At 46.6% G+C, this 288,358-nt stretch overlaps 1 protein-coding gene, 2 long non-coding RNA genes, 9 other non-coding genes and 1 pseudogene across 12 annotated transcripts; 8 read left to right on the top strand and 5 right to left on the bottom strand.

Annotated features, from left to right (window-relative positions):
• The first annotated feature begins 36,141 nt into the window (after nucleotides 1-36,141).
• On the top strand, nucleotides 36,142-127,366 carry LOC126537978 (uncharacterized). Its single transcript, XM_050185094.3, has 4 exons — nucleotides 36,142-36,883; nucleotides 39,263-39,423; nucleotides 125,736-125,904; nucleotides 126,874-127,366. The coding sequence occupies exons 1-4, from the start codon at nucleotides 36,517-36,519 to the stop codon at nucleotides 127,296-127,298; spliced, it is 1,122 nt and encodes a 373-aa protein (XP_050041051.3). The 5' UTR covers nucleotides 36,142-36,516; the 3' UTR covers nucleotides 127,299-127,366.
• TRNAG-GCC (transfer RNA glycine (anticodon GCC)) lies at nucleotides 47,428-47,498 on the top strand. Its single transcript has one exon. It is a non-coding gene; the product is annotated as a tRNA-Gly (tRNA).
• Nucleotides 51,827-51,897, top strand: TRNAG-GCC (transfer RNA glycine (anticodon GCC)). Its single transcript has one exon. It is a non-coding gene; the product is annotated as a tRNA-Gly (tRNA).
• TRNAG-GCC (transfer RNA glycine (anticodon GCC)) lies at nucleotides 61,861-61,931 on the top strand. Its single transcript has one exon. It is a non-coding gene; the product is annotated as a tRNA-Gly (tRNA).
• On the top strand, nucleotides 68,616-68,686 carry TRNAG-GCC (transfer RNA glycine (anticodon GCC)). The gene has a single exon. It is a non-coding gene; the product is annotated as a tRNA-Gly (tRNA).
• LOC140217162 (uncharacterized) lies at nucleotides 69,780-168,834 on the bottom strand. Its single transcript, XR_011893671.1, has 2 exons — nucleotides 168,456-168,834; nucleotides 69,780-69,919 (listed from the first exon to the last, which is right to left on the bottom strand). It is a non-coding gene; the product is annotated as an uncharacterized lncRNA (long non-coding RNA).
• Nucleotides 78,163-78,233, bottom strand: TRNAG-GCC (transfer RNA glycine (anticodon GCC)). Its single transcript has one exon. It is a non-coding gene; the product is annotated as a tRNA-Gly (tRNA).
• On the bottom strand, nucleotides 90,390-90,460 carry TRNAG-GCC (transfer RNA glycine (anticodon GCC)). Its single transcript has one exon. It is a non-coding gene; the product is annotated as a tRNA-Gly (tRNA).
• Nucleotides 102,726-102,796, top strand: TRNAG-GCC (transfer RNA glycine (anticodon GCC)). The gene has a single exon. It is a non-coding gene; the product is annotated as a tRNA-Gly (tRNA).
• TRNAG-GCC (transfer RNA glycine (anticodon GCC)) lies at nucleotides 114,994-115,064 on the top strand. Its single transcript has one exon. It is a non-coding gene; the product is annotated as a tRNA-Gly (tRNA).
• Nucleotides 120,142-120,212, top strand: TRNAG-GCC (transfer RNA glycine (anticodon GCC)). Its single transcript has one exon. It is a non-coding gene; the product is annotated as a tRNA-Gly (tRNA).
• A 48,090-nt stretch (nucleotides 168,835-216,924) lies between the features above and the next one.
• Nucleotides 216,925-218,669, bottom strand: LOC140217163 (uncharacterized). The gene is made up of 2 exons (XR_011893672.1): nucleotides 218,583-218,669; nucleotides 216,925-216,965 (listed from the first exon to the last, which is right to left on the bottom strand). It is a non-coding gene; the product is annotated as an uncharacterized lncRNA (long non-coding RNA).
• A 40,003-nt stretch (nucleotides 218,670-258,672) lies between these two features.
• Nucleotides 258,673-268,428, bottom strand: LOC140217256 (uncharacterized; annotated as a pseudogene).
• Nucleotides 268,429-288,358: the final 19,930 nt, after the last annotated feature.

Genomic DNA, 288,358 nt, shown 5'->3' on the forward strand with positions numbered 1-288,358 from the left:
TATCTCGACTCAATCTGGGTGAGAGATTTTATATCTACGTTAGATCATTCCTCTCGGATAGGAAGGCTACCCACCGGGTAGCCGATCTCGAATCACAACTGCTGGAACTTCGCGAGAGGGGCACCCCACAGGGGTCAGTCATTTCCCCCTGTTTGTTCAATATAGCCATGGTCGACCTAAGCAGAAAGCTTCTCGAGATTGAAGGCATCAAACATACTTTGTATGCTGACGATATAACTATATGGTGCACAGGAGGCAATGACGGTCAGGTTGAGGGCGCCTTACAGGAGGCCATAGACACTATCGAAACCTATCTCGAACCCGCCGGTCTCAGATGCTCCCCCTTGAAGTCGGAACTTTTGCTGTGTAGTCCCAAGAAACGCGGTCCAAGGCCCAGGGGATGGACATCGTTAGAAGACAGAGACATTAACTTATATACAAGAAACGGTTGCCGTATACCCAGAGTCGATTCAATCAAGGTCTTCGGCATGATCGTTGAGTCAGGGGGTACAAATGGCAAGACTATACGCAAGCTAATTGCTAAAACTGAAAGTGCTGTTCGTTTAGTTCGGAGGGTATCAAATCGGCATCACGGACTCAAGGAGGATAACCTCATTCGACTAATGCATGCCTTCGTTCTGTGCCACTTTAGATACGTGGCAGCCATGCATCGATGGAAACGGGCAGAGCGAGATAAATTGAATGCACAGCTTAGGAAGATTACTAGGCGGGTTCTCGGGTTACCCGTATACACTTGTACAGAGCGCTTAATGCAGCTTGGCATGCATAATACTCTTGAAGAGATTGCAGAGGCCCAGGAGCGCGCACAGCTAACTCGCCTCACAACAACGAAGGCAGGGAGATCCATATTGGAGGAACTCGGATATCACCCCGATAGAGTAGCGGAGGAGTTCTCTGACGTTCCTCCGTCGATTCGTGAGAACATTACGGTGGCGCCAATACCTAGGAACATGCACCCCGATCATAATCGCGGTGGAAGGAGGGCAAGGGCGGCCAACCTCCTTAGGCGTGATCAGTGATCAGCGACAGGTCAGTTTTGTGGATGCCGCTTCTTGTAAGGAACGTCGGGCGTTCACCATCGTCGCTGTTGATGGTCGGCAAGGAATCACCAATGCTGCGTCGGTTCGGACGAAGGACTCCGAAATAGCTGAACAAATGGCTATTGCACTAGCCCTGCTGGATAGCTCACGGGATGTCATCTATAGTGATTCAAGACCTGCAGTCAGAGCATTTGAAAAAGGCACCATTTCCAAACAGGCCCTCAGACTTATTGGGGGCAAGGCAATCACGCACTACTTCATTTATTGGTTTCCCGCACACCAGGGTCAGATAAAGGGTGCTCCTCCCAACCTCAACGAGTCGGCTCACGGGGCTGCGAACTTGCCCACCGCGCTACCCCCGACCCATCGGAAGCCGACTTCCCAGAGAACAGGGACACGCCCTCCACCTACAACGAGATTACTAAACACTACTATCTCAGCCGTAGAACCTACTTTGTTCCTCATCCGCGCCTCAATAGAGCTCAAGCATTAACGCTCCATCTACTACAAACGAATACCTATCCAATCCGTCGCTTTTACATAAAATCTATCCGGATATTTACACCAATGCTACCTGCCACGATTGTGGAGAAATAGCCACGTTAGACCACATGCTCTGGTGGTGTACCCGGTCACGCTCTATCATCGCTAACAGCTCGACCAGATGGGAGGCGGTTCTCCGCAGCCCTCTTCTGGCTGACCAACTCTGGGCTGTCCAGCAGGCCCACGATGCGGCCGAGAGGCTTGGCCTTCCGGTTCCCACGTGGGAGCGGCCCGCTTCGTGAAGACTCACGACCTGCAGGACTTCATTAAAGTTTTACCATACCATACCATGTTCCCCAGCATCATGTCCGCGCGTTAACACAAAACTATCATCATGAGGATTGGTTCCAGCGTCGTTGTGTTCTTTCCACAGCTGGCTCGTTGGCGCCCTTCGGCGCTACCGCGCGAACGCGCTCGTGCCGCTGCTGCTGTGTTCGTCGTCGTCAATAATTAATTTAGAAACAGAAAGACCTGACCAATTTTATGGCGAATTACAGCGAAGCTCTTAAGGGATAGTTCCCCAGGATCATGTCCGTGTGTATACACGAAACTCCCCATACGTGGGCCGATCCCGAAGATAGTGCAATGCCGGGCTGACGCGCGGCAGAGTTGAAGCAAGCGTGCAGGACTCCCCACACGTGGGCCGATGCCGAAGACAGTACAATGCTGGGCCGCGTATTTACAATTGCTAGTACGTACAGCGGGGCGTGGCACTTGCGGAGACGGCGGGCATTTGCGCGTATGCGCGAATAAGAGCGGGTGCGAGAGAGGATATGTGGGGACTTTGGCTCCTTGAATATACGACTCTGTCTAGGCACTACGGAGCAGTTTCTTAGCGCGTGTTGTATGCGTTTGTCCCAGGCGTGCCGGCAGAAGTCGCGGGGCGCGGTAGTACTGAACTTGACATCGCAAGTTGGCGGCTGAACGTAATTATATTTATGCAATCCCATTTTTTACTAATTGAAACAATGTGCCATTATTTCGCAATATTGACGGCGCCTCAAGGACACCAGAGCGGGAACGGGGACACCAAAGCTAGAACCATGAGTCTGTGGGTTGGGGCTCACCGAGGCCTGCGCGTGCCAGGGGTGTACAAGATGGGCTGTCCGTGATAGCGGACAGCCAATTTTTTATGCGCACACCCCCTGGCACGCTTCGGCCTCTGCGGCCCCAACCCACGGGCCGCCCTGCTTGCAGCTTTGATCCCCGCGCGACACCTTGGGTGCCCTGGAGATCCTGCGCCGCCTGCTTTAATATAACGTCAGGTGCTCTCCTGAGGCCTCCGTTTGCCGGTTACATGTGCCCTCCTGTAGCAGTGCTTGTAGACACGCGACTAAAAAGAGCGACCCGAGACTTGTAAAACACCAGTCAGAACCTTGCCGCTCCAGACACAGCGATCACGAAATGGAGCGTCCGTGCCCACTGCCTCACCGCGCGGGCCACCAGCGACAGAACGTAAACAAACTGGACCGCACTCTGCAATGCCGGCATGCCTAGGGGACAAACGCATACAACACACGTTAAGAAACCTCCTCCGTTGTACCTAGGCAGACTCACATATTCAAAAAGCAAGGACCCCCAGATTTTCTCTCTCGCACCCGCTATTACTCGCGCTTGCACAGAAACGTCGAGTGCCGTGAGAAACGCCACGCCCCGCTGTACCTGGAGGAGGAGGAGGAGGAGGAGGAGGAGGAAAAAACTTTATTTTTGTCCTGTACAAGGTGTTGCCACCTGCCTGGCTAGTCCCATGTTGGGCCCGGGAGGTCAAGCCTCCTAGCCCTATCACGGGCGTACTGGACAGCCAGGACTTGAGGGATATGATCTGGAGATCTGGGGTGCTATGCAGGATGCGCCGAGTTTGGCGAAACTCGGGATCTTCACGAGCTCTGGCGACACCCCAAGACTAAAGCACAAATGGTACCCAGACACAGTTTATCTTTCGACAAGCCTCCAGTTTCATTGGCTTATCTACATTCACTCTGGGTGGCTATCATTCCTTGGGCGTTGCCTTCTTGGCGGTCGACAAACTGGGGCTCACGTGATCATACCGTCGGTGCATGGTCGTGCCTTCTTTCACTTGTTTGTCGTTCCACCGAGTGCATTACACGCACAAGCGAGTTATAAAACAAATGCATTTAGTACAATATTATTAGTTAGTTTAACGAGATTTAAAAGCGTTTTAAAGCTTACAAGATGTACACTGAATGTGTATTCGACTAATTGTAATATAGTGCTGATTGATTGATTGGATTTATTGATAGGAAAGACAGAGAGGTCGACCTGAGCTAGTGCGCTCTATTCTGCTACTCTGCACTGGGGGAGAGGGAAGGGGAGTGAAAGTACTGGGATGGATGATGATGATAAGAGAAGTGGTGAGTGCTTATGTACATAAGACAGTTGTCTTGCTAGAGCCGCTCGTCGAGCTTGGTGTCCTGCAGAAACTTCAACAATACTTTTGTTGCACGTATTGAAGTTGCAGTGTCAGGCCATGGGCCGATGATAGCTTCCTCCGACAGTGGTTGTCTGCCAACGCTGGCTAAGAAACTTTCTAGCGTCCTTCGCTCCTGCATGTATGCTGGGCAGTCGCACAGTAGGTGTTGCAGTGTTTCAGGCGTCTGGCAGTGATCACAATCAGGGCTGTTCGATTGGCCGATAAGGTGTGCGTAGCGACGGGTGAAAGCAACGCCGAGCCGAATCCTGTCTAACAGTGTAATATAGTGCGCTTCGCATTTTACCACGAGGGAATCCTGTGAAATCCTGTGTAATCGAGGAATCGAGGAATCCTGTGTAACAGTGTAATATAGTGCGCTTCGCATTATACCACGAGGGAACGCTGTGGTGGCGTCATCATATACCATGGAGGAAAGAAACTGAGGAAAGGCCCTACCCCCTCAGCGCGCTAGGAGAAAAGTGTGGAGGAAATGACGTAGTAGGTTCTCCTTTGTTGTACTGTTTTTTTTATTTCTACGCTGTAGTGGCCCCGCCTTTCGGGCCAAAATGGCGGCTTTGTTATTGTTCTGTGCGCTGACACGTGTTGCTGCGTAGGTTTCGTACCGTGGAAAGGCGCCGTGCGGGCAGGTTTGCGTTGGTCTCCGTGTTTTGTTGCGCTGCGTTATCTGGACCGTGCTCTCCCGGATGTTGCTGTGGCCAGGTGGGACAGGAGGAACTAAAGTTCGTGAAATGAACGCGCATGCAACACTGTACGCAATGTACCGCGCCATGGCAACGGCAACGGACGAAGGAATATCCGCGGGAAATTTTGCCCTCTTTGGCGGAATCATGCTAACGTGCTAACGATTGTTTAGTATTGCTGCGGAGCGCGCGCGGCCGAGCAGTACGGTTGCGCGCAGCGCGGCGTGGTTTCGTGAGAGATGTAAACAAGAGAGGAGAGCTGGTCCGATAGGCAGAGCAACGCCATGAACAACGCCAACTTCCGGCTTCACTTTAGCTTCACAAAGAGTGACGTCAGGGCCTCGTCTCAGTTTCCTTCCTCCGTGTCACGTACATTCATCGGGCGAGCATGACGGCTAAACATCGAAGAGGCCCAGTGTAAACAAACTCGTACAACGAGCTTGCAGTGCGCGACGTAGTGATCAGGCTCGACGATGACCAGTATTTCTTGGATAGTTCTGTTCCTCCGTAAGCAACCTTTCCGTGCAGCCCGAAAGACTGCCAATAGCTTCGGCTATATTACAGATCGCAACGCGCACCTACTATTCACGGAAAATCCTGAACAAACAACTTATCCGGTGCTGCTTCTGCGAGTGCGCTGAGTTCCTCCAATCTGCATGACTGCGAGCGTCACGAATATTGCATAGTGTGTGCAAAAGGAAGACAGCCGATATAGCTACGATGAGACAAGGAGGTGGTGCCGACGGTGGATCTCGCAACCAACACAGTGAAGGAGACATCGACAAACTGTAGATAAGTATATTTATACTGTTTCATATTTAGCATAATAATAGTGCACGGATTAAGTCACTTTCGTAGTAACGAACTGAATGTCCAGCAGTCTAAAAAAGGTATTGAGAACCAATGATTGTTCGTGCTTTTACATGCACGTGGGCCCCCGAAAATATGGAAAAGATAAAGGTAACCTTCACTAACTTGGTGAGATAACAGAAATTCATCAGTGACATTCAGCCCGCAGAATCAATGGAAGAGTATCTCTATCCAGGTGAAATATCAATAGCATGGTACTGATATAAAGCAGGAAACTTATACAAAAATTTCATAAGTTGAACAGCACATGGGAGGAATTCCTGAATCGTTATCGCCACGTTACCGATATCCTTGCAAAATGTTTAGAATCATTGCATTTTACCGGTTATGCAATATGGGACATAAACCTGGAGGTTAACAAAGAAACTTGAGAAGTCGAGGACTGTGCAGGAAGCGAAGTAACAAAAATTGTTGGAGATAGCATTAAGGCAGGAAGACAGTGGCGTAGTAAACCGTGGCAACTGATATGCTAGTTGAGATTAAGAAAAAAAAAATGGAATAGGCGGGCAGGCCATACACGTCTTCAGTCACTTGTTGCCAATTTATAACAGGTGATTACATAAGCGTGACAGAATGGATGTCAAGGAGAGAGAACTGCAGCCGAGGATGGTAGAAAATTGCGTAATGGGACAAAAATATGATGTTTGTAGGCATAGTATGCAATCAGCTCGCATAAGACGGGATTGTAGGGAGCGGCATTGGTTTTGCAGTGAACAAAAATAGGTTTGTGGTGCTAACAGTAGAGACTCGTGAAGGTGCGAGGACACCTCAGCTGTTGGCAGACTAATAAACATTACAGTTGGCTCTGAAAAAAAAAAACCCGTTATGAAAAATAAAGCAACGTTTTCCCGACAAATTGTTTTATTATGCATACACTAAAGGCTTCCACAGTTAAGGGCATTTAGTACAAATAGTGCAATGAGCACTTTTCTTTGTAAATAGTGGTTTATATGCGTTGATTCACTCCAACAATCCACTTTTTCTGCAGCGAAACATTCTGCTGCTGGAGGCACTCAACCGCCTGGTGGCAGTAGGCGAGCGCCAGGCACGTGCTCTTGAGAGTGTGGCAGAGGTCCAGAGGGCTGTTCTGCAACAGCAGTATCGGTGCCCTCACTGCTCTCCAGTGGAGCCCCCAGAACACACCTTATAAAGGAGCTTTCAGTTTATTTTGTTTATTATTCAAGAGCATGAATAAAATTATTGCAGTAAACATTGTGCGGTGCATATTGGGACATTTGTAACATGCACTTGATGTCTCTTCAAAATGGGCAAAAACGTAAGACAACCTGTGCCACTCTTGGACCGTGTAAATGAAAAAGACACTAATGCAGCATATACGTCATTGTGCTGTTTGTTCTTTCTATGTGCAAGAATACAGTGGGTGTTGATTAGGCACAAGATGAACGGTGTGTGTATTTCACAATGAAAAGACAGGAAACGGCATGAGCTTAATAATGCTATCACCTATAGACTGTGCATATGATATTTAAACGTGCCATTACATGCATGTTCGATACCACGTATTCTTTAACAATGTCATATATTTCCATGTACTAATTTTCACACAGCTTAAGCCCATGCATAGATCACTTGTGATGTATCCGTTTCATAGGCCAAATAATTGTATACTTTGTCCTTTTGTGCTGTATGAAATGCGGCATCCTCTAGTCGGATACAACTTCAGAAGACTTCAGCCGATTGCCTCCACGTCTAAAGAAATAGTCCCTCTCCAATGAGCGGGTATTAGTGCGTCCAGCGGCACGGCGTCAGTGTAGAGTGTGTGCCCATTGGTGCAGGCTTGTGTTCATTTGCCGTTGAAGTGCAGATTCTGCGGCCTCTTGAAGTTGTATCCGACTATAAAATCACGTAATGCATTGCACTGGTTGCATAGACTTTAGCAACTTGATAGCACACAATGATCAGGAACAGAAATCTATAAAGGCACCCAAGCAAAGCTGGCCTGCCACACTTCCATTATGAGGGGCTGTAAAAAGTTCTCGCCAAATATTCCCATGACATCACTGAAAAAGAGGTGGTGTTTGGCACTTCTTTAGAATCAAAAACAGATTACAGCGAATGTTGTGTACCACGTTAAAACAAACTGAGCTTGGTTATCTGCACAGCATTTAATGGAAGCTTGTGCTTCACATAGGAAACAAACTGCTCTGTCCAGTACAATTGCCGAGTTCGGTGTGGCACCTATTAAGTCATTAGTGTCAACATACAAATTACACTTTTCAAAAGCCATTCATTTCACCATTATTTTTGTATGACGGTTCTTTCAATCCGTGCTTGTAGTACATGAGCAGGTGGATTTGGAAGCAAAGCTTTGTTTGCAAATCTTCAGGCTTCCATAATTGTGTGGCAAGGCACTGGCATGGTGTCGAATAGCTCACACTTCCTCGGTCCTGCACCAAAGAAGCCCAATGCTCTATTTGAAGTTGGATCGCGCAACAATTCGATGGCACACAAAGAAGAGTAACGCACACAGCAGAGCGTTCTGCTGTGTGTATTTCTCTTCTTTTTGTCCCATCAAATTGTGCAATTCAACTTCAAGCTTCTATACCAATACAACCAGTCTTCAACCTCACCAATGCTCTAGTTATTAAGCCACAATGGCGCACATCTTTGAAATGTCCCAACAGGAATTAGCTCTCTAACAAATCACCACAAGCGTAAAATTTTGCTGCACAGGTGTATGCACGTGCCATATTCTGTACCACTAAACTCCTCGCAGGAATCAAAGGGGCAAGCGTTAACCAGCCTTACTGCTGCCGTTACCATCATCATCATGACAATAATAGAAAGACAGTGCTGCGTTTCAGTAAAGGAAGTGCCGGGGGGAAAGGCGTGACAGCGAGGCTTACAATAAAAATAGCAGTTACAAGACATGTTCAATGCCAAAATATGCTGCATATCGCTCATCCTACTTTGGCATTGCGGCAAGCTTTTAAACGTTTGAGCATGTCACAGTTTGTGTAATCATTGCTCTAAAGCTGTACAAAAGGTCTATTCGCTCTGCAATCTTTATTTTTATCATGGCGGGTTAAAGACCCACTTTTCATTGGCATCTGCACCACATCTGCACCACCACCACCACCAATATGTAATTTTGCCTTGGTAGTTCACGACATCTTCACGCACACCGAGTTCTGCAGAGCATTGGATCTGCATTGTTCTACTGCTGAAGAATTAGAGCCCCATTATGAGACGAAAATATACGATTTGTCCATACAGAATGACGCTGCCCCCCCCCCAAAAGAAAATTCACTGAACCACTGGCACATGCACCAACAGTGAACACAGCAAACACTCTGAAGTACTTTCTTCATGCAAGCCAGCACACTAAGATTCTCAATGCATTTTCATTTTGCCATAATGCATAGGCACAACGGGCTTGGCGCGACATCCGCGTCTCCCACTGCAACGAATTGTGCAATGCCTTGCAGTTTCATAGGACGGCCGATAGATGACGCATTACTAAAATTCAGCATTAGGCATACTAAGTAACTTGTACTAAGTAATAAGTAATCTCATAAAAAACCACAAGTTTTTTATGAGATTAGCATTCACAGGTTACTTCATACAATTTGTGATATCCATTTATCTATTTATACTTTATTAACCTCTTTCCCCCCAAAAGTGAGCCATTTGGAAGGCACCCTGACAGACAAGTAGAACAATCGGTAAAAAGTCAGCAACCAGCGAAAAAGTCAGTATCATAGGCTGCCGCATGTGTGATGTCGGTAACACAAAATTTAAGTCGGCTACACAGAAGTGACAAATTTGGCAATATGGTGCGTCTAGACATTGCTTCAATGCTAATCACAGTAACGCTGACATTGAAGGCGCCTTAATTCCTACGTACGTTCCGTCGACACACCCGACTACGCCCGTAATGTTTCCGCGAAGTAAGAAGCGTTCTTTTCTAAATGCCCCCTCAGCCGCAGTCTTCGGGAAAGCCAGCCACCGCTTCCGCACTGCCGCATCAATAAGCGCATCAGACATCTCTGACACAGAGGCTCACAGTACTTTGATGACGTCCAAGGTAACGCTCGGCGCCGACGCTTACCTGAAAACTCCCAGTCCCGTAGAAACGGAGGGCGCAGAGGGCTTGCTCTTCGACGGTGAGGGACAGACGAGAGTCTTCGCCTAGCTCGTCACACAGCCAGCGCACTGATGTCTTCGACAGGCGAAAATGACGCTGAAACTCCACGGCGGTCATGTACGTGAACGGGTCCAGACGGTCATACTGACGCTTGCTGCCGCTGGATGCAATAACACAGGCTGCTACTGCCGCCGCCATGTTTCCCAGTTCAACTCGGAGGGGGTTTCGCGATGTACGAGTTTAGCACGAGTTCGCCTGTCAATCAAAGCCAGAGGTCACGCCCCGCGCGAGGCGTGTAACCTTGTGCGCGCACCCACCACGGTTGGGCCACGCCCAACTTATCTTTCGGCAACAGCGACGCGGTGCCGAGCTGAGAGGCATCAACAATATTCACCACCAACATAAAACACGCACAACGCACTGTCGTCGGGGATGTACTGCGCACTACTATCAAAAACAAAGCGTTGACTGTCGCTGGCTTATGCATATATCTTCTCGTGCTGAGATGGCCCCACAGCACGGTTCCATTGCCTGCATTGTGGCGATGTAGCGCACATTAAATAATTATCGGCACGTCACTGTAGCTGCTTGCAAGGCGTCGATGCGCCGAGGGTGACGACGATGCTGAGGCGTGCGTATCGCAGCAGTCGTTTGAGATTGCTGCTCTGTCATCGGTGATGTATCGGAGCCACAACGTCGTAAACACGGTCAGCGTCCGAGAATCGCTCGCTCTTCTCGACCCAGTGCAATGGCATTTCTTCATCACAAGCACTGCGCACTCAACAGTTCCAACACATTCCTCAGTTCGAAGTCTCATTTCATAACCGCACACAAGAGCCCTCACCTGCCAAAATGCGATTGCTGCGGTGTCGTTACGATATCCTTCTGCGATCGCTGCTGGCTCCAGCATAAGTAATCCGCAAGCACCTTGGTGTGCACAAAATACTCAAATACTGCGTACATGCACTCAGAGGCACTTTCACTGGGCAAGCGATGACAAGCGATGAATTATGTCACTGGGAAGCACGCACTTCGCAATGCATCGCCGAGGCTTCGCGCACAAAGATAAACTAGTACATTTTCACTGAACTGCTTCACTACGGACACTACCATGGAGGAAGGAAACTGAGGAGAGGCCCTACCCCCTCCACGCGCTGGGAGAAAAGTGTGGAGGAAATGACGTAGTAGGTTCTCCTTTGATTTGCTGTTTTTTTATTGCTATGCTGTAGTGGCACCGCCTTTCGGGCCAAAATGGCGGCTTTGTTATTGTTCTGTGCGCTCACACGTGTTGCTCCGTAGGTTTCGTACCGTGGCCAAGGCGCCGTGCCGGCAGATTCGCGTTGGTCTCCGTGTTTTGTTGCGCTGCGTTATCTGGACCGTGCTCTACCGGATGTTGCTGTGGCCAGGTGGGACAGGAGGAACTAAAGTTCGTGAAATGAACGCGCATACAACGCTGTACGCAATGTACAGCGCCACGGCAATGACAACGGACGAAGGAATATCCGCGGGAAATGTTGCCCTCTTTGGCGGAATCATGCTAACGTGCTAACGATTGTTTAATATTAGACAGTTTTAGCAGAGCGTTTGCTTGCGCTCCGCTCCGCACACGTTTCACGCGCACCGGTGGCTGCACAGAATGCATTGATTTCGCTTATCTAACAAAAGCGTCTTCCAGAGATGCCACTGACGTGCTCTCAGCTTGGCGGTAAAACGATTACGAAAGCAACTACACGCTCCCTGACGCACCGCTAAATCAGGTTCTCAGCGGAACGTGGTCAGCGTCCCACGTTCCGCTACCGCTATGTGTACTAGGCGCACGCGCGTCAGTGTTCCCAGTAGCGTTTTGCTGAGCGGCTGCGTGCCAATTGTTGTGATAGGCCGGTCTGAGCGGAGCGGACCGTAAACGCTCTGCTAAAACTCTCTATTGCTGTGGAGCGCGCGGGTCCGAGCAGCACGGTTGCGCGCAGCGCGGCGTGGTTTCGCGAGAAACGTAAACAAGAGAGCTGGCCCGATAAGCGGAGCAACGCCACGAGCAACGCCAACTTCCGGCTTCACTTTCGCTTCACAAAGAGTGACGTCAGGGCCTCTCCTTAGTTTCCTTCCTCCGTGGGCACTACGGACCGCCATTTTGCAGTGACAGCCGTCGCCCCCGTACTTATGACTAGTGTATCGTTTCTAGTTGGTAAAGCGGGGGCCTTAAAGCGCCTGCGATGAACAGCCGTACCGCGGCGCTGCGTTTCTATTCCCCTAATATAGAAAGAGTGGTGATAACTGGCATTATTGAGAATAGCACTGTAACACCCCTAGGCGACTTCTCACCATATGAACTGCCTCGTGCGTGCGACCCGCTTCAATGTATCCGCTTCTAAGGTTTCGCCTCACTGTCGCCACTCGCGGCAAGAAGTGCAAAATTTAATAATTTGCTCGATCTCCGTTTGTCATCAGAAATTTCTAGCATTCAAAACGAAAAACAGACACTTAAGGAAATAAAAATGTTCGTGATTTTATTTGTTGTATTTTAACGTATTCGTTTGAGCGAAAGCGTAGGTGGAAGAATGCGCCGCATGTACCCTGTTCGCATTCGATGGAGAATAGAAAGATAGTGCCCGAAAGAGGAGGCACGCCCTTGACGCGCCCGGGAAAGGCGTGGCAAGCGGCTCACGACAAGTGTGCAGACAGACAGCGCGACAGTCACGGTATTGCCAAGTTGCGATACTCCGTTGATAACAATACGCGGCGCTGGCGCGTTTTGTTGTGCAGCCGTCTGCGCTTGAAAAGTGGAAGCAGCGTGCCGCGCAGGATGCGCTCATGTTGTCATACGCGGCTTTTTTGTCTACATATTTTCTTGCCTGCAGCCTTTGCGCATTTCACACTATCTCCGTTCACTGACTGCCGTCGAGCAAACTCGGGTAAAACTCGGGTGAACGAGAAACTCGGCGTATCCTGCATAGCACCCCTGATCATTCCTAAAAACCGATTCCGGGAAATGCCAGGGCCGAGCGACCCACACTACCAGAGCAGGTGTTCAAGCGTGCATATCTCCATTTTGCATGCTTTGCATATAATATTTATGTCTGCAATGTCATACCATTCCGTTATTTGCGCAGGTCAATAATAAGACTCTGTCTAATTGCCTAAGTGTAACTGCTTGTGCTCTGTTTAGCCTATAGTGAGGGGGTGGAAACTCCCTTCTTCCCATGTAGTAATGTTCTGTAATTTCATTGTATGTAATGAGCGTATCTCTCTGTAAGTTCTCCAATCCAGCAGAATTAAAACCATATGTAAAAGCGGCCCGGTCTGTAAGGCCGCGGGCGACGCGGGCGACAGGAATGCCATCAAGTGAACCAAGGTGCGCCGGGAACCAATAAATGTAACGTGTAACATTTGTTTGCCTTTTGTTAATTATTCTCACAGCCTGTGGGGGCAATCTTTCCCCTATTTAAAGCTCTAATAGCTGTTTTCGAGTCGCTATATATTTCTGTGAATCTATCGTCTGTTAGTGCCAATGCAATGGCAACTTAGCGACTTCAGGTTTGCTAGTGTAGAACGTGGCGCAGTTGGTGCAATTGCCTTGATGATCCACTACCGCCGTCGCGAACTTAGTTCAATCCTTGTAGGCAGCCGAATCAACAAAGCAAGCTCCTCTGCACCCTTTATCCATTTTCTTGATTAACGCCCTGGCTCGTGCAACTCTCCCGTTGATGTTATGTTTTGGGTGAATATTCCTGGGACGCGGTGCGAGGATTATGTTGTCTGCGAATTCTTGATTAACTTTAGTGTACTGTGCTGGATCCGTAATGGAGTTGATCATGATCTTGTCCAGGATTGATCTTCCTGTGCTGGTTGTGGATAGTCTCGCTATTTGTGATGTTTCTTGAGCCTCCGCGATCTCCATGGTCGTGTTGTGTATTCCTAACTTGAGCAATTTTGCAGTGCTGGTTCGAATTAGGAGCCCCAATGTGCTTTTAACAACCTTCTTGATCGCTGCGTCAAGCTTCTTGAGTTGAAACTGCGTCCAGTTGCACATGGCAGCGGCGTATGAAATGTGACAGAGTACGAAAGAGTTGATTAACCTGATGAGGTTATCTTCTTTCATTCCCTTGTGTCTTCCTGCCAGGCGTCTGATCATCCTGCACGCGTTATCCATTTTAAGGGGGATTTTCTTGACCTCGGTATGGTTTCCATCGTTTGCATCAATGAAAAAGCCTAGTACCCTGATCACGTTGACTCTGGGTACATTGCCACCCTTTTCTGTATGTATGTGTATATAGCTTTCCGATAGAGGTTTCCAGCCCTTAGGCCCGCCCCCCTTTTCACGTCTATAAAGTATCAACTCCGATTTATGTGGGCAGCACCTGAGTCCAGTGGGTTTGAGGTATTCTTCCACCGCCTTGATCACTTCAGTCAGTGCGTCCTGTATCTGCCCTTCACTGCCACCAGCACACCATACAGTGAGATCATCAGCATATATGGTATGGTCAATACCCTTGACAGACCAGTCATGCACAGGTAGAAAAGGACGGGAGAGATCACCGATCCTTGGGGGGTTCCTCGATCTCCGAGCTGAACCACTTCCGAGTTTGTGTCTCCGACCTTTATCTTCGCCGTGCGTGCTTCGGGAAAGGATTTGATGTACTTAAACAACCTCAACCCGAGTCCAATGTCTTCTATCGTTCTGAGGATGTACTCATGCTTGATGCTGTCGAACGCATTTTCCAAGTCTAATCCCAGTATGGCCTTAGTATTTCTAGAATATCCGTCGAGTATGTGGTGTAATTTGCTTCATGGCATCCTGCGTGGAAAGTGCGGACCTAAAACCCAGCATGTTGTGAGTGTATATATTATTGTCCTCTAAGTGGTCTTTTAGCCTGTTAAAGATTGCGTGTTCAGCGACCTTCCCCACGCATGATGTAAGTGATACTGGCCTTAAGTTGTCCAAGCTTGGAGGTTTACCCGGTTTCGGTATTAGTATAACTTGTGAAGTTTTCCATTTTTCTGGGACTTCGCCTGAGATCCACGCCTCATTGGTGAAGTCTGTCAGCGATTCAATTGTCGGCTCATCGAGATTTCTAAGTGATCTTTTTGTTACATCATCAGGACCGGGGGCTGAGTTTCGATTTAGTTCACTTAACACCCTCCGGAAGGGTTGGTCAAGTTCAGGTTGAGCGGCTCCCCTGTATTCTGGTGGAAGTGGCTGGTCCTGCTCATTTCTAACTGGTAGGTATTTGTCAATTAGTTGTTTGGTAACTGTTTCCATGGGCTGATTCTCAAGGGCTACGTGTATAGCTCGGGCAAGGCTGTGTCCCTGGTTGGCTTTAGTGCCTTTTTCATCCAGCAGATGCTTGATCAATTGCCACGCCTTGCCGTTCCTTATCTGCCCATCGATTGACTCACAAAACTCGTCCCACTGTTGCTGGCAGAGGGTGTTACAGTATTGTTCGATTTGTTTGTTAAGTTCTGCGATTCTTTTTCTCAGCCTACGATTTATCCTTTGGGCCCGCCACATTCGGATTATGGCTTCTTTGGCTTCTATTAAGTGGGCAAGTTTCGATTCCATTGCCTCTACTTTAGTATCTATAACGATTCTTTTGGACGCTGTTTTGATGTCCCTTCTGATGCCCTCACACCAGTCTCTGAGATTCAGTTTGGTGGTTTCTTCTCCGCTTTGGACTCTTAACTTACGAAAAAGGTCCCAATCTACGACCTCGAATTCTCGAGTTCGGCCTTTCTCAACTGCCAGTTTCCAGTTTGACTTCTATTACGTAATGATCGCTGCCAAAATTCATGTTTATGTTAGTCCATGAAACATGCTCTGTGTTCTTAATGAACGTAAGGTCAGGTGTTGTGTCTCTGCAGACAGAATTGCCAACCCTTGTAGGATGTGTCTTATGCGTGATTAAGACCAGGTCTAGCTCATCCGCGTGGTTCCACAGATTCCTGCCCTTGGCATTCGATGTAACGTAGCCCCATAGCTCGTGGGCTGCATTGAAGTCTCCTAATATAATCAGAGGTCGACTTCCAGCTAGATTAGTAGCCTTTTCGAATAATCTCTTGAAGTGTTGTTTATGGTGTTTCGGATTGCTGTAGATGTTGAGTACGAATAGGCTATTGTTCCTTTGATTTTCGTGTGAAGTTGGTACTACAACCTCAACCATGAGGTACTCTATGTTTTTGTCTATGATGCCTAATTCATGTGGAATATGTGTAAGCTGCTTATTTACAAGCACGTACAGGCCCCTACCGAACGTTTGACACTCTATGGCTCTGTATAAAGTGAGTGTTATATATCCATATCCTGTCTCTTGAAGTGCGATAATATCCGGTTTAGACTGAAGTGACCTAAGGTATTGCTGGATGATGGTACGTTTGTTATTGTACTCCCCACAATTCCACTGCCATATTCGAAATTGCCTCTTCGCGTTAGCCATATTGCATATTCATCTCCCCCGCCTGGGGAGTTAGTGTAGCTCTGAGGAATGACGACCCGCATTGTTCCTTTACGTCCATTGACGTAGTCATCATTTCCAGGGTTTTGATTATTTCCCCAAAAGCCTTCAGCCCCTCCTTAGGGTCATTCAGTGCCGTCTGTATTTGGCCTACATTCATTGTCAACGGTGAGACACTGTCCATAAGCATCTGCATGTTGTCTTTAAAACACGCCAGCGCTTGTTTGACTTCCTCCATTTGTGTTTCAGTGTTCTTGAGCTTACTTCCAACAGCCCTACGCTTAGCTGACATGGATCCTTCACAAGCAGGCGCGGGGACTGGGGCTTCTTGGCGTGTGTTAGTGCTATCTTTGTTTTCTGCTTGTTTAGCCTCGCTTAAGAGTTTCCTTATTGCCGTCATCTCTCTAATCATGTTCTGATTCATTTCCTTTAGTTCTGCATTCTCTTTCTTAAGTCTTTCCATTTCACAATCCTTACTTTGCTCTGGGGAGGGGGGGTCACAAAGCATGGCACTTACCGGGTCGGTACGCGCGTCGTCGGCACAGATAAGTCTTATTTTATTGGTGTCCCGGTTCTACGGTCTTGTCCGCTATGGCCCTTCCCTTTACTTTGTCGGCCCATGTGGATCCGTTGCTTCCTTCTTCGGGTTTCTATGCAGCCTGTTGACTCCGATCTCTTGATCCGGATCGCGCCCTGGATTGGGCTCTGGATCTGGGTCGGGATCTGGAGCAATTTTAAAAGCGCTGCCGGGCCGACCCGCGGCGGAGGTGCAGTTTACCATTGAGGCGTCCACATACACAGCTTCGCTGGTCATCGTCCTTCACAGAGTGCAAAGGAACTAACTTTTTTTTTTGCACAAATGCGGTCACCATGCGCCACAAAGGTTCTCGCTCTCACTGTATACCACGATGCATCAGCTCGGTTTCCCCAGTGCATGCACTGCAACCAGTACAAAAAGTGCCAGCGACCATCCGCTTCTAGTATCGCGTCTCAATTGCTGAGCACTGTACGTACGTACTGTTGCCTACAGAGCGCGCGTATCCAGTCTCCGCCGTTCCATCTAATGAAGCTGCGGTGAAAAAAAAGACGATTGAAGTGAATGGCCTAGCTAGCTTCGGTCATGTTTCAGTAACTGTTCGTGCAGCCAAAAACACGTTTGTTCAGATTTCGCTTCACGTGGTATTTCCGCAACGCAAAACAGAAAAAAAATTGGAGGACGCTTAAGCTTCGCCTTCAAGAGTGGAACGCCACAGCGTTCCCGTCGACCCGTCAAGGGGTGTAAGACAATGCGCCACGGCACAGCGATCACTTACGAGGCGCCCCGCATCGGACTTTGCACCCACCAATCACGCGGTGAGCGTCGAGCAACGCAGCGTTCGGCGTGGCAACGAAACGTGCGCCTGATCAAGCGGAACGAACCAAAGAACTCGGTGTCTCGGAGGGGGAAACGATCTACGCCAGCCAAACTTCGTGATCGGCACGGGCAGAGAGATATATAGATAGTGATCTAAAGAAAGGAAGGACACTTGATTCTGCAACCCGTGAGGGAGCACGGCGAAGCGTCGTCAGGGGAGAGGGAGTCGGGGCCGAGACGCGCCTCGCACCGTTCCCCGCACAGCCCCAATGCGCGCGTGGCGCGCCACCTGTCGGGGCAGCGCCGTACATTGAGAGGAGGGGGTCTTCTGTGTTTGCCGCAAGATGGCTCTGCGTATGCGGAAAGCGCAGAAGAAATGTAGCGGAAACGTACTTCGCTACTCGTGTAATTGCAACTTCTGCAAGTTACATGCTCATAATTACCGATATTCACCGCAATATAACTTTCTACGGCACGTTTCTAAGACAACACCGCATTCACTAGAGGCGCTTTTGTACCGCTTTGGAGCATAGAACTCGTGGCTGAGTGGTAGCGTCTCCGCCTCACACTCCGGAGACCCTGGTTCGATTCCAACGCAGCCCATCTTGCAAGTTGTTTTTATTTATAAATTGCCTGCCGGGATTTTCCGCTCACGGCCAACGCCGCTGACGCCGACACCGACGATACCAGATTTTCTGCGACACGAGCTCCTTAACGCTGTCGCGTTAAGACAAAAGAACCAATTAAATCAACGTAGCTGCCGGCAGCGCCTGCTGAGCCCGTCCCGGCCGTCACATGCGATTGCATTCGCGGCGCCGCCACATGAAGGCGCCACCAGTCCAAATTGATCCCGTACCCGATGCCTATAGGGTTGTAGCGCCACAAAGCTAACTATGCATGCGTATATTAACATTTCGCGCAAACTACCCACAGGCGGAGTAACTTTGGACACAGCACCAGCAGTAATTTGTTTGGTGGAGTTTTGCGTTGGATAAAATATAAAAATTAGCCACTTGTGTAACCGCTTATCAACTGTAACCGCGTCAGAGTGGTGGTGCTGCGTCAATTAACAGCCTGTCAAAAATCATTAACATTTTTTACATTCTTGTCATGTAGTGGCGCACATTTTTCATACTATGACAATTTGAGAATTTTCTCACAATTTTGCCACATTCGCGTAAACCTCATTATATCGTCTCCCTTATTCCATTGATCGCGCAGTGTTGACGAAGTTTATTTAACTTCAAGCGACCTCAGTCCGTTTTTGAAAAGTGCTTAAGATTATCCGTCCACTCTAAGCGGGTAGGATCACGAGGCCTGTGCGCGCTCGGTTCGGTCTGCAGCCATACAAGAGATTTCCGTACCCTACTTCCCTTCCTCAAATTGCTTACATCCCTGTCTCCCATTGCTTGAAAGCGCCTCAGTGGTATCGAATGGCACAGGCGATGGAAATAGCATTTTAATTGAGCATGAGCAGAAAACATTCATGAGTATGAGTAATTCATGAGTAGTTCATATATAGGTTCATGCAGGGCTAGTTCCCAAAACCCCCCTCCCCGCCCCCCACTACGGCGGCTGTCAGACCTGCGACGCAGGAGGGGGTGCTAAGAATCTCTGGGTCCGGACAGACCGCGAATGGAAACTGACCCTTGCAACGTTTAACGCTCGAACCCTCTCGAGTGAAGCTAGCTTAGCTGGACTCTTTGAGGAAATATCAGACATTGTTTGGGATATCATCGGCCTTAGTGAGATTAGAAAAACTGGTGAGGCTTATACATTGCTGACAATTATAAATTGCTGGCCATGTACTCTGCTATAGAGGTCCCCCAGATAAGAAGCAATATGGGGTGGGATTACTAATCCATAATGACCTAGCGGGCAACATTGACGAATTCTACGGCATCAATGAGAGGGTAGCAGTAGTCGTAATTAAACTCAATAAGAGGTATAGATTAAAGGTAGTATAAGCCTACGCTGCAACATCCAGTCACGATGATGAGGAAGTAGATCAGTTTTATGAAGATGGTGAATTAGCGATGATAAAAGTGCAAACTCAGTGTACTGTAGTGACGACTTCAATGCAAAAGCTGGGAAAATGTAGGCTGGTGAACAAGCAATGAGCAACTACGGCGTCGATCCTAGGAACGCTAGGGGAGAGATGCTGGTAGAATTCGCAAAACGGCATAAGCTTCGAATAATTAACACCTTTTTCAGGAAGCATAGCAACGGAAAGTGGACCTGGAGAAGCCCTAATGGTGAAACAAGAGATGAAATTGATTTCTTACTTTCTGCCGATCCCATCATAGTGCAGGATGTAGAAGTGATAGGTAGGATAAAGTGCAGTGATCATAACATAGGCTAGTGAGGGCTAGGATTCACCGCAATTTGAAGAGAGAAAGAGTAAAATTGGTCAAAAAGAAACGGGTCAACTTAGAGGCAGTAAGGGTAAAAGCAGACGAATTCAGGCTGGTACTTGCAAACAAATATGCTGCCTTATAACAGAGAGATGAAGATGACAGAGATGTAATGAACGAAACCGTAACTAGGCTGGCTTCAGAGGCAGCAATTGAAGTGGGAGGCAAGGCACCAAGGCAACCAGTAGGCAAGCTCCCCCAAGTAACAAAAGACTTAATAAAGAAACAACATAGAATGAAAGTGTCCAACTCAAGAGATAAGATAGAATTCGCAGAACTGTCAAAACAGATCAACAAGGCGAAAATAAGTGATATCGGAAACCACAACGTGAGGAAGACGTCAGCGCTCGTCCGTGTCGTTTCTCCCTGCTTGTCGCCTTGAAAACCGCGCTGTTCTGTATCAAATATGTCTTACCAACTCGCTTAAACGTCTGTTTTAACGAGAATGAAGAAGCCATAGAAAATGAACGCAGCCTGAATCAGTGAGAAGGAAACTTGACATAGGACAAACCATGTGCTATGCACTGAAAGGTAAGCAGGGTAATATCATCAGCAATCTCGAAGGTATAGTAAAAGCAGTGGAAGAATTTTATACTCACCTGTACAGTACTCAGAGGAGTCACGATACCTCCCCTAGAAAGAGTAATAAACAAGATACAGAAACTGCTCCTATAACTAGCGATGAGGTCAAAAGGGCCTTGCAAGATATGAAACGGGGAAGAGCGACAGGAGAACATGGAATAACAGTCTATTTAATGAAAGATGGTGGAGACCTAATGCTCGAAAAACTGGCGGCTCTATATTCGAAGTGTCTATCGACTGCAAAAGTCCAAGAAAACAGGAAGAATGCAAACATTATACTAATTCACAAAAAGGGAGACGTTAAAGAATTGAAAAATTATAGGCCCATTAGCTCACTCCGAATATTACATAATATATTCAACAAAATAACATCCAATAGAATAAGGGCAACACTGGACTTCAACCAAGGGAACAGGCTGGCTTCAGGAAGGGATACTCTACATTGGATCACAATGTCAATCAGGTAATCGAGAAATTCGAAGAGTATGATACGCCTCTCTGTATGGCTTTCATAGATTACGAAAAGGCATTTGATTCAGTAGAGATACCAGAAGTCATATAGGCACTACGTAATTAAGGAGTACAGAGTGCTTACGTAAATACATTGGAAATGATTGTTACGCGAACGAAGGATTGAGACTGGAGACTATTTACAAAGTATATTTACAAGGCGTAGCTGCAGCGCTGGCCAGTTCAGCCGACAGCTCGAGAGCCAGAGAGCGTTCGTCGTCTTCCTCGGGGCGCCCGCGTGCATCGACCACAAGACACACGCAATCATTCCGTCCTGGTGCGTCTAAATATCGGTGACAACAGGAGAGTAATATGGTTTGAGGCGTGCGACATGCACAACGTCAGTGGAATTCAGGGCAGATGCTGCACCGGTACTGACTGGGGCCGTTTCGTACGTAACATGAGTCACTGCACGCTGCACTGGATATGGGCCTGTGCACCGAGACAGGAGTTTTTCTGACAGGCCAACGTGACGAGTCAGGGACCATAAGAGTACCAGAGATCCAGGCGAAAAGTGGACGTCTCTGTGTTGGCGATCGTACAAACGCCGTTGCTTCTCTCGCGAGGTCAGGAGGCGAGCGCGGGTAATTTCGCGTGCTTTGGCTGCCCCGGTGATGGCGTCAAATGCATACTCGCTGGTCTCTGCTGTGGCGGATGCGAGGGATGCGTGCAGTGGCAATGTAGGTTCTGGGCCGAACAACAGAAAGAAAGGGGAAGAACCGGCAGTGTCGTGACGCGAAGAATGCAGACCGCGTCACTCCTCGCCCCCGCAATGCTGCATGTGCTTCACCCAGAACTCTATCCGAGTGGGCTGTGCGGTGTTTGTGCAGCGGGTCCGGTGGACCGATGGCACATCATGTGGGACTGTGCCAGGTTCCCGACGGCAGCTACCTCCAGGTCTTACCCGCCCGAACTTCAAGCTGCACTGCAGTCTGCAGACAAGGACTCACAACTATGGGCCGCCCAGCAGGCCCGGGGTGCGCTCGAAAAGCACAAGCCTCATGACCCGCTAAAAACGGGCCCAACTGGGGTAGTGTAGAGTAGGGTATAACCCTGGGTCGACGCTTGGCCAGCGTCCAGACGCGTTAAACCGTCGTTTGCCGGCACTTTATTAAAGTTATCCCTATCCTATCCTATAGGCAAAAGTGACATAGAGTATATAGGGCAAGGCACCAATCAGTATGGTCGTACGAGACATACTTCGCAAGCATGTATGTTAGGGTACGATTCAGACGCTCCGTGAGACCATTAGTCCGTGGATGGTAAGACGTAGTCAGCTTGTGCTTGGTTGAGCAGGACTGCAGGTTGTCGGCGATGACTTTAGAAAGAAATGTCCGACCACGGTATGTGAGCAATTGGTGTGGAGCGCCGTGCTGCATAATCACGTCGCGTAAAAGAAAATCGGCACCATCTGTGGCGCAGCTTGTTGGAAACGCTCTGGTAATGGCATAGTGCGTGGCGTAATCTATCGCCACAGCGACCCAATTGTTTGCAGATGTGGATAGAGGGAAAGGGTTAAGTAGGTCAGAGCTAACGCGACAGAACGGCTCCGAACGAACGTCGAGCGGTTGAAGGCACCCGGCAGGGAGCGTCGATGGCGTTTTTCGGCGCTGGCATTTCTCACACGCCGCAACGTATTTTCAGACGGAACGGGCAAGGCCTGGCCAAAATACGCGTCGGCAAATCCGGTCGTAGGTGCGGGAGATGCCAAGGTGACCTGCCGTTGGTAAATCATGAAGTTCTTGGAGATCAACTGACCAGAAGTGCTTAGGAATGACGAGGAGTAGGGCAGGACCGTCGGGGCGTACATTGCGGCGATATAATACACCATCCCGGAGAAAAACAGGTGAAGGGACGAATCACAAGACGAAGATTCCAAGCCATCAATGATGGCGCTCAAGGCGGCATCACGGCATTGCTCGTCGGCAACGTGTAGCAGCTGAGAAACGGAGAAAACGCAAGCGTCGGCACCGCGGTCAGGGTCGGCGGGTAGTTGTCCGCTGGGTAGCGTGATAAATAGTCTGCGTATTGATGTAATCGGCTCGACTTGTACACTACTGCACAGGAATATTCTTGCTGCTGCAGAGCCCAATGACCAAGCCGGCCGGTAGGGTCCTTGAGTGAGGAAAGCCAGCAAAGCGCGTGGTGGTGCGTGATTATAGAGAAGTGCGTGCCATACAAGTACGGGCAGAATTCGTAAAGCGCCCAGACGAGAGCCAGGCATTCACGATCTGTAATCGAACAGTTGCGCTCCGCTGCTTTGAGGAGGCGGCTAGCGTAGGCGATAACACGATCTTGACCCTGTTGGCACTGGGCTAAGACGGCTCCCATACCGTGAACACTGGCATCGGTACGTACCTCTGTAGGAGAGGACGGTTCAAAGTGGGCCCGTATAGGCGGCGTGGTGAGAATGTTGGTGAATTGGGCAAACGCGGCAGTTCGAGCGGGGCCCCACGTAAACGGCATGTCCTTCTTAAGAAGATCAGTAAGCGGTCGGGCAATCGCTGCGGAGCCTTTAACGAAGCGTCGGAAGTAGGAGCAGAGTCCTACAAAACTTCGGACGTTTTTGACAGACTGAGGTACAGGAAAAGACGTGACAGCACGAATTTTCTCCGGGTCTGGTTGAATACCGGAAACGTTGACGAGGGGGCCCAGCACTGTAATCTGCCGACTTCCGAAGTGACACTTCGATGAATTTAGTTGCAGCCCAGCCTCGCGGAAGACTTGAAGAAGAGCTGAGAAGCGCTCAAGGTGTGCCTCAAATATCGGTGAAAATACGAGAACGTCGTCTAGGTAGCAAAGGCATGTTAACCATTTCAACCATTGAAGTAAAGAGTCCATCCTACGTTCGAACGTTGCTGGGGCATTGCATAGACCGAATGGCATAACTGAACTGATATAGGCCATCAGGGGTGACGAGCGTGGTCTTCATCTGGTCCTTTTCATCCACAGGAATTTGCCAATAACCACAGCGAAGGTCTATTGATGAAAAGCATTTGGCACCGTGGAGACAATCGAGGGCGTCGTCAATGCGAGGCAAGAGGTAGACGTCTTTCTAGGTAATGCGGTTTAGATGACGATAATCTACGTAGAAACGCCATGTGCCATCTTTCTTTTTAGCAAGTACCACGGACGACGCTCAAGGGCTCGCCGAAGGTTCACCAATACATTTGGCATGCATCTTGTTCAGTTCACTTGAATAACCTTACGCTCTCAAGCAGAAACTCGATCTGGCCGGCGATGAATAGAACTGGCATCACCAGTATTTATGGGATGCTTAACAATTGAAGTCTCCTGTGGACATAGTGAAGAACTTAAGCAGACGTCAACTAAAAACGTTGTGACGTGGTCATCTCCTATAGCAAGCAGCGTTGTAACCAATATTCCTTGGGGTATAACTTCCTTTGTCAGGCCGAAATTGACGACGGGGAGGCATGTCGGGTTATCGGCGATGGTGACGACGGAGTGGGGCACAGTGATATTGCGCATTAAACATCATGAACAGGTGTGGCAGCATAATCACCATCGGGCAAAAGAAAAGATAGCAAATCGACGAAAGTCAAGGCTTTAGGTGGCAGGTAGACGAAAGCGGTCGCACTAAAGTTGTTCGGCAGTTCGGCAAGGATATGCGCGAGTAGAGGAAGTTCCAGGCAAAGGGCGCCGGCAGAACAGTCGATCAAAGCTGAATGCACCGTGAGAAAGTCGAGTCCGAGGATTAGGTAATGGGGACAATTGGTCAGCACAAAAGAAAAACAGGAACGTGGCGGTCGGCGATACCAATACGGGAAGTACACATTCCAGTAAGGGCAGCAGTGCTGCCATCGGCCAAGCGTACGGCTCGTGTAGTAGCAGGTGTGAGAACCTTCCTCAGTCGACGACGGAGGTTACAACTCATTATGGATGCCTGGGCTCCAGTATCTATTAGCGTCGTCAAAGCGACACCCGCCAACTTGAACATCAAGTAAGTTCTGGTTCGTTGGGAGTGTCAATAGAGGAGTTCTACACGACGAAGATAATGCAGCACTACTCCCAGGAACTGCATGGTCTAGTTTTCCGTCCGGGAGGGTCCATAATTGGTCGGCGACGAATAGCGGCGTGGCTGGGGCGACGGGGATCAACGGCGCTGAGGTGACAGCGAGCGAGCACGACGACCGTCATCGACGCATACGCCTGAGGTAGGAGGCATACGGCGAGGCGAGTAACGGCACGGGTCGGCATATGGGCGAGGAGACGGGGTAAAGAAGCGCGAATACGGCGACATCCAGGAGGTGCGGCAGTGGCGAGCGACGTGTCCAATACGGAGGCAACGGAAGGAAATGGGCTTGTCGTACGGAGTTCTCCACTCGATATGGTTGCGTTATCTGGGAGGGGAATACCGATCGCTGTGAGGCGTAGATGTTGGCACCGGTGGGGCGTCAGGTCGAGAGACGGAGCAGGCAGCAGGAAAACCGAGGTTGGCAAATTCTTGCCGCACAACTGCCTGAACGAGAGAGATCGCTTGAGCTGGTTGGTCAATGGTGGGGTCAAGTGGGCGTAAATGAAACGGCGCAGGACTTGTAGCCTCGAGCTCGCGGCGAACAATACGGGTGACGCGCTCATTTAAGGGTGGTGAACTGGTAAGGTCGATGCAAGACGACGTCGCAGCCGTGTGAGGGAGCAGGGAGAAGTGTGGAATGACGCGGCGGCTTTTCGCGAGCTCAAAGCGGCGGCATTCCTTGACAATGCCGTTGAAGGTGGACACATTGTTGGAGATCAACAAGTTGAACGCGTCGTCCGCGATCCCCTTAAGTACAGGGCCGACTTTGTCAACCTCGGCCATTTTGTCTTCGACTTTCCGGCAAAAAACGAGCACGTCTTGTATGTACGAGACATACGATTCAGTAGAAGACTGAACTCGGGTAGCAAGCTCTTTTCTAGCAGCCAGCTGCCGACCGGTGGGATTTCCAAAGTGGTTGGTGAGCTTCTCCTTGAAAGCATCCCAGCTAGAGGTCTCGTCCTCGTGTGTCCGGAACCAGACACGAGGAGTTCCGTCCAAGTAGAATAGTACATTCGCTAGCATAATGGTAGGGTCCCAGCGGTTGTTTTGGCTAACACGCTCATACAGGGTGAGCCAGTCCTAAACGTCGACATTATCTGGGCCAGAAAATATGGCAGGATCGCGGGGATTGGTAACGGTAACATACGTTGTTGTCAGGGTCGCAGGAGTAGGAGGAGACGGTGTCGTCACCGGGAGCCATGGCGGAAAGCAGGACGGTGCGGCCGCTGCGGAGCTTTGTGGCGAGGACGGGGAACGGCACCCTCCACCAAAATGTTACGCGAACGAAGGATTGACACTGGATACTATTTATAAAGTATATTTACAAGGCGTAGCTGCAGCGTTGGCCAGTTCAGCCGACAGCTCGAGAGCCAGAGAGCGTTCGACGTCTTCGTAGGGACGCCCGCGCGCATGGGCCACAAGAAACACGCTATATGCATGTATCAATATCTACAGAGGTTCTATAGCTACATTAATTTTACACAAGAAAAGCAGGAAGATGCATACACTCTAAGAAAAAAAGGACTAAAAGGGGTAGGGAGGTTAGTTCTTTTGGGGACTAACTGATTTGCCATAACCATTAGTCCTTTTGAGGACTAACTGACATAGGATGAACTGTTACTCCCCATGCGCTTACTCCTTCGAGGACTAACAGTCGTCCTTTTCCGATGCTCCTCAAGGAAGTAACGGTCATTCTTTCCGATGCTCCGCAAAGGTGGAATTAGTGAAATTAGGCATTTATACCCTGATAAAAAAGTTACTGAGCTAAAAACAAAAGTGCCCAGGAGTAGGATTCGAAGTCACGTCCTCACGCTTACAAGTCAGGCACTCTAACCACTTCACCACGATGGTTTTTTTATTTATTACATGGAAAACAAAACGGAAGATATATTACAAAGTGGACACAACTAGACGCTTAAAACTCAGGCAAACACTCCAACAAGTGCATTCAGTCTGGCGGAGGTTCCTGCGCAACGTACACACTTCTTACATAAGCGTCACTTTCGTGAAAGAAGGATTTTGTAGATTATGGGCTTTCGGCATGGCGATCACACAGTCTACATCTCTATAGGCTGTATGAACCAAGTACTACGAACATGTCATAGGGAGGTCCACCCATAGCCTTAAATGGTAGAAACCTAATTCAATATGGAGTGATGTCAATGTCCTTTTTAAGCGTCCGTTGGAGAATGTCTTTAAAAAATACAGCGTCCCTACGGTTTATGAAACAGTGATCTATGGTTTCGGCACGTGGACAGAGTCGATAGTTTGTGGACCACGGCACAAAGCAACTACTCGAATTCAACCAAGTTTTAACAGAGTGTTTCCGAATGTAATTTAAAGAAAAATATTGGCAGGACAGGATATTGAGACAAGGTTAAGCATCGGAACGCAAGTGGGGCAATATAAAAGCGACTCGGCATTTTGTGTTGCTATGCATGGAGACTCTAACGTTGAGTGTACTTACAACCATAAGCGACTGCGAAAAGTAATTAGCCCGAGTATTCTTAGGGTGATCTAAACTGAGGCGCTACGCGAGGTATACGTGTAGCGCGCTCAAACGGGCACCCAAGACGACAGAGAAGTTGAATTTCTCTGCCGCTTAGCGTTTCCCATTTGACCAACACATCGCTTCAGTTCATGACCTCCTTGGAACGGAAGGAACTTAGGTGCTATTGACCAAGAAAATCTAGCCGTCTATAAATGACTCGCGCATTTAATGTGTATCACTCACTTGCGTGCGCGCGCGAAGGGCATGGCTCTTCACATTCTAGCTTTTAAGTTTCACGCAATTTTCTCACGAAGAGGCAAGGTGCTGCTTTGCATGTAGTTCAATAAGCAGTGCACGAACTTCGAGCTACTCACAATTTATAGACAATACCGGTTTCGCCGCAACACTCTATGACACGGACGAAAACAGCGAATTGCATGGGGAGTAACTGTTGTCGTTCATCCTCCCGCTGCTCTCTTTCCGACCAGGGACTAAACACTTACTCTCCGAAATTTGCACACAGCACGCACATTCATGCAGTTAGTCCTCTAAGGGACGAAAGCGCCATTTTTAGGACTAATGGCCCAGTTACTGCCGTTTTCCTTGGGATTTTTCTTAGAGTGTATAAAGAAAGGGGTCAAACAGGGAGACACAATCTCTCGAATGCTATTCACTGCGTGCTTGGAAAAAGTATTCAAGCTATTAACCTAGGAAGGCTCAGGAGTAAGGACCCATGGCGAATTTCTCGGCAACCTTCGGTTTGCCGATGAGATTGTTCAATTCAGCAACACTGCAGACGAGTTACAACAAATAATTGAGGACGTCAACAGAGAGAGTGTAAGAGTGGGGTTGAAGATAAATATGTCATAAGACAAAGATAATGGTGAATAGATTGGCAAGGGAACAAGAGTTCAGGATCGCCAGTCAGCCACTAGAGTCTGTGAAGGAGTACGTTTACCTAGGTCAACTAATCGCAGGGAACCCTGATCATGAGAAGGAAATTCATGGAAGAATAAAAATGGGTTGGATCGCATACGGCAGAAATTGTCAGCTGCTGACTGGAAGTTACCATTATTATTGAAAAGGAAGGTGTACAGTCAGTGCATTTTACCGGTATTAACATATTGGTCAGAGACTCGACTTGGAAATTCACAAAGAAGCTAGAGACCAAGTTAAGGACCACGCAAAGAGCGATGCAACGAAGAATGCTAGGCATAGCATTAAGATACAGAAAAAGAACGGTTTGGATCAGAGAGCAAACGGGTATAGCTGATATTCTAATTGACATTATGAGAAAAATATGGAGGTGGCCAGGTCGTGTAATGCGCAGGTTAGATAACCGTTGGACCATTATGGTTACAAGAATTGGTACCAAAAGAAAGGAAACGCAGTCTAGGACGGCAGAAGGCTAGGTGGAGCGATGAGATTAAGAAATCCGCGGGCGCTCGTTGTAATCGGTTGGCGCAAGACAGGGGTAATTGGAGATCGTAGGGAGAGGACTTCGTCCTGCAGTGGACATAAAATAGAATGATTATGATGATGATGATGATGACATTGTTTTCTGGCCTCTCGTACTAGCAACGTTTCAATCTGAATAATCATCCCACACTTCCGTCACTTCGTTGCAGACGCAGTCCTACCAACGTCCTCTTTTTTTCAGAAAATCATTCATGGCATTCTTACATGTCCGGCTCAACTAGCTTGTTTCACTGCGGGTTCCGCAGGAAACTATCAGGGAACACTTAGGCCCTTGCACGTTCCTGCCTCTTTGGGCAGACACATGCCTTTCTACAGGATGAAGTCTTTACAACTGTCACTTTTTTTCCGTCTTCATATATTTCAAACTTGTTGTCTTCCTTCTGCTCCGATCTTCGCACTTTCTCTTGAGCCTTTTTTTCTAGCTGCACTCCTGTCCTGCCTTCTGGTAGTTTCTCTCAGCTTCCGCGCATGTTCTCCGTTTCCCAATTATGTGATCGTTGTGTTATTCATTATGTTGCTGTTAATGCGGTTTTTTCACAGAGAAGCTGTATACCTCAGCCCCCTCCCCCACCGATGCAGAACTTTGTCGTCTCTGTGGGCCAAAACTCAATCAATCACAGCGGGATGCACGCACCTCCTGCGCTGCTGCGTTCATTGTACTACCAGCAGATGGCGCTCGCCTCCATGCCTCCGCGGCAGTGGCGGCGACACCCATGGGGGGAAAGAAGGAAGAAGAACCAGGAAGCTCGCCTTCGCGCATAACGTTCGCCAGAGGCGTTTCCGGGCAAAGATTACGGTTGCATGAGCCGCAGTTGCCGGGCAGCAGCAATTGTACCTGATAAAGGAGGTAGAGACGTAACTACACATGTATTTCATATTTAAAGAAAGAACCTGCCCAGCAACTGATTTAATTTTTGTTTTAATAGCGCTATAGGAAGGCCGCGCATTGTTAGGACTCCTGAAGGGCAGCTTCGCTGGCTAACCACCTTCACAGCGAGCATTAGAGGCATTTTTTGTTTGCTTTTTTTATCTATTTTTATCCCACTTTTTCTCATAGTTGGTTTAAACTTCTACTTTTTTTTATGCGCACCACCACCAAGACCTCAGTGTTGTTCCTCAGCTTCTTAAAACAATTATATTTTCGTTATTATTGTTACCATTATTATTAGTAGTAGTAGTAGTAGTAGTAGTAGTAGTAGTAGTAGTAGTAGTAGTAGTAGTCGTATTCCCTCCGTGACTCCAGAAGCTTAGGGCAGTATATTTATCCGAGTATTCCCACCTACATTTAACAGGTCCTTAAATAATTCCCCTTTCCCTCACATGTGGAACACTGCTCGTGCTTTTCTTGCAATGAAGTCTGGCTGAAAAAAAGTCGCAGTTTCGCCCGAAACGCAAAGCATCGCTTGCGATAACAAATTTGTGGACAGGTATACGAAGTAAGCGTAGTAGTTTTATTGGCCGTATGAATATGTAAAAATGGGCACACTAACTAAATTAAGAAGCATGGTGTCACGCTCGCACAAGCAAACATGAACACATCTCACTCGATGAACGCGGCAACTCGCTCATAAAACGCTGAAGTGAGGAAGTGAATTGCACCTTCGTGCTGCCGCTAGCATCAACGCGAACTAAATCGCAAGAACACAGCGCGCTGCGGACACTGTATCCGTCGCAGGTGGATTTTAAGTTGGAGAGGCCCGGGCAGGCGCGCGCAGCCGCCTGGGTGGCCCGGGCCGCCCAGGCCGCCCGGGAGTAGAACGCGCAACACACCCTACCCTCCTCCTGGAGCTATGCGCATGACGGCGCGCTTCCTCCCCGTTTTACGTCGTTGCGCGTGCCAGATTGAGCCGCGATTGTCGGTTCAACCTCGCACGTTTTCACTCGCACATACAGCATAGGGGGCAAGGAGACGAGCTTATCGCCCTTGGACTTTATACGAATCCTCACGGGGACGAGCGACGGCAAAAAATGCTCATGGAGTGTCCGTATAATTGTTATCGTTATAAAAATGCTTGAAGTTATCGTCCGATTGCTCTTCTTCGCGCCATGTCTATGATTTTTGAGCCTGCTCTTCTCAACATGTTGTCTTTTACTGCGAAAAGTTCGTACGCTCCGAATCCGCATGAATTTCTCTCTGGCCGCTCCGCTATCAGACATCTCGCAAGTTTCTTGACGCAGAGCTCCACGCCGGTAGTTCTCAGGGGGCAAGTTGAAATAATTTGCTCTGACGTAAACAAAGCTTTTGATGTAATCAGCCACTCACTGCTTCTTGTCAAGCTTACACAGTGTGGTGTTGATTCGTCAATTGTCAATCTCTTATGCAGTTATCTCTGGATCGATCGTGTTATGTCAACATCTATATCCAAACGCCTTATTTGCACATGTCAACTAGCGCCGTCCCTCAAGGAACCGCATTCGGACCACTCCTTTGCTTAATTTTTATTTTTGACGTTTTTTACATTATTCGGAATTCTCATTTTCTTCTAAAGGCCGATGACATCACAATTTTTAATGAAAACATTGTTGTTGATGACTGCCGAATCCTACACTCTGACCTGTTTTCTTCCTTTAAATAGTCAATCAAGAGAGAAGAGCAGCGCGTGCCCGCATGTTGCACAAACGCTGCTTCAGAGACCCAGATACATACTACACGGACGCTAGCCCGTATCCCTCGTCGCCACGTTTGGGGGCCCAAATATACACTCGCCGTTGTCAATCAGGGGAACCTGGTAGCCTCTGCCTCCATCCGCGCCACATGCAGCGCAGCAGCAGAAGCAGCAGCGATCGCTCTCGCACTTCGCGACGCCGAGAGCAAGGGAAGGTCCGCCCGCGTCCTTACGGACTCACAAGCGGCGTGTCTTTTATACATGAATGGAACGCTCCCTATACAAGCCATTCGAATCCTGGGTCGCTCACTAGAATGGACCCACGGTATCGTCTGGTGCCCCGGGCACGAAGGCCTGCGGGGAAACGAAGAGGCGGACTGCGCAGCTCGAGGTCTCACTAGCCGAGCGGCAGACCACACCGTTCTTCAGCCCCCGACAGACCGACGAGCGACCCACGAGTTATTAATGACAGGTCAACAAATACTACAGGACCAACGTCTCGAAAGAACGCAATACGCTCCCCCACACAAAGATCTCAATAAACTCCAGGCAAGGGACGGGCGCCGCCTGCAAACTAACACATACCCACACTTGTCTCGTCTAGACGCAATCTCCCCAGACAGTTATACGTCCCGGACATGTCCCTGGTGTAGCAACCACACAACGACACTCGCGCACATAACACACGAATGTACCGACCGTCCGGGCGACGCAATTTCGCCACGAGTCACAACACACACACTCACTACGTGGTATTGGGAGGCGAGACTCTCCGAACTGGACCTGGGAAGCCAACTGGCGACCCTCGACCAGGCCCGGCGAGCCGCGATCGCCAGTGGAACCCTGTCAGAGGGAACCACCCAGGAATAAACCGCGCAACAGTTTCTGCAATAATAAAGTACCTCCTCCTCCCCCTCTAAATAGTGCAAAGATAATAGCCTCAGCTTGAATGCTGCTAAAACAACAGTCATGACTTTCATTCGCAAAACAGCAAGCATTTCTTTTCCTTATTCTGTAAATTTTGTACCTTCGTGCAAGGCCTGCGAAATAAATGATCCCGGTGTACTTTTCGATACAACCTTACACTTTCTTGTTCACACAAACGCGTCGCAATAAACGGTATGCGCTCTCTGGGCTCTGGGGTGTTATTCCCTAAAACTATTCCAAACTTTTTATTCCAATTCTGCAATCAGCCCTCGGCGATTGGTCAAAAACTTTTTTCGACCACCCCAATTCACCTGTTTGTCACGCGACGTCACGAAAACCACCATAGCTCCGATTGATTGATTGATTGATTGATTGATTGATTGATTGATTGATTGATTGATTGACTGATTGATTGATTGATTGATTGATTGATTGATTGATTGATTGATTGATTGATTGATTGATTGATTGATTGATTGATTGATTGATTGATTGAAAACTTTATTGTTCCACCGAGCTGGGATGCCTGCCTCTTAACCTACACGTAGGTAGGCGGGGAGGACGAAGCAGTCCCCGCGCGTTGAGGACGGTGAGTCTTCACGGCCTCAACGGCCAGGCGGATTGCTCGGCGCTGGTCGTCTTCAGCCTCGCTCTGGAGCAAGGCCTCCCAGGCTTCTCTACTGTCAATGTTTTCCTTGGCCCCTGGGGAGCCAGCACACTCCCATATTATATGGTCTAGCGTACCTTTTTGCTTACAAATTTTGCAGAGGGCATTGTTATAGTCCCTCGTCTGTGCTAAGTAGATCCAATGTGGTGATGTATAATTGTTTCCCTGGAGGCGTCGCCAAATGCGAGCGTCCTCCAGATAGAGAGACCGATGCGGAGGTGGAAAGATTCTTCTTTCGGCTTTGTAGTGATCGACAATTTCCCTGTACGTGATCATGCTATCTTTTATTCCTGGAACTGGCTGCTGTAGAGTTGCCCGGTGGTAGAGTCCTCGGGCGAGCTCGTGAGCGGCTTCGTTTCCTGGGACTTCTTCATGGGCCGGTACCCAAGGTACCCAAATAAAAGTTATGTCCCTCCTGGGGGGGGGGGGGGGGGGGGTTGAGTAGAATGTGGAGGGCTTCTTCCGAGATTCTTCCGTTGTTAAAATTTCGGATAGGTAACTTGTTATCGCATAATATTACTCCCGCTTTTGTACCCGCACAAGCGAGCGCTACTGCAACCTCCTCGGCTGTACAGGCATCCCTCGTGCACGTGGAGCACGCTATCTTAACGCACCCGTCGCCATTAACCACCGTCAATACCGCAGCCCCGTCTCTGCCGCAAGCGGCGTCCACGTACGCTACGTTATGCGCCGGTGTGTTTTTAAGTTTATTTACTTGAGCCTTAGCCCTGTGAGCTCTGCTCTCTTTGCTGTAGATAGGATGCATATTTTCAGGTAGGGGAGCAATTCGAAAGCGTTTACGCACGTCCAACGGAATGTCTTTCTTGTCAATCGGGGCACCCCTGTCGCATTCAATCCCTACCCATTCCATGATTTTTCTCCCTGTTTTAGACTGGCCTAATATTTCCACCTGAGACACTCGTACTGCCTCAGTGAGTTCAACTAGCGTGTTGTGAACCCCCATTTTGAGGAGGAGGTGTGTTGTGGTCGAGTCTGGGAGCCCTAGGGCTCTCTTAACGCTCTTCCTAATGATCGCATCTATTTTATCCTTTTCTTCTCGTTTAAATCGATTAAATTTAGCATGTACGCGGATGATATCAACATCTGGGTTAACAGTGGGAGTGACGCAGCCATCTAACTTACACTACAGATAGCGGCGAATATGGTGGAAGAGTATGCGGCCAGCAGAGGGTTGGCGTGCTCGCCACAGAAATCGGAGCTGTTAATCATTGAGCAAAAACATCAAAGGGGACACGCTGGGAGCAGCAGACCCATCACTGTTTTCGTAAAGGGAAATGAGGTTCCCAAGGTGGAAGAAATAAGAATTCTGGGCATGTATATCCAGAGAAATGGATGCAACCTCATGACAATCAAAAAGCTAGAAGGATACGCGGCGCAGGTCACGGGAATCTTTAGGAGAATTTCACTCAAAGGCAGGGGCCTCAAAGAGAACAGCCTCCTCAGACTCATGCAAGCTTTCATTACCAGCCGTATAGCGTATGCCACACCATTGCTCCGCATCTCATATGACGCGTACACTTTGATTATGCATGATTGGGCCGAACAAAATAAAGATAGTTATTTCTGATTCGACGCCTTTCGCCATTATGCCTCGGCTATTGGTCAAAAGGTTTAGGGTTGCACCCACTTCACCTGCGTGCCACGCGACATCTCAAAGCCGCAAAAACTCATCGCGTCAAGGTGATGTGTACACGTTAAAGATCCATTAAGATGCCGAACAAAACTGAATGTTCTTTTCAATAGCCGCAGGCTTCCCCGTTCCGAAAGGAATAAAGAATGGCTGCCGCCGATCGCTCCGGTACTGGATACTCGCACCTGCCGGAGCTCATAGATTTATTTGCGTATGAGAAAACCTTTTGCGTGGCCGTGAAATGTTTTCGAGTACTTTCGGCACGTTTACGACCTCGTTCGGCCAACTCTTCTTTACTGAGGCTCCGTTTTAGCTTCATTCTTAAGCTTCCGTTGCATGCCGCCGTGATTTTCGACCAGCCACCGCAAGCTAAGTAAGGGGAAGCGGGCCTATCGCAGACGCCGGCACCACTCTCTTCATCCGGTTATCAACTTTCAGTGCAGGGGCTCGTCCCCGTCGAATCCCTCCCCACAAGAGGCTGCTCCTCGCCTCTTGTCAGCCAATTAGATAAGACAAGCTGCTCAGTGTAGGGAACGTTATTGGTTTCCAAGCAAACAAAAGTGACCTCCTACGAACGAGGAGAGCGTTTGATTGGTCTGTTCAGACAACTCTGCGGGTAAGCGCCCGATGCTTGCCTCAGCGGTTAGGCAAATTTGACATCCGGAGATTGGAATAAAAACATATTGGAATAATATTACGTTATAGGGCCCCTGTTCGCAGGCTGTAGAGGGAATTCAATGCTCCTACACATTTTCGCAAGTTGCACACAACAATCTGCTTTCCTCAACTCGAATACGTGTCGGTTCTCTGGAATGTAATTTGTAGATCCAACAGGGACATTTTAGAACGCTTACCGAAGAAGTTTTTCATCTTATATCATCACCGCTTTGCTCTCACCGACACCAATCCTTGTTCTAGCACTGTTAAATTATTGACATTTCCCTTACTTCGCCACCTACTTAATCACCTGTATCACCTTCCCGGAACGCTTGAGTTGTATCAATTTGCGTATGCCACGAAAGATCAACAAAGAACATAAACTTTCCCATGTTCCTGCCTGTCCTAACCAACACTCAATCGTCCACAGAAAACTGAGTCTTTCTAAGCCTTATTATTATGATATCGATATTTCTCATGTCACTATAAGTAACTTTAGTTGTTCTTTTCCTTTTTTTTCGTTGTTGTGTCATTGTTTCACGCACTGTTCAATGGTGTTTCTCCTTTTTCTTTTGCATTTACCTTGCCTTTTGCTGTTTTTGCTCTTGTTTTATAATGTGTTATTCTTATTCCTTGCGTTTTTTATTTACATTTTCTGGTACCTTTATTTATTGTTGTCGTCTTTGGTTTTCGGGTTTAATGTATGCGTGCGCCAGCACTCACACCTTAGGGGTGTTCCTGTGCGCGGTAAACAAATGAACGGTAAATTGTTGATTCATTCACGCATTCATTCATTGCGAAAGACACAAACAGCCACCAGTTAGACACTTTCATCGCCGCAACGCTGGCTCTGTGCCACTGCTTAAGGTACCATGTTCATCAGGTTGGCACGTGCTTCGAGACCTTGCGCAGAAGAAGAAGAGGAGCTGTTTCTCTCGGATGCGCCTCCGTCCTCCCGCTCTGAGAAAACGCACTTGCCTCCATGAGCGACGACGCGACGCTGGCCAACGGCGGCGCCCTGGAGGCCTCGCCCGCAGAGTCTCGGAACACGGCCGTGGTACCCTGGCGTCCCGAGCCTCCGCCGGTGTCTGTAGACGCGCCGAAACGCGCTGTCCGACGGAACCGTGGCTCGTGCAAGGCGCGAAAGCGCCGTCGCCGCGCTCAGGGTGCTCAGAGCCCGTCGCTGGCGGCGGACGCTCGCCGAGCTGCTCGGACGTCGTCGCGAGAGTCGGGCAGCGACAGCATCTCCGACGCCGCCGGCACCCCGGCGGCCGACACCTCGGAGGAAGTGACCCCCACGTCCGCTCGCGTGCCGTCCACTGCCGCTGTCGACGGCGGCGAGGCCCACGGTATGCTCGCCATTTGCGCCAATGATCCCCCTTGGGTGTCCTCTGAATACTACCATTTCGCAGTTGGTTACAACCTTGGAACGCCGCGGCAAATACACCATAGTCCAAAGAAAGAAAAAGAAGTGTCGTCCTCGTTCGTTATCGTGACGGCTCGGTGGAAATGAACTTCCTCTCAATGTTAGCAGTAAATTACGCTGTTGAAAGTGGGAAGAAAAAAGCCCATTGCCAAGTTAAGCATAAAAAGTTAAGCACATAAAGACGACCCTCATAGGAAGGCTTATTTCCGTACTGCCTTGAGTGGCGCACTAGACTTGTCCGTAGACGGCGTTCTATGTTGCGTACTCAATCTTTCTATTTCGCGCTGCTTCACGATGTTTCATGATAGACCTTTATGAACACATAAAAAAAGCGGAGTCTTCGCCCTATACCGACGGCGGGATAATTTCACTGCAATCTTTCTCCAAGCTCAAAACTATAGCAAACCAGAGCATAAAGTTGGGAACCTAATAAGTAATTACCAAGTCCATATAAGCACACGTTTGCAAAGTAGACGCCGAATGGCCCACCTTTTTCCCTAAAAACGAAAAAAGAAGCTCCACAAAAGTATTTCTGTTGAAGTCCCACTAGCAGCTACGGTCATCAATATGCAAAAAAGGGAGCCGTCTTCAGCAAAAGATCAAATGCTTTACCTGAGGATTCCCAGTCTCGTTGCCTCCACGTAAAAACGTGGACAGCTAAAGGTGAATTTTGAAACTAATAAAAATTGCCTGAAGCTACCGCAATACCACAAGTGTGTCATTGAAGCTTGCCCAAGGCAATGCATGAAGGCAGCATATCGGGAGGAACCTCGAGCTACAGATGCAAAATTAGTTGCCAGTGGAATCGTGAACTGAGGGCGGGAAATATGCAACTGGTTTGCACACAGGAGACATTGAAATTTCCGAGTGCATTGCTATGCAGGCGAATGCAACACATTCGAATTGACGATACGTTGTTGCTGTACATGAGAATTATAAATGACTTGCCCATGTCCTCCCATATCATGCGGCGCGTGCGGGCTTTTAAAACGTTTCGCGCATCTGAAATCTCGGCGGCCATCAATGTCACAAGCTTCTGGGCATGCAGTAATTTGGAATGTATAATGCGCAAAACGTGGCGATAGATGTCGAAAGAAACTGCATCTACATTCAAGTGTTGGGTGTCGTGTAAAGTTCGTGAACTTTTAGGGGACAGAGGTTACCAGACATTATAAGATCAGTCACTGAATTTATTTTCACGCTCAAAGCTGGTTCGCACTTTTGCTGCCGTTCATGGAACAATATTTGTTCTTTCCGCTGTGGCTGCATAGCACAAAGAGCTGTGCTCATGTGCTATGAAAGTGGCGGACAAACCAGACTGCCGAACGAAACGTGAGGTCGAACCGAAAACCGTACCCAAACTGAAATTTGGACGCAACTGAACCTAAACCCGAACCGATATCTTTGGAACATGCCTGAACCCGAACAGCAAAAATCCTGGCTGTCCCGTAATCGAGAGTAGATGTGGGCATCAAATGGCTACCGGCAAAGCAGATTGATTGGAGATTATACTAGCCACAACATTAAAATGGATGTAGCGCATGTTCACAACAGCACACCCCACCACACCACACCGCACCCCGTCATACTGTGCAAATACACCATAGTCCAAATAAAGAGACAAAAATGTCGACCTCACTCGTTATCGTGACGGCTCGGTGGAAATGAACTTCCTCTCAATGTTAGCAGTAAATTGCGCTATTGAAAGTGGGAAGAAAGAAGCCCATTGCGGACAGAACCGGACAGAACCTCATTGCAAGTCTCGTCTCGGTCCAACAGCCATCCGCGCTGCGCCAGACGCTACTGGCTTGGGCGCTGCCCGACGCTACCTGCGCTGCCGGCACGCTGGACGCGCCGCGGACCTCACGGATCACTGGCGTTGAAAAGAGCACAGCGCCAAGAGATGACAATCAAGTATACAGTGCCTTGTATCTGCCTTTTGAACGTCACTATCGGAAATGACTAAAAAATATTCGGTGTACTAGAAGTTACAGCTTGAGTGATGTAGTGAACAAACATTTGGAAGATCGCGAAAGCAATATTTTTCGCAACTTGTTTTGGAAGTAAAACTATCGTATGTAATGCGGTTTTGACTGGTTGCCCGGATTATCTCGTTCTACTCTCGCTACTTGCCCGGATATTCTCGTTTGAGTGCCCGGATAACGGCTCTGGCTTTTGGCTAGAGGTCACTTGAAGGTCGCTGACAACGTGAGCTGAATTCATTTCATGCTTAAAAGATCAGCGCCCCGTGTAAGAGGGGACACTTACATCGTCATCGTCTTTATCATCATTTTACGAGCAGGTGCCAGCGAACTCACTCAGGCGGTGCAAACCCCTCAAAATGCCACTGGGTCGGTCGCGAGCGACGTCAAGCAGGAAGGCCCGACGGAACCGCAGCGCACTACTTCCGTGAACGGCACGCTGCCGCAGCAGCAGGAAGAAGCATGCCCCAGCCCCTCACTGGTACGTAACTATCACTGCACCACCTGTTTTAGCAAGCTTGCCCTCTCGAATCGCAAAAAAAGAAGAAATCAAGGACGACGCTGAATGAATAGCAAGAAAGAAAATCAAAGCCCCGCTGAGGTTAGTAATCAATACAACAGGCTCGGCACGGCTGGCGGACGTCAAGCAAAGAAGCAGTGTTTCCTGCGCGTTTTCTACGTCTCAGCGGCACTCAAAGGCACAGGTCTCGCAGCATGTGTTAACGAAATGTAACGCACCTAGCTACTGCGTCGACCAGCCACCACTCCAGTTTCTATTCGCACTTCCCTGCATTCCCCAACCATTGTCTTAGTCGAAAGCACGTTATACATCGAATAAGAACGACCTTAGCTCTCGCTAGCTTTTGCCGTCAGGCTATAAGATTAATAATAAATTTATTTCCTTCGATGCGATGCGACAGGCCTGGAAAGAAGCTGAATTAACAGCTTGACTAGTTTCGTGCTCCCCCCCAAAAAAACACGACATGTCGCAAAGGCAACATACAACAACAGACAGCATCGCGCGTCCCATCTTTACGTTCAGGAAAGCAAGTTGTACCGCACACACAAAGAAGCTACGATAAAACAAGAGTTGAAAAGCAATAAATCTGAACATTCGAGGCCAACTAAAGTAGTCTCACTTCACTGTGCGCGCTAATTACCAATATATAGCCATCCCGAAAGGAAAAAGGAAACAGCAGGCATAAACACGAACAAACCAAGTGTCGTCGAAAATCAAATTTTTAAAGGCCACAAGCAAGCACAGTTTAACTGTAAAGAAGGCACTGTGCAGATTAATGACAATAAATGTTACATTAAAATGTACGGCACTATCAAGACTTAAAATGCGCGTGTGATACATACATGTAAAGAGTGAGAAAACAGTACCCGTGCCGTTATTTTAAAAATGTACATATATTTCTGTTGAAAAAAAAAGAGACGCGATGCATATGTTGAACTATCTATATGCACACATCAATCATCGCACAACAGTTCAGTAGATGTGACAGCTTTCGCTTCATCACCTGCTCTCCGTGGTTAGTTCTACAAGTGGAGACCCGCCATGCTTCTGGTATTACGTGTAGGGTACTTAACGGTTCTTCTACGTAAACATGGATAGGTGGAATAAAAAAATTTGTGCGTTATAAACCTCGGGTCTGCTCCCCATTTCGTTAGCTAAAACGATGGGTAGCCTCACCTATAATTATCATCGGCCAATATTAAAGCCATTGCCAGACGAATTCATTTACCAGCAATTTTTAATAGATCGATTTCAGCGTGAGTTTGACAACGACACAGCCAGTAGGAGAGAAACAACCATGCCAGTAGGAGAGAAAAAAAAATATGGTTGCGGTTCATAACGGCAAAAATTACTAAGACATGGCAGGAAGCTTACCGCTATTCTTAAAAAGAAATGTACAATCATTGCATTCTACTGGTGCTAGCATACGGGGCAGAAACTTGGAGGTTAACAAAGAAGCTCGAGAACAAGTTGAGGACCGCGTAACGAGCGATGGAACGAAAAAATTTTAGATATAGCTTTAAGAGACAGGAAGACAGCGATGTGGTTCACAGATCAAATGGGGATGGCGGATCTTCTAACATTAAGAGGACAAAATGGAGCTGGACAGGTCATGTAAGGCGTAGGGTTGATAACCGATAGTCTATTAGAGTTACACAATGGGCCCCAAGGAAAGGGAGGCACAGTCGAAGACGGTGGCGAATTAGTTGATGCGAAGCGGCGAGAAAATTTACAGGCATTGCTTTGGGTCGGATGGCGCAAGACGGAGGTAATTGGAGATCGCTGCTAGAGGCCTTCGTTCTGGCAGTGTGCGTAAATATAGGCTGGTGATAACGCCGGTGGTAGTACTTAACCATCTGAGGGCAACTATAGAAAGATGCATGCTCTGTTTGTACCATGAAAAATTCGCTTAGCTTTCGAGATGAAAAAGCATGAAGGTGAAAATTAAAAGTTGCTACAATAGAAGCAGGATTGAGCAGGCGCTGAAAAATAATGCACACTGCTCACTTTGTGTGAACTATGGATCAAGAGATATGATATTAGTAGTGCTATTTGCAAATGATTATGAGATATGCATGACCAGCCCATAATGCATACGTTATAACCAGCATATATAATATATTCGGAGCCTGTCGGCCTTGCGGGAACTAGAGGTCGTTGCCTTCTTCTTTTTTTTTTTTGTAGAAGCGTTTCCATTATTACAGTGGTGCGTCGTATAGCATTTCCCGCGAGTCTTATTCACTAAACTATGATAATTAAACGATGGCTAGGGCGCGAGCGCGCACCGCTGACGTGGCTCTGCATTACTGGACTCTCTGCATTACTGGACTATGTTATGTTAAAAAAGAAGGAGCACTCATTGGCCTTGTTCATATTCCTATTATGATGTTGTCGAAAGAGTGCCTGGTGCGAATCAGCAAAACAGGACGACAAGCACGAAAGGGCAGCTTGTCTACGTAGGACTGAGAAGTGCTAGAAACGCATATGATGATGTACACATCAACGCGGTACCTTTTTTAAGACATACGATACCAACTCACTTCTTGAAAATCGTGCTCGTGTACATGCTGTTTTATTTCCCTATATATTTTTACTTTCATTGTTAAATAAATTACAGGGAACAAAATAAAAAGGGGGCTCCAGGAACGTGTCTTGTTATTTTATCGCGATATCAATTATACACATATTCCAGGCGCATTTCTGCCGTCGGAGTCACAGAGAGGTTCCGCATAAAGCCCAAGGGCGATAAAATCGTCGCCTCGAGCCGTATGCTCTATGTGCGAGTGAAAGCGTGCGAGGATGAGACGGCGATTGCGGCTCAATCTCGCGCACGCAACGGAGGAAAGCGGGGATGAAGCGCGCCGTCTTCCGCCGCGCGCTAGGCCACGGGGGGGGGGGGGGGGGCTGCGTTCTACTCCGGCCGGCCCGGACGCCGCACGCGCCCGCCCGTGCCTCTATATCTTCACAGTCATCTGCGACGGGGACAGAATTCGCCGCACGTTGTGTTTTCGCGGCTTGGACCCGCCGTGGTGGCCTAGTAGCCTTGGTGTTCCGCTGCTAAACCTGAGGTTGCGGGATCGAATCCTTGCCGCGGCAGCCTAATTTCGCCGGGAGGGGGGAACTGTAAGGATATCCCCGTACCGTGCCTTTGGTGCACGTTAAAGAACCCCAGGTGGTCGAAATGAACCCAGAGTCTACTACGGAGTCTCATAATCATATCGTGGATTCGGCACGTGAAATCCCAGAACATGATTAATTTAATTTGTCCCCGCCTTAGTTTGCGTTGGCGCGTGAGGAAGCGCGAAGGCTAATTCGCGCGCTGCTGCTGCCTCGCTTCTTTACTCCAGCGTTTCGACAGCGAGTTTCCGCGGTCATCGATTGAGATGTTTACATGTTTGCTTGTGCGCGGTGACACCATGTTTTTATATTTCACGCGCACAACGTCACCTTGGCCCAGAGGTGGCAATGATTGTGTGTTGCTCCTTGTCTGGCGATGCGGGACAATGTGTAAACCAGGGTGATCCTGAATGTTTGGCAGCGTTGTTGGTAGGTTTCTGGCCTGAAGCATCGATGCCGTTGATGCAGCACCTTCCAAAGAGGATGTCCTGTAAACAAGCATACCGAACCACAAACCTTGATAAATTTCAGCGGTTTTCTTTAATATCCGTTTGACCACCTTCCCCCCTTCTCCGCTATGCCATTTCACTGTGGGTATCTAGGGCGAGAGATGATGCAGCGAAAATCGTATTTCCTTCAAAATGCGGAAAACTGGTTGCTTGAGAAAGGGGGTTCGTTGTCCAAACACACCTTCATTGGTATGCCGTATCGCGCGAAGATAGCGCTAGTTGCTTGAATAACGGTGGTAGTCGATGTATCTAAGTAGTTCCACCTCTGTAACCTTCGAAAGAACGACAGATATAAGTTCTGCCGCCGTAGTAGAAAAGGTCAATGTCAACTCGGTGCCATGGTTGCTCAGGCACTGGGCGCATGCATCTTCAGCGGCTCACGTGGCTGGCTGCACGAGTATTTCCTGCACACTGCACATTTCTGTACGAATCCTTTAATGTCGCTATTAATACCTGGCCTGAAGATCACTTCTCGGGCTCTTGCATTTGGTTATACCCAAGTGGCCTTGGTGAATTTTGTACAGTATTTCGCGCTTCATGCTGACTGGAATCACAACCTTGCATCCTTTTAACAGAACTTCCTGGACTTGCGAGAGCTCGCCAGAAAATGGTTTCAGCTGCCCTTCGACTTGTTCGCCTCTGCCCAGACTTTTGAGCAAACAGTTGACTGAAGCCCGGGACAGCATGTCGGCCATGAAGATAAGTTTTCCTGGAACAAAAACAATTCTGATCTCATAACCAAGCAGTCGCAGAAAGAAGCGTTGCAGCCTAGGTGGCATACCACCAATTGCTTTCTGGGATATTGCAATCACAGGTCGGTGATCAGTCTCCCCCTTGCGCCCATATGTGAAATGATTGGATCTTTCGCAGCCATACACAATAGCCATCGCTTCTTTCTCTATCTGCGAATATCCCTGCTTGGTTTCCGTAATAGCTTTAGACGCGTAAGCCACCGGCTTCCACTCGTTATCGTGACACTACATAATAAAGCAACACTCAAGCCATATTGCAATGCATAGCAGCATATCTTAGTTTTTTCACAATATCAAAAAGCGATAGTAGTGACCGTTTGCTCATGCATTCGCATAGCCCGTTCCGCTTTTTGGCGTGGTTCGCCCCCACTTAGACATTGTGCCTTGCTCCAGTAAACTTCGTATCAGTGCTGTCCTGTGCGCCAACGATGGCAAAAACTTATTGAAGTAGTTTGCCACGCCTAGCATTCTTTGCACTGATTGCTTGTCCTTCGGCTCTGGCGTTTGCATCATGCGTTGTATCAGGGAGGAACTCGGCCGTGCACCCTCATTGCTGATTACGTCGCCTAGGAATTCTATCTTTCTCGGCCCGTATGTGCACTTGGCCTCGTTGAAAGTCAAACCCGCTCGTACCACTGCTTCTAGCGCCAATCTCTGTCGCTCATCGTGCTCTTTCCTCGACATGCCCCAGACTAATATGTCATCGGCGTAGGCCCTCACTCCAGGAAGACCCTCCATGATTTAACTTAGAACCTTTTGAAAAAAACTTCTAGCGCTGATGAAATTACGAAAGGTAGTCGGAGGAAACGGTACCGCCCAAAAGTCGTTGCAAATGTGCAGATGTTTGAGGTTGCCTCGTTCAACGGTATCTGGTGGAAGCCCGCGGTTGCATCGAGGCGAGTGACATTCGTTGCTCCGACCAGTTCCGCCTCTATGTCTTCTCGCGTCGGCATGTGGTAGGCCTCCCTTTTGACACAATCATTAATATTTTTCCAGTCCACGCACCCTATATAAACCGTCTATCGTTTTTGCTCACAATTACAAGAAGGTTTACCCAGTCTGTGGGCTCTGTCACTTTTGCAATGATCCCGCCTTGTTCCATGCGCTGCAGCTCCTCAAGCAGTAACAGAAGTGCTGGTTGGCCTAGCTGGTGCTTGCTAAGGCATGTTTTTTGCCGCAAGTTAAAGCACACACAAGAGACATATGCCCGCCCGTGTTGTCTTATATGCGTCTTCCTTGTGTGTGTGTTTTCACTTGCGGCAAAATACATGTCTTTCCTCAAGCAGTGGCTCCCGCAGCGCTAGGGGCACCCGTCACGCTGGCCGTTCGATCGGCATGGCGTCATCGCAGAGAACCATATGGCAGCGACGATCCACGCAACCTGTGCCTCCAAATAAATGACGGAATTTATCTACTACTCTTTCTGTTGCGTCTTGCGACACGCTGTGTACTACATCAGAAAGAAGCCGAACGCGTTGAACGCACGCTTGAAGTCCTAGTATTGCTTGTCCTTTCCGCACGATGAAAAATTGCAGGACCTCGCTGCGACCATTTAGCTCCACTTCTGATGTAACGGTGCCAATATGCTGAATTTTGCTCCCTCCGAAGGACCGCAGAATTGTTCAACTGGGCTTGAGTCATGGCTGTGGCTGCATCTTTTTGAAGACCCTGAGCGGGAAAATGTTGGCTTGGGAACCAGTGTCAACCTTAAGGTGAACTGAGCAGTGGCCAACTTTTGATTGAACAAGCCAATCGCGTTCCTTGACCATATGCTCCTCACAGCGACGTTCAATATATCGAACCCCTCTTCGGCACCATGCAGCGAGCTCCCCGATTTGTTCGTTTGCTTTACAGCAGATGGCAAAGTGGTTTCATCGCTGGCATTTCTGACATGCGCGCCCAAATGCAGGACATTTCCGCGGTGCGTGTGTCCGGTGCGCGCTTTCGGCACTTGTAGGCCTACCGCTCTCTACTAGGAGCGAAGCGCATCTTTTGAACCGAGTCCACTTGCTTATGGTCTGGTTCCCACATTTCTTAGTGATGTTGCTTCGGCAGCCTTGCAGATGTATTCTGCCATCTGGAGAGTCAGCTTGTCATCTCAGTAACTTCTGTCGTATTTTGTAGTCATTTGTACCAAAAACATTTTGGTACCTGGCTATTGATTTGAGTAACCCTGCAATGTTACAGAGCCTCGCTTGAGTCCTCAAATCCCGCAAAAAAGTGCTCGAATGGCTCGCCTGGTGCCTGCGCTCGCCTCTTAAATAACTAGCACTCGTGTACTTCATTGTTTTGGGCCTTGCAGTAGTCGTCAAAATTTTCGCTTTCTGTCGCGTAGTGGCTGCTGTTTTCGTCTTCGGAGAAGGTGTTACCCCAATTGCTCCTTCACCTGCGGTAGTCAGCAATAGCGTAGTTTTCGTCGACTCAGGTCGAGCCTTTCCTGCTGTTTCTGTCGCCGTCAGGTATAGTTCTAACCTCTGCTTGAATAGCTGCCAATTCTTTGCTTGCGATGTCCCCTTTGAGGTGAAGTGCGTCCGGTGGTTGTAGTAAATTTATTTCGCGAATTGTTTCTTCAGTCCGTGTAGATGTTCCCAGAAGTGGGCGCCAACGTTGACCACTTGTGACGCCATGTATCGTAGTCATGGTGCGCCAAATATCAAGGGGGAGAAAGACCCAGCTTTATTGAGCAGCGGGCATTTATACCGAAAGCAGGAAAAGAGGTCGAGAAGTCCTTCAGTTAACAATCCGTATCAGCTACAGTTTTGAGCCGGCACTGCGCAGGCTGCCCATCATGCATACGATACAGTTATTATGCCTATGTTAAGAAGTTTATATGGTCGGTAAAACTACTATGCTTACTTCGTATAGCTGTCCATTATTGTGCTATCGCAATCGATTCATCGCCTTTTGGCTGAAACTGCAACTTCTCTGTCTGTGAATTCTTTTAGAAGAATAAAAATATCTACCGGTGAGTACTTGTATAAGAGCTCGTCACCTGACTTGCGAGCAACTCTCTTCGCCCTACGCCATTCCTGATTCCGTTATTTCGCTTTCTTAAACACGTATAAGAAAGCCATTGCGATCATCATTGAATTGTGAAAGTCCGTCTACCTCTGCGAAATGTGATATCAACGTTTTTCTTCAATGCGGATCCAAAGGATTTCCTTATAAAATTTGTTTACAAGGTCGGATAGGGCGCATTTTGACAGAATTTGTCGTTATCTTCAAGTGATGAGAAGTATGCAGCTTTCAAGGGATATATAAAAGAATTCGAATCTGTATCTCGTATGCAGAAAGTGCGTTATTTTCTTTAAATAAACAAACAGATAGCTCTATTATTTTTGGAACCATCTATCCAACTGCGCTGCGAGTGGCCGAGAAGCCTTTCTTCCTGCAGTGTCGCCTCGCGGCCAACGCTGAAGCAAGTTTTCTCGAACACGGCCGCCTCGATCACGCGCGCCCGTGCGCGCGTGATCGAGGCAGCCGTGTCTCGAACAAGCGCTCGCCGCCTCAGTGACCTAGATTGAGCCGGGCAATGGGCAGCTATATTCAGGCTATCCCAGGAAACCATCTGCAGCAGTCGCTCGTAGGCGTCGGTGGTTCAGTGGTAGAATACTCGCCTGCCACGCGGGTGGCCCGGGTTCGATTCCCGGCCGACGCAGTTTCTTTTTGAACTTTCTTTCTTCTTTTTAAACTCAGTACATTTTACTGGAATGAGCAGTTCAGTATCTAGCTTTATCATGATTTTTTTGTAAGCACAAAAACATTACTTCGCCTTATATGTATTGAAACTGAAGACACTCCGGAAAGGTAAAAAGAACAAGCTTAATTTCGGCTGCCTGAAACACCACTTTCATTCAAAAGGAATTCTCACAAATCTTTCCACAAATTCTATCACCGAGGTAGACGGTACATATGCGCCTTTATACAAAGCGCGCTAGTATTAAAGGGGCCCTGAACCACTTTTAGTCGTAGTGGAGAAAGGCATTTCATATTAAAACAGGCTTTTTCAAAAAGACGTTGCCGCAAAAGAAAGGACTTCAACGCGTTCAACAGAACCGAAGTTATCGGCCATCAAACACGAATTCCACTAAGCTCTCGTTCCTTCAATGCATTGTACTGCAAAGGCTACGACGCAGTGGGGCGTGCCCACAACGCTCCGCCATCTAAATTTCACCGTGGCGCGCAGTTCAAATTTCATTTTGGATGTTAACGTAGACGCCAGGACTTCCGCGTTTGGCGCTTACGACGCGCTAAGCATAAGCCACGCGCCATTGTCCTCGGCGAGCGGCAGTGCGCTTCGCCAGTGGACTCGTGGCGGCACCTCGCGGCGGTCGCGGTTACCTCATGTAGCCGACCGCTGCTTGTCAGCTATCAGCCAATAGCAGCCGTCTAAGTAAATGACGAAACAAAGCGTCTGATGACGAAATATAGTGGCCAGAAGGGACTGAGGAGAGATCCTTCCGTTGAAAAGAGAGCTTTTGAGGGAAAGGTGACTTCGCGATCCCCTTGCGCGCTCCACGCACCGCGTACGACAGGAAAACTTGGCTGAGATGTGCACAGCAGCGTATCCTATCCGCAGACTATGTAATTTCCCCAAGCCCAAGGGGTGGTTCAGCGCCCCTTTAAGCATAGACAGCAACCAACTGTTTGTCTATATAATTTTAATCGTTTGTGAAAGCGACCAGAATAATTCCATATTTTCGGCAACATGCATACAGCAAATCCCGATGGCTCCCCGGTTTTACTCTTTAAAATAAAAACAGGAACAACGCAACACAGCAGCAGTCAGTAAAGAACACAGGACAAAGCGCGGACTAGCAACCAAATGCTTTATTTGCAGAAGCAGCATATAAATACATCATTGAATCTGTCATAAAGAACACAAAAAGGACAAGCGTCAGCCACTGATATTAATCAAGTTATGTGGTTGATAGCGTGAATGACGCAGAACTGACGCACGCGTCGCCACTTGTGAATATGCAAAATGCTTCAAAGATTTCCCGCGCGCGCTTTTCACTATACATGCCAATTATTCCCTACTAAGTTCGGGGAGCAACCTCACGTGTTACAGTGGGCAGCCAGATGACTGCGCGGATTTACTTTTAGTGAAGCGGCATGCTCGCGCAGGCGATCATTAATGCACCTCCCAGTTTGCCCGATATAGCAACGTTTACAATCGAGCGGGATTTTATAGACGACCTGCGTTGTGCAGTCAATGAAGGCGCCAAAATGATTCTTATAGAAACTTTTGCGTGCGACAGTATCCACCATATTGACTATTTGGCACAATCCGCTCTGTTTATTAGGGGCATTGCACACCACTCTCACTCCTGCCTTGGCCTTAATTTCTTAATGTTATGGGAAACACGGTGTACATAAGGAATGACGGCAAGCATAGATATCGAAGGCGGTGACTGCATAGTTTGTTTTCCGGCGTTTTCTACCTCTTTTACAAGGCCACCAGCAGCACTGCACTATACGCTGGTCGGGTAGCCTACTGATGTTAGTCTGTTGACTTGTGCTGAAAAGCTCTGTTCGACGGAGTGCTCGCACGAACGCTTGAGAGAAGCTAGCAAACATGCCTTAGCGATGCCTCGTTTTACGAGTTTAGAATGTGCAGACGAAAACGGGAGAAGCCCTCTTTTTGAGCGAGGCGAGTAGCTCCAGCAAACGTGATGAGGTTTAAAAACAATTTCAGTGTCTAAAAACCTTAAACGGTCCTTGGTGGGCTCTTCCGTTGTTAATGCAAAATCCTTCATTAGTAAGCCCCTGTCATAGCACGCCAACAAGATGTCGCTAAGTATGGGTGCCAAACATGAACCCATACACACTCCCTGCCTTTGAATTGAAAGCTCATTGTCATGACAAATGAATGTGGATTTTAGGTAGTAGGTGAGCGAAGGTAGTGTATGATGCTTGTCGAGGGAAGGATGGTGACGATGGCACGTGATCATTACCGTTTAACAATTTCATTTATTCCACTCGAACAACACTAGCAGGCTTGAAACGACCCCGCTCACGTCACAACAGCTTCGCAAGCATTTCAGCTAGGTCCGCATTTACGGATAAACTCGTGCATTCCATTACTCTGGAATTCCACGTGCTGTCCAGTTGTGGAATTCTCTCCCGCACAGCATCGCATGCAAGTCGAAGTGTGACACATTCCGCGACGCCCTACACCATTCACGCTTTAGTTTGCCGATAAAGCGTGAAGATGTGCTTTCGTTGTCTCACGTGTCGTTATTGCAAATCCAGTGAGTATTTATATTCCTCATTTATTACATATGCCATGTTCTTTTATTGTTTGTTTTTTGTTCTCTGTATGAAGTACTTTTTCCCTCTTTAAAGATGCAACCTCTATATTGTATTATGTCCTAGTTTTCTTTCTTTAAGTACAGATGTATATAGAAGGTATTAAGTGTAATTACCAACATTTGTCGGTTATAAAGGTTTAATCCTGTCCAGCGTTGCGTATATTTGTGAATTCTCTTATATTTTGCTGTTTATTCTTCTCGATATTGATAGCTACAAAATGCGGAAACACACGTGTACTTTGATTTAGGTGCACGTTAAAAAACGCCAGGTGGTCAAGATCATTCTGCACAGTCCCCCACTACGGCGTGCCTCGTAATCAGATCGTTGTTTTGGCACGAACAACCGCATAAGTTATTGTTTTTTGTCGATATATCTTAGACATTCACTGTATATTAGATGCGCACTTAAATATTGCCCCCCTTACTCAATGCCTCCGCAGAGTGCTGTAAGGTGGTAATGAATAAACTAATTAAACAAAAAATAAATAATGTGTGAATGAATAAACAAATAATGTTCGACACGTATCACGCAACATTTCGGGATTCTGTACCATTCGCGTCACGGTGGCACGTTCTAATAATGGAGGATCGACCAAGAACGGACACACCCCCAGTGAAATATGTAGAATAGCTAAGTAAAAAAAAAAAAGTAAATCAAGGAACCCGCGAAATATATTTAACCATGTCTTGTGCTAACAAATCGGTGTACGTGCTTTCGAGACATCTGTGAATCGACATTGTGTGTTGGGATTTTATATAAAAAGATATCTTTTTTTCTCTTGTTGTTGCTACGCAGAACAGAGGTCCTTGCACTTGGTCAGCGCATAAGAGTTATGTAAACTACTTCGCTGGTACTTTCGTATACGTCTTGCATGTACAAATATATGCGCCGGTATGTCGACCTACCCTATAGCCCTCAGCAGCCACATCAAACACGAAAAAGGCAAAAAATGCTTCGCTTTCACAAGAAAGAAAACTGAAATTGCAGAAGAAGATAAGTTGCCGCACTAGAGGACCGAACACGAATCTCCACATCACGCATGCGCTGCTCTTCCGATTGAGCCAAATATTGTACCGTATTTACCTATTACCAGAAAGTTAAGAACATCGCGCAGTCGATTTATTATAGGGGGGTATTCCATAAAAAAATAAAGGTCAAATTGTGCTCGGGAAATAACGTATGAGTCGATATTATACTTGCAGGTATTGTGTAGTGAATCGCGATGCATAACATGTAACGATGTATAGCAGATGTTCTCTCACTGGCGTTACTTTGCCAAAATCTCGTGGTGTAGTCGGAGCATTCTTTTGACACAAAGCGGCAAGCAAAGAAAACCTGGCTTTATGAAGCGCCGTATTGCTGGTCGTGCGTCAAGCCAAAGGAAATGTTGCAAGCCTTCGTCGTAGACGAAAAAATACATAATATCCGCTCTCTTGAATGTGTGGTCAGGCTGCACGATAACAGAGTACTATGCTTCTACTGAACGATCCATGAAACTGCGTTGCGGGTGACCGAGCAAGCCTTTGTTCCCGCAGTGTCGCCACGCGGCCAACGCTGAAGCAGGTTTTTCTCGAACAGGCGATCGCTGGGCTCAGTGACCTACATTCAGCCGGGCAATGGGCAGCTGTATACGCGCTATCCCAGGAAAGCATCTGAAGTAGTTGTTCATAGGCGTCGGTGGTTCAGTGGTAGAATACTCGCCTGCCACGCGGGTGGCCCGGGTTCGATTCCCGGCCGACGCAGTGTCTTTTTATTTTCCTTTTTAAACACAAGGCACCTTACTGGAACGAGCGGTTTGGGGTCGAGCTTTATTATATTATCCTTTTAAACTACAAGAACACTACTTCGCTTTATATGTATTGAAACTGAAGACACTCCGGAAAGGTAAAAAGAACAAGCTTAATTTTGACTGCGTGAGGCACCACTTTGATACGAAGGGAATTCTCACAGATCTTTCCTAAAATTATATCGCCGAGTTAGACGGTACATAGGCGCTTTTATACAAAACGCACTAGTATTAAAGGGGTCTTGAACCACTTTTTATCGAAGTGGAGAAAGGCATTTGAAGTGAAAATAGTCTATTTCAGAAAGACGTCGCCGCGAAAAAAAAAAGTACTTCGACTCGTTCAACAGAAGCGGTGTTATTGGCCATCAAACACGGCCTCCACAGTGCTCCCGTTCCTTCTTCAATGCCTTGTACTGCGAAGGCTATGACGCAGTGTGGCGTGCCCACAACGCTCCGCCTTCTAAACGTCACCGTAGCGCGCAGTTCAAATTTCATTTTGGATGCTAACGTAGACGCGAGGACTTCCGCCTTTGATGGTTACGACGCGCTAAACGTAAGGCACACGCGGTTGTCCTCGGCGATCGGCAGGAGGAGGACGAAACAACCTTATTCAATAGTAGGGGAAGGGGAAGGGGTAGCCAGGTCATGGGGCGAGGCTAGGCCGGGGCCCAGGGGGCCGCAGCTGTCGCCGGCCATTCCGCCAGCCTGGACTGTGATTCGTGGTCGACACTTCTCAACGCTTTCTCCCATTCCTCAGGTGAGGGGGCTAGCCGCAGGAGCTCTTTTGGGGGTGGGTGGCGGTCGCATCCCCATAGAATGTGATCCTGTCCAGCCTGTGCTAAGCCGCAAAACGTACATGTTGAGATGCTGTCATCCTTCAGGATGGCCGCTAGTCTCCTGGGGCTGAGCACACTGTGCGTTCGAGCTCGGCGCAGGGTCACGGCCTGTTGTCTGTTTAGGCCGCCGCATGGAGGTGGGTAAATCTGTCGTTCCTCACTTTGCCGACAGAGGCGATCTCCGTAACTTAGTGAAAGGGTTTCAGGGTTTTCCTGAGGAGGCTGCCCTTTGGCCCGGTTAGTAGTTGCGCGGGGGCTGAGGTGGGCAGCTTCGTAACCGGTGTTTCCCTCGTGACTAGGGACCCAGAGAAGCCTGATGCTTATCTCCGGCCTCTGTAGTTTTTCTGCCGCGGTTTGGCTTACTTGGCCCGATCTGAAGCTTTTCATCGCTGACATTGAGTCCGACACTATGAAGAGTGTCCCTGCGACTGCTGTTGCACTGGCAATGGCGGCCTCTTCCGCTTCTAGGATAGACTCTGCTGCGATTTCCTCGGTTCGGAGGATCCGCCCCGAGCCGACCACAGCCGCTATCGCATATGAGCCGTTCCCCACAGGCGAGGCGTCCACATATGCGGCCGGTTTGTCTGCTAGAGTCTTCTTAAGGAATTGCGCTGGCGCGTCGGCGTCCCTGGTTGTGTTCTCCCATGCTCTTCGGGAGTGGTGGAATACCCAGTTGGTTCCGAATGTCTCTCGGAATTTTCACACTCTTGGTGGTTCCTGTGTGTTGGGGGGGGGGGGGGGGGGGCAGATCCAGGAGTTGTAGGATCTCATGCCTTTGCTGTGTGCATGACACCCTCCACCACTGTGCCGCTCTCTGCGCTTCCACGATTTCAGTGACGGTGTTATGAAGCCCTAAGTGCATCAGTCTTTCGTTTCTTGCCCATGTAGGAAGTCCGGCGGCTACTCTGTAGACTGAGCGCAGTAAAGCGTCGATCTTTGCGATGTCGATCTTTCGTAGTTGAAGGAAAGGACATGTGTATGCTATCCTGCAGACGAAGTAAGCCTGGATTAGCCTGCATGCCTCTTTCTCTTGGAGTCCAAACTTGCGGCCAGTAATATTTCGCAGTAGCCCGATTATCTGGCGAGAGGTGCTCGCCAGTCTCTTCATATTTTCGTTGCACGAGTTCTTTTCCTCTAGGAAGAGCCCCAACACTCTGATGGTGGCGACCTGGGGTACTACCTCTTTATTGACTACTATTTGCAGCGTAGTTTTGATTGCCTGCGTTGTTTTGCTGGCAATAAACAGCTCTGACTTGGTACAGGAGCATTTGAGGCCGTTGCCGGCCACGTAGGCTTGTACCGTGTCGGCTGCTGTTTGCAATGCCTGTTTGACGGCCCTGGCATTGCCATGCCTCGTCCAAATGGTAACGACATCCGCATAGACGGCATGGCGGATGAGCGGGATCTTGTTAAGTTCCTTGGGTTGGTTCCTCATAGCACAGTTGAAAAGAAAACGAGATAGCACTGCACCCTGGGGTGTACCCCTAGCGCCGAGATTGATCTGAGGGCTGTTGATATCTCCAATCTTGAAGGTGGCTGTCCGGTCGCGAAGAAAGGCAATGATGTATCTTTACGCCCGTGCCCCAACATTCATTTGCGATAGGTTTCTGAGTATGGCCTCGTGTCCGACGTTATCGAACGCCTTGTGGACATCGAGCCCTAGGATCGTGCGCACTGCCCCCGAGATTCCGGCATCCACAACACCCCTTTTGAGCATCCACATGATGTATTGTGTGGACACAGCTGGCCGAAAGCCAAAGAGGGTGGGTGGGAATAATTGGTGTTCTTCTAGATGCTCGGCGAGGCGTGTTAAAAACCACGTGCTCTAGTGCTTTGCACAGACATGACGTGAGACATGGTGGAGATTCTCCAGTTGCAGCGTTTTTCCAGGTTTTGGAATAAAGACTACGGCTGCCTCCTTCCATGGCTCTGGTAGTTTTCCGGTGCGCCAAACCTGATTGAAGAGGCTGGTTAGGCTTATAATTGTCCGGTCATCGAGATTCCGCAGCATTTTATTTCTTATGCCGTCCGGCCCCGCCGCCGAGGTTGTTTTTTAGATCGACGAGCGCATCTTTTACCTCAGCCTTGGTTATGTCGGCATCTATGCTCTCATTCGCTTCGCTAGTGTACTCTGCGTACGCCAGCTCATTTGTGTCTGTATTAAAATAGCGGCCGGTGAGCTCTTGTATGATATCTTGCTCCGAGGCCGGATGCACCCAAAGGAGCCGATTGACCTTCTTGGCCGTTGCCCCTCTGCTGCTATCGGGATCGAGCAAATGTCCAAACACGAACCAGGGGTTCTTCGAGCCGAGCTGGCCATTTAGCCTGTTGCACAGCTGCATCCATTGAGCCGAATTTAGCTCGCGTGGATACTCCAGTACATCCGCCTCAGCCTGGTCCACTGCTAGTTTAAGTGTGCAGTTATGTTTGTGCTTTCCATTCTGCATGGAGAGTCTGTTGCTCTTCCCAGAGGCTAATCAGCTTAGTGTCGGGCCTGGGGCCATCTTCCTCGGTGGGCACCTCCATCGTGGCTTCTTCTGCATCTTGGAGGAGCTGCGCCGTCCACTCGTTTAGGTCTTTAATCTTCGTTGCTGCCTGACGGTTGCGTTTAAATCTAAATCGGTCCCACTTGGTGTGTTTGACGAGCAGTTTCTTCTTTTTATTATACCCCGCAGCAGGTATTCTAATGTCCAGGACATAATGATCACTGCCCCAATTGAGGCCTGTATTGGACCACGTCACGCCCTCCACTTGCCGGACGAAGGTCAGTTCGGGAGTGGTGTTTCGTGACACGCTGTTGCCAATACGTGTCGGCTACGTGACATCTGTGAGCAGGGTCAAATCGTGGTTGTTGGCCCCATTTGCTATCGACACTCCCTCCTTAGTATTTCGCGGTAGCCCCACAAGGTATGGCTTGCACTAAAGTCTCCCAGGACGACGAGTTGGGCTTGTGCCGCCTCTTTCCTCGCTTTTATCATGATTGTGGGGAAGGGAATAGTATTGCACTTTGGCGGGCTATATATGTTTAGTATATCGAGGCATTTATGCTTCCTGTTTTTGGGCATTAGCTGCACAAAGCTGTAGTGCAGATTTTCGATTTCTAAGTCGATTTGCATTGTGGTGATGTTTCGATGCAGAGCAAAGGCTGTTCTTGAACTCGATTTCTCGCTTGTAGAGAGCTCATTAAAACAGGTATAGCCCGTTATTTTGATTGCCGATCTTGTTTCCTGTAGCGCGATGACATCGACATTGGGGTCGAGGTCCACCATTGCGAACTGCAGCGCTGCCCTCTTTTTAGCAAACGACCTGCAGTTCCACTGTAATATCCTAACTTGTTCCGCCATCCCCTATGCGGAATACCATGGACCTGGCGTCGGGCGCATCTGTGGGGATGCCGTGCCCGTCGTGAGGTCGTCCTGCGTGACTCGCAGCCATGTTCAATGGTGGGAGAGAGGATTGTGGAGCCTCTGTGTTGCTGCCTAAGGTGGGTAGCATGCTGATGAATTTTGTTTTAAGCATGCGATGGAAGGCTTTGAGTGTTTCTTGCATTACACGCTGCAGTGTGTTGAACCTTTCTTCTATTCTTTTTGCTAGGCTTGTCATTGTTTGTCCGACTGCTTCGACTCTTTGTTCGAGGCTGTTCGTGGGTTGTGCAGTGGAGTCTATATCTTCCGTTAGTTTCCTCTTAGCATTACGTGCCTTATCCACCTCCATGCTCGCCTCTGCATTCCTGTGTACGGATGCGGCAGTTTCTCTAGCTGTAGCTGCCTTAGCTGTTACCAGGGTGGGCGTGGGATTTTCTAGCGCTCGGATTTTGTTGTTAGCGGCTGCTAGCTGTTTTCTGAGCGCCTTTACATCTGCGGCTAGCCCTCTCACCGTTCCGTTGACTTCTCCGCCAGACTTTCTCCCCCGGTCTGTGCTGGCAGCAGGGGACTGCCGGGCCAATCGCTGTGTTTGTCTGTTCTGGACCCTGGCCAGCGATGTCGATCGGTTTGTCCCGCAGCCGTGGCTGGAGGAGCGACCGCGTGCTGCGGCCGTCCCTCTGCTGGAAGTCTGATCTCGGGAGCTCGAAGGGGCTTGCTGACCCGGGATCGCGTCTTGCTGTCGGTCTTGCGTCACCTTGGGCCATCTTATGCCTCGTACCGCGTCCCTGTAACCCGTGTTCTGCTGGCTGGACAGGGGCGCTGAGGTGATGCGAGCCGTGCGCTCCTGGTCACTGGCTTGTCGTGGACTGTGCTGTTGTTGCTTGTCGTTGCTGCTAAGCTGTTGTACTTGGGAATAGTATTTAAACCTACAGTTCATACCACCGGTGTGGTGGCCACCCTTACACACTATGCACCGAGCTATGCATGCGGGCTTGGTGCCCCACTCCGGTGTGGCATTTGTCTCATCACCACATCTCTTGTATTTTGTCTTTTGTTCTTGGGGACACAAGTCTGTTCGATGGCCTACTTACCGACAGTTAAAACAGGCTTCGACTCCGTCCCGGAAAGGGCAAACAACGTACGTGGCTCCCCAGTACCTTACGTAGTCCGGGCTAACGGCCCCGGCAAATATCGCCACAATGTGTTTGTATTTCCCCAGTCGCCTGGCTCCGGCGATTTGGACGCCCTTATTTCTGGCTCTTTGTTCGTCAAAGATGGCTGCCTCATCTTCGTCAGAACACGCGTGGTACAGTATCCCTTTGGTAGAGTTCTCAGGCGCCGGAGCGTAGGCAAAAACTTGGTATTTCTTGCTGCCCGATTTTGATGACTTGCAATCTGATGTATCCGTCGGCCCTATCACGATAAGGGCTGCTAATCAGCGCCGTATTGTTGGTAGGGTGCACCCGGAGCTGATCCTCGGTGACGACTTCGGTGAGATTCACTTGCGTCGCGGCGCAGACTGCTTTAAATAGTTCTGTCGCACCGTAGCTCAGCAGACTGACTGCTGTATGCGGTCGGAGTATGATTCTGTAATCTTCGGGCGGAAGTTTCGGCAGCGGCTAACGTTTAGGGAGTGGTGGCGGCCTGGCGCGGAACCGAGGTCTCCCCCTCTCAGAGTGCACAGAGCCCGTAGCGGTAGCGGTCTGTGTCGTTTCCGTCTCGATTCCGGGAGATTGGCGTGCGCACCAGCACTACGCCTCCAACTTTGTCCAGCTCCCACTGTGATACTCGTCTTCGGTAATCTTCTCGCCCTCTACGACCACTTCCATTATTGAAGGCTGCGTGGTTCAACGGACCGCGCGATGGACTTCTGCCACGCCGGCGCTAGGGTAAGGGCCGGAGCCCACTCTATATATGCCGGAGTGCCGGAGCCCACTCAAATGCCCAGACAATATATGTGTCGTATACATACATGTATACATGTGTCGTATACCAGCTCAGAACAACAAACATGGAATGAAAACATCTATGACTGCATCAAAAAATATATAGAACGAACCTAAAAGAATAAGCCAGTCCTCCTCATAGGAGACTTCAACTGCCATATAACAGAGCTAGATGGCTACAAAAAAAATCCAGCTGGCCTACGCAAACAGGTTAAACAGTGCAACCTACACATAGCCAACCTGGAGCCCACTTGCAACGGAACATACACATGGTCGCGAAGTTCAAGCAAGTCTGCTATTGACTATGTTCTGTACATTGACGGGACTACGCGGCAACACACGCAGATGTAATCTATATACATAGCTGAAGATAAGTATAACAACTGTGGAAGCGACCATAATAGAATTGCAATAAGCTTAAAATACATTCAACCTCGAAAGAACATTGCGAGAAAGCCCACCAAAGCACGCTGGAAAGTCACAGAAGACCAGCGCCTTAAAGCATATCCAAGAGATTTGGAGCTATCAATAGAAGGGCCACTGAATTATAAAGGATTCACAGAAAATTGTCCATTAGTAGCTCATAAAACCATTCGCTTGAGAGCTCCACGCGTGCGTGGGAGCTCCACGCATCGAGGACGACAGCAAAACTTGGCTGAGATGTTTGCAGCAGCGTATGCTACCCGCGGACTATGTAATTTCACCAGCACAAGGGCAGGTTCAGGGTCCCTTTAAGCATAGACAGCAACAACTGCTCATCTATGTAATTGTGAATGTTACCAGCTAATTCCAAACTTTCGGCAACTATACAGCAAATCCCGATGTCTCTCCGGTTTTACTCTTTAAGTACGACACCCGACTTTCCCCTTCCAAATTTTGCGTGATATGTGTGTGTGTGTGTGTGCGCGTGCGTGCGTGCGTGTGCGTGAGTGTGTGCGTGTGCGTGTGTGTGTGCGTGTGTGTGTGTGTGTGTGTGTGTGTGTGTGTGTGTGTGTGTGTGTGTGTGTGTGTGTGTGTGTGTGTGTGTGTGTGTGTGTGTGTGTGTGTGTGTGTGTGTGTGTGTGTGTGTGTGTGTGTGTGTGTGTGTGTGTGTGTGTGTGTGTGTGTGTGTGTGTGTGGTATTCAGCTAATTTGGCCCAAGTATTAAAGAAAGGAACGTAGGAGCTACGCGTGTCGACTTGCTGCAGTATTGTTCTGAGCCGTATGGAGCACGCGATAATATTTCTTAACAAACATTCCTTAATTAACTTTTTAAATATTACCTCTCGCGAAAGATCTTCAATACAAAAGTTGTAGCGATTGGTCAGAAACATCGGATTATTTCATCTATCCTAAGATAACCGCCCTATTTAATTTTTTCCTAGCCGATTTTAAATTCCGAGAAATTAAGAAAAAAGATACCACGTGACTGCCCGCTAACGCGCCGCGCTTTTAGTGCCCTCAAATGTAACTTGAACGATATTAGCAAAGGCTGCTTCCCGCTCAGAGATCGACTGAACAGGCTGTCGCTGACTGCGAGGAACCGGAGGCAGCATGGTTTCTATCTCCGGCTTTTTATCCCTGTCCCCGCCTTGCTCCCTCTTTCGTCATTCTTCATTGGTCCGAAAAGTAAAGAAAAAAATGCCTGCGCTGCGTCGAATGCTGCCTCCGGTCCCGTATGGCATTCGCAAGTGGCGGCTGCTTTTTGTTGAATTTTTCTTAAAACGGTACGCCCCTTTTGTCACTTAGCATCCATTGTATCTTGTCACAAGGACGAAGGCGGTGCATGATTCTTGTTGAGGGAAGGATGGTGGCGATGGCAGGTGATTATCACTGTTTAACGATTTCATTTATTTCGCTCGAACAACAGTAGCGGGCCTGAAACGACCCCACTCCACGTCCAAAGGATTCGCAATGATTTCAGTTTCAATCATTTCAATCATTTACGCATGAACTCGTGCATTCGATTACTCTGCAATTCCGCGTGCTGTCCAGTTGTGCAATTCTCTCCTGGACACCATCGCATGCAAGTCGAAGTGTGACACATTCCGCGACGCCCTACACCATTCACGCTTTAGTTTGCCGATAAAGCGTGAAGATGTGCCTGTTCGTTGTCGCACGTGTCGTTATTGCAAATCCATTGAGTTTTCTATTTTCCCATTGATTACATCTGCCGTGTTCCTTTAATGTCTATTTTTCGTTCTCCGTTTCAGCTACTTTTCCCCTATTCAGTGATGCAACCTCTATATTGTATTATGTCCTAGCTTTCTTTCTTTAAGTACGCGGGTAGGTAGGAGGTATTTAGTGTAGTTATCAACATTTGTCGGTTATATAGGTTTAATCTTGTCCAGCGTTGCGTATATTTATGAATTCTCTTGTATTTTTTCTTCTGTTTCTTCTTTTCGATACTGATGGCGGCGAAATGCGAGAACACACATGTACTTTGATTTAGGTGCACGTTAAAGAACCCCAGGTTGTCAAGATAATTCCGGAATCCCCCACTAAGGCGTGTCTCCAAATCACTTCGTGGTTTTGGCACGTACAACCCCATAAGTTATTTTATTTTCGAGATATCTTTGACATTCAGTGTATATTAGATGCACACTTATATATTGCCCCCCTTACTCAATGCCTCCGCAGAGGGCTGTAAGGTGTTAATAAATAAATAAATAAAAATAAATAATTTAGTGATGCCTTAATGAATAAACAAATAATTGTGCGACACGTATCGGGCAACATTTCGGGATTCTGTATTACTCGTGTCACAATGGGACGTTCTAATAATGGAAGATCGACCAAGAACGGACACAACCCCAGCGAAATATATAGAATAGCTAAGTCAAAGAAAATGAAGTAAATCAAGAAACCCACGAACTATATTTAACCATATTTTCTGTTAACAAATCGGTGTGCGTGGTTTGGAGATAGCTGTGAGCCGACATTGTGTGTTGAGATTTTATATAAAAAGTTATCCTTTTGTGTGTTGTTGTTAGGCGGAACAGAGGTGCGTATACTTGGTCAGCACACAAGACATATGTAAACCATTTCGCTGGTACTTTCATATAGGCTTTGCACCTACAAATATATGCGCCGGTATGTCGACCTACCCTATAACCCTCAGCAGTCACATCGAACTCGAAAAACGCAAAAAAAGATACTTCGCTTTAATAAGCAAGAAAACAGATTTCACGAGAACATAACTTGCGCAAGAGCACAAGCATCGCCACATCACGCTTGCGCTGCTCTTCCGATTAAGCGAAATATTATACCGTATATACCTATTACCAGAAATTTAAAAACATCGTGCAGTCAATTTATTATAGGGGGATATTCCACAAAAAAAGATCTAATTGCGCTCGGGAAATAACGCATGAGTCGATATTATACTTTCAGGTTTTGTGTAGTGAATCGTAACGCATTGCATTATTGCGTTACGATTCACTACACACTACCTTTGCCGTGCATTACCTTTACCTTTGCCGTGCATTACTGCACGGCAAAGGAAATTTTGCAGGCCTTCGTTGTAGACGAAAAAATACATAATATGCGTTGTCTTGAATGTGTAGTCAGGCTACACGATAACGGAGCTCTATTCTTTTTTTGAACGATCCATCAAATTGCGTTGTGGGCGACCGAAGAAGCCTTTGTTTCCGCAATGCCGCCATGCGTCCAACGCTGAAGCAGGTTTTTCTCGAACAGGCGATCGCTGGGCTCAGTGACCTACATTTTAGCCGGGCAATGGGCAGCTGTATCCACGCGATCCCAGGAAGTCATCTGGAGCTGTCTAGCGTAGGCGTCGGTGGTTCAGTGGTAGAATACTCGCCTGCCACGCGGGTGGCCCGGGTTCGATTCCCGGCCGACGCAGTTTTTTTTTTTTTTTTTTAAGGCAATACAATGAGTGGTTCGGGATGTAGCTTTATTATCATCATTCTTTTAAAACACAAGAGCATTACTTCGCTTTATGTGTATTGAAACTGAAGACACTTCGGAAAGGTGAAAAGAACAAGCTTAATTTTGGCTGCCTGAGGCACCATTTTTTGGATTGGATTGAATAACTTTAATGAAAGGTCCTGCGAGCTACGGGACGCAAGGTCCCATAGAGCGGGCTACTCCCACGTTGGGACCGGGAGTTGTAACTCCTTGGCCGCATCGTGGGCTCGCTGGACGGCCCAGAGCTGCTCCGCCAGGTCCGTGCTGCGTAATGCTCCTTGTAGCCTGGCGGAGTCTTGATCCTTGTTTGCGTGGGTCCGACCACACGGCCAGAGCAAGTGATGTACGTCTAGTGTGCTATGGCAATTTTCGCAATATGATGTTTTGTATAGGTCAGTCATGTAGTGATGTAGTCTGTTCTGCGTGGGGTACGTGTTTGTTGATTCAATAGGAGTTCTCGCAGATCTTTCCAAAAATTGTATCGCCGAGTTAGACGGTACATGTGCGCCTTTATACAAAGCACGCAAGTATTGAAGGGGCCCTGGACCACTTTTTATCGAAGTGAAGAAAGGCATTCCAAGAGAAAATAGGCTATTTGAGAAAGACGTTGCCGCAAAAAAAAAAAAAAAGGAAAGGACTACAATGCGTTCCAAAGAAGCGGAGTTATTGGCCATCAAACATGGCCTCCACTGTGCTTCCGTTCCTTCTTCAGTGCCTTGTACTGCGAAGGCTACGACGCAGTTGGGCGTGCCTTCCAGATGTCATCGCGGCGCGCTGTTCAAATTTCATTTTGGATGGCAACGTAGACTCCCGGACTTCCGCGTTTGGCGCTTACGACGCGCTAAGCATAAGCTGCGCGCCGTTGTCCTCGGCGAGCGGCAGTGCGCTTCGCCATTGTACTCGTGGCGGCACCTCGCGGCGGCCGCGGTATCTACGCCATGTAGCCGACCGCAGCTTGATGTCAGCTATCGGCCAATAGCAGCTGTCTAAGGTGATGACGAAACAAAGCGTCTGATGACGAAATATAGCGGCCAGAAGAGAGTGAGGAAATGTCCTTCTGTTGAAAAGAGAGCGTTTGAGAGAAAGGTGACTTCGCGATCCGCTTGCGAGCTCCACGCACTGCGAACGACAGCAAAACTTGGCTTAGATGTTCACAGCAGTGTATGCTACCCGCAGACTATGTAATTTCCCCGAGCCCGAGGGGCGGTTCAGGGCCCCTTTAAGCATAGACAGCAACCAACTGTTTATCTATATAAATTTAACCGTTTATGAAAGTTACCAGAATAATACCATATTTTCAGCACACATACAGCAAATCTGGATGGCTCCCCGGTTTTACTCTTTAAAATAAAAACAGGAACAGCGCAACACAGCACCAGTGAGTAAAGAGCACAGGACAGAGCGCTGACTAGCAACCAAATGTTTTATTTGCAGAAGCAGCATATAAAGACATCATTGAATGTGACATGAAGAACAGAAAAAGAAGGATAAGCGTCAGCCACGGAGACAATTCAGTTCTTCTGTTGAAAGCGTGAATGACGCGGAACTGACACACGCGTCGCCACTTGTGAATATGCAAAATGCTTCAAAGATGTCCCCCGCGCGCTTTTCATTACATCTGCCAATTATTTCGTACTTAAAGTTCGGGGAGCAACCTCACGTGTTACAGTGGGCAGCCAGATGACTGCGCGGATTTACTTTTAGTGAAGCGACATGCTCGCGCTGGCGATCATTAATGCACCTCCCAGTTTGTTCGATATAGCAACGTTTATAATCGAGCCGGATTTTATAGACGACCTGCGTTGTGAAGTCAGTGAAGCCGCGAACATGATTCTTATCGCAACTTTTGCGCGCGACAGTATCCACCACGTTGACTATTTGGCACAATCCGCTCTGTTTATTAGGGGCATTGCACACCACTCTCACTCCTGCCTTGGCCGCAATTTCTTAATGATATGGGAAGCACGGTGTACATAAGGAATGATGGCAAGCATAGATCTCGAAGGCGGTGACTGCATAGTTTGTTCTCCGGCGTTCTATACCTCTTTTACAAGTCCACCAGCAGCACTGCACAATACGCTGGTCGGGTAGCCTACTGATGTTAGTCTGTTGACTTGTGCTGAAAAGCTCTGTTCAACAGAGTGCTCGCACGAACGCTTGAGAGAAGCTCGCAAACATGCCTTAGCGATGCTTCGTTTTACGAGTTTAGAATGTGCAGACGAAAACGGGAGAAGCGCTTTCTTTGAGCGAGGCGAGTAGCTCCAGCAAACGTGGTGAGGTTTAAAAACAATTTCAGTGTCTAAAAACCTTAAACGGTCATAGGTGTGCTCTTCCGTTGTTAATGCAAAATCTTTCATTATCTCACTCAGGGCGTCAGTAATTGTCTTGGAGGTTAACTCCGCGTCACAAGGGCCAACTGGATAAAATACTAAAAAGTGGCCAACAAAGCGGAATATTCTTACGGTTGTCAGCTGTAGGCGAGCGAGTAAGCCCCTATCATAGCATGGCAACAAAATGTCGCTAAGTATGGGTGCCAAACACGAACCCATACACACTCCCTGCCTTCGAATTGAAAGCTCATTGTCATGACAAATGAATGTGGACCCAGGAAGTAGGTGAGTGAAGGCGTTGTGTGGTGCTTGTCGAAGGAAGGATGGTGACGAAGGCAAGTGTCATTACCGTTTAACAATTTCATTTATTGCACTCGAACAACACTAGCAGGCCAGAAACGACCCTGGTACACGTCACACAGGCTTCACAATCATTTCAACTATGCAAGTCGAAGTGTGACACGTTCCGCGACGCCCTACACGATTCACGCTTTTTTTGCTGATAAAGCGTGAAGATGTGCTGTTTGTTATCTGACGTGTCGTCATTGCAAATCCACTGTTTTTTTTTTCGCATTGATTACATATGCCGTGTTCCTTTAGTGGTCTTTTTTTTTTTTTCGTTCTCTGTTTGAAGCACTTTTCCCGTCTTCAAAGATGCAAGATATGTTCGAGTTTTCTTTCTTTAAATACACTGGTAGATGGAAGGTATTAAGTGCAATTATTAACATTTATGAGTCATAAAGGTTTAATCTTGTCCAGCGTTGCGTACAATTATGAATTATCTTGTATTTTCCTTTCTTTTTTTGCTGTTTCTTCTTTTCGGTATTGATGTGGGCTATATGCGAAAACACACGTGTACTTTGATTTAGCTGCACGTTAAAGAAGCCCAGGTGTTCACGATCATTCCGGAGTCCCCCAATACGGCGTGCTTCGTAATCAGATCGTGGTTTTGGCACGTGAAGCCGCATGAGGTAATTCTTTTTTCTTTTCGATATATGTTAGACATTCAGTGTATTTTGGACACGCACTTAAATATGCCCCCCTTACTCACTGCCTCCCCTGAGGGCTGTAATGTGTTACCAAATAAATAAATAAATAAATAAATAAATAAATAAATAAATAAATAAATAAATAAATAAATAAATAAATGAGTGAATGAATTAAAAAACAAATAATTGTACACGTACCGTGCAACATTTCGGGATTCTGTATCACTCGTGTCACAGTGGGGCGTTCTAATAATGGAAGATCGACCAAGAACGGACACAACCCCAGTGAACTATGTAGAATAGCCAAGTCAAATAAAGTAAGGTAAATCAAGGAACCCGCAAAATATATTTAACCATATTTTCTGTTAACAAATCGGTGTTCGTGCTTTGGAGACATCTGTGAGCTGACATCGTGTGTTGGGATTTCACATAAATATCCTCGTTTTTGTTGTTGTTATGCAGAAAAGAGGTGCGCATATTCGGTCAGCACACAAGACTTCTGTAAACCACATCACTGGTACTTACAGATATGCTTTGAATACAGATCTAGAATTATATGCGCGGATATGTCGACCTACACAACAGTCCCTAGCATTCACATCAAACCCAAAAAAGGCAAAAGAATTTTTCACTTTAATAAGAGAGAAAACTGAAACTGTACGAGAAGATAACTTTCCCCACGAGGAGACCGACTTCGCATCTCCACATCACGCATGCGCTGCTCTTTTGATTAAGCCAAATATTATACCGTATATAGGCCTCGTACACCATCTATAGAGGCGCCACTGATAGCCACCTAGCAGGCGCTTCCAACAGCACGCGCGTGAGCAGTCGCAGACGACAACCCTTTGCAGCAAGGATGGCTGAGGTTCGCGGCTGCGCTTTCTCCTTTGTCCGGGTGCCAGACTGCTTCTTCTGCGGTGACAGCTGTAGGGAAGACGCTGACCTTTGTGGGAGCGGGTATGAACACGATGTTACCGGTGTTTGGGACAACATGATCCACATACGTGTCAGGTTCGTCCCGCAGTCAAACGCCATGAACCCCATTTACATGAAGTGGAGCTCATGTTAACTAGCCGATAAATTGTATTGAGTAATGCGATCTCTCAATCGTTTTTTTTTTATTCTACCCTTGCCGTAATGCTGCTTCTGTACCTCAATAATCAGCACTCGTCGTTAGTGAATGCTGCAGACTTATATCAAACAAACCCGCACGGTGCGATATCTGTATATGCCGCTGTGATTTTTCTGCCGATGAATACATGTGACATCGCCGAATAAGTGCAGTCGTAGTTGCCTCAAGAAGAGTAATTGCGAATTTATTGATGGAAACGCGTACACTAGTCAACGAAGTCACCAAGCGCACGGGTTAACAAAAGCGCGTGTTAGTGCTGTACGCCGATCCAATTCTGCTGCACACGCCGACGAACTGCCGTTCCCGCTGCAGTTTTTGCAATTTTAAACTCCCCACGGGAGCTGCTCGGAAACGTACAAAGCTAAAGTGTGACTAACATTTCAGTACTTTTTTTATATTACTGGAGAGAGAGGTTCCACATGATATATTTAAAGGCAGAGCAGCGCCAGTCAGAGTAGATGAGCGCTGGCGGCAAGGCCGGGTTTAGTCCTCTGCATCGTAAGCATAATAAGAAATAATTCAGTTGAGTACAAAATTCACATGCAAGAAGGGACTACGTTATGAAATAAACAAATCACTCGGCGTGTTAAGTCTGCTCAGGCAGCATCGAGGTGTGATGATTTCCCAAACGCGGCGCGACCTTTTCAGCGAAAAATGGAACGAAAATACCATATGCAGCAACTGTTAGCAATTCTCGCCCTGAGCTACGTATTTTCTAAACACATTTAAAGAAAACAATATCTAAGATGCCCTCGGGCGAAATGAATAAAGCTGTTAAAGAAGCACTTCCTTGTTATCATTCCGATAAGACACAGCGTGATTAATACGCTTTACAAACGAGGCAGGGTGAAAACCTGGCAGCTCAAAAGAATCAACAAGAGTTGTGCATTGAGCAACTAGGAACACTTAAACATGCTCCAAGCCACGCATAAAATAGACGTAAGAACATCAAGTGCGCGACAGCTGCTGTGAAGATTTACCGGGCCACATAAAACCAACAACTTCAGTTCTTGCAAACTTCAGTAGCTTTAACACACAACATAATGCGCTCGTGCAGTCGTGCTGCCTATCTAGCGCAACGCGGTAAAGAAGCGGAAAACAATATACGCGGCAAACGGCTTTCCGAACATGAGCGAAATACCTTTAAACCGCATGTTGCACTGCATGCGAACTTCGTCGCTTATGCGTCTAACTATGATCGAGTGCAAAAAAACACCGACGAGACAAAGGAAAGGATGAGAACAATAAATTTCCCGCCGAAGCGACGATCCATTTTTGCTACCGTTGCTCTCGCTGATGAGGCTTTGCGGGGAATGATTAGAACCGTATCCCCAGCACGTTTATGCCGGTATTTGAGCCCCCCAACCTGCAACAATTTTTCTTCTACAGTCCTTGAAGCTTCGCCACCCCACACATGCGTAGGGTGTTCGCTATTTTGCTCTGAAAACGTGAATAAGACAGAGAAGCACTATCAACGACACAACAAACTACGGCGCGCGCCTAGCTCCTCTCCCGTGTGTCCTGCGCAAGGCCGCCACCAGTGGCGCGTCCATCGGTGCGCACTACGCGTATACCTATTACCGGAAATTTAAGAAAATCGTGCAATCTATATATTATAACGGGCTATTCCATAAAGAAAGGTCCAATTGTGCTCGGGAAATGACGTATATGAGTCGATATTATACTTGCAGGTTTTGGGTAGTGAATGGTGATGCACGGCTTTATTGCGCACAACAGATGTTCTCTCACTGGGACTACTTTCCCAAAATCCCGTGCTATATTCGGAGCATCCTTTCTATATAAATCGGCAAGCAAAAGAAACCTGGCTTTATGAAGCGCCGTTTTGCTGATCGTGCATAACCAAAGGAAATGTTGCAGGCCTTCGTCATTGACGGAAAAATACATAATGCGCGTTGTCCTGAACGTGTGGTCAGGCTACACAGTAACAGAGCTCTATTCTTTTTTTTTTTCTTGAACGATCCTTCAAATTATGTTGTGGGCGACCGAAGAAGCCTTTGTTTCCGCAGTGTCGCCCCTCGGCATGCAACGCGGAAGCAGGTTTTCTCCAACAGGCGCTCGCCAGCTCAGTGACCTAGATGAAATCGGGGAATGGGCAGATACATCCCCGCTATCCCAGGAAAGCATCTCGAGCAGTCGTTCATAGGCGTCGGTGGTTCAGTGGTAGAATACTCGCCTGCCACGCGGGTGGCCCGGGTTCGATTCCCGGCCGACGCAGTTTCTTTTTAACTTTTTCTTTTTAAACACAATACATTTTACTGGAACGCCGTTTGGTGCCTAGCTTTACTATAATTTTTTGAAAGGACAAGAACATTACTTCGCTTTATATGTATTGAAACTCAAGACACTCTGGAAAGGCAAAAAGAACAAGGTTACGTTTGGCTGCCTGAGGCATCGCTTTGACTCAAAAGGAATTCTCACAGATCTCTCAAAAAATTCTATCGCCGAGTTAGATGGTACATAGGCGCTTTTATACAAAGCGCACTAGTATTAAAGGGGCCTTGAACCACTTTTTATTGAAGTTGAGAAAGGCATTTGACGTGAAAATATGCTATTTCAGGAAGACGTTGCCGCAATAGAAGGACTTCAATGCGTTCAACAGAGGCGGAGTTATTGGCCATGAAACACGGCTTCAACTGTGCTCCCGTTCCTTCTTCAATACCTTGTACTGCGAATGCCCGCCGTGGTTGCTCAGTGGCTATGGTTTCCCCGAGACCGAGGGGCGGTTCAAGGCCCCATTAAACATAGAAGCAACAGCTGTTTATCTATATAAATTTAATCGTTTCCGGATGTTACCCGAATAATTCCATATTTCGGCAACCATACAGCAAATCTCGATGGCTTCCCGGTTTTACTCTTTAAATACGACACCCGACTTTCCCCTTGCAAATTTTGCGTGGTGTGCGTGTGTGTGTGTGTGTGTGTGTGTGTGTGATACGTCCCAGGTGAAAATTTGCAACTGGTTCCAGTTCAACTGGTTTCTGGAACAATTCTCAGTTGGTCCCCATTGCAAGTGGTCCCAGGTGGTGCCCATTGCAACTGGTTCCAGTTGGCCCCTTCGCAACTGGTTCCATTTGGTCCCCTTTACAACTGGTTCCAGTTGGCCCCTTTGCAACTGCTGCCAGTAGGTCCCCACCGGCACAAGTTTCAGTTCCTATTACAACTAGCATCGATTGTGCAATAGCGATAGTGAGCCATGGCCAGGAGGAACCACAAGTAAACGTTTACATACAAATGAGATTCAAGCTAGCCATAGCTTGTATGCTTTTTGTGTTTGCCATCGCATGCAGGAAAGAACCAGCCGACTGAGTGAACTTTATGCAGCCGAAGCTGCTTGGAGTTGAAACTTGTCATTTATTGGAAGCTTGTTTTTAGCGATGAAACATCTTCAATGCTCCCTTGAAGACGTGGCACACGTTTATACATTTCGTAGCTCTTGCACATCAGCGTCTGAAAGAAATATTCATATATATTCAGTAAAAGGGCAATCACTACTTCGTAAAAGCAAATCTACTTCAACATCATACAGATACTGGTGGATCAGTAGTGCTGATACACATAATACAGCGTGATCTGATGTAAAGCCAAAACTGCGCTTGAGAAACTATTGACCACATAAACAGTACGCAATGATAAATAACTCCTGTTTAGCAGTAACTACGGCTTTTAGTATGAGTGGACCACAACACAACTGACCACTGAGATAGCAGTGTTATATATCAAAAACCTTGCAAGAGACAATTTTCTAATCAAGTATTCAGAAGTGTGAGATAGTATTTCATGTGCCCTTGTATGCGGTCAATGTTTTGTGTAAATTTGAAAGCCTACGTAAGAAAAAACAAGTTTCATTATGAGCACGAATTGATCGAATGTGCCTGTAACAGTGGCCGGAGCTGCATGTACACACAGGTGTTCATTAATTGTCATATTTATGACTGAAGCGAAAATCTTAAACCGCAATCTTTTTAATTCAGATCATGTTTTATCCGAAGCTCGTGCATCCGTATTCTGCATCACTAACATTATCAGCAGTCTGTGCTCTGATCTTTCCTAATAAAGATATTCAGGCCTATAACCTATTCCTCGAGCTGTCTCAAGCATGAGTTGCCTCATGTTTTGTAGCTCCTGTACATCATCTAATCTTTATGCCTACAGATGGCTCTATTATGCCAGAGCTTTTTTTTAATTTTCCTGCCTTGATATAGCCTACTTACGGAACAAGCTTGGGAATACGCACTAACATGAAACACCATGTCACTAACATGAAAGCTCGCCTACACCTCCAGCTGTTATCAACCCGCAGAAAACTATCTCGCATATGTCTTTTCCATAAAATCTACTACCACAACGCATATTTACGTTCTATCCTTGTTCAACCACCACCATACATTTCATCTCGCATTGACCACCGCCAAACGGTAAACATTCCGCACTGCAACACTGTCGGCTTTTCCTATTTATTTCTTCTCTAAACGAGCAGATTGGAACAACTTACCCGCATTACTTACAAACATAACTGACACCATTAGCTTTAAAACCACACTTCAAAGTTTCATGTTATAAATTAATGTTGCGGTTGCTTGTTCTGTATAATAACTGCTCTTATGCCATAATTTTAAGTAATGGCTTGTATTTTTATATTATATGTTTTCTTTCATTCTTTCCTTTCTTTTTTTTTTTTTGCTACGCCATGTATTTCTGCAACGCTTACAAGTTCCTAGTTACCATTCTTATTATTTTGTATACCATGTTTTGCGTTGTTTTTGCCATGTTGTTGCCTTCCTTTTTTATTTTTCCTTGTTCTTTTTATTAATTATTGATTTCCACGTATTTAGTTTCGACGCTTTCTTCGAAAGTTTTTGCTTCTTTGTACTTATAATTTTTTTTCTATAATCAACTATTGTGATTTGCCTCTGTATTTACCTTGTCAATCCCCTCGGCAATGTAAACCGTACCTTGAGGGCATAATAAACAAATAAAATAAATAAATAAAAAATGTACAGCTTTCAGCATGTACAACCTGGGCAATCACTCCTGAAATAACACCAGGTCGTTCATGCACCCAACATGAAGCAAATAGGCAGCCAGCAACTTGTGCACCGAGAAAACTGGTGACTGCTAACTAACAAAACTTCTAGATGCACCATGTTTTGTTTAAGCTATGTTGCAGATATTTATAGCATGACTGGCTATCCAACTTTTAGAGGCCAGATTTCCAGAAATACTGCCTAGCCAATCCCTACTACAAGGACGGCAAGTAATTTGCATGCCAAATACAAAGCAGGAGACAACCATCTGATGGTGCTTCAGGCAAGTGTAGTAAATGAAAACTGGCAAGTTATCATACTAGACTATTGGGCATACGTGCAGTTGGTCAGTATGCAATAACCATTGCATGTGAAACTTCTAACTTAAAATATGTCCTGGCCAATCACTGCTAAAGCGCAGGCAAGAAGCTTGTGATCTAAACACAAGGAAGGATGCGCAGTCATTTTTGATGGAATCACAAATGGTTAGTGTAAATGAATAGCATTGCACTACTATAGGGCTCAAGTTCACTTTTGAATATGGCTGCAAGCATAAATTTGGGATTTATGACTTTCACCACAAGCATAGGCGATGGTGAATCATTGTTAAAGTCCCGAGCAGGTCAGGATAGACGAAAACATGGAATGTGAAGTTCACACTTGCACAGCAGTACTTCATTTGTGTAGGTGACTGGCAATGCAGACTGCAATGAATCATGCTGCTTTTGTGCATCAGTTCCAGGGCACAATCACCATGCACAAGGAACATTGGAAGTTCAGTGTGCCCAGCTAACCAGAATCTGTAAGCGCACCAGTTGGTTAGTACAATTCTTACATTGATAAATTGTTGAGTGTGAAGTGTAAATTGTGGAGACAGAAATCTGTCATGGATATTGGCTGGCACAGTCTTGTAACGAGTTCTGCCTGCTCCATAGCCACACAAAAGCTGGTAACAGTCCCCATTTACACTGTGCATTTACATTGCTGAAAGAGCTCTCAGCATGTGGTTGGAAGGCAACATAGAACATTTTATTTGTTTCCATTTAATTTTTTACTCCAAGCCTTCTTCCATGCTTTTTTGGAGAGTGAGCATGTTAAGCAGGATTCACAGTGAAGTACAAATGTGGTGATAACCTTCACAAGTACTTCGGCCACAGATTAAAACAGAGCATACTATTTTGCAAAATGACTATAGTAACCTCTGGTGCATCTTCCCACTACTGCTGTCTGATTAAGTTGTCAGCTTCGCACTTCGCACAAGACAATTATGGTGCACTCAGCAGGCTTTCATTGGCCAGTATCTCAAAATCTGGCACCCACGTAGTTTCCAAATCAAAGAGAAAGGTTTTGTTACCATGATAGGAAATGCTGGAGTACCATAGCATTGACAGCTTACTTCTGCATTCATTTAGCTGGATTATTTGCAGTGTCCCCCAGCACCTGAACGTGTGGTCAGTTCACAGAGAAAAGGGAAAGCTTGGTCTCAAAAGGCCCAAGAACAAGTGACGGGTAAATCATAAGCTTTTTCCACTCATAACTGATGTGCTATTGAGGTGCATTTTTCGCTTGATTATTTTCAGAAACAAATGCTGAAATAAAGAAAGCAGCCAATATATCACACCTGAAAAAGAAGTTGTCAGCATCACAGCAGAGAGTCGTGTATTCGAAGCTGAAAACAAAATTTGCAATGCCGGTACACAGTGATATTCATGTGACACTACTTTGTGAATTGAACCTTGATCAGGATAACTATGGTGAAACTGGTAAAAGAAGAAAATGGACACAAGTAGTAAGACATGAGATACAAACTGTACTTCAGACTCATAAGCTCAGCATGTGTCCAATACTTCTTGTCTTGTGTCAATGGTGGAACCGGTGAAATGGCGCATGTACCAACTTGCACAAGAAATTCTGAAGAATTCCGTTTTGATACATTGCACAATGAGCTACTGCAGGCTACCGAGGCAGCGACCAGGCACTTGCCTGCAGAAAGGGACAATGCAAGATACAACATGGAGCACGGAAACAGTCGTGAAGGCATCTAAACTAAAGCCGTCTTGATGGTCTCGAGGATACAATATGGCACGTGAACTGGAAGCGACTCTACCATCCAAATGAAAGCTACAGTGAATTAGAAGGGTTCAAGTTTGCTCCTGGGCTACTGTTTGAAGTGATAGATTTTCTGAAAATTAAGGTGTGTACTGTTCCTATTTACTCACTCAGGAATCTACATATTACTAGCATCTTTCTCTACTTGATAGTGCAGATGCGCCAGCTGTCACTCCAGGAGCATCACGCAGTTTTGATGGCAGATGAAAATGCACATCAATAAGGGTTTGCACTTTCACTAGTCTGCAGGGGCCCTTCTGGGAAAGGGAACAATACTGTTGACCAGCAACATAATTCCGAAATCCTGCTAGCCACATATGCTCATCTTTAGGTTGGGAAGAATTTCTGTTGAGTGGAAACAGACCGTAGAGTTGACCAGTCATTCTTTCCAAGCCCGAAGTAGTAAAGGAAAAGGTAAATACAATCATAACTTCCTATGAAGATGCTGTCATTTAAATACAAGCTATTGTGATTGAAATGGGGCCATGCAATCAGGCAGTCTGGAGGCTATTTGATATCAGTGTCAGAAAAAAAACTCGAAAGTGACATGCTCCACACCCATGTGATGGTAACAGGCGGTTAGGTATATTTTATTGACGATGCACCACATGTCTTGAAAAGCTTGAGGGTGCACTTCACGAGAGGACACGAAATTCACCTTCCAGAAGATGCTGGAAAAGGGAATGAATTGCCAACAGCGCCAGAGACCTGTAGTAGCATCAACTTGATTTGGGCGAGTTGGTTCATCTTGCGTAAAACTTGAAGCAGTGCGAGGAAGACGAAGACAACAATCGAAAACACACACACAGCAGGACAACGCTCGCCCTGTTGTTTATGTTTTCGATTGTTGTCTTCGTCTTCTTCGTGCTGTTTCACGTTTTACTCCAGAGACCATGTCGAGCAACTCCTTCAGCAGGAGGAAGACGAGTTCCACCTGGCTCTGAAATTGACCAAAACCTGCCTGAGCCCAGGGCACAGTGAAAAAAGTAGGTAGGCCCTGCGTGTTCGCCGATATATCCCGACACTGCAACTTATTGCCCTGTCGAAAAAAAGCAACCTTGAAAGGGTTGCTTAAATAACTGCGTGGTTCTTCAATACGATGCCCATGCGGTTTACGCTAATTACATCTAGAACCCGGAAACAGGCTGAGAGACACCTTGGACCTCGTGGTGATGCTTTCTTTCAGGAAATAACTGGCCGTGTTGAAGCTGTGAAAATTGGAGGAGGCAGCCGTGGAAGGAACGCAGTGCAGACAGGAGCCATCCTGACCTAAATGGCAGCCATGGAACTACAGGAACACCCTGTGGCAAAAGAGGGGTTCCACTTTGTGCTCCTTTTCAGGCTCACAAGATGCATTTGAAAATTTCAAGAAAAATTAAGAATCGTGTTCCATCTCCTTGAGAATTAAGTCTGCACTGCGTATTGCCTCTCTTCTGCTGTTTCTTAGGTGGAACCCAAAAGGAAACTAAACATGTTCAGATGCAAAGGAACTCATTGGATTTCCTGACAAAGTATAGCAGCCTTGTTCTCGTATTATATACCACCCAACACCACAAACAGTGAAAAACACGGAGTTCGATGAGGCCTTCTTTTATGTGTGCGGCTAATTGTGGTTGCCACCTATGCTTTTATGAGCTGTCTGGTGGCACTGGTTGTGTCAGGGCCGGGATTGCGACGCGAGAATAAAGGCACTTATTGTTTCGACGCTGAAGGGATTAGACGTGTCTCTTCTTCGCATGCGGCATCTGAGGCACCTCAACATTCGACATGGTGTTAGAAGTGGCCAAATGAACACCTTCGTTTTCCTTCATCTACACAGAAGAAACTATGACCAGTGAGCAGCAGACTTCCGATTCCAAGGGGCTCGATATTTCTATGGTAACTCAGTGTGTTCGACTTCACCAATATGGAAAACATATTACGAAGACTATGCAGCTGTCTCTAGAGTTTGCCATTATTCTGTCAAAGTGCAAATGAGCTCACTTTTATGTTGTATTGGTTCCAAAAGTCGTCCCCTGCTCAACACTTTTCACTTTCTGCGGATGAACTGCTATGCTACGAGACCATCATCCAGCGCTTCACGGAGCACTTTGTTCAGCCGGCTAATGAGCTCTATAAATATTTTCGCTTTCACAAGTGCACTCAAGAATCCAGCAAAAGTGTAACTTTTTTACACAGAACTGTGCCGACTAGTCAAGAATCGCAACTACTCATTGGCCCAAGTCGAAGAACGACTCATGAGGGACAGATTTGTAGTAGACTTAAGAGACGCTCGTCGCTATAGGACCAGTTGTGCCATAACTTCAAGTTGACGCTAAAGGATGCTTGGACTCAAGCGTGTCAATGGGAAGACGCAGACAAAGAAAAAGTGGCAAAAGGAGCTGCAGAAGGTTCCATGTCTCAGTTTAACTAGACGCAGCCAAATTTCACAAAGCCCCTCAATGCTCGGATGCCAGACAGTGAATATTCCGCTTTGTTGGCGAATTTTTAGTATTTTATCCAGTTCACCCTTGTGACGCGGAGTTAACCTCCAAGACAATTATTGACGCCTTCAGTGAGGTAATGAAGGATTTTGCAATAACAACGGAAGAGAACACCTATGACCGTTTAAGGTTCTTAGACACTGAAATTGTTTTTAAACCTCATCACGTTTGTTGGAGCTACTCGCCTGGCTCAAGGAAAGGGCGTCTCCCGTTTTCGTCTGCACATTCTAAACTTGTATAAAACGAGGCATCGCTAAGGCAGGTTTGCTAGGTTCTCTCAAGCGTTCGTGCAAGCACTCTATTGAACAGAGCTTTTCAGCACAATTAAGCCAACAGATTAACATCAGAAAGTTATACGACCAGCGTATTGTGCAGTGTTGCTGGTGGACTTGTAAAAGAGGTATAGAACGCCGGAGAACAAACTATGCAGTCACCGCCTTCGAGATCTATGCTTGCCATCATTCCTTATGTACACCGTGCTTCCCATATCATTAAGAAATTGCGGCTAAGGGAGTGAGGGTGGTGTGCAATGCCCCTAATAAACAGAGCGGATTGTGCCAAATAGTCAACATGGTGGATACTGTCGCGCGCAAAAGTTGCTATAAGAATAATTTTGGCGCCTTCGTTGACTGCACAACGCAGGTCGTCTATAAAATCCCTCTCGATTGTAAACGTTGCTATATCGGGCAAACTGGAGGTGCATTAATGATCGCCTGCGCGAGCATGCCGCTTCACTAAAAGGAAATCCGTGCAGTCATCTGGTTGCCCACTGTAACACGTGAGGTTGCTCGCCGAACTTTAAGTACGAAATAATGGGCAGATATAGTGAAAAGCGCGCGCAGAAAATCTTTAAAGCATTTTGCATATTCACAAGTGGCGACGCGTGCGTCAGTTCTGCGTCATTCACGCTCTCAACAAAATAACTGGATTATATCCGTGGCAGACGCTGATCCTTCTTTTTCTGTTCTTTGCGTCACATTCAATGATGTCTTTATGTGCTGCTTCTGCAAATAAAGCACTTGGTTGCTAGTCCGCGCTTTGTCCTGTGCTCTTTACTCACTGGTTCTGTATTGCGTTGTTCCTGTTTTTATTTTAAAGAGTAATACCGGGGAGCCATCGGGATTTGCTGTATGGGTGCCGAAAATATGGAATTATTCTGGTAACTTTCATAAACGATTAAAATTATGTAGATAAACTGTTGGTTGCTGTCTATGCTTAAAGGGGCCCTCAACCACCCTTGCTTGGTGAAATTACGTAGTCCGCGGTTAACATACGCTGCCGTGAAGAGAGAGAGAGAGAGAGAGAGAAAACATTTGTTTGTCGTGAGATTGGGCGACTTCCTCGCAGGGTGGAACCCTTAGTTCAGGGCCCCATTGGCTCCCGCCACTGCTGTGAGCATCTCAGCCAAGTTTTGCTGTCGTACGCGGTTCGTGGAGCTCGCAAGCGGATCGCGAAGTCACCTTTCTTTCAAGAGATCTCTTTTCAACAGAAGGATGTCTCCTCACTCTCTTCTGGCCGCTATATTTCGTCATCAGACGCTATGTTTCGTCATTCCCTTAGACGGCTGCTATTGGCCGATAGCTGACATCAAGCTGCGGTCGGCTACATGGCATAGATACCGCGGCCGCCGCGAGGTGCCGCCACGAGTCCGCCGGCTAAGCGCACTGCCGCTCGCCGAGTACAACGGCACGTGGCTTATGTTTAGCGCGTCGTAAGCGCCAAACGCGGAAGTCCTGGCGTCTACGTTAACATCAAAACTAAATTTGAACTGCGCGCCACGGTGACATTTAGAATTCGGAGCGTTATGGGCACGCCCCACTGGGTCGTACCCTTCGCAGACAAGGCATTGAAGGAGGAACGGGAGGGCAGTGTAGGCCATGTGAGAATTCCTTTTGAATCAAAGTTGCGCCTGAGGCAGCCAAAGTTAAGGTTGTTTTTACCTTGCCGGAGTGTCTTCAGTTTAATACATGTAAAACGAAGTAATGCTCTTGTGTTTTAAAAGAATAATGATAATAAAGCTAGACCCCGAACCGCTCGTTCCAATAAAATGTATTGTCTGAAAAAGAAAAGAAACTGCGTCGGCCGGGAATCGAACCCGGGCCACCCGCGTGGCAGGCGAGTATTCTACCACTGAACCACCGACGCCTATGCGCGATTGCTCCAGATGGCTTCCTAGAACCGCGTGGATATATCTGCCCATTGCCCGGCTGAATGTAGGTCACTGAGCCCAGCGAACGCCTGTTCGAGAAAAACCTGCTTCAGCGTTGGACGCACGGCGACATTGCGGAAACAAAGGCTTCTTCGGGCGCCCACGACGCAATTTGATGGATCATTCAAAAAAAGAATAGAGCTCCGTTATCGTGTAGCCTGACTACACATTAGAGACAGCGGATATTATGTATTTTTCCGTCAACGACGAAGGCCTGCAGCATTTCCTTTGGGGTGACGCACGACCAGCAACATGGTGCTTCAGAAAGCCAGGTTTTCCTTGCTTGCCGCTTATATAAAAAGCATGCTGCAACTATAGCACGGGCTTTTGGCAAAGTAGCGCCAGTGAGAGAACACCTGGTATACGCAATAAAGCAATGCGTTACGATTCACTACACAAAACCTGAAAGTCTGATATCAACGCGTACGTTATTTCCCGGGCACAATTAGACCTTTTTTTATGGAGTACCCCCCTATAATAAACCAACTGCACAATTTTCTTAAATTTCTGGTAATAGATATATACGGTATAATATTTGGCTTAATCGGAAGAGCAGCGCATGCGTGATGTGGAGATGCGTGTTCTGTCCCCTCCTGCGGCAAGTTATCTTCTTGTGCACTTTCGCTTTTGTTATTAAATCGAAGCAAGTTTTGCCTTTTTCGGGTCTGATGTGGCTGCGGGGGGCTGTTGGGTAGGTTGACATATAGGCGGATATATTTGTAGATATGTATGCAAAGCGTATATGCAAGTACCAACCAAGCGCTTTATATATACACTTGTGTGCTGACCCGGATATGCGCACCTCTGTTCTGCGTAACAGCAACAAAAGAAAGAAAAGGATAACTTCTTATATAGTATCTCAACACACAATGTCGGCTCACAGATGTCTCCAAAGCACGGACACCGATTTGTTAAGAGAAAATATGGTTAAATATATTTCGCGGGTTCCTCGATTTGCTTTATTTGCTTTGACTTCGCTATTCTATATATTTCACTGAGGGTGTGTCCGTTCATGGTCGATCCTCCATTATTAGAACGTCCCATTGTGACACGAGTGGTGCAGAATCCCGGAATGTTGCGTGATACGTGTCGTAGAATTATTTGTTATTCATTAACGCATCACTAAATTATTAATTTAGTTTAGTTATTTATTAACACCTTACAGCCTTCTGCAGAGGCATTGAGTAAGGGGGGCAATATTTAAGTGCGCATCTAATATACACTGAATGTCTAAGATATATCGAAATAAAATAACTTATGGGTTTGTACGTGCCAAAACCACGATGTGATTACGAGGCACGCCAGAGTGGGGGACTCCGGAATTATCTTGACCACCTGGGGTTCTTTAACGTGCACCTAAATCAAAGTACACGTGTGTTCTCGCAATTCGCCGCCATCAGTATCGAAAAGAAGAAACAGAAAGAAAAAAATACAAGAGAATTCATAAATATACGCAACGCTGGACAAGAATAAACCTTTATAACCGACAAATATTGATAACTACACTAAATACCTCCTACCTACCCGCGTACTTAAAGAAAGCTAGGACATAATACAATATAGAGGTTGCATCCATGAATAGGGGAAAAGTAGTTCAAACGGAGAACAAAAAATAGACATTAAAGGAACACGGCATATGTAATCAATGGGAAAATATCAAACTCAATGGAGTTGCAATAACGACACGTGCGACATCGAACAGCAAATCTTCACGCTTTATCGGCAAAATAAAGCGTGAATGGTGTTGGGCGTCGCGGAATGTGTCACACTTCGACTTGCATGCGATGCTGTCCGGGATAGAATTCCACAACTGGACAGCACGTGGAATCCCAGAGTAATCGAATGCACGAGTTCATCCGTAAATGCGAGCATAGCTGAAATGATTGCGAAGCCTATGTGACGTGGAGCGGGGTCGTTTTCAGGCCCGCTAGTGTTGTTCGAGCGGAAAAAATGAAATCGTTAAACAGTGATGACCACCTGCCATCGTCACCATCCTTCCCTCGACAAGCATCATGCGCCGCCTTCGTCCTTGCGACAAGATACAATGGACGTTAGGAGACAAAAGGGGCGTACCATTTTAAGAAAAATTCAACGAAAAAGCAGCCGCCACTTGCGAATGCCATACGGGACTGGAGGCAGCATTCGACGCAGCGCAGGCATTTTTTCTTTAGTTTTCGGACCAATGAAGAAAGACGAAAGAGGAAGCAAGGCGGGGACAGGGATAGAAACCATGCTGCCTCCGGTCCATCGCAGTCAGCGACAGCCTGTTCAGTCGATCTCTGAGCGGGGAGCAGCCTTTGCTAATATGGTTCAACTTACATTTGAGGGCACTAAAAGCGCGGTGCGTTAGCGGGCAGTCACGCGGTATTTTTTTTTCTTAATTTCTCGGAATTTAAAATCGGCTGGGAAAAAATTAAATAGGGCGGTTATCTTAGGATAGATGAAATAATCCGATGTTTCTGACCAATCGCTGCAACTTTTGTATTGAAGATCTTTCGCGAGAGTTAATATTTAAAAAGTTAATTAAACAATCTTTGTTAAGAAATATCATCGCGTGCTCCATACGGCTCAGAACAATACTGCTGGAAGTCGACACGCGTAGCTCCTGCGTTCCTTCTTTTAATACTTGGGCCAAATTAGCTGAATGACACACACACACACACACACACACACACACACGCACGCGCACACACACACACAAACACATGCACGCACACGCACACACGCACGCACACACGCACGCACGTACGCACACACACACACACACACACACGCACGCACGCACGCAAGCACACACGCACGCACGCGCACACACACACACACACACACACACACACACACGATCACGGAAAATTTGGAAAGGGAAAGTCGGGTGTCGTATTTAAGGAGCAAAACCGGAGAGACATCGGGATTTGCTGTATAGCTGCCGAAGGTTTGGAATTAGCTGGTCACATTCACAATTACATAGATGAACAGTTGTTGCTGTCTATGCTTAAAAGGACCCTGAACCTGCCCTCGTGCTGGTGAAATCACATAGTCCGCGGGTAACATACGCTGCTGCAAACACCTCAGCCAAGTTTTGCTGTCGTCCTCGATGCGTGGAGCTCTCACGCACGCGTGAAGCTCTCAAGCGAATGGTTTCATGAGGTATTGATAGACAATTTTCTGTGAATCTTTTATAATTCAGTGGCGCTTCTATTGCTAGCTCCAAATCTCTTGGATATGCTTCAAGGCGCTGGTCTTCTCTGACTTTCCAGCGTGCTTGGGTGGGCTTTCCCGCAATGTTCTTTCGAGGTTGAATGTATTTTAAGCTTATTGCAATTCCATTATGGTCGCTTCCACAGTTGTTATACTTATCTTCAGCTATGCGTATGGATGACATCTGCATGTGTTGCCGTGTAGTCCCGTCATTGTACAGAACATGGTCAATAGCAGACTTGCTTGAACTTCGTGACCAAGTGTATGTTCCGTTGCAAGTAGGGTCCAGGTTGGCTATGTGTAGGTTGCACTGTTTAACCTGTTTGCGTAGGCCAGCTGGATTTTTTTTTTTTTTTTTGTAGCCATCTAGCTCTGTTATATGGCAGTTGAAGTCTCCTATGAGGAGGACAGGCTTATTCTTTTAGGTTCGTTCTATATATTTTTTGATGCAGTCATAAATGTTTTCATTCCATGTTTGTTGTTCTGAGCTGGTATACGACACATGTATACTTTATGTATACGACACATATATTGAGCGGGCATTTGAGTGGGCTCCGGCACTCCGGCATATATTGAGTGGGCTCCGGCACGAACCCCAGCGCCGGCGTGGCAGAAGTCCATCGCTCGGTCCGTTGAACCACGCAGCCTTCAATAATGGAAGTGGTCGTAGAGGGCGAGATGATTACCGAAGACGAGTATCACAGTGGGAGCTGGACGAAGTTGGAGGCGTAGCGCTGGTGCGCAAGCCAATCGCCCGGAATCGAGACAAAACGACACAGACCGCTATCGCTACGGGCTCCGTGCACACTGAGAGGGGGAGACCTCGGTTCCGCGCCAGGCCGCCGCCACTCCCTAAACGTAAGCCGCTGCCGAAACTTACGCCCGAAGATTACAGAATCATACTCCGACCGCAAACAGCAGTCAGTCTGCTGAGCTACGGTGCGAGAGAACTATTTAAAGCAGTCTGCACCGCGTCGCAAGTGAATCCCACCGAAGTCGTCACCGAGGATCAGCTCCGGGCGCACCCTACCAACAATACGGCGCTCATTAGCAGCCCTTCTCGTGATAGGGCCGACGGATACATCAGGTTGCAAGTCATCAAAATCGGGCCTCAAGAAATACCAAGTTTTTGCCTACGCTCCGGCGCCTGAGAACTCTACCAAAGGGATGCTGTACCACGCGTGTTCTGACGAAGATGAGGCAGCCATCTTTGACGAACTACGAGCCAGAAATAAGGGCGTCCAAATCGTCGGAGCCAGGCGACTGGGGAAATACAAACACATTGTGGCGATATTTGCCGGGACCGTCCGCCCGGACTACGTAAGGTACTGGGGAGCCACGTACGTTGTTTGCCCTTTCCGGGACGGAGTCGAAGCCTGTTTTAACTGTCGGAAAGTAGGCCATCGAACAGACATGTGTCCCCAAGAACAAAAGGCAAAATGCAAGAGATGTGGTGATGAGACAAATGCCACACCGGAGGGGGGCACCAAGCCAGCATGCACAGCTCGGTGCATAGTGTGTAAGGGTGGCCACCCCACCGGTGGTATGAACTGTAAGTTTAAATACTATTCCCAAGTACAACAGCATAGCAGCAACGACAAGCAACAACAGCACAGTCCACGACAAGCTAGTGACCAGGAGCGGACGGCTCGCATCAACTCAGCGCCCTTGTCCAGCCAGCAGAACACGGGTTACAGGGACCCGGTACGAGGCATAAGATGGCCCAAGGTGACGCAAGACCGACAGCAAGACGCGATCCCGGGGCACCAAGTCCCCTCGAGTTCCCGAGATCAGACTTCCAGCAGAGGGAAGGCCACAGCACGCGGTCGCTCCTCCAGCCACGGCTGCGGGACAAACCGATCGACATCGCTAGTCAGGGTCCAGAACGGACAAACACAGCGATTGGCCCGGCAGTCCCCTGCTGCCAGCACAGACCGGGGGAGAAAGTCTGACGGAGAAGTCAACGAAACGGTGAGAGGGCTAGCCGCAGATGTAAAGGAGCTCAGAAAACAGCTAGCAGCCGCTAACAATAAAATCCGAGCGCTAGAAAATCCCACGCCCACCCTGGTAACAGCTAAGGCAGCTACAGCTAGTGAAACTGCCGCATCCGTACACAGGAATGAAGAGGCGAGCATGGAGGTGGATAAGGCACATAATGCTAAGAGGAAACTAACGGAAGATATAGACTCCGCTGCACAACCCACGAACAGCCTCGAACAAAGAGTCGAAGCAGTTGAACAAACAATGACAAGCCTAGCAAAAAGAATAGAAGAAGGGTTCAACACACTGAGCGTGTAATGCAAGAAACACTCAAAGCCTTCCATGACATGCTTAAAACCGAAATCGTCAGCATGCTACCCACCTTAGGCAGCAACACAGAGGCTCCACAATCCTCTCTCCCACCATTGAACATGGCTGCGAGTCACGCAGGACGACCTCACGACGGGCACGGCATCCCCATAGATGCGCCCGACGCCAGGTCCATGGTATTCCGCATAGGGGATGGCGGAACAAGTTAGGATATTACAGTGGAACTGCAGGTCGTTTGCTAAAAAGAGGGCAGCCCTGCAGTTCGCAATGGTGGACCTCGACCCCAATGTCGATGTCATCGCGCTACAGGAAACAAAATCGGCAATCAAAATAATGGGCTATACCTGTTTTAATGAGCTCTCTACAAGCGAGAAATCGAGTGCAAGAACAGCCATTGCTGTGCATCGAAACATCACCGCAATGCAAATCGACTTAGAAATCGAAAATCTGCACTAAAGCTTTGTGCAGCTAATGCCCAAAAACAGGAAGCATAAATGCCTCTATGTACTAAACATATATAGCCCGCCAAAGTGCAATACTATTCCCTTCCCCACAATCATGAGAAAAGGGAGGATAGAGGCGGCCCAAGCCCAGCTCGTCGTCCTGGGAGGCATTAATGCAAGCCATACCTTGTGGAGCTACCCGCGAAATACTAAGAAGGGAGTGTCGATAGCAAATGGGGCCAACAACCACGATTTGACCCTGCTCACAGATCCCGCGTAGCCGACGCGTATTGGCGACAGCGCGTCACGAAACACCACTCCCTATCTGACCTTCGTTCGGCAAGTGGAGGGCGCGACGTGGTCCAATACAGGCCTCTATTGGTGCAGTGATCATTATGTCCTGGACATTAAAATACCTGCTGCGGGGTATAATAAAAAGAAGAAACTGCTCCTCAAACATACCAAGTGGAACCAATTTAGATTCAAACGCAACCGTCAGGCAGCAACGAAGATTAAAGACCTAAACGAGTGGACGGCGCAGCTCCTCCAAGATGTGGAAGAAGCCATGATGGAGGTGCCCACCGAGGAAGATGGCCACAGTCCCGACTCTAAGCTGATTAGCCTCTGGGAAGAGCAAAAGACTCTACATGCAGAATGGATGAAGCACAAACATAACTGCACAGTTACACTAGCACTGGCCCAGGCTGAGGCGGAAGTACTGGAGAATTCACGCGAGCTAAATTCGGCTCAATGGATGCATCTGTGCAACAGGCTAAATGGCCAGATTGGCTCAAAGAACCCCTGGTTCTTGTTTGGACATTTGCTCGATCCCGATAGCAGCAGAGGGCCAACGGCCAAGAAGGTCCATCGGCTCCTTTGGGTGCATCCGGCCTCGCAGCAAGATATCATACAAGAGCTCACCAGCCGCTATTTTAATACAGACGCAAATGAGCTGGCGTACGCAGAGTACACTGGCGAAGCGAATGAAAGCATAGATGCCGACATAACCAAGGCTGAGGTAAGAGCTGCGCTCGTCGATCTAGAAAACGAACTCGGCGGCGGGGCCGGACGGCATAACAAATAAAACGCTGCGGAACCTCGATGACCGGACAATTATAAGCCTAACCGGCCTCTTCAATCAGGTTTGGCGCACCGGGGAACTACCCGAGCCATGGAAGGAGGCAGCCGTAGTCTTTATTCCAAAACCTGGAAAAACGCTTCAACTGGAGAATCTGCACCCTGTCTCACTTACGTCATGTCTGGTCAAAGCACTAGAGCACGTGGTTTTTAACACGCCTCGCCGAGCATCTAGAGGAACACCACTTATTCCCACCCACCCTCTTTGGCTTTCGGCCAGCTGTGTCCACGCAGTACATCATGTGGATGCTCAAAAGGGACGTTGTGGATGCCGGAATCCCAGGGGCAGTGCGCACGACCCTAGGGCTCGATGTGCACAAGGCGTTCGATAACGTCAGACACGAGGCCGTACTCACAAACCTATCGCACATGAATGTTGGGGCATGGGAGTACAGATACATCATTGCCTTTCTTCGCGACCGGACAGCTACCTTCAAGATTGGAGACATCAACAGCCCTCAGATCAATCTCGGCGCTTGGGGTACACGCCAGGGTGCAGTACTATCTCGTTTTCTTTTCAACTGTGCCATGAGGAACCTACCGAAGGAACTTAACAAGATCCCGCTCATCCGCTATGCCATCTATGCGGACGTCGTTACCATTTGGAAGAGGCATGGCAATGCCCGGGCCGTCAAACAGGCATTGCAAACAGCAGCCGACACGGTACAAGCCAAAGTGGCCGGCAACGACCTCAAATGCTCCTCTACCAAGTCAGAACTGTTTATTGCCAGCAAAACAACGCAGGCCATGAAAACTACGCTGCAAATAGTAGTCAATAAAGAAGTAGTACCCCAGGTCGCCACCATCAGAGTACTGGGGCTCTTACTAGAGGAAAAGAACTCATGCAAAGAAAATATGAAGAGACTGGCGAGCACCTCTCGCCAGATAATCGGGCTGCTGCGAAGTATTACTGGCCGCAAGTTTGGACTCCAAGAGAAAGAGGCATGCAGGCTAATCCAGGATTACTTCGTCTGCAGGATAGCATACACATGTCCTTTCCTTCAACTACGAAAGATCGACATCGCAAAGATCGACACTTTACTGTGTTCATTCTACAGCGTAGCCGCCGGACTTCCTACATGGGCAAGAAACGAAAGACTGATTCAATTAGGGCTCCATAACACCGTCACTGAAATCGTGGAAGCGCAGAGAGCGGCACAGTGGTGGAGGTTGTCATGCACACAGCAAGGGCATGATATCCTACAACTGCTGGATCTGCCCCCCGACGCACATGAACCACCAAGAGTCTGAAAATTTCGAGAGACATTCGGAACCAACTGGTCGTTCCACCACTCCCGAACAACATGGGAGAACACAACCAGGGACGCCGACGCACCAGCGCAATTCCTTAAGAAGACTCTAGCAGACAAACTGGCCGCATATGTGGACGCCTCGCCTGTGGGGAACGGCACATATGCGATAGCGGCTGTGGACGGACCGGGGCGGATCCTCCGAACCGAGGAAATCGCAGCAAAGTCTATCCTAGAAGCAGAAGAGGCCGCCATTGCTAGTGCAACAGCAGTCGCAGGGACGCTCTTCATAGTGTCGGACTCAATGTCAGCGATCAAAAGCTTCAGATCGGGCCAAGTAAGCCAAACCGCGGCAGAAAAACTACAGAGGCCGGAGATAAGCATCAGGCTAATAATAAAGCTAGACCCCGAACCGCTCGTTACAGTAAAATGTATTGTCTTTAAGAAGAAAAGAAACTGCGTCGGCCGGGAATCGAACCAGGGCCACCCGCGTAGCAGGCGAGTATTCTACACCGACGCTTCTTTTTTCTTTATTGCCACGCGTGACAATGAGTTTACGTGCTCAGAAGAACAGAATAACAAGATCATAGTACCGAGAAGCGTCCGCTGTTTGCTCACTACAAGACATCAATGTTTCGGCACGTGCGACAACATTTCCAATCTTGGAACCCACTCCGGTACATACGTCGGCACCTTCTGCACTTCAACAAAATGGGACAGAGATTCGGAAAAATATTCGCTAACTGGTCTAACGTCTTCATGCGCATTGTGTACAGCAGTTTGAGTTCGCCATATACTGTGCAGACCCAGGAACATAAACCAGATCAAAAGGCACAGCTTCGTCGTTTTCGACCGTGAGATAACGGATTCCATGCGGACTTAATGGAAACTCTTTTTTCAAGGTTCTCTGTAAGATGTGCCAGAAACCCCCCCCCCACCAGCAATCTAAAAACACGTGCTCAATCGTCTTTGGTCTTTTGCATAAAAAACAATGGGCACCCCACGGAACAAATAAGCCCTTTTCTTCGAACCATGTTTTAATGGGTAAGGTTCCTGTGTGCAGCTTAAAAAAAAAAAAGGTTTTAGCCCCTGGCGCAACTAGCATATTTTTAACGCGTTTCAAAACATCTTTTCCTTTGCCTGCACAGTATAATTCACGGTACCATGTCACAGGAAATAACACATCAACAAGGTCTTTCTACAGTTTTTTACGTGACACCTCAGTCAAATATTGCAAAGAAAAACGCACCGATAAGAAGCGGACACATGACACCAATTCTTTTAGATATCGCAGTACTGGTCCTTCCTGACACACCGAAGGCACAACAAACTCTGGTAGCACTTTACACTGCCAAAGTTGAATCATATTTCTGAGAAAGGTATCATCTACATCTCTGAGAAAAATCGACTGACGAGTTGTCTCACATACAGATAGATGCACTAAACAAAGCCCACCATCGCTCCCTCTTTTAAACAGATTTGTGCAGTTCGTTTTTTTTTCATACAGAGCTCCAAATAAAGAACGCGAACACTGTGAATTTTTTGAAGATTTAGCCTGATGATGCAAAACTTGCATTACATACCATAGCTTGCTTACGAAAAATAAGTTGCAGGACGTGGCCCGTGCGAAAATCGACTTATCCCAGCCTTTCCACTTTTGTGCATTTTCACGTAACACCTCTGTTTGTGTTTCCCAATAAGGCTCCTTGTCACAGTAGTACTGCAGGGGCACTCCTAAGTATTTTGTCGATGTTTCTTGCCATTTAATGTTCAAAAACATCCTTGTTGCGACGTCCCGTTCTCTATGACAAAAACCAAGGTACTTGTCCCAGTTTACTGCACTACCACTTGCTTAACAGAAACTTTTTCCAGCATTGACAGTATGCATTATACTTTCATGATCAACACAGAAAATTGCAATGTCATCAGCGTAAGCAGGAAGGCTTACCTCGGCTTGATGTAAGTGAAATACTCGTATCGCGTTGTTCCTAATACACTTAGACAAAAAGGTTCAATATATATACGAAAAAGAAGCGGTGATAACGGGCACACTTGTCTGACTGAGCGCTGTACTGGTATGTACTCACCTACTGATTTGTTTATTGTCAACCTCTTCGTACATGCGTCGTAAGTCATCCGCACACCTTCGCTGATCACATTGCCTACATCCACATGTTCAAGTATAGATAGAAGCAGATCGTGTGGCACTCAGTCGAATGTCTTCTCAAGGTCAGCTTGCAACATGGCGACACTGAGTTGCATTGCGTCAGAGCATTCAAGGATTGATCGTGCTATGTGTATATTTGTCATAATTGTCCTTCCTTTTGTTCCGCACGTTTGATGTGGACCGACTAAATTTTTCATTACTGTCTGCAACCTGTTAGCCAATGCTTTCATTAATATTTTATAGTCTAGGTTTGTCAGGCTAATCGGTCTATGTGACATTGTGTAATTTGATTGGGTCTTCAATTTTTGGTACGAGGACCATGTGTGCTGACAAAAAGGACGGCGGTAGATGTTTGTTCGCGTAAGCCTCGTTGTATAATTCAGTCAACACAGGCCCGATAACACCCTTAAACGCCTCGTACAATGCAGCGCCTAAGCCATCCGGCCCCGGTGACCTGCCATTATTTAAATGATCAATCGCATGCTTAACTTCCTCCGCTGTTATGGGCACTTATAATATTTCCTTAGTTTCATCATATAATGTTGGCATCAATGAAATGAAGCCACTTTTAAATCTATCAGTGTCAACTTGGCTACGACAAAGGAATACTTTGTAATATTCCAAAAATGAACTTGCTGTTGTTTCTTTGTTAGTAGACAGTGACCCATTCTATTCCATTTCAGTTATTGCATATTGGGAAGCATATTTATTTTCGACTCCCGAGGCACGTTTTGTTGGCATTTTTCCTATGCACCATTTTTAGCTCTGGCTCGAATAAATGCTCCCTTATATCGTTCCTGGTTTATCAGCTCAAGTTTCTGCTTTATACTTTTTATGTCTTCTAACAAGTAAACGGGTTGTATACTATCCGCTTCCAATAAGTGCTTCAGATTCCATTTAAGACGGGACTCGAGTTCTCTTTTCGCGTGACTTAAAACACTGGCCCTTTAAAGTGATTTAAATTTAATTGTTTGCTTACAAATTTCCCATTTATGTCCCCAGATGTCTAAGTTTTGAGTTGTTTTATCTATAGCATTGAAACCCTGCTTACAAAACTCATCATCTTTCAGCAAGTTTGCATTAAATTTCGAGAGATCCCAAGAAAATTCTTTGTTATTCGTTCTTTCTTTTCCAACACGGAAAGAAACCAAACAATAATCACTAAACGCAACAGGTATGACTCGATAATCTCGATACGAATGAATTAGTTCAGCCGACACGCATCCAAGTACTTTTTTTTTGCGGCAACGTCTTTCGGAAATAGCCTATTTTCTTTTCAAATGCCTATCTCCACTTCGATAAAAAGTGGTTCAGAGCCCCTTTAATGCTAGTGCGCTTTGTATGAAAGCGCATATGTACCGTCAAACTCGGCGATATAATTTTTGGAAAGATCTGTGAGAATTTCTTTTGAATCAACGTGGTGCCTCAGACAGCCAAAATTAAGCCTGTTCCTTTTACCTTTCCGGAGTGTCTTCAGTCTCAATACATATAAAGCGAAGTAATACTCTTGTTTTAAAAGAGTAATAATAATAAAGCTAGACCCCGAACAGCTGGTTCAATTAAAATGTGTTCTTTAAAAAGAAAAACTGCGTCGGCCGGGAATCGAACCCGGGCCACCCGCGTGGCAGGCGAGTATTCTACCACTGAACCACCGACGCCGATGAGGTACAACTCCATATGCGTTCCTGGAATAGCGTGGATACAGCTGGTCATTGCCCGGCTGAATGTAGGTCATTGAGCCTAGCGATCGCCTGTTCGAGAAAAACCTGCTTCAGCGTCGGGCGCGTGGCGACACTGCGGTAACGAAGGCTTCTTCGGTCACCCGCTACGCAGTTTCATGGATCGTTCAATAAAACAATAGAGCTCTGTTATCGGGTAGCCTGACCACACATTCAAGACAGCGGATATTACGTATATTTTTCCGTTTACGACGAAGGCCTGCAACATTTCCTTTGGTTATGCACGATCAGCAAAACGGCGCTTCATAAAGCCAGGTTTTTTTTGTTTGCCCATTTATATAGAAAGCATGCTCCGAATATAGCACGGGATTTTGGGAAAGTAGTCCCAGTGAGAGAACATCTGTTGTGCGCAATAAAGCAATGCGTTACGATTCACTACACAAAAACCTGAAAGTCTAATATCGACTCGTACGTTATTTCCCGGGCACAATTAGACCTTTTTTTATGGAATAGCCTGTTATAATAAATCGACTGCACGATTTTAAATTTCGGAATAGGTGTATACAGTATAATAATAAGAGCAGCGCATGCGTGATGTGGAGATGCGTGTCCTCGTGCGGCAGGTTATCTTCTCGTGCAATTTCAGTTTTCTTTCCTTATGAAAGCTAAGTATTTTTTTGCCTTTTTCGGGTTTGGTGTGACTGTGGGGGCTATAGGGTCGGTCGACGTACAGGCGCATATATTTGCAGATATGTATGCAAAGCGTATATGACAGTACCAGTGAAGTGGTTTACATAACTCTTGCGTGCTGACCATGTATGAGCTCCTCTGGTCTGCGTAACAACAACAACAAAAAAAGGATAACTTCTTATATAAAATCGCAACAGACAATGTCGACTCAGAGATATCTCCAAACCACGCGCACCGATTTATTAACAGTAGATACGGTTAAGTATATTTCGCGAATTCCTTGATTTACTTTATTTTCTTTGACTTGGCTATTCTATATGTTTCCCTGGGGGTGTGTCCGTTCTTGGTCGATCCTACATTATTAGGACGTCCCACTGTGACACGAGATGTAGAGAATCCCGAAATGTTGCGTGATACGTGTCCTACAATAATTTGTTTATTTTTTCACTCACTCACTCACTCACTCACTCACTCAATTTTAAAGATTTTTTTAATAGCACCTTACAGCCCTGTGGGGAGGCATTGAGTAAGGGGGCAATATTTAAGTGCATGTCTAATATACACTGAATGTGTAACATATATCAAAAAGAAAAAAAAATAACTTATAGGGTTTTACGTGTAAAAACCATAATCTGATTACGAGGCACGCCGTAGTGGGCGACTCCGGAATGATCTTGACCACCTGGGGCTATTTAACGTGCACCTACCTAAATCAAAGTACACGTGTGTTTTCGCATTTCTCCACCATGAATATCGAAAAGAAGAAACAGCAAAAAAAGTATATATATATATGCATATATATATATATTGACACGTGTACTTATCTTTATCGGGCGACCACGTTTCGCCGCTTAACAACTGTAATCGCGCAGCGCGGAACGCGCCTGCATGTATCCGGAATCTCTGGAAAGGTATCGATGCTTCTACCCGGCTTTCTGTTGTCGCCGAACCTTGTGTTATCTGATTTCATCGCGTAACGCGAATGGTGTAGAACTTTGTGGAAGGCACGCGGGTCCGAACGATTAGTCTGGAACATTCGACGACTGCTCTATAAAAGCCGACGCGCTTGACCCGTTGATCAGATTTACGACGATCGCCGACTGTGTTCGCCGCTCTCGTTGTGCTTTAAGTGTAGCCTGTTTTGTGGGCACAGGTTCGCCCACTAAAAGCTAGGTTTTGCCTTTCACAGTCTTGCTACTGTGTTCTTTGACGTTACGACCACGTGACATCTGGTGGAGGTGCTTTGCATTCATGTACCGGACGCCCCCACAAAGCCGTGACCCAAGCCCTCACTCGGAAGACACCAACGTCGCCAAGAACCAGCGAGGTAGCCGCAGGCTGCAAGGACTGCCCCCGGAGCACGGACTTTTGTCTGAGACGACTAGGAAGATGGCCACCAAGTCCACCCCAATGGCAGCCCCAGCGTCACCCGTCGTGCTGCAGCAGCCCACGGAGCCTCCGACGTTCCGCGGTTCAACTTTCGAGGACCCGGAAAGCTGGCTTGAGACGTACGAGGGAGTCGCTACGTTTAACAACTGGAACAGCGACGACAAACTGCGATATGTCTTCTTCGCATTGGAAGACGCGGCCAGGACGAGGTTTGAGAACCGAGAAGCCACCTTAACGACCTGGGAACTTTTCCGAAGCGGCTTCCTGCAGACATTCGCAAGCGTCGTACGCGGAGAACGAGCCCAAGCGCTATTAGAAACCCGGGTGCAGCTACCTAATGAGACGACCGCGATCTACACGGAAGAAATGAGCCGTCTCTTCCGCCACGCCGACCCTGAAATGCCCGAGGAGAAGAAAGTCCGCCTGCTGATGCGTGGTGCGAAGGAGGAACTTTTTGCCGGAATGGTACGAAGCCCACCGAAGACCGTCGACGAGTTTCTTCGCGAGGCCACCAGCATCGAGAAGACAATCGAGATGCGAAACCGGCAATTCGACCGCCGCACGAACTCGACAAAGTACGCCGGAGTCCAATCACTGGCCACCGACGACCTGCGCGAGACTATCCTAGCGGTCATGCGGGAGGAGCTACAAAAGCTGCTCCCATCATCACAGCCTCAAGTGGCTTCGACTGCCGACGCCGTGCGTGAGGAGCTCCAACAGCAACTTGTAGTAGCCCCTGAATCGCCCCAGCCTGAGCCGCAAGCGATGACCTACGCCGCCGTCGCACGCCGTCAAGGTCACCCTCCGCGACCGCGCCAGGGCCCTGTCACGCCACAGTTCCGTCGTCCGCCGCCGCCACCGCCAGCACGACCACCCGTCGCCCAGCGCACCTACGCGAGGAAGACGGACATTTGGCGCGCTCCTGACCACCGCCCGCTCTGCTACCACTGCGGAGAAGCGGGTCACGTCTACCGACGATGTCCATACCGGGAGATGGGACTGCGAGGGTTCGCCGTTAACGCGCCGCGACCACAGATTGGCGAACGACCTCGCGACATCGCCGACTACCTCGCCACTACTCAGTGGAGCTCTCGACGACCATCGCGTTCGCCATCACCAGGCCGCTACCTGTCGCCGCAGCGCCGACCATACACTGGCCCAGCCCGGGGCCTGTCAGCGAGCCCATATTCGGAAAACTAAAAGCAGCAACCGATGGAGGTGCGGTTGCTGTTCGTCGAACTGACGAAGATCCTCCGCCGCCGACGAAGACACCGAAGAAACTACCTCGACGACATAACGACACGCCGCCGTCCCGACGAAATCGGGCAGCCAAGACTACACCCATGAAAGACGACTTGACGACGCGACGTTCCAACTTCAGTTCAACACGACGCAGCCGTGATACGCCGCCAAGACCTAACTGTAACGCAAGACAAAGAACCACCGACCTCGACGTGCTTCTCGACGGCCACGCAGTCACCGCCTTAGTAGACACAGGAGCCGATTACTCCGTCATGAGTGGACCCATCGCCGCCCAGTTGAGGAAAGTTAAGACTGCATGGGAAGGCCCTCAAATTCGGACCGCTGGAGGACACCTGATTACGCCGACTGGGATCTGCACGGCAAGAATTACCGTTCATGATCGGACTTACCCTGCCACCTTCGTTGTCCTCCAACAGTGTTCACGAGACGTCATTCTCGGCATGGACTTCCTGAATCAACATGGCGCAGTCATCGACCTGAAGTCGAAATCGATAACGCTCTCACAAGATCAAGCGATACCGCCGGAGAGCTGTCGTAGTCACCCCGCCTTGAGTGTGCTCGAAGATCAAGTGAGCATCCCGCCGCGCCCCAGCATTATTATTTCCGTCGGCACTGAAACACCTGCTGACGTAGAAGGCGTCATCGAGGGCGACCAACATCTACTGCTCGACCGTGAAATTTGCGTCGCAAGAGGGATCACTCGACTCCACGGAGGGCAAGTGGAAGTTATGCTAACCAACTTCAGCCAAGAGTTCAAGCACATCAACATCATCATCATCATCATCAGCCTGGTTACGCCCACTGCAGGGCAAAGGCCTCTCCCATACTTCTCCAACAACCCCGGTCATGTACTAATTGCGGCCATGCCGTCCCTGCAAACTTCTTAATCTCATCCGCCCACCTAACTTTCTGCCGTCCCCTGCTACGCTTCCCTTCCCTTGGGATCCAGTCCGTAACCCTTAATGACCATCGGTTATCTTCCCTCCTCATTACATGTCCTGCCCATGCCCATTTCTTTTTCTTGATTTCAACTAAGATGTCATTAACTCGCGTTTGTTCCCTCACCCAATCTGCTCTTTTCTTATCCCTTAACGTTACACCTATCATTCTTCTTTCCATAGCTCGTTGCGTCGTCCTCAATTTGAGTAGAACCCTTTTCGTAAGCCTCCAGGTTTCTGCCCCGTAGGTGAGTACTGGTAAGACACAGCTATTATACACTTTTCTCTTGAGGGATAATGGCAACCTGCTGTTCATGATCTGAGAATGCCTGCCAAACGCACCCCAGCCCATTCTTATTCTTCTGATTATTTCCGTCTCATGATCCGGATCCGCCGTCACTACCTGCCCTAAGTAGATGTATTCCCTTACGACTTCCAGTGCCTCGCTGCCTATTGTAAATTGCTGTTCTCTTCCGAGACTGTTAAACATTACTTTAGTTTTCTGCAGATTAATTTTTAGACCCACTCTTCTGCTTTGCCTCTCCAGGTCAGTGAGCATGCATTGCAATTGGTCCCCTGAGTTACTAAGCAAGGCAATATCATCAGCGAATCGCAAGTTACTAAGGTATTCTCCATTAATTTTTATCCCCAATTCTTCCCAATCCAGGTCTCTGAATACCTCCTGTAAACACGCTGTGAATAGCATTGGAGAGATCGTATCTCCCTGCCTGACGCCTTTCTTTATTGGGATTTTGTTGCTTTCTTTATGGAGGACTACGGTGGCTGTGGAGCCGCTATAGATATTTTTCAGTATTTTTACATACGGCTCGTCTACACCCTGATTCCTTAATGCCTCCATGACTGCTGAGGTTTCGACAGAATCAAACGCTTTCTCATAATCAATGAAAGCTATATATAAGGGTTGGTTATATTCCGCACATTTCTCTATCACCTGATTGATAGTGTGAATATGATCTATTGTTGAGTAGCCTTTACGGAATCCTGCCTGGTCCTTTGCTTGACAGAAGTCTAAGGTGTTCCTGATTCTATTTGCGATTACCTTAGTAAATATTTTGTAGGCAACGGACAGTAAGCTGATCGGTCTATAATTTTTCAAGTCTTTGGCGTCCCCTTTCTTATGGATTAGGATTATGTTAGCGTTCTTCCAAGATTCCGGTACGCTCGACGTCATGAGGCATTGCGTATACAGGGTGGCCAGTTTCTCTAGAACAATCTGCCCGCCATCCTTCAACAAATCTGCTGTTACCTGATCCTCCCCAGCTGCCTTCCCCCTTTGCATTTCTCCCAAGGCTTTCTTTACTTCTTCCGGCGTTACCTTTGGGACTTCGAATTCCTCTAGACTATTTTCTCTTCCATTATCGTCGTGGGTGCCACTGGTACTGTATAAATCTCTATAGAACTCCTCAGCCACTTGAACTATCTCATGTGGCTGAGGAGTTCTATAGAGATTTATACAGCACATCAACAAGGGCACGACAATCGCATACATCGAGGAAATTGTGGAAACCAGCAATGCCTTTGTCCTCTCGGATTCAGTCGCATCTACCCCGATGAGCATTGTCCCCGAACCAGACTTCGACGTGAATCCAAGTCTTTCTATGAGTAAGCAACAACAGATCAGAAGTCTTCTTCGACGATACAAAGACTGCTTTTCGACATCATCGAGGATTCGACAAACACCAGTTGCAAAGCATCGCATAATAACCGAAGAGAGCGCTCGACCACTCCGCCAAAGCCCTTACCGAGTTTCGACGCGAGAACGTGAAGCTATTAGGCAACAAGTCGACGAAATGCTGCGCGACGACATCATCCAGCCGTCGAAAAGCCCGTGGGCCTCTCCTGTAGTCCTGGTAAAGAAAAAGGACGAAACCCTACGCTTCTGCGTCGATTATCGTCGACTGAATAAGATCACGAAGAAGGATGTGTACCCCCTTCCACGGATAGACGACGCATTGGATCGGCTCTGCAACGCTAAATACTTCTCGTCGATGGACCTCAAGTCTGGCTACTGGCAAATAGAAGTTGACGAGAGAGATCGCGAAAAGACTGCCTTCATCACGCCAGACGGCCTCTACGAGTTCAAGGTCATGCCATTCGGACTGTGCTCGGCACCTGCAACGTTTCAGCGCGTCATGCACACGGTGTTAGCCGGACTGAAGTGGCAGACGTGCCTTGTTTACTTCGATGACGTCGTTGTCTTCGCCGGAAATTTCGACGATCACCTTAGGCGGCTTGCGATAGTGTTAGAAGCCATCAAGCCACTGACGACTTTGAATGGCCTGCCATAGAGGTAAGGGCGGAATTTAGCTGTAGCCCAAATGATGGCGAGGCATTCCTTTTCAGTCGTAGAATAGTTGCTTTCCGCTTTTGACAGCGACCGGCTAGCATACGATATCACCCTTTCAAGTCCTTCTTTCCTCTGGACTAGGACGGCACCGAGGCCTAGGCTACTGGCGTCAGCGTGGATTTCGGTATCGGCGTCCTCGTCGAAGTGTGCAAGTACCGGCGGCGACTGCATGCGTCGTTTGAGTTCTTGAAATGCCTTGGCCTGCGGCGTTCCCCACTTGAACGCGACATCACATTTGGTTAGATGTGTTAGCGGCTCCGCGATGCGTGAAAAGTCCTTGACAAAGCGCCTATAGTAGGCACACATGCCAAGGAATCTGCGCACTGCCTTCTTGTCGGTTGGCTGCGGGAACTTTGCGATGGCAGCTGTCTTCTGTGGGTCGGGGCGTACTCCTGATTTGCTGATCACGTGGCCTAGGAACAAAAGCTCATCGTAAGCGAAGCGGCACTTTTCCGGCTTCAGAGTGAGCCCTGATGACTTGATGGCTTCTAACACTATCGCAAGCCGCCTAAGGTGATCGTCGAAATTTCCGGCGAAGACAACGACGTCATCCAAGTAAACAAGGCACGTCTGCTACTTCAGTCCGGTTAACACCGTGTCCATGACGCGCTGAAACGTTGCAGGTGCCGAGCACAGTCCGAATGGCATGACCTTGAACTCGTAGAGGCCGTCTGGCGTGATGAAGGCAGTCTTTTCGCGATCTCTCTCGTCAACTTCTATTTGCCAGTAGCCAGACTTGAGGTCCATCGACGAGAAGTATTTAGCGTTGCAGAGCCGATCCAATGCGTCGTCTATCCGTGGAAGGGGGTACACATCCTTCTTCGTGATCTTGTTCAGTCGACGATAATCGACGCAGAAGCGTAGGGTTTCGTCCTTTTTCTTTACCAGGACTACAGGAGAGGCCCACGGGCTTTTCGACGGCTGGATGATGTCGTCGCGCAGCATTTCGTCGACTTGTTGCCTAATAGCTTCACGTTCTCGCGTCGAAACTCGGTAAGGGCTCTGGCGGAGTGGTCGAGCGCTCTCTTCAGTTATTATGCGATGCTTTGCAACTGGTGTTTGTCGAATCCTCGATGATGTCGAAAAGCAGTCTTTGTATCGTCGGAGAAGACTTCTAATCTGTTGTTGCTTACTCATAGGAAGACTTGGATTCACGTCGAAGTCTGGTTCGGGGACAATGCTCATCGGGGTAGATGCGGCTGAATCCGAGAGGACAAAGGCATTGCTGGTTTCCACAATTTCCTCGATGTATGCGATTGTCGTGCCCTTGTTGATGTGCTTGAACTCTTGGCTAAAGTTGGTTAGCATAACTTCCACTTGCCCTCCGTGGAGTCGAGCGATCCCTCTTGCGACGCAAATTTCACGGTCGAGCAGTAGATGTTGGTCGCCCTCGATGACGCCTTCTACGTCAGCAGGTGTTTCAGTGCCGACGGAAATAATAATGCTGGGGCGCGGCGGGATGCTCACTTGATCTTCGAGCACACTCAAGGCGGGGTGACTACGACAGCTCTCCGGTGGTATCGCTTGATCTTGTGACAGCGTTATCGATTTCGACTTCAGGTCGATGACTGCGCCATGTTGATTCAGGAAGTCCATGCCGAGAATGACGTCTCGTGAACACTGTTGGAGGACAACGAAGGTGGCAGGGTAAGTCCGATCATGAACGGTAATTCTTGCCGTGCAGATCCCAGTCGGCGTAATCAGGTGTCCTCCAGCGGTCCGAATTTGAGGGCCTTCCCATGCAGTCTTAACTTTCCTCAACTGGGCGGCGATGGGTCCACTCATGACGGAGTAATCGGCTCCTGTGTCTACTAAGGCGGTGACTGCGTGGCTGTCGAGAAGCACGTCGAGGTCGGTGGTTCTTTGTCTTGCGTTACAGTTAGGTCTTGGCGTCGGATCACGGCTGCGTCGTGTTGAACTGAAGTTGGAACGTCGCGTCGTCAAGTCGTCTTTCATCGGTGTAGTCTTGGCTGCCCGATTTCGTCGGGACGGCGGCGTGTCGTTGTGTCGTCGAGGTAGTTTCTTCGGTGTCTTCGTCGGCGGCGGAGGATCTTCGTCAGTTCGACGAACAGCAACCGCACCTCCATCGGTTGCTGCTTTTAGTTTTCCGAATATGGGCTCGCTGACAGGCCCCGGGCTGGGCCAGTGTATGGTTGGCGCTGCGGCGACAGGTAGCGGCCTGGTGATGGCGAACGCGATGGTCGTCGAGAGCTCCACTGAGTAGTGGCGAGGTAGTCGGCGATGTCGCGAGGTCGTTCGCCAATCTGTGGTCGCGGCGCGTTAACGGCGAACCCTCGCAGTCCCATCTCCCGGTATGGACATCGTCGGTAGACGTGACCCGCTTCTCCGCAGTGGTAGCAGAGCGGGCGGTGGTCAGGAGCGCGCCAAATGTCCGTCTTCCTCGCGTAGGTGCGCTGGGCGACGGGTGGTCGTGCTGGCGGTGGCGGCGGCGGACGACGGAACTGTGACGTGACAGGGCCCTGGCGCGGTCGCGGAGGGTGACCTGGACGGCGTGCGACGGCGGCGTAGGTCATTGCTTGCGGCTCAGGCTGGGGCGATTCAGGGGCTACTCCAAGTTGCTGTTGGAGCTCCTCACGCACGGCGTCGGCAATCGAAGCCACTTGAGGCTGTGATGATGGGAGCAGCTTTTGTAGCTCCTCCCGCACGACCGCTCGGATAGTCTCGCGCAGGTCGTCGGTGGCCAGTGATTGGACTCCGGCGTACTTTGTCGAGTTCGTGCGGCGGTCGAATTGCCGGTTTCGCATCTCGAGTGTCTTCTCGATGCTGGTGGCCTCGCGAAGAAACTCGTCGACGGTCTTCGGTGGGCTTCGTACCATTCCGGCAAAAAGTTCCTCCTTCACACCACGCATCAGCAGGCGGACTTTCTTCTCCTCGGGCATTTCAGGGTCGGCGTGGCGGAAGAGACGGCTCATTTCTTCCGTGTAGATCGCGGTCGTCTCATTAGGTAGCTGCACCCGGGTTTCTAATAGCGCTTGGGCTCGTTCTCCGCGTACGACGCTTGCGAATGTCTGCAGGAAGCCGCTTCGGAAAAGTTCCCAGGTCGTTAAGGTGGCTTCTCGGTTCTCAAACCTCGTCCTGGCCGCGTCTTCCAATGCGAAGAAGACATATCGCAGTTTGTCGTCGCTGTTCCAGTTGTTAAACGTAGCGACTCTCTCGTACGTCTCAAGCCAGCTTTCCGGGTCCTCGAAAGTTGAACCGCGGAACGTCGGAGGCTCCGTGGGCTGCTGCAGCACGACGGGTGACGCTGGGGCTGCCATTGGGGTGGACTTGGTGGCCATCTTCCTAGTCGTCTCAGACAAAAGTCCGTGCTCCGGGGGCAGTCCTTGCAGCCTGCGGCTACCTCGCTGGTTCTTGGCGACGTTGGTGTCTTCCGAGTGAGGGCTTGGGTCACGGCTTTGTGGGGGCGTCCGGTACATGAACGCAAAGCACCTCCACCAGATGTCACGTGGTCGTAACGTCAAAGAACACAGTAGCAAGACTGTGAAAGGCAAAACCTAGCTTTTAGTGGGCGAACCTGTGCCCACAAAACAGGCTACACTTAAAGCACAACGAGAGCGGCGAACACAGTCGGCGATCGTCGTAAATTTGATCAGCGGGTCAAGCGCGTCGGCTTTTATAGAGCAGTCGTCGAATGTTCCAGACTAATCGTTCGGACCCCCGTGCCTTCCACAAAGTTCTACACCATTCGCGTTGCGCGATGAAATCAGATAACACAAGGTTCGGCGACAACAGAAAGCCGGGTAGAAGCATCGATAACTTTCCAGAAATTTCGGATACATGCAGGCGCGTTCCGCGCTGCGCGATTACAGTTGTTAAGCGGCGAAACGTGGTCGCCCGATAAAGATAAGTGCACGTGTCAATATATATATATATTTATATATATATATATATATATATATATATATATATTTATATATACTTCTTTTGCTGTTTCTTCTTTTCGATATTCATGGTGGCGAAATGCGAAAACACACGTGTACTTTGATTTAGGTAGGTGAACGTTAAATAGCCCCAGGTGGTCAAGATCATTCCGGAGTCGCCCACTACGGCGTGCCTCGTAATCAGATTGTGGTTTTTACACGTAAAACCCCATAAGTTTTTTTTTTCTTTTTGATACATGTTACACATTCAGTGTATATTAGACATGCACTTAAATATTGCCCCCTTACTCAATGCCTCCCCACAGGGCTGTAAGGTGCTATTAAAAAAATCTTTAAAATTGAGTGAGTGAGTGAGTGAGTGAGTGAGTGAGTGAGTGAGTGAGTGAGTGGGTGAGTGGGTGAGTGAGTGAGTGAGTGAGTGAGTGAGTGAGTGAGTGAGTGAGTGAGTGAGTGAGTGAGTGAGTGAGTGAGTGAGTGAGTGAGTGAGTGAGTGAGTCGGTGAATGAGTGGGTGAGTGAGTGAGTGAGTGAGTGAGTGAAAAAATAAACAAATTATTGTAGGACACGTATCACGCAATATTTCGGGATTCTGTACCACTCGTGTCACAGTGGGACGTCCTAATAATGTAGGATCGACCAAGAACGGACACACCCCCAGGGAAACATATAGAATAGCCAAGTCAAAGAAAATAAAGTAAATCAAGGAATTCGCGAAATATACTTAACCGTATCTACTGTTAATAAATCGGTGCGCGTGGTTTGGAGATATCTCTGAGTCGACATTGTCTGTTGCGATTTTATATAAGAAGTTATCCTTTTTTTGTTGTTGTTGTTGTTACGCAGACCAGAGGAGCTCATACATGGTCAGCACGCAAGAGTTATGTAAACCACTTCACTGGTACTGTCATATACGCTTTGCATACATATCCGCAAATATATGCGCCTGTACGTCGACCGACCCTATAGCCCCCACAGTCACACCAAACCCGAAAAAGGCAAAAAAATACTTAGCTTTCATAAGGAAAGAAAACTGAAATTGCACGAGAAGATAACCTGCCGCACGAGGACACGCATCTCCACATCACGCATGCGCTGCTCTTATTATTATACTGTATACACCTATTCCGAAATTTAAAATCGTGCAGTCGATTTATTATAACAGGCTATTCCATAAAAAAAGGTCTAATTGTGCTCGGGAAATAACGTACGAGTCGATATTAGAGTTTCAGGTTTTTGTGTAGTGAATCGTAACGCATTGCTGTATTGCGCACAACAGATGTTCTCTCACTGGGACTACTTTCCCAAAATCCCGTGCTATATTCGGAGCATGCTTTCTATATAAATCGGCAAGCAAAAAAAAGCTGGCTTTATGAAGCGCCGTTTTGCTGATCGTGCATAACCAAAGGAAATGTTGCAGGCCTTCGTCGTAAACGGAAAAATACGTAATATCCGCTGTCTTGAATGTGTGGTCAGGCTACCCGATAACAGAGCTCTATTCTTTTAATGAACGATCCATGAAACTGCGTAGCGGGCGACCGAAGAAGCCTTCGTTACCGCAGTGCCGCCACGCGCCCGACGCTGAAGCAGGTTTTTCTCGAACAGGCGACCGCTGGGCTCAGTGACCTACATTCAGCCGGGCAATGACCAGCTCTATCCACGCTATTCCAGGAACGCATCTGGAGTTGTACCTCATGGGCGTCGGTGGTTCAGTGGTAGAATACTCGCCTGCCACGCGGGTGGCCCGGGTTCGATTCCCGGCCGACGCAGTTGTCTTTTCTTTTTAAAGACCACATTTTACTTGAACGAGCTGTTCGGGGTCTAGCTTTATTATTATTATTCTTATAAAACACAAGAGCATTACTTCGCTTTATATGTATTGAAACTGAAGGCACTCCGGAAAGGTAAAAGGAACAGGCTTAATTTTGGCTGCCTGAGGCACCACTTTGATTCAAAAGAAATTCTCACAGATATTTCCAAAAATTATATCGCCGAGTTTGACGGTACATATGCGCTTTCATACAAAGCGCACTAGCATTAAAGGGGCTCTGAACCACTTTGTATCCAAGTGTAGATAGGCATTTGAAGAGAAAATAGGCTATTTGCGAAAGATGTTGCCGCAAAAAAAAAGTACTTCAATGCGTGTCGGCTAAACTAATTCATTCATATCGAGATTATCGAGTCATACCTGTTGCGTTTAGCGATCATTGTTTGGTTTCTTTCCGTGTTGGAAAAGAAAGAACGAATAACAAAGAATTTTCTTGGGATCTCTCGAAATTTAATGCAAACTTGCTGAAAGATGATGAGTTTTGTAAGCAGGGTTTCAATGCTGTAGATAAAACAACAACTAAAAACTTAGACATCTGGGGACATAAATGTAAAGTTTGTAAGCAAACAATTAAATTGGAAGCACTTGAAAGGGTCAGTGTTTTAAGTCACGCAAAAAGAGAACTCGAGACCCGTCTTAGATGGAATCTGAAGCACCTATTGGAAGCGGAAAGTATACAACCTGGCTCTTTGGGACTTGTTAAAAGACATAAAAAGCATAAAGCAGAAACTTGAGCTGATAATCCAAGAACGATATAAGGGAGCATTTATTCGAGCCAGAGCTGAAAAATGGTGCATAGGAGAAATGCCAACGAAACGTGCCTTGGGAGTCGAAAATAAATATGCTTCCCAATATGCAATAACTGAAATGGAACATAATGGGTCACTGGCTACTAACAAAGAAACAACAGCAAGTTCTTTTTTGGAATATTACAAAGTACTCCTTTGTCGTAGCCAAGTTGACACTCATAGATTTAAAAATGACTTCATTTCATTGATGCCAACATTATATGATGAAACTAAGGAAATATTATAAGTGCGCATAACAGCGGAGGAAGTTAAGCATGCGATTGATCATTTAAATAAAGGCAGGTCACCGGGGCCGGATGGCTTAGGCGCTGCATTGTACGAGGCGTTTAAGGGTGTTATCGCGCCTGTGTTGACTGAATTATACAACGAGGCTTACGCGAACAAACATCTACCGCCGTCCTTTTTGTCAGCACACACGGTCCTCGTACCAAAAATTGAAGACCCAATCAAATTACATAATGTCACATAGACCGATTAGCCTGACAAACCTAGACTATAAAATATTAATGAAAGCATTGGCTAACAGGTTGCAGACAGTAATGAAAAATTTAGTCGGTCCACATCAAACGTGCGGAACAAAAGGAAGGACAATTATGACAAATATACACATAGCACGATCAATTCTTGAAAGCTCTGACGCAATGCAACTCAGTGTCGCCATGTTGCAAGCTGACCTTGAGAAGACATTCGACTGAGTGCCACACGATCTGCTTCTATCTATACTTGAACATGTGGATGTAGGCAATGTGATCAGCGAAGGTGTGCGGATGACTTACGACGCATGTACGAAGAGGTTGACAATAAACAAATCAGTAGGTGAGTACATACCAGTACAGCGCTCAGTCAGACAAGTGTGCCCGTTATCACCGCTTCTTTTTCGTATATATATTGAACCTTTTTGTCTAAGTGTATTAGGAACAACGCGATACGAGTATTTCACTTACATCAAGCCGAGGTAAGCCTTCCTGCTTACGCTGATGACATTGCAATTTTCTGTGTTGATCATGAAAGTATAATGCATACTGTCAATGCTGGAAAAAGTTTCTGTCAAGCAAGTGGTAGTGCAGTAAACTGGGACAAGTACCTTGGGTTTTGTCATAGAGAACGGGACGTCGCAACAAGGATGTTTTTGAACATTAAATGGCAAGAAACATCGACAAAATACTTAGGAGTGCCCCTGCAGTACTACTGTGACAAGGAGCCTTATTGGGAAACACAAACAGAGGTGTTACGTGAAAATGCACAAAAGTGGAAAGGCTGGGATAAGTCGATTTTCGCACGGGCCACGTCCTGCAACTTATTTTTCGTAAGCAAGCTATGGTATGTAATGCAAGTTTTGCATCATCAGGCTAAATCTTCAAAAAATTCACAGTGTTCGCGTTCTTTATTTGGAGCTCTGTATGAAAAAAAAACGAACTGCACAAATCTGTTTAAAAGAGGGAGTGATGGTGGGCTTTGTTTAGTGCATCTATCTGTATGTGAGACAACTCGTCAGTCGATTTTTCTCAGAGATGTAGATGATACCTTTCTCAGAAATATGATTCAACTTTGGCAGTGTAAAGTGCTACCAGAGTTTGTTGTGCCTTCGGTGTGTCAGGAAGGACCAGTATGGCGATATCTAAGAGAATTGGTGTCATGTTTCCGCTTCTTATCGGTGCGTTTTTCTTTGCAATATTTGACTGAGGTGTCACGTAAAAAACTGTAGAAAGACCTTGTTGATGTGTTATTTCCTGTGACATGGTACCGTGAATTATACTGTGCAGGCAAAGGAAAAGATGTTTTGAAACGCGTTAAAAATATGCTAGTTGCGCCAGGGGCTAAAACCTTTTTTTTTTTTAAGCTGCACACAGGAACCTTACCCGTTAAAACATGGTTCGAAGAAAAGGGCTTATTTGTTCCGTGGGGTGCCCATTGTTTTTTATGCAAAAGACCAAAGACGATTGAGCACGTGTTTTTAGATTGCTGGGGGGGGGGGGGGGGGTTTCTGGCACATCTTACAGAGAACCTTGAAAAAAGTGTTTCCATTAAGTTCGCATGGAATCCGTTATCTCACGGTCGAAAACGACGAAGCTGTGCCTTTTGATCTGGTTTATGTTCCTGGGTCTGCACAGTATATGGCGAACTCAAACTGCTGTACACAATGCGCATGAAGACGTTAGACCAGTTAGCGAATATTTTTCCGAATCTCTGTCCCATTTTGTTGAAGTGCAGAAGGTGCCGACGTATGTACCGGAGTGGGTTCCAAGATTGGAAATGTTGTCGCACGTGCCGAAACATTGATGTCTTGTAGTGAGCAAACAGCGGACGCTTCTCGGTACTATGATCTTGTTATTCTGTTCTTCTGAGCACGTAAACTCATTGTCACGCGTGGCAATAAAGAAAAAAGAAGCGTCGGTGTAGAATACTCGCCTGCTACGCGGGTGGCCCTGGTTCGATTCCCGGCCGACGCAGTTTCTTTTCTTCTTAAAGACAATACATTTTACTGTAACGAGCGGTTCGGGGTCTAGCTTTATTATCATTATTCTTTTAAAACACAAGAGCATTACTTCGCTTTAAATGTATTGAATCTGAAGACGCTCTGGAAAGGTAAAAAGGACAAGAATGTTGGTACCTTTTTGGTCCACACGGAATTCTCACAGATCTTTCCAAAAATTTTATCGCCGAGTTAGACTGTACATACGCGCTTTTATACAAAGCGCACTAGTATTAAAGGGGCCCTGAACCACATTTTATCGAAGTGGAGAAAGGCATTTGAAGTGAAAATAGACTATTTCAGAAAGACGTTGCCGCAATAAAGGACTTCAATGCGTTCAGCAGACGCGGAGTTATTGGCCATCAAACACAGCCTCCACTGTGCTCCCGTTCCTTTTTCAATGCCTTGCACTGCGAAGGCTACGGCGCAGTGGGGCGTCCCCACAACGCTGCGCCTTCTAAATGTCGCCGTGGCGCAAAGTTCAAATGTCCTTTTGGATGTTAACGGAGACGCCAGGACTTCCGCCTTTGGCGCCTATGACGCGACAAACATAAGCCACGCGCCATTGTCCTCGGCGAGCGGCAGTGCGCTCAGGATGGATGGATGGACGGATGGATGGATGGATGGATGATTGAGGCTCAACGCTTTGAATCGGGCGGCGGCGGTAGCGCACGCCACCTAGCCTTGAATGGTAATATATGCATGCATACCCACCGTTAAGTATCTAGTAGCGGTGTGCATACCTATGTATTTACTCCTTTACTTTTGCGTTCATATTATCCAATAATCAGATAGCCTCCGTTTAGTTATTTCTACCTGTTCAAAGTCTATTTTACTTTCACTGTCTTTAAAACCCAAAGCTTTGAATAGTTCCCTGTTACATTCAACTGCAGGGTGAAGTTGTTTACAAGCAAATGTCAGCTGTTCAGCTAGTGGACTCGTGGCGGCACCTCGTGGCGGCCGCGGTATCTACGCCATGTAGCCGACCGCAGCTTGATGTCAGCTATCGGTCAATAGCAGTCGTCTAAGGGAATGACGAAACAAAGCGTCTGATGACGAAATATAGAAGCTAGAAGAGAGTGAGGGGAGTTCCTTCTGTTGAAAAGATAGCGTTTGAGAGAAAGGTGACTTCGGGATACGCTTGCGCGCTCCAGGCATCATGTACGACACCAAAACTTGGCTGAGATGTTCACAGCAGCGCATGCTATCCGCAGACTACGACACTCGGCTTTTCCCTACCGAATTGTGTGTGTGTGTTTGTGTGTGTGTGTGTGTGTGTGTTTGTGTGTGTTTGTGTGTGTGTGTGTGTGTGTTTGTGTGTGTGTGTGCGTGCGTGCGTGCGTGCGTGCGTGTGTGCGTGCGTGCGTGCGTGTGTGTGTGTGTGTGTGTGTGTGTGTGTGTGTGTGTGTGTGTGTGTGTGTGTGTGTGTGTGTGTGTGTGTGTGTGTGTGTGTGTGCGTGTGTGTGTGTGTGTGTGTGTGTGTGCGTGTGGGTGGGTGGAAAAGATCCCAGGGCGACCAATAGTTCCAGGAATAGGTACCGTCACAGAAAAGATGGCCCGCTATGTAGATAACCTTATCAGTTCAATTCGTCCGAAATGTTCTTCTGATATCAAAGATACTACCCACTTCCTGCCTGATATCGCTGTCTTGGGTGTTCCAAGCGATGCTCTTCTAGTCACACGAGACGTGGCATCACTGTGCACAAACATTCCCCATAGTGATGGGATTCAATATATACTCCGTGCATATTGTGCATACGTCATCAGGGCTGAAGGCGTTCGGCCAGATCATGAAAAGACAGCAGCTGTTGCGAGGTTCCCGACACCCACAGACAAAAAGTCAGTGCGACGTTTTTTGGGGGTTATGCGCATATTGCAGAAAATTTGTGGAAAACTTTTCAAAGATTGCTGAGCCCCTTACAATACTAACAAGAGAAGATCAACCTTTCATGTGGAAAAACGAACAATAAGACGCCTTTGACGCGTTAAGGGAACGCCTGCAAGCTTCTCCAATCCTTGCCCACTTTGATGAGACAGCCGACACTTCGATACCGATGCGAGTAATGTCTGCCTCGGTGCAATACTAGTACAGTGAAATAACGGCCAGGAGAAAGTAATAGCTTATGCCAGCCGTAAGCTCTCGAAAGCAGAGACAAACTACTCAGCAACTGAGAAAGAGTGTCTTGCAGTCATTTGGGCAATATGTAAATATCGGCCCTACCTCTATGGTAGACCATTCAGAGCAGTCAGTGATCACCATTCGCTTTGCTGGCTGGCGAATCTCAAGGATCTATCCGGACGACTAGAAAGATGGAGCCTTATGCTTCAAGAGTATGACATTACTGTCGTATACCGATCCGGGAGGAAACACAGCGATGCCGACTGCTTGTCACGCGCACCAGTCGAGACTACTGTGTTAGAAGAAGAGGATTTCCTGTTCCTTGGCATTGTTGACGCGTCACAAATCGCTCAACAACAACGAGATGACCCAGACTTGCTTGCACTTATACAGCGCCTGGAGGGACTCGACTTTCAACTCCCGCGTATTTTCTCTAGAGGGCTATCCTCGTTCTCTATGCGAGGAAATGTCCTCTACAAGAGAAACTTCGAGAACAGCGAGACAAAGTTTTTACTTGTCGTACCCACAGCTATGCGAGACGAAATTTTGCATGCATGTCACGATGAGCCGACATCTGGACACATGGGCGTGAACCGTATATTCGCCAAGATTCTTCTGATATACTACTGGCCTAAGTTATTAGCATCAGTGCAGCACTACGTCAAGACTTGTCGCGAGTGTCAAAGGCGCAAGACTCTATCCGTAAAACCGGCAGGCCTCCTCCAGCCAATAGAGCCACCAAAAACCCCATTCCAACAAGTCGGTATGGACCTCCTTGGACCCTTCCCAACCTCATCTTTAGGCAAAAAGCGGATAATTGTGGCCACGGACTATCTGACCCGTTACGCAGAAACTGATTCACTGTACAGTGCAACGGCTGTCGAAATTGCAAAATTCTTTGTCAACAATATCGTGCTCAGGCATGGCGCTCACACAGTTGCTATTACCGATCGTGGAACAGCCTTTACTGCGGACCTAATGAAATGCTTGTTGCAAATGACACATACTGATCATAGGAGAACTACAGCGTACCACCCTCAGACAAACGGTTTAACTGAATGCCTCAACAGAACACTGACTGACATGCTTTCGATGTATGTCGACGTTGAACATAGGCTGTGGGACGAAATTTTGCCGTACATCACCTTCGCTTATAATACGGCCGCTCAAGAAACAACACGAGTCGCTCCCTTTGAACTTGTATTCGGCCGAGCAGTAACCACAACTTTAGATGCTATGTTGCCGTTAGATGAAGAAAACAATAACTCATCTGACCTCGATGATTTATGGCAAAGAGCCGAGGAGGCACGACAGATGGCAAGGTACGGAATACGCCGCCAACAATACATCGACTCCGGTACAACCAGCGCCGTAGTGAAGCTCATTATCAGCCCGGTGACAAGGTGTGGGTATGGACCCCAGTGCGACGCCGTGGACTGTCTGCAAAGCTTCTGTGCCGATACATCAGCCCTTACGAAAAACTTCGTCTCATAAGCGACGTCACTTATGAAGTGAAATCTGCTTGCTGGACACGAGAGCCCAAGACGGCGCAACTCTACGGAAGTTGGGCATGTCGTCCGCATGACACCCTACCAGGAAAGGTCATGAACAAAAAAAAACGTGAGAGCCCACAGCAATCCCTACTTCGTCTCACGCATCGGGCCGAGGAGGATAATGCCGCGACAACTTGGTCGTATTCAAGTGCCGCGCCCTCCGTATTGGACACTGTACACGCCGTACCGTGCTGTTGTTCAGCAACAGGCAGCGATCTTCGTGGCACGGGTAGCCGCTTGGACCCGGTTCGCATGCGCCACGCGCACGAGGTGTCACGCGAGAAGAAACAGGAAGACGGTTCGAGGCGAGTTTGAGAACGCGACTGCCGCGGATTTCTTCACGACCGCAGTGACTTTTGCTTGTGGGCACAAGTTCGCCCTTAATAAATATCGTTGTTTTATTAACATCGTTACAATATAACGACTCTGTAGATGACAAACCCATCGACGATTATACCCTTGGCATAATTCTAACAATAATCCTTGAGCTTAACAACTTTGACTTCGACGGCGAACATTACGTTCAAACTAGTGGTACCTCCATGGGCGCAAAAATAGGTCCTAATTATGGTAACATTTTTATGGGCATGCTAGAAAAGAATTTCCTCGCTACTGGCGACCTCAAACCATTCTATTACAAACGCTTCATCGGTGACATTTTCTTCATTTGGCACCATGGTGAAGCTTCAATAATTTCCTTCATTACTGACTTTAGCAGCGCCGCACTGTCAATTTGCTTTTCTCATTCCTATTCACTACTCAGCATAAGCTTCCTTGACGTCTTGGTATCTCTGTGCAATGGTAACTTAACGACAAATATTTACAGAAAACCCACTGACCGACAGCGATATCTGCATTTAAAAAGCAGCCATTTCAAACCTTGCAAAACGAGCATTCCCTACAGCCCAGCTATCCGATTCAAAAAAATTTGTTCGGACCACAGTGAATTCACTCGCAACTGCAACCAGCTTCATAACACACTAGCCGCACAGATGTACCGTTCACAAATAATTGACGATGCCCTTAAACGGACCGACTGTCTCGACCGGAAAGAACTAATCTGGACAGACCAGTGATCGGCGCCAATTTCACGAACTAACCTTATCCTAACACACTCTGCATCAATTCCTAACGTGTAGCACATTCTCAGGAAGCATTATAACTTACTAACACAGAGGGACCGCCTTAAAAAACATTTTCATGGAATCGCCAAGAGTGGTCTATCGTCGCTCTAGGAATCTGCGTGACCTAGTAAGCTCTTCCAAGACTAAAGCGATTGCTCCTGCTGGTTGTCATCCCTGCAATAAGCCCCGTTGTCAAGGTTGTACACATATGACCGCATCAAAGACTGCTAGAAGCACATCATACAATTTTTCTGTTAAAATCAACGGCGACTTCACTTGCTACAGATCTAACATCCTCTATGTGCTTGAATGTTCAGTGTGTCATATGCAGTATATCGGTCAGACCGAAACATCTTTTCGTATCAGGTTCAACAACCACAGAGCACACATTAACAGCTTGCCGCACCTTCCATTATCTAAAAATGTTCGACTACCAGGTCATACGCTTGACAACATCAATGTAACAGTAATACAATCAGGTTTCAAAACGCACTATGATCAAGAAGTACGAGAATCCTTTCTCATTCGTAAATTCAACACTGTCATCCGGTATCAACGAGAGCATAGGAAAAATGTGCCTTTCTGCCATATCTTGATGTGTGTGTTGTTGTACAGAATTGATAAAGCATGCCAAATCAATTTGTTCCTAGTTTTGTCAGGTCGCAATCGATATCATTCCGTAACTTCATGCACAATCATTGTGATACCATAATGATATTTCATACATACCATTTATCGGGCTTTGTTGTACTTTCTGCTGCACTTTTTTTCTTTTATTATTTGCAAGTGTACACGTGCATGTACTGCTGATTATGCTCACGTGTGCTTGCCCATAAAACGGGTGCGCGCGTGTATCTGTGTTTCTTCTGCCGAAGGCCGTGGCTCGGCAGAAACGTAAATATATTAAAAATGGAATTTTCGTAATTGTGCACCCTCGTTTCTTCAACTATACCTATGCACCAGACCTACAGAACTCTTCCTTATTATATATATATATATATATATATATATATATATATATATATATATATCTTAAGAAGCCAACAAACACTGATACCAAGGACAACATAGGGGAAATTACTTGTGCTTAGTAAATGAAAATAAAGAAACGATAAATTCATGGAAATGAAAGTGGATGAAAAAAGCCGCAGGTGGGAACCGAACCCACAACCTTCGCATTTCGCGTGCGATGCTCTACCAAGTGAACTTTTCTTTGGTATTTGTGTGTCCGAGTGTGTGTGTGTGTGTGTCCGAGTGTGTGTGTGTGTGTGTGTTGGGGGGGGGGGTGTTTCAGCTAATTTGGGCCACTTATTAAAGAAACAGACATAGGCGCTACGCATGTCGAATTGCCGCAGTATTGTTCTGACCCGTATGGAGTACGTGATGATATTTTTTGTCATAATGACAAGCTGGGAAATCAACAAACAATCATTGATTAACTTTCTAAATATTAACTCTCGCAAAAGATCTTCAATATACACAAGTTGCAGCGCTTGCTCCGAAACATCGGATTATTTCGTTTGTGCTATGATAACTGCCCTGTTTAGTTTTTTTTTCCAGCCGATTTTAAATTGCGCGATATTTTAAAAAAATACCACGTGACTTCCCGCTAACGCGCCGCGCTTTTAGTGCCCTCAAATGTAAGTTGGATGATATTAGCAAAGGCTGCTCCGCGCTCAGAGATCGACTGAACAGGCTGTCCCTGAGTGCGATGGACCGGAGGCAGCATGGTTTTTATCTCCGGCTTTTTATCCCTGTCCGCCTCGCCCCCTCTTTCGTCTTTCTTCATTGGTCCGAGAAGTAAACAAAAAAAAAATGCCTGCGCTGCGTCGGATGCTGCCTCCGGTCCCGTATCGCATTCGGAAGTGGTGGCCGCTTTTTCGTTCAAGAATTTTTTTTTAAACGGTTTGCCCCTTTTGTCAGCTAACGTCCATTGTATCTTGTCACAAGGACGAAGGCGGGGCATGATTCTTGTTGAGGGAAGGATGGTGACGATGGCAGGTAGTAATCACTGTTTAACGATTTCATTTATTCCGCTCGAACAACACTAGCGGGCCTGAAACGACCCCGCTCCACGTCACACAGGCTTCGCAATCATTTCAGTTTCAATCATTTCAATCATTTACGGATACACTCGTGCATTCGATCACTCAGCAATTCCACTTGTGGAATTCTCTCCCGGACAGCTTCGTATGCAAGTCAGAGTGTGACACATTCCGCGACGACCAACACCATTCACGCTTTATTTTGCCGATAAAACGTTAAGATATGCTTTCGGTGTCTCACGTGTCCTTATTGCAAATCCAGTGAGTATTCTTTTTCCTCATTGATTACATATGCCGTGTTCTTTTACTGTATTTTTGTTGTTGTTGTTGTTGTTGTTGTTCTCTGTTTGAAGTACTTTTTCCCTCTTCAAAGATGCAACTTCTATATTGTATTATGTCCTAGCTTTCTCTCATTATATACAGGGGTAGGTAGAAGGTATTTAGTGTAATTACCGATATTTGTTGGCTATAAGGTTTAATCTTGTCCACCGTTGCCTATATTTATGAATTCTCTTTTAATTGCTGTTTCTTCTTTTCGATATTGATGGCTGCGAAATGCGAAAACGCACGTGTACTTTGATTTAGGTGCACGTTAAAGAACCCCAGGTGGTCAAGATAGTTCCGGAGTCCCCCACTACGGCGTGCCTCGTAATCAGATCGTGTTTTTGGCACGTACAACCCCATAAGTAATTTTTTATATATATATTAGACACTCAGTGTATATTAGATGCGCACTTAAATATTGCCCCCTTACTCAATGCCTCCGCAGAGGGCTGTAAGGTGTTAATAAATAAAGTAATTGAATAAATAATTAATTAATGAGTGAATGAATGAATAAACAAATAATTGTCCGACACGTATCACGCAACAATTCGGGATTCTGTACCACTCGTGTCACAGTGGGACGTTCTAATGATGGAGGATCGATCAAGAACGGACACACCCCCAGTGAAATATATAGAATAGCTAAGTAAAAAAAAAAATAAAGTAAATCAAGGAACCCGCGAAATATATTTAACCATATCTTCTGATAACAAATCGGTGTACGTGCTTTGGAGGCATCTGTGAGCCGACATTGCGTGTTGGAATTTTATATACGAACTTATCCTTTTTTCTTTTGGTGTTTTTACGCTGAACAGAGGTGCTCACACTTGGTCAGCACACAAGGGTTATGTAAACCGCTTAGCTGGTACTTTCGTATACGCTTTGCATCTACAAATATATGCGCCGGTATGTCGACCGACCCGACCCCCCCCCCCCCCCCCAACAGTCACATCAAACCCGAAAAAGGCAAGAAATGCGTCGCTGTAATAAGAAAGAAAACTGAAAGTGCACAGGAAAATAACTTGCCGCGCGAGAGGACCGAACACGCATCTCCACATCACGCATGCGCTGCTCTTCCGATTAAGCCAAATATTATACCGTCTATACCTATTACCAGAAATTTAAGGAAATCGTGCAGTCGATTTATTACATGGGGGTATTCCATAAAAGAATGTCTAATTGTGCTCGGGAAATAACGTATGAATCGATATTAGACTTTCAGGTTTTGTGTACTGAATCGTAACGTCTTGCTTTATTGCGTATAACAGATCTTCTCTCACTGGCGCTACTTTTCCAAAATCCCATGCTGTAGTCTGAGCATCCTTCTTGTATAAAGCGGCAAGCAAAGAAAACCTGGTTTTATAAAGCGCCGTTTTGCCGGTCGTGCGTCTCGCCAAAGGAAATGTTGCAGGCCTTCGTCGTAGACGGACAAAATACATGATATGCGTTGTCTTGAATGTGTGGTCAGGCTACACGATAACGGAGCCCTATTCTATTTTTGAACGATCCATCAAACTGCGTTGCGGGCGACCGAAGAAGCCTTTGTTATCGCATTGTCGCCACGCGGCCAACGCTGAAGCAGGTTTTTTTCTCGAACAAGCGCGCGCCGGCTCAGTGTCCTACATTGAGCCGGGCCATCGGCAGCTGTATCCACGCTATCCCAGGAAAGCATGTGGATCCGTCGTTCGTTGGCGTCGGTGGTTCAGTGGTAGAATACTCGCCTGCCACGCGGGTGGCCCGGGTTCGATTCCCGGCCGACGCAGTTTTTCTTTTCCTGCATCTTGGAACATAACCTATTTTAATGGAACTTGCTGTATGGCGCGGTTGCGGAGTGGAGCCTTCAATTCTATTCCCACTCCATTCCGGAGAGTAGAAATTCCAGTTATTTTCACTCCTTTTTAACTCACCGGAATGGTGATAGTGGGATCACTCGACGCCTCCAATTCCAGTTAATGAAGTGCTTTCTCTACAATTGTTTACTACTTGCGCTTACGCGCCTTGTAATGAAAACGCATTTTTGAATAGTGGACAACGTTACTAATAATGTTACGTGTAATATTCTTGCGCACGTACTATTTGATGTTCTGTAACCTTAAAAAGCGACCCGCATATTCGTTTTGCATTATTCGACCCGCATATTCGTTTCGGCATTATTTTTCTTTTTTCGAAGCAAATTTCCTGTTATGGCGCTTTCTGAAATACTAGAGTGTGCGAAAAAGCATGGTGCGCGTCCTAAATGGGTCTAGGTTGCAACCGTTGCCTACATTGTTACATTGTTTTTCGACGCAATCCCCGGGTCATAAACCGAGCATGATCACTGTGCTAAATTGAATCGTTTTTTGCAACCGAATTCGATGTCTTTAAATGCACTTAAACCTCGTAACATAATAACAGAAAAAGTTTACTGTTCTTCAGAAGTGTCGAATTTGCATAACACCATATTCTTTGTATTTACAGCGGCATTGGCCGCCACCTATACGTAGATGCTGAAAAAGCCGGTATTCAGTAAAAAGTGGGAAATGTAAAAACAGTGGCCAAGTCTCGTTTAGCGTAATTGACAAATATATTAGTCTTGTAGTCTGCTATAAAATGAACGCTTAACGCTCCAGGACTATGTACCAATTCCATTCCAACTTCATTCCTGAATCTCGGGCTATTATTTCTATTCCAAATCCATCTGCTCGATTGGTACCACCATTCCGCTGCAATTTGATTTCGTGGTTTACAAAACGTGGAATGATTCCGGAATCATTCCTACTCCAGCGTTGCTACTGCGCAACTGTGCCGTACGATGCCAGTACCCAGGAGATGTCGCAGGAATATAACGCCGTGCTATCGTCTCTGCTAAGAGGGCAAGTGGTTTTCGACACAGTGTTGTTGCATGTGGACATGAAGGGACGTCCGTATGGCATGGAAGATTTCAGTGGCTCTCTACGACAAGCAAGATTGCTCGCTGTAGTGGAAGTGCTCGGTGCATTCCGGATGGATCACGTTTGGGGAGCAACATACAAGAATTCTTTTGAGAGCCCTTAAGAAGCAGTGATCAGCACCTGAGTTCATCGTCAAAGATGCCTAGCCATCGACCCGAGCCACCAGGATGTCAAGAAAAAGCTCTGCTGGTTCTTGCTTAATGTCTGGGATGATGATGTGAGTGCGACCTTTGCACATTGTGGCAAGGTTATAAAGGCTATCAAGGAACAGTGGCGCATTGATGCCAGGCCACCACAACACGCACAGTTGTGCTTCGAATCAAGGAGGGTGTGACTCGCGATGACATTCCTCATCGGTTGCACATAGCCGGCAAGCTAGCGCTTGTTGTTCTTCCCGACATCGCCCCTCATACGTAGTGAAGGTAAGGAACGCATAAGAAGAGATTTCCTGGGATTTCCTCTGGGAAGTCGGTGGGTACTGTTGAATAGGCAGTGGGAACGTGCTGTGGGAGACGTTATTTTGTGCACCAGTACTTTTGCTACACCGGTAAAGGGTGTGCTTTTACACTGTAGTTGCCGAATCGCGAAGGAGAACGAAAAACACAGGTGAAAAGTCATTATCCATACATCACCGTCCAAATAAAGTTTTATCGTGCTTGAGCATTTTGAATGCGCGTGAATTTAACATTGATTCCACAGAAATGACAGAAAATGTGATATAAGTGCAATTTAAGTAAGCTAAATTGTTGCCGAGAGAGACCTGAAAGACATGGCCAAGTCCCCATTCAAATTATAACTTTCAAGGTCGAAGCCATCTGAGATTAGCAGAAATCACCGTAAGATGAGGTAGAAATTCACCGTAAGTATACGCGTACATAAATTACTGAAAATCTTTTAAAGATTTCACAACTTGGTACAAAAAATGGGAATGTCTTAAGCATGATGGGCAAAACGAGGCACTGGAAGGAAGTGTCTGCCTCTGCTTGACAAAGTTAGCAAGGAAGGAAAATGAATTTAAGAGTCAGTTGCACAACCTTCTACGAGGGAAGAGTAAAAAGCCTAGAAAATTTAGAAAATATATTGGACAAGTCAAATGCAAGCTGCAAGCAATCTAAAATGAAAAGTATAGGGGGCCGACGTCGTCCGAGCGAGGACAGGGAGACGTTGGCTTAATGAAACACCAACTAAGCACGCCTTGAGTGACGAGCAGGCTTATTTACGGCGTAATGAAATAAATGAAATTAATTATTGTGATGTAGTCACACGAGATAAGAAAATGATAGAACAAGTCTTTGTTGAGTACTATCGCAAACATCTGGAAAAATGTATCCCTACAAGTAGAGACTACAGAAGGGATTTTTTAACACTGGGGCCCAAATTATACGATCACATATGCGAACGACCAGAGCAGCCAATTAATTCGGCTGAACTTGAAAAGGCGATCGATGCTGTCAGTCCAAATAAGATGCCTGATTCAGGTGGGCTGCGGGCTGACTAAGTTAAAGCTTTCAAAAAAGACATGACAGTTGCTTTGTATGTCTTTGTATGTCTTCGATGAAGCCTACAAGAAAATGCTGCCACCTTCATTTTCAGAAACGCATAGAAAATTCATCGCACAGTTGAACGAGTCACCAACATTTTTGTCTGTTACAGCCTACATGCCTTTAACGCCAGCCTTTTTCTACAGCCTGTATGCCTACAGCCTTTAGCGAGCTTAACAAATGTTGACTATGAAATGTACATGAAGGTGCTTGCTAGACGTATGCAAGGTGTTAATAACATCGTTGTAGGGCCACACATAAGACGTCCAGCATGAAGAGACGTACTATTAATATGAATATACACTTCTCAGGCAACGCAAAGGCGTCCTCAGTAAATATCGGAGATGTCGGCATACAGACATCTGTACATACTCCTGCACAAATCTTAAAAGGCTCCTGATATAGTCCAGTCGTCCGTTCTAGCTAGATACTGAGAACATACCAGATACATAATTGGAGGACCATTTTAGGATGCCAGAACGTGTTCCAAAGCACTACTGCTTCACACTGCAGTAAGAGGGCAAGTCAGTATTTACAAATTGGGTTCATGTATATGTAACACAGCTTGGATATGAAGCCCATATTGCAGGGCTCCGCTTTGATATTTTTGCGCTTTCATGTGCTCAGAAATCTTGCGCCTTCGTTTCTTGCCACGATTAAAAATCAGTTCGGTATCAAACGGACTCACTCAGTTGCAGCTCCACCTGTGCACTTAACGATAGCATAGCCGTCGAGATGTGCTTCTGTTACTTCAAGAGAACCATCGGTAGAAGGTGCGCTTTGGACAACATGACCAATAATAATAATAATAATAATAATAATAATAATAATAATAATAATTATTATTATTATTATTAAAACAAGATAGCCTACAAATAACCGTTATTTCTTGCAGTGTGCCATTTGTATTTCGTTTTTGGTTATACTCAATTTCGTTCGGGCAAGCATGAAGCTCCCAAGCAAATGCGCTCGGAAGCAAATTCGTGGGAATATCCTGCTGAGGATGTTGCTCGGATATACGTCAAGTAAGGCTCGCGATAAGTCCAGCGGTAGATGTGTTTAAAATTCGTCGTAGGCATGGGGCTGTGGACATAATCAGTGCGTCCCATAAAAACCTAGGACGTTCGGATCTTTCCGGGTCATCCACGGGATGTTTTGTGTTAACTGCATGGTGTACTTAGAACAATCTTAGAATGGTTTCGCGCCTTTTCGGGTCACGTTGCGATGTTGCACAAACACGCTGTATCCCAAAAAGCTCTACTAGCTATTCTGGAGCACATTAACGTTGGGTCTGGTACTCTAGCCAGCCTAAAATTGCCATATTCAAACTGTAGGTCTAAAATCATTGTGAACAAGAATGTTAGTGAGCATGTACAAGTCCGTTCATTAGTTCCGTAAGGCTTCCCACTTAAACCACTGCTGCCTGCATTATATTTGAAGCCTCTATGTAAAAATGTCATTTAAAATGAACATGACAGGTGGCTTGCCATGATCAGAAAAATATAAGCGAAGTGATGAAACATGTAGTTAACTTTCGTAAATCATGCTGAAGTGTAATCAATTGTGAACAGTCATCAGGTTTCTGACGTGAAAATTAGGGCCACACACCTGAAGCACGTGAAAACGTACAATAGATAGCCTTGCCTCAAGAATACTTAGGCTCGCTGCTTCAGAGCTATCGGGATGCCAAATGCTACTGGAGTGAACCAACAATGTATGGGAGAAAACAGAAAACTGGCGTGGCATGAGAAAGCAACCGTCTGCAACTTGGTTTTAGTGGCCCTATGCTATGATACGTACGCTGGTCAAGCCATGCGTATGTCGCGAGCAAATGTACAAACAATTCCTGTCGTCGCTATATTTATTTATAATTCTGTTGTAAATGCGTCGGTCATAAAAATCATTGTAAACTAGTTAAATATGAAACGCTGGCATTAGTTCGTCAAATTTTTACATCTTGAACGTGAGTTCTTCAAGATTTCTTTTTACTATTTCTTTCACAAGTTTTGTTGGGACTCATGTTGCCACAATTTCTTTCATCTAAAGTGATCGAAAGTGTGGAGCTCCCAAGACATATATTAAAGTTGTATATGATTTCCGTAAATTTGAAGTGCATTAATTTTCCTTAGGCTACTACAGTAATGTAACCAGAAAAACGCGTTGTATCCTTTTTGAACAATCGGTTAAACTACAGATCGCAGGCGACCGAAGAAGCCTTTTTTTTTTTACGCAGTGTTTATTTCCATGGCCATGGGCGAAGCAGGTTTTTCCCGAACGAGCGATCGCCGGCTCAGTGACCTGCATTGAGCCGGCCAATGGGCAGCTATCCACTCTATCCCAGGGAAACATTTAGTAACTTCGTACGTCGGCGTCGGTGGTTCAGTGGTAGAATACTCGCCTGCCACGCGGGTGGCCCGGGTTCGATTCCCGGCCGACGCAGATTTCTTTTTTCGAGGTGTCTTGAAGGAAAAAAGCAATAAACAAATACAAACTTGCCTTTAAATGTGTCTGAAAGTTAAGATACAAAAAAAAAGATAAAAAAAACATGCTTGGTGCACTGTGGCAGCACTTTGACTGAGATTCAGATTTATTACAGTAATGTGCTACAGTTTAAAAGGTACAGAATAAGCAGCACGGTAGGGTGTCCCAATGTGAAAAAACTGTCGAGGGGACACCCTAATAAAAATAGGAATAATGTTAAATTTTAACATGCAGCAGCCAGTTCCTTACAGACAGAACATTTTATGCAACGAAGCGTCGGACCATACCGAAACGACATTAGCAAAATAACACAGCTAAACAAAAAGACAAGACAGAGAAGAACACTAAAGAAACAACAAGATGCGCGAGAATAATTAACCAGGTATACTTTTTTTAGTAAAAGAAAGCAAACTAATGCAATGAGAAACGTGATTTGATTTCACATTAAATGCTATTGCAGTTTGATAACCCGACAAAAAAAGCGGATTGTTTCCGATAGTTAGTTCTAGCTTTTGCCGTTTTGTTCCTCTGAAAATCTGGTTTTGTTAGTATAGATAACATTTTAACAGTGAAACCTTCAACGGTTACCTCTGTGTGTAGAACACGCAAAAATGAAGGTTGATAGCTTATGACAAAACAACTGATAGGGAGGAAGGATATCTAAAATTTTACATGTGGGAGGGCAATGACATATAAATGGGCTAAATGTCAAGTCTTACCGCTTTGTTTTTGCAAGTGTTGCAAGGGTTTGAGGTGCGTGTTATATGGGCTGCCCCAGGATGACACGCAGTAAGAAAGATGACTATGAATGTAGGCATAATGTAGTGATAAAATAATGTGGGGCTCGAAGTAGAAACGTGTTTTAATAATAACATGAATTCCAAAAGAAACTTTTCGAATCAGTGATATGACATGAAAATCGAATTTGAGGTGCCTATCAAGGCTTACACCTAGGAACTATTAGACAAAGGTAGAGCGCATTGTCAAGCGAAACTGCTAAGCTAGAGCTTATGCGTAACTGGGAAGAATGTAATACCATAAATTTAGTCTTCGAAAGATGAATATGATACAAGTTTGCTTTGCACCAGGAAGGGAAATTGCGAAGGTTGGTGTTAAGTTTTTCTTGCACAGAATTGTGGAATTTATCGACAGAAAAAATGGCAGTATCACCAGCATATTCAACTAGAATAGAAAAGTACTGCAGGCTGATCATTAACGTATAAAATGAAGAATATAGAGATTCAAGAATACACCCCTGGGGTACGCCTAGATTAACTATCTTTGCTGAAAATCGATTATTGTTAATTTCAACAATTGGTGATCGATTACTGATTCACTTGCTAATGAATTGCAAAAAGGAGCTAGATACACCAAAGTATTTGAGTTTCTGTAACATAATTACCTGGTTAATGGTACCAAATGCCTTATTAAGGTCACTGAATACGCCTGCGACTGACATCCCACTCTTTCACCTTCTTTGTGAACTGGAACTATTTTTCCAACCTTGAGGCAGCCTGGAAGAACACTGGACCTGAAGATTTTATTTATCATATTTGACAGAATTGGTGACAACTCGTTTGACACAATTTTTACTGTTGCGGGGCGTATCATGTGTAAACCCGGTCCAGCTGCCTTTAGAGAAGATGTGGGTTGATGGACTTCCTCGGATGACGTTTGAAGCATATAAAATGAGTGAGCGCAATGTTGAAGACTACGTAAATAAGGATCAGGTTCAACATCCAAAGATGCGCTAAAATGGTCGCTAAAAGCATTCACTATATGATTTGGACTATATAATTTCGCCGTTATGAATGATTTCACTCAAGCATGGTTCAGAACTGTTCAGAAACTCCTTGATTATTTTCCCCTTCTTAGTGACATTTCCAGTTTACTCGATTTGACGTTGTTAGTAATCGCGTTTAAGAATAGCAGAAAGCACGCTAAGATATGTTTTAAATATAGGCTTTAGTGCAAAATTAAATGGTTCTGAGTTTCTTGTGGAGTAATTTTTTTTTCTCTATCGACCTGTTGAGTGTGTCAGTAATCCAAGGATTTCGAAGTGTGTGAAACCAGTGAATTACTGCAGTACTGCATGTGAACACTTCAACATAATCAAATGATCTTGGAGACAAAAATGACTATTTCCGCGCGGTCTTCACTGACGTCATTCCAATTGGCTGCAAAGGTCATGTCGTTAAACCTCGCAGAATCGAACGAGGATTTCATACATGTCGTTTAACGTTCTAATCTTAGAATCTAGACAAAGAAATATGAGATTACGATCAGTAACTGTGAGCTCAAATATTCCCTCTACGTGGCCCGTTATCATACTAGAAAAAATGTGATCAATTAAGGTATTCACCGGTTGGGTCACACCTAGTGTGGGAGCCTCATTTAATGAGGAAAACACCAAGCTGAGGAGCCACTGGATGTAGAGAGATCATAAGCGATCATTAAAGTATATAATGTTAATATTTATATCACCACAATTATTATTCTCTTATTTTCACTAATTGTGGAGTTTAAAACTAATCCTAACAGTGAACAAAGATCTGGATAAGACGATCACAGAGAACGGTACATACAAGCTATTATTTTATGACGACTGTTTTAGCGAGAACGCTTTCCGGTTAAATTCCAACCAAACAGATTCGCACTGCAGATATTGAAATACAAGGTCATACCCGCCGTGGTTGCTCAGTGGCTATGTTGTTGGGCTGCTGAGCACGACGTCGCGGGATCGAATGCCGGCCGCGGCGGCCGCATTTCGATGGGAGCGAAATGCGAAAACACCCGTGTACTTAGATTTAGGTGCACGTTAAAGAACCCCAGGTGGTCGAAATTTCCGGAGTCATCAACTACGGCGTGCCCCATAATCAGAAAGTGGTTTTGGCACGTTAAACCCCATAATTTATTTAAATACTAGATCATTGCGACGCTTGTACTTTAGTGACGACCGAACTAATGTTGCCGCTCCACCACTGCGTTGACCATCTCTATTGCAGTATGCCGAAGTGTATTCTGATAACACATGCAAGTATCCATCGCTATAGGAAAGCCAAGTTTCTGATAAGCAGATGAATGTAAACACGTGATTAATCGTAGAAAGAAAAGTGACAAGGTCATCAGGATGCTTGCGAAGGATGCATATGTTTAAATGACAGCGCTGATGATCTTCCTCGCAATAAAGCTTTAGCCTGTTGAAAAGAAAACATGCTGGTAGTTATGACAAAAAAAAACAAGAACACAAAATGCTGGTAGGAAAGGATTACATGAAAACTGTCAGTTCATCCATGCCAGGGATCCGGAAAGCACGGCTGTTGTCCGTTTTTCTTGCCTTGATTGTGCAGCTGTGTCTCTAAAGGACCTTCCAGCTTTTTTTTTTTTTTTTCAGCGCAGGCACATTGGCTAGCAGTCGTTTCTTTTTTGGACTTGAATGATCATTACCGTATATTGATCTAGGCATGCTCTGTGTGATCCCGATTAATTCAGTCGTGAGTCGCGGTTTTCTAGCATTGCCTGAAAATCGGTCTGCTTTGACCTCGAGCAGAAGCGGGCAATTATGTTATCTCCTTGTTTAGGAGGAATGCGATGTGCACTATCAATGTCAATGCCTGGAATAGTGCGGTTAATCTGCTCACCAATAGCCTGAACGACTGCCAGGCAACTTCCGCCCTCATTGAGCAGCCCAACCCTGATTTCTATGTTATTGATGCGCGAATAATGCTCTACAGGATACACGCGTTCAACAAACAACTTATCCTCTGCTTTCAAGGCTTTGTTTTCATTGGCGAGGCTATCGTCGCTAGTCTTGACAGATTCATACAGTTCGTTATACGTGTTCATGATTTCGTGCATACTTTTGACTTCGTCACGAAGTGCCTCGACCATCTTTGCCAACTCTGCGTTACTAAGCATCACAAAATCGCACAATATCAGAAGGGCAGCAGTAGGTGAAGTAGAACAATAAGAAACTCAGGCCTAAAAAGAGTGTCAAGTATAAACCTGTGTGTAATGCAGTTACAGGTCAATACACAGTCTGCATAAGCTGCGACTACTGCTGCCCAATGAACAGCGCAGCTCGGTGATGCCACTTTCAGTAACGTGTCCAATCGAGAGGCGCTGAGGGCCGCCGATGAGTCACCGCGATGTCATCCGTGTACGTTTTGACACTGAAGGCAGTTCCCTCCGGTCAACGAAGCACACCACTTCCTGTGTGGAATACGGATACAGGTCAATACACAGTCCGAACAGCTGCAACCACTGATGTCAAAGGAAGGTATTATGACACAATACTTTTCCGAATACTTCAGTGCAGAATTTGACTGTTCGTGAAGTTTTATACAAAACGCACTAGTTTTAAAGGGCCCCATAGCAAATTTTGGTTATACGCTGGTAGTTGTTACGTGTCCTCTGGGAAGCGTTCTGCCGTAATTTTTTTTTCAAATTGGCTCATTAACAGTCGAGACAAATATTTCAGTGCCGCGAACCCATGATTTCAGCAGGCGGGCTCCACAGCCAAGCAAGACGCACGATTTCGCGCGCTGTGCACAAGGAAACATGACTAGTGGTATAATTCAGTGCTACACGAATACTGAGGCAGAACAAGCGGATCGCAGAGCATGATAAAAAAGATGTAATTATGGGGTTTTACGTGCCGAAACCACTCTCTGATTATCAGGCTCGGCGTAGTGGAGGACTCTGGAAATTTCGACCACCTGGGGTACTCTAACGTGCATCTAAATCTAAGTACACGGGTGTTTTCACATTTCGCCCCCATTGAAATGCGGCCGCCGTGGTCAGGATTCGATCCCGCGACCTCGTGCTCAGCAGCCCAACATCATAGCCACTGAGCAACCACGGCAGGTTCGCAAAGTATGATCACGCGATGGAACACGGTAGAAAATGGCATAGTTTCATTACCTGCGCACGTGATCGCACGACCGTGGGGACGACCAGATGAAGCGGAAGTACATCTATCTTGCTTCGGTGCAAAGTAAAACAAAAAACATGCAGACATTCCGTTTGTGTGTTTTATTATTTCTCTAAACTTCAATTCGTCAATTCAAGCAACAGATCTCACAGATAAGAGATGTTGTCTTGAATAATTGTCGAAGTCACGTGTCACCGCGAGCGACGTCACACTGCGGACACGACTACGTAGGCGCAGGGGCACGACTACGTCAGCGTCCGGCTTGGAGCGCGGCGGCCGCGAGAAGGAAAAACGGCGTTCGGTTTGAAAAGTCAGATCTTTGCGCGGCGCTTAGCGATGTAATACATTGTAGACACGATCGTTATCGCGCAATGTATGCTCTACGCTTGTCAGCTCAAAATGGCCAGACCTGTGAGGGGCCCTTTAAGCAGCGACAGCAGAAACAGTTTGTGTGCATAATTCTTTTTTTTTCTTTTGCACGACTATTTGGCGCATATAAACGCTAGCAGATGTGTCGTATGAAGATTTCTTTTTCTTCCTTTGTTCAGGAGCGCCTAGTTGAGACGACCCCATGGGACCGCTGGTCACAGCCGACCTACGATTGCGGAGCGGAGCCCCAAGTTGCCGGGACGAGCGCGCTCGCTGCCTCAAGTCCGCAATCGGGAAACGACAACGCCACCGACAGCCACAGGGACCGCCGCAAGTCAATTGTCAGATGTGAGCGACATCTTTTGTATGAATTGGTATTGGTTGGGCATTAGCATTGGTTTATTGGTATTGTCCGAGGTACCATCGCCGCCGGACATTAATAAATGACAACGGTGCGAAAAAGCGTAATGGTCAAAGCAAAAGGGCACATTCAGACATTTGATGTTGTGGGTTGCTTCGGAATCCTACGAATATGCTTGCAGTGTTTTATTAGCATCGGCACTCTAGTACTAAAGTGAGAACTTTTCGTTTGTTAACGAGGCGGTGTCACAAAAAGCGAGACAAATGTCTCGAAAAGCTGCTAAATGTCTGCCCTTGTAGTGTTTGTATTTCCGCTGGCAGCATACATCCATTGTAGTACGTACAATTTCCTTTTCCTGATATGTACTGGCATTTTAGTTTTCTTGCACTACAATTCTCGTTTTGTTTTAGGAACTGCAGATTTTCTTTAAGCCCGTTCTGTGTTTTTAGCTCGAAATTCTGAACCTTTCCTTGAGGATGTGAGCCAGTTTCTGGTGTTAAATCTGTTGAAACTCTGTAAACTCTGGTCTTCCTGTAACTTTTATGTGTAAGTTGTGTTTTCATTTTTCTGTTATTGTGTGATATTTCTACTCCGGCATGAATATTGAGTGAATTGTAAAGAACTGTATGTATCCACCCTTGCGATCGGCCAACATAAGACTACCGTATATGTAAGTGGAATTAATGAAATAATTAATTAATAATTGATGAATACTCACTCCAACAGCCTCAACACAGAGGGAAGGGACCACATTCGTGGCGTTAAACTCGATTCCGAAAGTTGAACGGCCTGTTCTGAATACAGTTGTATTAATGTCGATGGCTCCGATGAACAACCAACAGGCCTGCATTGCCACCCTCGTTGCCACTGCGTTCGCTCTGCCGGCCGGCTAATCGTTGTCGTATTACGAGCGAATGAAATCAGCCTCGCACTCACCGCACGTTCTGCTCGTGCAGTCGGCGCCACGACAGTCCGCGAGATCACTCAGCGCACCCGGTCTGCCCTGGCGTGGCACGGGGGCCAGCAGCACATGCTCATGGCGCTGGTGGCCGTCGTCATGCTGCTGCTCTCGCTCGCCGTGCTCATCCTGGTCTTCGTGCGCGTCGAGGAACCGCTGGTGCTGACGCGGTGCTCGTCCTCCAACTGTCGAAACGCCGCCCGCAACCTCGAGCGCTTCGTCGACGTCGGGGTGGACCCCTGCAAGGACTTCTACGGGCACGTCTGCCGCCGCTGGGAGCGAGACGCCGCCGCCGCACCCAAAGACGACGCCAACGCAGCTGTGGTTATGGGTGAGGACGGCGTCGGAAAGTCTGTCCCGCCAGAGCGCCCAGCAAAACGTTATGTGATCAGTATATGTGGTGTCCAAGCTAACATGGAATAAGTATCTTTTTTTTTAAAGCGAAGCTTTGTTTGCCTCTTCCTTCGTCTTTGCCACTGCTGCGGCTGCTGCGGCTGCTGCTGTAACGCCGGCCACGTCAGGACGCAGTTGAGACGCACGCCACTAACGGTGGCCACGTCGGGACGTGGTCGAGCCGTGGCCATGTCACAAAAACATAAAAGGCGTGCGCTGTCGGTGTTTTGTTTCATGACATTTGTTTATGTCAAAATTCCGAGGAGCAACTGTGTAAAGAATCTAAGACTATGTATGCGCCACGTGGAGGGCCTGTGCGGTTGTGGTCCAGAATGATTGTGGTGATGCCCGCGGCGTCGACACCGGATTTTCTGCGACATAGTGCCCGTAACGCTATCGCGTTAGTACACGAGAGCAGTGTGGCACAAAGGAAAGACGACCAGAGAAGCTCGTGCGAAGATTTACGCCGCGTCGCATCTGCACAATGCCGTCTGGACGCCGCAACCAGGCGTGACCCCTCACGAATGTTGTGCAGGAGCTGCCCACCCGTGGCTCCGTGCTCACCCGCAACAGCAACGACAGCAGGAGGAGGAGGTGGGGGAGAGTATTAGCGAGGGAATAGAGAGAGAGAGAGGAGGCAGTTTTGTGAGCTACAACGCTGCAAACCGGAATGGCACCGAAGCGTGCACATAGTGCCGACGAGACGAAGGCTCGCATAAAGTGTCGAGCGGAGCAGGCAAAGTAAAATTTCACATCCCGTCACGACTATCGTATGTCGTCGGTATATCACCGCCAAATAACGTCAATGAACGCAAACAGCAGACAAAGTTTCGCTTACATTGATTCCCACAGTGCGTGGGATCTGCATATTCTTTTTTTCGGACGAAGCCTGCCGTGCGAATAAAACTAACTGTATATGTTGCCAGACATTTCGTAGAGGAACTTGTAGTACAATTGTGTTCTTAGTAATAGATCATTTAGTACTAAATTAACAAACGTTGAATTAGTGAGTAAGGCCACAATATCAATGCAACGAATTTCCAGGGTTCATATGAAAGCATCACCCCTACAATTGCGACGCGTTAGCGTTTGCGTAGCTATGTTTTACGTGTCATGGCAACTTTTTAATAGCATCTGCGTGCTTTTCTTAAGCACGGAAACAAGAGCTACGCAAATTGTAACGCTTCGCAAAAAAAACTTGGTCACATTTTCAATTTTCCTCTAGGAACCTTTCACTGTGATTCTGGCCGTAATCATATTAAAAAGTATCTTTATTAACCAGTACTAATCACACCTTCATTAACACGAAAATGCTGGAAGTTGCAAAACACTGACGATGATAATGCGCGAGGATATCTCATGTTCTGGCAACGAATGCGGCTAATCAAACCTCTCAAAAACGACTGGGCAGAGGTTCGATTCTGGCTGATTAATTTTTCTCATTAAAATTTGGTCATTACGTGCGACACCTATAGCGTTCCTCAGACAAACTTTGAGAAATTTCTCCCAAAAATCACATATCAAATAGATTGGCGCTCTATGTAATCTCTCGCACACAGTGAGGAATACTTTTTGTAACTAACCAAGAGCGCCAATGTGATTTCTCGCATGATGAGAGACAAATGTCTCAAAACTTGTGTCAATCTCAAAATTCTGTCGGTGACTATCAGCCGAAAAAAATATTCACCGACGAATACGATACTCCTTAATGCAAAATTTGAGCGCCGCTCTATAGTGTTTTCTTTTCGCGATGTAATGGCAGGCGCGGCCAATCTGTCTCGAGCGACACATTGCAAACGGAGCGAAGTGCGGCGCGACTGCCTCGCTAATCGGAAGATCCCGAGTGGCAGCACGTCGGTGACGCTTGGGCGCGATTCACAGCAGCCGCCGCAAACAGACTTCCGCTAATGCAGCGCTTTGTTTCCAATATGGTATCGCACTCGCCGCATGCCCTCGGCAAACAGACGACGGCGCGCTGTTCTGGAGCCAACTCATAGCGATCATTGCGGCAGAGCCCGTCTTGATGGCACTGCGCTTTTCTTCTCACACTTTCGCCATATACCCTACTCCTCCGCTTTACCCTTCATGGTTCCGCTGCACCCTTCTCCTCCACTCTCCTCCTCACGCTGTCTTCCCTATCGCCGTCTTTCATCCCCTGCTGCGCTCCGCGTTCGCTCTTTCATCCCTCACTGTGCTCGTTCGCGCGGTTACGCCGAGGGACGCCGCCGACGCCGAAGGAGGCCGATGCTCAACGGGCACCTAAGAACTCCGCTCTGATAGTTGGCGGCGGCGATTCAGCGGCTGCAATATCTGTGCAAAAGTAAATCACAAAAAACATTCAAAATGCATCATCTCATTGACGATTACCAGGTAATTTCCGATGCCCACCACTGTGTTTAGTCACTTCGAGCAAATATGAACTTTTTTTTCTTAAATGACTGGCTTAACTTTGACACTTCTCACGGAAACACCCGTAACATTTAAGCTTCTTCTAACAAATGTCGCTCCATAGTCAAGCGCTAAATGTTGTTCGCCGCAATGTCTCCTGTTTTACGCGCTGCTTGTATGCGCGATCTGTGGTAAAACCCGCCGTGGTCGCTTAGTGGCTTGGCGTTGGGCTGCTAAGCCAAGGTCGCGGGATCAAATCTCGGCCACGGCGGCCGCCTTTCGATGGGGGCGAAATGCGAAAACACTGGTGTACTTATATTTAGATAACGTTAAAGAACTCCAGGTGGTCCATGTTTCCGCATTCCCTCCCCAAGGCGTGCCTCATACTGAGATCGTGGTTTTGGCACGTAAAACCCCACAATTTAATTAAATTTTTAACTGTCCTGATGCTCTTCACAGTTGATAGCACGCCTGACAGAACGTGGTCTATAGCGAGCGAAGAAAGCAAAATTGGTAAAACGCGGTTCGCATTCCCCGGAATAATTCTGGTTGCTTATCTCTACGAAGCCTGCCGTGCGAATAAAACTAAACGTATATGTTGCCAGACATTTCGTAGAGGAAATTGTAGTACAATTGTGTTCTTATTAATAGATCATTTAGTACTAAATTAACAAACGTTGAATTAGTAAAAAAGAGTAAAAAGAGTAAAAAGGTAGAGTGCCCGAGACGCGGAAATCTTAGAGTGCGCTCGTTTCGGCCGCGACCAATGGGCGCGACAGGGCGTGTCGTGGAGAGCTTCGGCGATTTAGCGTTAAATGCGAGAGAAATACGTTAGCGTTCCGCCTCACTTCTTCGAAGTCCCGGAATCATAGTTGAAATGGCGTTCACCTCAATTGGTAAATGTTGTTCGTGAGCTCACTCGAGAGACTTGCAGGCTCTTCGAGGAGCGACGTGCAGCTCACGGTGGTCCGGAGCAGAGCAACGATAGTTGCTCTCTCTCTCTCTCTCTCTCTCTATATATATATATATATATATATATATATATATATATATATATATATATATATATATATATATATAAATATATATATATATATATATACCCTCGCACTATAGAACCACCTTTCCCCACTTCACACTCATACTCTTTTGTCCACTGACACTCCGAATGATCACGCATTACAAAACTCTGGAGTTTTACGTATACCAGAACCACTGTGCGATTGAGGCACGCCGTACTGGGGGCTCCCGATAAATTTTCACCACCTGGGGGTTCTTTAACATGCACCAGATGCACGGTACACTAGGCCGCGCTTACATTCCGCCTCCATTGGAATGCGGCCGCCGCGGCCGGGATCGAACCCGCGACGACGAGCTCAGCAGCACGACGCCATGGCCACTGCGGCGGATCGGGGCTCACGTCAGCGACGTTGGCATGATGGACGAAATAGCCGCGCCGAAACACCTCGCGGTAATTTCGATTCCTAATGAGCTTATTTCCGACCTGAGCCCCTACGGTTTAAGTGGTCGCTTACACTGCAGCGAGCGACGACTTCCTGGACGCTCACTGGCGGTTCATGCTGGTGCGCATCAACACCAGCCTGCACGTGAGCGCTGCAGAGGTGGACGCGCACCAAGGTGGACACGCAGCCACCGATTTAACACCTCTGCACGCCGTGGCCAGCTTCTACAGGTGACCGCAGCAGCTCAATTTGCATATCCTTCCTAGCCGTAGGAACCGGTTTCAACGACGCAAAATAACTGCAAACAAAAAAAAAACGTGCTTTATATTGGCCGCTTCAAGATTCTTTACGGTGAACCTGTTTTCCGCGAAATGTGCTATAGCAGTCAATTCATGCGTGGCGAGCTTCAGCGAGTGTAGATGTACGGGAGATGGCGAAGCGGGCAGAGTTAAATTTGGGTTATATGTGCGCGCACGCAAACTATAGTTGTTATAATTTCCAATGTGGCTTTGGCAGGCCTGATGAATATATTAGGTTCTATAGAAATAATAAAAGAGTGTATTATTATTATTATTATTATTATTATTATTATTATTATAATATTATTATTATTATTATTATTATATAGTCTTAGTTGATATACCGACTGCTCTGGAATCCGACGTTATATGTTTCTGTAAGCAGTTCCTTTGAATTGAAACTCAGACCTAAGTCATATTTCTTCACTTAGTGGATGTCAATGTAGGTAACTTAGCGAGTTAATATAGCGAGTATTTAAACACCCTAACGACTTTTAATTTTTAGAGTCTTAGGGACTACTAAGCGATCGTCCACTGAATGATTGCTCTGCTGAAATGACTCGATGGCCGACACCGCGCCCTATTTTGCGCCCCATTTATATCTACCTCTAGATATATACCAAAGCACCTATTTGTGAACCACCTCTCTGCATTGAAGCTGCCTTTCTAAGTTAAGGTGGATATTGAAATCTGATGCATTTTTAGAAGATCGGGGTGTCTTCTATATTCACATTCCGACCATTGATTCGCCACCCCAGTAGGTTATTTGAAGCTATAGTTTACTAATAAGGTGGTCTAGGAACAGTTGAAAACATAATCAAGACAAAATTTAGAGCAAATTATCATCATTTAACGTCCTTTCACTAAAAATTGAGTGTTTTTTTTTTTTTTACAGTATACCTTGAGACATTGTCCGAAAAGAAAGGTTACCAACTTAGGTGGCAGTTCTGACACAATGAGTTACAGTTACTCTGTCTGGCCTGCCCTGCTTTCTATACGTTTAGTTCACATACATAGCTCCTGATGCAGTCAATTCATGCGTGGCGAGCTTCAGCGAGTGTAGGTGTACGGGAGATGGCGAAGCGGGCAGAGTTAAACTTGCGTTATATGTGAGCGCACGCAAATTATAGTTGTTATAATTTCCAATGTGGCTTTGGCAGGCCTGATGAATGTATTAGGTTCTATAGAAATAATAAAAGATAATCATGGGAAAGCTAGAAATACCGATTACACGACGCCGGCTTCCTGGCCCGTAGTTTTTTTGGCAAAGTTCGTTTATATGTTTATGTGTTTAGGTTTATGTGTGTTTATGTTATGTGTTTATGTAGCGTCACTATAGTGGCCGTCGGCGCTTTTACCCTGCATAAAGAATTTACAGCTGCCAAATACACCGAGAATGTTCATAAAAGTACTTTTTAAGAAAAGCACATGTGGTAGTTCCAGTGCATCGCGCCGATTTTCCCATATCATCGATTACACGCTGTAACGGCGGAGTTTTATTATTTTGAATTCTTAGCCGAGACGGTTGCTTGTGTAGGCGGTGACCGGACATATTACAGTCCGAGCACGCTCTGAAACAATCCACTGATATTTTTATATTTTAATTTTTTAAAAGTTTTTTATCGCCTGACGAAGCAGAATATCGTTTCTTTTCACCTCCAGTTGCGTCAAGCTCCCGCAATTTCCGTTCCATCTTCTTGTTTGAAATAGTTATCATGCAACAAAGGACCAATAAAGAATTGCAGCGCATGAAAGTCTCCAGCCCCAAAGATGAGTTCAGTCCGCAGAGGTATCAAAACTTATCAACAAGAGGAAAAACACTGACATCCTAAATGATAACGATAAAAAGACTGATAAGGCAGTGAGGGGGCAAGCATGAAATAAGCACTGAGGAGACCGAATTGTAAATGGCACGAACAAGATTTATTTAGTAAAATATAAGCAGGGCAACCTCATTCGTAACTCTGGTTATATAATAGGAGCAGTAGAGGAATTCTATACTGAGCTGTTTCAACGCCTTTATTTTTATACGTTATTCACATTAATGACATATCTTCTTACGTTTATTCAACTATTATAGGCTATTTGCGAAAGAGCTATGTTTACATTGGAGTAACTTACCCGCATGACTGTGCAGCAATTCGATCGAACCTTGTCTTTATTGAGGCGAAAGCCTTATAGGTCTCATTGGTCAGTCAACCTTGAGTGAAAACATGTCGACGACACAAAAAGTGAAAGAGGCTACGAATTAACCCTCGAAAATTGGTGGGTGTGAAACCCACGTCCTTAGGTGTTAATCAAGGGGAAGTTAATTGAAGCACAGTTAATTAAGGTAGAGTTGTTTAGGCACTCGAGCCTATGACCTTGGATGGACTCGACCTTTGGCATTAAGGGAGATGACTAAGCGAAGTACACTCAGCGAATTAAAGGGTATGACTAAGCGAATTAAATGGGATGAATAAGCGCATTAAGAGAATGAGTAGGCGAATTAAGAGGGATGACTAAGCGAATTACGGTGAATGTGTACGTCATGTGTCCGTCTTTAATGTACCGGCACTTGGGCGTTCGCCTTCAAGTCGTCTTAGGAATAACATAAGACCCTGTGAATTGTTTTCTCCATTGTGTTGTAACTAATGAATGAACTTGATTGTTAATAAAGCAAAAATGGTGTCTCGCGAGAGCGTTCATGAAAAACTTATTTTCGTATAATCTTAATGGCTAATAGCCGACGTCCATCAGCTCAAAATAAAATGGCTAAATTGAGAGCGCGAACTACTGGGTCACAAGCTAAGGCACAAGACAGGAGACGGCGATACTTGCAACTGAAAGTTTATTCGGAAGGTTAGAGGTTATATAAACCCGACATGTCATCAAGCGTCATCAAACGGCATAAAAACAAAAAGAAACAAACAAACAAAAAGAAAACATAAAAACAAAAATGACCATTGACGTTAGCTCGCCAAAATATTTCCACGTGTTAGGTCGTAGCTAGAAAAGATATTTCATTGTCATGAAGCCCTATAGAAGCATGACTGACACACCCTGCCCCCCTTTTCTTTATCTCGTGAGCCTCTACAACTTCTCTATTCAATCTCTGTGCCCATAAAGGAATGTAGTATTAGCAAACTTGGGTGTGCATTTACCTTGGGAGCTGCAGTCGCTTACGTACATTGCAAGGTGCGTGTGTGCAATCATTTCCGTGGAAGTAGAATGCTCTTTCATCCTAGTGTTAAGACATCGGCCAGTTTGGCCCACGTATGTTTTTCCACAAGAGAAAGGCACAGAATACACCACTGAAGCTGGGCATGAAACTAAATTGACCGCAAAAGGGAAGGCACACACAAGTCTCGAAATGCACGTAAGAGACTGCAACTCCCAAGTTAAATGCACGCCCAACTTTTGTAGTACTACGGTTCTTTATAGGCACAAAGATCAAACAACAAAAGTTGTAGAGAAAGAAAAGGGCGACAGGGTGTGCAAATCATGCTTCTATAGCACTTCATGACCCTGAAATATCTTTTACAGATACGACATAGGACGCGGAATTTTTTTTTCAAGCTAAGATCTATATATAGTCCTTTTTATTATTTTTTTTCGTTTATTTTTTTATGGCGTTTGATGGCGCATGATGACATAGGACTAGTCGGGTTAATATAATCTCTAACCTTTCGAATAAACTTCCCGTTGCAAGTAGCAACGCCGCCTGTCTTTTTTTGTGCCTTTACTTGTATCCCAGTAGTTCGCGCTCTCAATTTAGCTATGCTTCTATAACAAGTGGCCCATTTTCACTTTTGCTCAAAACAAACTCTAGGTGTACACATACTTGATGGCTTCTATGGCAATAATTGAGTACTCTGGTTACATGATTGAAAATACACACCATAATCTTAATTATCTCGTCAAAACGTTTCCTTAGCCCCAGTCTCATTAAAACCAACTCTTTACAAGACATCAGTTAGATCGAAGCCTGAACGCGCATCATGATCCGGCAGCCCACATCATCACTGCCCATTTCTTCTCGTGAGAGCTTCCAAACGGTTCGCCTTATTTTGTTATTTTTCTTTCAATTATTCTGGTACTTCCCCTGCGTATGCAGTGAAGGCTTCCCTTGTTCTTCCTAATCGCTCTTGCAGAAGAAAAAAACTTTTTCGCTACTTCATATCCCCGGAACTGCGCATGTCGTCGACTGCAGGTTTTGTCATCGCTTCCTGCTGTCCCCGAACGTGTCGCTGGCAGCCATGCTTGAATCGTTGAAGATCGACATCGCCCCCCTGCAGGTTGTGCTCACGGCGCCGGACCCGACGTCGCAGCTCCGGGCGGCCGTGACCTTGTCGCTGACCCTCGGCGTGCACGTAGCGTTCAGCCTCGAAGTCGTGCACTCTGCCTACCACGAGACAACGCAGCTTCGCGTCTTCCAGGCACGCACGCACAAAAAAAAAAAAAAAGATTGGGTAGATCTATAGGCCACACCGGCGTCCGCATTCACAAAAAGTTCTGACACCAGTAAAGTTCGTAAGAATAACAGTCCAATAGAGACGGCAAACATATCATTAGCGAAGGCCGCGGACCAATCAGAAGAAGTTCTTACGAGCAAAAACATTTGTTGATTCGGCTCCAGTTGCGCGCGTCATAACTACGTTCATACGCTCGCACACCATCGCTAAGTATTGAAACCACCGATAATCCATGGGTCACGATAAAGGGGCATGCGCCTAGAGCTTTCTGAAAAAGAGAAATGCGAGTCCTCATTCGCCCACAGTATCGAAACCCAGTGTGAGCAGGAATAAAGCGAGTTTTGCAAAGAACATTCAGTTTTCTATTCTTGTCTCAATCCCATTTCCTGTTCCTGCTTGCAGTGTTCTTCGGACTAAACATATTTAAATTCGTATTTTTGATCCGATTTTCCACTTGTTCTTCGAAAAGAAATTTTGTCTGTCGAGCTATGGTTGGGCACTAGAAACATTTCATTTTTGACCCCAGTTCAACCTGAGCCTGTCTAAAAGTTACTGAAAAGCATGCAACGTTCCTTGGCGTGCCAGAGAGTAACCGCCGTCTCCTGCAAATGCTTGGACAGAAAGAATGGACACCTGCGGTACACTCACGACAAACGTTTATTTGAGGCACACGGACCTCCAATATTTACGTAGTTCATTGTACTTAACATCTCAGTGTAAATACAAGAAAATATGCAAGCCTCTGGATTGTTGAAGGCCTATAAAATACCTATATCAGTTCACCACCTCAATTCTAGTCCATTAGAACGACAAATAGCCCAGCTGCTGGTGAGGACAACTTAGGTTCGCCAGTACAGAGGCTTTGCTTATAGATATATATTCACCCCATTCAATGCACCATGGCTTTCTGTCTAGCGTGTCCAGTGTGCCCTTCGTTCCGGTCGTGCCTCTCTTTAGCGCCATATATTTTAACCGTTTTTTTCCATAAATTGTGCTGCTAAAGAGAGTCACCTATGGCTATATTTTCCTCTGGTCGTGACTTCAAACCAGAAAATTGCGGCCGCATGAGAATGTTATGGCTGGATTAAGATCACTTAAGTATATACAGTTTCAAATATATAACGTGACGCAGAAGTAATTGCGGTCACATTGTGGAACCAAAAAAATTCAAACAATATCGATGAGAAAGGTTACGCAATCCCGCGTGCAATATAATGTTTGCCTGTAGCTCCGGATTTTCGCCCCGTTTGCTGGTTTTTCCCCGCTACAGGAACTCTGTTGTTTACGGACCGCTTTGGCGGTTCATACTTACTGCTGGAGCACTACAGAAGCACTAGAGAAAATTTTGCACTCCAGATTTACTAAATTTATAGATAAATGCAATTTGCTAACACCATCTCAATTCGGATTCCGAAAAAAAAGCAAATCTACTGAACTGGCGCTTTTAGAACAAAAAGAGTATATTCCGTCACAATTTGAAAACAGATCTTGTGTGATTGGAATGTTCGTCGAATTCTCAAAAGCGTTCAATCTTGTAAACCATGAATTACTTCTAGAGAAACTATAGTACTACGGAATCCGAGGATAGGCTGCAAAACTAATAAAATCTTACTTGTCTAAAAGGAAACGAACGGTTGACATACATAATGCACACTCAGAAATAAAACCTGTTTTTTTCTGGTGTCCCATAAGGCAGTATATTAGGAACACTACTTTTCAACATTTACCTTAATGCCATGGTAAACATTAACCCAAATGCCAGATTCATAATATATGCAGATGATACAAGAATTTTTTCTCCTGAAATGACATTCACAAACTGATACAATCGTGCAACACGACGATGGTCTCGTTGGAAAAATGGTCCCAATCTAATCATATGCGTGTTAATGAGGGAAAGACAAAAGCGGTAATCTTCAGGCCGAAAAATAAACCGGTTTCTCCACACAAAAGTATGATATTTAACTACAAACAAATAGAAATAGTTCATCAGATTAAATGTCTCGGTGTAGTATTTTCTTCAACTATGTCATGGACAGCACATGCGGACCAAGTTGTCAAGCAATTAGCTAGAATAACTGGCGCAATTGGCTGCAGTAGATACATTCTTCCTAAGCCAATTAAAATGCTTCTTTACAACTCATTATTTTCTTCTCACATTAACTATTTTGAGCTGGTATGGGGCACTGCAACACCGTCCTGTCAACAGAAAATTTATATTTTACAAAAGAAGTTTCTTCGCAATGTCTTTAATACAAATTGTGGAACAACCACCAAACGTTTTTTTCTTGAAACTGGCATAATCAACATCTTGAATTTGTGTCATTATCGGCTCAGCGTTTGTTTTAAAATAGAAACAGGAAATAATATAAGTCTCATTCGGCATCTAGCAAAACAAGAAAATACAAAGAGTTACCCTTTCAGACACCCCGAAAACTGGTTGGTGCCAACAGCACGCGTCAATACGAGGAAAGAGCGCCTTCAACACACTTCCTTCTCAACGCGTACGAATATGCTAACATCAACTTGTTTACCTGTACCCAACGAGATGTAGGTTCCTTATGCAATTCATATGCAAAAGAATGTACCACTGAGTAATCTTTAGGTATAGTTAAGCTTAATATAGGATGTTTTCTCTGTTCTATTTTTATTGTGTCCATTATTTTTTGTCATTCATGCTGTCATTTGATGTACGTTATTTGACGATTATCTTAAATAATTGTAATCACGCTTGTGATGAAGTAATTTGATTTGTGCACATGTAAGTGCAGTTAAGATATTGTTTGGTCTTCTTATGTTGTTGCTATATTGTTATATATTTTTTTAACATGAAATCGTCATGTCTGCGATGAGATTGCCTGTCGCTGCTGTTTTGTATTTGAATATTTATTTCCAACAGATTGGGGGAGACAGGGAAGGAAGCTGCGAGCGCAACTTGAAAATACACCCTGCCCCCTATGATCACAAGACAAGAGCAGCGCGGAGCTGCCCTTGTCTTGTGATCGGGGCTTCGGAGCTGCGGCCGAGTCAAGCTGTTTATGACAGCTTTTTCTGCAGCTACCCTGTCTGTATTTCTTGAGGAAGAAATAAAATTATTATTATTATTATTATTATTATTATTATTATTATTATTATTATTATTATTATTATTATTATTATTATTATTATTATACTGCCGCCTATCTACAAGTTCCGTCAGCATCTACACCCTCCTGCAGCGTCGTCCAGTGCGAGTTCTTGCGCGGCTTCGCGAGTGCGAGTGCCCCCGCGGCACTCGCCGCGTCGGCGCGGAGCATGCGAGCTGCTGTGCGCTCCGTCGAGGGAGCGGAACATTACCGATGCAACTGCCATCCAAGTCAGGAGCGTCTCCTTCGTGGGGACAAGTGCAACGTGCGAAGGCGGTACCCCGAGGATGGATACCGCCAACATGGAGCAGAGCAACCCTGCTGTCATGGCGCACACCTCGGCCAAGAGAACGAAGGAAGCTACTGGCTTTCCATAGGATGAAAATGTAGCTCCAGCAGCCCCGAAAAGACCTCGCTCATCACAACGCCTGCCCGCACAACCGACATGCACGTCTCCGGATTCGCCAACGACATCGTGGTACAAAGTGGTCATCAAGCCTCGTGCTAGATATGACATGTCCACTCTGCACAACCGTATCATTCAAGTGGCCCTGGACGCCTGCCTCGAGAATTCCCGATTTCAAGGTTTCGCTCTACACAAACCTATCAAAACTGTCTCAGTATGGGCGTCTGCTATGGCACTAGTTTATAAACTCGAAGAACTGCAACAAATTCAAGTCTCGGAAGAATGTGTCCTTCCAGTCCAGGCGTACTCCCCTATGGTACCGATTTAAGACACTACGTGGTCAATGGCATTGACCTTGACGAAGAACCCGATAGGCTCCTGCAGGAACTATCGTGTCCCCCACACAAGGTCGTGGGTGCTCGCTACGTAGGCAGCGGTCGTACGTGCCTGATCACGCTTCAAGGTCCACCTGAACGTATCCTGCATTACGGCTGCGCACTGCGCCCGCGTCCTTTCAAGCCTTGCGTTGCGTACTGCTACTCTTGCTTTAGACAGGGACACATGAAACCATCCTGCCCCTACCCACCCAAGTACGACACCATGGAGCCTGAACCGTCAGCATCGTTTAGATTCGGCCTATGCCAAACAAACGATCATGACATCACTTCCACGACGTGTCCTACGAAGTTGAAGGCCACTAAGAAGGCTCGAAAATGCCATTCTCGACAGCCAGCAAGGGCCCCTCGACATCCATCAATGAAACAAGTCCGTGTAGAACCGTTACGCCGTTCTGGCCTCGCTGGAAGAGGACGCTAGCCAGGTGACAATAGCAAGTACAACGACAAGTGATGCTGCCACTCCTACATATAGCGCAGCTGTTAGGTCGTCCACTGCACGACCACAACGGGCATCGCAATCGATAGAAGACATGCCGCTTCCTTTGGCAAGCGAAGAGTTCGAGATCGACGCTCGCCTGGCCACCCTTGAAAAGGAAATCCAACCTCTCAAGCAACGCCGTACTGTGCTCCGGCGTCGTCATGACGGAGCGCGGTCGTCGCATTCGTCGTCCACGTCTAGAACTGCTCATATGGCTAACCCGGCATCTGTGTCGAAACCTCTTTCACCCCAAGAACTCTTGCGCTTCATTGCGCAACAGCTCGCCCATACAGCGGTCGTGCGGCTCGATTGTGTCTCGGCTGGTTGGCGCACCTAAGACAGAAACATTCTGGTTGCCCCATTATGGTAGCAGGAGATATAACGCGCCCCACATCACATGGGGATACGCTATTTCCAGCGCGCGTGTTACGTGTGTGCTGGACAGATTTATGAACGCCCAATTCACTCTGCTTAATAATGTGTCAGTGCCTACTCGTCGGCGTGACCACCCTCGCGAGCCGCCACACTCACCGGACGCCACACTCACCGTCTCGTGGTCATGTGAACCCGACTGCTGGGGTAGCGACCATCATCCGATTCACCTTGGCTTATCTTCAGGCGGAACAGGCCGCCTCCGCCGACTATGTCGAGTGGTGGACTGGGATCGATACAGGGCGGTATCAGAAAGCACTGTATCCAACTCTATGAGAGACCCGCCCCATTGTTTTAAGCGGCATTAGTTGAGGCAACACGTACGTCGTGGGATGATGCATCGCGAACCGCTCCTGATTTGCAACTTCTGCTTCTCTGGGCGTCGCGCCGCCAAGCAGAACTTGCATCAGAACGTCACCCTGCATGAAATACCCTTCGGTTAGAGGCCGAACGCCTTACTGCAGTAGCTCGGCACCATGAACGCCGCTTTGAACGTGGCCGCTGGGTGGACTGGTGCTCTGAATTCTCTCGGGCCGTCGTCGTCCAATGCCTCTATTTGGCACACCTTCCGAGTAATGGAACATGGTCGGCGCCCTCCAGAAACCGCAGCCTGCGCCCTGTTAGCATGGGGCCCTACGCCGGCAGTATTTGCAGAAACTGTCGCCCACACCTTTTCCCGGTTTTGGACACAGCACCGCCTCCTCTAATTGTTCAAAACTGCCTTCCCACGGACGCAGGCACGCCGCCTACGCTCTGCGATATCGAGGGTATACAAGCTGTCTTCACTATGGCGGAACCTTTAGCGGCAATAGACCTGTCGAAGCCATGCAAGGCACCAGGACCGGATGGCATACCGCATGAACTTTATGAAAACACGGAAGGCAAGGTTCTCGAAGTGCTGTTGGGGGCCATAAACGAAGCTTGGGCTACAGGAGTCATCCCCAATTCTTGGCGGCATGCACAAATGGTCCCTATTCCAAACCCAGAAAGCTCCAAGATAATATCGCTCATATGCGCCCAATAGCCCTAACCTCAACTTTAGACAAGCTGATGGAGTGTATGCTCGCGACACGTATTACATGGTGGCTCGAGCGGTACTCATGGTATCATCCTGGCCAAATCGGGTTCTGTGCTCATCTAGGCGCAGAGGATGGCCTTGCGTACCCTATCTTCTATTTTTTTATTTGAATATACGGCAGACCCCTCACGGTCCGCGCAAGAGTGGTACAGAAATGTACTGATAAAAATCATGGTGAAAATTCGATACACTGAATGCGGTTAATAAAATAGTCGATGTTATTGCAACACACAATATTGTTAGTTAACTGATTCCACTGGAAAATGGCCGACGGAAAAAGGGAATACTTGTGAACATTAACACGACTTGGGGGAAGATAGATTGTTTGGGAATGATTTAGTCTGGTTGAGCGTTTTGGAGGATCTTGCAGGTAATGAGATCGTGTTATCTGGAAATGACCATGGCATAATTTATAGATGAATAAGTCGTGAAATTGCTCTTCTCTGTGAGAGGGATTTTAGGTTTGCCGTTGCGAGCAGACCTGAGATACTGGACAGCCTTTTGTAATCCTATGGTTCTCATCAGAGGCCGCTCCCGAAGAATTCGCACCATTCTGGCAATGGATATTCGTAGAGCGTATGCCCATGTGAGTCACGAAGCAATCGTCAGAATTCTCCATTGGCTTCAGTTCCATAGCCGTGTCTGCACATTCGTCGAAGCCTTCCTGTGCGCTCGCACCTTCTCCATTCGCCTGGCTGGCCAAGCACCAGGTCAGTTCGTCGCACATCGGGTTGTCCCACAAGGATCTGTGCTCGCACCAGTCCTTTTCAATATTGCTCTCCTTCCACTAGCCTGGAAGATAGCCACGATACATAACGCACAGTACATAATGTACGCAGATGACATCACTGTCTGGTCAGTTGATCCTGAAATCTGCCACCAAGAACAAGCGCTCCAAGAGGCCCTAAACATGATGCACAACTGGTGTGCTCAGATAGGCCTTGACATTTCCAAGGACAAGACGACGTACATGTCAGTAGCGAACAAGTATGGGCGCCGTCTACTGGCACTCCGGCCTCTTCAGTTAACTCTGGATCAGCAACCATTACACGAGGCTTCAACTCTCCGTGTACTCGGCCTTCAAATGGATTCCTCCGGATCTGGGGGACCATGGGTCAAGAATGCAAAGCAACAGGCCGCAGAAACGATACAGTTGATCCTGCACCACCGGCCTACCTTGCCGAGCTTGCTGCCATACGAGACGGCTTGGCCGCGTTGCTACCTACTGTTCAAGATGCTCGATACTCTCAACTCATCATTCGTACAGACTCTACTCAAGCCATTCACAACATACGTAGGGTATCTCGGTCCACTCTATTCTCAGATAGCATTCACCGTCTTGCTGCCACTACAATATCCTCATAAGCTTCCAGTGGGTGTCTCGAGCAGCCGTGCCGGGTCTCCTTGAAGCAGATATGGCAACCCATCCACAGATTACAACATACCCACTTCCACATTTTCCTGAAGACGCCTGTGGACTACTGATCCGGGAAAAGAAAACCTTCCGACGTACCACACGAGCTCTTGTACCTCCGTGTGGGTCAGGCCTCCTTGGTGGTTTAACCAGCCGAGACGAGGCTACGTTAAGGAGGCTACGTGTCGGGGTCGCGCTCACCCCGTCTGTGACCGCTCTCTGGCCACAACAGTACCATGGTCCTTACGGCTCATCGTGCCCATTTTGTAACACAGAAATGCAAAATGTGACAGTGACACACCTACTATGAACGTGCCCAGGACTTCATCTAAGCCGTCTTCGCCACCGCCACCTCCGGGCAACTGGCCTTCGGCCTGGCCGCCCGCCCGACCTTGAACGTTGGATTGATGGACCACATCATCGTTCACTTCTGGATTTTTTGCACGAGTCGAATCTGTCCCTGTACTTTTAACATCATTTGTATTATGCCTAAGGGGAAGCGTTCCAATTAATATATATATATATATATATATATATATATATATATATATATATATATATATATATATATATATATATATATATAATGCTTAGTTGCATGCGCAAGCGCCGTATGAAACGCAAGAAACAAAAAGAAATCAGTGTAATAACTTCTCTGACGTCACACGAAAACAACGTGTTAATACGTATGTAAGTAGGAGCGCTAATGACATTGATCCGTTTCTGGCTTAATACACTAACTCAGACAATGGATAGTTACAGCATACCGTATTGTTATAATCCTTACTGGGCTTCATCTCTGCAGCTGGCATTTCCCACGCGACATCCAACAGGAGCGGTGGTGGTATATAGGCGGTGGACGCTATTCGCGAAAGCATTAATGCCCTATGCGCACATGAATATGCATGCTGTACTGGCGAAACCACGGAACTTACTGCGAGCTCGCATTAACATGTTTTGACCCACTTTTGGTTAGTAAGTAAGTAAGTAAGTAGGTTTATTTTCCAGGTTCAACTGGAGGGTTTCCTGGCAAAAAGCTGCATGCTACCAGCTGCAAAAGCTACCTAACCACTGCGCTACACGCGTCCCATGTGCAGCTGTACAGTTGCACGAAGTATATGAAAAACACATTCTGCGCTTGAAATGCTTAAAAACTATCGTGTTATTATACTCCGAAGTGATCTAAGACAACGAACTTGGACAATCATCGCAGGGGGGACCTGCCAGATTTTTTCAAGCCCTTAAGGCATAGCTTTCAGGTAAGGAAAACAGTCATATATTATCTCTTCAATACACTCGCACTCGCAACACACACCTAACGTTCCTTGGGAACCTACTACCACTTATAGAACAATCACTAGACCGGTTTGAATGAAATTTGCTGTATTTGGAAGTGAAAGTTAAATTAAAGACAGCAAAGTTTTGATTTAGAAATTAGAATCTTGCAAATCTTGCCTAGGATTGGTAAGGTTCAAAGAAATTGCTGAAAATTGGTAAAAGAGAGAAAACGGAAGCACAATATTTATATGTCCGTAACTGCATGAAAACAGATGCTCTAAGTGATGCAGTATTGGTAACTGCATCACTTAGAGCATCGGAGCATCTAAGTTTGGCAAGTTTTCTGCATTCATTTGCTGCTTAGGTGAAATTTTTACAGTGCGTACAAGGGCTCTGCAAAGCCTTACTCACAAATTAGTGGTGTAATTCAGAGAGGTGTTTAATACATCCATTTTGTCCGCTTTATATATATTGTTACGGGGTTAAAAACAGTCAGACGTGTATTTACAGAATATTTACAATAATTATAGCAGCTGACAAGATGGCAGACAGCGCGCGAAGACCAGAACATCGTCTTCTTCCGACGATGATTAAAACATCTTCTTCCTCAGCGTGTCACAATATTATTAGGCGCGCTCTACAGAATCGGTACCACTTTTCATTACTGACAGGCAGTGATATATGCTTAGTAGTATCGTTCTTTTTTCTTAGTTTTCCAAATTTTCAACAATAGTTATCATAAATTTGACAGCCTAAATACGAAGTTTCCTTTATACAGTCACAGGATTTTACGCTTTCTTTTAAATCCAACAAGCCTCATCCAATTCAGTGCAGTGGTTGCTGATAAAAACGATTTCTCCATTCCTCTGTATTTAAACACAGAGCCCCCAAGCTAAATTAAAATGCACATCCGTGAGCGAAAGTACACGGACCAAAGGGTCGCCGAAAAAAAAAACAATTTCTTCGTAATTAACACGCATGAACATAACTGACGAGTGCACTAGAAGATTCGTAATGCCAAGTTTGGGCTAAAGTCTTTAATTTCAAGTTGCATTCACAGACACAGCAGAAAACGAGTTTTGTTGCGCATTCACTGGTCCGTATATTTCTGCTCACGGGTCAAACGCCCATCTGTCGATTTTTCCACAGTTGAGCTTTCCTTGTCGTGACACAGAGCTGCGCATAATGTTGCGTGTGGAAAGAGTTGATTTAGATTTTTGACGAGCACGCCCCAAAATCTGTATCGTACTTCGGACATCAGGTGGATGTTAAAGCTATATCTGTGCCTTTATTGCCTAATTCGGCGCAATCGAAATTTCTTCTTACGGCAAAAATCTCGTATAGACCTCTTGTTAGCTTACATCAAGTTTAGCGCTGGCTGCATTTGCATAACGCCATTGGACACTTTGATAAGCAGGGCACGACCGCTCTACCAAAGTTCATTGACAATTGGTTGACTACAGGCCTTTGGGATTTAGCGCACGCTCTTTAGGGATGTCGTTATTATGCACACCGCGTTGTATGAAACAACAGAGAACACTCGACGTTAACAGGATAGGATTTGCAGAAAGCGCTCTTGGCAACTGTCGCAAAAAATATTCACGGATGACTTAGCGGTAAATTCGACAGAAATGCGTTAGCATTACGTCGCGACACTTTCAGGTTCCGTATTTTTTATTTAAATCGCGTTCACAACATTGCAATGTGTGGTTCAGGAGCTCACTCGATACACCTCCCGCCTCTTCGAGGAGTTGAGTAAACTAATGGCGATTCGCAGCAGACCGTATTCAAATGCGCTTATTTTCGGAATGTTCATCGTGTATATATACACGAGGGACGTTCTGAAAGTAATCTTAGTCTTTTATTTTCGCACACAAGCTTAATTGCCAAAAGAACACACACACACACACACACTCACACACACACACACACACACACACTCACACACACACACGCACGCACGCACACACGCGCACGCACACACACACACACACACACACACACACTATGGCATCATGAACTCTACACTTTGCACTATATTTCCATGTAGTCGCCACCGACACTGAGACGTTTGTTGTCGCGTGCAATCAATTCAAAGAAACCACTCTGGTAAAACTCGGTGCCCTGCTAAGCAAGGAATTGTTGCACAGCCTGCTCTACCTCAACATTCTTTTGGAAGTGACACACTAGTCCCACGTGCCCATTCGTACCGGGTAACAGCACGTACTTCCATTGGCGACCACGTTGTCAGCACACGTGAGTCTGCCATCGTTATTTGTACTCGAATAACCTCGGGCACGCCGGCCTGCTGCTAATCTCTCTTCTTCGGCGCATATGCGTCATTCTTCCTCCGCTGAACCACTCCGTCGTTGAACTAGCAACGGGCGTGGATTCTTATGCCGATTGTTTGTTTGACCTGGGTAACCATCTTCCTTGAAAAAAACTGACGGAACGTATACTTTCGGAACGTCCCTCGCATTTGTTAATTATCACCATATAAAGCCAACAGAGAACCGTGTGACCTACTACTTTACCCTGTGACTACTAATGCTAACGCCTTTAAAAAAAAGACTTCACAAATGCAAGCTTATTCTTAAAATTTTGACGTTTTATGCTGACGTGAACGGCACCACGGATTGACCGCGAAGTTCTGAAGAAAAAGGAAGACATTTGGTATAATTTTTTTGCCAGTAGGATGCTCTTCCTGGAGTACACTTTGGTTAAGTAACGTCAACGTCTCGGTGAACGTGCGCGGCCAACCGCAGGGCAGCACCCTGGCACAAAAACTGGGTGAAGCGAACCACACGGCAGCCACCGAGCACTACCTGGGGCAGCTGTACTACGAGGCGTCACGCCTCCTGACGTCGAGCGAGAATGCTAGCGGCAGCCCGCGGCTGGAGGACGTGCTTGAGCTGGACCGGCGGTTGGCCTCTCTGCTCTCGAAAGGCGGCACCGAGCTGCGCTTCCCGGTGAACGTGCTCGCCTCCTTGAGCGATCGCCTGAGCACGCACGACTGGATCCGACTGGTGAACGAGCAGCTGTCGCCGCCCCACCGGCTCGGGTACCAGGACTACGTCTCCGTCGACTCCTACGACGACTTGCGGGACGCCATTCGTTTCTTCTTTGGCAGATTCGAAGGCCTTCACGAGGTGAGTACGCGCGCATTGACCATTTTACTTTCGAAGCTCAGATACACATCAAACATTTCAACTGCCGCAGCAGTTGAGCTGGAAACCACGGTATACGTTGTTCCGTCTCTTTGCTATCGAACGTTGCGCCACCGTCGTCGCACCGGTTTCCGTCGGAATGAGCGTGCTGTGGCGCAGATTTTATAGAATAAGTGCACCTCGGATGCACACATTGAAAGGAGAAACGGCAGCGTTTGGTCAATCAACCGATACGTTCATTTTATTGCGCAATTATACGGACACCCCAGGCGCATTGCCGCTGTTTGTTGTCGGCGTAGCCGTGATATTTCGTATAAAGTCCAAGTGGGGTAGCACCACGGCCGCACGCCGTGCGCTGTAGGTGCGAATGAAAGTGCGCAAGTGTGAGCCGAGAAGGATCCTGGCTCGATCTCGCTCGCGTGAGGGTGGAAGGCGGGGAGGAAGCGCGCCGAATCTTCCAAGCCATCTGCGTTGGGTACATAATCTAGTCGCGCCGAGGGCTGGCGGCTGGGCTGTCTTCTGGCCGCTTATTCCGCGTTCAAGTAGGAGGCAGCACGAAGGGCAATTCACTCGCTGCGACTGTCGCTTTTGATCGCGCCAGCGTTTTGACATCGCGTGAGATGCGTTCGCGTTTGCATGTGCACGCGTGACACCAGTCTTGTTAATTTAATTGGTAAGCGAATGTTAACAAGTTCATACGGCCGATAAAGCTACTGTCCTTACTTCGTATAGGTGTCTAATGATTCGCTATTGCGATCTATCCTTCGCCTTTTGGGCGAAGCTGGGGCATTTTTTATACCGTTAAAATGTTTGAAATTAACGTAGGGTCCTGACACATATGCTTTGAAATGAGGCCCATAACGTAAGCACTGACGCTCTAAAGCTGAAAAAAATCGAGAACTATCACGCAAAGAAGGAAACTATTGTGCATAGGACTAAGGCTGAAATTCGGGCTATTTGGACTGCCATACTGGGATCCCAAATAGCGCCAAAAAAGACAGGGATCCACAGACGTAAGAACGACAACACAAAGTGCCAACCTGTTCCAAGTAAACGGTCTTGTTAATCGACTTCATACTCTGCGCGAACGCTGGCATCATACAAGATGTAGACGTGCTCGGCAAGGTGCACTGCAGTGACCATAGGATGGTAAGAACTCGAATTAGCCTTGACTTGAGGAGGGAACGGAAGAAACTGGTAAATAAGAAGCCAATCAATGAGTTAGCGGTAAGAGGGAAACTAGAGGAATTCCGGATCAAGCTACAGAACAGGTATTCGGCTTTAACCCAGGAAGAGGACCATAGTGTTGAAGCAATGAACGACAATCTTATGGGCATCATTAAGGAGTGCGCAATAGAAGTCGGTGGTAACGCCGTTAAACAGGAAACCAGTAAGCTATCGCAGGAGACGAAAGATCTGATCAAAAAACGCCAATGTATGAAAGCCTCTAACCCTACAACTAGAATAGAGCTGGCAGAACTTTCTAAGTTAATCAACAAGCGTAAGACAGCGGACATAAGGACCTATAATATGGATAGAATTGAACAGGCTCTCAGGAACGGAGGAAACCTAAAAGCAGTGAAGAAGAAACTAGGAATAGGCAAGAATCAGATGTGTGCGTTAAGAGACAAAGCCGGCAATATCGTTACTAATATGGATGAGATAGTTCAAGTGGCTGAAGAGTTTTATAGAGATTTATACAGTACCAGTAACACCCATGACGATAAGGTGAGAGAGAATAGGCTAGAAGAACTTGAAATCCCACAAGTAACACCGGAAGAGGTAAAGAACGCCTTGGGAGCTATGCAAAGGGGGAAGGCAGCTGGGGAGGATCAGGTAACAGCAGATTTGTTGAAGGATGGTGGGAACACTGTACTAGAAAGATTGGCCGCCCTATATACACAATGCCTCATGACCTCAAACGTACCGGAATCTTGGAAGAACGCTAACATAATCCTAATCCATAAGAAAAGGGACGCCAAAGACTTGAAAAATTATAGACCGATCAGCTTACTGTCCGTTGCCTACAAAGTATTTACTAAGGTAATCGCAAATAGAATCAGGAATACCTTAGACTACTTTCAACCAAAGGACCAGGCAGGATTTCGTAAAGGCTACTCAACAATAGACCATATTCACACTATCAATCAGGTGATAGAGAAATGTGCGGAATATAACCAACCCTTATATATAGCCTTCATTGATTACGAAAAAGCATTTGATTCAGTCGAAACCTCAGCAGTCATGAAGGCACTACGGAATCAGGGTGTAGATGAGCCATATGTAAAGATACTGGAAGATATCTATAGCGGTTCCACAGCCACCGTAATCCTCCACAAAGAAAGCAACAAAATCTAATTAAAGAAAGGCGTCAGACAGGGAGATACGATATCTCCAATGCTATTCACAGCATGTTTACAGGAGGTATTCAGAGACCTGGAGTGGGAAGAATTGGGGATAAAAGTTGATGGAGAATACCTTAGCAACTTGCGTTTCGCTGATGATATTGCCTTGCTTAGTAACTCAGGAGACCAATTGCAATGCATGCTCACTGACCTGGAGAGGCAAAGCAGAAGGGTGGGTCTGAAAATTAATCTACAGAAAACTAAAGTAATGTTTAACAGTCTCGGAAGAGAACAGCAGTTTACGATAGGTAGCGAGGCACTGGAAGAGGTAAGGGAATATATCTACTTAGGGCAGGTAGTGACCACGGACCCGGATCATGAGACTGAAATAACCAGAAGAATAAGAATGGGCTGGGGTGCGTTTGGCAGGCATTCTCAAATCATGAACAGCAGGTTGCCGCTATCCCTCAAGAGGAAAGTGTATAACAGCTGTGTCTTACCAGTACTCACGTATGGGGCAGAAACCTGGAGGCTTACGAAAAGGGTTCTGCTGAAATTGAGGACGACGCAACGAGCTATGGAAAGAAGAATGACAGGTGTAACGTTAAGGGATAAGAAAAGAGCAGATTGGGTGAGGGAACAAACGCGGGTAAATGACATCTTAGTTGAAATCAAGAAAAAGAAATGGGCATGGGCCGGACATGTAATGAGGAGGGAAGATAACCGATGGTCATTAAGGGTTACGGGCTGGATTCCAAGGGAAGGGAAGCGTAGTACGTGGCGGCAGAAAGTTAGGTGGGCGGATGACATTAAGACGTTTGCAGGGACAACATGGCCACAATTAGTACATGACCGGGGTAGCTGGAGAAGTATGGGAGAGGCTTTTGCCCTGCAGTGGGCGTAACTAGGCTGATGATGATGATGTCTGTGTCTGTCTTATTAGCGTCATTTAATATTCCAGTCGTCATAAGAGTAATTGATCTCGAGCGCAATAAATATCGAAATTGATTTAAAGGAGCTTGATCACAAAGGCTCACTAATATCTCGTTCACTCTTTTCAGTCGTTTTCTTTTTCCATATTCACCGTTCAGAAGTTGAATTATATGTCTGTTTCTGTCTTTACTGGCGCAGAATGGCCCGTCTCGCTGCGTATACTGACACTAAGTTGCAAATTTGCGAATTCCTCTCATGTGGAGAACGATACGACTTGTTTCCTCAGGTGGCCTACTACATATGCCTGCATGTGCTTGTGGAGGTGCTACGTCTCGACTACCAGCGCAGGCAGCAGCAGCAAGGCCTCGCAGCATCCAAGAGCACGGCCGAGTCCGTAGTGCGGACTTGCGTCCAAGCCACCCAGGCAAGTGACCTCTCTTTCTTCCCACGCGCTGCGACGGCGCCGTGGTTGTGGCGTTCTACTGCTAAGGTCGCGGGGTTCGACTCGCGAGCGCAGCGGCCGCATTTCTGTGGTGACATGCTAAAACGCTCGTGTACTTAGTTTAGGTGCACGCGTCAACCACGTAGTACCACGTGGTAAAAAAACCGGAGCCCTTCATTAAGGCGTCTCTCGTAGCTCAACGTTGCTTCGTAACGTTAAACCCCACCAATCAGTCAGCGAATGAGTGAATGAATGAATCAATCAATCTCACATCACTACAGAAGGGGAAAATGCTCCTCAGCATGCCTGGTTTTCCATTGGTCATCGCTGGATACCCGCGTAGTAAAAGTCAGAGAAATGCCTTGTAACTATCGTTCACAATTGTAACCACCTCAGTTAATTCCAGTTTTGATCACGAATACTCGCGGTTAGTCTTTGCAGTTACACCTTAATCCGTGACCCTTCCCTGTGCAAAGTGCATACTCCTGGCAAAAAAAAGTGCTCGGGTGAAGTCACACACGGTAGATCAGTACTGCATAAATACGCAATGTCAGAAGCCTTGTAAAAGATAAAGAAAGATACTGCTCGATGGCCCCTGTCTAGAAGAGCCTATATGGGCTGCTTCTGTAGATTCGTGCTATGCTCACGGGTAAGTGACTTCTTTTTCTATTTCACCAAGGTTTAAATTATGTTGTATTTAGACCAGTGAAGGAGTACACGAGCAGAGCGGTTGGTTTAAAAACAACTTGAAGGTTTGAACTACTAACAAAGGCAAAGGGAGGAAAAGAGAGTTAACAGACATTTTCGTATGGGCGAATAAGGGAAGGCGGGAGCCAACGCTTTGACGAGGCCACTCGTTCTTCGTCAGGACGATTTGCTTGTGTCCAAACAAATCACAGTGATCGAGCACACGTTCGACAGCTTCCTGATTCCGCGTGTGCCCTTAGAAATTCTACCTAGGAATCGACATCAACCCAGCTTGTTTTTACTTAATATCTACAGCGCACCTAAATCGCGACGAGACAACTTCGGACAACTTTTTTCGGCCGCCAGTAAACAAGCCAAAAATTTATTATTCTGTGAGATTTCAATGCGTCCCACCCAGCTTGGGGGTACCAAACAGAAACTCCGAAAGACCGCCGTGTAGCCCACGCCAAGAGCCTTCAATTCACTCTGCTGACAGAACCTGACACACCAACCAGAATGGGCAACAGCGTAAGCAGGGATACCTGCCCTGACCTAACAATGGTCAAGGGGTTGACTCAATGCTCCTGGAACGACTTAATCGAGAATCTGGGCAGTGACCGCAGCATTCTAGCCACATAAGTCCAATTGGTGGCCATACGCACCCCAGAACGTCCAATTAAAATAACGAACTGGGACGCTTTCCGGCGCAACAGAACCAAATTTGAACAGCACGACGTGCCATCTCTACACGAGTGGACAACAGCTACAAGCAGATTTTAAAGCTACCACTAAGGAACTTACTGCAACAAGGGAGACACCGGATGTGGACAGACATCTGCTCCATCTCTGGTATGCTCGAAGAGGCCTGAGCAAACGATGTAAGAGGCAGCGACACAACCGTAGGCTGAAACAAAGAATCGCCCGGATCACAGCAGAAGCTGAATACGCCACCAGCCTCACTAATAACAATTTCCAAAACCTCCGCGATCGCCTTAATGGAAAACTCAGTACTTCCAAAACGTGATCCCTCCTCAGAGCACTACTCAACCCAACGCACACAAAAACGCACACAACCAACACCGTCCACACTATCATCCACAAAGAACAAATCGATGATGACGCCCTCCTCCAAACACTGCAGCAGAGATACACTGCTTCAGGTCACCGACCGGAGTACAAAGATTTTCCACATGAGGAAGAAACCCAATTGGACGGCGATATTACAGAGACAGAAGTGAGGGCAGCCCTACGCGGCATAAGACGTAACATGACACCCGGAGCAGACCACATTCACTATGTACTGCTAAGCAACCTCGACAATCAGACCATACGGCAACTCACTGCATACTACAACGACAATTGGAAAAACGGAATGCTTCCACAGGAATGGCGACACGCCGATATTACCCTAATTCCGGACCCCGGGAAACCGCTGTCCCTCCAAAATCTCAGACCCATTTCTCTCACTTCGTGTATTGGCAAACTCTTCGAGCACGTAGTTCTAATGCGCCTCCAGCCTCACCTCGAAGCTAACCAATTCTTCCCCAGCACCTTATTCGGCTATCGACCGGATCAGTCTGCGCAAGACATACTTTTACAACTTAAGGAGGATGTTGTGGATAGTCCAAGTAAAGTTCAAAGAGCCATTGTGGCGTTGGACCTGAAGGGAGCCTTCGACAACGTCTCACGTGATCTCATTCTAAACAATCTTTCATTCTCCCGATGCGGAAAACGCATCTATGATTATGTCCGAGCCTTTTTATCTAACCGCACAGCCACCATCTGCCTAAGTGATATTTGGTCGGATATCGTAAAACTTTCCGGCAGAGGGACTCCCCAGGGTTCGGTTCTCTCACCCACCCTGTTCAACGTGGCGATAGCAAAGCTACCACCGCTCCTCGACAAACTTCCGAACGTGCGACAAGCCCTGTACGCCGATGATGTTACAATCTGGATGACCACAGGGTTAGACGGCGCCATTCAAGACGCACTACAGGATGCAGTAAATATAGTACAAGAGTATGCAACAGCTGGAGGACTCACCTGCGCAGCTGAGAAGTCGGAGCTCCTGCTTGTATTCAAAAAACGCAATAAAGCCGATATTCCACCAGCCATCACATTGCATCTCAGTGGCAACGTTATTCCAAGGGTAGGCACACTACGTGTACTAGGCCTTCACATAGAACACAACGGGAAGGCCACACATACCCTACTCATGCTCCGCCAACAACTTACCCAAGTAACACACATGATAAAGCGCATTACAAACCACCGACAAGGACTCCAAGAAAAAGGTGCACTCCGAATTGTGCAAGCCCTAATAATTAGCCCATTAACCTACCACCTCCCCTATCATAATCTGGCACAGACTGAGATGCACTAGATCGACACCCTCTTCCGCACGGCACTAAAGGCAGCGCTGGGACTACCCCAACATGCGTCCACGCAGCTCCTACTACGACTCGGGGTGCACAACACCATACGCGAACTAGTCGAAGGTCATCTTAACAGCCAATTGCAACGTCTCCGACGAACCGCAGAAAGAGTGCCTCTTTCTATCCCGGCTAGGATACCAAACACCAAGAAAACCACAACAGGAAAACCGCACACTTCTTCCGCTTAGCGTTTGCAACAAAATTTACGTGGTCCCAATTCCCCGGAATATGCACCCTGACCGTCATAAAGGCCGAAGAAAGGCAAGAGCACAAACCCTGGCTCGACTCTTTGGCGATGACACGTCGAACACACCGGTCCTATACACCGACGTGGCCCGCTAACCACAGAGACGTGCCCTATGTCTGGTCGTACTAGATAGTACAGACATTCTGAGGGCTTCGGCCACGCTCAACACTGTGGACAGTGGCACGGCCGAAGAGGCTGCTATCGCCCTAGCCATCGTACACGCTTCAACCATGCCGGCACCGGATGGACCCATCATAGTGGTCACTGATTCACAGCCTGCCTGCAGGACTTTAGCACAAGGGAGGGTGGCACCCTACACACACCGCATCCTTACATCATTACACCCCACAGCGTTACTTAGGCTGCGTATCGTCTGGACACCTGGACACTCCTCTCTCCATGGTAATGAACGCGCTAATGCGTTAGCCCGAGAGCTCGCTAACTGGGCGCAATTGGAAGAGCTGTCCAAACCAGACGACGCACCGACAGAACAACTGAAGTACACTGAAACTCTACAGTATTACAGAGATACCAGGAGACACTTCCCTCCACCACATAATTGCCTTAACCAAGAAGATGCCGTGGCGTGGCTACAGCTTCAAACTAATTCATTTCTCTGCCTCTTTTATCTTCCCCTCTTCCACCTCACACAATATCCCTCATGCTATCCCTATTGTGGAGCAAAACCCACAGTATCATTGCACCTGGGAGAGCCCACACCCTCCGGGTTACTCCCCTATTCCTTCACCTTCATCTTCCTTCTGGGAGACTGCGCTGACCAGCTCAGACCCGCAAGAGCAGCGGCGGCTGATCCGGCGGGCACGCGGAGTGGCGCGAGCCAATGGGGCCCTGAACTAAGGGCTTCACCCTACGAGGAAGTCGCCCAATCCCATTACGAATAAATGTTTACTCTCTCTATCTCTCATCAGGGCCCTCACATCGAACGTTGTGAAAGTTTCTTTGTGGAAACGTTGGTTATGGACTGAGGCCACTCTTGTTCGCTCACTTTTATTTAGTTGATCATGTTACCACCTCTCTGTGATCCCTTTGTCACGCACGAGCAAAATTTCAGAAAATTGCGATATCCTTTACAGAAACATCGCCTTAGCCGCTTGAACCCGATTTAGTAAACGTTGGGCTGTGCGAATATTCAAAATCTTGAATACGAATCTAGTCTTTCTTATTCGATGTGACTATTCACTATGTGAAATTGTTGAATGTCCGTTTTTGTTCGAATATATTGGATGAGAACACCTAATTAAAGCCCCTGAGGCAGAAACGCAGATGCAAGTGGGCAAGGTTCCGAAGGATCGTGCTTATGCGTTAATTACTGAACCGACGCAAGGTCAGTTCAAATTGCAAAGGGTAGGCGAATATAAAAAAATTCTAATATTAATCAAATAGTTTTTGCTATCAGATTCGTATTTGATTCGAACATTAGTAACGTCGGAATACTAAAGAGACAACAGCTCTTGCAGTCTACAAAGAGAACAAAAAAAATAATTCAAATGGAAGCTTCTGAATCATTTTGTTGCAGGAGCACCACAGCCGTTGCACAGACTACTTCTACACATACTCCAGGTATTAATATGCGCGCCTAGCCTTAGGCGCCCTTCAGATTTGTTCTCTTGATTTAGGCATAATAATTTAATACTATGTCATCCTACCCGGATCATTTGAAAACAATGTGCTGTACTGTAGTATCGCGCTTGTATAATTCAGCGAGCACGTGTATGCGCTCTACGTTCATTCTGGTGATGTGCTCTTCCCCTATTTTCATTACTGTCATTGTCATGTTGCACCACATGACCGAAAGCAATTTCTATTAACAAGGTGCTCAGTCAACCGGCTCAGCAGGGACGTCTGCATCATCAGGCATTTGGTGTGTTGCCACACCACATACCCGAGCACGCGAGGGTTGGACCCTCCCGCATGTAGCCGTGCGCGGCTTGCCCGTGTCTGGGGAAAGGGGGATACTGGGGGTTGAGCCGATGCCGGGTGTTCGGGCTTTTACGGCCTCTCGGCAGAAGCAACAAACCTCTTTGGCCTCTGCTTCACATAGACTGCGCCCCCGGACTGACCCACCCGGTAAAAATCGGTAGTTGCCTTTTCCTGTCTCTCTCTTCCTCCAACTTTCGTCTTTCTCTCACTTTCAATCTTTCCTGGCCTCTCTTTAATTTCCGTTTACTTTCGACTTCGTAGGCAGCAAGCGTTAACCTTGTGTGGAGCAGCTAACCTTTTGCACATATTTGGTTATAGCAATAACATACAGTTGGCGTCCGCAGGAAATGTTCCTTACAACTCCTGCAGTGTCCCCTTGTTGGGCTCCATGGTGGGTGGCAGGCGTTGCTGCCGAAATGTCCACATATCCTTATGGCTAGTTCCTTCTCACCGCCGCCAGACCGCACTCAAAAAGGAGGGTGCACCGAAAATGTTTTCCAGTTCTTTGGACGTCAAAGACCAAACTTCCCACGATTCCACGTCATTCACACAGAAAAACCGGAAAAACAAGTACGAACAATCTCTCTTTCTCTAGTTTCCAAGTATCTAACTGAGGCTCTTGAACAAGGCTGCCAGATATCAAGCATGGCAAGTGGTAATCTCCTCTTGGCGCTCCATGATCAGAAACAGTATGAAAAGCTGCCCAGTCAAGTGACAGTAACTCCGCACCACCCGCGGCGTCGTTTCAGACGATGATTTGTTGGAACTGAGTGAGGCTGAACTCTTGGAGGGCTTCAGTGAGCAGAATGTTATCAATGTTAAAATAATTAAGATGAGGCGTAACGGCAAGGAAATGCAGAATTGGAGGTGCTTGGTGCCTACTTTCGGTTCAATGTCCCGCCGGAGTCCATAGAGGTCGGGTACATCAAGCTTCGCCTTAGGCCGTGCGTGCCAAATCCTCTCAGATGCTTAAAGTGGCAAAGGTTCAACCACAGTTTGCAGAACTGTCGAGGCTGCCAGACCTGCGCCAAGTGCAGCAACAATGAACATACCTCCGAAACATGCAATAACCCTCTACATTGCGTCAACTGTGATGGAGAGCATGCCGCATACTTGCGGTCGTGCCCACCATGGAAAAAAGAAAAGGAAATAGTAAAAACTAAAGCATAGGAAAATATAATTTTCAAGGAAGCACGCAGGCGGGTATCCTACCTGCCCAAGAACATCTTTGCCGATGTGACGCGCCAGGGGCGGCGACACAACGGTTTCCGGCGGCTGTCCGGTCCACAGGCAGAGAGCCGGCGGTGACGCCATTCACCCCCTCTCCCCCCCCCCCCCCCCGTCCCGTGGCTACAGCTAGCGCTGTTCCGCCATCCCAGCAAATGGAATCATCGACCTCCGCGCCGACAGCCCCAAAGGTGTCATCCGACGTGTCGAGGTCTTCACGTCAAACGCAGCGCTTGGGAGAGTGCGTGTCCAGCGCCTGGCAAGAGGCAATGGTCTCAAAACAACCAGCCACAACACGCCAACAGACACAAGAAAGAGCGGCGAGATTCTCGCGATCGCACCAAAAATGACAAACCTAGTGTTACGGCGCCCGGGAAGGGCCCGTGAGCTAATCTTCTTCTCTTAAACACACAACACAAAACACATTTATTCTAATGGCGACACAACTACTACAATGGAATGTCAGAGGACATCATAACCTCGAGGATATTAGAGAACTCCTAACCAAACATTATCCAAAGTTGCTGGTTGTTAGAGAACTACTACCCAAACATTATCCAAAGTTGCTGGTTGTTCAAGAGACACATCTGAAATCTACAAGCACCACTTTTCTTCGTAATTACACCATCTTCCAAAAAGACAGCGACGAGGCTAATGCCTGCGGCGGTGTAGCAGTAGTAGCCGACGAGTATGTAGCCTGCCGACACGTCGCTATTCAGACGCGCCTTGAGGCAGTTCCAGTTCGGGCCATTTTTTAAATACATTAGTCACTGTATGTTCTATTTATATACCCCCGAACCATTATCTCGACAAAAACAGACTTTTATAACCTCATTGATTAGCTTCCCGAGCCTTACAGACTCGTGGGAGATTTTAACGCTCACAACAAGATGTGGGGATAGTCTTGATGCGACGCGAGAAGCCGATTCATAGAGAACTTCTTAGTAAACTCCGGTACATGCCTGTTCAATAAAAATGAACGAACTTATTAAAATATGATGCACAATTCAAATTCTATGCACCTAATGAATGGCTCGGCAGCTCTTCTCCCTTACTTATATTGGAGCGTTATTAAAGACGCTTACGGAAGCGACCACTTGCCTGTAATTTTAAGCTTAATTCAACAAAATGAATGTCCTCCACGTAAGCCTCGGCGGAAGCTAGCTTCCGCCGACTGGGATCATTTTTAGGAGTCGACCCACCTATCACGGCATTTTATCCCCAATTTTAGCATTGACGATGGGGTAGCGTATTTTACCGCTTTTCACATCGATGCAGCAAGCAAATTCATTCCACAATCAAGCGGTATGTCATGCAGAACACCAGTGCTGTGGTGGAACGATGAGTGCACGAAGGCGCGGAAGAAACAAAATAAAGCGTGGGGCATACTCCGTCGATGCCCAACTGCGAAAAATCTGATCGCATTCAAGAACGTTAAATCACAGGGAAGGCTGACGTGACGGCAATCTAGGAGGGCAAGCTGGGAGAGGTTCCTCTCCTGTTATAATTCATACACACGTGAGGCAAAAGTATGGAACGAACTAAGGAGGCTTAAAGGGCAACAAATCCATCCATTGTATCCAGTGGATGAAGAAGGGAGCAAGTTGGAAGACCAGACCGACGCTCTTGCTGAACACTTCGAGCGCGTGTCTAGCTCCACCCACTATTCGAAGAACTTTCTGAAATATAAGGAAATAGAAGAGCGTCAGCCACTGAACTGGAAATGTAGCCTAAATAATCCTTAAAACCTTCCTTTTAGCATTGCCGAACTTAAAGCTTTCTTGACCGCTTGTCAAAGCTCTGCACAGGGCCCCGATAGAACCATGTACGATATGCTTATGCACCTCCAACCCGACGCCCGAATCACACGTACTACTCACACTTTTCAACACCATCTGGGCTGCTGTGTGTCTTCCATCTAAATTGAAAGAAGCAGTTGTTATCCCACTTTTGAAGCATAGTAAGGATTCTTCATTGCTGACCAGTTACCATCCTATAGCGCTTACGAGTTCCCTTTGTAAGCTTCTTCATAAAATGATCAATCAACGCCTTGTACATTTCCTGGAGTCGAACAAGATGCTTGACCCATTTCAATGTCGCTTTAGGGAACGCCGATCTGCAACGGACCATCTCTTGCGCATTGAAGCAAACATCCGTGATACATTTGTGCACAAGCAGTATTTCTTGTCTATCTTCCTACAAATGGCAAAAGTATACGACACAACCTGGCGCTACGGGATATTGCGATACCTGTCAGAGATGGGCATGCGAGGAAGTCTGCTTAACATTATAGAATTCTTCCTGTCCAATCTTGCATTCAGAGTCAGAATTGGAAATGTGTTGTTCCGTGTATTTACACAAGAAACTGGTATGCCTCAAGGAGGCATACTCAGCTGCAGGCTCTTCATTGTTAAGATGATCTCGCTCCATGCATCGCTACCTCCAACAATGATCTATTTTGTCATGTAGGCGATATACAGTTAGACTCCAAATCTAATTTTGCTGTTTGTGAGCGACAAATAACCACAGCCTGAACAAGGTGTCCTAATGGACAGAACAAAACGGATTCAAGCTTAACCCCCAGAAAAGTTTCTATATACTTTTCTCAAGAAATAGAGGGCTGCTTCCAGACTCCAGGATCGTATTGCATGGGCAACGAATGCCCGTGAACAAGGAGCACAAGTTTTCAGATATCGTGCACTTGACGCAAAATTTACGTTCATTCCACACGTCAAATATCTGAATGTGAAACGCCTAAAAATAACGAACTCATTGAAAATTCCCTCATGCGACATGAGCACGTGATATGAGGTGCCTATTGATCCTCCACAAGAGCCTTGTCCGATACCGTTGGGCTATGGTGCCGTGGTATAACACTCTGCCGCGCCGAGTGCGCTCGAAATACTGGATCCCGTCCACCATCTGGGCATGCGTTTGACTACAGGCGCCTTCAGAACAAGCCCTATTTGAGAGTCTATACGTTGAATCGAATGAGCGGTCCCTTAACCTACAGACAACATACAGCAGTTTCCCATATTTCCTCAAGGTACAGTCTAACCCTCGACACCCTTGCTACGCATCTGTTAACGATATAACATCTGCACTATTTCATAATCGTCCCTCAATGGGCAACATTTTCCAATGCGGGTCAGGAAAGTCGGTGAGAAAATGTGTTTCTTAACCCTCGAACTTTGTCTGACACTTCGAGTGAAGTTGTTGTCACCATGGCAATGGCAACTTGTTGAATGTGACATATCATTTATCGAGGTAACAAAACACGCTCCAGATGTGCACATACAGGTACACTTTCTGGAGCCCCAGTCGAAGCACAACTGTTCAGAGCTTTACACAGATGCTTCAAAGCCACAAGCCGGCGTCTCTTGCGCGGCCCTCGGCCCATCGTTTTCGGAATCCGATGTTCTACACCTCGAAACCAGCATCTTCACGGCAGAGGCTTATGCAATACTGTCGGCCACTAAACACATGAAAAAAGCCAAGTTCACAAAGGCCATTATATTAACAAATTCCTTAACTGTCGTCAAAGCTTTACAATCGTTACGAAAACAGAAAAATTCTGTAATCAACGACCTATATTCATTGATCTGCAATATGTATGCATCCAACCAATAGGTTGTAATACGTTGGGTGCCTGGGCACAGGTACCTAGAGGTTAACGAGCTCGCAGATAAAATGGAAAGTTCCGTAGCAACAAAACCTAGAAATCCGTCCGTACCCATTCCTGCCATAGACTTCAAGCCATTCTTATGCAAAAAAAAAAAAAAACTCAGGAGCTACTGTCAAAGCTTGCGGGATGAGCAAATGTCGAATAAGCTCCATGTCATTAAGCCATTTCTAGGGAACTGGCCATCATTAAAAATTCACGACGAATTGAAGTTCTTTTTTGCCGCCTCAGAATAGGGCATGCATATGATACACATTCATACATTCATACCTTTTAAGTTGCACTGAACCTCCTCTCTGTGGCAAATGGGGCGAGAGACTGACCGTACTCCACGTCTTGCTGGAGTGCCAGGAAAGGTAAGAGCGAAGACGGCACTTTCCTTTAGCGCACAAACAACTTATCGCTTTACATACGCCACTAATTCTTGGCCCAGAACGTCTATTTGAAATCAAGGCAGTGCTTCACTATTTAAATGACGTTGTGCTGCGTGTTATTATCCCGAGTGATTAGTGCGGGCTTAATGTTTAATAGAGCACGTGCCTCCTCTCTTGTATACTCAAGATTCTTGGTGAGGCGGAAGTGCTAGTGGAATCGACAAATTTTTTCCCGTGTTTTTTTTTTTATTTTAGAATATATCTTATGGTTATCGCTCACATCACTTGTTCTTGACATTTTGGTCCCTGTGTATTTCACGTGCCCTACAGGGAATATTTTAGGACCCTATACAGCCTCAATACATCTGACAGTTGTCATTGACCGCATCAACGACCTTCCCGCCGCATTTCTTGGAGATCTTTGGGCATCCCTGGCCCTTGCACCAAAAAAAATCCCTATACATCATCAGCAGCAGCAGCCGTATCATCATCATCACTTCTTAACGGAACCTGTATGATCATCGCCCAAATCATTCGTCATTGTCGTTACATTAATACTTATATATTTCACGCAATTTATAGCGAATTGTTTTTAGGCCCTTAGCCACGGTACATCTACCATTTGCAACTCACTGTCCTCTCCATTCATAATACACTGAGAAACCATCACCATATATCATGGCACTCTTTGTCCCTATCTGGCCCTTGCGCCAATAAAAACCACATATTATTATATTATTATTATTCAGTCAACTGGGTTGAACGGCATCTACGTGTATGCATCAAATTATGTAAATAAGCCTTCCCTACTAAACGGGCCCCCGCATTACCTTGATATTTCACTTTGACATTCAGCGTGTGTCGTCGTCTCTTCCTGTCCGTGTCAGAACGTTCTGCTAATAACCAATTGTGCTATGTGCAACCAACGAGCTCAGGCAAACAGTATTCTGACATCATTTACAAATGAGAAAGCATTGGTACTCAATTCGATACGTCGTCGTCCAAGCACACAGAATTTAACAAATTGTATCAAAATCATTTGTTCACAAGCTAACTGATACATAGCTTTAAATACCGAGCATTTGCAGCCCGTGTGTACCGGACATGAAGGCACATAAACGCCTTCAACGAGAGCAGCGCCTGTGTTACGTCGTTTGTGTGCCTTCGCGTCCTGTCTATTCGCACTGCGGTAACTCAGGAATACTTCACCCTTCGTTAATTAGCCCTAGGTATAACAAAATCTGACGTCTTGTACCGTGCATACCAGTCACCTCAGACCTGGAAAGTCCAAGCCCGCGCTGCTACCCTCGCTTAGTACGAAGCGACTGATATGTGTAAGTGTGCAGGATCGGCTGAGCGTTGGGTCTGCGGTGGATAGTTTTGGTGACTTCTTTGTGCAAAACGTTTTGCAAAGGCAAGTTTTTCACTCAGTACGTCTGACGAGTAAAAACGCGCAAGGAAATTGAAGCTAGCCGGAAATGAATAAATGACATCCGTCCTGTGTTCAGACGCTCACTGTAGTTGTAAGCCGAAGTGATGTGCCATGAACAACGCTGTTCAAACCTTCCACGAAAGTCTCTGACACAAAAAAATTATTCAGAAGCCATCAAACTTTATTATTTAAGTAAATATTCATCATTTTCACCTCACATGAATTATCCGTGCAACTTTGAGGGTCACTAAGATAACCACAGGAAGTGGCGAGACCGTATGAAGATGCATATGCTTAAGATTTTATTGAAATTTCGACGACTAAAGCATGGTGTAGTGTACGAAAACTCTTCTGGGCGAGCAAAGCAAATAACTATATCGTGTCGATCAGAGCTTTTCTTAAATCTAAAATGTTGTTGTTGGTGGTGGTGGTGGCGTTGTTGTTGTTGTTCTTTAGACTGCTAGCTAGTTTGTCGGCAAGCACAATGTGCTTAGGCCAATCGATTGAATGCTGTCTTTAAGAAATGTATTTTTTAAATTATTATTTGATTGAAATGAATTGTATTGAATGTTATGAAGACTTCCAAACCTCATGTGCACTATTTAATTACTTTTTTTTCTTCTTTTTTTCCACTTCTGTGGAAACCACACGACGCTTCTCTCTATACCTGATCGGAAGCGAACATTGACTTACATTGCATATAACTTCTCGTTCCTTCTCGGACGCGAGAAGGAACGCTACAATCATGGTTACCCGGTGACGAACCACGTGACATGCGCCGACCAATAGGAAACTCCCCCCGCAAGCAGCCTTCTCGCAGCCCCTCGTGAACCTACGTCCCTAACCCCACACACACAAACAAGGATTCCTGAGCGCACACGACTTCGGTCCGATATGAGAGAGAGAGAGAGAAAAAAAAGCTTAGGGTTCCCAAGCGAAAGCTGTTCGCCTCAAAGCAGCCCTTTGCGCGGCCGCGGCAGGAAGCCCTGTCCGGCACGTGGTCGTTGCTGCTGTCCGCCGTGCTGGCCCCCGAGAGCAGCGGTGAGCACGCCGCCCGTCTCGTGGTCGACGCGGTGCTGCGGTCGGCGCGCCACGACGAGATGGCGTGGATGGTCGACGCGTTACGGAACAGGGCCCGCAAGATCATCGCCACCGTCAGCGCGACACCGTGCCGGCCACCGGCTGGCACGCTGTCCTCCGAGCAGGCGACGACGGTGACGGCGCGCCTTCCTGACGCAGCGACCGCGAGCCAGTTTCCAGGCGAGGCGCGCTTTCTGCGCATCGAGTTGCCTGCACTATGTAATCGTGGAAACTTGATAACGAATTTTAAAAAAATATTATTTTCGTTCACATGAAGTACATCGTGTTCCGCTGTCATCGGGAACGCCTAATTATCGGCACCGAATGCTACTCGACGAAATCGACAAAGCGTCCGTAATGCTCTATCAGCCGCCCACTTCATTAAAAATCAAGATCTTCTTCAGCTGTGTAAATGTGACGTACTAAACATGTGCACTGCACTTAAGAGGAAGCTTTATCTCAGGCCCAACTCGGATGCCGCCTATTAAAACGCACGTAAAACGCAGAAATGCTTTTTTGAGGTAACCCCTGGACCGATTGTAATGCAATGTGTTGCAGTGAAGAAAGAAAGTTCAATTATAGTGACTGTTGAAAGCAGGATTTGCATTTATCTTGGGAATGTTCTTACAAACATAGAAGAAAGAATGATAAATGTCAGGGAAAAAAGGAGAAGCTCCGCATTCACAAATCCATGACTCTACCAAGAAAAGGTATCACAGTTCTGTAAACTGCATCCGTTAGAGCATCCATAGCGGACAAATTTGATACATCAATTTTTATCTTGGATGATTGTGTTACAATGTTTAGGAGGGGTTTGCAAAAGTCCTAGTCAAATATTAATGGTGTACTTGAACGCCATGTACAATACAGCAATTTTGTCCGCTTTAGATGTCCTATTACACGCAATTCACAGAATTGCGTTATCACTTTTTCGTTGCCAAGTTACGGAGTTGTGAGCTTAATACCTTCATCCGCCGCGGTGGGGTATTGAATTTGGCGTTGCGCTGCTGTTCCCGAGGGCGCGGAATCAAATCCAGGCGGCGGCGGCCGCATTTCGATGGGGGCGAAATGCGGAAACATCCGTGGTACCGTGCATTTGGTGCATGTTAACGAACCCCGGGTGGTTAAATTTCATCCCGAGTCCCCCAATATGGCGTGCCTGTAATATTATCGTGGTTTCGGCACGTAAAACACCAGAACTTAATTAATTTATTTCGACTTGACAGTTTCGTTTATCTCAATATTGAATTTTTTTCAATGTTTATTACTATATCTACAATCTAAATGGAAGATCCACGTCCTACCGTCACTAGACTTTAACTTTTTTTTTCCTTCAAATGCGACAAGTCTCGTGAAATTTTTGCGGTGGTTGGCAAGAAAAACGATTTCTCTTTTCCCATGTATTTAGATGGGAGCCCCTCAGCTAAACCTTTTCCTTAACTTGGCCCTCGTATGATGAAGTTTGCTAATGAAGTCGGCTAGGCAGACGAGGAAAAAGCGCACATTTAATACCACGTGAGAGCATAAGGCAAGTCAAATGAACAATTAAATAGTAAAGACGAATGAGGAATGTCTCAGCGTAGAGCTAAGGTTTCGACAAAGGTATTCCCTCCGGCAGCAAATGCTTTCCTAAGCAGGGCTTGTCGCTGTCCCACAACATTGATACGCCTATAAATCAGTATGAAGGAGTGAAGGGATTTGTTGTCATAGACTGCGGGAGGCGGTAGTGGTGCGTTATAATCCCCATCACCCTTTGACTACTTTCTATTGTTTCTACAAATGAACAGTAATGATCAAGATTGCATGTTTAATGTGATAACACGAGAGCCGAGATGTGCTCTTCCATTTACTTGTGACTATTAATCTCCCATTCATATTCCCCCCGTGACCCCTCCATCTTATTTTTTTTTCTTTGGGGGATGGGGGGGAGGGCGAGGGGTGTGATTTACTAACAGTCAACGCTATCTGTTGGGGTAGAATGTCAACATATATGTGCTGTCATTATGAGAACAAATATAGTGTCTAACGCCTGACTTTGCCAGACTCGTGTCTTTGACCCTTACCGCTGAAGCTAGTTCGCTGTGGAAGTACGTACAGTCGAGTGCCAAAGTTTAAAGACTAACGTTGCCACTAAATTTCCTTTTTGCTTCTCAGCCTAGGCATAAAGGCTGAAATCAAGTGTACTGCCCATGTGTGCCTGCTTGACCAGCGCCATGATTTTATACCATTTCACGTTACACGGCTGTGCTATAGAAGATATTTTTTTTTTCTTTTTGCATATGCCGTGGACTCTATTTTTGCACTCGACTGTGCTTTCATGTATAGCATGTCCTCTGCTAAGACCAGCACAATGTACTTTCCTCGACAAAGTGCGCCGTATCGACCGCCGCTGGTTTGGCACATAGCATAGATGTTGAGGGTCTGGTTTTGTGACGCAAAGGTAACTGAAACTATCATGCGCCCAGCCGGATGGTATACACGTGCACAGAGCCGCGTACGCACCTTGAAACCATTATTACGGGATGGCGCCTACACTTTCTGTTTCTTTTATGGGCCAATTGACAGACCACTTACGGCTGCTTATGACAAACTCGGCTGCTCCTAATCGCTTATGACAGACCTGCTGGTTACGGTTAGACTGTGCAGCATAGTACAAAAATAATAATAAAAGTTGACAGTCACTTTAGCTTACGATGAAGAGGGTGAAGACGAAAACCTGCGCGCTCACGAGACATTCAGTACATTACTCGGCATTATCATGCGAATGCTTTGTTACTTCCTATTGCTTGTTTTCTCGCACCAAAGGTCGTGAGTTCGAGTGCCTTTATTAACTCTATCTTATTTGACTGTGCCTTAATTCACTTCGCCTTAATTAACATCGAAGGTTGAGGGATCGACTCTCAATCTTTACGATGTCAATTGGAATTCAACTTGGAGATATGACCGGTTCACCCATATCTCCAAGTTGGGTCGTGAGCTCGAGTGCCTTTATTAACTTCGCCTTAATTACCCCCAAAGGCCATGGACTCGACTCCCCATGAATTTTGGTGCGATAAAGCCGGCCGTCGGATTCTTCGACCCATCAGCCATCTAAGGCTTTCTCCTGAAAAGAATCCTGCTTCTTGAAGGTTCGTACTAGTGAAGCTAGGGACGCGCTGTCGGCGTCGTCGTGTCGCACCCGCGCAAGGCTATCCAACCTGCGCCTCGACGACACGAAAGGTCCAAAAAGGCTACGTACCCTCGACCTTTGGTGCGAGTCGAACCCACGACTTTAGGTGTTAATGAAGGCGAAGTTAATTAAGATGCAATTACTTAAGGCACTCGACCCACCACTCTTGGTGGGAGTCGAACCCATGACCCTTGGTGTTAATGAAAGCGAGGTTAACTGAGGCACAGTTAAGTAAAGCACTCGAACCCACGACCTTTCGTGGAAGTCGAACCTTCGGCCCTTGGTCGTAGTCGAAGCCACCATCTTTGATGTTAATAAAGGCGAAGTTAATTAATGCGCAATTATTTAGAATATGGTTAATTAAGGCACACGAACCCACGGCCTTGGTGGGAGTCGAACCCTCGGCCTTTGGTGGAAGTCGAACCCAACACCTTTGCTGGTAGTTAATATGAAGTTAATTAGGGCACAGTTAATTAAAATATAGTTAATAAAGGCACTCGAACCCACGGCCTTGGGCCGCAGTCGAACCCTCGACCTTTGGAATTAAAAGGGATGACTAAGCGAAGTACACACAGCGAATTAAGGGGGTCAGAGTGAATTCAGAGGGATGACTAAGCGAAGTAGACTAAACAAATTAAGAGGGATGTTTACGTATGTGTCGGTCATTATAGTATCGGTACTAGGGCTTTGACCTTGGCGTTGTCTTAGGGATAACAAAAGAGACCTTGTGAATTTTTCTCCTTTTTCTTTTTACTCGCGTATTGCAAATGCGGCTCACAAGCACGGGGTTATATTGGAGCGGCAGTGACGTACTCGCCCTGTCCCAGGTGTGCTGTGGTCTCTGCGGCTGGCTCGGAGGGCGGAGTCGCTGCAGAGCCCTCCGTCGGAAAGCGAGGTGGCAGCCATCCGCCACTTTTTGGGGGCTCGCGTTCGCTACGACGCCAGGATTAACGTGCTGCTTCTGCCCGTCGCCGTGCTGCTGAGGCCCGTGCTGTACCCGGTGGACGTGCCCATCGAGATGGCCATGGGCACGCTCGGTTCGCTGTTGGCCGAGGAGCTCTACCGGGCCCTGCTTCCGCCACCCTATGACACGGAGCTGTGGGCTGCCGGAACGAGGCACGCCATTGACAGGTTAGCAACGAATCGGGCGGACATTGACCCCTGCCTTGCCTCTCGACATGCTGCTTTCACGTCAGAAAGCTAACCAGAATGGAGTCGTTACTGCTCGCGCATGGGATGACACAAAATGCGCGCGTGGCGCGCCACCTGTCGGGGCAGCGCCGTACATTGAGAGGAGGGGGTCTTCTGTGTTTGCCGCAAGGTGGCTCTGTGCGTGCGGAAAGCGTAGAGTTACTGTATATGCTACCACAGGTAGCTATGGTAGCATATACAGTAACTCTAGGAAAGCGTAAAACCCCTCAATCTTTCAAAAGTAGCGCCATTCTTAGATCTTTCCGCCATCCCGCTCACCCTGGCGCGTCCTCCTCCACGCTCCTGTCGCCCCAGCCTCCTCCGCTCCCCCATTGGCCAATCTGTGTCACGTGGAAGCGGGCGCCGCGCTTTTGTATATTTTTTTCTTTCCAGCGTGGAGCAGGCGCCGCGCTTTTGTATATTTTTTCTTTCCAGCGCGCGCCGACCTCCATTGTTGAACCTGCGCGACGAAAGTACGGCAGGCGGACTGACGGAGTGCGTTAGCGTAATAGAATGTGCAGGGCCGAGAACTTAATTGCGATGCCATGCTGCTGCACCTTCGGTTGCCGCAACAGACACAGCGAGGGCAAAAAGCTTTTTGCTTTGCCGTCCGGCGGGCGCAACGCAAAAAGAAGTGTGGATTCGCAGGATCGGGCGGGCTGACTTCGAGGAAGTGGCAAAGAGCGCACGGCTTAGTGAAGTAAGGGCCACGGCTACTCACAACCTCTTATTTTGAGCCTAGTTCACGCCTTCCGCTTCGAAAAAGTGGGTGTTCATGCTCTGCGTGGTTTTTAGCGCGTTGTTTGACTTTCTTTTTTCGAATGTGCTCTCTTTGTTTCATGTAGTATCGTCTTGCGGTGAAATGCACGCATCTGCAGCTGGCCTGTGACATAAAAACGACTTTATTCAGGGTGTGTTTTGAGCTCCACCAGAAGTTAGCACATTCTCAACGCTATTGCAAGGCTCACTATTACTTACGATGCAGTCTTTTAGCTTCGAATGTACGCCCGCATGTATTGATGTGGTTTGTGGTGATTAATGTTTTTAACGTTCCGAAGCGACTAAAGCTAGGATGGAGGTCGTAGTGGATGGCTCCGGATAACTTTATCTAGCTCGCCTGGGGATGTTTAACGTGCACTTTGATCGTAGAGCCATACGTGGGCCGGTAAATTCCTCGTTGGCGTTTCATAATACTCGTGCGCTAGTGCTGCTTTAGAAGTTGGCGCCTCGGCGCGATTGTATTTCTTCAATAAATCTTATTTACTAGTGTAACAACTTGTCATTATTTCGTGTTATTGACGGCGCCGTCAGGGCACCAAAGCGGCAACGGCAACACCAAAGCTAGAACCAGCGCTAGATGGGGCTCGCCGAAGCCTGTGCATGCCACGGGGGTATAAGATCGCGGACAGCCAATTTTGTATGTGAACACTCCCTGCGACGTCTGCATTAGTGTAATGTTACGTGCTCTTCAGAGGCTTCCGTTAGCCATTACATGTGCCCTCCTGGAGCAGTACTTGTAAAAAAAAAAAAAAAAACAAGATATCGTCACGATTACCAAAGCACCCCGCAATGAAAAAACGGCCCTGTTGCCAGGCATTGCTGACCGCACACAGCCGGAATCTCTCACGCGCCGACTGAACAAAAGTGTCCTGCAGGTACGTGAATGAACCTACGAAACCACGTACGCATACTTTCACTGTCAAAACCTGAAACATTGGTAATTGCGCGCGTATTTGAGTACACCGTGTGCTTGCGTCGTGTTTCAGCAACACGAACTCTCAACGTCGCGCGCTTTACGCCTTAAATACGCCTTGAATAATGGTCATTTTCTCTATTTCCTCCGCAATTCTAACACGAAATTCTAAAGGCCAGTTACCGACTGACGAAGAAAGATCTCGATTGAAAAAACTGCTCCGCAGGGCTCGAACGAACTTTTCTGCAGATTTCCTCCCGTAGCGTGTTAGCCGTCGTCTGCTACGGCAGGCCCACCACCGGCGGCGCCACCGTCGAGGCCGCGCCGAGCGGAGGAGGAGGGAAGCGAATGGCGCTACTTTGGGAGATTGAGGGGCTTTAGGAAAGCGCAGAAGAAATGTAGCGGAAATGCACTTCGCTACTCGTGTAACTGCGACTTCTGTAAGTTACATGTTCATAATTACCGATATACACCGCAGTATAACTTTCTACGGCTCGTTTCAAGGCAACACCGCATTCACTAGAGGAGCTCTTGTACCGCTTTAAAGCAACGAACTCGTGGCTGAGTAATAAAGAAAAAAAAAACTCGTGGCTGAGTGGTAGCGTCTCCGTCTCACACTTCGGAGGCCATGGTTCGATTCCCACCCAGCCGATCCATCAAGTTGTTTTTTTTATTCATGAAGTGCTTCCCGGGATTTGTCGCTCACGGCCGACACCGACGACACCGGCTTTTCTGCGACACGAGCTCCTTAAGGCTGTCGCGTTAAAACAGGGGGAACCTCGTCCTGGGCATCCACGTTTCACTTATTTGCTAGTGTAAGTCGTAACGATGGCTACCCAAGAGCGGGGATACACTGCCAGAAAAGCACTTCGCAAATACAGGACCAACGTGTCTTGGGAAATGTTTTTAAAAATTTAGCAAATTCAATTCACACATGTTGTAATCTGTGTGCAGCAAAGCTTTCGTGAAGCCGATCAATTAAATTATTTAAAAATGCGACGCGTGCTGTAGTGTATTGTGATCATAGCAACGCGTATTCTCGTAGATGGTTAAAGCCATATCGCACACCATAATAGTCATGGTTTTCGGACCATCGCGTTTGTCCTGGGACAAGTCTTTCTGCCCGTCAACGATTTGTTTAGCATCGAATCGATGCTCTTCTGGGAGGAGGGGTAATGCCACGCGCTTGTGCCACGCTCTTGGCCCACTTGCTCCCAGAGGAAGACGAGGACGGGCTGGCTCACGAGCTCACGCCTTGGTATTTTCTCGGTGCCGCGCTGCCCCTTCGACGACTCCGAAGTTAACGGCCTCTTTTAAAAGTCGCCTGTCAATTAAACGTGATAATATCAAACACTCAACGGCAAGGGAACATGTGGCCGTAGACAACAACAGCAGGCATAAGGCCTTCCTTTTACTACTCAGTTCCGCAACCTTGAGTAATACCAAAATTGCCATTGCATCGCGTAATTTCGCGGCATCGGTTTATGAGAAAGCAAAGGCGAAATACGGGATAACATTTAGAAGCCACGGACATAGACAGGAGCGGACAATCGTGCATCCGTGCAGAATATCTTCTACTTAAATATAGAGAGAAAGGCTACCTGTGCATGAACTTGGCTAAAGAAAAGGACGACCGGCATGAGAATCGAAAAGAGCATCAGAATAGTGCTTGCCTGAGCTCGTTTGTTGCACATAGCACAAATGGTATCCAGCAGAACGCACGGACAGGGAAAGAAAGAAACGCATTTTTGTACTGCTTGCAAGGTTCTACTATATTACGTATCGAAGCGAATTAAAGTCGCAATTTCACCCGAAATGCCAAGCATCGATTGCGATAGCAAATTAGTAGACAACCACACGAAGTAAGGATGTAGTTTTATCGGCCGCATAAACTTGTAAACACTCGCTTTCTGACTAAATTAACAAGCATTGTGTTAGCGCGCACAGGCAAACATGCACACATCACACCCGATGACCGCGGACACTAGCTGTCAAAACACTGGCTTGAGGAAGCGTGGCAGTAGCAGCGAGCAAAGTGACCTTCGGGCTGTCTATCGTTTCAACGCAAACTGAGCGGTGAGAAAACAGCACACGTAAAGCTACGAGCCGTCGGCCAACCTGGACTCTGTCCGCAAAGCAGATCGCATGTAAGATAAAGCCGACGTGGCCGTGCGTTGCTGTCGAAGTACAACGCCCCCTACCTCCCTTCCCCCCGGTTCCTTGCGCGCGAGGGAAGACGGCGCGCCTCCTCCCGCTTTCCCCCCGTATGCGCGCGATTCAGCCGACCCCCGCACGCTTTCACTCGCACATACAGCATACGGCGCGTGGTGTTGCCTTGAATTTTTGCCGAACATCACGGCGACGGCGACGACAAAAATGCGCCTGCGCTGTCAAAAGTATTGCTATCGCAATAATAAATGTTCAGTTGCTATTGTGCAGCGATGTGCTGCGTGTCTTGTTCCTTGCTGTCCGTGAGCACTGGAAGCCTTCTTGCAATGTGCATCCAGCGAGCTCAGGCAGAGACCACCCCCGAGATCCCGTACCCGAGTCTGCATTTTCATGCAGGTTCGAGCAGTGCCTCCGGTCATTGTGGCTGAGCAAGACGAACGAGACGTTGGCGCCCACCCCAACTAAGGCCGATGGCCGAGGCGCACCGGGAGCGTATGGCGCCGGCGAGCTGCTGTTCTGGACGCAAGGCGCCCGACTGGCTTTCGCCAGCCTCAAGGAGGCGCTCAGCGGCTTCCAAAGAGCCACCAACTGGCCCAGCTACTGGCGTCGCGCGCAGAAAGGCTTCTTCCGCCGCTTCTGCCAGCTGCACTGCTCGGCGAGCAAACCGAGTTCGCGACAGCGCTGCCTCCTGCCGCTTGCGAACATGGTCGAGTTCGCCGAAGCATTCGAGTGCCCGGGATCCAAGGCCGCCGCATCGAAAGGCGCCGCGGGCAGCTACTGCGCGCTTCAATAGCCTTGCTGATTAGCTTGACTTTCTTCAATACTTTTGTGACTGCACGCCTGTGCACCGGATGATGTGTATAACTTTCAGGTGTTTCCCAGCGTGGGTTTGCAATTTCGAACTTCTGTTTGCGCAATCTTCGGGCGTGATTTATCCACGTCATTGTTGAGTTTGTCACGATAACTTGTCTGATTACGCTGTATAGTCCTACCTTGACAACTTAAATATGTACTGTTTGCATCATAATTTACGCTTCTCCATCTTTTGTTTTGTTAGTGCAAAAGCGCATGCGGACGTCCTTTTGAAGGAAAGACCGCTCGCGTTAAAGGGACAGACAACCGCTCAAAACATGAATCGAAATAACCCCGCTGATGGAAAGGTTGCCTATCGTAGTGGCTAAAACGAGCCATGTATTTCTCATTAAACGTGGATTTGTATTTCTAATTATTCACTAGAAGTCGCGAAAAATTACCTTTGGCTCCCCACGCGGCAAAAACATGAAGATGCATAAGGGGCCTATCCCGTGGCCTCCTATTAGTGTACACGGTTCCTGGTTTCTTTATTAGTATTCAAATGCAGTACACTTTCTTCTTTTATGTTTTTTTCTAACTTACAATGTGCAGATAGGCCTTCGTTTGTAGTGAGTAGAAAAGTGGCGCTGCCATCGCCTTCGATGATTTGGCTTGGCTCGTCTATCGACAGAACAACGACGACGGGGCGCAGCCAGTCATGAAGTAGTCGTGTACTTGCGGAAAAGCACGGTAAAAATATAAATGACTGCACAACAGCGCAAACTTATTGTACCAGCTTTTTATTTTCAAAAGTGGTTGAAAAATTCAAAAAGTAGGTGGTTAACCACAGTTACACTCAGGCCAGTGAAAGCAGCACGATGGGCTGCTTCCATAATATGCAAGGCGGGCTATCGACATCGCCCTCACTTCTCTGCGTTGCTAGAGGAGGGACTCTTACTTTCTTAGAGGCTGCTCAGATCGAAAAATTTTGCTTACTAAATACCCACGCGTTTTTGGAAGTAACCGCTGCATATGTAAACACTACCGAGGATGAGCTTTGCGCTCCGCCATAAAAACTAGGTCCTTAAAAAATCGGTTGTCAGTCCCCTTAAAGAAACTGCATACCCATTCGAACGCTCAGTCGTTTTTCTGGCATGCACTTGGGAACCGTCTTTTTTTTTATGTGCGCAGCTAAGAGCGACGGACAAGCTGATCTTGTCGCATTGCTTCGGGAGTATGCCTGTTCCAGGGCCAAAAGGCCTGAGCCTCATACTACAAATGTATAGCGGTGTATTGTCGCACGCTTTAAAATACGTATAAGGTAGGTTTGTGCACGGTTACAAAAATGGTTAACAAAAAAATTGGCAGTTACATAGACAGAGATAGAAGGTTTGACGTTGCGCTTTAAGTTCTAGGACGGCGTCAAACTACACGCCGATTCCAAATGGCTCAACGCACCCTGCAGGGCAACTGCTGCTGGTACAGTGCACTACAATGAGGTGGAGTGGGCCGGACGAGGCTCTCCTGCTGAGGCGCCGCGTGCAGAAAAAATTTTGCGCGGGCGCTGCGAGCGAACTGGATTGGGCCGGATGAGCGTTCCGCGGCAGATTGAACTAGAGTGCCTCGATGCCCAGTGCTGCTTTCAGCGTAGAGACACTCACGCTGTTCGCGCCATCTTGGTTCTTTCCAATACGTACGCACTGGGGGTGTGGAGGCTGCAGATTAACTATCGGGCAGGAAGAAAAGGGGGCGTGCGTGCTAAGCCCGAGCGACACTGCCGTGATTTAGATGCAGATTTTCGGCTTTACCATCTGATAAGCAGTTTGCTCGCATAAATTGCTCGTTTCAAAAGCGGTTGTTCGACACTTTTCGCGAGTACCGCAACCTGAAGGAGGTACGATTTGTTTGCGAGGTTACCCCCTCTTTCGTTTACACATTAAACTTGTAAACGTCCCACAATTATTACAGGAATTGTACACTTGGTTGACATTTTTACTTTGAAGCTCTCTTAATAGTACCTTTGTTTCTTATGGTTTTCCCGTCGTATTTATGAAAGTAGGAGAAAAATTAGGATACGTCGCGTGAGTGGGCCTACAACAGTTCAGGTGCCTCCTGAAGAAAAAGACATGCACTGAAAACAGTTTTCAACAATCAAACACAATTTATTTACAAAAGTAAGCACTAATTATTCACTTCATAAGCTCTCAGCGAGGTTATCTGGTTAAAATGTGGTTGCCCTACTGCAGCCTCGTAGCTGCTACAGTCTTGCAAGCATAACACCCACCTGGCTTTTCAGGAGCGTCAAGCCATGTCGGGTAGATGCGGAGACGTGTGGACACAATCGCTCAGGTTTTCCAGTAACACCTTCCATCACATCAAGGGTCGTGGCAAGTGTTGGTTGACATGGAAGCTTTCTATGGCTGGGCTGAGCTGCAAAAATTAAAAATATTAATAATTATAAGAATTTTACTAAAGTGAGAAGGAAACTACCCTGAAATGCATATATCAGGTATACAAGTGGTGGTGTCCCCAAGGATTTGTCCGCCCACAAAGAGAATGTTATTTTTATAATGTACAGACCAAGTTCAGTTCATACTGCTATGCAGCGAATTCTTGAGCAGCCTTATGTTATAGAACACTAGAAAGAAGCATTTTCGCACATAAGTACGTATATATCAGGTCTAGATGAAGTTTCATAGCTTGAAGCACGCAATACCTTGCAGTGCATTCCGCCTTGCCTCGAAAACGTTTGCTCCCGAGAAGGCTGACAACATACAGAAGTCAGCTTATATGTCCTATCATATACATCTAAAAACAACCTAGCATATAAGCTTCGAAGCTAGTGCAGCCTCAGTATCTAATACACGAATTGATTATGAAAAAATGGAGGACAGTGCCATTGAGAAAAATTCCGCTAACCAGCTAGCAGAATCAATACATAAAAGCAACAATGAATACACCGTGAAAGCATATTCGACGCACAGAACTTGCTGAGGAACTGGCAATGATGAGTGCATGGAATCATCATCGTCATCATCAGCCTGGTTACGCCCACTGCAGGGCAAAGGCCTCTTCGATACTTCTCCAACTACCCCGGTCATGTACTAATTGTGTCCATGCCGTCCCTGCAAACTACTTAATCTCATCCGTTCACCTAACTTTCTGCCGCCCCCTGCTACGCTTCGCTTCCCTTGGAATCCGGTCCGTAACCCTTAGTGACCATCGGTTACCTTCCCTCCTCATTACATGTCCTCCCCATGCCCATTTCTTTTTCTTGATTTCAACAAAGATGTCATTACCTCGCGTTTGTTCCCTCACCCAATCTGCTATTTTCTTATCCCTTAACGTTACACCCACCATTCTTCTTTCCATAGCTCGTTGCGTCGTCCTTAATTTGAGTAGAACCCTTTTCGTAAGCCTCCAAGTTTTCACCCCGTACGTGAGTACTGGTAAGACACAGCTGTTATACACTTTTCTCTTGAGGGATAATGGCAACCCGGTGTTCATGGTCTGAAAATGCCTGCCAAACGCACCCCATTCCATTCTTATTCTTCTGATTATTTCAGTCTCATGATCCGGATCCGCGGTCACTAGCTGCCCTAAGTAGACGTATCCCCTAACCACTTCCAGTGCCTCGCTACCTATCGTAAACTGCTGTTCTCTTCCCAGACTGTTAAACATTGCTTTAGTTTCTGCAGGTTAATTTTTAGACCCACTCTTGTGCTTGCCTCTCCAGGTCAGTGAGCATGCATTGCAATTGGTCCCCTGCAGTTACTAAGCAAGGCAATATCATCAGCGAATCGCAAGTTACTAAGGTATTCTCCATTAACTCTTATCCCCAATTCTTCCCTATTCAGGCCTCTGAATACCTCCTGTAAACACACTGTGAATAGCATTGGAGAGATCGTATCTCCCTGCCTGACGCCTTTCTTTATTGGGATTTTGTTGCTTTCTTTATGGAGGACTACGGTGGCTGTGGAGCCGCTATAGATATATTTCAGTATTTTTACATACGGCTCGCCTACACCCTGATTCCGTAATGCCTCCATGACTGCTGAGGATTCGACAGAATCAAACGCTTTCTCGTAATCAATGAAAGCTATATATAAGGGTTGGTTATATTCTGCACACTTCTCTATCACCTGATTGATAGTGTGAACATGGTCTATCGTTGAGTAGCCTTTACGGAATCCTGCCTGGTCCTTTGCCTAACAGAAGTCTAAGGTGTTCCTGATTCTATTTGCAATTACCTTAGTAAACAGTTTGTAGGCAACGGACAGTAAACTGATCGGTCTATAATTTTTCAAGTCGTTGGCGTCCCCTTTCTTATGGATTAGGATTATGCTAGCGTTCTTCCAAGATTCCGGTACGCTCGAGGTCATGAGGCATTGCGCGTACAAGGTTATGGTGTAACAAGGTGGCGAGTTTTTCTAGGACCATCTGCTCACCCTCTTTCAACAAATCTGCCGTTACTTGATCCTCCCCCGCTGCCTTCCCTCTTTGCATATCTTCTAAGGCTTTCTTTACTTCTTCCGGCGTTACTTGAGGGATTTCGAATTCCTCTAGAATATTCTCTCTTCCATTATCGTCGTGGGTGCCACTGGTACTGTATAAATTTCTACAGAACTCCTCATATCATAAAAAGCCAACAAACACTGATACCAAGGACAACATAGGACACCAAGGACGCCAACCAAGGACACCAAGGACAACCTGCGGCAAGTTGCCGCAGGTTTCGCAGGTTTCGCAGGTGGTTGCACCGCAGGTGGAAACAAGTAATTTCCCCTATGTTGTCCTTGGTGTCAGTGTTTGTTGCCTTCTTATGATATGACTAAGAAAAATCGGGACCCTCGGTTAATCCTTTCTCTTCTAATTTATAGAACTTCTCAGCCACTTGAACTATCTCATCCATATTAGTAATAATATTGCCGGCTTTGTCCCTTAACGCATACATCTGATTCTTGCCAATTCCTAGTTTCTTATTCACTGCTTTTAGGCTTCCTCCGTTCCTGAGAGCATGTTGAATTCTATCCATATTATACTTCCTTATGTCAGCTGTCTTACGCTTGTTGATTAACTTCGAAAGTTCTGCCAGTTCTATTCCAGCTGTAGGGTTAGAGGCTTTCATACATTGGCGTTTCTTGATCAGATCTTTCGTGTCCTGCGATAGCTTACTGGTATCCTGTCTAACGGAGTTACCACCGACTTCTATTGCAAACTCCTTAATGACGCCCATAAGATTATCGTTCGTTGCTTTAACACTAAGGTCCTCTTCCTGAGTTAAAGCCGAATACCTGTTCTGTAGGTTGATCAGGAATTCCTCTATTTTCCCTCTTACCGCTAACTCATTGATCGGCTTCTTATGTATTCTTATGTACCACTTTCTTCCGTTCCTTACTCAGGTCTAGGCTAACTCTAGTTCTTACCATCCTATGGCCACTGCAGCGCACCTTGCCGAGCACGTCCACATCTTGTATGATGCCAGGGTTAGCGCAGAGTATAAAATCTATTTCATTTCTAATCTCGCCATTCGGGCTCCTACACGTCCCCTTTCGCCTATCCCGCTTGCGGAAGAAGGTATTCATTATCCTCATATTATTCTGTACTGCAAAGTCTACTAATAGCTCTCCCCTGCTATTCCTAGTGCTTATGCCATATTCCCCCACTGACTTGTCTCCAGTCTGCTTCTTGCCTACCTTGGCATTGAAGTCACCCATCAGTATAGTGTATTTTGTTTTGACTTTACCCATTGCCGATTCCACGTCTTCATAGAAGCTTTATACTTCCTGGTCATCATGACTGGATGTAGGGGCGTATACCTGGACGACCTTCAATTTGTACCTCTTATTAAGTTTCACAACAAGACCTGCCACCCTCTCGTTAATGCTATAGAATTCCTGTATGTTACCAGCTATATTCTTATTAATCAGGAATCCGACTCCTAGTTCTCGTCTCTCCGCTAAGCCCCAGTAGCACAGGACGTGCCCGCTTTTTAGCACTGTATATGCTTCATTTGTCCTCCTAACTTCACTGAGCCATATTATATCCACCTGAACATCGCCCCCGAGGGCTCCGTGGTCGCTGCGCATGCGTTAGCTGAGAGAAGGTGAGAAAGGAGGACAAGTTGGCTTTACCGGATGTGACATGACATTGCTGTTTGTTTTTGCTTTTATGAAATAACTACTCTCGAACTCAGACGGCATGGCTCGCGTCTCATTCGCGCGCGTACGTATGGATGTGGTCCGCTTTTAGTTTTTGGCGAATGCTTAGAAGCTTCAAGTTGCAGACAGTGCGGTGGGCCAGGGCTTGATGACATTTGTTGCCCAGCTGATGGTGCTACCGCGACGTACTTGGAACAACGGTAAGTGTTGTGCGATTACCCGTTCTCTTGCTGACACGTAAAAAACCGGTTGCGCATTCGAGCTGTGGTCGATGTGATCTCGAAATTCGAAGGAACACGAAACGGTTGTCGCAGGTCCCGCAGTGATCGCAGCATAATTTATTCGTTTGTGCCTTCAACGCCGCAGTTCCTACGCGTTGCACCGATGTAAAAAAATGAACAAAAAAACAGCGACATCTTCCACGCGCCAGAAATGCATGCACTCAACTAGCGTGGATGTCGTCCTATGATGTTTATCGCGTTCTTAAGTCTATTTTTCTCCATCTCTATGGGATGACTACGCTATGCCTTTCTTATTTACCCATGCAGCGCATTGCTGCATTTAATTACCTTTCTCACTGCTGACCGCGGTATGGGCGTCAGCGGCTTTCATTCGTTGCAGCGAGATAACGAAAGCGTATTTCCTTCACTTAAAGCTTCTTAGTAGCTCCTTTGCGAGCCGTGGAGTTAAATCATACAATGCGTACGTTGTGAGCGAGCTGGTAAACGAAACCACTTTACTGCTGCTACTACTATCACTAAAATTTTACGGGAACTTTCAAAATTAAACATATATAAGTATGAATCGGCTCACCAAACTTTATATGCACGTCCGTTGCTTTCGTTCATAGATCATGTGCGTAGCTTTGCAACCGTGACCGATATTGTAAAAACAGCAAGAAGTCAAATGACACAAGTAATGTGTCTGCTTTAATTGTTGTATGTGCTGTGTTTAGAATATCAACCAACCCCGCGCAGTCGTGCTGTTTACAGCTAAAACGTGTTTTTTCTTGTTGCATGAGGAGCATTTCCTTCTAATTGTGGCAGTAACGTTGTGAATTGTCCTCGGCCCAGATCGCTGACTGTCTGCAAACTTGTCTAATTTGTTTCACTTTGCTGCTGTCTTTACAGCTTCTGCTTATTTCCTCTGCCTGCACCTTATATTTGTTGTGTTTATCGAGACCTGGCCGGTCTCTGCCTCGTTGAAGACAAATGGACACAAGTACTGGTTGCTGTTGCTTTGTTTGGTTTGCTCAGTCTGAGCGTGGTATGTATATCCATGCGCAGTCTGAGCGTGGTATGTATATCCATTTGCTAAAAGGGTATGCAGCTGCGTCTAATGCAGGTACTGCTCATCTAAAGGTAGATTTAATAAGTACTGTAGTGGTTTGAGTGAGAATTAGTTGCTTTGAGTGATGTATGACACCAGAGAGTTATTGTTCTAGAAAGGTGACAAAGCTGGTCCACAAATTTAAGGTATGGAGATGCTTAACCATTTACGTGTTCTAAGTTGCCATGAAGTATTACACACATTTAAAATTTCAGTTGCAAAAGACATAGTAGAAGAAGAATCCAGAGGATTTGCTGCCAGATGTCTTGCGACAATAAATTAGAGAAAGCATTATAGTGTGAGCTGCCAATGATTGTCGTAAGCTCTAACCCATTTTTCTATATAGTCACTGTTGCTTCATTGCCTGTTGCCATCACATGCTTGTTATAAACAAAAAATTGAGCTGCATGATTCCCCTGATTTTTCTCGCTTATAAGATACAAATGTTTTGATTTCGGCTGCCTTGGGGCCTCATGGTAGAAAACGAGTGTTTATTAGCCAGTTGTCAGCTTCTAAGATCATGTGCTTTGTAATGTGGGTGCTTTAAAGGATACTACACGTCTGCCATCATAACTGTGAGTGCTGCTGCCTAGCACTCCCACGGCTTTGCTTAGTACATATGCGCAGCTATCCAAGAAAATTGACATTGGGACAACTGCCGTTGAAGCTCACTTGGTAGAGCATTGCAAGCACAAGGCAGAAAACGTGGGTTCAGCTTCGTTGTCTCTTATGCAAAGCATTATCATGAGCAGTCTCCTGGCTTCTTCGTACATCCAGTCAGATAGGCTCAATAATAGTAACGTGCCTGATGGTGGGTCGTTAATCTGGGTGCTTAGTGCAGCAGCTTAATTCTTTACCCATTAGGCTAAAGATGCATGCATAGTGCGCCAGATTAATCTCATTGGTTCTCTCGTAGCAGCTAATTTTTTCAGATGTTATGTGACACAGAGTTTGGGATTCACCCGTTTCAGCTCAGATGCAACAAAGCAGGTGTTGTGTCTATTTCGGGGAGAAGTGTGTGCAGTTGTTTTGGTTTCTCTGTGTTGACATAGTGTGCTTTGTATTTCATGTGGTGTTAAGCATTACCTCAATTGCAGCTTCAATGCTGTGCCCATAAAAGCAATTGTAGGTAGGTGCTCAGGAGTAACGGGAAGCTCATTCTTCCTCATTCTCTCTTGCATACAGCAGGTAGTGCGTCCAGTTTAGTGCCATGCACCTGTGTGGGGCATTTCCTCGTTCTTATTCTGCTGATGTGTTGTACATAGGGGGAAAGTCAATCCTCTACATCATGGTTGTCAGTGCCGCTGAATACAGTGCAGTCTCAGTCTCGCTGCCTTGAAATGTCATAAGAGGTGACATCTGGGGGTAAAGTAGCATCTTGCTGTACCTTGTCATCGGGCATAGCCAAGGTTGTGGTTGCGCAACCCAAGGATCCTGGAACTTTCTGTGGGACCAATGGCACCGATGTTGAAAAGTGGGTGGCTATGTACGAACGTGTGAGTGGAATCAACAGATGGGACCCCACGCGTGTGCTAGTTAACCTGTTGTTCTACCTAAGAGGCACAGCAAAGGTGTGGTATGAAAACCACGAAAAGGAGCTAACCAGCTGGGACCAATGCAAAGAGAAGTTGACAGAGTTGTTTGGCAAACCAGCCGGCCGTAAAATTGACGCAAAACAAGAATAGGCCTCCTGTACCCAATCTCCCACGGAGTCGTAAAGCAAACCCGATCACGACATGACAGAAGCTGAGAAGGTCGGTCATGTGCTTAAGGGTTGCTGACGACGCCTTTAATCTGCTCATGTGCAAAAGCTGCTCTACAGTTGATGTTATCTTTAAAGAGTGCCAACAATTCCAGCACGCCAAAAGCCGATGCGTCTTGCAACCATTCGCCAGACTTCCCACTACTGCTGCAACGCCAACGTGTGAAGATCAACCCACACAGCAGCATGCGTCGCCATCGGAGGATGTGGTGCGAATCGTTGACGTGAACTGGATGCGATGGCGCCTGCATTTCTGTTTGCCTATCCCTGATGCTACAACATTTTCAGTCCCCTTCTTACAAGCCATCATTCACCAGGAACTTGAAAACATTGGCTTACGTTCTGTCTGTGCTGTTGCCAATCCCAGAGCTAACAAACGCCCTTCTACTATTTTTGCTCCACCCTGACGCTTCTCTCCGCGTTATCGCAACCCGACTGAGTAGAGAACTGCAGACGACCAGCCGATATGTTTCACCTGCTGCTGCATTGGTCATGTCGCCTGATACTGTCACAACTCGTGGCCCTTAACACTTCGCATGCCGACCAACCTGAGCCATTGTGATGAAAATGCCCGCAATGTTTCGCTCACCGCTGAATCTAACAGCGCCAACTCTGCTAGGAACATGTGGTACAGTCGCTCACCATCGCCGCACGGACACCAGTCTCGTTCACCGCAAGCACGTCGCCCATCTTCGCGTTCGCCACAGCCATGTCGCCTTTCGTCCCCTGTGGCGTTTGGCCACACCCGTTCGTAAAACTAAGAAATGCAGCCCTCGGAGGTGGTGCTGCATTGCCTAATGCTGCAGCAAATCCTCTGTCTAGGCACACAAGGAGAAGTGTAATTGGCGTTAAAATAGACAGCATAGCTGTACAAGCACTCATCGACAGTGGAGCCCACATACCTGTGATGAGTGCTAGCCTGCGTAGTCGTTTAAAGAAGGTCCTCACCCCAGCAGCTGCCTGAGTGCTTCATATGGCTGACGGTGGAATGCTGGTTCTTGGAATGTATACTGCAAGTATAGCTGGCCGCCCTACTTCTGTTCTCTTTACTGTGAGCAACATCTTCCCTCACAATGTTATTCTAGGATTTGACTTTTTATCCACTCATTCTGCTCTCCTCGACTGCACGGCCGACGTTCTTCAGTTAGAACTGCCTCAACTCGCCGATGCTCCAAGCACCGCCCCACTGCACTTGTGCTCGCGTCATGATGTGCGTCTGTCACTCGAAGCAGTTACTTACGTCACTTTGACCGCCCAGCCACAGTTTCCTGATGGTGAATATGTGCTTCGCCCCATCATCAATGTGCTTTGAACCGGTCACGGTTACTAATAATGACATTGTTTTACCTCTTCTGAATTTGAGCCTGTGTCGTCAAGTGATTCCGGCCAGCATGTTCTTGGACAGTGTTTCTAGTGGTTCTGAATTTGATATTGTGAGTCTGAATTCTGAGAGTGGTTTATTAGTGCCAATCGCAGCGTCCAGCTCTGGTTCCTTTACGGACGACTTTGCGAAAGTGACTGCACTTAACCTCACCTCTGCACAGGCCAGGGACATACGTCTCCTGCTTGAATCGTACAGTGGAATCTTTGATTTCGGCAACAGGCCTTTAGGCTGAACATCTGTTGTTCACTACCATATAAACACTGGAGACACAAATCCTATTTGTCAGCGTCCCTATCGTGCATCGCATGCTGAACGTCGAGTCATCCAATCAGAGGTGGGCAAAACGCTCCGCAAAGGGGTCATCGAGCCATCAGCCAGCCCTACGCCTGTCGTCCGTGTGAAAAAAGAAAGATGGTGCCTGGCATATTTTCGTCGATTATTGCCACTTAAATGAGATCATGCGAAAAGACGTCTACCCACTACCATGCATCGATGACGCCTTGGACTGCTTGCACAGAGCTAAATACTTATCGTCCATCGATCTTCGATCCAGCTACTGGCAGATTTCGGTTGATGAAATGGTTGGAGAAGACAGCCTTCATCACACTGGATGGCTTATATCAATTCAAAGTCATTCCCTTTTGCATATGCAATGCTCCTGCGACATTTGAACTTGTGATGGACTCTCTTCTGCGATGCTACAAATAGACCACCTGTCTTTGTTACCTTGACGAAGCTGTTTTTTCTCCCATGTTGGGCAGCTGCCTTACCCGACTCACTGCCATTATTGCGGTCTTCTGAAAAGCTGGCCTCCATCTCCACGTAGTGTCAATTTGGGCACCGTCAGATTACCGTGTTGGGGCACCTCATTGACGCATCCGGTGTCCAACCAGATTCGGAAAAAGTTCGTGCCATACGCAGTTTCCCTGTGCCACATTCTGCTTCTGACGTGCGCTGCTTCTTCGGCCTGTGTTCTTACTTTCATCGTTTCACCAAAAACCTTGCCAACATTGCTCGGCCTTTGACAGATCAAAAAGAAGAACACACCATTCTCATGGGGCCCGGAGCAGGCTCATGCGTTTGCCGCTCTCATCAGGTTTCTGACCACCCTTCCCATAGTTGCCCACTTTGATCCACCGACCAAAGTCTACACTGGCGCAAGCGGCCATGGCATCGTCGCTGTTCTCGATCAACAACAGAATGGTACGGAGTGCGTGATAGCTTACGCCAGCCGCCTGCTGTCACCTGCCGAGAGAAATTACCCCATCACCGAGTGGGAGTGCTTCGCTTTAGTTTGGGCTGTCGTAAAGTTCCGGCCATATTTGTACGGCCGTACATTTTCGGTCGTTACAGACCACCACACACTCTGCCGGCTGTCTTCCCTCCGGGACCCGACAGGACGGCTTGGTGGCTGGGCTTTGTGGCTCCAGGAATTTTCATCTATTGTCAGTTACAAGACTGAATGCCTCCACAAGGACACTAACTGCCTCTCGCCACCCCGTGGATCCACTTGATCCTTCTGTGCATGATCCGGTGACCTGCGTGATGGCTTTCACTGGCATGACTGACATGCGCACCGAACAACAACGCAACGAGTCCTTACAGTCCATACATTGCCGGAGTGCAATCACTCCGACAGCACTGACGGCACATGCCACATGTTCTTGCCGCGCAACGGCATCCTCTACCACCGCTATATGAACGCTGATGGCCCTGAGTTGCTCCTTGGCCGTCCTCATCATCTGCAATCTGTTGCTCTTCAACAACTTCACGATGCACCGACGGTGGGACACCTTGAAGTTTTGCATACATATGATCATGTACAACGCCGGTTCTTCTGGCCAGGTCTCTACTGCTTTGTGCACTGTTATGTCGCAACTTGCGAATTGTGTCAGTGCCGGAAGAAACCTCCCCTACCACCTGTCGGATGACTCCATCCAGTTGAAGTTCCCTGTGAACCGTTCTCTCGCTTAGGCCTTGACTTACCTGGCACTTTTCCGACGACGACTAGAGCTAACAAGTCGACTGCCATCGCTACTGATTACATGACACGCTGTGCGATTACAAAGGCGTTGCCGACTAGCTGTGCAACAGACGTCGTCGATATTCTCCTCCACGACGTCATTCTCCACCATGGTGCACCTCGACAGTTATTACAGACCGCAGCTGCTCATTCTTGCCTCTAGTTGTTGACGGCCTCGGCCGCTCTTGTGCCACTGAGCATAAGCTGTCCACCGCCTACCACCCACAAACAAACGGTCTTATGGAATGTCTCAACCGAACAATCACAGAGATGCTGTCGATGTAGGTCTCCAACGATCACCGCGACTAGGACACCACGCTGGCCTTACTGCCGTTTGTGTATAACTTGTCTCGACGTGACACTGCAGGATATTCACCCTTTTATCTTTTGTATGGTTGCAACCCCACTTTGCTCTTTGACATCATAATCCCTTCTGTGCCACGTGTTGCAACTGACCATGCTCATGAAGTCATCGATTGCGCTCACAGGGCATGTCAAGTCGCCCGATCTCGTTTATTAGCCCCGCAGCATATACCAAAAGAGTTATGACTGATGCCATCGCGATGTTAAGTTCGCACCAGGTGCTTGGATGCTCCTTTGGTCACAATGTCGTCGGGTTGGCTTCTCCCAGAAGCTTCTCTCTCACTACACAGGGCCTTATGAAGTCCTAAGTCAAGTTAACAACGTAAATTACGAGATTTCGCCACTTCAGTTTGATGAATCCTCAAGTCTGACGCCTGTTGACGTCGTGCATGTTTCGCGGCTGAAGCCATACTTCGCTCGCGATTCTTTGCCTACCACGAGCCAAGACGGCGCTTCACCACCCGGGGGTCCTGTTACGGAAGGATGAAAAAAGAGAGGAAGAAGACCGCAGCACGCTGGCTGCTGCGTGCTGTTGGTGGTCAGCCATCTTAACTACTCTGCCTCATCTTGTATATTGACACGTGTACTTCTTTATCTTTATTGGGTGACCACTTCTCGCCGCCTAACAAATGTTATCGCACAGCACAGCACGCGCCTGCATGTAAAAGAAGTTTCTGGAATGTTATCGATGGTTCCGTCCACTGTCTTTCACTGCAACTTGTGTTATCTGATTGCATGTGTGCGCGACGCGAATAATGTGGAACATTGTGGAAGGCACGCAGGTCCCAGTGACTGCTCTGGAATATTCGACGAGAGATGTATAAAAGCCGACGCGCTTGACCCGCTCATCAGATTTTCGACGACCGCCGATCGTGTTCGCCGCTACCATTCTTCTTTGAGTGTAGCCTCTTTTGAGGGCACAAGTTCGCCCAATAAAACGCTTGTTTCGTCAATCATAGTTTTGCTGCCTTCTCAACCGTCACTACCACGTGACAATATATATTGTAAATACAGTCTTTCTATACTCCCAACATCCCCGTAACAGTATGCTTTGCCTCTGGCATGTTCATGATCTCCAATGGTATATAAAACTGATGCAGACTAAGCTTCACAAAGAATTATGTTCCGTCTCTTCCTTACAGGCTGCTGTGTTTCAGCTAAATCTGCTTTTCCTGAGTCCAGTGGTCTTGTCGCTCAATTAGTGCTTGCCTATTTCTGTTACACTGCAACCTCTCTTCTCCTCTCTCCTCTTGTCCTCCTGTCCTTTTACACTGCTGCAAACTTTTAGATTTCAATACTCGAATGATTACTACAAAGATTGATGCTACCATATAATATGTGACGGCTGTCATGACGGCAATAATTTAGGTGGACCTGAAACTAAATGAAAAAACAAAAAACAAAACAGGCATGTGTGAATAGGAATAACTTCCTTGTGACAAAACTGACTCCATGCTAAACTTTGCCTCAAGGAAATTGGTCTTAAAAGTCTCAAACCCATTTGCGCATACTGCATAAGCCAAGTTTTCCACTCTTCAGAACAGCAGCCGCCACAAAGTGTTAGGAAAGAGGCAAAGAAACCATGCCTTTGCATTCGTACTCTCCTCACAAAGCTTGTGTCATATATGCAATCACTCACCATACACAAACACATTGGTCAACACTGCAATGTTTGGAAGAACCCGAACCAACACTATGTAGCCATTTACCTGCAGTATGCCTCCTGTAACATGAATCCCCACTGTGCTTGGAATCTACATAACTTTTTTTAATTTCTCAGGCATTTGGTGGTAGAGGCCAATGCATTAGACAGAAATCCTGCTACACTGCAGCAATGTTCAGAATGTAGTATGAAGTACTCTGTCTGGCTGGAAGTTGAAGATAGAAATTGTATTAGTCATCAAAATATAGTAGCCAGTATTGAAACTACACATGCACTCAAGGCTGAGCCACATCATGAGAACACAGAAGAGCAGACACACACTTCAGCTGCATTGTGTAGCTTTACCAACAAGCCCAGCTGTACACTGAAGTAAGGCATGTTTTGGGCTAGTCATCTCGTAGCTTCAGCAAAATTTTAAGCTCTGCGAGGAAGACAGGACATGAACAAAAACATAGATGCATGCACAAAGTGTAGACTTCCGACTGGCTTTGTTTGGTGAAGGCAGAGAGTTGATAAGGTTCTTCAAAATGGCAAAACAAAGAACATTCGCAAAGAAATTGTGCACGAGGAGGTGACAAAAAATAGCAAGGCCACCTGTGCATTAAGAGCGCAGTAGAGTCCCAATGTGCCCATCTAAGAATTCTATTTCTTTCCTTGATAGGGATCAAGAAGGTGAGCTAACTTAGGTGTCGCACCTTTTAGCGATGTGGAATGCCTTGATGACTTCTCTTTCTGTTCTTGAGTTTGCCTTGGAAAGGAATTTATTCTGTTCCTCATAAGGCAGGCAGCTTTTGCTGTCGCAGCTCTTGCACTGCAAGAGGAGATTCTCAAGGAAAGAATTGAAGTCTTAGATGGGCACATTAAGACTCTCCTGCACTCCTAATGCATACATGGCCTTGATATTTTTCGTCAATACCTCGTGCACAAATTATTTGCAATTGCTCCTTGTTTTGCTATATTGAAGTACCTTATATATTCTTTGCTTTCACAAAATAAAACCAGTTGGAAGCCTGTGCTTTGTGTGTGTCTATGTTTCAGTTCACGTTCTGTCTTCCTCGCGCAGTTTAAAATTTTGCCTAAACAGTTGTCTAGCTTGTGTATACGATGAGTAATTAAAGTTATGATGACTGCAGCACACCAATGGTCTAGTGGCATAGTGTCGAGATAGTATAGAGATGGTACTAAGTTAAAAATTTGGAAATGCCATAAATTGTGCAATCAACCCTTGTCCCTCGGTTTCCTACAGCTGCAGAGCACTTGACTACTGCAGCAGTCAAGCATGCTGTATATTGGGCAGTGCCAAGAATTGAGAGATCGAGACAGGCTGCCACTAGAAGTTCCTTGGGCCAGGTGATAACTCAAATACATCCAAATATTTCTATATTTCACTTATAAACCTTTGTAGAATGAGGAACTTTTCAAGGGTGAAGTTGTTTCACACAAAGGAAAACTATTACTAAATAGTGACCAGTTCCTTTTGTTTTGTAAGCCAGATTGCATGTATTTGACATTGCTTACTGACTCTTAATTATTCTCGCTGTCCAATACAAGCATATGCACTCACATATGTTTTCAAACAAAATTATTGTGTGGAGCCATGTTTGTGGTGGAATAAAATTGGTCCCAATACAGAGCTTTGTGGCACACCAGATCTTACTAGCGATCGCGGAGAAGAAAGTTAATTAGTAGTTACAAATTGGTACCGGTTAGATAAGAATTTACTAATCCAGTTCGTAGTCCTGTCAATATGAAGTTTACTGTCATTTGTGTATCGGACCAAGCCGATGTCCCCTGGCCTGGGCGGTCCCTGGCGTTTCACCTAGTGGTGGCCTTTGAAAATAGCAGTGTGGCACCAGTGGTTGCATCAGGATCTAGGCTCATGAAGCTAGACAGCAACGTGCACAGGGCAAGGAGTTCGGTGGCCTGGTACTCGTCACATTTGTGGAGAACACTATAGTTTATGCGAGTCCTAGCCCCTACCTAGGGTACCAGTCTGTGCACTGCGCGCGTGTGTGTATATATATATATGTATATATACATATATATATATATATATATATATATATATATATATATATATATACACATATATATATTGTTCTAGGGCAATGCCAGCTGCGCTGGTATTGCCCAAGAGCAGGATATATCAGCATGGTGCAGAATTGCAGAGTGGGGGCGCTCCATTCTATTCCCACTTCATTCCTTCAGAGTTGTGGTTTATGTGATTCCAGTCCTTTTGTTGGGGTTCTGACAGTTGAACCGTTCCCACTCCTTGAGTGGTCGAACTAATCTGCTCCAATCCTCCAATTACAGTAAATAAAACGCTTTCTGTATAATTACTTACTACTTGCGCCCCGATGCAATAGCATAGAGGTAGAGCATCTGCCTCACGTGCAAAAGTACTGTTGTTCAAATCCCGGTGCCACACAATTTTCCACTGGATAAAAAAGATCCACATGTTGATACAGCTGTATAAACAGGCCTGGTGGCTTGACCCCGGTGACCAGAACCGGTAATGCACTCCCTCACCAGAGCAGGATTGGCCACCTTGGTGCAGTACTTGGCCAGTACTTGACCTTCTGTATGAATAGAACAATCAAACCTCGGCCCTCAGTCCCCAGCAGCTACTAAGCAACTGACCATTGCGGCGGTCAGACCTGTGATGCAGCAGAGCGTGCTAAGAATCTCTGGATCTGGACAGGCCGCCATTGGATTCTGAACCTGGCAATGTTTAACGCTGGAACGTTTTGTAGTGAGGAGAGTCTAACAGTGCTATTGGAGGAATTAGCGGGCATTAAATGGGATATAATAGAGCTCAGTGAGGTTGGGAGGACAAATGAAGCATATACAGTGCTAAAAAGCGGGCACATGCTGTGCCACCAGGGCTTAGCGGAGAGACGAGAACTAGGAGTCGGATTCCTGTTTAATAAGGATATAGCTGGTAACATACAGGAATTGTATAGCATTAACAAGAGGGTGGCAGGTCTTGCTGTGAAACTTAATAAGAGGTACAAATTGAAGGTCATACAGGTCTACGCCCCTACATCTAGTCATGATAACCAGGAAGTCGAAAGCTTCTATGAAGACGTGGAATTGAGCTAGGTAAAGTCAAAACAAAATACACTATACTGATGGGCGACTTCAATGCCAGGGTAGGCAAGAAGCAGGCTGGAGAAAAGTCATTGGGGGAATATGGCAAAGGTTCTAGGAATAGTAGGGAAGAGTTATTAGTAGAGTTTGCAGAACGGAATAATTTGCGGACAATGAATACCTTCTTCCGCAAGCGGGATAACTGAAAGTGGACGTGGAGGAGCCCTAATGGCGAGGCTAGAAATGAAATAGACCTCATACCCTGTGCTAACCCTGGCATCATACAAGATGTGTATGTGCTCGGCAAGGTGTGCTGCAGTGACCATAGGATGGTAAGATCTCGAATTAGCCTAGACTTGAGGAGGGAATGGAAAAAACTGGTACATAAGAAGCCGATCAATGAGTTAGCGGTAAGAGGGAAAATAGAGGAATTTCGGATCAAGCGACAGAAGAGGTATAGGGCTTTAACTCGGGAAGAGAACCTTAGTGTTGAAGCAATGAACGAAAATCTTATGGGCATCATTAAGGAGTATGCAATAGAAGTCAGTTGTAACTTCGTTAGACAGGATACCAGTAAGCTATCGCAGGAGACGAAAGATCTAATTTTAATACCACCCCTTATACATAGCTTTCATTGATTACAAGAAAGTGTTTGATTCAGTCAAAACCTCAGCAGTCATGCAGGCATTATGCAATTGGGGTGTAGACGAGCCATATGTAAAAACAGTGAAAGATATCTACAGCAGCTCCACAGCCACCGTAGTCCTTCATAAAGAAAGCAACAAAATTCCAATAAAGAAGGGTGTCAGGCAGGAAGATACGAACTCTCCAATGCTATTTACAGCATGTTTACAGGAGGTGTTCAGAGACCTGGATTGGGAAGAATTGGGGATAAGAGTTAATGGAGAATACCTTAGTTACTTGCGATTCGCTGATGGTATTGCCTTGCTTAGTAACTCATGGGACCAATTGCAATGCACGCTCACTGACCCGGAGAGGCAAAGCAGAATGGTAGGTCTGAAAATTAATCTACAGAAAACTAAAGTAATTTTTAACAGTCTCGGAAGAGAACAGCAGTTTACGATAGGTAGCGAGGCACTGCAAGTGGTAAGGGAATACATCTACTTGGGGAAGGCAGTGACCGCGAGTCCGGATCATGAGACCGAAATAATCAGAAGGATAAGAATGGGCTGGGGTGTGTTTGGCAGGCATTCTCAGATCATGAACAGCAGGTTGCCATTATCCCTGAAGAGAAAAGTGTATAACTGGTGTGTCTTACCAGTACTCACCTACGGGGCAGGAACCTGGAGGCTTACAAGAAGGGTTCTACTTAAACTGAGGATGACACATCGAGCTATGGAAAGAAGAATGATGGGTGTAACGTTAAGGGGATAAGATGAGAGCAGATTGGGTGAGGGAACAAACGCGAGTTAATGATATCTTACTTGAAATCAAGAAAAATGGGCATGGGCAGGGCATGTAATGAGGAGGGAAGATAACCGATGGTCATTAAGGGTTATGGACTGGATTCCAAGAGAGAGGAAGCGCAGCAGGGGGCAGCAGAAAGCGTTCAGAAAGATGAGCGTTCCGCGGCAGATTGAACTAGAGTGCCTCGATGCCCAGTGCTGCTTTCAGCGTAGAGACACTCACGCTGTTCGCGCCATCTTGGTTCTTTCCAATACGTACGCACTGGGGGTGTGGAGGCTGCAGATTAACTATCGGGCAGGAAGAAAAGGGGGCGTGCGTGCTAAGCCCGAGCGACACTGCCGTGATTTAGATGCAGATTTTCGGCTTTACCATCTGATAAGCAGTTTGCTCGCATAAATTGCTCGTTTCAAAAGCGGTTGTTCGACACTTTTCGCGAGTACCGCAACCTGAAGGACGTACGATTTGTTTGCGAGGTTACCCCCTCTTTCGTTTACACATTAAACTTGTAAACGTCCCACAATTATTACAGGAATTGTACACTTGGTTGACATTTTTACTTTGAAGCTCTCTTAATAGTACCTTTGTTTCTTATGGTTTTCCCGTCGTATTTATGAAAGTAGGAGAAAAATTAGGATACGTCGCGTGAGTGGGCCTACAACAGTTCAGGTGCCTCCTGAAGAAAAAGACATGCACTGAAAACAGTTTTCAACAATCAAACACAATTTATTTACAAAAGTAAGCACTAATTATTCACTTCATAAGCTCTCAGCGAGGTTATCTGGTTAAAATGTGGTTGCCCTACTGCAGCCTCGTAGCTGCTACAGTCTTGCAAGCATAACACCCACCTGGCTTTTCAGGAGCGTCAAGCCATGTCGGGTAGATGCGGAGACGTGTGGACACAATCGCTCAGGTTTTCCAGTAACACCTTCCATCACATCAAGGGTCGTGGCAAGTGTTGGTTGACATGGAAGCTTTCTATGGCTGGGCTGAGCTGCAAAAATTAAAAATATTAATAATTATAAGAATTTTACTAAAGTGAGAAGGAAACTACCCTGAAATGCATATATCAGGTATACAAGTGGTGGTGTCCCCAAGGATTTGTCCGCCCACAAAGAGAATGTTATTTTTATAATGTACAGACCAAGTTCAGTTCATACTGCTATGCAGCGAATTCTTGAGCAGCCTTATGTTATAGAACACTAGAAAGAAGCATTTTCGCACATAAGTACGTATATATCAGGTCTAGATGAAGTTTCATAGCTTGAAGCACGCAATACCTTGCAGTGCATTCCGCCTTGCCTCGAAAACGTTTGCTCCCGAGAAGGCTGACAACATACACAAGTCAGCTTATATGTCCTATCATATACATCTAAAAACAACCTAGCATATAAGCTTCGAAGCTAGTGCAGCCTCGGTATCTAATACACGAATTGATTATGAAAAAATGGAGGACAGTGCCATTGAGAAAAATTCCGCTAACCAGCTAGCAGAATCAATACATAAAAGCAACAATGAATACACCGTGAAAGCATATTCGACGCACAGAACTTGCTGAGGAACTGGCAATGATGAGTGCATGGAATCATCATCGTCATCATCAGCCTGGTTACGCCCACTGCAGGGCAAAGGCCTCTTCGATACTTCTCCAACTACCCCGGTCATGTACTAATTGTGTCCATGCCGTCCCTGCAAACTACTTAATCTCATCCGTTCACCTAACTTTCTGCCGCCCCCTGCTACGCTTCGCTTCCCTTGGAATCCGGTCCGTAACCCTTAGTGACCATCGGTTACCTTCCCTCCTCATTACATGTCCTCCCCATGCCCATTTCTTTTTCTTGATTTCAACAAAGATGTCATTACCTCGCGTTTGTTCCCTCACCCAATCTGCTATTTTCTTATCCCTTAACGTTACACCCACCATTCTTCTTTCCATAGCTCGTTGCGTCGTCCTTAATTTGAGTAGAACCCTTTTCGTAAGCCTCCAAGTTTTCACCCCGTACGTGAGTACTGGTAAGACACAGCTGTTATACACTTTTCTCTTGAGGGATAATGGCAACCCGGTGTTCATGGTCTGAAAATGCCTGCCAAACGCACCCCATTCCATTCTTATTCTTCTGATTATTTCAGTCTCATGATCCGGATCCGCGGTCACTAGCTGCCCTAAGTAGACGTATCCCCTAACCACTTCCAGTGCCTCGCTACCTATCGTAAACTGCTGTTCTCTTCCCAGACTGTTAAACATTGCTTTAGTTTCTGCAGGTTAATTTTTAGACCCACTCTTGTGCTTGCCTCTCCAGGTCAGTGAGCATGCATTGCAATTGGTCCCCTGCAGTTACTAAGCAAGGCAATATCATCAGCGAATCGCAAGTTACTAAGGTATTCTCCATTAACTCTTATCCCCAATTTTTCCCTATTCAGGCCTCTGAATACCTCCTGTAAACACACTGTGAATAGCATTGGAGAGATCGTATCTCCCTGCCTGACGCCTTTCTTTATTGGGATTTTGTTGCTTTCTTTATGGAGGACTACGGTGGCTGTGGAGCCGCTATAGATATATTTCAGTATTTTTACATACGGCTCGCCTACACCCTGATTCCGTAATGCCTCCATGACTGCTGAGGATTCGACAGAATCAAACGCTTTCTCGTAATCAATGAAAGCTATATATAAGGGTTGGTTATATTCTGCACACTTCTCTATCACCTGATTGATAGTGTGAACATGGTCTATCGTTGAGTAGCCTTTACGGAATCCTGCCTGGTCCTTTGCCTAACAGAAGTCTAAGGTGTTCCTGATTCTATTTGCAATTACCTTAGTAAACAGTTTGTAGGCAACGGACAGTAAACTGATCGGTCTATAATTTTTCAAGTCGTTGGCGTCCCCTTTCTTATGGATTAGGATTATGCTAGCGTTCTTCCAAGATTCCGGTACGCTCGAGGTCATGAGGCATTGCGCGTACAAGGTTATGGTGTAACAAGGTGGCGAGTTTTTCTAGGACCATCTGCCCACCCTCTTTCAACAAATCTGCCGTTACTTGATCCTCCCCCGCTGCCTTCCCTCTTTGCATATCTTCTAAGGCTTTCTTTACTTCTTCCGGCGTTACTTGAGGGATTTCGAATTCCTCTAGAATATTCTCTCTTCCATTATCGTCGTGGGTGCCACTGGTACTGTATAAATTTCTACAGAACTCCTCATATCATAAAAAGCCAACAAACACTGATACCAAGGACAACATAGGACACCAAGGACGCCAACCAAGGACACCAAGGACAACCTGCGGCAAGTTGCCGCAGGTTTCGCAGGTTTCGCAGGTGGTTGCACCGCAGGTGGAAACAAGTAATTTCCCCTATGTTGTCCTTGGTGTCAGTGTTTGTTGCCTTCTTATGATATGACTAAGAAAAATCGGGACCCTCGGTTAATCCTTTCTCTTCTAATTTATAGAACTTCTCAGCCACTTGAACTATCTCATCCATATTAGTAATAATATTGCCGGCTTTGTCCCTTAACGCATACATCTGATTCTTGCCAATTCCTAGTTTCTTATTCACTGCTTTTAGGCTTCCTCCGTTCCTGAGAGCATGTTGAATTCTATCCATATTATACTTCCTTATGTCAGCTGTCTTACGCTTGTTGATTAACTTCGAAAGTTCTGCCAGTTCTATTCCAGCTGTAGGGTTAGAGGCTTTCATACATTGGCGTTTCTTGATCAGATCTTTCGTGTCCTGCGATAGCTTACTGGTATCCTGTCTAACGGAGTTACCACCGACTTCTATTGCAAACTCCTTAATGACGCCCATAAGATTATCGTTCGTTGCTTTAACACTAAGGTCCTCTTCCTGAGTTAAAGCCGAATACCTGTTCTGTAGGTTGATCAGGAATTCCTCTATTTTCCCTCTTACCGCTAACTCATTGATCGGCTTCTTATGTATTCTTATGTACCACTTTCTTCCGTTCCTTACTCAGGTCTAGGCTAACTCTAGTTCTTACCATCCTATGGCCACTGCAGCGCACCTTGCCGAGCACGTCCACAACTTGTATGATGCCAGGGTTAGCGCAGAGTATAAAGTCTATTTCATTTCTAATCTCGCCATTCGGGCTCCTACACGTCCCCTTTCGCCTATCCCGCTTGCGGAAGAAGGTATTCATTATCCTCATATTATTCTGTACTGCAAAGTCTACTAATAGCTCTCCCCTGCTATTCCTAGTGCTTATGCCATATTCCCCCACTGACTTGTCTCCAGTCTGCTTCTTGCCTACCTTGGCATTGAAGTCACCCATCAGTATAGTGTATTTTGTTTTGACTTTACCCATTGCCGATTCCACGTCTTCATAGAAGCTTTATACTTCCTGGTCATCATGACTGGATGTAGGGGCGTATACCTGGACGACCTTCAATTTGTACCTCTTATTAAGTTTCACAACAAGACCTGCCACCCTCTCGTTAATGCTATAGAATTCCTGTATGTTACCAGCTATATTCTTATTAATCAGGAATCCGACTCCTAGTTCTCGTCTCTGCGCTAAGCCCCAGTAGCACAGGACGTGCCCGCTTTTTAGCACTGTATATGCTTCATTTGTCCTCCTAACTTCACTGAGCCATATTATATCCACCTGAACATCGCCCCCGAGGGCTCCGTGGTCGCTGCGCATGCGTTAGCTGAGAGAAGGTGAGAAAGGAGGACAAGTTGGCTTTACCGGATGTGACATGACATTGCTGTTTGTTTTTGCTTTTATGAAATAACTACTCTCGAACTCAGACGGCATGGCTCGCGTCTCATTCGCGCGCGTACGTATGGATGTGGTCCGCTTTTAGTTTTTGGCGAATGCTTAGAAGCTTCAAGTTGCAGACAGTGCGGTGGGCCAGGGCTTGATGACATTTGTTGCCCAGCTGATGGTGCTACCGCGACGTACTTGGAACAACGGTAAGTGTTGTGCGATTACCCGTTCTCTTGCTGACACGTAAAAAACCGGTTGCGCATTCGAGCTGTGGTCGATGTGATCTCGAAATTCGAAGGAACACGAAACGGTTGTCGCAGGTCCCGCAGTGATCGCAGCATAATTTATTCGTTTGTGCCTTCAACGCCGCAGTTCCTACGCGTTGCACCGATGTAAAAAAATGAACAAAAAAACAGCGACATCTTCCACGCGCCAGAAATGCATGCACTCAACTAGCGTGGATGTCGTCCTATGATGTTTATCGCGTTCTTAAGTCTATTTTTCTCCATCTCTATGGGATGACTACGCTATGCCTTTCTTATTTACCCATGCAGCGCATTGCTGCATTTAATTACCTTTCTCACTGCTGACCGCGGTATGGGCGTCAGCGGCTTTCATTCGTTGCAGCGAGATAACGAAAGCGTATTTCCTTCACTTAAAGCTTCTTAGTAGCTCCTTTGCGAGCCGTGGAGTTAAATCATACAATGCGTACGTTGTGAGCGAGCTGGTAAACGAAGCCACTTTACTGCTGCTACTACTATCACTAAAATTTTACGGGAACTTTCAAAATTAAACATATATAAGTATGAATCGGCTCACCAAACTTTATATGCACGTCCGTTGCTTTCGTTCATAGATCATGTGCGTAGCTTTGCAACCGTGACCGATATTGTAAAAACAGCAAGAAGTCAAATGACACAAGTAATGTGTCTGCTTTAATTGTTGTATGTGCTGTGTTTAGAATATCAACCAACCCCGCGCAGTCGTGCTGTTTACAGCTAAAACGTGTTTTTTCTTGTTGCATGAGGAGCATTTCCTTCTAATTGTGGCAGTAACGTTGTGAATTGTCCTCGGCCCAGATCGCTGACTGTCTGCAAACTTGTCTAATTTGTTTCACTTTGCTGCTGTCTTTACAGCTTCTGCTTATTTCCTCTGCCTGCACCTTATATTTGTTGTGTTTATCGAGACCTGGCCTGTCTCTGCCTCGTTGAAGACAAATGGACACAAGTACTGGTTGCTGTTGCTTTGTTTGGTTTGCTCAGTCTGAGCGTGGTATGTATATCCATGCGCAGTCTGAGCGTGGTATGTATATCCATTTGCTAAAAGGGTATGCAGCTGCGTCTAATGCAGGTACTGCTCATCTAAAGGTAGATTTAATAAGTACTGTAGTGGTTTGAGTGAGAATTAGTTGCTTTGAGTGATGTATGACACCAGAGAGTTATTGTTCTAGAAAGGTGACAAAGCTGGTCCACAAATTTAAGGTATGGAGATGCTTAACCATTTACGTGTTCTAAGTTGCCATGAAGTATTACACACATTTAAAATTTCAGTTGCAAAAGACATAGTAGAAGAAGAATCCAGAGGATTTGCTGCCAGATGTCTTGCGACAATAAATTAGAGAAAGCATTATAGTGTGAGCTGCCAATGATTGTCGTAAGCTCTAACCCATTTTTCTATATAGTCACTGTTGCTTCATTGCCTGTTGCCATCACATGCTTGTTATAAACAAAAAATTGAGCTGCATGATTCCCCTGATTTTTCTCGCTTATAAGATACAAATGTTTTGATTTCGGCTGCCTTGGGGCCTCATGGTAGAAAACGAGTGTTTATTAGCCAGTTGTCAGCTTCTAAGATCATGTGCTTTGTAATGTGGGTGCTTTAAAGGATACTACACGTCTGCCATCATAACTGTGAGTGCTGCTGCCTAGCACTCCCACGGCTTTGCTTAGTACATATGCGCAGCTATCCAAGAAAATTGACATTGGGACAACTGCCGTTGAAGCTCACTTGGTAGAGCATTGCAAGCACAAGGCAGAAAACGTGGGTTCAGCTTCGTTGTCTCTTATGCAAAGCATTATCATGAGCAGTCTCCTGGCTTCTTCGTACATCCAGTCAGATAGGCTCAATAATAGTAACGTGCCTGATGGTGGGTCGTTAATCTGGGTGCTTAGTGCAGCAGCTTAATTCTTTACCCATTAGGCTAAAGATGCATGCATAGTGCGCCAGATTAATCTCATTGGTTCTCTCGTAGCAGCTAATTTTTTCAGATGTTATGTGACACAGAGTTTGGGATTCACCCGTTTCAGCTCAGATGCAACAAAGCAGGTGTTGTGTCTATTTCGGGGAGAAGTGTGTGCAGTTGTTTTGGTTTCTCTGTGTTGACATAGTGTGCTTTGTATTTCATGTGGTGTTAAGCATTACCTCAATTGCAGCTTCAATGCTGTGCCCATAAAAGCAATTGTAGGTAGGTGCTCAGGAGTAACGGGAAGCTCATTCTTCCTCATTCTCTCTTGCATACAGCAGGTAGTGCGTCCAGTTTAGTGCCATGCACCTGTGTGGGGCATTTCCTCGTTCTTATTCTGCTGATGTGTTGTACATAGGGGGAAAGTCAATCCTCTACATCATGGTTGTCAGTGCCGCTGAATACAGTGCAGTCTCAGTCTCGCTGCCTTGAAATGTCATAAGAGGTGACATCTGGGGGTAAAGTAGCATCTTGCTGTACCTTGTCATCGGGCATAGCCAAGGTTGTGGTTGCGCAACCCAAGGATCCTGGAACTTTCTGTGGGACCAATGGCACCGATGTTGAAAAGTGGGTGGCTATGTACGAACGTGTGAGTGGAATCAACAGATGGGACCCCACGCGTGTGCTAGTTAACCTGTTGTTCTACCTAAGAGGCACAGCAAAGGTGTGGTATGAAAACCACGAAAAGGAGCTAACCAGCTGGGACCAATGCAAAGAGAAGTTGACAGAGTTGTTTGGCAAACCAGCCGGCCGTAAAATTGACGCAAAACAAGAATAGGCCTCCTGTACCCAATCTCCCACGGAGTCGTAAAGCAAACCCGATCACGACATGACAGAAGCTGAGAAGGTCGGTCATGTGCTTAAGGGTTGCTGACGACGCCTTTAATCTGCTCATGTGCAAAAGCTGCTCTACAGTTGATGTTATCTTTAAAGAGTGCCAACAATTCCAGCACGCCAAAAGCCGATGCGTCTTGCAACCATTCGCCAGACTTCCCACTACTGCTGCAACGCCAACGTGTGAAGATCAACCCACACAGCAGCATGCGTCGCCATCGGAGGATGTGGTGCGAATCGTTGACGTGAACTGGATGCGATGGCGCCTGCATTTCTGTTTGCCTATCCCTGATGCTACAACATTTTCAGTCCCCTTCTTACAAGCCATCATTCACCAGGAACTTGAAAACATTGGCTTACGTTCTGTCTGTGCTGTTGCCAATCCCAGAGCTAACAAACGCCCTTCTACTATTTTTGCTCCACCCTGACGCTTCTCTCCGCGTTATCGCAACCCGACTGAGTAGAGAACTGCAGACGACCAGCCGATATGTTTCACCTGCTGCTGCATTGGTCATGTCGCCTGATACTGTCACAACTCGTGGCCCTTAACACTTCGCATGCCGACCAACCTGAGCCATTGTGATGAAAATGCCCGCAATGTTTCGCTCACCGCTGAATCTAACAGCGCCAACTCTGCTAGGAACATGTGGTACAGTCGCTCACCATCGCCGCACGGACACCAGTCTCGTTCACCGCAAGCACGTCGCCCATCTTCGCGTTCGCCACAGCCATGTCGCCTTTCGTCCCCTGTGGCGTTTGGCCACACCCGTTCGTAAAACTAAGAAATGCAGCCCTCGGAGGTGGTGCTGCATTGCCTAATGCTGCAGCAAATCCTCTGTCTAGGCACACAAGGAGAAGTGTAATTGGCGTTAAAATAGACAGCATAGCTGTACAAGCACTCATCGACAGTGGAGCCCACATACCTGTGATGAGTGCTAGCCTGCGTAGTCGTTTAAAGAAGGTCCTCACCCCAGCAGCTGCCTGAGTGCTTCATATGGCTGACGGTGGAATGCTGGTTCTTGGAATGTATACTGCAAGTATAGCTGGCCGCCCTACTTCTGTTCTCTTTACTGTGAGCAACATCTTCCCTCACAATGTTATTCTAGGATTTGACTTTTTATCCACTCATTCTGCTCTCCTCGACTGCACGGCCGACGTTCTTCAGTTAGAACTGCCTCAACTCGCCGATGCTCCAAGCACCGCCCCACTGCACTTGTGCTCGCGTCATGATGTGCGTCTGTCACTCGAAGCAGTTACTTACGTCACTTTGACCGCCCAGCCACAGTTTCCTGATGGTGAATATGTGCTTCGCCCCATCATCAATGTGCTTTGAACCGGTCACGGTTACTAATAATGACATTGTTTTACCTCTTCTGAATTTGAGCCTGTGTCGTCAAGTGATTCCGGCCAGCATGTTCTTGGACAGTGTTTCTAGTGGTTCTGAATTTGATATTGTGAGTCTGAATTCTGAGAGTGGTTTATTAGTGCCAATCGCAGCGTCCAGCTCTGGTTCCTTTACGGACGACTTTGCGAAAGTGACTGCACTTAACCTCACCTCTGCACAGGCCAGGGACATACGTCTCCTGCTTGAATCGTACAGTGGAATCTTTGATTTCGGCAACAGGCCTTTAGGCTGAACATCTGTTGTTCACTACCATATAAACACTGGAGACACAAATCCTATTTGTCAGCGTCCCTATCGTGCATCGCATGCTGAACGTCGAGTCATCCAATCAGAGGTGGGCAAAACGCTCCGCAAAGGGGTCATCGAGCCATCAGCCAGCCCTACGCCTGTCGTCCGTGTGAAAAAAGAAAGATGGTGCCTGGCATATTTTCGTCGATTATTGCCACTTAAATGAGATCATGCGAAAAGACGTCTACCCACTACCATGCATCGATGACGCCTTGGACTGCTTGCACAGAGCTAAATACTTATCGTCCATCGATCTTCGATCCAGCTACTGGCAGATTTCGGTTGATGAAATGGTTGGAGAAGACAGCCTTCATCACACTGGATGGCTTATATCAATTCAAAGTCATTCCCTTTTGCATATGCAATGCTCCTGCGACATTTGAACTTGTGATGGACTCTCTTCTGCGATGCTACAAATAGACCACCTGTCTTTGTTACCTTGACGAAGCTGTTTTTTCTCCCATGTTGGGCAGCTGCCTTACCCGACTCACTGCCATTATTGCGGTCTTCTGAAAAGCTGGCCTCCATCTCCACGTAGTGTCAATTTGGGCACCGTCAGATTACCGTGTTGGGGCACCTCATTGACGCATCCGGTGTCCAACCAGATTCGGAAAAAGTTCGTGCCATACGCAGTTTCCCTGTGCCACATTCTGCTTCTGACGTGCGCTGCTTCTTCGGCCTGTGTTCTTACTTTCATCGTTTCACCAAAAACCTTGCCAACATTGCTCGGCCTTTGACAGATCAAAAAGAAGAACACACCATTCTCATGGGGCCCGGAGCAGGCTCATGCGTTTGCCGCTCTCATCAGGTTTCTGACCACCCTTCCCATAGTTGCCCACTTTGATCCACCGACCAAAGTCTACACTGGCGCAAGCGGCCATGGCATCGTCGCTGTTCTCGATCAACAACAGAATGGTACGGAGTGCGTGATAGCTTACGCCAGCCGCCTGCTGTCACCTGCCGAGAGAAATTACCCCATCACCGAGTGGGAGTGCTTCGCTTTAGTTTGGGCTGTCGTAAAGTTCCGGCCATATTTGTACGGCCGTACATTTTCGGTCGTTACAGACCACCACACACTCTGCCGGCTGTCTTCCCTCCGGGACCCGACAGGACGGCTTGGTGGCTGGGCTTTGTGGCTCCAGGAATTTTCATCTATTGTCAGTTACAAGACTGAATGCCTCCACAAGGACACTAACTGCCTCTCGCCACCCCGTGGATCCACTTGATCCTTCTGTGCATGATCCGGTGACCTGCGTGATGGCTTTCACTGGCATGACTGACATGCGCACCGAACAACAACGCAACGAGTCCTTACAGTCCATACATTGCCGGAGTGCAATCACTCCGACAGCACTGACGGCACATGCCACATGTTCTTGCCGCGCAACGGCATCCTCTACCACCGCTATATGAACGCTGATGGCCCTGAGTTGCTCCTTGGCCGTCCTCATCATCTGCAATCTGTTGCTCTTCAACAACTTCACGATGCACCGACGGTGGGACACCTTGAAGTTTTGCATACATATGATCATGTACAACGCCGGTTCTTCTGGCCAGGTCTCTACTGCTTTGTGCACTGTTATGTCGCAACTTGCGAATTGTGTCAGTGCCGGAAGAAACCTCCCCTACCACCTGTCGGATGACTCCATCCAGTTGAAGTTCCCTGTGAACCGTTCTCTCGCTTAGGCCTTGACTTACCTGGCACTTTTCCGACGACGACTAGAGCTAACAAGTCGACTGCCATCGCTACTGATTACATGACACGCTGTGCGATTACAAAGGCGTTGCCGACTAGCTGTGCAACAGACGTCGTCGATATTCTCCTCCACGACGTCATTCTCCACCATGGTGCACCTCGACAGTTATTACAGACCGCAGCTGCTCATTCTTGCCTCTAGTTGTTGACGGCCTCGGCCGCTCTTGTGCCACTGAGCATAAGCTGTCCACCGCCTACCACCCACAAACAAACGGTCTTATGGAATGTCTCAACCGAACAATCACAGAGATGCTGTCGATGTAGGTCTCCAACGATCACCGCGACTAGGACACCACGCTGGCCTTACTGCCGTTTGTGTATAACTTGTCTCGACGTGACACTGCAGGATATTCACCCTTTTATCTTTTGTATGGTTGCAACCCCACTTTGCTCTTTGACATCATAATCCCTTCTGTGCCACGTGTTGCAACTGACCATGCTCATGAAGTCATCGATTGCGCTCACAGGGCATGTCAAGTCGCCCGATCTCGTTTATTAGCCCCGCAGCATATACCAAAAGAGTTATGACTGATGCCATCGCGATGTTAAGTTCGCACCAGGTGCTTGGATGCTCCTTTGGTCACAATGTCGTCGGGTTGGCTTCTCCCAGAAGCTTCTCTCTCACTACACAGGGCCTTATGAAGTCCTAAGTCAAGTTAACAACGTAAATTACGAGATTTCGCCACTTCAGTTTGATGAATCCTCAAGTCTGACGCCTGTTGACGTCGTGCATGTTTCGCGGCTGAAGCCATACTTCGCTCGCGATTCTTTGCCTACCACGAGCCAAGACGGCGCTTCACCACCCGGGGGTCCTGTTACGGAAGGATGAAAAAAGAGAGGAAGAAGACCGCAGCACGCTGGCTGCTGCGTGCTGTTGGTGGTCAGCCATCTTAACTACTCTGCCTCATCTTGTATATTGACACGTGTACTTCTTTATCTTTATTGGGTGACCACTTCTCGCCGCCTAACAAATGTTATCGCACAGCACAGCACGCGCCTGCATGTAAAAGAAGTTTCTGGAATGTTATCGATGGTTCCGTCCACTGTCTTTCACTGCAACTTGTGTTATCTGATTGCATGTGTGCGCGACGCGAATAATGTGGAACATTGTGGAAGGCACGCAGGTCCCAGTGACTGCTCTGGAATATTCGACGAGAGATGTATAAAAGCCGACGCGCTTGACCCGCTCATCAGATTTTCGACGACCGCCGATCGTGTTCGCCGCTACCATTCTTCTTTGAGTGTAGCCTCTTTTGAGGGCACAAGTTCGCCCAATAAAACGCTTGTTTCGTCAATCATAGTTTTGCTGCCTTCTCAACCGTCACTACCACGTGACAATATATATTGTAAATACAGTCTTTCTATACTCCCAACATCCCCGTAACAGTATGCTTTGCCTCTGGCATGTTCATGATCTCCAATGGTATATAAAACTGATGCAGACTAAGCTTCACAAAGAATTATGTTCCGTCTCTTCCTTACAGGCTGCTGTGTTTCAGCTAAATCTGCTTTTCCTGAGTCCAGTGGTCTTGTCGCTCAATTAGTGCTTGCCTATTTCTGTTACACTGCAACCTCTCTTCTCCTCTCTCCTCTTGTCCTCCTGTCCTTTTACACTGCTGCAAACTTTTAGATTTCAATACTCGAATGATTACTACAAAGATTGATGCTACCATATAATATGTGACGGCTGTCATGACGGCAATAATTTAGGTGGACCTGAAACTAAATGAAAAAACAAAAAACAAAACAGGCATGTGTGAATAGGAATAACTTCCTTGTGACAAAACTGACTCCATGCTAAACTTTGCCTCAAGGAAATTGGTCTTAAAAGTCTCAAACCCATTTGCGCATACTGCATAAGCCAAGTTTTCCACTCTTCAGAACAGCAGCCGCCACAAAGTGTTAGGAAAGAGGCAAAGAAACCATGCCTTTGCATTCGTACTCTCCTCACAAAGCTTGTGTCATATATGCAATCACTCACCATACACAAACACATTGGTCAACACTGCAATGTTTGGAAGAACCCGAACCAACACTATGTAGCCATTTACCTGCAGTATGCCTCCTGTAACATGAATCCCCACTGTGCTTGGAATCTACATAACTTTTTTTAATTTCTCAGGCATTTGGTGGTAGAGGCCAATGCATTAGACAGAAATCCTGCTACACTGCAGCAATGTTCAGAATGTAGTATGAAGTACTCTGTCTGGCTGGAAGTTGAAGATAGAAATTGTATTAGTCATCAAAATATAGTAGCCAGTATTGAAACTACACATGCACTCAAGGCTGAGCCACATCATGAGAACACAGAAGAGCAGACACACACTTCAGCTGCATTGTGTAGCTTTACCAACAAGCCCAGCTGTACACTGAAGTAAGGCATGTTTTGGGCTAGTCATCTCGTAGCTTCAGCAAAATTTTAAGCTCTGCGAGGAAGACAGGACATGAACAAAAACATAGATGCATGCACAAAGTGTAGACTTCCGACTGGCTTTGTTTGGTGAAGGCAGAGAGTTGATAAGGTTCTTCAAAATGGCAAAACAAAGAACATTCGCAAAGAAATTGTGCACGAGGAGGTGACAAAAAATAGCAAGGCCACCTGTGCATTAAGAGCGCAGTAGAGTCCCAATGTGCCCATCTAAGAATTCTATTTCTTTCCTTGATAGGGATCAAGAAGGTGAGCTAACTTAGGTGTCGCACCTTTTAGCGATGTGGAATGCCTTGATGACTTCTCTTTCTGTTCTTGAGTTTGCCTTGGAAAGGAATTTATTCTGTTCCTCATAAGGCAGGCAGCTTTTGCTGTCGCAGCTCTTGCACTGCAAGAGGAGATTCTCAAGGAAAGAATTGAAGTCTTAGATGGGCACATTAAGACTCTCCTGCACTCCTAATGCATACATGGCCTTGATATTTTTCGTCAATACCTCGTGCACAAATTATTTGCAATTGCTCCTTGTTTTGCTATATTGAAGTACCTTATATATTCTTTGCTTTCACAAAATAAAACCAGTTGGAAGCCTGTGCTTTGTGTGTGTCTATGTTTCAGTTCACGTTCTGTCTTCCTCGCGCAGTTTAAAATTTTGCCTAAACAGTTGTCTAGCTTGTGTATACGATGAGTAATTAAAGTTATGATGACTGCAGCACACCAATGGTCTAGTGGCATAGTGTCGAGATAGTATAGAGATGGTACTAAGTTAAAAATTTGGAAATGCCATAAATTGTGCAATCAACCCTTGTCCCTCGGTTTCCTACAGCTGCAGAGCACTTGACTACTGCAGCAGTCAAGCATGCTGTATATTGGGCAGTGCCAAGAATTGAGAGATCGAGACAGGCTGCCACTAGAAGTTCCTTGGGCCAGGTGATAACTCAAATACATCCAAATATTTCTATATTTCACTTATAAACCTTTGTAGAATGAGGAACTTTTCAAGGGTGAAGTTGTTTCACACAAAGGAAAACTATTACTAAATAGTGACCAGTTCCTTTTGTTTTGTAAGCCAGATTGCATGTATTTGACATTGCTTACTGACTCTTAATTATTCTCGCTGTCCAATACAAGCATATGCACTCACATATGTTTTCAAACAAAATTATTGTGTGGAGCCATGTTTGTGGTGGAATAAAATTGGTCCCAATACAGAGCTTTGTGGCACACCAGATCTTACTAGCGATCGCGGAGAAGAAAGTTAATTAGTAGTTACAAATTGGTACCGGTTAGATAAGAATTTACTAATCCAGTTCGTAGTCCTGTCAATATGAAGTTTACTGTCATTTGTGTATCGGACCAAGCCGATGTCCCCTGGCCTGGGCGGTCCCTGGCGTTTCACCTAGTGGTGGCCTTTGAAAATAGCAGTGTGGCACCAGTGGTTGCATCAGGATCTAGGCTCATGAAGATAGACAGCAACGTGCACAGGGCAAGGAGTTCGGTGGCCTGGTACTCGTCACATTTGTGGAGAACACTATAGTTTATGCGAGTCCTAGCCCCTACCTAGGGTACCAGTCTGTGCACTGCGCGCGTGTGTGTATATATATATATGTATATATACATATATATATATATATATATATATATATATATATATATATATATATATACACATATATATATTGTTCTAGGGCAATGCCAGCTGCGCTGGTATTGCCCAAGAGCAGGATATATCAGCATGGTGCAGAATTGCAGAGTGGGGGCGCTCCATTCTATTCCCACTTCATTCCTTCAGAGTTGTGGTTTATGTGATTCCAGTCCTTTTGTTGGGGTTCTGACAGTTGAACCGTTCCCACTCCTTGAGTGGTCGAACTAATCTGCTCCAATCCTCCAATTACAGTAAATAAAACGCTTTCTGTATAATTACTTACTACTTGCGCCCCGATGCAATAGCATAGAGGTAGAGCATCTGCCTCACGTGCAAAAGTACTGTTGTTCAAATCCCGGTGCCACACAATTTTCCACTGGATAAAAAAGATCCACATGTTGATACAGCTGTATAAACAGGCCTGGTGGCTTGACCCCGGTGACCAGAACCGGTAATGCACTCCCTCACCAGAGCAGGATTGGCCACCTTGGTGCAGTACTTGGCCAGTACTTGACCTTCTGTATGAATAGAACAATCAAACCTCGGCCCTCAGTCCCCAGCAGCTACTAAGCAACTGACCATTGCGGCGGTCAGACCTGTGATGCAGCAGAGCGTGCTAAGAATCTCTGGATCTGGACAGGCCGCCATTGGATTCTGAACCTGGCAATGTTTAACGCTGGAACGTTTTGTAGTGAGGAGAGTCTAAAGCGCGGGATACATGAAGCGTCCTTTCACGGCGAACATCGCGCGGCGGAAATAGACGCGGCGGGACGACGCCGGCGGTTCGCTGGCTTCGCTTACATGCAGCGACAAACGAGCGGACGCCGCCGCGCGCCCGCCGCATTGTTGCCAGACTTTACGAATGTGTTTCAGGATAACAAAAAAAGAATAAGCAGAATTTTTATTGTATTATTTATTGTTACTGACTAAACAACTTCGAAAAAAGTTTCATAGAGACGCTTACGAACGATTTCTACACATTTCATTTAGCTGCAAGCATTTTAGCGGGCTGGCGGGTCTGGCTACGTTGAGCGACTGGCACAGCGGAGTGCAGGCGTTGCAGAAGGTTTTGTGGATCTCCAACAGCGACGTTCACTTTGCGTAAAAATAAATTGTGGTTATTGATGTTTACTTCAGTGTCGGTTCCTGTTTTAAAGCCTCCTCCAAAAACTAGCGTTTTGTACTGCAGCTGGAGAGGATAGAATTATCGATATTTGGCGTGAAATGGGCGGCTCTTGTTCTCGGTGCCCCAGGCATTGCGTGCGCCGCCTGGGCCCACACAGATGCAAACAGCCAGGAGAACAGGCATGGTCGGCTTTAAACTATAATGTGTCGTTCCTCTTTTTCCTCGAGGCATTCGAGCAGAAGGCACTTTGGTTGCTGTAGAGCAGGGGTGATTTCTGACCGAAGAAGCGCAAAACCAAACTTTACGAGCACGCGTGCCGACAGCGGAAAAGAAAAAAAAGCAGCAGATTCCCACGCCTTTCGGCATTTCACGTGGAAGCAGAATCCTTCGGTATCTTCACATGTGCGCTCCTTGGACGCTCCCCGGTGCCGTGCGTCACCATATGTGTCTCATTAGTTTCGTCTGCCGCTCACCTCAGGGCATACAGCTTGCCGTGTACCCTTCTGGATTTCATTAGGCCTTTAGCGTAGCAGTTTCAGTTGTCCCTTTGTATGCTATCTTTGCTAGCGTCGCCTTTTCCGTAGGTACGCCGACAGCAGCATGTGCAAGCTGTGACGCGGAAGTCAGCAATTTATAAAAGTTACTTTATTTAGTGTACGCATTTTTTTAAATTTGCTTTCGTACGTTTAATTTCTTTTCTCAATCTTGCGACCGGCCATTTTTGCAAATAACTCTTGGCAGCGGTTGCATTAATAATAGTGGGTTGTTTCTGTGCGTCACCGTACGCGTTGAGCGCTCTGTCTTCTCAGACACGATAAGTGCAAGATATTTTCAGTGTGCGGGCACCGACACGAGAGAGTGGTGCCTGAGCACGAGAGCACTAAAAATGAGATGCTGCAACAACGGGGCCGAAACATCAAAGGTGGTGACAAATATTTGGATGATGCCACTGTAATCTGCGAGCGACACTTCGAAGCGTGCTATAGCCAGTCGATATGCCACGCGATGTGCCTCAGTCGAAAAACGATGCGGTGCCATTAACAATCTTCCCCGATGTTCCAGAGTATGAATAGAAGCCTGCTACTTGGAAAAGAAAAGAACGCAATCTGTGTGATCAAGCACCACCAAGAGTTGCGAAAAGACGAAATATTGTTCAGATTAGCCAGTGCTAGCTCATAGCACCCACGCGCCGGTTATAGTGACGCTGGCGTCACCAGTGATTTCAAAGAGTTTAATACCCCATCAACCCCGACGAAAGTTAACTTCTTAAAACGAGGAAATGTTATTGAGCACATCGGCACCAATTCTTTTTTTTTTTTTGGACTTCTATGATGTACTTATTGGAGTCCGCCGAGTTTACTGCAATTTGACGTTGTAAAAATGGGCAAAGTTTACCTTTGCTGTCACTTATTTGCCTGCATTTTGAGTAATAATCAACACTTATGCAGAATAAAGGTTTTAAGCAGGATATTTCACACTAATTGCAATTTTTGAAAGGCTTGGTAATTCTTGGTACCGCATACATAATTATCTCTTTCGTACGTGATCACGTCACTTAAGTTTGTAGACGAAAAATATGTATACACAAATTTGTACTCTTCATTTAATGCTCTGAAAGATTCAATATTCGGCTGTAACGATCGATGGTCTCCTTTTCACGCGCAGAGAGACCAAAAGTGCGCGTCCAAACAAGCGCAAACGCCTACATTCGTCGCTCCAGCGCGGCCGCGCGACGGACGCTCCCACGGAGGCACCAGCTAAAAAGGAAAAACACACAAAAACGTTCGGCGGCTACCGGAAGTCTGTGGGTGATCGATCGTCGCGACTCCTGGTGAGCACGAGAGGCGCTCCCGCCACTTCCGCCGGCGTCGATCGCCGGGCGTCGGTTTTTCCGATCGGTCCGGATAGCCGGCGGGAGTCAAATTTTTGGACGCCGAGGGGCGAGCGTTCGACGCCGGGCGTTTTTCGCCGCCTGGACGCCTGCTTTTCGCTCCATGTATCCCAGGCTTAACAGTGCTATTGGAGGAATTAGCGGGCATTAAATGGGATATAATAGAGCTCAGTGAGGTTGGGAGGACAAATGAAGCATATACAGTGCTAAAAAGCGGGCACATGCTGTGCCACCAGGGCTTAGCGGAGAGACGAGAACTAGGAGTCGGATTCCTGTTTAATAAGGATATAGCTGGTAACATACAGGAATTGTATAGCATTAACAAGAGGGTGGCAGGTCTTGCTGTGAAACTTAATAAGAGGTACAAATTGAAGGTCATACAGGTCTACGCCCCTACATCTAGTCATGATAACCAGGAAGTCGAAAGCTTCTATGAAGACGTGGAATTGAGCTAGGTAAAGTCAAAACAAAATACACTATACTGATGGGCGACTTCAATGCCAGGGTAGGCAAGAAGCAGGCTGGAGAAAAGTCATTGGGGGAATATGGCAAAGGTTCTAGGAATAGTAGGGAAGAGTTATTAGTAGAGTTTGCAGAACGGAATAATTTGCGGACAATGAATACCTTCTTCCGCAAGCGGGATAACTGAAAGTGGACGTGGAGGAGCCCTAATGGCGAGGCTAGAAATGAAATAGACCTCATACCCTGTGCTAACCCTGGCATCATACAAGATGTGTATGTGCTCGGCAAGGTGTGCTGCAGTGACCATAGGATGGTAAGATCTCGAATTAGCCTAGACTTGAGGAGGGAATGGAAAAAACTGGTACATAAGAAGCCGATCAATGAGTTAGCGGTAAGAGGGAAAATAGAGGAATTTCGGATCAAGCGACAGAAGAGGTATAGGGCTTTAACTCGGGAAGAGAACCTTAGTGTTGAAGCAATGAACGAAAATCTTATGGGCATCATTAAGGAGTATGCAATAGAAGTCAGTTGTAACTTCGTTAGACAGGATACCAGTAAGCTATCGCAGGAGACGAAAGATCTAATTTTAATACCACCCCTTATACATAGCTTTCATTGATTACAAGAAAGTGTTTGATTCAGTCAAAACCTCAGCAGTCATGCAGGCATTATGCAATTGGGGTGTAGACGAGCCATATGTAAAAACAGTGAAAGATATCTACAGCAGCTCCACAGCCACCGTAGTCCTTCATAAAGAAAGCAACAAAATTCCAATAAAGAAGGGTGTCAGGCAGGAAGATACGAACTCTCCAATGCTATTTACAGCATGTTTACAGGAGGTGTTCAGAGACCTGGATTGGGAAGAATTGGGGATAAGAGTTAATGGAGAATACCTTAGTTACTTGCGATTCGCTGATGGTATTGCCTTGCTTAGTAACTCATGGGACCAATTGCAATGCACGCTCACTGACCCGGAGAGGCAAAGCAGAATGGTAGGTCTGAAAATTAATCTACAGAAAACTAAAGTAATTTTTAACAGTCTCGGAAGAGAACAGCAGTTTACGATAGGTAGCGAGGCACTGCAAGTGGTAAGGGAATACATCTACTTGGGGAAGGCAGTGACCGCGAGTCCGGATCATGAGACCGAAATAATCAGAAGGATAAGAATGGGCTGGGGTGTGTTTGGCAGGCATTCTCAGATCATGAACAGCAGGTTGCCATTATCCCTGAAGAGAAAAGTGTATAACTGGTGTGTCTTACCAGTACTCACCTACGGGGCAGGAACCTGGAGGCTTACAAGAAGGGTTCTACTTAAACTGAGGATGACACATCGAGCTATGGAAAGAAGAATGATGGGTGTAACGTTAAGGGGATAAGATGAGAGCAGATTGGGTGAGGGAACAAACGCGAGTTAATGATATCTTACTTGAAATCAAGAAAAATGGGCATGGGCAGGGCATGTAATGAGGAGGGAAGATAACCGATGGTCATTAAGGGTTATGGACTGGATTCCAAGAGAGAGGAAGCGCAGCAGGGGGCAGCAGAAAGTTAGGTGGGCGGATGAGATTAAGAAGTTTGCAGGGACAGCATGGCCACAATTAGCGCATGACCGGAGTAGTTGCTGTTTATTCAAGCATTTTGCAAATGTGGCTCGCTTCTAAGCACCCCTTCTTATGTCTAAAAAAAATGAACATCCAGTATTCTTTTTTAACTTTCACTAAGCTTATCGTATAGCTCAGTGTTAACATACAGGTTAACATACAGTATTTACAGGTGAGGTTACAGAAAGCAGTAATAATTGACAGTAAACACTGCTTGGGTGGTGAAAAACATGGGAATCAGGTCATTTTATTTTCGACAATTTTTTTTGGCATAGGAGGCTAAGCAAATGGTGATGTAGCAACACTGTAAAGACTGAATAAGATGGATGTGGAATGCCTTGATGACTTCTCTTTCTGTTTTTTATTTTGCCTTCGAAAGGAATTTATTCTGTTCCAGATAAGGGAGGCAGCTTTTGCATCTGCAACAGAACATTGGTGGATGTTGTGTGAAGCACTTTCTGCATGCTTTTCACTACCTGAGCAAGGTAACTTTCTTGGTGCTTCATCACGCAATTTATACAATCAACTTCCATTAATTCTACCCTCACAAGACTGACGGGTCGAATTAAGATGCAAAAACCTGCTGAAGCACTGTTTATTCATTTGGCAATATGTGCTTGAGTAACACGCCTCTGAAACGAACGTGCATCAAATTTCTATTTGTCCACAGTATAAAACTAAAGTAGAAATGACTTAACTCCAAACCAAAGTAGAAACCTACACGTACCTCATTTTTTAGAATGCCAGCCGATTTTCCAAAGCCAGCTTCGCCGTATTACAGCCATGATATGTGGAAAAGCATATGAAAGGTGCAACCACGGTTATAGTTTTGCAATCAATTGCACAGCTAGGCAATTTTCTTCTCAATGTCCTTCGAAAACAAAAAGTGTTCGTTAGAATCAGATAAGTACCACAATCGGACATTGTCAGCTACCGTTACTGCTTGAAAATCTTTCTCGGGTGGGTCAAAAATAGGCATTTCAGAGAGATGGCATTTGTTTAACGCATTCACTGTCCCCTAAGCTCTACTGAGACATGGGCTGCCACTAAAAGGGGTCATTATTGGGGTCTGGTCAAGTTCGCATTATCCGGCGAATGCCAGTTTTAGGATCGAAGTGATGAATGTTTAATTCCATAGAAATGCATGGGCGTCACCCAGGTTCGAATTAACTGAAAAAATTAAATTAACCGGAGTCAGATTATTGGAAGTTCACTATACACCCTTTTCTGTTCTCCAAGAAGTTGCCATTTTAATATGTAGTTTTCTTCTATCAGTGTGGCAATGGTGCTAAATTTAGCATTTGTTTGAATCATCCATTGTTCCAAGGACAAGCTACAAAGTAGGGGCACACTTTTAGACTTGAAACATTTCCACATATAAAGGCAGGGCATGTTAACATCTGTACAATTAACATAAGTTGGCTGTTTTGTCCGCATAGCATGTGGTTGCTTTTTTGGAATGTGGTCTTTCTGTAAAACAAAGTTGCATTTGTTTCAAATAAATTGCTGAACCATTGCTTGTGTGATTTCCTGTGCTCTCTGTGCTGATTGTGCTTCTGAAAGTGCAGTGAGCAACTGCAGACTGAAATGCACAAGGCTTCACTTTATCATGCCAGGAAGCATTTTGGCTTGACAAAGGAGCCTTAATTGACCCCTTCCATGCACACACTTTTTTTGTATAAACACATCAAATGAAAGACAGTGACCTCTTCTCGTGTATTTTAAAGCCTGGCAGTGTTAAAGACAGAGTGAAGTTGTACAAATACAATTTACTGTTAAGTATTGCTGCTGCTAAAACGTCATGCTTGTGTATAGTATATGCATGCAGTGCTGGCTATGCCGTGGTAGAGCCGTGAAACAACTTTCACTACACTGTTTGCTATAGCATTGCTGTGTTCTGCAACCTGAGGTCAAAACTATAAATCTCTAGATGTTCAGCAGCACATTTGACAGCTATTTCCGTATGTTCGATGCACTCCTGGCCAAGGACTTCTCGTCCTGTAGGCAAAATAGATGGCTGCCTCGGACGCTGTTTTGGAAAGAGCGCAGCGTACCTCGAAAGCTTGCTCACAGTGCTTCACCAGCAGGTTTTGCCAGCGAGAGTAGAGGGGGGCACAATAATTTGACTTTACATGGTGCGGCACAATACCTTAAAATGCTGCTGCTTGTGGCTTCCACTTACTATGACATGCTGGTGCACCTCAACATGGAGCAACCCCATTTTACTAAAATTCTGAATTCTTCTACCAACATGGTGTGGTGTGGCTATCTATGATCACTCTATAAAACCGGGGCAAACGGCATGTCTAAAAAGTACAAAAGCTGGTATAACTGTAATGAATGACCTGCAGTCATCCGAAATGTGCAAAATCGCAAGAATTGGTCAAACTCAAACACTGCAGAGTTTAAGTAGTCCTGGCACAATTGTTTTCTTATGCGTGTGTAGCTGTCATTCAGTTAACTACACTACAAAACTTCAAATTCCTTCTATGCGCAACAAATATATCCTTAACGCCAACATTTAAACATGTGCCAAAGGCAGTGTGGCCCCATAATCTGGTGGCAACATTGCATGGTAGGTCACAAACAAATGATGCATGCTGCAGTTGTTCATGAGTAAGCCATGCCATTATTAGGTCATTGAAAACTGAGCATGTTAGGACCACTATGCAGCACAACATTGGTCTTTCTGTCTTGGTGCACACTGTGGAGCGGGTGCATGTTAAAAACGTCAGGCGATTAAAGTTAAGCCGGAGTCCGCAACTATGGCATGCCTCGTAATCGTATCGTGGTTGTGACTTATAGAACACCAGAAGTAAATTAATTTTAACTTACATGTTTGAAAAGAGTCATAAGAAAATTTATTTAGTGAAGCAAGTCTTAGCACACATTAAGAATCACTCAAAGCACATGCAGCTTTCAGTGGCATGGTGTGGCCATAAAAGCTGCCATTTGGAATCAGATTAATATAAAAAAAATTCAGTCCAAAAGTTTAATGTCAGTGCTCCTTTACTTGTAAGCATGAGGGACACATCTTTAAAGGCATCATCTAAATCCTGTGGAAGTATTTATTGGTGAATATCAAATGGCCCTACATCTAAGGAAGTTATAGGGTGTTATGATAACAGGAAGCCACAAGATTTTTGTTGTGCACTCTTCCTATATAGGAAGAGTGCACAATATAGGGCAGCAACAAAATAGTTGGGCCTAGTGAAGAATTCATTCAAGATCCTTGCCAATTTGGCAGGTTCACTATGATTAGAGATAATGAAGGCCAAGCACCTTGAAATGCATGCCCAAACCTCATCAGCATTGCATCACTTATTTCAAATAACTTTTATTTTGTAATTTCGCCAGATTAAAAGTTCTCAAAAACCTGCTTGACTGGTTTCAAGAACTTTTCGAGAACGGTTTGGTTCCATTCGAATGCAGCATTGTCAGTCTTTAGTGAACTAGACCCATCTTTACTGATATGCAGTTAGGTAGATCAAAGCAGATGCTGTCAAAGTGCATGTACAAGAATGTTTGGAGTGGGCATTCCTGGGTTATGTTGCCAAGAAGGGAGTTTTGAGCTTAATGCACACAGCAGCTATAGATAAGAAAACCAGCACTTCATTATTTTTTTAGATACCACAGACCTTTAGCAGGGCTTGAGCTAATGCTGGTCTTAATCTACTATAATTTCCACCATATATAGCCCTTGTCATCACAAGTTTTTTTATGGTCCTACAGTTTATTCCCGCTGTGTACAATCAAAATCTCTGCCAAAGACAACAGAAACAGTATGATTGGAAACTGCAGAATTCTCCATCTGCGGAGGTGGCTGGCTGATTGCCGTATTAGATGCTTTGTGAGCTGGCATTGATGTGTAAATCTCAACTCATCTGCAAGCATACAAAATAGGCTTTGGGATACTTTTACCACAAGAAGAGAGACTAGAATGACTGTTGCCTGTGACATATGGCACATACCCATGACGAGGGATCGGCTAGGATTCCCCATGAATACAACATCAAATAGCTTTATATTCCCACTAACTTGATAGTACATAATACTGATATGTAACAAAAATAAACAACAAAGTAACTGAAAAACGAACAGGTCTACTACGATTGAGCCACAAGGGGAAAGATAGAAACATTTGTGTTAATTGTATGAAAAAAATGTGCCTAAAATGTCATCTTCCCAGCAGCAACAATATGATCATGCACAAACTAGCATTGCTCTTCAGGCACACACACCAAGCTGCTCACACCATTTTCTACAAGATTTGAAGCCCAACAGGCAAAAGGGGTGAATACCTTCAGCATAAAAGAAGAAAGTTATTCTATTCCATATCCTCACATGAAACACAGCAATATTGTTACAAGCCATTTTCACACATTGAAGGCATCAGCAATGTGATGAAGACAATTGAAGCACTCATGTTCTTATTTCCATTGCAATACAAACCTACACTTGGTCATATGAAGGTGCATATGCCAAATTCAACCGTGTACTGTTATGAGGCACATGGAACAGACATTCCAAGGAAGTGAAATATTTGTAATGCAGTTACTTAATTTGTCCAGTCAGAAGGGCAATGCGCTAAATACAAAAAAAAACCCTACAGGCCCACTATGCAATGCTTTTGCCAAACTATCCAAAACTTCAATGTGTGCAAGTCCACAATGACCAGGAAAAGAAGTAAACAAATTTCTTGAAGATGGAATGAAAAAGAAATGTTGCAACAATTGAGAAGTGAGTTCTGTGCTTTCTAGTGGCACACGGATAGACAGTCGGTGGGCACAATTTGAACTTGAACTCATGGCAGTGTTGCAGGGGCAAATACCACTCATACTTCCGAGAAGCGTCAGTTACAATGCTGAGCTGGAAGGGAAACTTTACAAATACTTCTTCGGAAGTTCAAGCATCTGACCAGTAAGTAGTTGAGCATGACTAGGGGAAATATGATCAATTTCACAAATAGCACCATTCCAAAAGAACTGGCACACGGCATTGATTTCTCAGGTGACAACTATTTTTCGCAAAGCCTCTGCGCGCGTTAATACAACCTGAGGCAGCTTAAATCTAGGTCACATGGAATCGAAAAATACAGCAGCGGGTGTAACACTTAAATTTGCTATCTCGCGAACATGAGCGAAAACTTCAATTTGAAAAGGTTTGCTCGAAAGGAAAACTCACGGCCGTAACGCTGCTGCCCATCGCCAGTTGTGTGAATAAAAAAAAAACATCTGCACGATCAGTAGACACTTCGTCGATATTTGGAGCAGATCGTTAGTGGATATCAAGAAATGTGCACTGGATAAGAGCGAAACATCTAACCGACTGACTGACGGAAGTAAGGCTCACAGGATAAGTTTTCTCTGTCTGCACCGATAATGCAGCACGTACTGTGCAATTAAATCGCCCGTAATGCGCAGCAATTACCGCACTCGATTGAAGTCACCATCGCAGCGAAGCGCTATTTATTTCAGTACCACGAAAAACAAGGTATTCACCTAAGTACAGCGGCGGTTTACCTGTCGGCAAGCCCCTAACTCGCATATGACGAAAGCAAATGTCACGGAGTCCAAACCCACGATTGCTCACGTCAAACTGCGCTCGCACGAATATTGCGCACGTTATACGCCTTCGACACGCACAAAAGCGCGCCAAGCGCGCGCAGAACGTCTTGCAGCCGACACGACGGCAATGGCTAATCTACGTTCGAGAGTAGCTCTTTCAAAAAAGTAAAAACAAGCAACAATGTGACGTCACATCCTGCGAAAATGAGTTGTTCTCCTTTCTCACCTTCTCTCACCTCACGCATGCGCAGCGATCACGGAGCACTCGGGGGCGATGTTCAGGTTATTATATCCCAGTTACTGCCCTCTAATTCCTCCAATAGCACTGCTAGACGCGCCTCGCTAGATAACGTTCTAGCGTTAAGCGTTGCCAGGTTCAGATTCCAATGGCAGCCTGTCCGGATCCAAGGATTCTTAGTACCCTCTGCTGCATTTTTAGTACCCTCAACTGACCACCGCCGTGGTCAGTTGCTTCGCAGCTGCTGGGGACTGAGGGCCGGGGTTTGGTTGTTGTATTCATATAGAAGGTTGTGGCATTACGGTTGTAAAGAACAAGAACCCTTGCTCACAATATTTAGCACTACCTTTGTCCTAAAGATTCAATACTGATTTAATGAAATGGAGTAAGCTTCCATTGGGCAAACCTGCATGGAAGTTTTGTAAAAATCTTTATAATGAGCAATGTACGTAACATGGTAACATTATTCACATTAACATTATTCTTGACAAAATCGTGATCCTTACCTCGCATATCTTCGTTTTGTCCGTCGGTGCCCAGTTGTGATGTTTTATTTGCGCTGCCCATTTCTTCCTTCGTTCAACGTCGCGGGGGAAACGAAATACCCGCTGCCCTATTGCGCTCGATCCAGTACACAGAGGGACACAACAGCCCTTCATGCTTCGTTAACAAGCACGAACAAAACGCGAGCTCTCGCACTACAACGCCACAAAGAAAGCAAATGCAGCGCGCGTCCGTTCAGCACGACAGCCGGCGCGAAAGAACCAACATGGCGCCGAAAAGCTAGGGCGGCGGCGCATGGCCTCCGAGATCCATCGCGGCGCGCGCGTTTTGGGCGGTTCAAAGGTTGTCCCCACCCTGAAAAGCGGCGTTGACATCGAGGTACCCTTAAACCCCTTAAACTTCGTAAAGTAGTGCCACGCTTTGAAGAATGTCGCCTCCTCCTCGCGTGCTCTGGCCGAGGCCAACGCCGCGTCCCTATTGGCCTAATAGCATCACGTGGGCTCTCGCGCCGTGCATAAGCGCCATTTTTGCTAGAGAAGCGTCTACGGAGTGGCGAGGAGCGCATGTTGGCGCCGTTCCTACGGTCAAGCAGTGCAGGTGGCGCTACGGTCGAGGAGGGAGCGCGAAAGAGAGGAGAAACGAGGAGGAGTGAAGGCGGAGGAGGAGAGTGTCACTACTTTACGAAGTTTGAGGGGCTTTAGGCACCCTAGATTCAACGTGCTTTCGCTGCGGGAGCCGAGGCCGTTTGCGCATTGTTCGCGCTTAAAATATTGCGCTATTTCAACTGCAAATTTGTGTTTACACCTATTTGCTAAACATATGCAGGTTGTCCCACATAACTTGAGTCAAAGTTTTAAAAATGAAATGCACTCCGGACGCGAGTTGAACCGAATGCATAGTGCTGGCATTGGCCTAGAGTTACTCAGGCTAGTTTTTATTTTTCCCTTAACTAAAGGACTATTTATGTTTAATTAAACAGCATTTTAAGCATTGGCTGCAGACCCCAAGTGTGATACGCAAAGTTGTAGAGCACCTTGAGGAACCCCTCGATAAATTGTTTCCAACACGACATATCTCACGTGGTCCTTTTTTCAGCCTTCCAAAGAAAGCCCGCGAAATATGAAAAAATACCACGAGACGAGGCGCTTGCGCACTGTTATTGGGCTGCTATAAAGCGCGCGATGTATGAAGAAGGTCGGCTGCAGCGAAGCTGGCCCCCGGCAGGGCGTTATGCCTGGTGTAGGTATCTGGGCATGCGGCTTTTATCGCACGACGGTGTAAATGCGTGCTGCTAGCCGAGCACTGCCGAAGGGATAAAGTGTCTAAGGCCACGAAAAAGAAAAGACGAAAGCAGCATTTTGATTCTGCTTAAAAGAAGAAAAGGGCGAAGCGCGTGGGAGCGATGGAAGGCGATGACGGCTGCTACAACTTTAAACCTTAGGGCTCGAATAACAGCGGATAAATCTCACAGGGACAAAGCCAATGGTAAAAAAAAAACTTGGATATATTCAAGCAATATTACGCATGTCTTCTTCACACGATGACTCTTTTCGCACTGGCCGTCTGCTCTCCTTCTCGCGCTTACTACTAGACCTTCTTCCCTCGCGTGCGCATCGCTTCGTGGTCGCAGTAGAGTGTACTAGAAGTGTTATAGTACACCGTAGTCGCAGTATCCGATGGCTGCGTCTGGCTTCACACTTGTGCACCGTGACCGGCGCGTCAGTCCCTGAGAGAGTGCGCCCGCAGGCGGTTCCAGTTTTCCGGATGTAGATCATACCTTATGTACTTCATCTGAACCAATTCCAGTGAACTGCAATATATCCACTGCTCCTCAGGCGCCCGTATCCCTGCATGTTCTCCACAACAACGCAATTTGTCTGTGACTAACGTTGAGCACCAGATATGACTTACTCCAATCAGGAAAGAGCAGACATGGTTTCTGCTCTAGGCGCGTCAAGTGGACATAGAAGGCGCGCAGTTGTGCTATTTTAACGCTGACATCCAGGTACACATCCGAACTCAGTGACGATTGTGCGTGCATATGAAGCGCTAAGACAGACAGACTTTTACGAAGAAACCACATAAATCTTCAATCCTGGGCGAGGACGTGGAGATAGATAGATATTCTGTCAAAGTTTTCTTCAGACCCACGTGCAAGTATTTGAAGTGTGGGTGCTGAAGCTGGAGTGTCAAAGTCTTCAATGTGGAGAGTAGTTAAGAGGCAACTTTATCCGTACCACGTGCATCTGCACTAGTTGTTGGAGCCCCACGATTTCCAACACCGAAATGACTTTGCAAACTGTATTATAATCAAGACGGAAGAGGACCCAGGCTTTGTCAACCAAATACTATGGATCTATGGAGCTATCTTCACACGTAATGCCCAAATGAACATCCACAATGCTCACTATTGGAGCGACGAAAACCCTCACTGGGTTTTGAAGACACATCACCAATATCAGTGGTCGGTTAATGTGTGGTGTGTAATTTACGGTGGCGCTACCATTGGCAGCGCTGTATTAAGGGGGGGGGGGGGGGGGGGGGGGGCTGCAGCCCAGCGCTTCACCTCGGACAGTAGAAGGGGGCCCATTTATTCTAACGTGCTTAGTATATGGAACCATGGGCAACGGAACGTCGAGCGACATGCATGAAGCGAGAAAACCAGAACGAGCAGAAGTAGCCCCCCGCCTAATGTAACACCATGCGTTTAGCCTGCTCATTTGGGGAGAGCTTGTCGAGCTGCAAAAACAGGAATCCCCCGCCACCCCGGCGGGGCCCTCTTTCTTACGAAGCGAGGTGCGTTTGCTTGGAAGAGTTTTCATGGCTTCCTGTCAATCCAGACGTCTGTCCAGTGCTGTCTGGAGAGGAGGGGCAAGGGGGAAACACCTAAAACATGTAATGTGGGATGAGGACCTAAATCTCCCGTGCCCCTCCTCACCACCACGCCACCCTCCACCTGTGAAATAGTTCCGCCGCTGTCCTTCTCATAGAAAGGATGTGCTGCAGTACCCAACAGTGCCTCCCATTCGACTTTCCTTTACCATGATGGTAACTTGGGCGGGAGAGGATGAGTCCAATAGCAGATGATGATGAGTCTGATGGCAGAGTCTAGGCAGACTCACAATTGATTTTATGAGGTGACATCCACAGAAGACTTCACACGTGATTTTATTCGCGTACCGTGGGGCATGGAATGTCACTGTTCGGGCTAGGGTTGTGGAAGAGTGAAGGGAGAAGTTGGAGAACTGGACACAAAGGCCTGTCTCCAGGGCCCATTCCTGCCTAGTGGCTGCGCACCATCGCGCGCGCTCGACGGAAAAATTAGGTCAGACTGGCCGTCGAACCTTCCAGAAAGATGTAGAAAAAGATTACTCAGAGGCGACGGAGAGCGCGTAACTTCGCCCGCGCTAGAAGCCGCCCTCTCCCCTTCGTTCTCGCGTTCGGCGTCGACGGGGCGAAAGAAAAATTGAGAATCTGCCAGAACAGACGATTGCTCCTAGCCAATAGGAAGACGAGACCGGGACGGGAGAAGGAGGGAATTTGTACAAGGAACTCTATGCGTATGTGAACGCCTGCTTTGGCGCTAGTAATAGACAGACGCTGCGCGCGTCAATAAAAGGAAGTTGATCGCGGGCTGCGATTAAGCACCGAGCCGCCGGTTAAGCTTGCATAAGCCCGCCCGCTGAGGAGCTCCCGGGGGACGCACCACTCTCAGCCAGCCACGGACCATCCAGGCAGCGTGCGACAGTCACCGGGACGGCCACCGTTGGACACCTGCGGTCGCGTCGGACTGACGAAGTGTCCGGTAAACAATTAGCATCCTTTCATGCGAAAATGCTCGGTCGGAAGCATCAAAGTGGTGCGTCTAAACGAAAGGTGAAGTTACAAAGAGAAGAGCGGGAAAAGAAGCTACAAAAAATGACAAAGTACCTACTGAATGCAGCTTCCGCGGAGCAGTATGATCGCTCTACCCAGAATCCGTGTCAAACTCCCAATAGTACCGACTGTGCTTCTATGGAGGACTTGCCAACTCCATCACTACCGTTTCCTGGCAAGAAGCAAGGTTTGACTCATCTTGGTTGTCTGGATCCTGTGAAAACGGTGCCATGCCAACCTCGGTCGTCCATATTTCTGAGCAACCGACGCTAACCGAGCCCTGTCCTGTACCTGAGTCAGCAATGTTTATGCTACTCGGCCGGGCCCCTGCCACAGAGCTCCAGGTGTCCGGTCCGCCACGCGCGTTTTCTACTACTGCTGATCAACAGGTGCCAAACCTCCCCGATGAGCCTCCTCCTACTGACAAGCGCCAGGAAACAACACTCCAAGAACCGACTCACTTGTTTCCTGTTAGTTTGACTTGAAATAATCATGTTCCCACCCACAAACTGTGCCTCGAGAGGACGAATGAGACGGCTTCTCGTTGCGGCAACAGAGAAGTACAGACACCTCCGCAGCAAAAGGTACGTTGCGAGATTCGCCGAAGCGACCCTACTAAGTGGCCGGACGTTATTACTGACAACTTTCGGAGTGTTTGCCTTGAAAAAGGGCCATTGTATATTAAAAATTGGGCAGAAAATATTCCGCCTTCCGAAAGGCAATACAAAACTCAGAAACGCTATATGCTACCTCATCTTTTCGTGCGAAAGGCTGTAAATGGGGAGGCAAACGAGCGACACTGGTTAATGTACTCGGAGTCCAAAGGTTCCATTTACTGTTTCATGCGCGAACTATTTTCGATTTCACGCAACCCCAGTACTTTCACCACGCGCCGCTTTTCTGATTGAAAAGAGCAGAATAAAACGTTGGCGCGCATGAAAATAGCGTCGAGCACCGGAACTACGTGGCAGCATGGCTCGCCCGCTCTAACTCGGGAAGCACAATTGACAAGGAGCAGGTTAAGCGTAAGACAGCTGACATAAGGAAGTATAATAAGCTCTCAGGAACGGAGGAAGCCTAAAAGCAGTGAAGAAACTAGGAATTGGCAAGAATCAGATGTATGCGTTAAGAAACAAAGCCGGCAATGTCATTACTAATATGGATGAGATAGTTCAAGTGGCTGAAGAGTTCTATAGAGATTTATACAGTACGAGTGGCACCCACGATGATAATGGAAGAGAGAATAGTCTAGAGGAATTCGAAATCCCACAAGTAACGCCGGAAGAAGTAAGGAAAGCCTTGGGAGCTATGCAAAGGGGGAAGGCAGCTGGGGAGGATCAGGTAACAGCAGATTTGTTGAAGGATGGTGGGCAGATCGCTCTAGAAAAACTGGCCACCCTGTATACACAATGCCTCATGACCTCGACGGTACCGGAATGTTGGAAGAACGCTAACATAATCCTAATCATAAGAAAGGGGACGCCAACGACTTGAAAAATTATAGACCGATCAGCTTACTGTCCGTTGCCTACAAAGCATTTACTAAGGTAATTGCAAATAGAATCAGGAACACCTTAGACTTCCGTAAACCAAAGGACCAGGCAGGATTCCCTAAAGGCGACTCAACAATAGATCATATTCACACTATCAATCAGGTGATAGAGAAATGTGCGGAATATAACCAACCATTATATACAGGTTTCATTGATTACGAGAAAGCGTTTGATTCAGTCGAAACCTCAGCAGTCATGGAGGCATTGCGGAATCAGGGTGTAGACGAGCCGTATGTAAAAATACTGAAAGCTATCTACAGCGACTCCACAGCCACTGTAGTCCTCCATAAAGACCGCAACAAATTACCAATAAAGAAAGGCGTAAGGCAGGGAGATACGATCTCTCCAATGCTATTCACCGCGTGTTTACAGGAGGTATTCAGAGAACTGGATTGGGAAGAATTAGGGATAAGAGTTAATGGAGAATACCTTAGTAACTTGCGATTCGCTGATGATATTGCCTTGCTTAGTAACTCAGGGGACCAAACTGCAATGCATGTTCACTGACCTGGAGAGGCAGAGCAGAAGGGTGGGACTAAAGATTAATTTGCAGAAAACTAAAGTAACGTTTAACAGTTTCGGAAGGGAACAGCAGTTTACGATAGGTAGCGAGGCACTGGAAGTGGTAAGGTAATACATCTACTTAAGACAGGTAGTGACTACTGATCCGGATCATGAGAGTGAAACAATCAGAAGAATATGAATGGGTTGGGGTGTGTTTGGCCGGCATTCGCAGATCATGAACAGCAGGCTGCCATTATCCCTCAAGAAAAAAATATATAACAGCTGTGTCTTACCAGTACTCACGTACGGGGCAGAAACCTGGAGGCTTACGAAAAGGGTTCTACTTAAATTGAGGACGACGCAAAGAGCTATGGAAAGAAGAATGGTAGGTGTAACGTTAAGGGATAAGAAAAGGGCAGATTGGATGAGGAAACAAACATGCGTTAATGACATCTTAGTTGAAATCAGGAAAAAGAAATGGGCATGGGCAGCACATGTAATGAGGAGGGAAGATGACCGATGGTCATTAAGGGTTATGGACTGGATTCCGAGGGAAGGGAAGCGTAGCAGGGGGCGACAGAAAGTTAGGTGGGCAGATGAGATTAGAAAGTTTGGAGGGTCAACATGGCCACAATTAGTACATGACTGGGGTAGTTGGAGAAGTATGGGAGAGGTCTTTGCCCTGCAGTGGGCGTAACCAGGCTGATGATGATGATGATGATGATGATGATGATTAAGCATCTTCCCACTGAGGCCGCTTACAGGACAGAGGTGTTGAAGCGCGTAGTCGTTGTAGTTAAGCTTCTAGCTGAGCATAACCTAGCGTTTAGGGGCAGTGAGGACATTTTTGGTTAAACGAGAAATGGCAATTATACGGGAGTGCTTGAGGCCATTGCCAAGTCTGATCCCATTCTAGAGGAGGGCATCAAACGCTACGGGAACAAAGATACGATGGGAACACCCATCGTATCTGTGAAAAACCATTTGTGATGAATTTGTCGAGCATATGGCGAAGGCTGTCAATGAACGTCTTGTTGACGAAGTGAAACGCGCAAAATACTTCTCTTTAATTTTTTATTCGACTCCAAACCTTACTCACTTTGATCTGCTGTCAGTTGTTTTACGATACTATTTAAATGGGAAAGTGTACGAACGCTTTCTCGGATTTGTTCCAATTGAATCGCATACCGGCTTGTATCTTTTCGATACCGTGATGTTCCTCTTGACGACCAATCGCATCTCAATTGATGACTGTAGGGGCCAAGCTTATGATAATGCGAGTAATATGTCAGGAAAATACAAAGGACTGCAAGCTCAAATCAAACACCTGAACGAATTGGCAGTCTACGTCCCGTGTGCTGGTCATTCACTGAACTTAGTTGCCGCGTGTAGCGCTGACAGCTGCCTTGAGGCAGTCAAATTTTTCACTGTAATTCAGAGACTGTATGTGTTCCTTGCTGCCTCACCTAAGCGGTGGAGGTGTCTTTTGGACAGCATAGGAAGAACTGGCCAGCAGCTTGTTTTGAAAAGTCTCTCTGAGACCAGGTGGTCAAGACACGCTGAATCATGTAAAGCCATTCTGAAAAATTTCAATGCAGTCTTGCGTTCCCTTGAAGCTATATCAAAGAACTAGGAAGAAAACGGTGACACTAGGAACGAAGCGCACTATCTCTTCAAGAAAATGACAAAACTAGAGACTGCATTCATGGCGATTTTCTGGGGTGAAATCTTGGAGCGCTTTGACAAAACGAGCGTAGCACTTCAGAAACTGGGCCTAGACATTTCAACTGCTGTAGACCTGCTGAGCTCTCTAGACGGCTTTGTTATTCCTTTGCGACCTCTCCTTGATACCTTCGAAGAAAGAGCACGCACACTAAGTACCAATCAATGCTATCAGTATGAGGGCAAACGCATCGTTTTGAGTAAGCACCCGGACGGAAAAGGCGATAGTGCGCTACAAGGTAGAAAAAAGTTTATCGTAGAGACCTACAATGTTGTACTTGACAGACTAGGCTCTGCTTTGCGAGTGCGAAAGGCTGCCTACACAGAACTCTGCGAAAGGTTCGGATTCTTAAAATTGCTGACAGAACTTGGGAGCGAGGACTCTCTGGCACAGCAGGCTGAGAAGTTGGTGAAAACCTACAAAAATGATTTGAAGCCAGCATTTTGCGCTGAAATCGGTCAGTTTGCGAACTTTCTGCACAACTATGTGTGCCAGGACACGAGTCCCCTGGGAATAATGAAGTTGCTGCACGAAAGAAAGCTTATTGATGTGCTTCCCAACTTTTCTATTGCTTTGCGAATGTACTTAAGCGTACCCGTGGCAAACTGTGAGACCGAACGATCGTTTTCCAAGTTGTCGCTGATAAAAAATCGCCTTCGTTCGAGCCTCCTTGACGACAAGGTGAACTCGCTTGCTATCATGTCCATTGAAAGTAACCTCTTCCGCGATCTATCCTTCGAACAGACTATATCTGATTTCGCCAAAGCGAAGGCGCGAAAGAGTTCGAATAAGTTCGTTGTGTCGACTCCCAGCCTCCACGTTGCCAATGAAACGCTGAGCAGTGTAATTCAAGATATGCAAATCTTCGTTGTTCGTCTCTTGTTTGTTCTTCTTGTGATATTGAGCGTGCTTATAAAGAACTGTACTTTTGTTGTGTTTGATAGTGCCACGTTTATTTGGTGTCGTCCTTGCTTGTCGTACCTCTAACGAAAATATTTTCAAATAATGTTTTGTAATTAAAGTTGGTAATTTTCATCTGTATTACAGTGCATTTTTATGTTGTTTGTATTGCGTTAAGTATTGTATATATCTATTGTATATTTATAGAGTAACGTGTATAACGGTTACTGCAGTCTGGTGCTTGAATTTTAATTAAGAATGTTTTGGATACAACCATGCGTCTCCTCACTGGATTAAACTTAGTGATGCAAACAAAGCCTAGCTTCAGAAGGATTGACATCTGAGCGATGTTGTCTTTTCTACGCTCTTGTTCGTCTTGAGTGCATTAACCTTTTCCTTAAAGCCTAGCTTTTGCTGAAAACAGAATGCAGATTAATCACAAAGTGAACATGTGTGTTGGTGTTTACAACAGCACGCGTTTCAAGCAAGTTTTGTTGTTTTCCTTATAATAATAACAATAATAATTATCCCGTTGATCGCACTTCGTTCTCTTTAATTTGGTGGAATTAAAATGAAACATGCCATATTTCCAGTAGCGTAGCAGGCGACAGGGGGAGGGGGGGAGGGTTCAGTATAAAGAAAGGGGGCCTGCGTGCGCATTAGCCCATGGATGGATGGATGGATACAACTTTCTTGTATGTCCGGCAAGGTTTAACGCGACCCGCGCTCAGGTCTCCCACGGAGGAACGTCAAGGCCCTGCCTCAACGCCGCTTCACGGGCTTGCTGGACTGCCCACATCTGAATTCCGAGGTCTGAGCTGCGCAGAGCGGCGGCCCACCTCGACGACAGGGTCTCCGGAGTAACTTCCATCCCTTCTATAACTACATTGCACTCCCACAGCATTAGCCCAGGGCCCCAATTTTTCTTAATACGGCCCTGATCATTGGCCCGTGTTTCTTTTTTTTTTTATAACACGCTTACAGGCGAAAGATACGTCAACAACATTTTTGATGGAGCGCTAGAGGATTTTCTTTGCGAAGTTCCATTGGCGAGGATTAAGGATATTTGGTATCAGCATGATGGTGCTGCCGCGCACGGCAGCAGCAAAGCTTGAAAATGGCTGCATGAAGTATTCCCGCAGCGGTGGATTGGACGGCATGGGCAATGCTTGGCCGGGACGGTCACCACATTTAACTCCCCTCGATTTCTTTCTCTGAGGCTACGTCAAGGATCAAGTACACCGGACACCACCAACGACATCAGAGAACCTAAAAGAAAAAATAAGACAATTCTGCAACTCCATCGTTGATACCATGATCAAGAACGCCTCGGAAAATGTGCCTATGAGATGCCGAATGTGCATTGCTGCAGGTGGTGACCTCTTTGAACACGCATTATAATCAAAGGGCGCTTTTTGGATTGAAGGTCCCTGGAAAATCATTCCGGCCCTAACGCCGCCTCGCCACGCAACCCCGTTACACTCCGTCGGCAGGCTTTCAGCTCTTGCCCATTTCAAGCATCAAAAAATAAAGCCATGTTCTTGTTCTCTTTCGTCTCCTTAGACGCTTTATCGCTTCGGCACCGGTCGGCCAGCAGCACGCATTTACAGCGTCATGCGATAAAAGCCGCATGCCCAGATACCTACACCAGGCAAAACACCCTGTCGCGGGCCAGTCTCGCTGCAGCCGGCCTTGTTCATACATCGCACGCTTGAGAGCAGCACAATAACAGTGCGCAATCGCCCCGTCATGTGGTATTTTTTTCGTATTACGCGGGCGCTCTTTGGAACGCGGAAGAAAGGACCGCGGGAGATATATCGTGTTGGAAACAATTTATTGAGAAGGTGCTCCACAACTTTGCGTATCACACTTGGGGTCTGCAACCAATGCTTAAAAAGTTGATTCATTAAACATAACTAATCCGGTAGTTAAGAGGAAAATAAACAAACAGCTGTGCAACCCTAAGCCAGTGCCAACATTATGCATTCGGTTCAACTCGCGTCCGGAGCGCGTTTGATGTTGAAAACTTTGGTTCCAGTTATGTGGGACAACCTGTACATCTGAGCCATGGATTATACAACTCTAACTATTTCAATTTTGTTGTCATTATGAAGCGCGTCGTCTGCTAGCGAACGCGCGTTCATTGCGCGGACACCGTATTTGTTGTAGAGAGCTTGTACAGAACATTTTATTAAATGTCTGTTTGCACTGGTGCGCGCATGGCTCTTCTCGACTGTTACCAATTGCAGCGTTAGTCCAGTGAACTCATGTCCTGTACCCAGATTTCTAAGAGTAGCACGTAAGTTTGTCACAGCAGCTACCTATGTGCAACATGAAGCTACGTAATAAAATTTCATCGTGTTGTTTCACGCCCGCTTCTTTCTGGTGAAATATTACAGCACGGAAAATATTCGAAGAAAACAATATTACAGCGAAATAAATCAGGTTTATTCAGTGCATGGCGCGAAGAAGAGAAGCGGATGACTTAACTTCTCAGTAAATCAAATGGTGCGTAGACACATTCGCGACATACATATAATAGAAAAATTGTCAGGTACTCTGAATGCACTTATTGAAGAAGTAATAACCTTCGACCGGAATAAGCGTGTTCGCAGTAACAAAGGCGGCACCAAGTTTTCTTCATGGTGGTGCCGTGTTCGATCGATGGTGGCGGTGATGGTGGTGGTGATGTTGAAGCAGGCGGGGTTAGCCTGGCATACACAGCCGGCAATTGTTCCGCCTGATCATCCTTCGAGTTGAGATCAGGGATGTGTCACCAGGTGTCGATGAGCCCCGTGTCTCGCAGGAAGGCTATCAGAAGTCGTTGCACTCTCTTCCTGAATGCCGCGGGCCCTCCGGGGAAAACAACGTCTTCAAAGGTCCTGTGCGTGAGACCATTATTTTGGAGGTTGTCGACCATCGCTTTTCTTTCTGTGTCAAACTGCGGGCATAGCCAAATGAAATGTTCGATGTCGCCAATGTCACCACAGAAAACACAGAGTGGGGAAGCGCGAAGCCCAGTCTTGAATAACCAAGCTGGGGTGTACGCGGAGTCGGTCCTGATGCGATATACATGCGTCGCTTGTTCGCGTGTAAATCCATGAGTCACACAGGATTCGTGTGGATTCTTGTGCATCTCTCTAAAGTGAAGGCGGATTGCACCCTTAGGGTTTCGAAAAGCTTTTGGAGCTTTCACTTTTGGGACACATGTCAGCGCTAGGCGTGCAAGGGCGTCAGCTTCCTCGTTTCCAGCAATTCCTACGTGTGATGGAATCCACTGAAACCTTATGTTAAATCCCTTGCTCGTTAGGTCGTCAATCAGTCCCAGAGACTGCCTTGTAAATTTCTCTGGAGGTAGGCCCCGATGTAATCTCTGTAATGCTGACTTGGAATCCGTCAGCACCATGACATCTCGTGCAGAAAAGGCCCGTAGTTTCTGCAAAGCCGCGGTGATTGCGGCGCTTTCTACTGTTGTAGAGGAAACTACGCGATCCAGTCGGCCAGACCATGACACATCAAGGGATGGTATGCAGAATGCCGCTGCACAGCTATCTGTTTGTGCGCACACCGAACCGTCTGTGTACACTTGTAGATGGCTTTGAAACACAGTGCTCAAGTGGTCCAGCACAATAAACTTTGCCTCGGCAGTTGAAATCGTGCGTTTCGTCGGTAGGTGGGGTACATTGAGGCTGCAGGTAACGTCCGGAAAAGACCATGGCGGGTCAAGGCGACTTCGTTTAGGCCATTCCAATCTTATAAATCGGAAGGTGTTCAGCGCCGCATGGAAATGTGAGCGAGTTTTCGCTCTTAGCCGCCGGAGAAGCGCCGTGCCTGCGCGTGACTCGCCCAGCCTTAATAGCAGCGTGAGCAATGCCTGAGATGCCAAGAGGCGGAGTGGAAGATACTCTGCTTCATTAGTGACTTTCTTGTTTGAAGCCGCCGTTGGAACTCCCATCGCCATGCGAAGTCCCTTTCTGTGCACTGCCTCCAAGCGCTCGAATTGACTCGATGACGGTGATATCAGAGGGAGCTGATAGAGAATGCGGCTTGTTATCAGTGCAGTGTTCAGTTTAAGCATGGATGTAGGATTGTTTCCCCAACGTACACCTGCCAATCGACGTACTGCGTTGACTCTTTGCACTGATGCAGCCACAACACTTTCGACCGCACCCCGCCATAGTAGCTTGTTGTCGATGGTGACGCCCAGGAATCGAACATGAGTTGCACGAAGAATTGAATGCCCTCTGATATTCAGCGTCAGACGTGTTGACTTGCGTCTCACTCCCGGGAAAAGAATGTAAGCAGATTTTTCTGCTGATAAAGGTAGGCCAAGCGTCGATAAGTGGCGATCGATAGTGGAGACTGCGGCCTGGGCTATCCGGGCCAAACGTTTGTGCTGGTACCCCGAGGTCCAAATGCAGATGTCATCTGCGTAGATGGACATTTTAACTGCCGTCCGACCTACTTTCAGGGCATCTGGAAGGCTGGCCATGGCAACGTTAAAAAGCAAGGGAGATAGGACACTTCCTTGTGGGAAGCCGAGGGAAATTTGTCGCTTGTCGCTCATTATACTTCCGAGCTTAACTTGGACACATCGATCACTGAGAAATTCATGGACGAATCGAAGGGCATTTCCCGAGACGCCCATGGCTCGGAGTCCATTGATGGTGCCTGTATGAAGCACACAGTCGTATGCCTTGGCAACGTCCATAAAGATGGCAAGTGTGGAAAGGCCGTCTACGCGACGGTGCTCGATATGGTTTAGTAGATCCAAGACACTGTCCTGGGCACTCAACCGTGGACGAAATCCGGTCATACATGATGGCAGTCTATTTCCGTGCTCAAGATACCATGTTAACCTCGTACATATTAGTCTTTCCATCAACTTTGATGCGCATGATGTTAGCGATACTGGCCGATATGAGGTGAGGTTTGCAGGATCCTTTCCGGACTTGAGCACTGGCACCACCCATGCTGTCTTCCACGCTTCTGGGATCTCTCCTGTGCTCCAGACGTGATTAAATATGTCCAAAAGGGCTCGTTTTCGTTCATATGGCAGATTTGTCAGCATCTGATTGCTGATCGAATCGGGACCCACAGCACAGCGTCTTCTTAATTTGCTAAGCGCCAAATCCAACTCACGAAAGGTGAACGGCGTATCCATGGTATGCATTGCTTCAGACAACAGAGGGTTCGATGCTCCTGCTGATCTGCCAGATGTGTATACGTCTGCAAAATCTTCTGCAAGGGTTTGCAAATCTTTTCCTTGCTCTAAAGCAAGTGCTTCGAATGGCCTGTGTAGGCGAACCTTTCCGGATAGGCTATTCATTACTCCCCATATCCTTGTCATGGGAGTAAACGCCGATAAACTCTCACAGAAAGCAGCCCATTGAACTCGTCTTAACCTTTTTGTGTGACGACGGATGACAGCGTTTATCCTGTTGTATTCAGTTTTCGCAAATGGATTTCCCGTTTTTCTAATTAGTTTTCGCTCCGCGCTCCTACGCGCTGCGCAGAGGTTTTTTTGTTTCAAATCAGGAGTAGGGAAATGATCTGGCAGTTTCAACATTGAGGTAGCCACTCTTTTGCTCCGCAGCATATCTGCGAACAGCTCACCAGGGGATTCATCCAGCGCTTCTCTGTATGTGTCCCAGCGGGTCACAGCACAGAATTGTTGCCCAGCAGTGTGAAATCCGGTGATGTTGGTGAAGATCGGAAAGTGGTCACTGCCCATCCTGTCTGGGGCCGTTGTTGACGATACGACAAGGTCTGTAGAATGGATCACGAGGTCTATGGCACTCCATGAATCTGGTGGTCTGAAGAAAGTCGGTTTTCCATCGTTCGCGATACATAAGTCAGCAGCATCTGCGGCTGCGACAAGTTCCTTGCCTCGGGAATCTGCAGTCCTATCTCCCCAAAGCGAATGATGTGCGTTAATGTCGCCGCAGATTATTATAGGAGAGGGGCAACGAATGCAAAGGTCCTTTATGAACGCCTCCATGGAGACCTTCCTGCGCGGACTTATATACACCGACACCACATTGAGTTTTCGTTTTCCTAGGCACACTTGCACAGCGGCGACTTCCAAGAAGGTAGAACAAAGGTCTTGCACTGGTAAGGTGACGTGAGGTACTTGTCGCCTGATGTATATCATCGCACTTCCATTTGCAAATGAAGGTATACTCGGATTACCATGTCTGATGTACTCTGGGATCGTCCTTCCATTTGGGAGACCGGCCTCCGAGAGGGCTAGAATTGGTATAGGTATGTCTCGAAGGAAAAGGCTGAGTTCAGAAATACGCTGTAAAATACCGGCGCATTGTCATTGCATCATTAAGGGCACTTTTGGACGACGGAATGGACCAAGTGGGCGAGAAATTACCATTATGCTACTGAGGGTATGTGAAAGTAGAGCAGAGTATTACTGACTCAAGAGCCAGCACTGCTTCCAGCATATCCTTCGTTGAACTAGCAGGCATATTCGCGACGTGGGAACGTAGTGCCGTGAACAAAGCGCGCATTACATGCTGGCAGTTTTCCTGCTGACTGTTGCCTAGTGGTACTTGAGGTCGGTTTACTGCGGCCGCATAGGTGCGTTTTTCGGACTCTTTTCGAACGGGTTTCTCAGCAGCTGTGACCGTTTGCGTTGCCTCAATAACTTCGTTTACCGGTGTGAGACGCGGGAAATGAGATGCGTACTCTGTTTCCAAACCAGTTAGTTGTGGTGCTCCGGACGTCTTCTTCGTGTTCGATGGTGCGCTTGCACTCTTTGGACCCACAACAAACAACTTATTTCTTCGCTGAGCAGCTGTCCGCGCGGGACATCGACCGTAGCTAGCAGGATGGTTACCGCCGCAATTTGCACACACAAAGTTGTCTTTACTTGCACACGTCTTAAAGACATGAGGTCCCCCACAGCGCTTGCACCTCTGTTCCCCACGACAGTACTTAGCTATATGTCCGAAGCGCTGACACTTAAAACAGCGTGGTGGTGTCTCCACGTAGTCGACAAGCTCATGTCTGGTGAAACCAAGGTTGATCTTCTCCGGGCGTTCAGAATTCGGAGCAAATGTGAGAACCACCAAGTTAGTGCGCCTTGACTCCCATTCAGATGACGAGGTTTGGACCCGACGGATGATTCTTCTTGCATGGAATACTCCCTGAGGTCTCAGGTAGGTGAGCAGCTCTTCATCCGAGTACCATTTAGGGACTCCTCTAACAATGCACGTGTTTTTCATATAATTGTGTGGGACACGGGGAGATATGACTATGCCGCCGATATTCTTGATCTCTAGAAGGACGTTGGCTTGTCCTTCTGTCTCTACATCTAAGAGCAATGCTCCCTGTGCTGTGAAGTGGCTCTTCACTGGTGCTCCACCGAGAATCGTTTCAAGCTCAGAATGCAGGACAATAGGGTTTACTTGCCTTAAATCATCTCTTTCGGATGCTGCAGTGATTAACATTGGAATGCCCTCCGCCCTGTCTTTACGATGGCGCACAATTCGGAAACCACTCTCGTCCATGTCCAGGTCTGAAGGGTTCGCCACGTTGTCGTCCTCGATGATAGTTGACTCGTCTTCAGATTCACCAGTGTCTTGTCGCTTGCAGTCAGGCTGGCTTGTACAAACCGGCTGGCGTTCCTGACCCGGTGTCAACCCTTGGGAGGTCATGGCGGGGTGCCCGTCGGCGCCAGCTTGGTTCCTTCTAGCACGTTGTGAGGCAGCGGGTGGCGCAGCACACGTCGGTCTCCGATACGGAAGGTACCTTTTCGAGTCGACAGACGTCTTGAGCCGTTCTGACCAGTAATATTAGCAGAAAATAACGAAAATAACGATAAATGTAGGCAGAGCTACTCAGACAGGCTAGCAGCAGGTTCGTCGTCTTCTTCTTCCTCCTGTTCGATAGAATCATTGGAACGCGCACGGCAACTTCGACCAGCGGCCTGTGGCTGGAGTCTTATCAAGGAAGGAACTAGTACAATTCTAGTTCACTCTAGATGGAACCAACCCCAAGTGCACCAATAGATTTTCCGAGAGAAGGAAACATGTCAATGATTGGACGCTAATATGAACAAAAGTGTTGACAGAAAAGGCAGACCTACGTATACTCAGACTGAATCGGGGCGATGGGGAAGTAAAGGCCACTGTAATCTCCATGGCTTGTCTGACAATCTTCTTCAGCGCACCAGCATGTGAAATGAAGAAGAAACATACAGTATCATCGAATGCTATTTGCTGTTCAGATCGTATGGGATCTCTGAATTCCCTATTAGATGTGATCGAATAGTTGTTTCTGTTCGAATGTAACGCATAACAGCACTTTGAATTATCGAGGGCGTGTCCGTGCAAGTGACGACTGCTCAGAATGATTATGCTGCTAACGAGTCGCGGCTGTTGCACAGAGGCCCACCAGTTCTTGAGGGAATTAACGCACGGTCTTTGGTGGCCTCTGCTTAACGCGTCCTTAGCTGTCAGTCAATATAAACGCCCCGTTCCGGGACAGCCTGTAAATCTACCAACTCGATTCAGGCAAGGAAAGTTTCTTCTTTTTTTTTTGACAGTCTCACCAAGTTTTCATGCCATTAAAACTGAGCGGTGAATGTTATAGCACACATATCTTATTCAACGAACAAAGCGAATCTGCGCATATCTCTACGTGTATGTGAGGCATGCCGTTCCTTTAAATGCTGCATTATTATCATTATGATAGTGCACCGGATACCTGAAAGCGGCCGTTTACATATGCAAGCTGCTCAGTTGAGCTGACGTACAGTTGGAAAGGGCATTTGATGCTGTTTTAAAATATAAGTCAAGCATAGCCTGTTTTATGGGGAAATCATACTCGAAAATAGATTCATTTTGTTTAAACCCCTACAAAAGAGGCGAAGAACTAAGCTACTTTCTTTTATATAAATGAGTTCTAGGGCTTAGGTGCCCGATTATGAGGCGCATGCGGCTTTTGAGTTTTCACCAGCTAGGGCTCTTTAACATGCACCGAAATTTAAGTACACGAGTGTTTTTTTTTTTTCATTTAGTCCCCATCGAATTCCGCGGCCTGGATTGCCTGTATTGAACCCGTGAGCTCCAATTTAGAAGCCCAATGCCATAGCCACTATTGCCACTAATTAGGCTACCCCGCTGGTATCTCTTTCTTTTTTATTCTTCTTTAAGCATGAACTGGCAAAAAAAAAATTGAACGCGGCTTACGGGCCAAAGATTAATATACGAAATAGTTAAATAAAACTGTTTTCGGCACCTGAGGTTAGACCCAATAAATGACCCCATACCAATTACTTCGCATTCTGTTACGTGAGGAAGAAGCAAACATGAACGGTATGTCTAGCGGAACATTTCTTTTTCTCTCAGTATACTTCACGTAAATATGAGAACAGGGCAACGGGCGTTGTATAAGGCATATATGTTTCATTTGTTAAAACGGCAAGCAGCAAGCTTACAGTCATCTTTTTCGTTCGTCTGCGTTTCGCCACAACTACTGATGGAAAACTATACGCGTAAGAATACACACCAGAGACACATGCTGCTTGTAGAACAAGTAAAGTAATTGTCCTCTGAGCCAACTACAATAACATAGCAGAATTAAAGCTGGAACTACAGCCGCAATCAACGCACAGTCACCTCGCGGCATAAAACCACGGAAAGGAATTTATTCTTAAGACATAAATGCACGTCATATGTAAATAGGAACACAATTAGAGCGGTCGGATCGCAAACAGCCGCCTGCAAAGCAGTACGAGCCAACGTTTTGTACCGCGCGAAATCGCCAGCGATTTCCAATGGCGTGACCTCGATGCGGCCCAAACCACTTTAAAGCCACTTCGATCGCAGCGCCGCCACAGTACTTCTCGTCATCGGGAGCCTCACAGCAAAGCATGCGCTGCTGCGGCCACTCGTACCACTCAACCGTATTCTATAACACAATCTAACTGCTGGGCATACACTCTAAAAAATTTTACATCATTTGGGGCTTATCTTGTCCCCAAACAATAATCGTCATCTGCCTGGCTTGCGTTTCGTCTCTTGAAAACTCGGCGCTCGCTACTTTCCTGTCGAGGATGCAGTGTCAAGCTGATAACGCGCAAGGAAGTACCGGAATCCAGGCTCGTACCCTGGGCCACCCCCCCCCCCCCCCTCGAAATTAGGCGGCATATCCCCGCCCCACGCCACCGCTCCTCACACACATTCCTAAAGCGCCGGCAAATCAATCTATTCGGCGGTCAACATTTTGCTGCTTGTTACAGCGAAAGCTGTGTATGACTAACCTTCCGTAGCTTTTTCGGCGTCCGTCAACAGAAAAAATCATCATGAGGGCCGATCCTGGTGATAGTGGAGAAAGGGTCCAAGCTCAATGCGACATACACCTGTGGGCTCGGGAACCTGTAACGCGTCCTTCGGCATCTTCGGGATGTACCCACGTATGGGGAGTGCTTAACGCCTGCTTTACCTCCTCCGCGGGTGTCCTCGGTATTGCACTATCTTCGGGATCGGCCCACGTATGGGGAGTGCTTAACGCCTGCTTCACCTCCGGCGGGGGTCGGCCCGGTGTTGCACTGTCTTCGGGATCGGCCCACGTATGGGGGGTGCTTAACGCCTACTTCACCTCCACCGGGGGTCGGTCTGGTGTTGCATCCTCGCGCCGACCCCCGGTGGAGATGAAGCAGTTTGCTTTTCGCTTGAGACCTTTGACTGTCGTCAGTTTTCACTGTCATTCTGTCTTCACAGAGTGGAATGGTTGTCAATTCTTTCACTCTTTTGGATGGCGGTAGTTATCGGCATCACCTGGGGTGTGAAGGCCAGTTTTCTCGTAGATTCGGTGCCCGCGCGATTAACTCGAGATGAGTTCAGTTGTCACCATCTATTCAACGATCACGCGCATCGCTGTTGCTTTGCTAGTTCAATCTTCTTTGCTTAGACTGATCCAGGGACCAGGAAAGGGATTCGGTTCGTAGTCAGCTGGTCTGTATGGTTGTGGAACGAATTGCGGCCGGAGAAAGCGCCAGTTGCGTTTAGCTTCTCCTTTTGCTTCATTATTTCCTCGAGTGACGGCTCGCCACGACGCTGGAAGATCCTCAGAACCTTATACCCATGATATGGTTTAGATAAGATGGAAAATGAAATAATGCGAAACAGCGTCCATCATCAGACCTTGCTATAGCCGTTAAACCCATAAGCAATATGACTGTCACCCGTTACCTCGTCTGGCTTTCCCCTAATTGTACAGCACTTTTCGTGCAACATTGACAACTAGAAACAAGAGTCGCAAGGAGTTGAAAAATTAAGCGATCGGCTAAGTGAGAGAGCCAAGGCTCACTCCCTTAGCGCTACCACTACTTCGTGCGCTTCTTTAATGCACGAGTCCATTTGATGTGGTTCCTTGTTTGCCAAGCAAAAGAGAGGTATATCTCACAGGCGTACCTGTGAGATAGACCTCATTTTAATTCTCTTTTGCGGGTTTACCGGTCTTTATGGTGAATGGGTGGGCATTATTCACATTTGTGCTAGTAAAAGTATCTCCTCCCCCCCCCCCCCTCATTTGCATGGAAAGTTACCTCGGGTTGCCCCCCCCCCCCCCCTCCGAAAAAAAAATCCTGGCTACGTGCCTGCCGGGATTGCAGCGTTAAAGAAGGGTAACGCGGGCAAGACAGATGACGATTATCGTTTGGGGACAAAATACAACCCAAATGGTGCAAACTTCTTTAAGAGTGTAGTGTTACTGTGCAGACCCTTTTCGCGGAGTAGGTTGCTCTAGACGAACGAGATGGCGCTGCGGAACCATTACAAAACGGTTACATTATTAACCATTACAAAAAACGGAGACTTGCAAAAACAAAGTTAACAATAGGGGGTCAGAAAATTTCGTTATGGGAATTCATAGTGCGTTTCCTTTTTCTTCTTTTTTTTTTACCTAGCTAAGACATTAGGCAGTATAATAGCAAGAACTCGGTGGCGCAACCCACCTCCCCATTCCACAGGGGACGCTCATAACATCCATCCATCCATCCGCTAATGTTCCTTAAAACCCCGACCCCAACGGCGGCAGAACTAACGGCCCTGCGTCGAGCACTGGAATTCATTGATTCTGAAGGACCTAGAAAATGGGCTGTGTTCTGTGATTCAAAACCGGCATTACAGTGCACGCAGTCAGTTCTCCGACACGGATGTCATGACCAATCGACATACGAAGTCGTGAAACTTTACCATGATGTCCAACAAAAAGGCCACGAGGTCGTTTTTCAATGGGTACCTGGCCACTGTGGGATCAGTGGCAATGATTCCGCCGATAACGCTGCTCGCACAGCACATCAAGAAGAGCATAGCGTTCCAATTCCGCTTTCGAGGACTGACGCTGCAAGGCAGCTTCGACACCTGGCACGCAGTCTCACAATGACCGAGTGGAACTCACCGAACTTACGACTTACAAGATTACATCGACTAAACCCCTCTCTGCAACTCCGACCTCCACTCGGACTTCCTCGACGTGAAGCTACGCTTCTCTGTCGCCTTTGGTTAGGAGTTGCCTTGACAAAGGCATACTCTACATTAATTGGACTGACTGACAGTGCAGCATGCGAGGTCTGTGGCACCGAAGAAAACATCGACCACCTGCTGTGCCACTGTCCGAGATATGCCCTAGAGAGACAAGAACTTGCCAAAGCTTTCCAAAAACTGGACAATCGGCCGCTTTCTGTGCAGGTGCTGCTGGAACACCGACCCCATCGCCCGTAGGCCCATAAAGCTGTGAAGGCGCTTTTGTGTTTCTTAAGGACGACGGGTTTGTGCAACCAGCTCTGACTATTAATGCAACTTCTGTAAAACCACACGCGTCAGCGAACTTGCCGCAATTTCCTTCTTTCCTTCCCTCCTCTCTCTCCCTGTGATCTTTGCTTTCCCCTTTCCCATTACCCCGGTGTAGGGTAGCCAACCGGACGTTATTCTGCTTAACCTCCCTGCCTTCTACTTTTCTCTTTTCTCCTCCCCTCCATCCACGCGCCACCGCCGCTTTCAACGTGTATGGAGGGGCTTTAGTGTTCCCGACTTCGCAGCCGCTTGCTCTGCCATCTAGTGAATCGCCCTCCAGGCCGAGCTCAACCACATGTGCAGGCTCGAAGATATTCATCGCTGTCGCCTGTTGCAACGGTGGCGCAATTGCCAATGTGCTCGGCTATGGAGGATCGTCGAATACTCACTTTTATGTTTAGTTAGATGAAGATGACGTAATTAGTGTGCCGATTTTCTGCCACAGCCATCTGGTGATGGCGCGGTCGCACAATGAGCCAAGTAATTCTCGCGCATTAAAAATTATGGCAACTTTGTTGCACGTACACATTGGTGGCTCTTTGCACCGACAGGATTCATCGTCGTCAGCCCTCCTCCCCCTCCCTTTGTAAATGCAGTATACATGGTTTTTGTTTTCCTCCACACGTAACGTTTTTGATGGATGTTATGGGACGCTAGGTCTCTAAAGTCGGCCTCTGGAGTGAATCTTAAAATACAGAAAATTATTGCGGCGGACATTTTAGCTGCGCAGGTTGAAGACTATTAATGGCTTTTGTCGTACAACCGCGTCACTTTTCACTTCGACGATCGCCCTTAGGCTAGAGGCTCGCTCTCAAGCATCACATTCATACTGGCGATGCTACGCGTATTCACCGACGCATATCGACTCTCTGCATCAAAACGCCAACTAATAATTAAAAGTGAAGAATATCCTCAATAATAACATCATTGATCCTTCTTCCAGTTTCTGGGTGTCACCGGCGGAGCTGATTAAAGATATTGCGACAGTACCCATCTCACGACGAATGCCGACAGTAAATCGATTAGCCGCCCAAACGATATAATACACTTTAAAAACATCTTGAAATAACTTGAAAGGCGTGTGGACATTTTGGTATATAATGTAATTTTGAATAAACATTTGTGGCGAGAAGTTTTTGAACACGGATTTTCATAACGTCCGCCTCGAAGATCACGGTATATGTACTTTACCGTGAATACGTTCATGTACATTGTATTCCTAAGTTTCTCAAATTTGTGAAAACGTTTAGGAAGGTTAATTTGGTTTCTAAAAGGATGTATTGCCCGTGATTCGTCACACAGAGTAAAACTCGTGCATTTAAATCTACCTGGCTACCACAATAGAATCGCGACTTACAAGAATATGGCCGCGTGAAATGTGCAATAAAGGCGAATGATATATAATTACGGCACGCAAAGAAAATCTACATTTCCTCCAATTAGCCGCGGCATCTTTGAGTGGCGCCCTCTCGAGTATGACGTCAGAAGGGGAGACTGTGCCACCGCGCCGCGCATGCGCTCGCTACGTGAAGGCAACTTGGCGCTGTCGGCTGACCTGTTCTGCACGAGTTTTAGAAATGCGAGTCTGCAGGTTTGTAGAACGGTACATACGGAATAGCAGGGGAGAGTTATTAGTAGAGTTTGAGGAAAAGAATAATATGCGCATAATGAATACCTTCTTCCGCAAGCGAGATAGCCGAAAGTGGACGTGGAGGAGCCCGAACGGCGAGACTAGAAATGAAATAGACTTCATACTCTGCGCTAACCCTGGCATCATACAAGATGTGGACGTGCTCAGCAAGGTGCGCTGCAGTGACCATAGGATGGTAAGAACTCGAATTAGCCTAGACCTGAGGAGGGAACGGAAGCAACTGTTACATAAGAAGTCGATCAATCAGTTAGCGGTAAGAGGGAAAATAGAGGAATTCCAGATCAAGCTACAGAACAGGTATTCGGCTTTAACTCAGGAAGAGGACCTTAGTGTTGAAGCAATGAACGGCAATCTTGTGGGCATCATTAAGGAGTGTGCAATAGAAGTCGGTGGTAACTCCGTTAGACAGGATACCAGTAAGCTATCGCAGGAGACGAAATATCTGATCAAGAAACGCCAATGTATGAAAGCCTCTAACCCTACAGCTAGAATAGAACTGGCAGAAATTTCGAAGTTAATCAACAAGCGTAAGACAGCTGACATAAGGAAGTATAATATGGATAGAATTGAACATCCTCTCAAGAACGGAGGAAGCCTAAAAGCAGTGAAGAAGAAACTAGGAATTGGCAAGAATCCGATGAATGCGTTAAGAGACAAAGCCGGCAATATCATTACTAACATGGATGAGATAGTTCAAGTCGCTGAGGAGTTCTATGAAGATTTATACAATACAAGTGGCACCCACGACGATAATGGCAGAGAGAATAGTCTACAGGAATTCGAAATCCCACAGGTAACACCGGAAGAAGTAAAGAAAGCCTTTGGAGCTATGCAAAGGGGGAAGGCAGCTGGGGAGGATCAGGTAACAGCAGATTTGTTGAAGGATGGTGGGCAGATTGTTCTAGAGAAACTGGCCACCCTGTATACGCAATGCCTCATGACTTCGAGCGTACCGGAATCTTGGAAAAACGCTAACATAATCCTAATCCATAAGAAAGGGGACGCCAAAGACTTGAAAAATTATAGACCGATCAGTTTACTGTTCGTTGCCTACAAAGTATTTACTAAGGTAATTGCAAATAGAATCAGGAACACCTTAGACTTCCGTCAACCAAAGGATCAGGCAGGATTCCGTAAAGGCTACTCAACAATAGACCATATTCACACTATCAATCAGGTGATAGAAAAATGTGCGGAATATAACCAACCTTTATATATAGCTTTCATTGATTACGAGAAAGCGTTTGATTCAGTCGAAACCTCAGCAGTCATGGAGGCATTGCGTAATCAGGGTGTAGACGAGCCGTATGTAAAAATACTGAAAGATATCTATAGCTGCTCCACAGCCACCGTGGTCCTCCATAAAGAAAGCAACAAAATCCCAATAAAGAAAGGTGTCAGGCAGGGAGATACGATCTCTCCGATGCTATTCACAGCGTGTTTACAGGAGGTATTCAGAGACCTGCATTGGGAAGAATTGGGGATAAGAGTTAATGGAGAATACCTTGGTAACTTGCGATTCGCTGATGATATTGCCTTGCTTAGTAACTCAGGGGACCAACTGCAATGCATGCTCACTGACCTGGAAAGGCAAAGCAGAAGGATGGGTCTAAAAATGAATCTGCAGAAAACTAAAGTAATGTTTAACAGTCGCGGAATGGAACAGCAGTTTACAATAGGTAGTGAAGCACTGGAAGTGGTAGGACAGGTAGTGACTGCGGATCCGGATCATGAGACTGAAATAATAAGAAGAATAAGAATGTGCTGGGGTGCGTTTGGCAGGCATTCTCAGATCATGAACAGCAGGTTGCCATTATCCCTCAAGAGAAAAGTTTATAACAGCTGTGTCTTACCAGTACTCACGTACGGGGCAGAAACCTGGATGCTTACGAAAAGGGTTCTACTTAAATTGAGGACGACGCAACGAGCTATGGAAAGAATGATTGATATAACGTTAAGGGATAAGAAAAGCGCCGATTGGGCGAGGGAACAAACGCGAGTTAATGATATCATAGTTGAAATCAAGAAAAAGAAATGGGCATGGGCAGGACACGTAATGAGGAGGGAAGGTAACCGATGATCATTAAAAGTTACGGAATGGATTCGAAGAGAAGGAAAGCGTAGCAGAAGGCGGTAGAAAGTTAGGTGGGCGGATGAGATTAAGAAGTTTGCAGGGACAACATGGCCACAATTAGTACATGACCGGGGTAGTTGGAGAAATATGGGAGAGGCCTTTGCCCTGCAGTGGGCATAACCAGGCTGATGATGATGATGATGATGATGACATACGGAATGTCCCAGGACACCATTTCTCGCGCATTCGAGGGCAGTCGCCGTCGTCAACACGCTTAGTGTCGATTGCGCTGGGCATCGTCTCATACAGTCATCATCGTGTACACGTACGTGCACGGCATTGGCTGTACTCGCTCACTGCTGTTCCGTTGTCACGGCGCACGTACCACAATGATACGCCGGCCCTTTTTCGACGATGAACTGTAACATCTGACTTTCAGCTACTGTCTCTGCGCTGTACTACTGTTTTTGTCTGTCTAGCACGTGCCGCGTGTTCGGTCACCCGCTGCGTTGGCCGCAGACATTCCAATTTTGTGGCTGCCCAGCGTTAATGCCATTTTGATGTCAGCCGTCTGCTGCCATTCTCAGGAAACCAAGTGGTCGTTGCGATGCGTTAGTGCATGCCGGGCTTTATCAGCATTGGCCCAAAACGCGGTCTGGAACGTCTGATAGAAGGCTGAACAAAATTAGTGGCCAAAACAAAGTTACGTAGTCTTTTGCTGCTGCGCTGACCTTCGTAAGCGATGAGAATTAGCGCTATAAAAACAGGTGACCACCGTTGCTTAGATAACCACTTTCGATATACTTTGCTCGCGCCATACGTATTTAAAACTAAAACGAGACAGTTGAGAAGTTCAGGATCGCTGGTATTTGACCGATGAAGTAGCTGCAGCGCTAAACACACTTGGAAGAAAACAAAAATGCAGCGTACGAAGGCGCAATAAGATGTTCGCAGGTGTTCCTGCGTTTTGTTTTTTAAAACAATATTTTTATTTCTATGCTTTTAAAATGATCTCTTCCGAGTGGTCTCCAGTATAGTCTGAAAGTGCGTGCAACAGAAATAGTACTATCCTAACCTAAACAAACATTTTATGGAGATAAGAATTATATGGGCACTCCGGGCCCATATCTGCCGCTGGCGTCGCCATGAGGTTCCGTATAAGGTCCAAGGGCGACAACACCGTCGCCGCGCGCCCTACGCTGTACGCGCGAGTGAAAGCGTGCGAGGGGAGTGGGCGATCGCGGCTCAACTTTGCCCGCGCGAAAGGGAGGAAAGCGAAGAGGAAGCCCACCGTATTTCGTAGTGCTGGGTACTGAGAGCTGGGAGGGAAGGGGCGACGTTAAGGTACGGATACACTGGCGGCACGCCGCCGGCGGCGCGCCGCGTTTCGCGAAACCTGCCGCGGAAGCGGTTTGGTCTGCCGCGCAGAGGATGGATCCAGGAGCCATTTTCGGCGGCTTGCCGCGTGCCGCGAACCAATGAGAGACGTCCGGGCTTAGAGTCACTGGAAAAAATTTCAGAGTACCGCATTCGTTTTCCCCGCGCCGCCGGCGCGTTCATTGGCTCAACCGTGCCACGTGACCTCTGGGGCGCCATACATCTTCCAAGCGCCGGGCGGGCCGACTGAGTTAGAGCGCAGGCAGCGCAGGTTCCCTACGTTTTTTTTGAGTTCCGATTGTCGCGCTCGCATTTGGTTGCAAGGAACTCGTGCCTGGCTGCTGCGCCTTCGGATGCAGCAACCGAACTGAGTCTGGAAAGACTTTTTTTCTAGATTCCGGCCGGGAAAAATGACCGAGAGCGTCGTTCTGCGTGGTGACACAGAACCGGCCGGGAGAATTACAAGCCTACAACAAACACCCGCGTGTGCGAAGTATAAGTATACCTTGCTTGTGCTTTTCGGCACTGTTTTGGAAGATACTTAAGCGAAGTGCACGCGGTGTTAGCGATGCTATGAAAATAGGAGTTCATTGTAGGGATCGTTCGCGTATTGCACGCTTGACGCGGGTACACGTGTACGCGTTTGTTGCTCAACACACGCGGTTATTCCGTGCTCGTGGCACGCGAAGGCACACTTGTCGCGCGAGAATTCCACGTCCTCACGTGCACCAGGTACTCGCATGATTTCTCCGCGCGCTCTCGCCTCGAGTCACTCGACCCATATCGCACTTGTTTTTCGCAGATCGTGCCGATCGCAGTCAATAAAAACCTGGTCAATACGAGGCCCATGATACTTCCTTTTTCCCACTTATCCTTTGCTCATTTATACATACGCATTTCGAGCTTGAGACCAATGGCCAGGTGGTATTCACAGCACATGCTTCAAATTTTGAGCTTGTAAGCCGAGCACATGCAATACCTGAAGCCAGCATACATATTATGTTTTATGTTGAAATGCTACAGTACATACCCAAATACTGTTGTGCTTGATGCATAACAAGAAATACAAAACAACAGAACACCCAGTAGCTTTAGTTTCACTCTGTCACTATGCATGTTACATAAACCGCTCTGAAAGCACAAGAATTTTATACATCGCCTATGTAATTTAGAAAAATAAAGTGCTGCGTCACCAGCCGGCGTTCCTGCTTTTTTTTCACACAGGCAGCATATCTTGGCAGTCTAAGAAAACAGTCATAAATAAGTTAAGAGTAACCGCTCATGGACGCACTAGACAGCCGCGTTCATAAATTGCAATGTAGCAAACTCTCGCGCATAATCAGTGTACAGAAGTACATATACGTTGCTGTAATAACGCAAATGGCTCATATTGGCCTTCCACAAGATTTAGTGCGCAAAATGGTAATCGAAGTTGGTTTTTACGCCTGCTGCGCACAGATCGTCTTATGATAACGGCCAAACACCGGTGCGCACACGGCAGTCGCAGTGTGTCGTGCGTATACGGCGGACGAAGTCGCCGGGCAGAGTCGAGAACGCGTGGTATCCGATTACAAACTAAATAAATGTATCCGATTTAGCTTGTGAAATTATACAATGAACGTACGTGCCGATGACACTGTCAGGTGTTAGTTTCGTCCTGCTTGGAAACATTCAATAGAAGCCGACGGCGGTCCACGATGTTCATGCCCAAAAGCACAAGCTTGCCTCATTCCGTGACGAAATGTTTCCTACGTAGCTCGCTCCGCGGAAGGGAAAAAAACGCGTGCATAAGCTCCCGATAGCGGCGCTAAGCTGCTGCCCACAATCGTAGCACAGTTCCAGCAGTTAACACGATCGGAGTGCAAAACAACCGCCGGCTGCATTACTTCGCACAAAATAACGTTTTCTTTTCGTTCTTAGCAACCATTATCTCCGGGCACAAAGTATTTGTACTTCATTAAACACTCAACCCGATGTGTCACTGAATATCAAGCTCTTCCAACACGGCGGTCTCCACGTGACGCAGTCGGCTTGGAAGGTATATGGCGGTGGCCGCTCAGTGTTGCCAGTCAAATCCCGACCTTTGCGGTACTCTGAAATTTTTTCCAGTGACTCTATCCGGGCTTTCTCCTAAGCGCCACCTCTTGGCTACTGCCGAAGTTAACTTCCAGCGGCGGTGGCGGAACCAGTGTTGCCAGGTTTGGCTATACATAGCCAAATTGGGCTACAGAAAAATATCTTTGGCGTCGACTTGGGCGGGTTGGCTACGTGGCTATATTTGGGCTACTGAAAATCTGCGACTTGGCTTTGTGTGGGCTACAAGCGGCGCATTAATCCACTCTCTAGCGGTGAGTCTCACTGAGTAGAATAAATCTCCAAGGCTACGTTTTAACAGGCTGAGCCGGCAGCGTGACTGTGCTCGTACGCGCGAAATGCCGCACCCCCCCCTCAGTGCATCGTTCTCTGAGCCGATGACTTTTAATCTTGACGCGCTTAAATTGACACCGCGCTTCACCATGCTAACATTTACGCCAGCAACGTCGTCTCATCATCGTCTTATCCCGACACGCGATCACCGGGCGTCGGGATGAGCCTGGGAGTGGAGGGTGTTTCATAGTACACTGTACTAACATGGCTATGCTCAGAACGGAGAGAAATAGAGTCGCGCGATCGTGGCGCCTGCATGACAGAAGGGCAACACGGGTAGATGACGTGCGCCAGTGTGTCCATGGCGAAGGCGTCTGGTTGAAGTATCATGCTGGGCATAGCTTTGGACCTACTCCGCGTTTCTCACTGTAAGCTTTATTGCAACTTTCCTTTGCGTGCGAGATGAACATTAACGCAATCGCGTTAAGGGCCCCGTGTCACAGAAAATGCGGCGTCGACGCCGTTGTATGTGTGAGAAATGTGATCCCGAATCATGTAGGCCCTTCGCCTGGCGCATATGCGTGACTGAAATAATTGAATTTCTCAAAGTAAAACGCGTCAGAGAATTCGTAAAGTACGACTTACACTCAACCTGCAGACATGGTAGCGTTGAATTGTAATTTGAATATACGAGAAAACATATGTTTGTTACACGGAACCTCGAACACAAACCCTTTTTGCAGCTGCCGTTCGACGTCTTATTAGGAGGGTCATGGTTTGGGCTTCGTGGTGCATTGCTAATCGGAAGAGGGGACACAGGAAAAAACGAGGACAAGTGGTCACTGCTAAGTAGGAGCGGCGCGCCCCGCTCGGTCCCCCGCCTCCGCGGCAGTGGCGGCGCCTGCCGTGAGGGTGGGATGAAAAAAAAAAGAACCAGAAAGTTCGCCTTCGTGCATATCGGTCGCCTCCTTGTAGCGTCTGCAGGTAAACATTATGGTTACATAAGCTGCAGTTGCCGGGAAGCGTGGGGAGCAGTCAGTGATCTTTGAATGCTATCGCGTTCCACTCTTAAAGGTAGAAAATTAAAGGGACTGAGAACCAATTTTCAGGGTACCTATTTTTTAATGCAATGAAAAGCTTACCGGTCAGCGTGTCTATCAAGAAGTGGTAACGCGGAAAACGCCATGGAACATTTTTTATAAGAATTTTTTATCTGCAGTGAGGATGTAGTCGTTCACTGAAAGCGGCGATAGGGCAGCTCGGTAGCGATTAAACGCCGGCATTAGTGGGAGGCAGACGAAAAGTGCCGCCGTAACTGTGACAAAGTATTTTGTCTAGCAATTCAACGTTCCTGCGATTCATGTTTTCCGACGTGTTAAGTATTTCTGGGGTAATATCTTCGTGTTTTCATTGTTTCCTGTTCAACTGCTTTGGTATTTAACTCTTTCCCTACCTTGGGGAAAATAGGTATATTTTGTAGGTTACGCCAGGTTTTTTTTCTGAAGGCAATGCTGCATTAAATATTTTACGTAGTGCATAAACAAAGAGCAGAAGGAGTGCACTTTTCACGCATAAAAGTTTTATTAACGGGATGTATGTCATAAAAAAGACATTGCCAGAATCAAGATTGTGGGATAAAATTGAACGAAGTTTGTAATGACACGCTTGTATCTACTAAGAAAAATATGAAAAGAAATTATAAGATATACAAAATGTATTACAGTCTAATGAGAACTATCTCCGAAAAAAAAATAAAAAAACTTCATTGAACAGGTATCCCACTACAAATGTAACAGCAAGCACTACAGCAGGACGTGCCGGCCTGCGGCCGCGCATGTTCCGGGCTAGTTTGCATCGTCGTCGCTATCAGAGTCAAAGTCCGATGAATCGGCAGCATCCTGAGACTCGCTGCTGCTCGATCCATCGAGAAAATCAGCCGCAGACCCACGGGAATCGCGACATCTGCAATCTTTCGAAGCGCACGCACTGCTTCCGGAGGCGGCCATCGTTGTTTTCTACTTTGACGATCGCGGAACTTCGAAGCGCATTCAAAAATTACCACCTGACGTCAAAAAATCTAACTGCTCAAAAAACAAAATGTGGGTCTCCTCCTTCACGTCCAAAGGCGCAGTGTGCCCGTGAGCGGTGCGTAAGGTCTCTAAAGCGGCGTTTTAAACAATACACAGGAGGCGGCCATTTTTCCTTTCTATATACTTTGACGATAGCGAAACATCAATGCGCGTTCAAAAATAACCTCCTGGTTGAAAAAAAGCGAACTGCTTACAACACAACAATATAGGTTGCCTCGTTCGCGTACAATAGCGCAGTGAGCGGCGCGGAAGGTCTCGAAAGCGGCGTTTCAAACAATCGTTATCGAGATAACCATGTGCAATGGGCGCGGTAGGGAAAGAGTCAAAACAGTCAAAGGGAAACCAATCGGATTGATAACAAAACGACGGTTTTACACGTGACATGCAGTTCAGCGTGTCGCCGTAGCCATGCATGCGCTTTTGATTTACGAAGCATAGAATAAATCGCAAGTGTCTAATACTATGGCAACTGCAATTTTAAGCAATAATTATGTTGAAGTTAATAACAGCCGACTTACAGTAATCTCATGGACTACACCCGAAGTACCAATATTTCATTGCCAGGCCTCGCCACTTTCTTTGCCAATTCAAAATTATAATCCCAACTTCAATTGCGAACAGTGTGCCTGGTTCTATCACTATAAATTATGATCATTTCATTTCCATCAACGTCTTACAACACATTCTGGCCAGTTGTCAGTCGCTTTAAGCGTCCTCCAAGTTTTTTGTTCGTACTTACATTTGATATTCATTTCGGCAGGTTCTCCCTCAGCAGCTATTCGTTGGAACTTGAGTTTCCGGGGCCAACAAAAAAGTGTCTGTGTGTAAGCATGATGTCGATGTGGTGGATGTCAAGGGTCGACCATCACAGCGTCACGGACTTTTTCTTACGATGGGTTGTGCAAAAAGTGATCAACGCAGTCGAATCTGAAAATGTACGTATATACAAATTAAAATGGCTGTATTGGCTACAAATTTGTTTCGCTCTTTCTTGTGCTTGGCTACATTTGGGCTACTGTTTCTCTAGCTTTGGGCTACGCCGCTTTGTCGGACCTGGCGACACTGGGCGGAACCACGATCGACGACCGAGCGCTCCGAGCCAGCCGCGACAAACAGCGCTAGTGCTTTATGTGCATCCACGTTGCAAAGTGAATTTCAGCCAAGAGACCACGATGGAACAATTTCTGGAGACTGTTCGCGTGTTCCCCTTTTCGTACGATAAAACTCACCTGGAGTACAAAGATAAGGACGCCAAAATGAACCGGTAGGCGATCATCGGCAGAACATTCGATCTGACTGGTGAGTTGTTTTCATTCTTTATCTGAGCTTCCGCTGAATGCTCACGTCGGCAGGAATGTGCGGGGTTGAGCACACTTGTTTAGAGTGCTCTAGCGGTGTGCTGCGGAGCAAATGTGGAATCTTGGTTTCCTACGGGCATGGTGATATTGCCTGAGCGGTTCGCATGTCGTATCAGGCTGGATGGATGGATGGATGTTATGAGCGTCCCCTTTGGAACGGGGCGGTAGCTTGCGCCACCAAGCTCTTGCTACTATGCTGCCTAATATCCTACCTAGGTTAACCGATGAAAAAAAAAACCCACTATGAACTACCACGTCCAAATTTTCTGATACCCTATTGCGAACTGTGCTTTTGTACGTCTCCGTCTTTTGTCGTTTCCCTACTTTTCTTCCACCAATCCTCCAATCGCCTCTTACTTATGTCTATTGCGGACCTGTTTGCTTTACCACTGCTCCCGCTGAACCCAAGGGCTTCAAGGAGGCCAGTGGTGCCTAAATCGACCGCTGGATAGACGTCTTCACATTCTAATAAAATATGCTCCGTCGTTTCCCTAGCTTTACCGCAGCAAACACATGCTTCTTCTTCCTTCTTATATCTCGCTTTATAGGTGCGTGTTCTAAGGCATCCCGATCTCGCTTCGAAAAGTAATGAGCTTCCCTTTGAGTTATCATAAATGGTTTCTTTCCTAATTTCGTTTTTTCCCCTTAAGTAGTTACTCATGGCAGGTTTCTTTTCCATTGCCGCCACCCATGGGATTAATTCAGCCTCTCTGACTTTCCGCTTGATCTTCTTTGTTGCTGTGTTGCCCACCCCACAGGCCGCAAACTTGCTGGTAAGCTTCGTAGTTCTTTTCCTCCACTGTGAATCAATGTTTTGCCTGTACAGATACCTGAACACTCTCCCAGCCCATTTACTTTCCTCCATATTCCTCAGCCGTTCTTCATACTCAATTTTACTGCGAGCTTCCCTCACTTCAAAACTAGTCCAGCCCATATCCCCTTGCACAGCTTCATTTGTAGTCTTCCCGTGAGCGCCCAATGCGAGGCGACCCACTGACCTTTGGTTCCCGTCGAGTCCTGATTGTACCCCTGATTTAAAGCAAACAACCGCATTTCCAAAAGTAAGTCCTGGAACCATTACCCCTTTCCACATACCTCGGAGGACCTCGTACCTATGGTATCCCCATAGCGCTCTGTGCTTCATTATGGCTGCATTTCTCTTCCCCTTGACTGTTATGGTTTTTTCCTGTGTTTCCATATATCCGTTGCCTTCGTTTATCCATATACCAAGGTATTTATATTCTGTTACCCGAGCTATTTCTTGGCCCTGTATCTCCAGTGTCTGTTCACTGTTTTCATTTAATACAATAACACCTGATTTTCTAACACTAAATTTCAAACCTAAATTGTTGCCTTCCTGTCCACAGATATTAGCCAGACGTTGTAAATCACTTTGCTTGTTTGCGAGCAACACAATGTCGTCCGCATAAAATACACCTGGGAGTTGCTGCTCTATTACTGTACCTGCCTGTTTGTATGAGAGACTAAACCCGATATTACTTCCTTCTAGCGCCCTATCCATCCTCACCATGTACATCATAAACAGCAGCGGGGATAAAGGGCACCCCTGCCTCAGTCCCTTGTTGATATGAACTTTCTCCGCGCTCCTCATCCCTTCCCATTCAACGCAAACAGTATTTTCTAGGTAAATCTCTCTCAAAAGCTGTATACAATCGTTACCTAAGCCTTCCCCTTCTAGAATATCCCACAAAATGCTGCGGTCTACGTTGTCGTATGCTCCTGTAATGTCCAAAAAGGCCACATACAACGGTCTGCTTCCTGCTTTTGATATTTCAATACACTGAGTAAGAACAAACAAGTTATCATCCAAACGCCTACCTATTCTAAAGCCATTCTGAAGCTCTCCCAAAATGCCATTATTTTCTGCCCATGCTTGAAGCTTTAATTTGATTGCCTGCATTGCTAACCTGTATATTACCGATGTAATGGTCAACGGTCTATACGAGTGAATTCTGTCTTTCTCCCCCTTACCTTTATAAATTTAATTCATTCTACTTTGTCGCCAACTGTCTGGTATTTGTCTATCTTTTAAAGTTTTTTAACTGCTTTCACGAGAGCTTCCTTACTTTTTGGTCGCAGTTCATTTATCAGCCTAACTGGAACGTCGTCTAGCCCTGTGGCTGTGCGCTTAGGAATTTTCTCTTCCGCTTTCTTCCAGTTTAAATTTGTAAGCACTAGCTCCTTTCCCCCTTGGGTCTCTTTCATGCTCTTTTTTTCTTCAAATACAACCTTGTCCTTGCCTTGGAAAGATTCGGCTGTTACTTTTTGGATGTAATTTATTGCTGCTTCTCCTTCCAGTCTGTTTTCATCTTCGTCTAGGATATGTTGTTGTATTGTTGTTGCCTTCCTGCCTAATAATTTTATGTGATTCCAAAATATTCTAGGTGCGGCCTTCTTTTTCTCACGTATTTCTGACAACCAACGTTCACTTTCACCTTTTAATTTTGCTTGCACCAGTATTTGAACCATAGACTTTTTCTCCCGGTATATTTCCCATTTACTGGTTACTTCATCCTGTGGCAACTGCGCCTTCTTTGCCTGCCTGTGCTCTCGAGATGCTTTCTGTCGTTCGGCGATGACTTCTCGTATGTCCTTGTTCCACCAGCTTTTCGGTTTCTTTTTTCCTTTCCAATGAACATGTTGTTTCTCTTTCCGTATTTCTGTCGTTACTACACTTAGAAGCTCACCATATTCCCACCCCTTACTTGGCGACTTGCCAATTTGTTCCTCCACTCTAGTGACTATATTTGCTATTTGTTCAGCGTTCAAATTTGGACTGGCCATTTTGCTTTCGTTGCTCTCTTTCCCAACTACATATCCCATTTTCAATATGATGCGTTTATGGTCACTCCCTATGCTGCTAAACCCTTCCTCATCGATGACCATTTCTCTCAACTTATCATGAATTCCTTCTGTCATCAGACAGTAATCAATGGTCGATTGCCGGTTTCCCACTTCCCACGTGATCTGTCCTTCACACTTGGGCCCTGTATTCATGATCACGAGGTTATGTTGCTCGCAAAGGTCTAGCATTCACTTCCCGTTATTGTCGGTATAGCCATCTAAATCCTGTATGTGGCCATTCATGTCACCTAATAGGACTATCTCAGCACCACTCCCGAAAGCCCTAATATCAGCGCTTATGCATTCCACTAACGCTTTATTCTTCTCTGTGCAATTTATTCCGGTCCACAAATACGTAACTCCAAGCCAAGTTTCTTTCCCACTCATTGTACCTGATAACCAAAGATGCTCTTGACATTGTGAATTTACTCTTTTCCATTTGGCTCCCTGATGGATGAGCATTCCGACTCCCCCTCCCTTTCCTTCCGACTTAGTTCTGTTGCACCCTTCCCAAACATAATTCTCAGTAACTGGCGGCTCTTCTGAGTCTCTAAGGTGCGTTTCTGTAACCGCATACACCCCTATTTGTTCTCTATGTAACTGCTCCTCAATCTCTGCCCACTTTTCCTTTCTTCTGCCGCCCTGCATGTTTTTGTAGCCTATTGCATGGCGAGCTCTTGTTCTTGCTTTCCTCCTTTTTCTGTTATCGATGGCGATGCTCTTCTGATGTTCCCCTAGGGGACCTTCTTTATTACTACCTACTCTGACCTCCTGAGCGCCCGCGGGCCCCCTAAAAAAGCAACAGCGCGACCCCCAAGTCGCCAGCCCACTTCTCGTGCTAGCCTGTAATTGAAGTGGATCCCATCTCGTTTAAAGCCACCACAACTTCTCACTTCCCTGTTTCGACAACCTCGAAGCCTTTCTCTCGGCTCATTTTCCATATTGCCTCATTGGCAGCCATTACGGCTCTTTGTACGTGGCTGTCACGCACAGGCACCTCCGGCACCGTGCAAACCACGATCTGCACCTGAGGGGATAGCTCGCGCAAGTCGTCCACCCCCTTCGCCAAGCGCTGGGCTAGTCCTGGCCCTTTCCTGTTCAGGATGTCATTTAGCCCACCAGCTACTACGACAAGGTTGCGCACGTGGGCATTTTCCGTGAGCTTTTCTTTTGCTCGCTCCATGACAGAACCCAGTGTCTGCCCTGGAAATGTCCCTACCGCCACTCTTTTGTCGCCTTTCACCCTCTCCACAATTGCTTTTGAGCACCCAGCCATGTTTGAGTCGCCAGCGATAATCACCCTTTCACTCTCTCCTACCTCTCCCTGCTTCCTGTGGCTGCAGCGTCGCCTCACTCGGGGCGTGTTGCGCTGCTTCGCTATAGCTACGCCGATTCACCGGCGGCGAGCTGGCGACCGCTTGCTTTGGCTCCCTGCCTCCCACTTCGCCCTCGCTTTGGTGTCCTGACCCGACATTATCCGCTGCCCGAGTCTCAAGAGCGTCGAGCCGCCTTTGCAGTTCGGCGCTCCTTTCTTTCGCCTCCCCAAGCTCGGCCACAGTCCTCACCAACTGCGCGGCCTGGGCCGCCTCCACCTTGACGAAATTTTCAACCTTCGCCTGCAGTGCTACCCGCTTCTCCTGCTCCTCCCTCAGGTTTGCCTTAAGCTCTTCAAACTTAGCCGCCCAATTCCCTTCCAGTTTTTGGACGGCTTCCCTGACGCCCTCGCACGACCTGCACGTGAAGCTAGACCCCACCGCGTCTGCTAAATTCTGGAATTTAGTCTCGTCGAGGAAGCACCAGCGCAGGCACTCGTCGCACTGCACTTGCTCCCCGTCCCCCGCGGCCTTCACGTTTTTCGATTTCATCGCTAGGCCTACGTCCCTAGGCCCAACGAGCAAGTTCGCCAAATCACTCACGCAAACCCAACCTCGACCGCTATCCCAAACAAAAACAAAGGCTGCGCGCTTCGTACAGCGCCGCTTGAGCACTCAAACAGATTGCTCATCTTTTCATTTTGCAACCTTTCTCGGTGATAAACAGTGGCATTTCTGTAGGACCGCAAGCAGCCGCAAAATTTAAAAATGTTAAGGATCGTTGGCTTAAAATTGTGCCGGCGTCGGAGGGGGCCCGGAAAAGTGGCGCCGGAGGAAAGGTCCATACGAAGTGGACATTTTTCTACATCGTGGATGGCATGCTGAGGAACACACTACATTATGCGGAAAGGTAAAAAAAAAAGGCAACTTGGTTGCGTAGCCATCTGCGTCAACTCAAGCCTGGCATTGATAACTTTACAACTGTCACCTGTCCTACCACTCTTCTTTAGGCCGCTTTCTTCGTGTTTAATATCTTTTTACCTGCTTTGACTGCCCAAGCGTCTGTGTTTTTAAGAATTTGTTCCCTTCAGATGCGCTGGTAGCTTCGCTATTGTTATTTTCACATTACCTTTTTGCTGGCGAGAAATCTGCAGGGATTGCATCAAAACACCTCAAATTTTACATTTCAGGTCTTCATCAAATGTGCCCCCAGAAGAGGACATGTACGTTAAGTCTTGTTCCCATAAGTGTAACTTCAGTTTATAAAGCTTCAAGTGATTTAACTTGTTATGCATTTGTGCTTTTATGCCATCTCCACTGTCATCCAACAGTCCTTCCAGTCCAAGACTGGTGGCCAGGTGTGCACCTCATTGTTTGCTTACCATAACGGTTAATGCAGTAAAACAGTTTATGTACAACATTGTCATTTCATTCACCCATGCAGCTGTATATCAAGCCCGGCTGCTCCGCTTTTTCAAGAAATGTAAGCTGTACTAATTGTGGTGGCATTATTCACCAATAGTAGTAACATCCTACGTCTTTATATAATGCAGGTACTCTGACAGGCCCAATGACTTTACTGATGAAGACGATTTGAGGTGGGTGGCGATTTTCAGTTTTCCTAGCTGTGGTGCATCACAGGTTCCATATCAATACACCCTTTCCACAAGCCTTTCACATTTATGAGTGGGTCCACTCTATTATGCACTGTTATGCTGCACTCCCATAGAAATGAATTAGTTTTATGTGCATACAGATCTTGGCTTAGTTGCTGTCATGACTCGCCGCTGGTGTGCAGTTTCAAGTGAATCACACACTCAACACTACATTGCAATGTACTGGGAAAAACTATTTATGACTGAACGTCTAAAAACTGCAACAAGGTGTGAAACCAAGCTTTTGGGTACTAGATGAGTGTGATGTGTCTTGCTCCTTTTCATAGCATTGCAAGTAGACAACATGTTTTTTGCAAGGCATAAATGGCAGCATTTTTATTTTTTTTATAGGCTCCCTAGCACATCAGAAGGTGCGGCATCTGCTGCTGGCTCTTCAGGGTAAGTTAGTGTTCACTTTCTTGTATCGGAATATGACACCATAACAAACATTTTTTTTGAGGCAGGTTGTCAACTTCACAAGCAGGAGCCGCTGCCCCAGATCCAGGGTAAGAAAGGTGTGCGCACTTTCTTTGATTGGAAGCAGACATACTCTTCCAGTGCATTTCTTGAGTGTAATGATGTGGCCTGTCCTGCAGGTCTGCTAAAAAAAGCGAGCATCCAATGTACCTTCCTCTTGGTACTGGCATCGTTCACATTTCCTGCAGTATTTGAATGATAATCAGCGATTGCAAGAAAACATTGTGCTGATATATTTATATGCAGGACCAAAAAAAGGCAGTCTGACAGCTACGACGAAGTGGTGAAAGATGTCTTGGGCAGCTGCTCAGCTACGCTATTAGAACTAATAAAAAAATGAAATGCCTGCACCGACAGATGACACTCAAGAGGCAGCAAACTGGATAGCTGCTCAGCTGAGGATGCTACCACACAAAAGAAAGATGCGAGGTAACATTCAAAATCCACAAGCTGCTGTATGAAGCCGAAATGGAGCAGTATGAATAAATGAAATGTAAAGTGCAAGCAATCGATATTTTTCTATGAGAACAAGCAATTTCGGCTTTCTTTTGACAGGATAGTAATTGTGCATGCTGACAAGTAGTTGCCTGTTATCGGAAATGACCTGCCGTCCTGCACGGGTCACGACACTTTCCTACCATGACACCTGGCCATCACACATGAAGTAGGATGCCAGTCTATCCCTTACTTCCAATAGAGCCCTGTAACAGAGAAAAGCACGAGATGTTAAACCTTTTCAATCACCTTATCCTGCCTGTCTGACTGAGGTCAGAGTTCTAATGGGCGTGTTTTACTCCTCGTTGTTAGCTGTACCCACTGATATTGTTGAAAAGATGCACTACGCATGTATTTTTGCGCTGTTACAATTCTTAACGCAAACTCTAATGAACAAGATCTTATGTCATGTGTTAAATGAAATGTTTTGAAGGTTTCGCTGTTTGTTATTGATGAGCTTCAATTGCTTTAATGTAAATAAAGCAGGAAATGCAAACTATTACTGATTTCATGCCGTCATGGAAATAATAATTACCGAGCAGAGTGGTGCCCCTCATCTGTCCATCCAGGAAGGGCACTACTGTCGTTCCTCCATGCCCCATTTGTGACATTTCCCTCCCAGTCTTCATGGTCAGCAAATCCAGGAGGGTTGTACGTTGTCCTTGAGAACACCGAACCTTTCATCAGAAAATTGTGGAGTGCCACACATGCCCTTACAATGTTCTCAGTGGTTTCTTCTGACGCTCGAAGAGGTCTCTTCAGTATTCGCCACCTACTAGCCAGGATACCAAAACTGTTTTCTATGAGCCTCCTTGCACGACTCGGCCGGTAATTAAACACTGCCCTCTTCAAGTACTCGCTGTACTGGCTGACCCTGTAGGCATGAAGAGCTAGAAAAAACAAAAGGTCAGGGCATTAAAATTACAGCATACATGTACAGACTTAGATGTAAAATGCAATGGCACTAATTTCAAATCATTGAAGTAACTGGCAGCTGTGTGCATCCGCTGAATACAACTTGAAAAGAAAAAAACTGTTCCTACATCTAATGTCCTCTGGGTGCCTCTTTCCAGTGCGGCCAATTTGAAATGCTACATAAACTGATATTATAAGGGTTTTTATTCATTTTTTGCATGCTTAAGTTGTGCTAAAGAAATGCAACATAGGGCCACCTTTGGCTGGATTGCACAACTTGTGATTTTTCAGAATATTATCCTGTCAGAAAAACAGGTTAAATAGTGCTCATGCATTCGCTTGCAATCATGCAATTAAACCTTGTATGTGAACATTACATTTTATTACTGCATCATACTATTGCTTTCACACAAAATGCAACATAACATGTAAATTATCAGTAATAAAAGTATTTTAATACACTCATATTGCGCTCCATGCAGAAACTAAACCTTTCCTTGTAAGACTTGCTATGACGTAGTAGTTCTGCGGAAACCCGCAAGGTGGAGGGAAATAATGAATAAAGGGAAAATCAGACATCCACCCGTTCGTAGCAGTTGCTACAAAGGAAACCCAAACGGGTTCCTTGAAAGAAAAGCCTCAAAGTTGAAGAAAAATTCGTCCTGGTCCGGGACTCGAACCCGGGACCACCGCCTTTCCGGGGCAGCCGCTCTACCATCTGAGCTAACCAGGCGGCTAGCAGATGGCAGGGCAAAGTCGAATTTGTCGACAACACACGAGGCAAAGGCAAGCTTTTCCACAGAACTACTACGTCAAACCTTCCCTTTGCCTCGTGTGTTGTCGACAAATTCGACTTCGCCCTGCCATCTGCTAGCTGCTAACCAGATGCTAACCAGAGCTAACCAGATGCTGCTGCTAGCTGCATCTGGTTAGCTCAGATGGTAGAGTGGCTGCCCCGGAAAGGCGGTGGTCCCGGGTTCGAGTCCCGGACCAGGACGAATTTTTCTTCAACTTTGAGGCTTTTCTTTCGAGGAACCCGTTGGGTTTCCTTTGTAGCAATTGCTACGAACGGGTGGATGTCTGATTTTCCCTTTATTCAAGACTTGCTATGTACAGTGCTCACGGAATGAAACGCGTCAATTTAGGGCTAAGTAATGCGCAAACTTTCGTTTCCACCGCCTGCAGTTCGTGTCACATCGACGTAATTTTTGCGTGTACACCTACATCGGAGCCCTCGTCACCCTTGGTGACCAAATTCCTTGCGACATGGCATGGTGCTCTCGCGTACTTTGCACACATGCAGGGTTCTACTAAATGCCCCGTGTCCCGTTTCATTCCGTGAGCACTGTACATGCATGCAGGCTAGACTGCATTTGTAAATTTTTTGTAGAAATTGTTTGACCATTTTTATCGTATGCATGCATTGCACGAAACTGTATCTGCTATGGAAAACAGTGGCAGCAGTAACACAGTACAGCTGCATTGATATTTCATCTCGGCAATCAGAGGGACATGTTAGCGTTAAAAGTAATTGAAGCAACTTGCCACGTCGAGGATAAGTCCGCATGAAGTAAGGCTTCAATAGAAAGGCCTCGTCGCCCACCATCAAGTATCGTATCAGTCCCGCTGAGCCAACTGTTGCTGCTGGGGGGGATCCCAAATCTACGCTCGCCCAATATGCGCATCAACTTCATTCTTAAGAAAACTCCTCCATCACTTTCTCCCCCGTAGTGGCCAACTTCCACATACACAAATCTGAAATAAAGCAAGAAGTTTCAGTGTAGCCCATTTAGCATCTGATGTAGCACATGACTTTCACCTTGCTCCTCCTGAAGTCACTACTGCGTCTCGTAAAGTGATTTCTGCGCTGCATTATAGTTTGACTAAATATGCATGCCACACACAATCACAACTCAGACTACCACCTTAACATCCGCTGCTATTTGTGCAGAACCAAATATGTTTACTGTCAACTTGCGTGAGCAAACCATTGTAATCATACACCTGTCTACGCTATGCTCCTTAATTTGTCATGTAACTTACACCATTGAACTGTCCTCTTTTCTTTCAGTACATACAATAGCACTCTCTTTCAAAGAATATAATACACTGTTTTCATAATTCACAAGAAAAATGCACCATTAACGAGTAGTTTAACAAAAGTTTTGTTTTGCCATGAATGCATCATACCTATAATGTGCATCGCATGTTGCCATGAGGACTGTGCTGAATGACTTCTTGTAATTCAACTTTCGTGACCCTGAATTTGCAGGACATTCAATGCTCACATGCTTTCCATCAATACATCCAATGCAGTTGGGAAAATTCCATTCGACAAGCATGTCTGTGGCAATCTGAAAGAGTGATCGGGAGGCAAGATATGAGACTGTGACAAAACAACAGCGTAGTAATGCATAAGGCAACCTTTAGTTGTCTTATGCGTTACGAGATGCCGGAGTTCAACACATTTGAAAAGTCGGTACGCAGGGGGCATTGGGAAAGTCAGTAGCATAACAAATGAGGTAAAGAAAGGCAAGCTGGATGCTTGTCGACACTATAAACCCTCTCCGCAGTAACAAAACGGACTGCAGTGCACTTACTTTCTTCCATTCTTGTGCTGTTTGTGGAAATCTTGCATAGATTGGCTGAAGTATTTCCTATAATGCAGCACAAGTTTCTCTTACGATCATTGCAGCCGTTGATCGTCCTGTCAGGAAGTTGAACGACGAACTTCTCATTGTGTCGCCGTTTGCGAGAAATCTGAAAAGCGTATTCTCATCACATACGTCTCAAAGGATAAATAGGGAGGAGGGGGGGGTGAGTTGCATCACAGTGCTCATACGGCATGTTTTACACAATATTTTCCGAGGGACTGCTAATCAGGCACTGTGACGGGACAGTACCGGGTCACGGACTTTCGGGCTTACCTTACTGTCATGGCAAGTCGATCGTGTGCGGATATCGACCGCCTTGCCGCTCAATCACAGGCCGAACTAGGTGGAGCAGTGTGTCGAACGAGCTCGGCGGCATCCGAAGGAAGCTATAATCAAGAATCAAAGACAACATCCCTATCACGTCACACACACGGCAGACTACGCGTTTAAAAAGGTTGTAATCACTCACTCTCGGAACAAGCCTTCATCTCGGGCGCGCAGCCGGGGAAGCAAAGCATTCGCTTGCGCCTCAACGTCTCGGTAGCGCCAGCAGAGGTGCACCCAAAACCTTCGTCTGCGTGCCTTTTCCGCGCGCCGCCGTCGCAACAGCGGAGAACACACAATGACCAAAACGCACATCGTCGTCAGAACATCGTCGTCTGCATCTGCCATTGCAAGAGTCAACGTGATCAGCGCAGTAGATGACGAGGGACGAGGTGCTGGCATCTGCTAACCATGCAAGGAAAAAGCGCGCGACAACCGCGATATCGCGCCTATGCTCGCGCAGTTCGAGACAAGGCGAGATCAGCGCTGTCACGTGACTCCGCGGCGGCCTCCGCGCGCACAGCCGATGTGGCCTCTCTGCCGCGCGGCGTGCCGCGCGCGTTTTGCCGCCAGTGTGTTAAGGTACGTCCGCACTTGCGGGAATAAGCACGCGCAAGGCGGCGCGCGTGTTCGCGCCAAGAATTCTTTGCCGTGCACGAGGATGGATCCTGGCAGAACCGATTTCTTCGCGGCCCCGCGTTTCCGCAAACCGGAACGAGCCAATCACAGGCGCCGAAGTCGTCACGTGGGCGGTGAGGTCAATGCTCTCGCCGGCGAGCCTGACCGGCGCGCGCGCCGTGTTTTCTCGACGGGCTTCATTCCCGCCGAGCCCTAGTGAAACGCGCGGGAATTCTCGCGGGCTCCCGAGGCATCTCTAATGGTACGTCCACACTAGCGACAAAAACGCGCGCGACACGCCGCGCGCGGCGAGCGGTGCTGACGCGCGCGGCAAGATTCACGAAAAGCGGCAGCAACGCGCGGCAAACGCGCGAATGGGTGCGAGACCCATTTTTCGCGGCAGACGCAAAACGACCACCAATCAGAAGCGAGCCGCTTTACGAGCCGCGCGGTTGTGGCGCCACCTGTCGCATAAGCAAAGAATCATAATCTATGGGCTCTGAGACTGAACAGTGACACGCGCGCCGTAAAATCTCAGAGGCCATTTCCAGTCAAGGGGGCTGTTTTTGTTAAGCCTTACCACACCTCCACTGAGGCGTCGACGAAGAATTCGCCTCGCAATGGAGGCGCTTTTGGAAACCGTTCGCGGATATGCGTGCCTCTATGATAAATCGAGCGTCGGACAAGTAGCTGCGCGCCAACCGCTCGCACATTATGGACAGCAGTTTGGCATGACAGGTGAGTAATTGGTGAAGGCGGGGAAGCAGAGTCTGCGCCTGGCCCTCAGTGTCCCTGTACCGCACCCAAAACTTTCTCGTCCGCTTTCTGGCACGTCGGCGTCACACAAGTATAGAACAAACAAGTATTATAGTGTTCACAGTCACCAGTAGTTCCTCGTCCGTAGCCGGCAGTGGCGCAAAAAACCCAGACACTTCCGATGGAAGACGAAATGGGCAGAACGGAGAGCGCGTTGTCACGAGAAGTATCGAATGGAACGAAACAACGCGGGACTCCACGGGCCGTTGCCGCGTGCCGCAAAACGCGACTGTGGACTTGCCCGTACGCGTCTGCCGCGCGGGCGCTTGCCGCGTGCGGCGTGTCGCGCGCGTTTTTGTCGCTAGTGTGGACGTACCATAAAGAGGGCGAGTACTCTCGCCTGCCCGCCGCTCACCGTGACCGCGAACGCGCAGTGGTGTGGCCAGGCCCCGCACACTCTCAAGTTCAACAAATCAATCAATCAATCGAGGCGCGTTTCAGCATAAGCGCGCAAGTGGAGCTACTGTAATTTGGTCGAATAGTTTAGTTTGTGCTTTCTCTGCTAGGGGCGCTAAACATGCTGAATTTTTTAATTTACACAAACCATTGACATGAACAATCGAGGTGTCTAAGGATGCTTTTTTACCTCAGGCAAATAGGCAGTTGATTTTATTTTAATTTGATTGTTGAAGCTGCTTTTTAGTCATAGCGTCAAGGTTTTTGTGCTCGATTAACCACCGACAGCCGACAGCCTATTGGTATCGATGTGTTTCCTGGCCGTTGGCGTTCGAATACTACGGCGGTAAAACATTTTCGAAAGCATGCTGGTTTCGTCTGCGAGTCATTACATAGACTTGCTGTAAGAAGGTCTACTCTTGGCAAAGAATAGTGCCTCATTTTGTTTAGGCGTTGACTATCATAATGAATGCGGCGGAGGTTGAGGGAGTACGCTTGAAGGTACGTTTTTATGCCGTTGATCTCCATAACACCGTAAGTACGCAAACCGATGTCGCAGAACACCCGATGCATCATTGTGTGTTCTCCGTCATCGCTTGTTTGCTGTATGCCTACTAATTCTTCATTTCTTCAAGTGTTGTATCCTCCTTTTGTCCTTGTTCTCTTGTGCTTCACTTAAAGTATGTCGTTCCGTCAGCTGTAATGCGCATTTGCAAAACCAATACGTTTGATAAGACGCAGTGGTTATCATAATTTCACTGCACGTGTATTAAGCTGGCACATATGGTTCAGATACAGATACCTGTATGCGAACTTGCACGACGTTGATGCGGAGATTAGGATAATTATGACACCCGTAAGGAAGAGGCAGCTGACGGCCGTGTAAGCTGTTGCGTTCTTTCCGCCAAACTACCCGGCCTGGTAGTGCTGTAAAGACGCTGTTTAAAAGTGACACGCGGTGACAGGGAAATTATTATACTTAGCAGCCGACCGTACGTTTTGTAGCTTAGGTCTTCTTTCTTGTGCGTTTGTGCTACCCTTATTAATGAGCCATCTCTTGACTATGTTCTTGACTATGTAACCGCGTTTGTGTGGATACGTAGACGTGTGCTTTTTGTTGTACTTGTAAAATGCAAATAAAATATTTTCAGGCTTACTCAATCTTTGGTGTCGTGTGCGTTTATTCCAGTCGAGGCCATCGTGCCACCTGGAAACCGTATTCTGTCAGAAGCCCTACACGAAATGCAACAGCTGGAGCGCGGCGGCACAACTCGCCGTAACGGCGGCGTAATAAACGAAAAACCGCTCGGGATGCCCTTAAATGTCGGTTCAGAGTGTGCCTTAACTCGATATGACTCAGCGCTACATGTATTCTGCTGCGCCTCGATCGTGCTCCCGCCAGTTTGGTTGCTGTGTAGGCGCTACGTTTGCTACACAGCAACTAAACTGGCGGGAGCACGATCGAGGCGCAGCAGCCAGAAACCCAGTAAAGCCACAGAACACCTGGTAAAGCGTGTGCAAACCTGGTGAAGCGTGTGCAAAACCCCGTTTCCGTTTCCTGTTGTACAGCGCCACCCGTGGTCACATACTTTAGTTCACGACGCCACCGCTACGCTTATTTCTGTAGCACTGTGGAAGGTACAGTTTCCCTTCTCTAAGTTTGTATAGGTGTTCTGTGGTGTGGCCATGAAGGATGGGTGCGGCCTTCGGAACGCGGCAGCGTGCCGCCTTGCGCGCGCTTATTTCAGCAAGTGAGGCGTACCTTTATACTCCTGCTACAACTGCGTATGTGGCGGCTGCGCACGGCCGTATCTTGAGAGCGATCTGCGTTGGGGGCAGAGTCTAGGTGCGTAGACGGCTCGTAACTTTGTGCGTGCTGATCGGCGCTCAGCTTGCGTTGGATTAATAGACAGCACGAAGGTCACTTCGCTCGCTACTGCTGCCACGCTTCCTCACGCCGGCGTTTTGACAACGAGCGTCCGCGGTCATCGTGTGATGTGTTCATGTTTGCTGTGCACGCTGACACCATGCTTGCTCATTTGTTAGCAACCAAATGTTTACAAGTTGATAAGGTTGATAAAAGTACTATCGTTACTTCGTACGGCTGTTTGCGAACTTGCTATCGAAACCGATGTTTCACCTTTTGGGCGAAACTGCTATTTTTTATGCGTGTGAACAGCCCCAGCACAGTGGGCCACTCAACAATTGACTCGGACTTTGGACGAGGCAGCATCCTGAGATTGAGTGAACAGAGCAAAGCCTCTATCCTCGCAGTACCTCCCCACTAAAAAAACGTTTAAGAACTTAATCGATCTATGCTTGCAATTATATATAAAGGCATTGAGTCACAGTGCTGTTATCCTCCTGGATATATTTTTCTATTGCATGTTTACCAATTGTCTAAAAATGTGCCGGCAATTAGCTTTTCAGCTTGCAGTATTTTTTTAGCATGAATTAACTTCTAATGACTATAAAGAATTATTTTGCTTTCTCCCATATTTTCATGGTCAGTGGTTGTTTTCAAGCAGTTCTCGAAAACTTAAATTTCCTATGCAGCTAGAAAATATCTATTTTATCAAATTTCGTTAAACATCCAAGGCTGTTGAGGAAGCTAGTAGTGAAAATAGGCGAAGAGTGACAAGCAAAGGTACAACTTGGATACATTGGAGACGTGCCTCCGTAACATTGTCTGTTTAAGCGTAACAGAGTTGCGCGTGTAAGCGATTAGCAAGGCCTGCTGGCATGTGCTATCGAGCGAGAGCGTTGGAGCATCTGGAGATTTAGATACTACAGTGGCTAACATTTTTTTCTTCAATTCACTTTATTTACCACATAGTTGTGGCTGGCTGCCTAAGTTAAAAGCTGTATGAACAGCTTGACAGGGGTTCAGGTAGTCATTACAAGGCCGACACAGCGAAAGGGAACGAAATATAAAAAATAATTGGTGCAAAAACAAAGCAAATCAAAGCACAAAAGGAGAAGTGCATACATCATCAAAAATTCTACAAAAAAATGAATGACCATTTAAAAACTTGAAGAACGAGAGTGGCGACATGTACAATGATTATTCAAAGCTTAACATTGTATAAATCGTTACAAAAAAAACGCAACCTGTCATTTATGCGCAAAATGACGTCGTAGCGGAGATTTTGTTACTTGCACGCGTTTATATTATTATTGAAGGGAGGTTGTGTTCCAACATCTGAAGAGTGTAAGAGGTAAAAAAACTGGGCACAAACCACGAGTCTCGTATTTACGAGTGGCCTATATACACGTGGAGACGCTGTTGTTTCTAAAAAATGCCTGAAACAGACATTGCAGCACTAAAAAGACAAGAGAACGCAATAATCATACAAATTTCCAACCAATTATATTACATGCTTGGAAGGCATTCACAGTGGAAGCAGCATAGTCTAGTTTAGACATGTGGCGAATGGCTTTCTTCTGCAATGTTAAAATGTCTTGTATATTCGACCTAAATGTTCTTTTCCATACTACACTACAGTAATTTATTCTAGAGGCAAATAATGCATGATGTATTTGGATCTTGACCTTTAAAGGAAGAACTGTGCGGCAATGTGAAATCGCAGCAGTTGCTGAGGTCAGACTTTTACATAACTTAATATGTGTATTCCATGTCAGATTACAAGAGAAAGTCACGCCAAGTAATGTGTGCTTTGAGACTATATTCTTCGTATTCCTAGGGGTGGGCAGCGCAGCCCGGACAAAATGAAGTGCACGATAGGAGCGCTCGTATCGTGCGCTTCCTTTTGTCCTTCGTCCGGGTTGCGTTGCCCAGCAGCTTGCTGTGTGAAACTCAGCATATTTCTTCATCGGTGCACGTTATACCCAGCTGTATTTTCACAACTTTGCGTTTCGCACGAAGTACCGTTAGCTTTGTTTTTGCGGAATGAATTTCTAAATAGGTTTGACAAGGCCAGCTGCTGCAGCTGATGAGCATCTGCGAGCGCCCAACAGCCGTCACAGCGGAAATCCCAGAAGCACAACTGCAGGAAGTGGAAATTTAGGGAAAAGAATTAACAGACCTCTTCTCCCTGTCCTCTCCTCATGTGGTGGCTGCAGGAGGACGCTCCAGGTATTGGTTGACGACTCTATGGAATCGCACAACAAAGCCTACCCACGTTATACCTTCAAGTGCTTAATGGCTTTAATAAAGTGAATAAAAGTTTTCTAGAAGCGTTCGACTTACATTGACAATCATCGTCGATAATTTCTGTGTATTTTTTTTTATATACACTGATGAAACATTACACATATTTCTGTAAATTAGTTTTACATGTAGATTTTGTGGTTTTTCAGTCAAGAATTTCCGCTATGACAATACAAGTTGTCAAGCTCTCAAGAGTACTTAAAGTAGAACTTTGTTGATACGTTCACGTTACGTACGTTTTCCCGGAGCCAACGTTCGCAATTGAGAACACAACAAATGATCCAACAGAGTTACGCTCATTTTTGACCGGTTCATACGTTTTCGGAAAACACGATTTCTCGGCACCAACGCTACGTACACCGCCCAACTGCGAGCGTATGATACGTTCTCCGGCCGCTAGATCCCATGTAAACAACAAAATGCGCGAGGCGCGTGCGATTAGCAACAGTATATTGCTGCCCGCCGCGGCAGCTTCACCGCAATACTCTCCCGCCCGTCTGGGGTGAAAACGCCGGCGCGCACTTAGTTTTTCACTTCGGTACTAGCAAATCTTCTCCAGGCTCGCACACGCGGCATTCACAGCTATCACCGCCAATCCTATTGCGATAAGCATCTTCGCCTATATGTTTCACAGCGCGTGGTGCCGTCGGAAGCATAGCGCACGCCTTTAAAGGACCCCTGGAACGGTTTGGACTGATCTTGTAGACGCGTAGGGTATAGCTAAAGTTAATCATTCGCAACACAATTCGTGTGAAACGTCTCATATTAAGGGAGCTACGGATCATTACAAGTTGCCCTCCTGCATAGTCATGTATTTTCTCCTCAACTCGTTCGCCGAGTGATCGGGGCTCAGCTCCGCCTTCACTGGCTCTGCGTCATGATGGCACGTCGTGCCGTCGACTTCCGATTCTCCAGGAGCGAGCGTGCGAAGCCTCTCCCAACTATCCGCCAGCTGCTTGGCAGTCGACCCCAAGCGAGAGCTATCGAAGCAGCGTGCGTTGCGAACGTGTCTGGTATTCCGGTAACCACAGGCTAGCAGGAGTTTCGACGGAACGGTGGAGGCATAAACTCAAGCTGATGAAGGTACTTTAGCGTAGACGTACGTGAGCTGCTTGATCGGTCTCCACGGTCCAGCCACCCGTTGGCGCAGAGCTTAACCAGCCAAACAAAGAGCTAATATTGCTCTTAAACATTTACAAAAACAGCGTTTTAACGATCACACTCCTGCGAAAAATTTACAGCAACAGCAAAGAAGAATATACTTTGTTACTGCTACTGTGTGTGGTTGAGCTCTGTGCCACCAGGTGGCTGCACCGTGCGGACCATTCACATTTGCGCTTCTGCTCATCCCGCGAAATGACACGCAAGGGGACACGGCCAGGCCCTGTCCCCTCGCGCTTGCGTTTGCCCTAATACCGGACTCGCGAAAGGCTATTGCGTTAGTAATCTTCCGGTGTAAACTGGCGGCCGCAAACGCGAAAATCTTGGCGCCGATCGGATCGCGGCAGTCCGATGCGCTGCAGCCTTCGTCTGCTGCCTTGCAGAGGGACGCGATGTCGCAGCTTGACATATTGCCAGTCGCTACGTTTGCAATCCACAACGCAACAAAGTCGAATCATAGTGCTCGCGAAAAGACTAATACCGACTCTGACCGCGGAGTTCTCGTTAAAATGGAGCACGTTGTAATACAAGCAGGCGACGCTTGCTGTGTGCCGGAAGTGCTTAAATGTAGTGAGAAATTTTTATAGAGACGAATTAACTAACATTCTAACTATTACGAACATCATTTGTTCATCATAAAGGTGGAAAAATTATGGATGACGCGCCCTGGGCAGCCAGTCGGATAGCGCGCCCACATGACGTCAATTGGATGATTTACGTCATATGGCTAGGGGCGACTGAAAATTCCGCCGGGCAGTGTGCTGCGATCGGCAGCGATGTACATTTTTAAAACCTTATAATAAATTACACGCTTTACGCGGAGCGCTTAGATGTGTCAATTAATGATCAAAAGGGCCTAAACTAACGACTCAGTAGGTTTGTAGAAAATCGCCAAAATCGTTTCAGGCCATAACCGAAGCGCGCCGCCGTTCCCTGCTGCAGGCGGCGCGATGTGGGCATCACGTTTCGCTTCGGCGGCATCCGGCGTCGCTCATTATGTTGATTTCGCTTCGGTTTCCCGTCACCCCCTTAAAGTGACACTAAAGGCAAATATTAAGTCAAGCTAAAGTGATATATTAGTGCTCGAGAATCTCTAAGGCATGAATATTATCGCGAACAGAGCCTTAAAGGGACACTGAAACGATTTTGATGATCTACTACAAACGTACTGAGTCGTTAGACTAGGTCCTTCTGACCATTAATTGACGCATCTAGGTGCTTCGCGTAAAGCGTGTAATTTATTATAAGGTTTTAAAAATGCACATCGCTGCCGATCGCAGCACACTGCTCGGTGGAATTTCAAGCCACCCCGCTACCCATATGAGGCAAATCACCCATATGACGTCAGTGGGGCGAGCTATCCGACTGGCTGACCAGGGCGCGTGATCGATAATTTTTCCAACTTTATGGTAAACAAATGATGTACGTAATTGTTGGAATGTTAGTTCATTTGTTTTTATAAATAGACAGTACAATACAGGACTGCATTTAAGAGAAATATAGATCGCCGGGAGAGCAATACATGAACTCAAGCTCTTTATTGTACTCTACTCAGACTTATCTAGATAGTTAAAAAGTCGCACTTATCTGACTGACATTTTTTTAACATGCTAGTTCAGCTGCAGTTCCTTGTTGCAGTTCAAGCTGATTTTCACCGTTGATTTCTTTCCTTGCAGTTTTAGTGAGCAGCTCAAAATGTCTGTCATATAGTCCAGGTCGACAGACATGCCACACTCGCCATGGCCGCTCTTCAAATTCCCAGCCCCAGCCATTTTCTTTTTGTGTGTGTGTACATGTTGGTTCAGTGGTTATATCATGCTCCATAAAAACTGGTTTTTCACCATAAGTTTCTTCCGATTCAGAATTCATGAAGAATTCATAAATATCTTCATCTGCTAAATTCCAACGAACCTGCTACACAGGTTTGCCATTGCTACCCAGCTGAGACACAGCACGTAGTGTTCCTGTATGGGAGCATATATATGAACACTAACAGCACGGATGCATTTGCTCCACCTGCAGTCAGAAATTGAACTTACCATTTTTCTCTATGTTTAGATGGTTTCTCCATAGATGGCAGAAGACGTAAACAGTGTTGTTTTTTTCCTCGAGTTGCCTCTGCAGAAGCCGGGATTGTGCAGAAAACAAAATTTGTATACCAGGAAGTAGCAGGGGCTGTGCAAGGGTGGCTGCACGAGTTATCATAGGAGTGGCAATGAAAAAAGCTAATCTGCTGCTGATCGCCATAATAATTCACAGCAGTAGCTTAAGCAGAATGGTTTCCATGTTCATATATGTCTGAATTTAGCAGCTAGCATATTGTGAGGTCACATGCTTTAGTTTGAGGTTCAACTGATTCACTAGGTATTACTGAGTGGACCTTCTACAACGACGTAAAGATGAGAATCTACATCGTCTATAACCAACAACAATAAGGTATTGATAAAGATGCACCAAGAGCCAAATGCAACAAAAAAGCATTGGAATGCATAAAGCCGCAAGAGCCACTAGAACATCAAGGAACTATACAAATACATGCCAATGATGACATGCAGTCCTGGAGAAGAAATCACCAAGTACCCCCTCGAGTCTTCAATTTGAGAGCTTATGAATAAGGCACCTTTTGTTACTCTCTGTCATTAAGCCTTCAGAAGTTATTGTGACATGAAGGCCCGAAAACAATGCAGGACTGCACTTCAAAAAAACAGATTGGTCGCGAGGGCCATATGCAAAATCGGGCAGTTTGTTGCAATCTAGTCAGATCGTATAGATAGTTGGGAATGCAATTGTTAATCTGCTGCTGACCATTATTAATGGTCACAGCAGTGGCTTAAGGGACACTAAATGCAAATATTAAGTCAAGTTAAAGTGACAGATTAAAGCATCAGGACACCTAAGGATTCAATGTTATTATTAACAAAGTTTTAGTAGTCGAGAAATAGAAGCAAATGAAGGACACGGTTTGACTCACCCAGTTTATGGAAGTACTAGTCCAATGACGAAGGCACTAATTTTATTTGTCACTAGTACTCAACCTATTGTAATAAAAAGATAATTGCATTACATTCTAAGATGGAAGAAAATGGTATTTGTCCAGTTCTATCTGATCTTTAGAAAAAAGAACTCACTCAGGTGACGCTTGACAGCGATCCAGGCAGTCTCATGTCGTTTTTGCTCGACTATGAACAGCCCGCACCTTCGCACTTCAGTAGTTTCGTTATTGTGTAGTGCTGCGCTGGTTTTGCTGGTTCGCAAAACTCCCCCAAACTGCAGCCAGCAGAGATTTCCACATCCGTGTGATACCGCAGGATGCCTAAACGGTCTACGCCAGTTAACCAAAAGCAGCTGCAGAGGCCGAATCCAATGCTCTTTCTTGGCTCGGTTTTCCCATAGCTGCACGTTTGGGTTTTGTGCGAAAAATCATACCAATATCTTTCGGACGCCGTTTTACTCACGACGGCTGTAAAGGGCGGGGATGGCAAATGCAAGGTATTCACCCAGCTACGGTGTGGGATATTTGAATGGCACTAAAGGTATGCGAACCCTTTAGATTCAATTTTCTCAAGCAGTCTTTTCTTGGAATGAAAAAGCAATGCAACATTTCTGTAATGGCATTTCAACAGTCCATGTTGACTTAATATTGGCCTTTAGTGTCATTCTACAAGGTCCCTGGATCACTATTTATCGATGTGGAGAAAGGCATTTGAAGTGAAAATAGGCTATTTCAGAAATACTTTGCCGCAAATAGTACTTCAATGCGTTCAGCAGAACTGGAATTATTGGCAATCAAATATGGCACCCGCGTGCTTCCACTCTTTCTTCAATGCCTTGCACTGCTAAGACTATGACAGTGCGGGGCACGCACACAACACTCCACCTCTTAAATTTCACCGTGGCACACAGTTCAAATTTGGTTTTGGATGCTACCAACGACGCCACTTCCGATTTTGCCACCTACGATGCACCAAACATAAGCCTAACACGACTGTCCCTGCGAGCCAGGCGCGCTTAGCTAGTGGACTCGTGACGGCACTCCGTGGCGACGTGGCATCTACGTTACGCAGGTGGTGGTAACAACTTTATTGAGATGCTGCTCAGTTATGATCTGGCAGGCCCGAGTCCTAGGATGGCCCCTCACGAGGACCGACCCTTCCGGCCCAGGCAACGAGGGTTTTTTGTAGTTTTTCATCCGGCGTTCTGAGCAGCTCCTCCCACGTCTGTTCTGAGGGAGCTTTATTTCCTACGAAGGTGAGCTCCACGAACTACTGAAAAACTTGGCCGAGATGTTCACAGCAGCATATATGCCATCTACAGACTTTTTTTCACCAAGCCCGGGGGTGGTTCAGACCTGAACATCGCCCCCGAGTGCTCCGTGATCGCTGCGCATGCGTGAGCTGAGAGAAGGTGAGAAAGGAGAACAACTCTTTTTCGCAGGATGTGACGTCACATTGTTGCTTGTTTTTACTTTTTCGAAAGAGCTACTCTCGAACGTAGATTAGCCATTGCCGTCGTGTCGGCTGCAAGACTTTCTGCGCGCGCTTTTGTGCATGTCGAAAGCGTATAACGAGCGCGATATTCGTGCGAGCGCAGTTTGACTTGAGCAATCGTGGGTTTGGACTCCGTGACATTTGCTTTCGTCATATGCGAGTTAGGGGCTTGCCGACAGGTAAACCGCCGCTGTACTTAGGTGAATACCTTGTTTTTCGTGGTACTGAAATAAATAGCGCTTCGCAGCTGCGATGGTGACTGCAATCGAGTGCGGTAATTGCTGAGCATTACGGGCGATTTAATTGCACAGTACGTGCTGCATTATCGGTGCAAATAGAGAAAACTTATCCTGTGATCCTTACTTCCGTCAGTCAGTCGGTTAGATGTTTCGCTCTTATCCAGTTCACATTTCTTGATATCCACTAACGATCTGCTTCAAATATCGACGAAGTGTCTATTGATCGTGCGGATGTTTTTTTTTTATTATTCACACAACTGGCGATGGGCAGCAGCGTTACGGCCGTGAGTTTTCCTTTCGAGCAAACCTTTTCAAATTGAAGTTTTCGCTCATGTTCGCGAGATAGCAAATTTAAGTGTTACACCCGCTGCTGTATTTTTCGATTCCATGTGACCTAGATTTAAGCTGCCTCAGGTTGTATTAACGCGCGCAGAGGCTTTTCGAAAAATAGTTGTCACCTGAGAAATCAATGCAGTGTGCCAGTTCTTTTGGAATGGTGCTATTTGTGAAATTGATCATATTTCCCCTAGTCATGCTCAACTACTTACTGGTCAGATGTTTGAACTTCCGAAGAAGTATTTGTAAAGTTTCCCTTCCAACTCAGCATTGTAACCGACGCTTCTCGGAAGTATGAGTGGTATTTGCCCCTGCAACACTGCCATGAGTTCAAGTTCAAATTGTGCCCACCGACTGTCTGTCCGTGTGCCACTAAAAAGCAAAGAACTCATTTCTCAATTGTTGCAACATTTCTTTTTCATTCCATGTTCAAGAAATTTGTTTACTTCTTTTCCTGGTCATTGTGGACTTGCACACATTGAAGTTTTGGATAGTTTGGCAAAAGCATTGCATAGTGGGCCTGTAGGGTTTTTTTATTTATTTAGCGCATTGCTCTTCTGACTGGACAAATTAAGTAACTGCATTACAAATATTTCACTTCCTTGGAATGTCTGTTCCATGTGCCTCATAACAGTACGCGGTTGAATTTGGCACATGCACCTTCATATGACCAAGTGTAGGTTTGTATTGCAATGGAAATAAGAACATGAGTGCTTCAATTGTCTTCATCACATTGCTGATGCCTTCAATGTGTGAAAATGGCTTGTAACAATATTGCTGTGTTTCATGTGAGGATATGGAATAGAATAACTTTCTTCTTTTATGCTGAAGGTATTCACCCCTTTTGCCTGTTGGGCTTCAAATCTTGTAGAAAATGGTGCGAGCAGCCTGGTGTGTGCCTGAAGAGCAATGCTAGTTTGTGCATGATCATATTGTTGCTGCTGGGAAGATGACATCTTAGGCACATTTTTTTCATACAATTAACACAAATGTTTCTATCTTCCCCTTGTGGCTCAATCGTAGTAGACCTGTTCGTTTTTCAGTTACTTTGTTGTTTATTTTTGTTACATATCAGTATTATGTATTATCAAGTTAGTGGGAATATAAAGCTATTTGATGTTGTATTCATGGGGAATCCTAGCCGATCCCTCGTCATGGGTATGTGCCGTATGTCACAGGCAACAGTCATTCTAGTCTCTCTTCTTGTGGTAAAAGTATCCCAAAGCCTATTTTGTATGCTTGCAGATGAGATGAGATTTACACATCAATGCCAGCTCACAAAGCATCTAATACGGCAATCAGCCAGCCACCTCCGCAGATGGAGAATTCTGCAGTTTCCAATCATACTGTTTCTGTTGTCTTTGGCAGAGATTTTGATTGTACACGGCAGGAATAAACTGTAGGACCATAAAAAAACTTGTGATGACAAGGGCTATATATGGTGGAAATTATAGTAGATTAAGACCAGCATTAGCTCAAGCCCTGCTAAAGGTCTGTGGTATCTAAAAAAATAATGAAGTGCTGGTTTTCTTATCTATAGCTGCTGTGTGCATTAAGCTCAAAACTCCCTTCTTGGCAACATAACCCAGGAATGCCCACTCCAAACATTCTTGTACATGCACTTTGACAGCATCTGCTTTGATCTACCTAACTGCATATCAGTAAAGATGGGTCTAGTTCACTAAAGACTGACAATGCTGCATTCGAATGGAACCAAACCGTTCTCGAAAAGTTCTTGAAACCAGTCAAGCAGGTTTTTGAGAACTTTTAATCTGGCGAAATTACAAAATAAAAGTTATTTGAAATAAGTGATGCAATGCTGATGAGGTTTGGGCATGCATTTCAAGGTGCTTGGCCTTCATTATCTCTAATCATAGTGAACCTGCCAAATTGGCAAGGATCTTGAATGAATTCTTCACTAGGCCCAACTATTTTGTTGCTGCCCTATATTGTGCACTCTTCCCATATAGGAAGAGTGCACAACAAAAATCTTGTGGCTTCCTGTTATAACACCCTATAACTTCCTTAGATGTGGGCCATTTGATATTCACCAATAAATACTTCCACAGGATTTAGATGATGCCTTTAAATATGTGTCCCTCATGCTTACATGTAAAGGAGCACTGACATTAAACTTTTGGACTGAATTTTTTTATATTAATCTGGTTCCAAATGGCAGCTTTTATGGCCACACCATGCCACTGAAAGCTGCATGTGCTTTGAGCGATTCTTAATGTGTGCTAAGACTTGCTTCACTAAATAAATTTTCTTATGACTCTTCTCAAACATCTAAATTAAAATTAATTTACTTCTAGTGTTCTATAAGTCACAACCACGATACGATTACGAGGCATGCCATAGTTGCGGACTCCGGCTTAACTTTAATCGCCTGAGGTTTTTAACATGCACCCACTCCACAGTGTGCACCAAGACAGAAAGACCAATGTTGTGCTGCATAGTGGTCCTAACATGCTCAGTTTTCAATGACCTAATAATGGCATGGCTTACTCATGAACTGCAGCGTGCATCATTTGTTTGTGACCTACCATGCAATGTTGTCACCAGATTATGGGGCCACACTGCCTTTGGCACATGTTTAAATGTTGGCGTTAAGGATATATTTGTGGCGCATAGAAGGAATTTGAAGTTTTGTAGTGTAGTTAACTGAATGACAGCTACACACGTATAAGAAAAAAAATTGTGCCAGGACTACTTAAACTCTGCAGTGTTTGAGTTTGACCAATTCTTGCGATTTTGCACATTTCGGATGACTGCAGGTCATTCATTACAGTTATACCAGCTTTTGTACTTTTTAGACATGTTGTTTGCCCCGGTTTTATACAGTGATCATAGATAGCCACACCACGCCATGTTGGTAGAAGAATTCAGAATTTTAGTAAAATGGGGTTGCTCCATGTTGAGGTGCACCAGCATGTCATAGTAAGTGGAAGCCAGAAGCAGCGGCATTTTAAGGTATTGTACCGCACCATGTAAAGTCAAATTATTGTGCCCCCCTCCACTCTCGCTGGCAAAACCTGCTGGTGAAGCATTGTGAGCAAGCTTTCGAGGTACGCTGCGCTCTTTCCAAAACAGCGTCCGAGGCAGCCATCTATTTTGCCTACAGGACGAGAAGTCCCTGGCCAGGAGTGCATCGAACATACGGAAATATCTGTCAATTGTACTGCTGAACATTTAGAGATTTATAGTTTTGACCTCAGGTTTCAGAACACAGCAATGCTATAGCAAACAGTGTAGTGAAAGCTGTTTCACGGCTCTACCACGGCATAGCCAGCACTGCATGCATATACTATACACAAGCATGAGGTTTTAGCAGCAATACTTAACAGTAAATTGTATTTGTACAACTTCACTCTGTCTTTAACACTGCCAGGCTTTAAAATACATGAGAAGAGGTCACTGTCTTTCATTTGATGTGTTTATACAAAAAAAGTGTGTGCATGGAAGGGGTTAATTAAGGCTCCTTTGTCAAGCCAAAATGCTTCCTGGCATGATAAAGTGAAGCCTTGTGCATTTCAGTCTGCAGTTGCTCACTGCACTTTCAAAAGCGCAATCAGCACAGAGAGCACAGGAAAACACACAAGCAATGGTTCAGCAGTTTATTTGAAACAAATGCAACTTTGTTTTACAGGAAGACCACATTCCAAAAAAGCAACCACATGCTTTGCAGACAATACAGCCAACTTATGTTAATTGTACAGATGTTAACATGCCCTGCCTTTATATGTGGAAATGTTTCAAGTCTCAAAGTGTGCCCCTACTTTGTAGCTTGTCCTTGGAACAATGGATGATTCAAACAAATGCTAAATTTAGCACCATTGACACACTGATAGAAGAAAACTACATATTAAAATGGCAACTTCTTGGAGAACAGAAAAGGGTGTATAGTAAACTTCCAATAATCTGACTCCGGTTAATTTAATTTTTTCAGTTAATTCGATCCTGTCCGACGCCCATGCATTTCTATGGGATTAAACATTCATTATTTCGATCCTAAAACTGGCATTCGCCGGATAATGCGAACTTGACCAGACCTCAATAATGACCCCTTTTAGTGGCAGCCCATGTCTCAGTAGAGCTTAGGGGACAGTGAATGCGTTAAACAAATGCCATCTCTCTGAAATGCCTATTTTTGACCCACCCGTGAAAGATTTTCAAGCAGTAACGGTAGCTGACGATGTCCGATTGTGGTACTTATCTGATTCTAACGAACACTTTTTGTTTTCAAAGGACATTGAGACGAAAATTGCCTAGCTGTGCAATCGATTGCGAAACTAAAACCGTGGTTGCACCATTCATATGCTTTACCACATATCATGGCTGTAATACGGCGAAGCTGGCTTTGGAAAATCAGCTGGCATTCTAAAAAATGAGGTACGCGTAGGTTTCTACTTTGGTTTGGAGTTAAGTCATTTCTACTTTAGTTTTATACAGGGTGTCTACCAAGTTGACATTTCCAAATTCCCTGAGTTTTCCAGGTTTTCTCTGAGTGATGCAGAACTATGTTTTATGTCAAGACGGGCTGAAACCATATCGCCTGATGCTGTCACTCTCTAGTAAGCACATGAAGAAATAAGAAAGTGGCTTAATCCAATTTGAATACTAAGGAGTAGTGTTTATGTTATTCAAAAAGAGAATAGAAGGCAGGGGTTAGTAAAATGCACAGCAAATAAAGTGTCTTCAAAAAAAAATTCAAATGAAGTCGGATATTCACAAATATACAAATAAAAAGGAGATGCACATAGTAGCAAATATATTCGAATATGAGCTATTTCTATCAACTGATAGCAAGCTCAGTGGTATGAGGCCCGAACCCTGTCACAATTGAGATTCTCTCTCAACCGCTCGTAAGTCAGCCTCAACTGTCCTGACTTACTCTCAGCCCGCGCATGACGCCTGAGTGTTGTGTTTCACTGCTCTAAAGAGTTTATTTTGCTTTGGATGTGGGACACCTGCATGTCGGCATCAGCCAAAATTTTGTTTTTTGAGCTCAAACTTCTTCAACACGGCGGCAGCAAGCTTCCTTTCCCGCTTATTCCTCAATGCATACATCATTTCTGTTCTTGTCCCCCTTTGGCCACTCGTTCACCCCAAGGACCATTTGAAGCATCTTGGCCAGTTGCACAGTCCACGACCGATTTTTAGAACTCCCTAGGGGTCGGGAAAACGTTCGAAAAATCGGCGAGGTGGAAAAAAATAAATGCGTGTCATTTACTACCCTTAGGGGCTCTAACCGCGACAGGCACGTTCGAAAACGCTCTGAAGCCCTATCGGTACACATATTAGGCATATCGGCGCTCGTACTGTAACAGAAAATACAGGGTGCACGCGTGTATAATTAAGGAATGCATATTGTGTTCCGTGCAATATCCCCTTCTCACGCTTGTTATGCTTCACTACAATACTTATGCGTATGCTTCACCATGTAACATTTCTGTACAAAGGCGAAGCTGACTTTCGGGAACCGGCATTATGCAACGCACCGTGTTTTCTAAGTTCCTAAGCCAATCACGAGGACCATAAATTCGGAGTCCGTGCCATTGTTGACAGCAGCTAATTCTTTCAATAAAAAACTCGGCATCCAACGGCAAGAAGCTTCAGCGCGAACGTCGAAGCAGCTAGGCCTTGCGTTGCCGTAGTGGTGGCAACGGCTGCCAGCGGATCTACGTGCGAGAGTGCCGGTTCGAGGTGGCGAAGTAATCAAAACAGCAGCGGTGGTACCTTTGATTATTGCCGTTTCGGACCCGCGGTCACGGCAAAACGTCCGGAAAATCGGACGGCGAAGAGTTCTTGCGTCCGAAATTTCACACGTTCCGATACGTTGGCTCTATGGGTTACGTGGCGGTGCCGCGAAGCCGTCCAAATTATCGGGAATCCGGAAGCTCGGTCGTTGACTGCACACTGGCAACTCCTCCAACCGACGACAGCGCGTCAAAGACGATTCATTACCATTCCTCTCTGTTGCTCGAGCCAGCATTACCGCGACTTTCGACCCTTTCAATAAAATTGGCGCTAATTTTCCCTGATAGAGGCCCAAATTCCCTGAGTTTTCCCTGACTTTTTCCAGACTACTCAAAATCCCTGAGAATTCCCGGTTTTCCCGGTTGGTAGACACCCTGTTTATACTGTGGACAAATAGAAATTTGATGCACGTTCGTTTCAGAGGCGTGTTACTCAAGCACATATTGCCAAATGAATCAACGGTGCATCAGCAGGTTTTTGCATCTTAATTCGACCCGCCAGTCTCGTGAGGGTAGAATTAATGGAAGCTGATGGTATAAATTGCGTGATGAAGCACCAAGAAAGTTACCTTGCTCAGGTAGTGAAAAAGCATGGAGAAAGTGCTTCACACAACATCCACCAATGTTCTGTTGCAGATGCAAAAGCTGCCTCCCTTATCTGGAACAGAATAAATTCCTTTCGAAGGCAAAATAAAAAACAGAAAGAGAAGTCATCAAGGCATTCCACATCCATCTTATTCAGTCTTTACAGTGTTGCTACATCACCATTTGCTTAGCCTCCTATGCCAAAAAAAATTGTCGAAAATAAAATGACCTGATTCCCATGTTTTTCACCACCCAAGCAGTGTTTACTGTCAATTATTACTGCTTTCTGTAACCTCACCTGTAAATACTGTATGTTAACCTGTATGTTAACACTGAGCTATACGATAAGCTTAGTGAAAGTTAAAAAATAATACTGGATGTTCATTTCTGTTTTTTTTTTAGAGATAAGAAGGGGTGCTTAGAAGCGAGCCACATTTGCAAAATGCTTGAATAAACAGCAACTACCCCGGTCATGCGCTAATTGTGGCCATGCTGTCCCTGCAAACTTCTCATCCGCCCACCTAACTTTCTGCTGCCCCCTGCTACGCTTCCCCTCTCTTGGAATCCAGTCCATAACCCTTAATGACCATCGGTTATCTTCCCACCTCATTACGTGCCCTGCCCATGCCCATTTTTCTTGATTTCAAGTAAGATATCATTAACTCGCGTTTGTTCCCTCACCCAATCTGCTCTCATCTTATCCCCTTAACGTCTTCAGTTTAAGTAGAACCCTTTTGTAAGCCTCCAGGTTTCTGCCCCGTAGGTGAGTACCGGTAAGACACACCAGTTATACACTTTTCTCTTCAGGGATAATGGCAACCTGTTGTTCATGATCTGAGCATGGCTGCCAAACGCACCCCAGCCCATTCTTATTCTTCTGATTATTTCAGTCTCATGATCCAGATCTGCGTTCACTACCTGCCCTAAGTAGATGTATTTCCTTACCACTTCCAGTGCCTCGCTACCTATCGTAAACTGCTGTTCTCTTCCGAGACTGTTAAACATTACTTTAGTTTTCTGCAGATTAATTGTTTAGACCCACTCTTCTGCTTTGCCTCTCCAGGTCAGTAAGCATGCATTGCAATTGGTCGCCTGGGTTACTAAGCAAGGCAATATCATCAGCGAATCGCAAGTTACTAAGGTATTCTCCATTAACTCTTATCCCCAATCCTTCCTAATCCAGGTCTCTGAATACCTCCTGTAAACACGCTGTGAATAGCATTGGAGTGGTGGTATTCCCTGCCTGACGCCTTTCTTTATTGGGATTTTGTTGCTTTCTTTATGGAGGACTACGGTGGCGGTGGAGCCGCTATAGATATCTTTCAGTATATTTAAATACGGCTCGTCTACACCCTGATTCCGTGATGCCTCCATGACTGCTGAGGTTTTGACTGAATCAAACACTTGTAATCAATGAAAGCTATGTATAAGGGGTGGTATTAAAATTAGATCTTTCGTCTCCTGCGATAGCTTACTGGTATCCTGTCTAACGAAGTTACAACCGACTTCTATTGCATACTCCTTAATGATGCCCATAAGATTTTCGTTCATTGCTTCAACACTAAGGTTCTCTTCCCTAGTTAAAGCCCTATACCTCTTCTCTAGCTTGATCCGAAATTCCTCTATTTCCCCTCTTACCGCTTACTCATTGATCGGCTTCTTATGTACCAGTTTTTTCCATTCCCTCCTCAAGTCTCGGCTAATTCGAGATCTTACCATCCTATGGTCACTGCAGCGCACCTTGCCAAGCACATACACATCTTGTATGATGCCAGGGTTAGCACAGGGTATGAGGTCTATATCATTTTTAGTCTCGCCATTAGGGCTCCTCCACGTCCACTTTCGGTTATCCCGCTTGCGGAAGAAGGTATTCATTGTCCGCAATTTATTCCATTCTAATACTAATAATAACTACTAATAACTCTTCCCTACTATTCCTAGAACCTTTCCCATATTCCCCCAATGACTTTTCTCCAGCCTGCTTCTTGCCTACCCTGGCATTGAAGTCGCCCATCAGTATAGTGTATTTTGTTTTGACTTTACCTAGCTCGATTCCACGTCTTCATAGAAGCTTTCGACTTCCTGGTTATCATGACTAGATGTAGGGGCGTAGACCTGTATGACCTTCAATTTGTACCTCTTATTAAGTTTCACAGCAAGACCTGCCACCCTCTCGTTAATGCTATACAATTCCTGTATGTTACCAGCTATATCCTTATTAAACAGGAATCCGACTCCTAGTTCTCGTCTCTCCGCTAAGCCCTGGTGGCACAGCATGTGCCCGCTTTTTAGCACTGTATATGCTTCATTTGTCCTCCCAACCTCACTGAGCTCTATTATATCCCATTTAATGCCCGCTAATTCCTCCAATAGCACTGTTAGACTCTCCTCACTAGAAAACGTTCTAGCGTTAAACATTGCCAGGTTCAGATTCCAATGGCGGCCTGTCCAGATCCAGAGATTCTTAGCACGCTCTGCTGCATCACAGGTCTGACCGCCGCAATGGTCAGTTGCTTAGTAGCTGCTGGGGACTGAGGGCCGAGGTTTGATTGTTCTATTCATACAGAAGGTCAAGGACTGGCCAAGTACTGCACCAAGGTGGCCAATCCTGCTATGGTGAGGGAGTGCATTACCGGTTCTGGTCACCGGGGTCAGGCCACCAGGCCTGTTTATACAGCTGTATCAACATGTGGATTTTTTTTTTTTTGTCCAGTGGAAAATTGCGTGGCACCGGGATTTGAACCACAGTCCTTTTGCACGTGAGGCAGATGCTCTACCTCTACGCTATCGCATCGGGGCGCAAGTAGTAAGTAATTATACAGAAAGCGTTTTATTTACTGTAATTGGAGGATTGGAGCAGATTAGTTCGACCACTCAAGGAGTGGGAATGGTTCAACTGTCAGAACCCCAACAAAAGGACTGGAATCACATAAACCACAACTCTGAAGGAATGAAGTGGGAATAGAATGGAGCGCCCCACTCTGCAATTCTGCACCATGCCGATATATCCTGTTCTTGGGCAATGCCAGCGCAGCTCTAGAACCACAAAGACGACCGCACTACCAGGGCGAAACACATCGAAGGCCCGTCAGCTGCTGCATGAGCACGTGCTGCCAACGAGCAATCCTGCACAACATATTATATATATATATATATATATATATATATATATATATATATATATATATATATATATATATATATATATATATATATACATATATATATATATACACACACGCGCAGTGCACAGACTGGTACCCTAGGTAGGGGCTAGGACTCGCAAAAACTATAGTGTTCTCCACAAATGTGACGAGTACCAGGCCACCAAACTCCTTGCCCTGTGCACGTTGCTGTCTATCTTCATGAGCCTAGATCCTGATGCAACCACTGGTGCCACACTGCTATTTTCAAAGGCCACCACTAGGTGAAGCGCCAGGAACCGCCCAGGCCAGGGGACATCGGCTTGGTCCGATACACAAACGACAGTAAACTTCGAATTGAAAAAAAATTAAATTATGGGGTTTTACGTGCCAAAACCATTTTCTGATTATGAGGCACGCCGTAGTGGAGGACTCCGGAAATTTCGACCACCTGGGGTTCTTTAACGTGCACCTAAATCTAAGTACACGGGTGTTTTCGCATTTCGCCCCCATCGAAATGCGGCCGCCGTGGGCGGGATTTGATCCCGCGACCTCGTGCTCAGCAGCCCAACACCATAGCCACTGAGCAACCACGGCGGGTAAACTTCGAATTGACAGGACTACGAATTGGATTAGTAAATTCTTAACTAACCGGTACCAATTTGTAACTACTAATTAACTTTCTTCTCCGCGATCGCTAGTAAGATCTGGTGTGCCACAAAGCTCTGTATTGGGACCAATTTTATTCCACCACAAACATGGCTCCACACAATAATTTTGTTTGAAAACATATGCGAGTGCATATGCTTGTATTGGACAGCGAGAATAATTAAGAGTCAGTAAGCAATGTCAAACACATGCAATCTGGCTTACAAAACGAAAGGAACTGGTCACTATTTAGTAATAGTTTTCCTTTGTGTGAAACAACTTCACCCTTGAAAAGTTCCTCATTTTCTCTTCAACATGGCGATGTGTCGCCTCGCGCGCGATCTGGATCGGATACCCGACCTAGGTTACACGCTCTACGCAGACGACATCACGCTGTGGACGAGCAGAGGTTCACTAGGGGATAAGGAATATACGCTCCAAAGTGCAGTATTAGCGGTGGAGAAATTTTCTAGATGGAGTGGCCTGAAGTGCGCACCCGAAAAATCTGAGGTTATCCAGATACACGCGAAAGGCTACAAATCCAGAGGATCGATTAACGTCGTGGTTGAGGGCCAATCAGTCCGAGAGGTACCCATGACACGAGTCCTGGGATTGTGACTTCAGAGCGACGGGAGAGCAGTACAGACACTCAAGACCCTCAAATCCACAGCCAACAACATAGCCCAAATGATACGTCGCGTGACGTATCGAAAAGCGGGAATGCGAGAAGACGATACCCTAAGGCTCGTACAGGCTTTAGTGGTTAGTCGAATAACGTATGGCTTACCGTACCAAATCCTGAACAGGGAGGAGGAAAAGCAGGCTAACACAATAATCCGAACCGCTTTCAAAGCTGCTCTGGGCCTGCCTAAATGTACTTCAACAGAGCGCATGTTAGCTTTGGGAGTGCACAATACTTTAGACGAACTGAGGCAAGCCACCCTGATGCGACAGAGGGAGCGCCTCAGCTTCACAAAAACTGGTAGGGCAATATTGGCTAGACTCAATATCCCAGCATACCCCATTTATCTCACAGAGCAGGCCGTACCTCTCCCTCCTTCGATGAGATCCAAAATTACAGTAGCCCCAATTCCAAAGAATATGCATCCCGAGTACAACAAAGAAAGGCGCAAAGCACACGCACAACACATTCAATCAGCCTACTCTAATAACCATAGGTACAACACGTACTACATGGACGCAGCTGTGTATGCAGAGGCGACTGGGCAGCGCTACCAAAGGAGGTACGCCCTGGCAGTCGTGAACGCTATCAGCCAACAGCATATTACCGCGTCGGCCACGGCGGGATCCCCCACCTCGGCTGAAATATTAGCAGTGGCGATCGCACTCGCTCACGCGGAGCGTTCGCAAAGGGACTCGGTCGTGGTCACGGACTCCCAGGAGACATGTCGCATGTTTCTCAAGGGGCACGTGACTGCGGCTAGCCTCGCGATAATCCCCAAATCTTTCAACCACCATCATCGCCTACTCTGGTGCCCGGGCCACGCGGGGGTACAGGGGAACGAAAAGGCTAACGCGTTAGCTCGAGGGTTCACTAACAGAGTGACGGCGTCCTCTTCTAACCCCAACCACCCGCACTACCCCTCACAAAATTCCACCAATTTAAATGCCAAAGACATCCTTGCTGATCAGCGTGGAGTCCGAAGAAAATACCCGCCGCCTCACCCACAACTTAACGGGGAAGAGGCCGCCGATTGGCGTAAAATACAGACCGGGGTGTTCCCCCATTTAAAGTTGCTAAACGCCATGTATCCCACTCGTTATAGGGCCAACTGTCCTTGGTGCGGTGGCATACCTACCCTAATACACATAACCTGGGAGTGCACTAAGCACTCTCATAGGCCAAATACCAGTAGGACAATGGAGCAGTGGGAGGCACAGCTCGCCAGCTCCGACCTGGCAGGACAAAAGTCCTTAATTAGCCAGGTCAGGCAGGTGGCAGAGGCCAGTGGGGCCCTGGAATGAGAGGCTCCGACCACCCCTCCTTCAAATTTTTACAATTTCAATAAAGTTTCTCTCTCTCTCTCTCCTCATTCTACAAAGGTTTATATAGTGAAATATAGAAATATTTGGATGTATTTGAGTTATCACTTGGCCCAAGGAACTTCTAGTGGCAGCCTGTCTCGATCTCGCAATTCCTGGCACTGCCCAATATACAGCATGCTTGACTGCTGCAGTGTTCAAGTGCTCTGCAGCTGTAGGAAATCGAGGGATAAGGGTTGATTGCACAATTTATGGCATTTCCAAATTTTTAACTTAGTACCATCTCTATACTATGTCGACACTATGCCACTAGACCATTGCTGTGCTGCAGTCATCATAATATTAATTACTCATCGTATACACAAGCTAGACAACTGCTTAGGCAAAATATTAAACTGCGCGAGGAAGACAGGACGTGAACTGAAACATAGACACACACAAAGCACAGGCTTCCAACTGGTTTTATTTTGTGAAAGCAAAGAATATATAAGGTACTTCAATATAGCAAAACAAGGAGCAAGTGCAAATAATTTGTGCACGAGGTATTGACGAAAAATATCAAGGCCATGTATGCATTAAGAGTGCAGGAGAGTCTTAATGTGCCCATCTAAGACTTCAATTCTTTCCTTGAGAATCTCCTCTTGCAGTGCAGGAGCTGCGACAGCAAAAGCTGCCTGCCTTATGAGGAACAGAATAAATTCCTTTCGAAGGCAAACTCAAGAACAGAAAGAGAAGTCATCAAGGCATTCCACATCGCTAAAAGGTGTGACAACTAAGTTAGCTCACCTTCTTGATCCCTATCAAGGAAAGAAATAGAATTCTTAGATGGGCACATTGGGACTCTACTGTGCTCTTAATGCACAGGTGGCCTTGCTATTTTTTGTCACTTCCTCGTGCACAATTTCGTTGCGAATGTTCTTTGTTTTGCCATATTGAAGAACCTTATAAACTCTCTGCCTTCACCAAACAAAGCCAGTCGGAAGTCTACACTTTGTGCATGCATCTATGTTTTTGTTCATGTCCTGTCTTCCTCGCAGAGTTTAAGATTTTGCTGAAGCTACGAGCTGACTAGCCCAAAACATGCCTTACTTCAGTGTACAGCTGGGCTTGTTGGTAAAGCTACACAATGCAGCTCAAGTGTGTGTCTGCTCTTCCGTGTTCTCATGATGTGGCTCAGCCTTGAGTGCATGTGTAGTTTCAATACTGGCTACTACATTTTAACGACTAATACAATTTCTATCTTCAACTTCCAGCCAGACAGAGTACTTCATACTACATTCTGAACATTGCTGCAGTGTAGCAGGATTTCTCTCTAATGCATTGGCCTCTACCACCAAATGCCTGAGAAACTAAAAAAGTTATGTAGATTCCAAGCACAGTGGGGATTCATGTTACAGGAGGCATACTGCAGGTAAATGGCTACATAGTGTTGGTTCGGGTTCTTCCAAACATTGCAGTGTTGACCAATGTGTTTGTGTATGGTGAGTGATTGCATATATGACACAAGCTTTGTGAGGAGAGTACGAATGCAAAGGCATGGTTTCTTTGCCTCTTTCCTAACACTTTGTGGCGGCTGCTGTTTTGACGAGTGGAAAACTTGGCTTATGCAGTATGCGCAA

Source organism: Dermacentor andersoni, chromosome 4, assembly GCF_023375885.2.
Source record: "Dermacentor andersoni chromosome 4, qqDerAnde1_hic_scaffold, whole genome shotgun sequence".
NCBI lineage: Eukaryota > Metazoa > Arthropoda > Arachnida > Ixodida > Ixodidae > Dermacentor > Dermacentor andersoni.

Excerpts from the sequence above, each read along its gene's own strand:
- LOC126537978 (XM_050185094.3), top strand. The coding sequence starts at position 36,517 with ATGAGCGACGACGCGACGCTGGCCAACGGCGGCGCCCTGGAGGCCTCG. Across the intron at positions 36,884-39,262 it reads CGACGGCGGCGAGGCCCACG|GTGCCAGCGAACTCACTCAG; the intron begins GTATGCTCGCCA and ends TTTTACGAGCAG. Across the intron at positions 39,424-125,735 it reads CATGCCCCAGCCCCTCACTG|GAGCGCCTAGTTGAGACGAC; the intron begins GTACGTAACTAT and ends TCCTTTGTTCAG.